Below are 288358 nucleotides of genomic sequence, written 5' to 3' on the forward strand. Positions count from 1 at the left end.
CTTTGAATGGAACTTATAACTTTCTAGTTTTGTTGTTGTTTATTGTTTGATTAATCCTCACCTCCACTTCCTTTGCTAAAATGTAAGCTTGAAAGCAGAGACCGGTTATCCACTTCGTTGCTACATACAGTACCTACAATAGTGTCTGGCATGGTGTAGGCACCCAATAAATGTTTGTTGAAGAAATGGAAACAATTGGCAAGGCACTAATTTTCTGCCTTCTTGTTGCTCCCAGGCTGAGGGAAAGACAGACTTGCATGGACAATTAAAGAATAACATGGAAAGTACCACAATAGAATTAGGAAGACTGCCAAGGGAGTCACAGAGGCTTCACTGATAAGCTGTTGTTTGCTCTGGGTATCGTGGAGAGAAGAAGGGCATGAAGAGAGCATGAGGAGTGGGTAAAATCCCAGAAGCAAAAGTCAGAGTTTGTGTGGGGAAAGAGGAAATTATCCTGTGTATCCTACCTTGAAGAGGCACATCTACCCAGCCTGGAGTTTCCTTTTGTAGGGTCCCCATGCACTCTGAACTGACCATTATCACAGCCTTTGTTCCATTCTTTATAATTTTTATTTACCTCTCAGTATCCCCACACAGCAGTGAGATCTTGGATGCATGGAACCAAGATGCTCTGATCACGAGTTCTTTTCAGATGGGACTCATCTTATTTATCTTTGTCTTCTCATAGCTTAGTATGATGCTGATAATTGGTGGCCCTTGGTACAACTATACTGTATAGTAAAAGTATAATGAATGAATGAATGAATGAGTAAATGACATGGCTTAATAGCAGTTTATTTAAAAAGAGTTTTGAATTTAAGTTGAGGATAAGCAGCAAAAATAGCTAATGTGGTTTTGGGTAGCAATAATAGAAGCATACTGCCTGGTTTCTGAATATCAGGCATCTTGGAATTACAGAGATAGAAATGATGAGGAAACTGAGACCTGAGATGTGAAATTACTTGCTCACGGTTCCACAGCAAATCTGTGGTCAAAGTAAGACTTGAATTTAGAGATCATGGCTCTCAGTTAAATTTGCTTTCTACAAGTTCTATTACATTCTGTGCTGGTCAGATCACAACTGTAGTAGACTGTGCAATTCTGAGCTCTACACTTAAAGAAGTATATTGATAAAGTAGAGTTTGCCAAGGAAGGATGATGCAGATGCTAGGGGGAAGTGGAAACCATATCAACATGAACATCAGATGAGGACATGAATGATGTTTCACCTGGGGAAGAAAATAAATGCAAAGAAGTCATGGAATGAGTGGGAAAACATAATATCTGTCCTAATATTTTTAAATACATGTCATTATTCTTTCTTTGCTCCAGAAAGGAAAAATAGAAGCCATGGGTAGAAACCTTAGAGAAGTATATTTCAACTCAATATGAGGAAAAAATGGTCTCAAAATTAGAATTGTCCAAGAATGAAATTCCATATTATAAGAGATAGGCGAGTAGAGGCTAGATGATTATCTGTCAGGACTAGATTGTGAGTTTCTTTAGAGTAAACATCATGTTTATTTGTATTTTCCTAGGACCTTGAATAGAGCCTGGCAGATAGTATATGCTCGCTAAAAATTTGTGATACATCTTTTACAAGGGATTCCTTTATGGGATGGGTGAGCATGAAAGTGAACAGGAATGTACTCTACTATTAATAACTCTAAGGACTTTTCTAACACTTAGGTTATGATACTTTGGTAAAAATTCACGCAAAGTAACATACCAATATTTAATGAAGCAAGTCATTTCATACTCTTACAAGCAAAAGTCAGTGGAATTGTTGTTTCTTTTAAGCTCTACTAAGCTCTGTGATGTTGCATTTTTGCTCTTCTTTTATGAGGAAGAAGGGTTTGGTTTGTCGCACAACTACTGTCTTAACAAAGGAGATCAGTGCCGGTTACATCTCTGCACCTGTTAACCAAGCTAAAATTCCACGCAGAAGTTGAAGTGGAGTTTCTTCTGTACAAGTAGCATAGGACCGATTTATGGAAACACTTGAGTGATGGTTATGTCAATAGAGTCACACTTTTCAAAGTGATGACTAACCTAGAAAATCAGGTTTTTCCCAGAGTCCTGAATCCTATTTAGATTGTCACCTTTTTTTATGTTTTAACAAATGTTTTAAATATCACTTTAGGAAACTTATTTTTCATTGAATATTTTATATGCAGAATGTGTTGATTTGATATTAGTCTTTTTTTTTTGGACCCAGGAGTGTCATTCTTTTTAGCCCATGCAGAGGTCGTTTGAAGGAGGCAAAGAAAGCTTTATTTAGATTTACTGTATTAGCCAAAGAAAGCTATGAAGAACTAAATGATAATAAGGCAAATATTTGGTTTGATATTTTCATCTTATTCTTTGAGAATTTTCAGTTTATGTTTTTTCTAAACAAAGTGGTTATACCTACTTGTGTTCTCAAAAATCCATATCAACTTCCCACGAAGGTCTTTCGGATGCAATGGGATTCATTTTCTTTCTTATCTCGTCATATAAACATGCTTAAAACATATTTCTCTGTTTTCACGAAATATTGTTCTCATCTTAGCTCCATTTCAAATAATGGTGCTGCATTAGCCATAAAGCTATTCATGAGGGGTTGGGTTGTGATTCTAACTTTTTTTTTAAAGAGCTATATACCATAAACATAGTAACGTGCTTCTGAGAAGTCATGACTTTGGTGTTTTGCGTTTAATGATGTTATTAAATTTTTCCCCTAGTTGTTAATTCCACTGACCTAAATGCAATAGACTTTGTGCTCTATATTCCTTTGTGTAACTTGTTCAGGACTGTTTGGATACATGCACTTAACTGTGAGATTCTAAGATGCTTCCCAAATAAAAACCAATATCTTCTTTCCCTCTCCGTTATGAGTTATGAAACACCTTCCCTCCCCTTCTTCTTTGATTTAATTTATATGCCAGAGATTTTTCTGCTCTGGGGATGAAAATGGAGGACCAGGGAAGAAAGTTGATGAAATAGAGATGATTCAAAGATCTGAAATATTTTATCCTCACTCGATATAAAGTAAATTATTTTTTCTCTTTTCCAATAACCATCATTTCCCTTGATCTTGGAATCACTCAAAACCTAGCCACTGAGTCCTGTATAAACTAATGCTCTGTCTCAAAATGTGGAGAAAGATGAAATACCGGTACCTGTACAGATTGTACTAGCTTGATTATATTTACAGTCATGAGATACCGCAAATTTAAGAATGCCAATTTTTTCTCATCACTGAGTATTTATTATATATAACAAATACATGGGAAAGAAAAAACTATATTGTGATATAAATAGTTTATTTACATTACAGAAAAAACATCAAGACAATGTATACTATTTCAAATATATCCATACATAATCAAATATAGCTGTAGTACATGTTTTCATTGGTGTAGATTACCACAAATGCAAGGCAACATGTGTAGATCTCTTGTCTTATTCTTTTGTCTATAATACTGTATTGTGTAGTCCAAGCTCTCGGTAGTCCGGCCACTGTGCCACATGCTCCCTTTAGATTAACCTCGTGGACGCTCTTGTTGTGTTGTCTGAACTGTAGTGCCCTGTATTTTGCTTCTGTCTGTGAATTCTGTTGCTTCTGGGGCATTTCCTAGAAGGTTGGAAAGTTTACAAAGCTTAGTCCAGCGCTTTTACCTAAAGTTTGGTCCTATAATCACAAAGTTAAGTTGTGGATTAGGCTAATTATTAAAATATTTCAGATGAAAGAATTTATTATTAGTAGAAGCTGAGATTATTTTGGAAGAGTTTGTTCGTTCGTTCGTTTGTTTTGCTTCTCCTTGCAGTTGCCTTTACGCATCTGTTGAGGAGAATCGAGGAACAGAGGCAGAAGAGGAAGTTTACCTAGCCCTCAACTGATTACTCATTAAGCCACAAAGAATGACTCAGCACAATGCAAGCAAGCAAGTCCTGAGCTCATCTAATCTCACTTTAAAGGTCTTCAACAATTTTATATTTTAAATGTCCTAAGGGTGAATGTTATATTGACATTTCAACGGTGCAAGTTTAAATCCTACCAAACCAGAGAATGAGCCAACTGTTAGTGTCCGATATGTAATGGAAAGGGATATTGCTTGGGTTCAGCCTAATGTCATTTTTGTGCATTAATGCTATAAGCTAAGTACATAAATTGGTACCAATTATTTAACTTCTATAGAAAGGTAATATTCAGTCAAATTATCTGAAAAGCTCTGATCGAATATCTTTTCTCTTGTAATAAAAGAATGCTTTGACAATGCAAATAAGAACAAAAATGTAAAGTTCATATAAAGTCTTATTATAATAAGCTGTAGGTATCAGAGAATATATACTTATATACATATTCATAGATGAATAAATATATGTAGTATGTATGTATATGGTTTTTTTTTTTGGGGGGGTAGGGGGAGATCCATCAAAATGAACATGGAGCTTGAAGTCGCATTCCCAGTAAGTGGGAACTGGAGATAAAAAGATTGAAAATCCAACTTCTTGACAGGGCAACTCTTTTCATTCCAGAACATGTCTCTAGATGTCAATATTTTTTATGACATATTGTATTTAAGAGGAGGGCCGTTGTTTAACTAAAATAGTAAAGAAAAACAAGGAGAAGAAATTAGAAAAAAAGAAAGTGGGAAGAGGAGAAGAGAAAGAAAAGAGGTAGAAAAGAGGAGAGACCAGGTGAGGAAGAGATTGGAAGAAAATGGGAGAGAATGAGGGACCTCTGCTTGGTGCGATTTTGTAAATCTTTTAGCAACTAGATATGTTGGAATGGGTCTTGACAGACAAATGTGGCCAGGTTGCTAGGAAGGAAAGGTTTGGGGGTGTGGGGGAGATGGCCTAATTGGAAAGTCTGGTTTTTGAGCAGAATGTTTTCAAGTGAATGAAATTAATCCATATCAGGAATAGTGTGGTCTATTGACTAGTCTGATGTCCTAGGACAGGTTTATATAATGTATTACAATAATGCTAATTGAGCTCATACACTATTTCTACTTCTCAAAAGTAATCAGAGGATAGGTTTGGTTTGGTTTGGTTTTGACATGGAAAATGAAAATGTTCATATGCCTTGAAAAAATCGCTGGCTCTAGTTTGGAGCTCAGTTTAGGTCGTCTTGAGCATCAGAACACACAACATCCTGACCAGCCAAGGGCAGTGTGAGCAGCGATTAAGTGCACAGGCTCTGACACTAGGGAAGCTGGACTCCATTTCTGCCCTTATTGCTCAGCTGTGTAAACTCAGCAATCTGCTGACTTCTCATACCTCAGAGTTCCTATCTTGAATACGGAAATAAAATGTTCCTTCTTCATAATGTTATTAAATGTGTATGCGTGTGTCTGTATACACATAGATGATACCTAGAGACACACGTATATACACACTCAATTCCTGGTGAGGTAAGGACCCTACGTATTCCAGTTGTTTTTATTATTTATGGAAATGGAACTGTGATTAATAACAGACTTGAAAACATCTGCTTAGCTGTTTAAACTTTTGCATTTTTGTCACTACATGAAGTAGCAAATCAAATTTTTATGAGGTTATATCTATTAATTTTGCTTTTCATGTACTGATATGGCTTAGATATTAGAAGGCTCAAGACTCAGAGTAATGTGGCACAGTTTTCTGTGCTTCAGATTCTTTTCTATCTTTTCTTTTATACTCCGCAGTTTTGGTCACTTGAGCTATCTTTATGTTCCCCAGAATCTATTTTAATATAATCCACTGACTCACTTGGCATCTAAACGTGCGAGTCGAGCTGATGAACTCAGCTTGGCTTAGAGCAGCACAAAGCCCCAGGCGATGATCTCCCCTTAAGCCTTTAGGCCAGGCAAGGATTTATGAACCACATTTTGTCTCTTTCAAGAGCAAATGCCACACTTGTCCTCAAAGAAGATAGCGCAATACAGATACTGAGATGTATTATGGCCTTTATTTTCTAAAGACATGATACTTGCTTTTATTTTCCTGTCTTCTGAAAATAATTTTTTGGGAAACATTCTGATTTACTGTGAGCTGTACAAACAAATGGAAGTCTAAATGCTTTGTGAATTTGGCAAAAATCTTGAAAAACTTCCTTGGAACTTTTTTCTCAAGGAGAGTGAAATGAGATCAGAAAGTATCTTCAATAATGCTCTGGTTAGACAGGACATAAATAACATGCCTTTGGTTTAGAATCTAATTCTTGGGTACCGTGGATTTACTGATGAAGTTGAGCAAGAACTCGGTCTCTCTCCTTTACTCTAAGCCCAATGTCAGACATCACTAACTAATTGTGGTTTTCTTTCCTGATGAAACTGGATGAGATCTCTCTCTCTCTCTCTCAACCTAGCTCTCCCGGAAACAAGTACCATTTGATTGTTCTGAGGGTTTGATATAAAAGCTGGTTGTGATATTTGCTGTATGTTTCCATATATCAAAGGTTTTAATGTACTATCCCATAATCTTTCTCATTATAACTATTTTCTTTGAATTTTGTGATTAAAGGCTATTTTGTCAACTTAAGATAAAAATGAATTTGTTTATATCAAATATGTTAAAAATGATTATATCTGAGAGTTACACTTGGAAATATAAGTGCCATGAATGAGAGCTATAATTTAATACTTTTCTAGGCCTTATATAGACTCTATTCTGACCTCATTTGGCATACTGATCTGAGTAAGTAAGGAACACTGTCATTTAAATAGTCTGTTAGTAGTCTGAATGAAGACTGACTTTTCATAGTTAAAAGAGAGAAGCATATTTAAACAAAGACTGGCATTATACATTAGAGGAAAAAAAAAGACCTTAGCTTAGAAAATAAATAATCCTCATCATAATGCAAACATAAGGAAAATAATTTGTTCCACTCCAGCATGAAAATCAATGTCTTTTCATTTGGCTATTCAAATGCTGTTATGATGAGGAAATAGGACTCCAGAGAATGGATGGTTGCAGAGTCCATGAAAGGACTCATAATTAGAGTGATCTGATTAAGACAAGAAGGAATAAAATCTCCCTTTGTTTGGGTGGCCTTGAGTACCATTACTGACCTTGTGATACAGAGGACCACCACACAGATGACAGCAATCTGGATCGTTCCAATCACAGCTGCGATTAAGACGTACTGAAATCGCACAGGGCCGGGGACAACGTAGAGAACACTGTAGTCCTTTTTTTCACAGTGTTGGCCAGTATAGCCAGCATCACACCTGGAAGAAATTATAGTGTCCAGTTACCTGTAGCTGCTGGATTCATTTTTATAGTTGGCCGACAGGCATTTATCTTCATGGTGACATTAAGGCTTTTTGTCTCCCTCTCTAAAAAAATACTACTTTGTAGATATGGTTTTCAACTACTTATTTTCAACAATATCTCTTTGTGTTTTTGGTTTTAAAGATATGTGGATTCTTTTTATACTTATAATAATGCATTTTGAAGACTGGAAGATCGGTAGATCATTTGTGATGATAATACAGAAAGACAATAGATGTCCAGGGATAATTTTTATTTCTATATTTTTTTTCAGATGAGCTTTACATTTTATTTAACTTGCTCTTTAATCAGCCTAAGTCAACATGATTACTCGAGAAAAGGTTTGTTTCTGATGACATGAGTATAAAAAATAGGGCTATGGGGGCCGGCCCAGTGGCATAGTGGTTGAGTTCACACATTCCGCTTTGGAGTCCCCGGGGTTCGCTGGTTCGGATCCTGGCTGCGGACCTGCTCACCGCTCATCAAGCCATGCTGAGGTGGCATCCCACATGGAAGAACTAGAAGGGTCTACAACTGGGATATACAACTAAGCACTGGGACTTTGGGGAGAAAAAAGAAAAAGAAGAAGATTGGCAACAGATGTTAGCTCAGGGCCCATCTTCCTCAAAAAAAAACAAAAAATAGGGCTATGTATTTATTTATTTATGGATAAAGCCTTCTTTATGCTACTGTTAGAACAACTGATGGAAAATATTAGGGGCAGTGGTACAACAAGACTAATTCTTTAATTTACTGATCATCAAGTTATCTGCTATGTTAGAGAGTTAAATTTCAGGAGAAAAAGAGTAATTATCATGTAGGCAACACAGGTCTGGAAAACAAGCCCATGCACTGTTCATCTGAGAATGAATGCGGCCTCTCACTCACTCATCCTTCACCAGAAAGCTCAGGTAGATAATCTGCATGTTAAAATTAGCATTTGAAAATGAAATGAGAAAACAGTTCACATAAAAACAATACTAACTGGGATCAACTTGTCATTGACTTTATGCAACTATTTTAATACTTCTCTTTGAATTTCTCCTAACTACATCCTGGGATCTTCCCTCTGCATCAGAAGGGTGTAATAATGGCGACTCTGCTGAGGATGACATGGCAGCAGGAGCAACCGCTGTTACGTTCACTCTGCCTGGCTTCACTGGAAGGCAGGTGCTAGTAGATTTAGTGAAGGAAAACATGAAAGGAAGACAGTTTTTGAGGAGAGAGAGAGAAAGACAGAGAGAGAGAGAAACTCCTTTCAATGTATAGCAACACACAACCTATTTCATCATATGCCCCTTGTATATTCCTTTAATAAAAATAACTTTTTTTCACTTTGGCTTCACCATCCATGAATATTCAGCAGATATTTACATTTATTAACTAAATCCAGACAAGCAATTTATTTGTGTCTCAACTGGGTCTGAATCCATGGAGGTGTAGCTAATAATCTCACTATACAAGGCATGTGGATAGCAGATCCACAGAAACGAGTATGCGCCTGGCAACAGCAAGCTTGATCATATTTATTAGAAGACCTGAAAGATTTTGAAAAGATGACCTCCCAAAAGCAACTATGTTATCTAATGGACAGTAAGGCTTTATCCATTCATTTGTGCGAGAAATATTTATTGAGCAGCTGGTATGTGCCAAGTGCATTCTATGTTTAGGGGAAAGAGTGGTGAATAAAACAGAGGAGATTGTGTCTTTAAGGAGCTTGTAATGCCCAAAGTACAATTTAAAATTCTACTAGAAAAGTATACATAATAATGTGTTACACAGTACTTGGGTGTGTAAGACACACACAGTTCAAGGCACACACAGTTCGTGATTTTCTAGTGGGTGCGTGTGTGTGTGTGTGTGTGTGTAGGAGAGGCAGAGAGAAGTTTTGCTGCTGATCACTCATTCAGGCAGAATGTCATCCAATCCTCAGTAAACATCCAGAATTTAGTTGCCATATTTTTACTTTATACATTTTAAAAGTTGAAGAGTGGAAACATTACCTGCAAGATGGCTCCTGCATATTGATAGAATGTTCGCACTTCCCGTGCATGCAGAAGCCGTTGTAATGTTCTGGGCAAGGTATGTGGTGTTCTCTGGCACTTTCTTCTAATTTGTTAGCATTCTCTGTGAATACAGATAAAAGCAAGCACCCCCTGTAAATACTTTCATAGCAGGGTAAGATCAACCAGTACATTAAGAAGCACAGCTACAGTTGGCAAAGATATTTTAAAAGGGCAAGAACTAAAAGGCCATATTTCAGAAGAAAGAGGGAGACAGAATTGAAAGACAGACATCGTTTCAATTGTGTTTAGAGATGAAACTGCAAAATTACCCAGTGCTTTTCATGCTTTTATGCAATTTCCTACATCTTTAACAGCCAGTGGTGTTTCTGTGAGTTGGCAGACAGCTTTAATTTTCCTTGTGTAGAGACTGTACATTGATCATAAAATAATTCAAGAAGTAATTTCCTATTTTTTGAATTTCAAAGCCCAGCATAATGTCCCTAAAAGTAAATTGCTGCAATATCTTGATACTTCCTCAATGTGGGAGCTTAAAAGTTAAAATATGGCCGCGTTCAATTGTTAGACATTTTCCAAAACTAAATGCAAACTTCAACAAATGTATTCTCTCAGGCTTTTTTCATCTATAGTGACCATGAATTTTACTAGCACCCATACATTTTCTTATTGCCAAAATAAAGCTATTGAAAGAGCAAATGCTACTTCGTAATCACTTATGTAGGTACTAACACAGGACATAATGGATGCTATAAGTGTATTCTAATGCATAATATTTGGCTGATGTTAACAATGTCATGTGCAATTTAAACTTATGATAAAGAAAAAACTTATGTTCTAAAATGAACCCCTTCCTCGGTCATTAACAAGTTTCATTTGTTTTCTCATGTTTGTATAAAGATATTAAAGTATTTTTTTCTGACCTTTGTTAGTCTAAACATATTTGCTTCATATTTGTAACGCCATGTCTAAGCAATCTTTTGATTCTTTATACGTTAATTTTATAATATAAAGTTTTGCCTTTTTTGAGTCTCTTCTGTAATGTGAGACCTGATATACTTTAAAATTCTTGCCCAAACACATGAGAAATATAACTTTCGTGACTTTAATCTAAAGATACTCTTTAGCACCACAGTAACTGGTCAGTAGTAATGGAAAATTGAGAATGAATTACTATTTTTATGAAATAGATTATTTCCTTTATTCCCACATAGGGGTATAGTTTTTTATTATAATGCATCCCTTATCATTTTTACTGGCAGTCATGGATGATGAGTATATTCATTAGAAGAAAAAATGTACCTTTGGTATTAGTGAATCAGATAAATGTATTATTTATGTTTGAGCAGAGCTGTAAAATATCTATGCATTTTAAGATCTAGTGTCATCTGCAAAACATTAAAGTTTGAAAGAAATTGTTAAATATGTTAAGTGCTTTCTTGTGTAGGGATATTCAGGTACATTGGTATGATGGGTAATATTTCAGATTACATATACAAATTAGTGACAGATTTATCATCAGTATGCTGGAGAGACTGGAGATGGCATTTAAATCATTCCTTTGTCCTACATCTGTGTCTCTTTATGGATTTAGGTGATCTTTTGTTTGTATTATACTATTTCTACTTTGATAATTGCCGTTAAACTGAATGAACCACTTCCAAGGAAAAGGCTAAGAATATACAGAACTTTCTCTTTTGGTTTCTTCCATTCTTCCCAGCTCCTTTGGGATTTTGTGCCATTGTGCTTTTGGTAACAAATTGCACCTGTAGTAAGCAAACACAGCAAAACTGAGATGGATGATGTGGGGTGAAATTTCCAATATGGGAATATGTGACCAAAATGGGCAACCATGGTATTTAGATGCACCTTTAGAGGCCTGTGGTCACTCATGAATCCATGGAGAAGACTGGGCTCATTCTGTGCCAGGGCCAGGGGGCTACAAGCTAGAGGGGTCAAGCTGGGCACCTGCTGTTTAAAGGCACACTTGAGCAGTGGGGTTTGCTGGCCCCACTGCTGATGTAATGAACCAGCACTGATTTTCACTCTTATTTCTGGATCTTTTCCCCGTAACAAACTATTCGACACTTCTATTTAGTGTTCGTTAGTAACCCTTCAGTGCTTCTGCACACCTGCATGCAGGGGAATTTTCTGTAACTTCCCTACGTTTCAGTTATACACTGTGATTTCAGTCACAGTGTTTTTCAAACACATCTTATTAGGGCTATTTTTCTTTCTGTCAGTTGTAAAAGAAGATCAAGAATTTTCTTAACTCAAAATCCATTTTTTAGGCTATTTTATTTTAAATTCTGCACCTCACCCCATACTGTTTGTTTCTGGATTTAAACCATATCCACAATTATGAACTGAAGTCCAAGGGCAAAATAAGAGCTTGTTTGAGTGAAGCTGTTGCCTTAGTGTGGTAAGAGTTGGATATTTCCACCAAGTTCATTCTCCAGATAGGGTGATCACGTGGGAGGGGAATAGTTTCCATCATAAAATCTGCTAATTAGTTTACACCATTCCTTATGAGCTTGGAGTGCTCTGTCCATAGGATATTGTCAAATAAGAAAGTAGAAAGATTGAAAATAAATGAGTAGAAGAAATGATCCCTGGGCAAGAAAATGAGGAATCATCAATATATGTCAACAAATTTATAGTCAATCCAACCAAGTAAACCAGTTGATTGAAAATCTGAATATATAACCACTTCTAGTAATGCAATAAACATATTTTAGAAATGAGATTTAAGTTGATTAAGAAGAGTGGAGACACAGAAATCTAATATTCCACCAAATACGTGTATGGACCATAGTGAGGATTTGTGATCCTGATGTCTATGCATAGGGATTCAAGCAATAATAAAGCATTTAAAGATTTAAAAGTCATATAAAAATGATACTTTGGAAGTCTGTATGTTTCCTCCAGTGGCTGATGATGTAGACATCAATTTCTCTGTCCTCCATTTAAAAAGAGGTTTAGTGTAAGGGTTGTGCTCTTTCTTGTTAAGAGAGCTAGTGATAATGGTAGGAACTCTTCATGTCTTTGTTTAAAATCCTCAACCAGTTTCCTGTTCAAATGTTTACAAATGGTTTGTTCTGAAAGAGATCTCGACCCTTTTAAGAAACAATTTCTGGTAGAATCTGAGTTATTTGCAGCAGAGCTAATAGGGCTGCATGCCCATTGCTAGTCAACAGTGCAGTCAAGAGCTATAAAAGCAGGCTGCTCTAAAGCACAGCTACAGGTATTGTATCTATCCTGGTGCTTCAGGGAAAGAGACAGGGGTGCTGAAGAGACAGAGGGAATGGCGAATGCCAAGGCCTTACCTTACCACAAGTCAAGTAAGGGAAGTGAGTAGAAAGGAGGCAGAGCCAGGCACAGGAGTTCAGAGAGTTAAATCAATACAGCCCAGAGTGAGGTGTGTGTGTGTTTACCATTACCCCTGCCTTCTTCTCCCCAAAAAATTTGGAAAGAAGATGTTCAGAAGACTAATCTATCAAAGCAACACATTACAGATCAAAGCAGAAATATGACAGTGTACAATGTGACTAAAACTATTCATATATCTGAAGAAAGAAAGTTTCCCTTTGGACAAGGGTTAGAGCTGACAAAAGAAGCAACTGAAAGTCAAGTTGTGTCACCTATTCAAGCGCTCTCTAAGGTGTGCCCAGAGGAGCCAATTTAAACTAGCAAACCCAGAGTCCAGTTGCAGAGATGGATGTACTAGGCTATTTGTGTCTTAAGCTATTAAATATTCACTCAGTCAACCCATTTCTCTTGTTCTGATGCTCTGCTCTCTAAACAGTCTTAAAATAATTTCACTTCTATGTAAGTCTACTAATTGGGAATGGCTTGGACAGTATCACCTGAATATCTTACCCATTTGATAGTTATTTATTTCACTTGAGTGAACTGATTGGTTCTGAGTTTCTGTGCCTTTTTTGAGCACAAGTCAACTTTCTTCAGCCCACTCAATTCTGGGGTTTTGTAAGATCAAATTTCTGCACCTATAGGATAGAGAACCAGACCCTACCCACGTGCATTATGGTCTGGGAGGCCTTTTGGGGATTGGTCAGATGATATTTCTCTGAAGATACCTTTATTTTGCTTTCATCAGGCCTTTCTTTTGAATATATACAAACCTTTTAGGCTACTGATTCCCCAGGAGGGGTCTGATTCTGTGTAAGGATTTCAGAGAAAGTCGGAAAGATCCTAAACTAGAGGTATCATCAGGGTTTAGTGGATGTTTTAAGGAGGTGGATTCCTACTTTTAATCAAGTAGAGTTGTTCAATAGGGGGATGAGTTGTATAGTGAACTAGTGAGTTTCTGGTGGTTTTAAAAAGGAGCTGTGCCATTTCTCAGATGATGTATACTATTAACTGTGTGGTAGATTGGATTATTTCAGACCTCTAGGTTCTTTGAACTTTAATAATTATTTCTATTGCTAACATTTATTTTAAAATATTATTTTTTGATATTCTGAGAAAAAGAATTGGAGAAATAAGGACATTATTCAGATATAGTAAATGAAGAAAACACTTTGCCTTAATAATGGGGAATTTTACTTTTTCAAAGAGTGTAAAATAACTTAAATATTTACTATGTTTATAATTCAGACCTTCTAGCATATCGTGATCATCATTATGTATTGTCTTCCTTGTGGGGAATAATATGTTTGTGGATATAATTTCAATTTTTACCGTTGTGCTTTAACATCATGAATTATCTTGACAAGCGCATGCATATGAGTAGTACAGTTTGGTTTATTATCTTTTCAACTATCTTTTCCTGCGGACACACAAAATGTGCCACACTTTTCCAGCAAACTAAAATTTTCCATTTTGAGTGTATTTATATAACCCTTCTATTTTTTATGTTTAATAACAGTACAAGGAAACAAACTCCAGCACTGAAATGTTCACATGCTTGCACACTTCATGGTGATCCCTTGATTTCACCTCTCTCCTACTACTGCCCTCACTCCAAAGCAATTTGAAAATAATTTTATTTAACCAACTAAAAAAAAAAAACCTATCTTTCTTTCTATTATATTTATAGTGTGCCTGGAACAGAAACAAATTATGAATTTAGAAGTAAAGTCATGATTGTCCCTGTTGTTGATTAGAGTTGGTTTCAAAGAAGATATATAGGTCTTCTGATTTCCTCTCCTTATCTTATCAGGTGTAAACATATGAGGTGGCAGTAAAACCTCATATCTAGCTTGAATTGCAATCGAAGTTTTATAAAGACCAGAAAAGCATTCCTATTGAACGGGTTCTGAATGTAGTGCAACATGTGTTCTTGCAACTTAACCGATTCCATAAAAGCCTCACCTGCTGTTATAGTTTCTTCAAGGCACAGATGAGTAGATGAGAAGAGTCTCTCCTTTTTTAAGCCTCTAGGACAGAGACTCAAATGAGAACGCTAGATAAAAGTGACAGCCTAGTGCAAGGGAAATGGAAGCATTTAAGGACGCAATCGATTCTCAAGTTTTGTAAAGAGCAGAGACCCAGTCACAACATTTGTAGTTATTTAATCTGTGTTAAAGATTCAGAAAGATAACTTCAAAACAGAGACCAACTCCTTCAAATGCTGCAAATTCAACCTTTTTTCTGCAAGTTGAACGTTATCCTATTTTTTCAGAAGAGTAATTGAAACTGTTTGGATCCAGAATTTTGCCAATTAGGCAGTGGTATGGAAGTAGGATGGGTAGGGATGGAGAGAAATTCTTGCTTATCCCACCATCGATCAGACACTAATATGAAATGTGAAATGTGATTATCCATACCACCACTTGCATATATAAATATCCTTATTGGACATAAAATTAAAATAGAGTGGAAGAAAACTAATTTTCATGTTACTACATTCTCAGGCAAGGCCTTAATGACATTATTCAAGAATTGCTTAAACTTAAATTGGAAAAACAACCAGCATCTGAAATAGCTATAGTAATTTGGGGACTAGAGTGATTGAAATGCAACAATACTGGATAATTATTTACATGGTCTTTTTTTTGATTTTATTTATTTATTTTTCCCCCCAAAGCCCCAATAGATAGTTGTATGTCATAGCTGCACATCCTTCTAGTTGCTGTATGTGGGACGTGGTCTCAGCATGGCTGCAGAAGCGGTGTGTCGGTGCGCGCCCGGGATCCGAACCTGGGCCGCTAGCAGCGGAGCACGCGCACTTAACCGCTAAGCCACGGGGCCAGCCCATACATGGTCTTTTATTATCTCAGTTTCTAGTGGAACTATATTTACATAGATAAAGCCGAGAAATCTGTGAAATCTTGGGAGAGAAACTTGTATGTAACATTTTAACTTATGAAATCCAAATAAAATTATTATAATTCAAGGATTTGGCATAACAAGGCTTATACAGATTTAGCTAGAAATTCTAGACTCCCAAGAAATAAAGAAAATATTCTTTTTTGTTTATTGTTAAGAACAAAATAAGCAGATCTTGAGCCACTTGCTCTATCTTCTGATTTAGAAGTGCCCTGCCTGGGGCTGGCCCTGTGGCTTAGAGGTTAAGTGCGCGCGCTCTGCTACTGGCGGCCGGAGTTTCGGATCCGGGGGTTCACCAATGCACCCCTTGTCCGGCCATGCTGAGGCCGCATCCCACATACAGCAACTAGAAGGATGTGCAGCTATAACATACAACTATCTACTGAGGCTTTGGGGAAAAAAAGGAGGAGGATTGGCAATAGATGTTAGCTCAGGGCCGGTCTTCCTCAGCAAAAAGAGGAGGATTGGCATGGATGTTAGCTTCCTCACAAAAAAAAAAAAAAAAAAAAAAAAAAAAAAGAAATGCCCTGCCTGACTTGAGATTGCAGAGCCCTCAAAAGAGAGAGCAAGCTATTGGGAGAGACTGCTCTTCCTCGAATGGTCCTTTATGAACTTCACCATTCAGTCAAGAGCCTATTAACTCTCAGCAAGTGGGTAACTCCTATAGGTTTAGAGGATTTAGCTTGAAGACCTTTTAAAAATATAGTCTTTTATGGAACTTTAGATGTCTTTGACAACACTTCGTAAATATCAGGCCTTGGGAAGAGGTAGGGATCTACGGCTCATTAGCCTCTTGGGAGTCTGGAGCGGAGTTGCCTTAAGCTTATCTGTGGCCATGTGCTACAGCGCTCCCCTCCCAGCTTTAGTCGCCGCAATCTTGCTCACTTGTGAGCTGCTCTTCGAAGACAAAGTTTACTGTAAACCTTAGAGAAAGAAAAAAATTATGGGAAGCCATATTATGCCAAGAATATTCCCCTCCCCTTCTTTCTTTTGTCTTGCACTAAATTTATGCATTTCCGGTCAAATTTATTTGTTTAGTGGCTAATATGGGTATCTTTTCTTAGTGAGCTTCTTTGGTGGTGATGCTGAAAATGACAAGCCAAATGACAGAGGGTTCAGGTCCTATCCACTTTTGCCTTCTGGGCTACGTCGAGCTCTTCTCCCCTCCATATGCTGCATGTGCAACGATGGACAAATTGTTCAGATAAATCTCAGGTGACACATTTGTTTTCCTCTGTGACCCTGGAGTTACTGGCCAGCAGAGAGACAGGGGGATTTAGGCTACAGCATCCAATGAAACACAGCAGCAACATAGGTTTTAATAATGTAGATAGGACCAAAAAACTGGCTTTTGGTAATTTGTCACATGTGTATTTCCTGAGTACCTCCCATGTGTCTGGCACTGTGCTGTATATGTATGTGATACACTATATCTATTGGTTGTCTCTCATGATTTTGCTTGTTGTCTTCTAAACACAGCCAAGAAAACAGATTCTCAAGACATGATGACAATAAACATATCTACAGTTACTTGAGAATCTACAACATGCCCAACATTGTTTTCATACCTAACATGATAAAAATGTATTCCTTATCACAGCCTTTTAAGGTAGATTTGTAAAAGTCTCATTTTGTATAAATGAAGAAACTGAAGCTCAAATAGATTTAATTACTTGTCTTAGAAATGTACACAATTGATAAGCAGAACTGGGTCAAAGCCAGAGCTTTTTCCAGTGTAACATGCAGACCACACAGTTAAGAACTTATTAAGACACATGACAACATCTGGCCTCCATATCTTATTTATTGTTTGCCCTTTATGACTCCTGACTCTTTATCCCACCTGGATCCTACTGCTGCTCTGAAACCAATTCTTTTCTTTTCTGTTCCTTCTACCCCCCAGGAGAGATATCTTGTCTAAGGCCAAGCCATCATGAATCCCAACCCCTCCATCCTCCTCAAAGGCTCTCTCCATTAATTACCTCCTTTCTCTCCTGTAGCTTCAACTCTCCTTCACTCTTCGCTCCTTGCCATCGGTGTTTACACACTTTGTGTGTGTTCCCTCTTAAAAAAAAAATTTATAAGACCTCTCAATCCATGTCCCTTGATAGACTTCTTGTCTCCTTTCTCCTCTTTACAGTTAAAGTTCTTAAAAGTATTGTCTCCTCTCCTATTCTTCACTTCCTGCATTAACTCCCATTCACTGTTTAACCCACCGCTTTCTGGCCACCACTTCAGAGACACCGCTAAGACCAAGGTCAACCAACAACACGTTTGTTGCTAAAACGAGCAGTCTCTTCTCAGGCCTCGAATGCCCCCAAATCTCAGTAATTGATACAACTGACCACTTCCTTCTTTTTGAAGCCTTCTCTTTCTCAGGCTTCCACACCATCTACCTCTGTTTTTTTCAGTTGTTCCTTCATAGTCTCTTTTGCAATTGATTCTTTAAGTGTTGATGTTTTCCTAAAGTTCTTCTCTTTGTACACTTTAAACATTCTCCTTGAGGGAGGTCATACTCACATATTGTCACCTAAATGCCTCTGATTTCCAAATTCGGCTTTGCCAACACAGATTACCTTTTTTATAGGTGATGACACTTTCATGGAGTTTCATATATACATATCAAATTGCCTAGTGTCTCTCAGGCACCTTAAACTCATCAGCCTCTTCTCCTACTTCCTTCCCCTTCTTATCTCAGGTAGGTTCATCCACTCATTGACCCAAATCAGAAATCTCGGTTTCACTTTGAAATTCTGATTGAGTAAATCATCAAGTCCTATGATTTCTACTTAAATATCTACCCAGTTTTTTCATTCTCTGCATTTCTACTGCTACTCACTGAGATCAGACCTTCGCTATCTCTCAGCTAGTCTCCAATCTTGCCTCTCCAAATCAATTTTCCACACTAGAGCCAGAGTGATCTTTCTAGAAGAAAAATCTGAGTGCATCCTGATCCTGTTTAAAAGCCCCCAAAGAAACAATTCTTGCTATTCCTTATTACTCCTCCAATGAATTAAATTTGAACATCACTTAGAAGGCCATTCAGAATCTGGTCCCAGCTTCTTCATTCTCACTTCTTGTAATTCTCTTGTATCCTCCTACACTCATCATATGAAATTTCTCTCTGCCCTCTGGGACTCTCCATATGCCATTCCCCTCATCTGGCATTCTCATTTCCCCGCTTTGTATCATCTACCTAACTCCTACTCATCATCAGGTCTCATCATTGACATTACTTCTTCTAAGAAGCTTCTGTAATGTTCTCCCTGCCCACTCAGTCTGGGCTCACTGCCTCTCTTACGTAAAACCACTCCCCTCTCCTAGCACTTTTCACACCAAATATCCTTTGTTGTTTCCTTGTCTGTGTGACACATTAGTTCAGAAACTCCTTTTAAAAGGCAAATATTGGATCTACCTTATTTATTTATTTATTACTGTTGCCGTCTCTGCACCTCGCACAGACCACAGGGCAGAAAAAACTGATGAACACGTTTTTTAAATAAAAGAATGTTTCCCTAGATTTCCCCACTGACACCGTTGCCCAGCCTGGAGAAGCTGCCATAACAATATCCAGAAGTTATGTCAGCAGAAAAAGGATTTTAACATTGTGTCACGGGAACAGCTTTTTGTTGGGTTAGGGCGGCATCAGAAAATGACCTAGAGGAGAGTAAAAAGGGCCTTATGACAGAAGGTCTGCTGAGATGGCTACAGACCCCGCAGAAACGCACCCAGAGAAAGGGACGTGGGTCCTTCTTTCTACAGCTTCCGGTGGGGCTCATGGAGAAAGGAGGAGATCATCTAGTTTTTAAAATAACATCCCCTCTGTGAACCAAGGAGGTGTGATTATAAAAGGAATGATTTATAATCACCTTCACTTAAAGACTGAAGAATATGAGAAATTTAGTTCTTCTGGGTGGAAAAACTGGTATCTGTATGTGTGTCATACCTCAGAAATCACACTGGAACCATGTATAGGCAATTCTGAATTCACAGAGTCCAATGGGTCATTCACATTGTGTCTAGAGTATCGTTCACAAGTGAGAAATGCTGGTTGAAATTTTTCAGGACAACAAGGAAGGAAACTTTTATTAAAAAAAACAAAACACAGGCAAATGCATTTCAAAATAGAAACCAGAATAAATTAATGAAACATTTTCCTTAGTTGTCTGCTTCTGAATACAACTATGCATTTATTCTCATACTTAAAGATAATAGATGATAAACTCCAAAACTATAGTGCAGATACACTTGACGATACTGCAATGAGTAAGATTAGTGATCAGCCTGGTTTTCTGCAACAGCACTCTAAAAAGAAGTGGAGAGCTTTTATAGTTTCTTAAACTAAGGAACAAAGGTATAGCTTTTACTCTTCGACAGACTTTTGTGAGCAGAGTCTCAAAGTGCTTGAGAAAAGACACCAGGAATAATGTAAAATTCTCTATGGAAACCGGCTTAAAACTAGACTTCTCTTATGGAAAAAATAAAAAGAAAGAAATAAGTTCCATAAAATTTGTTGTAAAAGCACTTCTAATAGCTAGAAATGTTATATAATATTTAAGTGGAATACTTAAGTTTAATGTTTAATTCTAAACAATAATAAACTGCCTAGCCTAGAAACTGTAGACAGCCATAGTCCAGGATATTATGCAATGCTAGATACCTGAACACCATTTATAGGTACAGAACCTTAGCATTTGGATGTTACAGAATTTTAGAAGACACTCTTGATGCTCTGACACCCTCACAGAAGTGTGTGTATATGCGTATGAGTTTTATTTAAGCATAATTCTACTATGACCTCTTATGAGTGGCAAAATTTATGAGATACACGAGTGGGTTTAGTATCCTAAAATTTCTCTTTTAAGGGCAATGCTGCTTGTCCTAGCACAGGCTCACCTTAACTGCTTGTCAAAAATAGATTTCCATGCCTTCGTCCTCATCAACTGAATCAGAATCACCAGCTGAAGGTCCTGAAGTCTGTCTTTTTAAAAAGTACCTGAGGCGATTCTGATGCTCAGGTGATTTGGATCACGATACTCCTGACCCTACCTAGCCCCTTCTCCTCACCTCTCTGTCTGTGGCCTTCTAATGCTAGGTTTTCCTGCTCCCTGGATCCTGCTCCCTTCCCCCGGTAACTCCCCTGGAGCTGCCCCACCTTTCTGGCCCCAGGTCTGTCTCAGCTCCTCCTCTGTAAAGGACCTATCTCAGCCAGCTGTTCCGTGTCCATGAGTGTGTGAGCAATGGTTGTCCCAAAGCTGCTCTTCACACGCCCAGCTTGGACGTGATGAGAATCATCAGGGGCCTTCAGCTCGTCAAGTCTTCCTTGACCTTGGTAGTCAGCCTGAACAATTCATTTCTTTTTAGAACATCTTTGCCTCTTTTGAGAACACAGTACTCAAAGAATAGGCCATGTGCCTGTATCTGTGAGAGACTTCTAAATGTTGTCACATCTCAGGTATCTTGAGACTAACTTTTTTAAACCTCTGGGCTTCCTTAATGACTCTGTTAGATAACTAACAGAATAGCAACAAGAACTCCTGTGTGACAGCAAATGAAGCCTTCTCTTGAATATAGGAACAAATAACACAGCTGGGAAAAGGTGCAGATTATACCAATGATTAGGACTGGTACAATTTCCAAGTGGGAATAAAGGAGCCTTGGTCCATTGTTGATATCTTTATAAGTTCAGCTAGTTTGTAGAAAAGACAAAGTCATAAGAGAAGTGATGGGAGCAGGAAAGAAGACACAGAGAGAGAGGGAAATAAATGGAAGAAAAATCACCATTTGTAGCAATGTGACAACTGGGAGAGATGCTTCTACAACAAATAGCAGGTGTTGATAGCACAAGAGAAGGCGCAGCAGGGGAGGGCATTTCTTCAGTTTCATGGGGCAGGACAGACAGCTATCTGTGCTTCTAAATTGCATGCCTTAAGGACAGAGGACATGCTCTCCAGACCAGAGTTTCCCAAAGCGAGCTCTATCGATGCATTGCTACTTCTGGAGCAGGATGCATGGAAAAGGGGGTTCTATAGTCAAACAAGTTTGGGAAAGAGTGAATTAAACAAAGTTATATGGATTTCTTTGTTGCTGGTTTTCTGAGACCTAAAAGGCTAACCTGTATCGTGAGATGCCAAGAAAGGACACACATTGTGGAGTGTTCCTAAACTCATTTGTCTAGGGAACCTCCCTCTTCTTTTTAGGATCATTTTGTGGCACTATTCCACCAGACTCCATTCTGGGAAACATTGTTTTGGCATCTCCAAATTTTTCACATCACCACACATAGAAAATGATAACATTTGGTTTTAGGTAAAAGGAGGAGACAACCTGCCCAGAGGCTCTAGCCACCTAAGCCACCTGAGGGTTACTGTGAGTGGATGAGTTAATGAAACTGTCACCCATTCAGGACATGGGAGACAGCTTTGCACTAGACTGTACTTTCCTCTTAGGGCAGAGACCGTGTATTGTTTACTGTAACACCTCCAGCATGTAGAATAGGGACTAGCACCAAAGTAGGTGTTCAAAAAATAGCATGGATAAATGAATGAATATTATAGGTATAGGCAATATATTTGCTAGTCACCTGAACCTTGGTGCAGTGGCTTTCAAAAGATTAGTGCCTATTAGTTGTTTGCATCAAACAGCCAGCTGCACTTTAGTGACGTGTCCTTAAAAGCACAGACAATTCTTACCTTAAGTGACAAGGTAAGGTACAATATGGCAGAGGACTCTAGTCTACTCAATAGAAAGTATATATTCAGTATGACAGGATTAGATGTACAAGTAAAAGCCATATTCGCTATGCACTTTAGTCTTCTTCAGTGAAAGGCAAAAGGCTGGAGGGCAGAAATGTGTTGCTAACTGTAAAAGACAAGAAAGAAATCTATAAACGACTTGAAAGTGAAAGTATAGGTAATTGATGGGTTTGCACATTTCTCCTGTGTGATGTCATGGCCCAAAAAGGGCAGTTAGAGAATTTATAGTGTCGATTTGGATTCATTTACAAATTTGGAGTACTGCCATATGTTGGTACCTGACCCAATTAACGTAAGGGATTCTCATTGAAAGTGTTAGAAGGTATACCATCTCTTCTAATATTCAATGATAAGACAAAATAATTTTAAGAAACAAATGCAGCTGATTGTGCTATGAGTATTTCTGAAGGTTGGTTTGACATTTCAAATTAGCATTTTGGATAAAATTGATAATAAAAAAGGTATGGAATCAACTTTAAGACAGAATTTTGTAGTTTTCACTAACAAGTGATTTCTGAACACATAGCCCCTGAACAGTTTAATGGTGTTGAGAAGTTATTCTGTTTTGATGATATTTCTTAATTTTACCTTGGTACATGTGTATGAATCAAGTATCTTTGTGTTTAAGCAGAATAAGACTGTTATTGATGGTGGTATTACTTCCTAAGGTAAAACTTTTAATGATGTGATAAACCATCATAGATTTCCATGTGGTCTCTCCATTTAACCTGTTACAGAGACATGATAATACCAATGAACAAGTCTTTTTCATGCCCAGATTATATGTTTTTTTAAATGTCAGTAAAACTGTATGTCTAAGCAATTATTGGTAAAATAATAGCCAAATATTTTATTGGTTACTGGGTTTAATAATGTTCCCTCGAAACTCATGTCCACCTGGAACCCTCAGAATGTGACTTTATTTGGAAATAAGCAATTACTTCAAATGCGGTCATACTGGATTAGAGTGGGCCCTAAATCCAATGACTGGTGTTCTTATAAGAAGGCCATGTGAAGACACACAAGTAGAAGGCCATGTGAAGATGGAGGCAGAGATTGAAGCTGTTCTGCTACAAGCCAAGAACGCAGGAGCCACCAGAAGCTGGAAGAGGGAAGGAAGGATTCTCTCTTTGAGACTTTGGAGGGAGCGTGGCCCTGCTAACACCCTAATTTCAGACTTTCAGCCTCCATAACAACGAGATAATAAATTTCTGCTGTTTTAAGTCACCCACTTTGTGGCAATTTGTATGGCAGCCCCTGCAAACTAATGCAGTTACCATTTAGCAACCAAACTCTTACACTGATGAAATATACTTTTTAATAGTCCATATGGAATCAACGAAAATGACCTGAAAGATTGGTTTCAGCTACTATGTGACCTGGACAGTCTTGGTTTATGTTTATTTTCCTGGCATAATTATTAGTAGTGCCTTTTTTCACTCCTAAAAGTTTCCTAGTTTGGATATAAATTATATGGTCACTTTAATTTAAGCTTATGTTGAAATATCTGTGGTTCGTTTCATTTGCAACACAAAAATTATGTTTTGAAGGTGCTGATGTGTCAAAGGATGCTAATAACCATGGTAAAGAAGAATTTTTGAGATGACAGGAAAACTTTATGGAAAGGGCTGCATTTGTTTTTGATTCATTAATTCATCTTATAAGAAAGGAAGTTATTTATACGTTCATTTTGTTATGTAACAAATGATGCTGCATTTTTCTTCACTAGAAAGAAGCAAATGACCAAGAAGCAAACTGACATCAGTGACCTTTCAACAAAAGGATTCCAGGTCACATCTGGGGTACAATTTCCACATTATCTTTATTTGCATTGTCAGAATGTCTGATTAACTGATGTTCTTATGGAATTCTGACTCATTAAGAAAATGCTAGAGTTTATAAAGCATCTTTTGCTTAAGAAGGATGGACGTTTAGAGTACTCCATTAAGAAAATTTGAACATTAAATGCTCATGTATTTGAAGTGGTATCCTTTGGTTAAGTGCAAATCTTTTTAATCTAGGACAACTCTTTCCCCACATATTCTAAATAGCTATGTATTCACTCTCTCTCTCTCTTTTTTCTCTTCACAGTTTTGAACAAATTGATTTGCTTCTGGCACTTCCTTAATTTCTAGTCAGTGATAACTTTGAGTGTAAAAAACTGCTCTAGAAATAGTTAAGGATTAGGTCTAGGTCTTAACAGTTTCCACTTGGACAACATTTAGGGCTTGAAATTAGTTATTAACTAAATGGTACTTTGTGGTCTCATAGTGTTAGTTTACCTTTAACAGGTCTAACCCACTCCCAGTGTATAATTTACACTCTCCAAGTACACAGTTAACCACTCAAGAAGTCAATGTACATTGATTTGTACAAACACGTACAAATTTGAATTTGGAGAGACTCAGACACTTATTTTATCCATTAGAAATAAATCAGCTTACATTTAGAATTGGGGTTTACAGGGAACCATTCATTTTGAAACAGAAAAAGCACAAAATGGCTATGTCCAGAGATGGGAGTGAAGTACGACAGAGATAATTCAAACAAAGCCCTTCACTATTGCTATCATTAATGCTGTTGATATCAACCTGTAACTTTTCGCTCGTGGCATGTGACCATGTAGCCCTTTGGATCCAGAGAAGGTAAGAAACATGTTTTCTCTTATGAGGTTTTGAAATTTACTAGATCTTGGTCCTACTTGTACCTACTTAATTCATCAATTTATTCATTCACTTAAAAAATATTGACCAATCTCATCCTATGTACCAAATACTACAGGTACAGGCTATACAGTGATGAGTCAAACAGATAAAGCTTCTCTCCTGAAGAGTGTACATATTAGAGAGTGAGACAGGCAGCATACAAAATCAAAAACAAACAAAAACCTAACATCTAAATTAGAAGTGTTACAGGGAAAAATAGGGTGTTCATATATAGAAGAGTAGGGTGGGAGACCTATTTTAGAGAAGTGAAGGAAGGATATTGAGGAAGGAAGGATGAGAAAGAGGTGACCAGGTGAAGAACCCAGGAAGAGCTCCTGACTGAGTGAATGGAACAAATGGAAAAAGATTCTAACATAGGAAAGAGATGTTCTAGGATTCAGCATTGTGGCTAGAGCAGAAGGTGCCAAGGGAAGTAAAGAGAGTGCCAAAATGAATTGGAGAGACCAGCAAGATCCTTACTGCGTAGAACTTGGCATGCCATGGTAAGGAGTATCGAGTTAATTTAAAATGCAATGAGAAACCGTTTGGATAGTTTCGAGCAGATCTGAAAAGGGATCACTGGTATGGAAAATGGATCATTGAGGGAAACAGAGGAAGCAGGGAGAACAAATAAGAGACCATTATGGTAGTGTAGGTGAAAGACGATGTCCGAGTCTTGGACTTGGGTAGTAGCAATGGAGGGAGGAAAAAAAAATACTTCTATTCCACATATATCTTTGAGGTGGACTGAATATGACTTGTTTATGTACTGCAAAATGGGAGGGACGCATCAACTATGACTAGGGTTTTGGCTTGAACATCTGGATAGTGCCATTTTGTATAATGGGGAAGACCGAAGGAGAAGCAATTGAGCTCTGATGTATAAACATGACAGATGTCTGATTATGATTTTTGAAATTGCATTGAAAATTCTATGTTTATGTTGGAGTATGTCTACAACAGAATTGATGTTAACTGGAAGGAATTCATAGTTTAGTAGGAAAATTATTAGGGGAGAAATGTCTAATAATAATATTAAGCAAATTTGTGATTATTATATGGAAATCTTCTACATGGTGTCTAAAGTAGGAAGAAGGACATTTATAATGGTCTACAAGGGATGTTGAAACGTAAATTTAAAGGCAAGATAAGGTATATCATGAAATGAAAGGGAAAAATTAAACTCTGAAGAAACATCAATGAGGAATGCTTTTAAGAAAAGCATTTTTCTCTCCTTTAGAAAAAATTATCACAAGAAAATAAGAGTTATTTAAAGATAAGAAGTTTGTAGATTTGCTCTCTTCAATTTCCATTATATAACATCAGTTCTATTTTGGCCAAAAGATTATTAAATTATATTATTTTACTTTAATGATTTAAATTTTTCAAAGTTATTTTGTAGCTATTATTTTATTTGAGACTGCAACACTGCTAAACGTTAGGTAAGTTTTAGAATATGAATGTGCATGTGTGTGTTGTGTATTTTTTTTCTTGATACATTAGAAAGTGGAGGCCAGAAATATTCAATTATTCCCTAGCGTCCTAGAGTGAGTTAAAGGCAGAATGCTAGCTCCAGAAGCGATGAGTTCTCATTTTTCAAATAGACTTCTTATTTTAAAATAGTCTAGATTTATAGAAAAGTTACAAAGAGAGTACAGAGAATTCTCATATACCCACATCCAATTTTTCCGTGCGTTCTTCTTTTTAATCTGGTGTTTTCTTCACAATTTTTCAGTGGTAAAGAATTGTCTTAGAGTTGTACATGTAGAGTTAGGAGAAAAATGAAAGAGGCAGTCATCTGGATAATTCTAGGCCAGAAAACAATTTTGTCTGAAAGATATAGATAATTGAGACAGAAATGTTTTTTGCCTGGAGAGATCCCTATGATTGTCCTCTTCCACTTGAATTTGTAGGAATAGTTATGACCATAGGTGTTTCACTTCCTAAAGGAAACTGTGTATCATTCAGTGTGAAGAATGTGGGTGTTTTGAGAGGGCTAAACTGTTTAGTTCTATATTTTTTTTTCTTAAAAATAAAGTATATTGGGTACTTTTCATTATAAAAGCCATTCACATTGATTTAAGAGTAGTAGAAAATACAGAAAGTAAAAGAAGGATAGAAAGTCCTCATCGTTTACAACCTAAAGAAAACCACTATCAACATTTACCTTTTTTATTTACTTTCAGTCTTTTTACTAGGTGGATTGTTTGGATCTGTTTACTTACATTGGACCATGCCTAGGGCCTTCTTATTTTTAAGCTCCATATCAGGCCATGTCTAAAAGCTGGTCTCAAATAGCAGGTCAGTTAAATTGTTCAGCATGGTACACTATGAATAGCCCATTTAGTTTATCTGGAGAGGAACTGTAGTCGTTGGAAGGCTACATCTTATGTTAGTTGGGCTAGTGGTTGACGGAGTAGACAAGAATTAAAGATACCATTGGTGGGAGAGAAAACGGTAGAAAGTTTCAAAAACTAATATGGTATTATATCTCAAGAGCCCCAAATGCAGACAAAGACTTATGTTATCAATAAGTCAATTGCAACATCCTTTATAAAAATGAAAACTGGGAAACTACCTAAATATTCAGCGATAGTACAATATAGTTAAGTAAATCGTAGTGTAACTAAATGATAAAATATTATTCAACTAGTAAAAAATTATGAAGAATTTTGATGACATAGAAAAATTAGTATGATACTAAAATATATAATGCTTATAAAATATAAAAACCCAGAAGGCAATTCACCAAAGTTTTTTGACATTATATTATACGTTTTATTTTACATTATAAATGTTTTATTTTTATCAAAAAATATATACATTAATTGAAAAATAAAGGTCATCAATCGATTTTTCCTTTTTTTGAGGGGGGGCAGGGTGGGAATCCTTAAAAGGATTGGTCAGGTCTTTGAATTTAAGATTTACTCTTACTTGATCGGTTTAGAGTGGGTATATTCAAAGCTTTTTGTCACCTATTAAGAACCTCTCAGAAAAAATGTGCAATCTTACTTCCCTCAGCTTATTAAAACTCTAATATTCACCATTGTCTTCATGTCCTTATGTTGTTTTTAGGGAATGGATGTTCCAGTTCCCAAACTTGACTGAGTGTATTCCATGCCCTAAGAGCTCCACAATCTTTTCTATCATAGTGGGCAGTACAGGGATGGGCTAATTGTTTTTGAGGGTCAGAACTTCTTTCATATTTCTATTTTTTTATTGATCTTAGGTCACTGGAAGCAACTGCTACCATGTCCCGAACTATGGCTAGAGGTGACAAGACTGTCCTTTCAGAGCCCTGCCAGGCTTAGATGCATACAATGTGGAGATCTTTGTCTGAAACTTGGAGCAATGAATCTTCCATACCAGTTAAAGAAGATCAGTGTACATAGAGAAGATGAAGTATGCCCAGCAGAGGAACAGCTTTGCAGAGTCTCAAGATCCCATCTGTCTTTGTGCTAAACAAAGTTGGAACCATACAAGCCCTTTATCATCTTTTCAAGCTAGGTCATTCCAAAGAAATGAGGAGCAAAATATGAGCATGAAGTGCTTTCGGCACAATCATTTCTCTCTTATTCTCTAAGTGTTTCTCAGTATTCTCCGAGGGGTATTGAACATAAGGCACGTCTGCTGTTAGTCTCATAATACACAGTTGATACGTTATATGAGTCAAACAGTTTTGGTCATTGACAGTGAACTTTTGGTAACACTGAGAACGATCTCACTTCTACAAATGAGAAGTTACGTCAAACTGAGTTCAAAATCTATTTCCTCCATCTACCAGTTGTGGGACTTAAAGCAAGTCACATACCCCTCTGGGGATCAGTTTCCTCATCTGTAAAATGCGGATGATAATAGTACTTGCATCACAGGGTTACTGTGAGGAATAAATGAGAATATCCATATAAAACCCTCTGAGCAATAGCTAACAAATAATATGCACTTAACAAATGTTTTAAGTATTGCCATCACATGTCCTCATAGTCATGTTTTAAAACAAATCTAAAGGAATCAAACAAGAACAAAGCAATAGACCTAGAAATAAATATTCTCTGTGCCCTTTCAGGTCCCTTTGCTTTTGTTTTCACGGGCACGCAAGTCTGTGGAGAAATGCCATGGCTGGCATTTATAAGAGATTGTTCAGTAGAGGGAAAATGCAGACTTTGGAACAGAGAGAGCCGAGCTCAGATCTCAGCACAGCTATTTAATATTGTTAATGGTCTTTTGGCAAGTTACTTCACTCCTCAAGGCTTCTGTTTCCTCATTGAAAAAGAAGGAAACAGAAAAGCAAATTGGCGAATACAATGCGACATGATGACTGGGTAAAGACAGGAGCTAAGAGCGCACAGGACTCACGCCCAGACTCCAGGGTTGAGGTGGGGAGCGAATGGCCTCCGTTTCCTGATTTTTAAAATGGTGAAATAACGGTACTACCTGTTAACACGTGTGAGGCAATAAGATCACAAGCTTGGGAGCTTGACCATCTGGGTTCAAGTCTGTTCCTCCTCCTGCCCCTCCCAACTCTGTGACCACAGCCAAGTTATTTAACCTTGACGCATGTCTGTAAAACATTTATAACAATGTCTGGCACACAGTAAGTACTCAATAAACCATAGCTATTTTAAACAAATATATGTAATGAGTAAATTACATATGAGATTTTAAATGTAAAGAAGCATTTACTTAGCACAGTGCCTGGCACACAGTAAATGCTCGATAAATGGAAGTGGCTGTTAACAATCACTGTCATTCCCAGAGGAAGGATATCTAAGCTGAAGCATGGAGAATGAACAAGAATTAGACAAATGAAAGAAGAATAAGCATATTCCATGTTGGAACAATGTTTACAAAAACTCAGATGGAAGACAGAGCATGGCTTGTAGGGGAACTGTGTTTCTGGAGCATAGGGAATAAAGGAAATGAGGGTAGAGAGTCTGGATTCAGGAGGGTGGTACGTGCCATCAAGCTGTTGTACCATCCTACAATCGAGTAGGCACCCACTAATTGACACATGCAAGTATGTACAGTGCTCCTATTCATGGGAAGGGTGCCTCCCCAGCAGGACCAGCAGGTTGGCTGTCATACTTGCCTCAGCCAGCCTTTGAGTACGTGTCGTTGCTGGCACTTTATGCAAAGGATTCAGTTATATTCAGCAGTGGATTCTTGCTAGAGCCCTGGGTAACCAAAGGAGCCCTCGGATAAAAGCCAGGGGGAAGGATTACAGGGTCAGTAAAGATGTACTTTGTTTTGACAATCTACAAAAGGGACAAAAGCCATGGTGTGTCTATCTCTAATAAGATAATCTCTCTCCCATGCAGTCTTCTAAAAGAAATGGAATTCTCTCTTGGCCAAACAAATATATATCAGGCTTAGGTATTTCCCAAATTCAAGGCAATATTAAAAGTGTAATTTGAATTATTTATTAATAACAACAAATCTTATGACTTGAAATGTATTCTTATCTCTTAGATTCAAGACTTGCTGACTCAATATGGTCTATTCTGACAGAAAGAAGTTTGTTACAATAAGATAACATCCATATTCCTCTTTTTAAAAATAGCTCTATGTTTTCATCTTTGATGGAATGATGAGATTCTGTAACACATTGGAAAAAAACCATGCATGATATTAATTCATTGTGGTAGTATTCCATAATTGCTCAGTTTCCTTTTATCATTAATAACAGAACATTGTGAATAAAAACATACTAATATCCACCAGATGTTCAGAAAAACATAAATATCTCCACATGTCAGCACATTTTAGCAAAAAGTCAACAAAATTTTCTCTACTTCTTTTTCTTTTTTTAGTTTTCTGAACATGTTCTTTGATATGATATTTTTAATCCTCATTAGGGATTTGCTTTTGGTTCCTTCAGTATCCGCCACAAGAGACTGACTGTACGGTTTCAACCACAGCCAACATGCATCTTGCTACCTTTCCCCCATTACTCTCTATGTCAAGAGGCAGGCTGGGGTAATGGAAAGAGATCGGCCTGCTTTGTTGTCAAAGCGATATCAGTTTACACATATTCTCAGCTTAATAGCTAGGTGACCTTGGGAAAATTGCTTGAACTTTCTGAGCCTAAATTTCTTTATCTTTACAGTGGTGATAATAATTCTTTCATTGAAGGGTCATTTCAAAGAGAAGCACTAATATTAAGCACCAAGCATTCAGCTATTCAATAAAAGTCAGCAATTATATTCTCCGTCTAAAGACCATTCTGATCTCTTGGTTTCCTTTGACTATTGGATTTTCCTTTTGTCTTCCCCATTGATACCTTAAGCTTATTAAAATTTCCTTTTTTCTAAAATTCAAGTGTTTCCCTTCAATTATCACTCTAAAAGCTTATTCTCTTAGCCCCCGTTCCCTTATAAATATGCTGTGCAAAGATGAGGGCAGGTTTTGTTATGCTTTTTAATACCTCAGATCAAATTGTGGTGCAGGCACCACCTGCGAGATTACTCCTCCTGTTAGAGAAACACAACTCCCACCCAGACTCCATGAAATGGCCAGTAAATATTGCATAAAATAATTCATTAAAAACATTTTTTTTTTCCTGTGATGAATTCCATAGTCTCAACTTAGAAAGGAGCAAATGTCCTATTGTAGAAATTATACGTGGGTACGTGGTTCCCAGGAACGGGCTGCCTATTCAGGTGAGGCTAATTAACTCCTCCAGAAGTGAGAGCACCACAACAGTGTAGGAAAGATATAATTTATAGAATGGTACCCTGGTGTCCTGGAAGGATAATTCATTTAATATAGAGGAGTTATTTATCCCCATCTGGTAATTTACATACTACGGTTTACCAGAGGAATTTTCCCAGTGACCAGCTTCTTCCAAGGCAGTGGAACAGACATGAAATAGGAAAGAGGCAAAGAGGCAAAAGTTAAAAGTCTTTGCTTTTTTTTTTTTTGTGAGGAAGACTAGCCCTAAGCTAACATCCGATGCCAATCCTCTCCTTTTTCCTTGAGGAAGACTGGCCCTGGGCTAACATCCGTGCCCATCTTTCTCTACTTTATATGAGACGCCGCCACAGCATGGCTTACCAAGCGGTGTGTCGGTGCACGCCCGGATCCGAACCAGCGAACCCTGGGCCACTGCAGCGGAGCGAGCGCACTTAACCACTGTGCCACCAGGTGGCCCCCAAAATCTTTGCTTTTTAAGTCCAAGCTTTAGAACCTCACATAAAAAACAATCCTGGCGTAGAGGGTAGGCATAGAAGATATCATGAGGCCCCTGATTTCCATGTCAATATTTTGAAGGAAGCAAATACTTGATAGGAAGTTGTTATTTTTTTGATCTGTGAATCCCGTTTCTTCTAGCTGTTCCTTTTATTACCATTCAAGGGCTGTGGGATTTGGTTTCATTTTGAGTTGCATTCTGGCCGGGTGGTCTTTGACCTGGAGTGCCACAACTGTATTAAGAGGTAGTGAAGATGTGTTCCTCCATGTCTTGACTTGCTGCTACTCTATCATTGACTTTATTTTGATATAGAAATTGGCTAATGCTATACAAAGTCTCCCTCCCCTGGAATTCAGAGAGCAGCTTATTTATATGTAGATGTAGCTATATGACATTTTCAAATGCCATACATTTGCATATGAAGGTCTCTTTCTTCCCCTTTCAGTAAACAGTCTCTGCTATTACTTCCAAAGCAATGTTTTGAATTATATTTTCTATACAGGTCCTTCCCTAAAATGTTTTTTAAATGCCTAGTAGAGATAAAAAGTGAAATCCTTAAACTGGAATCCATTTTTAGGGGTGAAAATTAATATATCGATCTATTTTTTTAGCACCTTCTGTTTTTGTGGCTTTGCACTAAAAGTTTTGTAAAATGATAAAAATATTATTGTGGTCAAAATTTCTTAAGAACAAAACAAAAGTGACATTAATTTGATATGGATCTTCCTTTAAAAATTCACGTAGTTCAGTTTCTAGAGAGACGACTATCAGTCTTATTCATTTATTCAACAAATAATTATTGAGTGTCTACCATACGCCAGGCATTTTTTTTCCAGGCACTGCATTTACAGAGAGGAACAAGACAAACTCCTTCATAAAGTTTATATTATAACAAAAGAACACAGAAACTAAAAGAGTAAAAGCACAAATACATAAATAAAATTCTGTTCTCATTCAACACAGTGAAGAAAATCAAACATAGTGCCGCCAGAGAATGCATGGGGTGCAGGTGGACATTCAGTAGAGTGGCCAAATAGGCCTTCTCTTGATGGCTCGGGAAGGGTCCTACTAGGGGAAGATAAGAGGGACGCACATCTTTAAGAGCACACAGAAGGCTACAGCAAATAGTAAGCTTCAGACATAATTCTACAGAAAAATAAGTTTTGCAACAGGAAGGTCATTTTTAAATACAACTCTGAAAGTGAAATGACCATTTATTTGACATTAGAATTTTAAGAAACATGAAGTAAGAAGGAAGGAAACAAAAGAGAGAAGCTACTTAGTGTTGCCACGATTTCCATTTGCCTCTGGGGCTCCTTGTTATGGGCCCCACTGTTCCCCAGGGATTTATTCTTGGTCATCTTTGCTTTTCCCTCCACCTGAATCCCCTGGCACCCCCAGGCTCAGCTTCTTTTGAGGATGACCACAGCATTATTTTCATCTCCACTTCCCTCCAGACCTCTAGCCCCATATATTCATTTCTATTTTGCTGTCCTTAAACAAAACAGGTAAAAAATTGATTTAATATTTTGCCCCCAACTCTGCTTTTCTTCATACCGTTTTCCCTGTTTTAGAGAATGGAACTCTCCTTCATCTAGGCAGCCAAGCAGGCAACCTTCACATTTTCCTTGACTCTCCCCTTCTCTTGGTATTCATATCCCGTCAGTTAGCAAATCTGGTAACCTTTCAGCTCCTAAATTCACCCCAAATCTCTTTCTCTCTGCTGCCACCGCCATCAACAACATTCATGCTTCATTGTTCTCTGTTTGGTTAATACCACGTTCTCTTATCTCATCTTGCCTTGTGTTCCTTCCCTCTCTAGCCTATTCTTCACTTCGCTGCCATGGTTTTTTTTTGTTTTTTTAAATAAAAAATGTGACATCATTTAAGATACCTCAATGGCCCCTATTGAGCAGAGGCTAAATTTCAACTTTCCTTTCACATGAGAGAAGAGCCTGGATTGACTCTCCACACCACTATTCCCATTTCAACCATTTCTTCCCCTTCCTCCTCCCAGGCTCCAGCCATTCCAAACTATTTGCCATTCCCTAAAAATGCCTGCTTATCAAAGCCTCTTTGCCTTCTCGAATGCTGTTCCCATGTTTATAACGCTCTTTTCTCTTCTCTGCCTGGTAAACTCAATGCAGGCAGCAACTTCACTGTAACACTTCTGACTTCTCTTATTGCCAGTCACAGTTACTCAGCTTGAATCTCTGCTCCATTACATACGCATCTCTGAGCTATACTTTCCTCATTTCTAGAAAGAACTCATTATACCTCCTCCCCAGGCAGGTTTTGAAGAAATAAGACAGCATGTTGGATATATAATGCATGACACAAAGTGAAAAATAACTATTTTTTCTACTATTTTCTATTATTTTATTTCTACCTTAGCACTCTTAAGCCTTTATTTTCTATTTGCTGTAAAAAAGTTATTTGAATACAAATCATCATTTAGTATCAGAGTGCTTGTTAGAGCAACATGGCTCTCTGAATTTCAAGTTAGAGAGAGGTTTGGGTGTAGTTTGCCTCTGAATTTCCTTATTTCCAAAAAGTCAAAACAAACATTACTAGTATCAGTGAGAAATTAATCAATCCTCATAAAAAGTTCACTCATTAAGTAACTTCACCAAATAAGTAACTAATCACAATCTGTCGAAGGCACTGCACCTTCCACTTGAGTAGATTTTGTGGGTCTCAAGTGGTTTTGTTACATCTGCCACTTTGAAGTCCTGGGTAACACCAGCCCAAGAACCAGGGCATTGGCATTTTTCTAGGCTTAGAACTTGCCATTTTGATGAGCTCAGGAAACAATGTTGACTATAACAAGAAAGATTCTGAAGAGACACTCTACTAATTTGATAATCAGTTTCAGGATTTTAACATATTTATGCAAATTCTGGAGAAAGTCATTGGACTCACCAACTGAGCGCTTCAGCCTGTGGCTTTATACGCCATCACTGCCTAGAGTAATGGATGAGACTGTTATCTGGAACTGACATTGAGACCATCTATCTGAGACCTACAATTTCCAGGTAAGGAAACTAAAGCTCAGGGAGGTTATGGTCAAACGCAGGACCTAACACAGGTCTCCCTGGGGGTTAGCGCACAGCAATGACTACAATCAAGCGTGCATTAAATCCCCATTCTGAGATTTTCCCACCTGCATGGAAAAGCCTCTGTTATTCAAAGATACTGTAACCCATGTCACAGGTATTAGAAGAAGATAATGAAAACAGGTAAAAGGGAAAAAAAGGCAAAGAGGATGGCGAAAGAGTTATACCAGTTTTAAAATTAAATTAGATGCAAAATTAAAATGTTAAAGTGATTGAGATCAGTGTAAAATTTGACTTGACTTCTAGCTAGTTTTAGGGATTATGACTTCTATGCTTAGAATAATAGACGAGACGTACCATCATGTTGTTGAAGTTTCTGATGCTGAATCATATTTTCCTATCAAATTTCTATTTAATTTTGCATAGAACACAACATTCCTAGACATTTGAGTGTTGATAGTTTTATCAGAACAGCTTTACTTTAACCCCTTAATTTTAAAAGGTTTGTTTGTAAGGTGTGGTTTTAACCCCTTGGAACCATTTCCCAAGACAGTAATATGGTGGATTGTACATTGCAAGTCATTAGAAGCCAAAATTCATTTACCAGAAATTAAATTGAAGTGGAACTTGCAGTAGACACAGGAACTCCAAACATCTGCATTTTCCATTAGTATGAGGGGACACTGAGCATAATAATCTCTTGGTGAGAACTCTGGCCTATAGTAGGAGTCCACTGCCTCTTACATATTTGACAGTTTCAAAAACAGCCTACACCCTAACGCTCTAAAAACACTATGGAAAGGGAGAATGACCAGTAATAGACACTGGTAGATCAGAATAATATGACAAATTGAATGAACTGACAGGCAGGTGATGAATAATTTTAACATGACCCTAAAAATAGTGAAAGGATGTTTGCGCACTGACACTTCTCTAAAGGCAGATGGATATGCATGACCTGAGTTTTTAGACAGGTGTCAGGAATATTGATGGTTGGAATGGAAATGATCATTTTCTTGGCACTGTTGCAGTAGACAGTTTGCATGATTAATGATGCATCTTAGTCTTTTTTTTCTCCTAGGGGCAGAAAGGGATATGAACCTTTGTCACCTTTGTCACCCCAAGGAATGTAAGAATTCTGCCTGAAGGGTAAGGCAGAAGAGCTTTATTCACCTAAAGCACCATTTTCTTTTGGGAGTGAAGAAACAGTAGTAAAATATACAAGTGATCTTGACATGTGAGATGACAGTGCCTCTTCGGATGATTATGACACGCTTCTTAACAACAGGGTTCTACCCCAGGGCATAGGAGCCTTGCACAGATCTGAAGTGTGGAGTGTCGTAAGCCTGGGCTCTGACAAAAGCGAGAGAGAACTGTGGCTTTGGGATGGATCTGATCTCATACAGTGAGTGAATATTAATAACCACTCAAAAGAAACAGTACAAGACCAAGGCAGGAAGTAAGAGGCGAGATCATCTTCCCAATGTTTATATTCATTTCAGGTTTTCAGAGACAATTTTCTGATTCAAATCAATTCAATATTGTTTCTAAATGCTGAATCTAGTAAGAAAGGGTTTTTCTTTTCCAAGAATAATACTGTTTGCTCAGATTTTTAAAATGTCACATAGAGCAGCGAATGAACTATGCTGTTGCAAGGCTCAAAATTTAATACAAAGCCTAATAATAGTTTGTGGATGTATTCTGCTAAACCCTGAGTAGCCCATCTACTAAAAATATTATGGTAAGTAAAGGTAAATATAAGCTATGGAGGTAAATTCCATATAAGTTTCTTTTCTTTTTCTTTTTACAGGAATAAAGGGCAACTCTGGAAATCAAGACCCAATGAAAAAAACTTTGTTATTAAAAGAAAACATTTCCTTTTTTATATTGAGGCTTATTAACTAATAGATCAGATGATCAAGAAAACAGGCAATCTACTTCTCCAAAGATATTTAAATACAGAATAGAGGCTCATTTATATGAGGGCAAGGGGTGAGAATTTAATCTTCATGAACACAAGTGACTAGATTGTTTATTTCCTTATTTTCTGTTTACGCAGAGAGAGCATAAGAGTTACAACTTAATATCCCTGCTTTGCTGGTACTAGAAATGTTTGTATTTGTTGATGAAAGTCTCATTGGGTAAAACTCATAACCCAAATGTGGGAATGATGGAACTTGTCTTATCTGGAATAGGCTCAACATTTTTAACTCATAATTTTAATTGGTATACTGCCACATTCAAATTCTGTAACAGAGTTCTCTTAACAGGACTAAATAATGTTACCTTAGACTAATACAATTTTTACTCAAATTCTGAAACATTCTACATGTGTTGAGTACAATGAACTCTTCCATTACTTAGGAACACATTGAAAGAGAAAAATCATTGTAACAATATGAATGGTTGCCCCAAATAGCCCTTGTGCTTTTGGAAAATGGAGCTTGAACAAGACTTAAGCCAATCAGCGAGAAACAGAACTACCTGGGCATAAATTTGAAGCTTTATACATAGTCAAGGGAATATTGAGTCCAACAGCCTTGTCATCACTTTTTTTTCATATGACCCAATTAATACAGCCATACAGGAAAATGGAAATTGAGAATCTAAAAATCCTCAGTTTTAATTTTGTTAAAATTAGATCAAAGTATGTCATCCAAATTAAACAATTATTTTAATCTTGAAAATAATTAAAACTTTGATGACAACATGGAAAACATGTTAGAATAAGAAGTATCCATATCCTAAATTTGTGCCAATAATAATTCCTTGTAACCACATCGTGAATGACATCTCACAAAGGGCTTTCATTTCTAAAACATGAGGAAAAAGGCAGAACAATATAATCTTCATTTTAAAGATTCCCACAGAGGTTAGGCGATTTCCTCAGATTATATAACATTTATAAATTGAGTAGCTAGATTTAGAATTTAGATCTTTTGATACCCTGCCCAGTGTGTTTTCCACAAAATCAAAACATTTCGGTAGGGAATTAACAAACCATATACAGAATCACATTCAATAAATGGATTATACATACTTGTGTGTTATTTCATTTGTCTATACCAGAAACATTGACTTCATTTTTTTCTTTTAATGACTAAAATTTGGTATAGAACTAGTATAGATGAAAAAAATATTGTCCCACCTTTCAGAGATAGTCTGTTTCCAAAAAGGACATTCTAAGTTTTTCAAAACATAAGCGCAAATCTCTCAGACAATTTATATACCAACTCCTCCTTCCTAGATATACTTTTTTGTTCCAATATAAAGGCCAATGGTACACATAGCGTATGAATAGGTAGCACTATAATTTAAGACAGAAAATGGCATTGCTGTGAAAGTTATTCATTTGTTTCAATACTAAAGTAATTACTATGGCAAAGACTTGCTCATTTATCATTTCCTGTTGTCTTTGCTATTTTTTCAAGTTGTCTTTTTAAACAAATATCCTCATTGTCCTTGTTGCAAAACCAATAACTTTATTTCACTAGGTACAACAGCACACCAAGGCAGCAGAGTTTATTCCCTGTTCCAAAGAGGAGCTGTGCCTGGGCGCCACTAAACAGTGCATTGGTGTCACAATACCAATGCATGGTACTGCACATTGTTGTCCTTCCCTGAGGAATGGGGCACTGTCTAGTTGAGCACAGAGTTGCCAATTAAAGAGACACCTTCAGCTTCCACTTCTGTTTCAACTATGAAGGTTTTCGTGAATACCTGAGTTCCAATGCCATGTCAAGCATTTTGTTCCATGACCAACACAACGATTTCAGTCTTAAGAATTGCTGTTGGAAACTTTAATAGAATTTAGCCAATTGGTTTTAAATATATTCCTATGAACCAAAGTTTACAAAGATTTATGTGGAAGTGCCAGATAATAAAAAGAAGCTTTGAAACGGTTGCTGTTGCCTCCTCAAAGAACATCATTAAAGATCTTTCAAACAGGCAGTGTTTAGTTCAGCAATTTAGTCAAAATGTGTAAGGAGTGGCTAATATGAATAAAAAGATGACACAGCTTTGAACAGAAGCAAAGCAGGGACCCAGGTTATTAGAATACTAGTTAGGAATACTGAATAAGATGAGACCCAATTATCACTATGAGACTTTTCCTCAACTTATGATAACTAAGAGTATAACTTCCATTTTAGCTAGATTAATTTTTATAATTCTGATAAGCCTTTTCAGAAACAGATATTCCCTCTTATTTGTGAAACCTTAAAGGATATTTCTGTTTATGGGATAACCATCATTTTAAAAAAATAGAGCATGTGTTTGAAGCAGTGAGATGAAAAGAAACTTGACTAAGCCAATGATCCTCCATCTGGGATTGTATCTCCTTCTGGGGCCCAGGAGAATTGAGAAATGATTAGGGAGCCCAGCTCTGGAGTTCATAGTGCCACCTAATTTCTAGAACCCACATAATATGTACTTTCCCATAATTTCTAACACCATAAAGCAGGATTTCCAAACCTTGGCACTATTGGCATTTTAGCTGAATAATTTTTGTTGTGGGGACCTGTCCTGAGCATTGTAGGATGTTTAGCAGCGTCTCTGGCCTCCACCCACTACCTGCAAGTAGCACCCCCTCTCCCCCAGACAATCAAAAATATCTCTAGACATTGCCAAATGTCACCCCAGTTGAGAACCGTTGCCATAAGGGAATGTCAACAACTTTCTCTCAAGTTCATGATTTCTGAACTAAAGTTACATACTTGGTTATAGAATACTAAATCCAGAAAGACATCATTATAACCTAATCTTATTTTCAAATTTTACTGATGAGAAAACTTAGGTTCTGAGAGGCTAAATACCTATGTTAAGTTTCAATGAGTTAGTGCAGAATAGAGATGAGGCTGAGTCAAAAGTTTCTGCATTCGTATCCCAGGCTCTTTCTCTTACAAAATGCTATCCGTAAGTCATTTGCTCTGAAATGCAAATGAAATTAACAAATAAATATGATGACCCATATCGTTGGAGAATAGCCTTGTAGAGAATCCAAAACAATAGATAACACACATAAAATTTCTAGTTGACTTTGGAATGAACTAAGTGATCTTATTCCTGTGGTATTATTTTCCTGATATGATGATGATGATGATGATTATAACGAAGATGACAAAGGTTTTCTTAGGATAACATTACGATAAACTGTGTTCCCTAAGCACATACCAATTCACGGCTAAGGTGAACAGCTAAGGAGCATGCTAAACTGCAGAAAGCAGCCAGCTTGAATGTTAAAATATAGTCCTGATAATCTACTTAGATAAGTACGAGTTAATGGTTTCCTATCATTGTTGACGTGGTGTTATCCTTACTATTAATTGTTCTACATATAGAAGACAACACGGATACTTTATTAAAACTACCTTTAGATAAGTTTCCCTGGCCTGTCTGTTGGTTCTTCCTCATGCTTTCATAGCTACATTCCATTAAAAATCAGAAACAAAGGCATACGTGCTAACTGTGGGGAAGGGTGAGTAGCTAGGGGTGTGGGGACAGGAGTGAGATTTGCTCCGAGATTATTTCAAACAACTAAAACCTTCAACTTCCCTGGGGATCTTTAAATAACAGAAAAATAAATAGGAAAAAACCCAGTGGTGCAAGATTTGTAGAATAATTGTGACAGTATATGAACAGTCAATCTGAAAAAGCGAATTTGAATGTGTACTGCCTGACAAAACACTAATTGCTTGCTGGTTTAAACTCTGCAGACTAGTAACACGATCCTTCTGGAAAACTTCCTTTCTGGAGGACACATGGAGCTCGTTTCTAGCCTTCATTTTCTGAATGGTTTTTTAAAAATTAATTTAAAAAGTTTTTTTGGTTAAACAGATATTTATTTCCACTATTAAATGAAATTTTTGATGAAATACTCTTGGGTGGGGGTCTTCTGATGTATGACACACACATTTGAATCTTAGAAAATGGGAAAGAAAGATTAAAAGCAGTAGATATTTTTTACTGGCCTGGAATATATTTTACAGAAATATTATGTAACATAATCAAATATTGATAATATATTCCCACACTCTGCAGAACCCTCCATCTCATTCTATGTGGGATAATTAATAAACTCATGCTGTTTATGTTTTATGAAATTAAACATTAACAATGTTACCATAAAGGACATTTATTAGCATAAATGCTAAGAATTATCTTAGAGCGTACCAAAGATATTAAACTTGCTTTCTAATGTTTATTCATTTTTCTTTGTTATTGGTCAAACTTCTTTGGATTATATGTTAAAAAATGGCTTTCAGGGGCCACCCCGTGATTAAGTTTGTTCCACTTCAGTGGCCCGAGTTTGCAGGTTCAGTTCTCGGATGTGGACCTATGCCATTTGTCAGTCATGCTGAGGTGGAAACCCACATACAAAATAGAGGAAGACTGGCACAGATGTTAGCTCAGGGCTAATTTTCCTCAAGTGGAAAAAAAAAAGAGTAGGATTGGTGGCAGATGTTAGCTCAGGGTGAATCTTTCTCTCTCTCACACACATACACACACACACACACATACACAATGGCTTTCAAACTTAATTTTGTGTAGAAACTTTTGCATTTTTCACAATGCGGAAGGACCTATCAATCCAATATGGTTAATATGGATATTCTGTACTGATGTTGTCATTTCTTGGGGGCTATTGAGGGAGATCCCAGAGGGACTCAGAAGTAAGCAGAGCAGGATTGCCCTGTTCTTTCCAGAGCACTAGACAGCCTTAAAGTCATGAAATGGCTTCTGCAGAGCAGGCCTCCACTTTACCTTGACTGAATTTACTATATTTAGGAAAATAGGTAGATTGGACAAGAACTATGCAGAAATGCACTCAGCAAAGGACAGTCACACAGGCCAACAGTGTTAGTACGAGCTCTGACCATGGGAGAGGAGGTTCTGGCCAAAGGCACTTATTATCTGTGCTCATTTGAGGGCAAGAGCATCCCTATTGTATGGACAGTTGCAGCAGGCTGTCTTAGCTTGATGCTCTAAACATCTAAAGAACATATGCTCTATTCAGGATCACTAAGTGACCCCACTGTAATTGGGCTTCTCAGAGAATTCAGCTGTAAGAAGAGAACGCAGTGGTCAGTGGACCCACGCCCTCTAGGTAACTCTTTCTCATTGCAAACCAATACACAGACATTAAATTTGGTTAATTTGAGTTCACTGCTGAGAAAAACAGCTTACTCTTAGTGTGTTGAAAATTTAGATTTCTGAGTCTACAGGTCCAAAAGCTTTTATCATGAATTTAGCCCATATCCAACTCTTGCCCTCTTCTATCCCAGTTATCCATCTTCACCGAATCATCATATTCATGATATGCCCTTGTTGCCTCTCTGCCTCTGACTAAACTTACCTCTCTGCTTCCATCTTCCAACTGCTTCCCAAAGCTCACCGAGAACTGTGCTCCATAATTGGCAAATTCCCCTCTATCCTCAGATGCTTCACTGAAATTCTCATCTCTCTTCTTGCATACTGAAGCACTAGCTTTTCCTCAGAGTACCACATCCCTTCTTCAGCCTTCTTACAAGATGGCCCTATTCTCTACCTGCTTCCTCTGCATCTCAGTTCTCAGGAGTGGGGGTGGGATGCTATCCTCCTTGGTCCTCATTGCTATTTTCAGGTCATTGGACCACCCCTTCCCTCAAGCCTTATCACTCATTTCCATACACTGTTATGCCTGGAATTTGGCTCACAAGTTAGATTTCTCTTGATTACGTTTGAGTTCAAACTAAAATCTAAGCGTTTTCCAAAGGAACAACTAGAGGGAAGAAGCTATGACCCACAAAACAAGTGTTTAGAAATGCAATTTCTCTGAGAGATTTTAGTTTCACAGATATTTAAAAATATTTTTAGTTGATTATGTTTGTACACAGTCTCAAATCGTCAAGATGTGAGAACTGAATTTTTAATGTGTTTGGTAATGTGGGCTCATATATTTGGGGCATGTCGGACTCATTAACAAAAGCAGCAAATCAAAGTGCTCTGGAGAGTTTGCTTTTTTGAAACTGCTTGAATTCTATTTCTTAGTTTTATGGAAAACAATGTTTCCTGACATTATACAGAGCATTTGGATGTATCCTACTCTTCGCTCAGCTTCACACATTCTACTCACACTTATATTATTTTTCCTAGGAGTGGAAATAACATACTTGAGGTAAAATGGTAAATTAAGGGGGAGAATTATGTCAGTTTCACTAGTGACATCTAGATGTTTGAGCTCAGACAACTTTTCCTCTTTGCCTACTTTCCTAAGGAGACTTGCCTTTCCTTGGTGATCAGTTTTTGTTGAAAACATCTATTCTGACCGTGATGCTCTGCCTCTTTAAGGGATGTGTGTGTGTATGTGTGTGTGGTGATTGATGATGTGTGAACATGAACTTTTCTGAGTGAAAATAATGTTTTGCAGAAACAAATAAATTCTTATATGCCACATTCCTGTTATCTTTGCTTGACACCTCCCCATCACGATGGTCACCCATTACACAAGTTTCTTTTGAATAATGAATGTGTAGGTCCTTCAAACATATACTCTGGGGTATAAATGACTAATTTTTAAGGTCAAATAGAAAAGAAATTTAAGTGATATCATGATCCTGCAGTTCTGTCAAATATTATGTCCTCTTACTAAATTTCTATTTGAATCTCATGTTGTAATAATCTGATGATCATATTCTTTTAAAGTCATCAAAATATACCATACATAAAATTACGTTGCCTGGTGGAAAACTGAAAAATTGGCCGTGTGAAAATTTAGACATGTCAATGTGCTGAAGACTTATAAATGTTAGGTGCTCAATAAATATTTCTTTATAGATGAGTTAAAAAGTCGACCAAAGTCTCTTGCAACAAGTTGTTATATGACTTGAGCAGGAAAAAAAATAAACCTCTTGTAATTGGATGAGTTCATAAAGGACAATATATGTATAAAAACTCTGAATACATATCATATGAACAGACTATATCCCATACAATGTGTTATATTTCCCATAAAAATACATTTTCAATTGTAGGACCAAAAGGAAAACAATAACAGCTAGCTTACCAGTTGCTGCTAATGCCTTACATAATGTCTTTTAATTTAAACTTCAACCCTATGGAAGTAGGTTTATTATCACCATTGATCAGATGAAGAAACTGAGGCTCAGAAAGGTTAACTAATTGGCTTACAGTTAAATAATAACAGCACAGCCAGTGTTTAAACTCAGCCTTGTCTGATTTTGTGGCTTTAACTACTAACTGGTTGCCACACCCTTATGGAAGAGAAAAGCAGAGAAGTAACACCTGAAAGCGAACAATTTGTTTCAGAAAGAAGCATTTCAAGAAAGTAGGAAAAAGTGCCCATAAATGATGCAGGATGCATTTATGAACTGGGGCATAAACACAAAGTTTTCCAGACTGTCTACCAGGGCCCAAGGCAACTCTTCAGTAGAAAACCTTCATCTGTATTGCAAAGACTATTTCCGTATTTATCTATAACCATGAACATAACATAATATTACAGATGACTGGCTACATGATTTTATGGGGAAAACAATGAAAGCACAGAAGTTCAAGAGAGCAGGAAAAATTGTGAGTTAGAGTTCACAGAAAGCTTTATGAATTTTGCAGCACTCTAATGTAGATCCCAGAGGGGAAAATACTTGAATTGAGACACTTTCCCTCAGAAACCTTGAGAAAATCTTGACATCTTAATTCATTTCCTGAGCTTAAATATTCTAGGCTAGTCGAGTGGCACTGTAATAGCCTGGGCAAACATTTTTATTTATTTCACTGTTGATACCAATATTTGTGCTACAAGCTGCTGCCTGCATTTGCTGCTATTTATTTATTTCCTACAGATCAAATTATTGGCCTAGACGTAACATGCTTTCCAGTGAAGTGCTCCTTGTGTTCATGAGCAAATGGAAAAAGCTTCCATTTTAAATGCAGATTTTTGCCACATGACTGAATAATTCATGTTATAAATATGATATGAAACCACTTGGTATTCATGTCTATATATGTAGAGTGGAAGAATAATCAAGGCAAATAGTAAATAAATCAAGCCAGTGCCCTATTTGCATGGGTGGGTGGCCAACATGTTAAAATACTGTGTCTAGTTCCAGGTCAACCACTTAGCTTCTTTGAGCCTCAATTTTATTTCCCCTGGTATTTGTAATACCGTTTTATTGGACTGACATTAGAGCAAATAAGGTAATATGAATGGATCTTTGTAAAACCACAAAATATCACACACACATTTTATATTAATATAGGATTACTTGGTAGCAAACACTGTTCCCTTTGGCTTCTCTTGTCTATGTAGGGAAATAGGAAACAGAACAGGAGAATTTTAAAACCAAACAATATAGCGCTTATAGGATGCTTATAAGATACAGGCATAAGTTCAAAGAGAAAAGTAACTCTTTGGAGCATCTCACAGCAATGTAGACATCATGGTGAAACATTTTTGCCTCTGGAACTCCCAAGGGGTTAACCTTTAAGGTGCAGAGTGAGTCCCAAAGCATCTAAGAATGTTAGGTAGTGACACCTCTTCCTTGATCCCTCTCCATTCACACTTTGCTGGATTCTGGAATTAGCAATAACCGTTTGAAGCCTAGCTCTATCATGTAGTCTTTTTACTTAATCTCCTTGAACCTCCATTTCTCACCTGTCAAATGCGTATAATATCTCCCTCACATTTCTGTTGTCAAGACCGAAGGAGACAATACGTGTGAAAAGCAATGTAAATTGCAATGGCTTCTACAGAGAACAAGTTATTATGACAATTCACTTAGGCTATCTAGATACCCTTTCAAGATGTCAGTTTCCTCTTAGTGTGGAAAAATGGGTTGATGGAATAACAACAGGACGGGCAGAATTTGGTTTAAATGTGTATTTCTGGTTTCTTTCTTTCATATTTCAGACCTGAGCTTAATTTCTAAATTATTGCTTGAAGATAAGAAAGAGGTTTCTAAAGAGAATACTTCCTAAAAATTAATCCTCCCTAAATGTTACAAGAAATGGTGAATAGCCCCAGTGTAATGTGTAACAAGGAGACCCATGGAATCCATGCATGTCTGTACCTAGATTCAGAGCTGGGGAGACCCTGGCTCCCTCCCGAGAACGCAGGTGACCCAGGGCTTACTTTTCTCGTTATCAGCTAATAAAAACAGGCGATTTCTTTCCCCCATATACATACTATAATCTAACATATTCTTTAACTTTATTCAGGCTTTCTGACTGTTCTCTTATTTAGTTCCTGTTGAACCTGTAGATACAGGAGGAAGATAAGCTGAACATGCTCTCCCTCACAGTCATTTCCCCCCATATTCTGAGTTATTTACTGATTTTTTCTAATTTGGAAATATATATAAATTTAACTCATACTTTAGTCTGCCATAGAAACACTATCATTGAGTTATACATATCTTAATGCTATGCTCTAGAATGCTATCAAAAATTGGCTTAAAAAATTCCCAGCCAGGGGCTGCCCGTGGTGTAGTGGTTAAGTCCAGCATGCTCCAGTTTGGTGGCCTGGGTTTGGATCCTGGCCGTGGACCTACACGACTCATCAAGCCATGATGTGGTGGTGACCCACATACAAAATAGAGGAAGACTGGCACAGATGTTAGCTCATGGCTAATCTTCCTCAAGGAAAAAAAGAGGAAGATTGGCAGCAGATGTGTTAGCTCAGAGCGAATCTTCCTCACCAAAAAAAAAAAAAAAAAAAATCCCCAGCCATATGAAGAGCCTCTTGGCATACTTGATAAAAATTACTGTTGAAGATATTACCCATTCTATGCCTTATAAAAAGATCTATGCTAAATATTTCCATTAGAATTTAGCACTAGAGAAACTTTGTCTTTGTTCTCTGAACTGATTATTTATTTTTATCAGACAATGAAAACCTAAGTTCCACTTAGCAGAGACCTAGGTTGATATGTTCACCTTTGTGAAGCCCAAGACAGTGGAGTGCATATAGCAGGGACTCTGAAAATATTTGTTGGATGAATTGATTCAATCATAATTTCTCCTTTTACATTGGTTGCAAGGAAGCTTAGGGCTAAATGCAGTAACTGTAATAGTCTACATCGGTGATATATTTATTTTCCTCAACAGTTCTGCTTTTACGTTTTCAATTTCTCTTTAAACACTCTCACTGAATATATTTTAATTATAAACCCCCACAAATTCTTTTGGAAATTGATACAGAATGTCATAAAAGAAAATACATTTTATTTTCTAGATGATAAAAGACAAAATAGTTTAACTTCGCGGGTTTTTTTTTATGTCTATCAATTTATAAAATTAAGTACATTTTTACTGGAAAAATATGTAGCCACTTTTTCTGAAGCATGACTAGACTTTCAGACAGAAAAGCAACACAATCAGAAAACGCACATACCAGATGAATAAAAACAAAATAGTTGAACTTCAATTTTTTTTCATTACAAGACATGAGGGGAACATATATTTTTTTAAAGAAAAGGTTGCAAATTTCAAAGTGTAAAACATGTGCTATTTAAAAACTTCCAGAAGGAAAATTTAATATTAGTATTTTAAAACAATGGAAATCCCTGAAAGCCCTAGCTTTGTGGTTTTACAAAATTGTGTTCTCTGAACCTTTCTGTGAGTGAAGAGAAAGACCTAAATCTAAGCCTGTCTTAGACTGATGCAGGGAGAATAGTATTAAATGGCCTGGTTGGCTTATCAGATAGGGATCCTGTCACTCTGCCTTGACACAAAGATCTGAAGCTCTTGATTCTGGACTCACTAATGCCTTCGGTCTCATTAAAGGAGAGAGAGCAGAATAAGAGACCCAAGCCACACACAACCAGAAAGTAACGCCGGCAGGGAAGATCAGGCAAATTCTTTGGTTCCCTGGTGTCAACGGCAGTTATGTGCCTGTGAGGATTGTGGAAGTCACAGCCCTGTGCAAATCTGCTCACACTCAGTCTACTGCCCCTCAGTCTTGTTGGAGGCACGCCTCCCTTAGTGTGTTCTGCTGGTCCTTGCTGGAGTCTCTTTCTTTTAAATGATATTAAAAATGAGGCACAGCATATTTTTTTTAAGATTTAGGCTTTCTTTAAAGTATATTTCCATTTTTGTAATCATAAATGTGTGTTCTTGTATTAAAAGCTTTCGGGTAGGCTCGAAGGAAAAAAATGGGGGGTTGCTAAAGGTTTGTAACCTATAGTATTAATGACACGTAAGGAAAAGATGAGAGTGTGTTGAGATCAGTACTTCCCTCTGGTGGGAGAGTCCGTGAATATCTATCCAAGGAGGGAAGTGACTGTGACATTAAATTATCTGTGAGCACATGGCAAACTTCTAGGAATGTGAGTCACAATGTTCCTGTTTTTCCTCCTTGGGGAGTTTTTAGCAACTGAAACAGAAATTAAGAGGACAATGACATACTGAGTCTCCATTTGGTTCCTTTTACTTTTTCCAAAGCTTGTGTCCCAAAATTCAGAAAAGTGCAAATACTATCGGAAGCTTGGAAATGTTGAGGAACATGACTATTATTTAAATAATTTCTAAAGAGTGGGCTACATTGTATTTTAATAAGATCATCAACGAAGATAAAGACACCTAAATTAAATTTAAGAGGAAGTTTAAAGTATGCAATCAATGTTTAATTGGGAATGGCAAACTTCAATTGACATTATCTTCATTCCTGTCTTAAATTTGAATTTCTACAAACTTGGATTTTTAAACTTTATCTTAAAAGTTTTTCTTTGGAATTTACTAGATAAATCTGTTGTCAAACTAGAAGACCTTGGACTACACTGGCTGTCTGAACAGTTTCACTTACATGCATTTAAAAACACATTCTCTTTCCTTCCCATGTTCAATAAAGACATAAGATAGGAGAAAACGTCAATTAAAAGCATTGACACTGACCATCAGAGATTATCTGTTTAAAATATGACTGTTTTTGGAATAAAAATTCAACCCCCCAAACTCTTTAAAAATGGACAAACTGTTATATGTAATATGAATAACACTGAGAGAGTGGTAAACTCCATTATGATATTTATTGGTACAATTTTATGAATGCACATATATTTGCATATTGACTCTAACCAAGTTGAAGTGTTCTTTACTTCAGGAACAAAATTCACAGGGAGAGGTTTGATTTTCCTATGAGTCCAATGATGGTTCAGTGGAGAAGATAGTCATAGAATGTCACAACTTTGAAGATTTTTTCCAAGTGAATTAGTTTGCAAAGCAGGCATAAAAGTATTTTAAGCACAGTTAGTAAGCTACTCTTTCTATGGAAGTGAGATCCTTATAAAATCTCAAAATATTTTAGGCTAGAGTAAAATTAAATATGCCAGGTAGTGGCTTATAATACTGTCAAGACATAGTTATTATTTATAATAAAAATATAGAATTTAAATGTGATTTCATTGAAAATATAAAATATGTATTATTAGCTTCAGAACTTGATTTTTCCATTATTATCTTTTATTACTTTTAATATTTTCCTGTGGATCAGCATATTCCAAAGTGCGTTCTTGGCAACATTAGTACGGCAAAACATGCCACCAAAAATGTGTTATTCATCAAATAAGTTCGATAAAAGCTATGTATTATAAGGATTTATTCACAATTGTTTTAGGTGTGATAATGATATTGTAATTTTGTTAAAAAAAGATTGACCTTTTAGAGATGCAGGTTAAAGTATTCATGAATGAAATGATGCAATTTCTGGGATTTATTTCCACATATTTTGAAAGGAGGGAAAGAGGAAGCGGGTGGGGAGAGGGCTAGGTTAGCCATGGGCTGATGTTACTGAAGCTGAGTGATGAGGACATGTGGGTTGATGATACTATCTAGCTTACCTTTGTGTGTGTTTTGTATATATATATGAAATTCTTCACAACAAAAAGTAAAAAAAATAAAAATAAAGATGTGCATCTATTAAAAATTTCACAGTGCATATAAGAGCTGTGAAAAATTCTAGGTAAAAAATTCATTTGTTTACCTGGGCTCTTTCCAAACTTATTGACCATGGACTATTCTTTTCAAGAAACACCTACTAATATCTCTCCTGGACTCTTTGGGAACAGCTATACAACGGGAGAACTAATGTATTTCTGCGTATCATTGTCCATGATAATTCCAGGTTTCTAGCACATGAAACATTTTACTTACATGTTGAAAAACATTAAGATAAAAATGTAAAATTAAAAAAAAAGAATCCTTTTATTATTCCCAAATTCTGAGAGGTCTGAGGTTTATAAGTAAAACATGTGATAGACTAATTTATTTTAAAATTTAATCAAGATTTATTTTGTGTATAACATCAGAAATATTGTTAAAGAAAATGAAATTTCAGAAAGAATCAATGGTAGTACATATTTTGAAAGACAAGAAGCAAATCTTTTTGATTGACTATTGGCTGTAAATCTAGTTAGAAATGCTTAATAGCCAAATGGAAACCTTGTATTTTTTTTAAAAGCCCTACATATCAACCCAAATAATTTTATTTTTATATTTATTAGCCTAAATTTATATAAAATTTAAGAATCTATTAAAATCCCATTTGCATACCCATAAATTATTTCTCACCCAAGGAAAATTATATTAGGCAGAAATATTCCTCAAAATAATACTATAATTGCTAAATAAGATTTGCATTTTTACATAAAATGGTTTATAATTTTGCATGTATCAGAAGCTACATTTTAGTATCTAAACAAATTGAAGGAATTTATTATTTTTTAAAATAAATTATACATACCTTTTTAACTTTGCACCTAAATACAGACAGCTGGTATTACTAGTTATAGCTGTCCTTTCTTTCTAGCTTTTTTAGAGACTAGTCAACTTTTTTATTGTTGACTTTTATAAAAATTCAAACAAGAACATTTGCATTTATTACAATATACTGCCAAAAATTGCATTAATTTCCATTGGGGCCCATTAATTTGATAAATGTTTTGTCATTTGTGCCACTTGTACTGTCAAAACAAGTTAATTATATCTTATGACATTTTTGACAATTGCTTTAACTCTGGCAAAAAGAGTGTCTTATTTGCTTCAACAGAAATTTACTCTTGCCTATTGAAAGTTTGAACTAAGGAGAGAAGTCTAGTGCATGTCAGAAGTCTTGCAAGGTTCAACTTAGGATCAATGGTAAACAATGATTCCCCAGGACTTTTTTATAGAAGTGCTCATATTTTGTAGCAGAAAATATTATGTACCTGCATAATCTGTTCTTGCATAATGCCCATCTTCAGATTTAGTAGTTGTAGTTGTATTATCTGTGTTAAAAAATTAACAATAAAGATTAACTGTTTCATAAATATCTAATGTCAAACTTGTATTATCCCTCCAACAGTATCTTCATTTCAGTTAAGGAGTTTTTACAACTGTAGTTCTAAGCAACCTTTATACAAAGATTTACAACGTCAATTTCTGTTTGAGGGTGAACAATAGAATAATACCAGCTTTCTAAAGTTTAGGGCAAGGATAAGGTTCACAATCATAACTGAGATAAGTTGGGTAAAAGAATAACAAGTCAAAAAGCAAGTAAATGTTTGCTTTGAGGAACAAGAAACAAAATAGAACATTCTAGTACATCCTGCTTTTAAAAATATAATTGAAATATTTCTATTGAATCAATACACAAAAATGGCATGATTTGCTTTTAATTTCAAGGTTGTCTAATAAAGTCTTAGATTATTTGCTAAAAATTATGTTGACTTTCTTTTTTCCTCTGCAAGGAGAATGTCTGCTATCTTCTGAATATTAGCTTCAGAATAGTGTTTATGGCACTATGAAGATACAGTCCCATTATGTGGACTGTTTGCCGATAGGCCCTCAAACTTCTATAATCACCACAAATGCTACAGTAGACTCAACTATCCATTACGAATCAGAACTGCCTTTCAGAAATGAAATAGCTGCCTAATAAGGAGTTATCTTCACTTTTCATTTCTACACAAAGACTAAAAACATTCTTTGAAACGAATTTTGGTTTACCAATTACCTTGACATCGACCCAACGACATGACTTCAATTTTCTCCTGTTTCTGACATGATGCTTCTTTGATTTGACATGCATTATCATAAGATTTCCCATCAGAAGCACAGAGGGGATTGAAGTTGGTTTGAGAACAGTCAATGTTGCACACGCACCTAACGGAAAAGAGAAATAAAAATATGTGACATCAATAGTGTTGTTACCACATTATAAATAAAACACAAAGTGGAAGAATTGCTAGGCTGGCAAAAAGTGAGTTGGCAAAAATGAATTGTATCCTTTCAGGGAAGTTCCTTCACTTTTCTACCTGAGATGAAAAGAAACACAGAACTAATCGAAAATAATTCAAAAAACTGAGAAATGGATACAAAATAAAAGGGGAAAACTCAGAAAATAATCTTCAGTTAATCTCTGCCCCTGTAACTTTTAAAACATGTACATGAACTTCCATGCTGATGCCCGCAGAATTTGAATAGGCTGAGGTAGACATGAAACTCTACTTTACAATTTCCTTAAATGAAATCTTAACTGTTACTTCTTTTCTCAGGAGACCTGAATGGTGAAAGCTTGAGGAAAATGATTCAGAGGACATTTAAGAGAAAGTAAACAAGAGATTATTTGGAATGCAATCAGGAGTTAAATTTCTTCAGTGTACATGAAGATGAACATAACATGTACTAAACAGGAATTTTCAGCAGTCCCTCACATTTTTGGGGGGCCAGAAAACCGTTTGAGAATCAAATGAAAGGGATGGCTCTCTCCTCAGAAATACTCATATAAACAACTTTTTGCATAAAATTTCAGGGGTTTCGTGGGCCTTGAAGCCTATCCCATGGACCTCTTTCTCAGATATTATTATTCTTTTTCTAATTCTAGCTTTGACTAATAAAGTCAATTATCACTCATGATTTTAATATTTTTCTATAATGTAAAAAAAATTTGGTGAATTAATGAGAATTAGGTCACTTGAAGTAGAAGAATCAGACATTTTAAAATAAATTTTATATGATTTTTTCTATGTTCTTATAATTCTCTGTATTTCACAGTCTACTTTGTGACTCAGAATATTGTGTTTTTTATGTGTGTGTAAATATGTTACTGCCTTAGAATATAAACTCATATTTTAAATTTTATTAATATTTATACTGTTTTTCTAAATAGATATATGCTTCTCAAAGTGGTGAACCACACATTTGACTTCTGTATATCTTACTTAGAGCTAGGCATATAAGATAATGATAACAATAACAACTAGCTTACTGCATGCTGGGTTCTTAACATGCATTGCTTTATTTAATCTTCACAAGAGCCATTTTACAGACCAATGATATCACAAAAGGTCAGGGAGCTGGTAAATTGTGGAACAAGGACCCCCTACAGACGTGTTAAAGTAAAATATAATCCCTTTCCTCTCACCACACACAGGCTGTGTATTAGAATTTCCCGGAAAACTTTTAAATATATCGATCTATAAGCAGGTTTCTGGCTCCAGTAAATATGAGGGTAGAACCAGGACTCTTGTTTTCTTATCTTTTCCTTGTTTTTATTGAGGTAACATTGATTTATAACATTGTGTAAATTTCAGGTATACATTATTATAGTTCGATTTCTGTGTAGATTACATCATGTTCACCACCCAAAGACTAATTACCGTCCATCGCCATACACGTGTGAATCTCCTCTTTTGCCCTCCCCCGTCCCCCCTTCTCCTCTGGTAACCACCAATCCAATCTCTGTCTTTATGTGTTTGTTTGTTGTTATTTTTGTCTTCTATTTATGAGTGAGATCATATGGTATTTGACTTTCTCCGTCTGACTTATTTCGCTTAGCATAATACCCTCAAGGTCCATTCACGTTATTGCAAATGGCAAGATTTCATCTTTTTTATGGCTGAGTAGTATTTCATTGTGTATATATACCACATCTTCTTTATCTGTTTGTCCCTTGATGGGCAGCTAGGTTGCGTCCAAGTCTTGGCTATTGCCAATAATGCTGCAATGAACATAGTGGTGCATATATCTTTGCGCATTCATGTTTTCATGTTCTTTGGATAAATACCCAGCAGTAGAGTAGCTGACTCTGTTTTCTTAAGCAGTCAGCCTGGCACCAGTCTCACTTCCTGGGAATCACTGCTTGATCGGTTTGTTGATTGAGTAAGAGAGGGTTTGTCTAAACATCAGTGCTTCTGAAAGTGTAGTTCTTAGACCGCTTGTATCAGAATTACCTACATCTCTGTTAAAAATGCTAGCAGAAAATGTGCTAATGCACTTAAAACTTTTTTTCTTTTTGTAAGGGAACTGCTTTAGGAACACTTGGTTATTTTCACTTTTACCTATTTAGGAACAAATAGCCAGGACAGAGGGTAACCATCTCTAAACGCTTAAGTCATTGAGGAGTGGTGCTCCTACCTTGGCTATGATGTTGCCTGTGACAGCTACTGGGATCATGACACTGCTACCTCGGCTGATTCTTGGCATCTGAACAATCTGAGATCAGGAGCTGCCTACATGTTCAAAGAGCTTTTGGTCTTTTTCACAGTGGATTTAGAGAAGTGCCTTTGTAGATCAGGCTTATTCTCCTTAACCATTTTTAATAAATAAAGAGGGGAGGGGACTGATAGTTTGTATTTTTTAAAAAGTGGTTCATTTGCCTTCAAGCCAGTTTACGTTTAGATTGTTATTGTGTTAGACTCTAGGGTCTATCTCCTTGAAAGGACTGAAATAATTATCTGTTAGCAGCAGAAAAACAAAGAAAAAAATATGTTCTCTCTTTTATCTAAATAGTAAATTATGTAATATATCAAGGGCTTTGCAGTTTTCTCCAGATTGCGTCCAAAGAAATTCAGGATGTACACCATACATAATCTTGACAGAAAAATGATTGGCAGTCCAAAAATCCATTTGATATCCTAACAAAATGGTGAAATGAGAATAGAGATGGAAAGACAAAATTTCGTTGAATTCAATTGGCTAGATTCAATGTTCCATGAAAAATTCACTTAATTAAGCCACAGCACCAAATTAAACAATTGTTCAGGATGTCTTACAAGATCCTCCTTTCCCAATTGGCTATTTTCTTTTTCAGTTTGACTGATGTGATCTTAGTCCCACAGGTTTTCTGCTGCCTACATCTTCCCTTTCCCTGCACTGCCCTCCCAGGGCATCCTTTCAGGGTTTGTCTCCCCTTTGGAAATTCCTGACTTGCTGCCTTAAATAAAGCCTTTCAGGGAATGGCTAAGAAAAAAGTATAGACATTTGGCATTTCTATTCTCATCTCAAAAGGAGGACCTAGACTCCTTTAGGTGAAAGTAAGGTATAGTTTTGCTGGGATACACGCTTCATGAAAGCATGGATTATATTTTTCTTCTTCCCTACTGTCTACTGTCACTACAGCTCCCTCTTTCCTCCCTCCTCTGTGGCCTTGCGTATTTTAAATCAATGCAAGATATAATAAAAAAATTTTTGCTTATGAATTTCAGCAACCATTGGAAACTGGAAGCCTATGGAGAATATCTGTCTTTCTTTGAATGAGTAGAAGAAGCTTCAACAATTTCCTGAAATGGCTTTAAAACTATGTAGCTTGGGGAAAAGGAAATGTTGTGACCGGCTTACCAAGGACCCATCATTTCTATGTTTATATAAGACCAATGAACTCTGGTTATATGATCACTTTTTATTGTATTTTTTGTATCTAAGTTTATTAAGCTTAATTAGTTAGAAAACCATGCAAGATTCCTGGCCATGATCTGAAACTCTAAGTCCATCTTGACCTCAATTGGTAAAATTATCTTTGTGTTCCTTGCCTTGCCCCATACTTTGCATACACTAAGATTTCAATAACTACCTGTTCAATAGATAAATAAATGAAATAAATGAACACAGTAACATGATTTTATATCCTTCAAGAAAGGATAAAATTAATATAAATTATCATCACTATACTGCCATAAAAACAGACAGGGTAGCTAAATAATTTTCTTGGCAAACATTAAATGTCTTCACTGAGATCAAATGAATATTCAATTGAGTTTGAGGATAATGATAATAATAATACTTGCTTACTTAATGATAGTGCCTGTCCCAGTGCTATATGCTTTATATGCTATTGCTCCTTTTATACTTCTGTCTCCATGAGGTAGCTGCTATTACTATCTCCATCTTCCAGCTAAGAAAATTGAGGCTTGGAGAAGTCACACAGCTTGTACAGGAAAGAACCTAATTTTACATACAGGCAGTCTGATGCCAGAGCCTGCACTGTTCCACATACTGTTCAGTACAATGAAAAACAAGACAGATCCAAATTCCTACTATTAACTAATTAAAGGAATATTTTGGATGATTAGGACTTGAAAAAACAAGGCTATGTCTACTCTTGGAATATTTATTATGACTTTATGAATTTAAATCACATTAACTCTTAGTCTCTGCCTTCCTAAACAGGTGATCCAGGCTTTTCAGTATCATAGGGGTATATCAGTGAATATTCTTTTTAAGACATTCTGAGCTAATACCTGGTGTTAGAATGAGTAACTAATCTGATATATATTAAATTAATCTGTCACTTACGGCATCAATTGTTCAGAATAGTTTATCCTTAATGAAACCCTATATAAAGTTGGCTTCACATAAAACACACATTTAGACACACACACACACACACACACACACACACACACACACACCCCATCTGACTTTACTAAAATCACAAAATTGGAAAGTTTTAGCACTAAATCTTTTCCAAGTCTCTGCTTCAAACCTTTAAAGAGTCTGGAATTTTTGGAAGTTCATATTCATAGGGCAGAAGGGTTTTGTGTGTTTATACAAGTGAATGAATTTGTGTATGAGTGTGTGTGTGTGTGGAGAGTGGGCTCCGTGATGGCATTTACTGCACTGTTCATGTGCCTATCTACTAGTTTATATCTTTGCTTTTCTGCAACATTCTCAAGGGCAACATGTCTTTTTTAGCTTTGAATTCTTGGTACCTGGTACTGTGCATCATAGCAAGTCTTCAATAAGTGACTGTTGAATGAGTTACTGAGAGAATGATGGGAAGGCGTTGGAAGGAGTTAAAGAAAACAATCATTGTCTAGACGTTAACACGTAGGAGAGAGAACAAGTGATAGATTCACTTAAACTCTCATCTAACTTTGTGCTACTTGGCACATGGAATCTCTAAGGAAGGAGAAGGCCTTTGAAGAACTAAGGTTCACCTTCCTCATTTTATTTTTGTCTACACAGACAAAGGAAACAGAGCACTAACCCTTAGTGGCCTCAATGGCATCAAAGTCCAATTGTGAAAAGGACATATTTTTGCCATCCAGGTTACTACTTATATTCTGTGGTACTCAGGTACAGTTTTTAAGAACCAATATAATTTGAACATGGTAGTGATTTGGAGTTTATTGTTATCTCAAACCATTGAAAAATATAAGGCTCTGATAAAAAGATAATAGAATTACCATACAGTATAATGATGAAATTGCAGGTCACTCTGTGCTCTAGCACTTTATGTAAATTAATCCAGGTTTTTTTCCTACAGAAATGAAAGGCGGACATTTTTAAAAACAGAAACTATCCTTTCTTCACTGCTTTTGGCAAATAATTGTATTATTATTCATTCTGAGAGGAGTAACTAGTTAATTACAGCATGTCACAAGGATTTCATGTGAGCCAAGGATTTGTAAGGCTGAGGACCGCATGGAGGCCTTTGAGGTTTTTTGTGTTTTCTTTTCTTTCCTTCTTCTTTTTTTCAACCTATCTCAGTCTTTTGACATTTTGACACTGCGATTACCTAGATCTCTTTTCTTCTAGGCTGCAAAGAAAAAGAATCAGCCCTACTTGAAAATAATAATTTCAGGGATCTCTATGTGGAAATACTACCCTCTGAAAATTTTTCAAAGAAAATTAACATTGACTGAAAACCTTAGCACTTTGAATTGTAAGAAAGTAGAGAAACAGTCAATAGTTTTAAAAGACCGCTTGATGGAGTGACGAACCTAAATTATAAGGAGTAAAAGGTGGTGGCTAAGACAATTCACATACATTTATAATTACCTCATGAATATTTTGGGGGCCTGACATTAATTTAGCTCCCTGCTGCCTTTGAAATGGCTCTTCCATGGATGTTCTGCAACGAGTTAAATAAGCCTTTCATGTGGACCTAGGAATGCCTCGTCATCCGCTAGAGTGTGAGGATGCAAACGCTGCCAGGTAGCAGATTACTTATTCATGTGTCGGGCTTGTGGCTGCCCTCTAGTTTCACTGGACTTTGTTTCATCTGTTACACATGCCTGTCACTTATTCCTCTCCCAAGGTCCGTGACTCGGTGTCCATTCTGAATTTTGACCATACAACATCCTAATCAGTTTTAAAGCACCCAATTGTACCACAGGGAAGGTGGCTTTCAGGGGGTTGTTTTGGACCTTGACTGGTTTGTTTCCCTTGAGCCTTCTGTCTCTGGGGCTATTATGCAGACCCTTCTGGCCTGGCCAGTAAATGAGGTCAGAGCCACTGTCTGTGCTCTCCATCACAACCGTAACGGATGAGCTGCGTTATATTAATAACAGTAAAAACAATGTGTACCTTTCATTCAAGGTTCTTGTGATATTTTAAGCCCATTTTCTCATTAACTTTCACATCACTCCTTTTGATGAAACTTGATTATAAGTATTTTATCTGTACAGAAACTACAAGTCAGGAATGACTGTGAGTTGTGAGGGAAAAAATGAGATAAGACATGTGAAAATCCATTGAAAACTTAAACCCTCCACACAAAGTGTGGAAAAGCATTGACGGAGAGGTAAGGCTAGCAGGTCTACCATATTGTTACTCAGGTGACATATGTGAGCTTGGGTCAATAATTTTTTTTTATTTGAGAAGGGTAATCCTTTTAAGTTTTGAAACCTAGGAGGAAGGAACAATGTCCTTCTCCAGACACGTGACCCAGGACTGCACTGAGGTTTTCCAAGGGGCACCAGGCTTATCCTGTACATGGAAAAAACTTATTTGCCATTAATATCCAACTCTTTATAAGGTGGTAAAGCATAGAAGTTGGCCTATTATATAGGAAAAGTCTTGGGAATATTGGGACTCAAGGATTGGAAAAAGCCTAGGGCAACAAATAGCCAGTCAATGGGTGTCTCAACGAAGGGAAACTGAGCTGAGAAACCCTTCCCCTGGGTGGTGTCAGAACTTTCAAAAACAGAATCACATACTGAACAGGGGGAACAATTCCTGGGAAACAGACTGATGGCCATGGATTGAAACAACGCCTAATATACTAAAGGCAGATGGGGAATGCCACTAGAGCTCAGAATTTGGTGTCAGACAGACCTGTGTTTAATTGAGGCTTGCTCATTGACTGGCCATATGACACTGGTCTAGTTACTTAATTTTCCCAGGTGAAAATGGAGATACTAACTCAGGATTGTAGAGATTAAATGGAATAATGCACATAAACTGCTTAACAAAGTGTCTGAGAAGAATTACCCAATAAATATTGGTGGTAATTAACTTTTGGCTTTGTGGTTTCGAATCCTGGATGCAGATCAAAACCTTCTGTGGAATATTTCAACCTTGAGCCCCAACCTAGAGAGTCTTATTTAGGAGGTTACCTTGGTGTGAGGCCAAGGTAACCATAGTCATCAAAAATGCTACAGGTGACTCTGATGTGCAGCTGTGTGAGCTGCAATTGTACTAAACACTCTTTATCACTTTCTAAGACTAAGAGATTTTCCAAATTTAGTGTATGTAAGATTCACTACGAGAAGTTCCGATGCGATAGGTCTGGGATAGGACTCAGAAATCAGCACTTAAGCAAGTTCCTTAGCTCTTTCTAAGGCAGATAGCTTGCACAGCCTATTGAGAAATCTCAACTACTCTGGCTGCAGCCACACCCTTTTTCTCTCTCCCCTTCATTCCATTGTAAGGAATTCAATATTCTTGTTGAAGGTACATAATTCAGTGACATGCATTAAAAAGCTTTGCTCCATGCTACAGGTGATATGTGTGTGGTGTCAGGTGACAGGGTCAGGCGATTAAATGCATTGACCCAAAACATCAATGGCGGAGCAGTCAGCAGAAGTGATCTACCAAGTAAAACCAAGATAGGGTGGTGAGAAAGAAGACCGAAATATAGAGGATCCCCTGTGCCAGGCACTTAGCTCCCACTTCCACAGGACACCCAGGTTTAATGCTCACAAGATATGGATAAAATGGTGGAAACTGAACTATCTCAAAAGATGGGCGGGATTTAACAGAATTGTAGCCTGAGTGAATGACGTGGGGAAATGTGCGGAGGCAGACAGCACATCTGCTGCTGGGGGAGGACCACCAATAGATCGGTCTGATTGGAATGAACTCTTTCCATCAAAAGCGGCGGAATACAACACTTGACAGATTGTAAAGGGCCTCGATTCCAGCCCAAGGAGTGGCCTTTATCTTGTAGGCAGTGGGGAGTCCTGAAAGCCTTTTGAGCATAGGGTGACGAGAAGGTCAACGTGATGAAAGGGGTGCTTTAGGAAGATTACGCTTGGAGGGGAGTGCAGGCAGAGGGACTAGTCACCAGGCTATGCCGTCAGCTAGAGGGACTAGGGAAGAAAAGGAAGAATCAATAGGGCTTAGTGGCTTGATTCTTAAGGTATATTACAGTGAAGTACTCAGGCAAAAATGTCACCACGTGCCCTTCCGGCTCTGCCCTTTCCTGCTTTCTTTCCTGACCCGTGCTGTGTTCCAAATCGGAAACTTATGAGAGGAGCAGCCAGGCTCAGGGAGGCAGCTGTGTGTGGGACTCAGGAAGGCATTCTTTCCTCTCCTAGTAGAGAGAATTTTCCTTTTTTGCTACTGGGACGGGGACAAACAGGGTTCTATCATGATGTTCGTATCATGTAAGCACCCTTAACTGCAGTCTAACGAGAACTGTTCCTTGTACTAATGTATACCCAGCCTGAGAGTATACCCAGCCTGATCTGGATGGATGTCAGCCGACTGTGACAGCAGGTCCTTATGAAGGCCCACTGCCTTAGAGAGCGGGGGAAGGCTCCCTACAGCGCAGCGCATGCAGCCGCGCCCCTCTTCGTATATATGCTCGAGCTGAAGCGGGAGTTAACTCGTGATCCATTTTCATGTAGCACAGCTGCATTTTTCTCAGGATTATTTACAGCTGCATTGACATCTTAAAATAAAGTAAACAATTCTTCTTACTCATATACATTTTTAAAAGTATCTTGAAGCAAAAATCCCTCCTTAGCATCATGTGTATGCTCTTCCTCATTAAGTTGGAAAACATATTCAATAACCAAGGGTGACTCTGATTACTAAGAAGTGTGGTTTCTCTGACTGGATGGGTCTTAACGCACAACAAAGTCAGAAGGCACGACAACCCAGAATAAAAAGTTGGAAGAAAAAATAACACAATGAAATTAGGAGAAAAAGTTGCATTTGAGTAACATGCTAGACTAAATTCCCACTCACTCCTCTCTGTCACGATCGTGTGGAATGTTTCGGCACTTTCCCTTGGGCCCAGCTGCGGGATTCCCATACCCACTTCAGGCTTCATGTTCACATTTTACAAACTGGCCCTCTGGTATGCTTTCATTTGGCAAAGGACTTCGGGGAGTAAATATGTATGAACATCATTATGGTCTAGATTTTCCATAAAGCTGCAATTTAACATCACGCTCTTGGATTTTATCCACGAGACTTAAGAAACAGTAGGTAAAAAAATGGCTCTGCATTGTGGTAAAATTGCTAGTTTGAAAATATTGTCTATTACATTGTTCAGGTGGTTTTCATTTGTTTGTTTAATTTTTATTTATTTTCCTATAAGGACACATGATAATTCTTTTCAGAGAAAAAAGGTAGTTTCACTTGATGAGCTGGCATATCTCCTTTTCTTAGATAATGTCAGCTTAAGACCTAATATGCTTTTCTTTGGCTCTCCAGGAGCTCAGAGATAAGCAGCAAGTGAGTAGGAGTGTGTGTGTGTGTGTGTGTGTGTGTGTGTGTGTATAAAATGAATGATGGGTGGTACATGGAACACTAAAATACCTATCCAACAAGCTTCAATAGATTTTATTGATCTTATGATATAAAGGTAGGAAAATAAGGTGACATTTGTATACCTGTAACATTTCCTCATGGAATTAACTCTCAGTGTTTTTGTAACATATCTTTTCCAGACTGATGGCCACAAAGTTTATGCTGTTATAATTGCGTATAAAAATAAAGCATTGATTAAATTATTCTGGCATGAACTAACTCCATTCATAATTAAAACTTGTATCAAATGATCTCCCTTTATGATTACCTCATCCTTTATTTTTCACTTATTAATTTTAGGCTCTATTTAATTTAAATTTGCTTTTATAATAATGTTTAATACATATTATAGCATGTTATCATAAATTTCATTATTTGAATAATGAAAAAGAATGAAAATATTCATAGGGATGCTATACTGCAATTCTGGAAAGAGAAGTTGGGAAATATGATTAAGGAAGGAGGGATGTCCATAACTTTATCTGTAATGTTATGTTTCTAAAGAAAAGATCAAAAGCAAATATAGTTAAATGTTTGTATTTGCTAAAACTAGGTGGTGTATGCACAATTGTTATATTATTTTTGATAGTTTCAAAATATACTTTAAAAAATATTAGACTTGACATTTTGCTTAAATGATTAAATTACCAAGCTCGGTAAATATTTTTTGCATTGATTTAGATCTGGATAATTTATTTCTAAATTGTTTAAACCAAATCTGAAAACAAATACGTGCAGGGAGAAATTCCAGTAAAATAATGTTTCTTTGTAAATAACTATTTAAGATTGAGCTTCTGTCTGTATAAAAACGACTTTTGAGCAGAGTTTATTATAGCAAGGGAACCATCTCTGTCTTTCTCTCTCTTTCATCTTGTTCGCCCACTGAAATGTTAAACTTGCAAACACATGGTGGCATTTTAGTTTACAGGCTCAAGCCAGCGCGCTTCGTGGACTTCCTGCAGTATTGCCGGTGAGTTTTGATTGCTCTCAAACAGGGCTGTATGGCAGTGTTGTCAGCCAGAAATAGTCCTGAGCTATTCCGAAACCCTTGGAATGAAGGGTTTTAAGTAGAAATGTTTGAACATTTTGCTTTGAAATAAGAATGCTTCAGAGATTCTCCAAAATATTAAGCTTTAAAAGGTAAGAAGGGAAAGAACGTGTGACTGCCTCCTGGCTGTGAACTCCAGTAAGGTCCTCCTGCTAATGGTGTTTGGCATTCTCCCCTGCCCTCCCTGACCCCTGGCACAGTGCTTTGCACATAGTAGACAGACATCCTACATAGAATGGTTGTGCAAATGAATGGATGAATGAGCATTCCTGTTTGACTTTTTTACATTTCCTTAATGTCCTTCCAATCTGTGAATTACTCAGTAATTCCTAATTTTCCGGGGCTCTGACCACGCTCTTTGTGATCTGAGAACGCTTCCTTCCTGGGGCTGATGCTCCCTCTACCAGGTTGCTTGCTGTTTCATCATCTGTAGCCTTACTCCCTTACTCCATCCTGTCCTGTGTCACGTGTCTCCACAGTTTAGTGGGAAGAACGTGGAGCCGTGGATCTTGCAATTAGGGCCTCAGCCCATTATCTGTACCCAATAAATGCTTATCGAACGGAGGAGAGACCTGAGTTAAAATCCTAATTTTGCAAGTTGCTTGACTCATCTGTAAAATGTAGAAAATCACTCCTAGCTCATAATAACACCTACCTCAAAAGGTTGTCTGCAGGTATAAGTGGAGAACAAATAAAAACAACTTAGTGTGATATTTGGTGCACGGCAGGTTCCATTGCTTCCCTGGCTCATGCAGAGTTCATTCTTCATCTTGTATTAAATTGGTCCAGTCCATTCCAGGCTGCCCATCACTACATTACCTTTCCACTTACACCTAATTGATCAACGCAAATAAGCTTTGATCTAATGTGGATAAAAGAACTATTTGCTGTGCATATTTATCTAAAATCTATAAACTGAGTTTTTCTCCACCATGTTTGGAAGTACAAGAAGTCTACCGTCTCTTTCATTGTTTTGGTTAAAAATGAAAGAAACTGTTAACAGATAACATCTCCAGGGTATTCTATTTTAAAAATGAGATCTTTGGCATGGTCCTATAGATTTTAATTTTTTTAATTCTATGTAACTTTCAAAATATAGAAACCATTAGCTTATTTATCTAATTTTCCAGAAATATTACAAATTGTTGTAAAATCTTAGAATATCATTTTACTGATTAATGCTAAAAATAAGTTCAGTTCACTCCTCTATGTTTTCTGGTCCTGCTTCTCTCTGCCCTTCACTTCTTTACCTTCCTCTCTTTCTTTACTGCTTTCTCTCTCTCCAAATATTTAAGTCAAGTATACAATCTAAATACTTAGGAAAAAATTCCCTGCCATTCAGGGAGATTACCATCTAGCAGAGAAGCTTAGCATTTAGGACATGGAAAGTTTCAAAATTCTTGATAATTATGTAGAAAAATATTTTTTTAATATATTGTCTATAAAGATGATGTACATGTACTGTATTTATATGCAGAAACAATATAAATCAGATGAGAGATGAATCTGCTTGTACTTTCAAACATAGTGGAAACAAAATTTATAGATTTTAGATAAATGTACACAGCAACATGCATAAAGTCACATTGAATTCTTTTGCTCTCATTTATTTTTTCATGCTAGAGTTACTTGCTAATGGTGCTATTCTTTTTATTCTAATTAAAATGTCCACATCTCTATTCTTAAGCATGGCTGTGCAAAATGGTCCTGCTCTTGGCCTCATCGTGGAAGCTTTTAAGCCTCATAGTCAAATGTGGACTTTTCTTTCAGTAATAGTAAGTGGCCACTGCAGGAACACAATATGCTTTTTAAAAGACTGTTTGGAATTACTTCTTAGAGGAAAAATCATTTTAATGAAACTGATAAGCTACTGACTATAACAAACACTCAAGTTACCATAAGTTATTACCTAAAACTTGACAATATCTTCATTATTTTAACCTTGTTGTGACTATATATTATACACAGCGTATAGTAGGGATTTGATTTATCCTTACCCATGCTATTCATCCATTTCTTCATCATTCATCAATTTCTTCCTCATTTATCAATATTCTGTCTTAAGTAAGCTAAATTCTAATTTCTTTGAATTCAAAACAATATTTCTTATTATCACGTTATCTTTTATATTTTTCAAAATGTACCTTTAAGTGCCACACTATAAATGGGCATATAAAAAAACATAAATATATTCTATTTAAATAAATCAGCCCATAGTTGATTACAATTTGAAATCATTGGGTGATAACTTTTGTTTGTGCCACTGAATAGCATCTATTCTATACCTTTCTTACTCACAAAGGATCTACCGAGATTTGACGGTTGCCAGGCAGGCAGACTTGGGGCTCGCTGAGATCATTATCAGACACATATCAAGGCACCAATGGGACCAATGCCAACAAACCATTCAGGATGCTTTCATTACTCATTCAGATGTTGTATCAGTCAGGGGCCCCTTCAACCTGAGTTGGAGTTTAAGCTCACATTTTCCTTGATAAAATGCTAGCCCTAAATAAATGAACTGGTCTGTTCTCTAACTTGGGATTTTTCTATTATGAAAAAGCACTTTTTAAATGTAAAATTCTAATCAAAAGTAACATAACATAATTAAAATATTTTTTTATCTAGAAAGAAATGGGATGACCTTAGCTTGGTATTTATACTCATATAGATCAGAGAGTAACTTGGCTCCTAAGAGATTCAAAACATTGTATTGAGAAAAATGATCTAAATTGGAATGACAAGGTATAGAAAAATTAATAAAAATGTATACCATAAAAATTCTCTTCTCTGACATAGAAAAAAAATGTAGAAGCTGATCCAGAATTAGGACACTAAGATGCTAGGAATCAAAAAACAGCTAAAGAGGAGTCTACATATGCTCTGTACGGATAAATCACCAGGGAAATGAAAGAGCCTCTGAACTGCTCTCTCTGTTTCTACTCTGCCTTCCCAGAGTCAGTTACAGCACAGCCAGGGTGATGCTTTTAAAATGGAAGAGATCAAATCCTTCCTTTCCTCAAAACCCAGCAAAGGCATCCCATGGACCTTAGAGTAAAATCTATGGTTCTTACCATGGTTTATGAGGTCCTACATGATCCAGCCCTTGGCTACCTCTCCAATTTCATTTCTTATCAATCTTCTCCACTCCTTCCATGCTCCAACCACACTGGACTATTTACTGCTCCCCGGACCCACCTTATATGCATCTGCCACCAGGACTTTTCACTTGCTGTTCCCTCCACCTGGAATGTTCTTACATCAGATATTTACAAGGCTCAAATATGACCTTTTCAGAGAAGCCTTCCCTGAAGCCTTCAAAATCAGCACACTTCCATCTCTGAATCCTGACATTATATTACATACTCGATTTGTTTGTCTGTTTTCTCCACTCCAATATATGCTACTTGTAGAAAGTGACTTCATCTGTTTTGTTCACTGCTGTATTCTTCAGGCCTAGAACCATATCTGGCACATAATAGGCACTCAGTAAATACTTGGTGAATAAATGAGTAAATCAATGAACACATGTCTGACTTAAATATGTGCTTGTATTTTAGTGATCTAGAAAAAGTTTTGATTTGCATTATATGGTTAATTAGATCAATGTGTATTACTTTGTTTCAATTATCAAGAAAAGTATTTCTTCCTTCTTACATGCAATAAATATTTATTAATTTCATTACATGCTTAGCTCATAGTGGATGTGCAATAAATATTTATTGAATAAGTGGAGTGCCTACCACGTATAAGTTATTAGACATTTTAGTATTTATACAAAATAGTGGGCCAAATATCCCTGTTAGATGGATTAGGTTATTTTAAATACGTTGACAAACTTTGTGCCCCCAGGATCAGTCTTCAGTAATCAGTATGAATGGTAAAGATCCCCACAGTTTGACAGCCCTAAGCTACATGCAGTGCATACAATTAGCTTTTTCATTACCTATGTACATTTTTGGCATCAAAATCCATATTATATAATTCCAATCTTTTTTTTTCATTGCGATGTTCAAAATGGTTTAGATTCTCCATCTGTCAAAATCTTCTTATGCTGAACAAACACTCAATCAGCCTTGTTTCTTTTAATGATTATTTAATTTGTACCAACCTTTTTTATTACTCTCCTTAAGATCACCTGTCTTTCAAAGTATGAGTCAGTGTTTACTGCAGAGGTAGAAGTGATGGAAAGTTACTGTCTGTGGTAAGCCTTTGCCAGCCAAGCAGTTTCTTCATCTTGAGACAATTCACTATGTGTCTAATTTAAGTAATTTGATCATTAGATCATTCTGATCTGACTTCCAATTATACCTGTATCAACAGATCTATTTCATTTCAAAGATGCAACAGCAGCTCCTGAAAACTGAATAAACTTGGGCCTCCACTGGATGAAAGTGCTTTCTGTGGGTTCAGAAATTTACATAGAACAAGGAGAAAAATATATATTAATTTATTGCTTATATTATACACAACTATTACTAAATCATGAATTGGAATTATAAGAAATGTTAAATAATACATAAATATTTTGGAGTGAATTGCCTTTTAACAGGCATTGTTTTTATTTTGACTACGGTTTCTGGACACTACTAGTCAGGCGGTATGCTGTACAGTAAATGTGGTTAATAAGGCAAGCAAATGCAGAGCAGACAATCCCTCCCTTTGCTTAGCATGATTTCTTAGGCAACAATGCTCTTCTGCTTTCCTGATACATACACTGTGCCAGGGCAGACAGCATGTTGTTAGGGTGGTGGTGAGTTAATATTAGGGATTGGACTATATGTTGCTGTATAAGGTTTAACTACAAAAATGATTTATAAAAATTAAATCTAAAAATTATAGCTGTGACTTGTCATTGGAATATTTTTGCTGACAAAGGGACATTAAAATGGTTGAATGGCATTCTGGAGGCTGTCATAGAAATTTTTTTTCCCAGGCTGGTAAGGACTAAAATGGTTACAGGATTTTAGATGCTAATTTTGAACTTGTTCCATTTGGCTACATATTCTGCAATATGTGTGCCCCTTTGGAAAAATTTATGATTAAAGACTGAAACTGTGGCTAAATTGCACAATTTGTAGTCTATTTTTTTAAAGCTAAAGAATGATTATCCTTTTGAAAATGTTTTTAAATAGCAGAAGGCACAAGCCTATTAAATGTAATACACTATAAGGAATCCTATTTAAACAATCTACACTAAATAAAAGGGCTACTATATCTTTAAAAGAATAATGTGTATGCAGGAAACAATGGTGATCACTTAATAAGCAGCTCAAAACATTTGAACAATAAGTGTGACATTTAGAAGACGGCTTCTTTCTATGGGAAAGTGTATACTATTTTACTTGGTATCATATTCAGGAAAGTGGAACCAGAGCTGTCAGGTTGCTTGAGAGACTAAGGTCCATCCTCTTTTCCTTGAAGCATAATGCCAGTGTCACAAAATGTTGGTGTTGTCTCACTATATCATAACACAGTGTCATAGTTCAAGCAATCACTGTGTCAGCCTAACGTAACTGCAGTGTATGCTTGCAGTCATAGATAATGAAAAGTTTCATAGGACAAGACACTTAAAATGAATGTTGGCTAAACATAAGGTCTGTACAGAGATGAACCAATATATCTATACCATGCTTTGAGTCGCACAGGAGGATACTCAAGTTTTAACCTATAAATTCTAAAGACTGCTTTATATGGAGAATGTTGATGGTACCAGTTTTTGGAGTAGTGGCCATATCATAAGAAGGAACTTGTGCATGGACCAAAGATGATAGAATCCCATGAATTGAGAGATACAATTAACTTAACTCTGTTAAAAAATTATTAGAAATATACAAATATACAAGTAATTAGAAATAGGTATCAGGCTCCAGGGAGCTGAATGGGATGATTCTCATTTCCATTCAGCATAGTCTAATTAACTAGCGAATACATATCTGCCTTTGTTTATTAACAATTCATAGTTAGAGTAGATTGGTCAAGGGTCATTTACTCTTAGAATCTTTGTGAACACTACAGTTTGACCATGGTAACCCAAAACTCTTCAGTAACTATCTGCAGAAGGCACTCAATTAAATAACTAATACCATTTTAATCCCATGCTTTGTCAACTGACACATGAACTGTGAAACACTAATACTCACTCCTGGCCTAAGACCCTGCTCTCAATAGGTGAAATATACCCGGGACCCTGTGAGTCCATCTCACAGCCTTTCACACTTTCACACATGTTCTTTTACTAGCTAGTTATTAGAAGTTCAGTGAAATTGGACATTTCTTTATTTCAACCAATATTCATGAGATTCAGAGTCCAAAAGGTGCTTTCTTTAACTGGAGGGAGAAAAAAGAAACTAAGTTACATTTTCTTTAACACTACCAAACATTGCATCTTCCAATTGGGTAATAATAAAGCAGCATGGCAGAAAGCTATAAAAGAAAAATTACAAATGGAAAAATGTTGGTGTACTCATTCATTCAGTCATCTACTCCACAGATCTGTGCTGAACATCTAACATGTGGCAGCACTGTTTTTTTGGATACAAATGTGCACATGACACTACCTACAGTTAAGAGCAAGGGACAAAACATTAATTTGAGAGTGCTGTTTTAGAGGCACAGTCAAGGCTGAGATTAACTGAGCTTGGGTGTGGCGGAGTGTCAAGGCTTCCTAGAGGAGGAATGCAAGTTGAGTAGGACTTGGTTGGGCACAGAAGTGGGAGCGAAATCTTCAAGTGAGAGGGAAGAGCTTGTGCCCAAGCACAGAGGCATGAAGCCTTTGTTGAAGGGCTGGCTGAAGATGGCTTGGTAGACCTGGAGGTCCCCGTGTACGATGAAAAGAGTAGAGTGAGGCTGAAGAGGTAGGTGGGGCCAGGTCATAAGGTAGATCTTCGACTTGCTAAGGACATTGAACTTTACTGGGAAGGCTCAAGGAGCTTTGAAGAATGGAAGCAGAAGAGTCATAGGAGTGATGGGAATGGATTGGAGAGACTGGGACAGGAAACAGGGAGACCAGTTCAAAGGCCATGTATCAATATAGAGGAGAAAGGATGAGGCCTGCATGATCTGGTTACCCCCGTTGGCAGCGTTCACTATACATGACCATTCTTTTCTTCTGTTCGCTTTATGTGTTAGCGCTCTTTCCTGGTTTTTCTTGTACTTCTCTGGTTCCCGGGACCTTCTCAGCCTGTTTAATATCTCTTTTTCTTGCTCACACTCTACGGGTTGGTGTTCTTCAAAGCTCAGTCCTAATTCTCCCTTTCTTCTCTCTTTATAGTCTTTTTCTAGGTAATGTCTTCTATTCACAATGTGGCAAGTTCAAATTTATTTTTCCAGCCCAGAATACACTAGGATCCAACTGCCTACTTGACATACCCACTTGGGTGTCACCATAAACTAACTTTAAAAATTTAACTCTTGTTCTTTTCCCAGAAATGTACTTCTTCTTTAGTTTTCCCACCTCAGTAATGCACACTTACATCAACCAAGTGGGCAAGCCAGAAGGCGAGGAGTCAGGGTTGATAATTCCTCTCTCGCACCTCTCACTCCAGTCTTTCACCAAATCTCCCCCTCACTTTCCTCGCTGCTACTCAGATGACAAGCTTATCCGAGATAACAAGCCTCTAGCTTATTTACAGGGTGAAAACAAGGGACTAGGGGGATGTAGGGTAGGGGGATTTGTACCATTTGATTCTAGCAGGATGATAAGTTCTATCAGAGCCTATAAAAATGCATGCTCTATTAGAGGCAGTTTTAGTTTCTCTGAGCTCAGATTTCCATTCTCTGTCAATAAACAGATACTCTTTCTTTCTAATTCTTTCTGAAGTCATTTGAGATAGCCAGAAAAAAAATTCTATATAACTGTGTTAGATTTTTTACTCAGCAAAAAGTTCAAGTGTTTCAACATTTTCCCTTTGCTTTTAGCTTATCCTTATTATACTTAGTTTTTTTTTTTCACCCTTACACATTAAGATACCACAAATAACCACTTCCTGATTCTCCTTCCTTCTCAGTTTTGCAAACAGTTTTCATTTACTCACACTTGTCTTTGAGCACTTAATTTAGTGTACTTGTCTTTCTTCCTCTCATTTTATTTTATTCAATCATTATTTAAAAGGGGATTTGATTGCCTTTATCTCATTGAATTGGCATCCAGCAGCTCGGCAATGCCAGATGGGGATGGGCTGGGAACAGTGTTAGATCTTCTCTTTCCTTTCTCCCTCTCTGCCCTTCCCCACTCAAGTCTCCTGATGATTTCTGTGTGAAACTTTCATCCAATATATTTTCAGGTAGCAACAGTATAATGAAGTATTTAAACATTTCAAAGTCATGAATTTGAAAAACTCATAACTGGCAAAATTCAGTTTTTCCATGAATTTAGACAGATATATTTTTGGTCTATTTGTGGTATTTTTTTCAAGGTAGCAAAATTAACTTTGCTACATTTAGGAAGTGGCCAGGATATGCGAACATCTTATTGTTAATTCACTGTACCTATGTGATCAAACCAATTCTTTCTAACCACAATAATATCAATATTGTTACATAATATTGTTACTTTCTGTTACTCACATTCACACATCTACTGTAATGCTTGGTATTTATTTTAAGGCAAAACATTCTTGGAAATAATTTTTATGGGAGGAAAAAACTGGTGAAGTTGTCATGTTTATAAATAAAACAAAAGTAAATAAATATCTAGAAGACTGATCTTTTACTACTCGTCACTATATATTGTATCTCAAAATATTATGTTGAATGAGTTCTTTTTTATATTAATGATCACTTGCCAACTATTTGATTTCATTAAAAGAGGAGAGTCAGCTAAAGTGGATGATATGATTTTTTTACTTTTATTATTAGAACTCTTAAAGCATAAAAGATGTTAATAAATTACTGAACACATCTTCATCAGAATCATTGTTGAGAAGTATCAGGAATTTCTTCACATAGATACGTTATACAGAATTTGCCATTTCAGCTCATGGTGCCCTCAAATGTATAAATAGATGGGCACTCTGATCTAACTTTGGCTAAACAATTTAAATAACAGAAAATAAAAGCATATTGCATACCAGGAAATTAACTGACAATTCTGAGCTTAAGGAAGGAAAAGATAACTCTACCATAATGGATGCACATTTAGAAAAAATAATATTAGTGTAAAAATAGCTTTGAAAATTTGTTTTTAGAATTGCTTCCTTCCTCTGAAATGATGATTATAACATCCACAAGATATTGCATTTATAAATATTGTCTTTGTTTTTTTATCTTTTAAGGATCCTTGTATTTGCATTGGCTTTTCATGGTGGTATATCTCTATTAAAGTTTGCAAATTTTTCTTTACTAAGAATAAAAGGCATTGAGAAATTGCTGGGTGGTGATTCAATAGGACACACAAGGTTAGTCAAATAATTAGAATAATACACAAACCGTGCCCAAAATGACCAGAACATTACATGGAGAATTGGTTTTGCATGATGAGAATTATTTTAAAGGCCTTCTGTTTTCACAATGTGAAGAAACTTAGCGTAATTATACTATTTTTGTTGGCTTACATGGAGAAAGAGTTCTCTTTTGGAAATGTATCTGAGCAGATCCACACTAAAATAGTAGGTTTCATACACGCTTCTAGGAAACAATTCTGTTGGGAGCTCAACCAAGATGTTCTGCCACTAAAATAAAATAATAACAGCTTTTTCCCAATTCTTTGAGAAAAACAGACAAGAAATTTTTCTGATTTGTAAATTTTCTCCCCCACCCTCTCCCTTTTTTTTAGTTTCAATTTGCCTACTGGCACGTGCTTCTATAAGATGACAAAATGAATGAGCCAAGAGTACATAAGAGAGAAATCTTGTATGTGTTAATTCTCAAATATACGTTATTTATATGACTTGCATCATATAAAAACAGTCATATTTCAGCAGATGAATTTCCTCCTAGCTCTTTCAATTCAATTAAAATTTCATTATTTCATGGAAATCTACAAAGAATGTCATAATTTTCAGGTGCTCGAGCGCTGAATTAAAATGCTGAATTTACTTAGTTTTTATTTTTTGAGAAACTGTAATCCAGAGATTTTCAGCTATATTTCAGATTCAGGATTAAGTATGATGATCATATTTAATATTGTTTGGGCTCAAGACTTTCTCTGAAATAGCAAAGGAAATACAAAGAAGCTAAAAAACACATTAGCCCTTGTCTGTGTTGGGAAAGTTATTTTCAAAAAGCTTTATATTAAGTGATACTATTAATGGCTGCAGATAATCTAACTCGAGACCTTGAAGATGGACTCTAGTTTGCATTCCATTAAAAGTTTTTAAAAAGATTTCAACAAAAATAATAATAAAAAGCATCCCATTTCACCTTTGCTTCTCCTTAACAATTCAGAGTATCAATTATAACATAACCTTTATTTGACTTGCAACCATCCCTGTGCTCTCAACAGCACATTGAATTGCATGCTAACACTTGAAGGGCAAAATAAATGCCTTGTTTTACTTTTCAACTTTTGTTCCATTTTAAAGTGACCTCTCAAATGTGTAATTCTCAATTATACTTTATCTATTAAATAGTATTTTTAAACATGTTTTCTTATTTTCCAGTCATTTTGAATATTGAAAAAGCACTTGAAGAAGTTTAAGAACACATATTCCTCATTCACATCTTAGAGGGACTGTTTCTTTCCAAACACAGGTGTTGCTTTCTTTTTAAATGATCACACTAATACTCAGGGATTGGAACAGTTGCTTACTCACTTTCCTTTTATTTTACCTACGACTTTCCTAGGAGGACTGATCACAGGACTCTCAGAAGAAATAAGCTCAAGTAGGATGCCAAAGGAAGGAAAAGGAATTTTGATTATTGAAGGTTCCAAAGTTCTTCACTCCTTTAAAGAAACGTGGAAATTAAGAAAGGAAACAAAATAAAATTTGGAGAGAAAGAAAAATGAGCATATATAGGAAAAACTGAAGGGTAAAACAGATGAAACCTTTTTGGTGCCGAGAGAACTGTCAGTTTTCAAAGCAGACTCAGCAGTCCTTATCCTCTGTCGATCAGCTAGCAAATATACCATGAATCTTCTTTCACAGCAGTGTTTCTCAAAGTCTGGTCTACAAAGAGGATTAAATGAGGGCCTCTTGGGAGTCCGCTCCAAATGGGCAGGGTCGTGGAGAGCGAGTCCCTCCCTGGTGGCAGGGTTAGCCCCAGTGGGAACAACCATGTGACGGACGTGGGCTCCAGGCTGATCAGTTTGGAGAGTTTGCCAGGAGGATATAAATATTTCAGGAATATTTCTGTTAATTTAATGTACTATGTAGAAAATGGAACTGAAGTTGTCTTTTATTTATTATCAGTGGACAGTCTGAACTGTTTGAATCTTGGTGAGAAGAGCTTCTGCACAGCTCCCAGGTGACACTCAAAGAAAGAGCTAAGCCCTAGTATTTATTATACAAATAAAAGTTCATATTGCAAACATAGATCATACAAAATTGATTTATACTCTATTTTCCTTTTTGTGTTGTTTTTTTTAGAAAGGGAAGATTTAGTGGTATCTTGGCTATGTATGTCATTGATTTTAATTAACAGAGAATGAAACTGCTAGTTTTTTCCCCCCTAAAATTCATTATTTAACTTATACATTAAGTTAATTGATTTAAGGAGGATAAAAACAAAAACAGACAAACATAAATTCCAGAGTACCTAATGTGTGGGGTGAATTTGGTGACAGAAACCAGGAAACAGAGTTTAGGAATCACATGGAGAAAAGCCTGGCAGGAATTGGGATCAAAGAGGCAGCGACCCAAAAGGCCTGGAATTTTGTTAATGAACAAGGCTTCGACGACCTAAAGACTGTCTTTTTAGGTACGGATTCTGTGGTAAACCTAGGCCCCTGATTGAAAGAACCACAGTATACCAGAAGCCAATTTAAAGGATGACTGTGGCTGGACATGACATGGAGAGAAGAGATAGAAAGATACATTTCATTAGTCTGAGATTCAGGACTTCCTGTACCACAACTAAGAATGACAAGATGCAAACAGAAGTGTGAAATTTGGAAAATTTCTCTGGGAGCATCATAATATTTGATAACACTGAGCTGTGGAGAAGGATTTCCAAAAGAGAAAGAGCAATGGCGGACAGAGGTGTGGGAAGCCTAAGGATATTTTGAAAATCTGAGTGATCTGAAGAGGACAGATGTCTTCAAACCTGAAAAAACAACTAATACAGGAACTAACTCCTTAGCTCATGGCTTAGTTCTCTCATAATTTAGTTGCTATTGTTCCTTTTCTTCTGGAAGTAAAATTTGCAGAAGAGAAGTCTGAGGTCATTCTCATTTTGTTCCTTTGGAGGTATATGAGCAGGAACTACATTTCCCAGAAATCTCTTTCCTGCATGGTTCTGGGCTAGAGTTGGCCACAAGAGAATTAGCTGGAAGTAAAGCAGCAGACATTATACTCTGAAAGTCCACACAGGGCACCAGGCGCAGCTGCAGGCCACACTGACTGTTGCTGCCTATTGCTGCCTCACATCACTGTGGGGCAGCAGCTCGGCCTACAGCATCTCAAACTCGCACTAGATTTCCTCCATCATCTTCTCTGAGTCCTGAGCCAGGGGGTGTGCAGCTCCACAGGAAAAGGTGCCAACTTCTTCTGCAGGTCACCTGCCTCTCTGAGATTGGAGGCTGTGACACAGATGTGTGCTCCAGTTGGTCCTTGAGAGTTCCGGTTTGTGCTGTGTCTTCCTTGTCTCATATCTGGCTTTTCTTCCTGACCGATGACCCTCTGACCTATAATGAGGTCAGGGCCAACACCCGATGCAGACACAGCAGCCTTTCACATACTTCTGCAGCATTCCCCACAAATGCGTCAGGTCTAACGCCCGTAAAAAATCCCTGATTCTGTAACATTCATAGTGGTGCTATTTCCTTGATTTAATCCTTTTGAAAGAGTACGTAACTTGTTTCTTTCTACCCAGATGTTTGCGAGGTTTTTCTTTTTTTCTCTTTTTGATTAAAAACATTTTTGGGGATATGTCTTAGAGTAGACATCTAGTCACTAAATCATTGATTCTGCCTGGAATTTTTTTCTTTTAATCTGCACTTAGTTTTTATTTTTTGAATTGTTTGCTTACACTCAAGAAAGTAGTTTTTGATTATCTCTTTAGTACTGATTTTTTAATCAATAATAATAATACTTACTCTTTATTGGCTATTTACTACTTTTCAGGAACCAAATGTTTTAGATACATTACATTCTTTATCTTGTTATAATAATCCTATAAGGTAAGTATCTCCCAATGAGCATCTTAAGTATTATATTGGATTTTCCTATGTTATGAAGTGTGAAAAATAGAGAGAAGGCATTGAGGATTTTTTGGTTGGTTTATTGGCTTGCTTATTCATCTTTGAGTAAGTCTCGATTTACCTAAACCTAGTCTATCAATATGCAAGGTGGGTGGATTGTAATGTATCCTATTCCCTGCCCTTTTCTGCTTCTACATCTGAGTGGTGGGTTGATGGCCACATTTCCTAGTCCAATCTCCAGTACTTAGGCTTTTATCTAAAATGGCCAGTCTTCCTCCTTTCCTTTAAGGCACTTTGAATAGACTGACTGCACAAAAATTGACAATCATGGGTATGTCCAATATCCACAGTGCTCTCTATACACACCCCCCACCTGTAGCATTTTGTCTATGTAGGGGGGAGAACTACACCAACACCAGGTACTTCCCACTTCTTGCCTAACTATATTCTAGGAAGTGTAGTTTCTTCCTGCACTTTGAGAGAATGAGGTGATAATGGGAAAGGGGAGGGGCATGGCAGCATTCCGGCTTTCTCCAAAAGCTGCACTGATCTCTACAGGAAGGCTGTCCGATTTCTGATTGGTTTGTCCTTATGTTTTTCAAAACAGGCTGGAGGTAGGTGGCTAGCCTTCATTTCTGCGGGCAAAGAATTGGTGGTTGTTTCTTTTCTTTCTCATTTTTTTTTGCTGAGGAAAATTCACCCTGAGCTAACATCTGTTGCCAATCTTCCTCTTTTTGCTTGAGGAAGATTCACCCTGAGTTAACGTCTGTGTCAATCTTCCTCTATTTTGTATGTAGGTCACCACCACAGCATGGCTGCCGACAAGTGGTGCAAGTCCATGCCCAGGAACTGAACCTGGACCGCCAAAGTGAAGTGCGCCAAACTTAACCACTAGGTCATGGGGCCGGCCCCAAGAATTGGTGGGTTTTGATTGCATTTTTAAATCCAGCTATTGGCCTTATAGTTAGTAAAATATCTGCAGGTTTTGGTAGTGTTATTTTTTTTTATATCTGTCTGTCTATCATCTATCTATATCTCTAGTTGTTTTATTAGTAGGGAAAAATTTCATTAGACGTTTGCTAGTCAGACACAATATTAAACTGGGAGAGCTCTCCCCTTACCACATCTGTAATCCCCTTTTTAGTGATGTTTCTATTATCCTTCGATTACCTCAATTTGGGACAGACTATATTTATTGGAGGAAGGTTTAGCAACTACCATTGATTAAAGATAATCATGTTTTTCAAAGTGACTAAAAAGCATGTTAAAGAAAGATTAACACTAAATAGAGTCTTTCTTATGAAATTCTGTGAAAGAACACTGCAGAGGGGAGGGCTTTGGGACCAAAGCATGACTAGCTCATAAATATACTTTGTGACAGTCAAATAGCTCTTGTGCATGCATCTATTATTGTTAAAGCACGATATTCCCAGATTTCCTTATTCATGGGATATTTTTGAATGTATTTCCCATACATGAGGGTTTTCTATGGTTGATTTATCATAAATACTGAAATGGAATTATATATTATGGATACTTTCTGCTCTTCCTTTTGCTGTCAACACAAGCTGTATTAAGCCAAAACAATATTTCAATTTAAATATAGCATAAGATTATAGTCTGTAAAAAATTTATGACTGCCCTTCAGTATTTTCTTATTTTTGTGTTATTTTTTTAAATGTGGTGGGTTCTTGTCTTTTCAAGAGTGAAATCAAAGAGAAGCTGTGAAATTTATCAAATTAAGTGGAATGCTTCCTTATGTTAGTGTCATACACCAGAGAGCTGTGGCAGGCATGTGGAAAACACTGGTAGTTCTTGAATGGAATTTTAAAAGTTATCCTACAGTAAAATTTCAAAATTTGAGTTAGAATTTAGCTGTTGTAAATTGTGCAGAGCATATTGTAAATTGTGCTTAATATTTTCTAATATTAAAGACACGAGTTTTAAAATACATCCTCTCAGAGTATTGGTCAGTGTTTCATATGAGTTTTTCCACATTAAGGATAAGAAAGATAGATGCCAGAGTTTTACTTTTTTAGGCACTAAATTTGAAGTCTGTCCTCAGATTCATTTATCAGTTGTCCAATAGCTTCTGCAAAAACATTTTAAATTCAGTGTCTATTTTGATGTCAGTGACCATTGAGAGGCTGAAGCATGAAAGTAAACATAGATGGGTCTCTGAGAAGAATAATCTTGGCACCTCTTTATGCGGCAGAGTTTTCTGAATTAAGTTCATTGCATGGATAATTTCCTATAACCACAGGGGGCCAGAGCTGGCTGGCTGACTAGGAGAAAATTAATCAGAGGCAGAGAGGCCTGAACAAAGAGGGAAGGAATGAGGTATGCTATCGCCTAATGTAAAGGAAACAGACTAATGTCCAGATGAAAGAAGGTGATCAGAAGTTCACTCAGTCAGGACAAACAATTGATCCGGAGAAAATGCATTGGCAGTCAGTAAGAAGTCAGACTTCAAGCTATATCGGGCGTCGTGTTGGTGACTGAGAGAATGCGCATGGTTGTTTTGGTTGAATGAAGACCACTATTTTAGGGCTGTTAATGGTGGTTCAATTTCAATTTAAAACATTTCTATTGATCTTTTGAATTATTGAGCAGGGGATGATGAGGGGTGGGCCTACCATCAAGTGTGAAGTTACTGGTTAAGTTGGTGCTGGGTAAGGTCTTATCTGAAGAAGAAATTCACACACAGGAAGGCCTTTCATTATGATATAGGGTTTTTGTTGGAAAAAAAAAGCATGCTGGATGGGAAGACATACAAAACAGCACAGTTCAAATCCAAGACGTTGGTGAAACTCTCACTCGGGCACAGTTATAAAGAGTAGAAATGTTTTTCTGTGCAATAAAAAGCAAAACTTCTGCTTCAGCATATTATTGTGGGGTATAAAATTCATTACTTGTGTTTTCTGTGGGAAGAGGTCTGAAGATGTGCCACAGTAATAGAAAAATCTGTTTGGAAGAAATAGATTGATTTTTGGCATATGCATTTTTAAATTGGGAGATTTAGAAGTGCATGAACAGATTCCTAGTGTTTCCTTCCTATCTAGGCGTGGTCCTGGTCTAAAATGAAGCAGGATATGGGATGTGTGCTGGCTCGAGGGGGTGTGATACACAGTGGGGATGTGGAATGTCTGAATGCAATTTACTGATGCAGCACAACTGCTTTTGTAGCTTTGTACAAAGAGAAAAATACATACTCGACTGAACTATTTAACCAACACATTTATTTCTAAACTGCAGAGTTCAACTGTTGCTTGGTTATTCATATATTCTTACATGAAACATGATAAAAACACAACGCATTTATTGCTAAAATGCTGGTAAGAAATCGGTAAAGAGATAAATACATATTGCTTGTGAACTTCTGCCCACCCCCCCCCTCAAGCCCCTGGGTGGCTCTCACTTTTGCTCAGTTCACAGTATCAGAAATCTGAAACAATAAATATCATTCCTCTCTTGATCACACATGAGCCAATAGGTGTTCTATTGTAATTAAATAGGCCACCATGAGCATAGCAGTCACTCTGCTGCCAGAACTTTCCTGGAGCTGCTGGTTAGGGTACCGAGCGCTTTGTTTTGTTTGGACATGGGAGGAGGAGGGAAAGCTGAAGTGTGAAGACAAAGGTGAAGGAAGGCATAACCCTACAGCGGCTCAGTGTGGGCACTTGGCTGCTGTAATAGATGACTATGTGTCAATGCACATTAATATTTGATGTGTATCATCATATCATCCTTTATGTGCACTTTCACAATATTGTGAAGCAGCAAGGCTGTTCTAGACAAGGATTTATATGGTCAAGTGCAGTGGCTTTTACTTGGTGAAATTAGCACACATCCTGTCCTTACAATGTCAAAAAGGATGCTTCTGTTTATATTGAATAAACAGGCAGAGGCTGGGCCCAGCCTTTTTTTAAAACACTGTATTATCTTGAGTGCATAAACAAGACTGACAAAATAGTTTTTCTTAAATGGCACACTGATGCATTTTGTATTCTGCTCCTTGGAAACAAAGACTTAGCTTCTGTCATTATAAAAGACCCTTGAAACAGATCTGGAAGTGAAAGCTTATGCATTGTGGTATAGAATGATGAAGAAAACTGAAGAAAATGCTTAGATCTACAAAGGCTTCTGCTCATTTTTATTTTCTTTTTCTGAAAATTGAATACAAGCTCTGGGAAGCATTATTTGCTCACACAATGCCTGACCACATGTGCAAACCATTAAAAGGGCGTAGCTCCCCTGCCATTTTGATGCGGTCCAAAATAAAAATGTAAATGCCGATGGAACAGTTCCTCCAGATATCCTCCAGCTGTCCTTTGTGTCATTAATTCTCTTCTCAGTACAACAATTCACCCATGACAATAACCTAAACACAATTTTTTAGAGGTCAGAAAGAACCCGGGAGGGAAGGGAGGATAGTCCATGACAAGGAGGTAAAAAGAGGAATCGGTCTATGTGGTTTGTGGAAAGATAAGAATCTGAAGTCACAAAGGCAGTCAGTCATAAGATCTTGTAACATCTAGGAAAATATTAAGGTCAATTTCTCATATTGACCGTTTTTCACAAAGACCACTCACCATAATATAAACCAGACTTCCACTGCATCATTTATTTATTCATTCATTCACTTATTCCATAAGCATATTTTTAGTGCTTGCTATGTGTTGCATATTAGATATGACAAAGCCGTGCCAGGATATACATCAGAGAGGAACCCTGTCCTCGAGGAAGTTACCGTCTAGAACAGTACCTAAGATAATATACAAATAAGTAACTATAGAGTACAATGGAGAAAGGAACAAGTCAGAAGAGAAAAATGATACTGGATGTGGTAGACAGCACCTATCATGGCCCTCAACGACCTCTGCTTCTTGATACTCATACTCTTGTGTAATCCCGTCCCCTTGAGTGTGGGCTGGACCCAGTAACACTCCTCTAATACAGCAAAAGTGATGGGCAGGGCTGGCTTCATGGGCCTATCCACACAGGGCCCTACACCTGGTTTAATGTTCTATTGTCATTGACTTGACATTTATCTTTGAATTTCATAAGTGAAGTCTAGTGACACAGTGGAGCACGTGCATGAGCAGAGAAATAGATTCAATATGCATGTCTGCCTCCTTTCTTAGCCACCCCATCTTCACACAGTGTTCTCAATGCCCCGTGAGCACAGGATTCTGGTGTAACTGTGATTCATGGGAGTTCAGTGAGACTCAAAACATGTACAAAGTAAGTGGTTACTTCCACCACTGAGGAAATGGGGCACTGATAGCCCAAGAAGATGTCCTTTCCGTTCAAACCAGAACTTGCTTAGAACACAGGAAGAAGGCAATGGTATCCTAAGAAGTAAAAATGACCAAGGAACTCTATCATACACTTTTTTTATGTTACTTCCCTGGATTAGCCAACTACTTGTGCTGAAAATTATGACTTAGTAGGAAAGAGAAAGAACAACCCATAGTTCCTTTTCCTTTTAGTCCTTCCTTACTCAGCAGTGAACTGAAGGTAGAGAGGGTTGGTGGAATGCCTGAGTATCAAGAAATGAAATAAAAACAGATGAGTTGGTTTTGTGCAGCAGTTTCTACTGTTCTGGTAAGAACGAAATGTATTTGCATGTATGAGCTACAAAACACGATTGTGTCATTTTAATGACTCTGTATACAAATTAAATGCTCTTACATTTGCATTTAAACCTGGCTTTTGTACAATATAAAAACTAACAGTAAAATACAAGCTAATAATTTAAAATTTTAATCTTTCTTGACTCAGAATGATATAGCAAATAAAAATCACCATGACAACTCAAGAAAGGGAGACTAATGAAAGAAAGGAAGAAAGACTTCAATAGAGCTTTTTTCCTGTTTTCTGAACTAGGGATTTTCCTTTTGCAGTGAGCTCCACAAGCAAGCCATGATGCTGGGCTGTCACTTCCAAGATTAGGTTACAAAAATATTCTGGCTCCTCTGTCTGTCTCACTCTCTCTCTTTCTCCCTCTCTTCGTCCCTCCCTCCTCTATCTGAAATCTTTCTTTGTGGGTGGAGGTAGAGAGCAAGCTACCATTTTGTGAGAAGGCTTTGACCAAGAACCAAGAAGGATCTGCGTCTTGTCAGCAGCCATGTGAGTGGGCGTGGAGGTGGTCTTCCCCTACTTGGGCCTTGAGATGATGCAGCCCTGGCTGACGTTGACATCCAGATTGCAGACTTGGGAGGGGCCCTGCGTCAGAAACACACAGCTAAGCCACATCCATATTCCTGACCCACAAAAGATATGAAGTAATAAATATTGTTGTCTTCAGCTGATAAATGTGGGGATAATTTATTTTGCAGCAATAGAAAACGAATGCAGTGGGATTCAGTGGAATAAAAACTTACTTCTACGGACTGAGGAGGATCATTTGTCATGTCTTTTATGATAAGCATTTCGTGATAGAGGATACGGCATTGCAGGTAGAGGAGACTATGTAATCTAGGACAGGGCAACACTTCTCAAATCTTTTGATCTCAGGACCCCTTTATAATTTTAAAAAATATTGAGGACGTCAAAGAGCTTTTATTTATGCACATTATACTTATTGATATTTACCATAGTAGAAACTAATAATGAGGCATTTAAAAATTTGTATTTATTAATTCATTTAAAAATGATAATATGTGTGTTACATGTTGATATAAACAACATATTTTGATAAAAGTGAATATATTTTCTAAGAATAAATTTAGTGAGAAGAATGGCAATGTGTACAAACTTCCTTTAAAGTTTGGCTTACTAGAAGAAAGCTAAATTCTAATATCTGCTTCTGCATTGAATCTGTTGAATAACACATATCAAGTAGCCTCTGGGAAACTCCACTGTGCATTTGTGTGAGAATGAGAATGAAAAAGGCAAATAATATCTTAGTCCTTGGACCACATGTTGAGAACAACTGATGTAAGCCATGGAGATGGGAGAATTTAGAGCACATATAGTCTAAAGTATGCGACAGAAGAAAAGATCTCAGGAAGGTAGATCTCAGAAGGCTTGGATAGCATACTCAATAGTTTATTCAGTAGAGAGTTTGGCAGAAATTATTTCTGATCAATCCAAAAGCCGTTCCTACTCTCCTTCCTTGCTAACACCACCATGGCAATAAAAAGTAATCTGCTGTTGCAGGATGGCAATGTGTAAGTTTTCATTGAGACAGAGGCTTGCTCCTTTCTGCCCTTAGATGCTGTGCTGTAAGAACATGATGCTGGAGCTTTCTGTAACCATCCCGTTTCAATGATAAGAAGGCCAAAGGAATCTGAGTGAGCTGACCCAGAGCCTGGATACTCTTGGGCCACTGAATTGTTGAAGATTTTGGAACTGGGAACTGATAAGCCAATTAATGTCTATGAAGATCGAACTGCCTGCCACGAATTGGACTTTGAGGCACCGGCTAGGTGGTTGTTAAAATAGTCCAGGTAAATGTAATATGAGTCTGGAATACACAGGTATCAATAGAAACAAAAAAGAATAGAATAGACATGAAAGAATCGTGGATGTAAAATTAGTAAGACTTGGCAGCTGAGACATCGGTATGTATGGACAGGGGAATGAAAAGGAAGCATCAGTGATGACACGGTTAATTGCCTGCCTGAGTGATTAGAAGAACAGTGGTGCCAGAAACCCTGCAGATGTAACAGGTTTGGGAGGGAAGATGATGGATTAGATTTGGGCATATGGAGTGAAGGAGATATCTAAAATACATGCAACATGGTTGGTGCTCAATAAATGACATAGGACAGAATTGATCTGATATCCTTAGGGTTTGCTTCCTCAAATCCTTCACACTTTTACTAAAATACTGCCTTCTTAGGAAAGCCTTTCTTGGTCACTGTACCTAAAATTGTAATATTCACACCCCATTTCCTTAACATTTGTCCAATATGACTTGATAAGTCCTAGGTTACTTTTATGCTTTTTTTTTTTTAACCCTGAGCACTTATCTAATAAACTACGTATATGTTTACTTATTTGTCATGTTTTCCTAACAGAAAGTGTGGGAGATCAAGATTTGGTCACCCTGAAATCTATCTCTTTACCTTGATTGTTCTCTCTGAGGGACATTTGACCTCCCCCACTAACTGCCTAAAGAATTTGACATGGTGGCTCCTTCCTGGAACAGATCTATCATGATGGCTGTAAAGATAATATAGGATAAACGTTACAATAAGAAAGGCACCAACAAGCCCATCTTAGCAGAAGTTCTGTCTCTCTGGCCACATTCTCTAGATGGCCCTGCAAGGAGTTGCCAGACAAACATTTACTTTTATAAGGGAAATCTCCATTTGTAAAGGTATCTCCCTCTCTGTTTTGGGAAGTGGGGGGGATGGCCTCATTTCTAGAGGCTTATCAATGTGGAAGGTGAGGCCTTAAATCTGCATAATAACCTTACTCTTGTTTACTGTGCTTTAGCGGTAATCTCCTGTAACTGACTCCCCTCACACCCCACATCCTCCTTTGTCATTGGCTGAACATGGTATTTAAGACGAGAATTTCTGCTATTGTGTTGAAAAACGCAGTGTCCCTGCTTTCTCCCATGTATACATGTTATTAAACTTGGTATTATTTTCTCCTGCTAACCTGTCTTATTAATTATTTGGCCAGCCATAAGAACCTTAAGGAAAAGGGCAGAGGGAGATTCTCCCTCTTCCCCCACAGTTTTGGCGACCTAGATGCGACCCTAACTGGCTGGCAAGTTGCCTTCTCTGACTAGAAAAACTGCCTTCTCCCTGGACTACTGCAGAAGATGAGATACGGAAATGCCTGACGAAAGCCGGCAAAAAGTAAGATTTCTTACCACGTCAGCCTCCCAGAATCTCTATCTGCGGGGTCCGGTAGAAGCAAGCGGTGAGAATTTTTTCTCTTTCTAAATTTAGATTGGCAAGAGAAAATATTTGGGAAACTAGTTTCTTGTGCTTTTAGTGACTCTTGGTTTAAATTTGGTGGAGTACTCTTGTTTTGATCTTGATCCCTTTTCCTCCCAAAGTAGTCTCTGTCTTGTTCTGTGTCTTGAAAACTTGGCTTTGTGACCAGTGAGACTATTCTCCTTGGTCTCCACCATACGGAAGGTGCATTTACCGGGGTGCCCCTTGGTGGCCAGTCGAGTAGACTGGGGTTCCGAACTGTCTCTTTGTCCGGCTGTGCCAAGCTCTCAGGGGAGTTTGTCATAAACGGCCCAGTCCATAAGGGCTTTTGTCGTCTTAACCTTCTTTGCTTGTTAGTGCTGGAAAAATCCCATTCCAGTATCGCCTGCCCGGTGTCACAGATTAGCGGGTCTGTGGCTGGAGGCGTCCCACACTATTGTGGGAGACCAGAGACACCATCCTTACCGCCTGTACAACGAAGGTCTTTACTTTCTCTGAATATCTTTGGGAGTGAATTCTGTGGATCATGGGGGCTACATCATCTGCGCCCTCACCAGGGACGCCTCTTGCGTCCATGGTAAAGATTTATTCTAAGCGTGGAAAGTTACCTCCGGGTCTTTCCTTAAAAAGGCTTATTAGATTGAGTCACTATTAGAATAAATATACAAATGAAGATCCTACTCGTCAATGGCCAGATGACGGATCCTTTAAATTAGAAAAACTTATAAATTGGGGGAAAAAAAAATATTTTGAGAGCTCTCACATAATTATTTAAGTTACAATTAAATTGAAAACATGTAAAAGTGTAAGTGTTGATAAGATTACAAAAGTTAGAATGTTTGAGCTAATTTTATATAAAGAGGTTACATCAACTTTGCCTGAGTATGTTTTAAAATGTCTGACTGAGAATGCTTCCCTTGTCCAAAATTAGAAGACCAAGACCTATTGATAAAAATCTTAATGATAACTATGTTTAAAGGTATAAGAGATGATGAAATTTACATGAAATTTTGTAGGAAAAAACTGATGTTATTTCTATTACAGAACTGGTTAGCAAAAACAGTAATTTAAATGATGGCTAATTTTATCTAATGTCTTATTAAGTCTTATAGGCAATCTAAATAATTATTGGAAATAAGTAACTAAATAGTTGTGAAAAAGATGAATGTTAGATGAACTTTAAACAATAATTATGTATTATGGTGGTTAGAGCTTCCAAATTCTTTTTGGTGACTTAAAACTTTAGAGTTTTGCTAAATTTTATGATAAAAATTGAATTAAATATCTAGATAGTTTCCAAATAGATAAGATATTAGACATTGATTGCTAAATTTACGTTTGTCTACTTTTAGCTTTTCATCACAGGAAAACTAAAAGGTGTTTTGGGTCTATTGATAAACGTGTTTTATTAAAAGATTGTACTATAAAGTAACATATTTCTAGAAGTTATGAAGTGTTCATAAATTTTCCAAGCCACAAGATACTAATGTAAAAGAAAGTTGATAATTACTTACTTAGTTTTTACTTACAAATTAAGGTTTCCAGAGGTTAAAATTTCTAATTAATATATGTGATTAAAACTACTAAAAATTTAAAAAAATATATCTGTGTACAGGGAAAATAAAATATATAAAAAAGATACAAAAAATAAAAATATTTTGTTTGATTGATTAAGAAAGATAAATTTGTCCTCAAGTATTGGGAGGGAAAAGAAAGACACAGGACAAATTCTGAATGTAAAAAAAAAGTTATAAAAAGTTTGTAGAAGAATTCTAGAAAAAGAGTTTTTACATGGTCAAGTTGGCTAAGATTGAAATGAATTTAATTAAGTAAATGAGTTTTAATATCAGAAGTAAGCTGCTACAAAATTATAATTTGGTCTTATTTCTCTTAAAAAGATATTTTCTTAAACTTGGTAAAGAGGTTATAAAAGATTTTTCTTTACCTTTGGGTAAGTCTACCTAAAAGACAGAAAAAAAACCCCAAAAAACTGTTAAAATAATTTCCTGTGTTCAAAAGACTGAGGTCTCTCTATTAAGACTTTTTAGACTATTAATGCTCTGTTTGCTTTGCCCTTTTATATTTTTGACAAGCTCCCCAAAATTCATATCTTAAATAAAGTCTTTTTTTTTTTAACTTTTTTTCTTTGAGAATTTTCAAAGGGCCCTGAAACTTCTCAAAGAAATTTGCTCTTTTCCTATAAGGAAAAAGATACTAAACTTATTAGGCTTATTCAGTATGTTAAATTACATAGAAAACATTGTCAGACAAGTGATGATAAGCCTGCTTACGTAAAAATTATATAACATTACTGAAATTTTTATCTGTCCTATCAGTCATAATTCTGGTTATTATTATTTTAAAGTGTTATATGTCACAAAATCAACCAAATTTCTCTGTCAATTGCCATTTTGAGGTCTTGTTGTTTACAGACTTATTTCTTTGCTCTAATGCTTTTACAAAATGTTTCAACTTCAGAAAAATTCATAGAAAAGACTCTGACATTTACACTAGAGTACAGGTTTCTGACAAACTTTCTGATCATAAAACTGAACTTGGTAAAAAATTACAGAAATCTGATAGAGAGACTGATAACTTCATGAAACTGCTAACAAAAAGATTGGGATCAAAAATAGATTACACAAGACTGAATGAACTGATAAAGATGATTATAATTTTTATGATTTTTCATTTGAAGTATTGCTAAATTTTTAATGTTTTGTTTTTTCAGATTTAAAGAAAACTTTTTCTCTTTTCTCCTGAGCTAGCTATGACTTATAACAATTTGGTAAATGATACTTTTGTAAGTAAAATTAAAATATTTATCTTTTTCTCTCTACCTGATCCCTCCAAGATTTAGAAACTCTTAGTAAGTAAACATTGTTGTTTTCATGGCAATATAGTTATTTGCATAAGTTCAATAAGAATCTGTTCTCCTTATAACAGGACACAACTGGAAACACTGGTTACATTACCAAGGTTGTGACTGGAACATCATATTTGTGATATAACCATACAGCTTTTGAAGAATGAAGATTAGACTTGATAAAATAAAGCCACGTAAAAATATTGGCCTAATACCTTATGTTCCAAACAACACTTACCAAGATAAATAAAGAATGTCAATTCTCTGGCACGTACAAAGAACCTCAAAATATTGTAAGAGAACCTCAGAAGAGAAGAATTCACCCAAATCTGTAGGTATTACAGGCAAAGTCTGATGACAAAATCCTTGGCTTGGCTTTCCTGGCCTTGAGAGGCCTTTGAAGTTCAATCTGACATTCCTTATAAAAATTTCCAGCAAAACAGATTTAAAAGAGCCTATGTGATCAATGGCTATTCTTGCTATACTTATGTAAATAATTGGGCCAACTCTATTAGAACTAGACTTATTTTGCAAACTAGTTAGTTTTAATTTGGCTATCTTAATGAAAATGAGGGTGATTTTAGAGAAAAAAATTATATTTCAGTAAAAACTATAATATATATTTACAGATATTAGATCCTAGTTTTGTTAATTGTCTTTTAGGTGTTTGTTTTATATCTGTTGACTGGACTAGATCCTCATTTCTTCTAGTCTCCTGAAATATCTGACTACAGATATCCAAACTAACATTTTTGATTTTTTCCATCATTTTCTTTTAAAATCACTGAAAACTGAACCTGCCCTTTTTCCTGAAGCCTTACAAACTAAAGCCGATAGACTTGATATAAACCGGAGAGATTACCTGATGACATCATCAGGGACATTTAAACTACAAAAGATACTTTGCCGCTGACAGCTAAAAATCTTCTTAATTGGCTGTCCTCTGAACTCAAAAACTCATTTCCAATTTGCTCCAACCATTAACCTTGTTTTTCTTTTATTTACATAAAAATGCTTCTATTAAATACTTGATCGCTTGCTTCCACAATATAGGCATAACCTTGAGAGCGCACCTACATCACCACCTTCTAAAATGAACTTAATTGAACTGATCTATTATCAAGACTAAAAAAATGTGTTCAGTGAGATGAAACAATCTACCAACTCAGCTTCTGGACTATAAAACTTTTTTAAATTTCAAAAAGACTGTGAAACTTCTAGTTTCAAAGGCGGGACTGTGAGAGATCAAGATTTGGTCACCCTGAAATCTATCTCTTTACCTTGATTGTTCTCTCTGAGGGACATTTGACCTCCCCCCCCAACTGCCTAAAAAATTTGACATGGTGGCTCCTTCCTGGAACAGATCTATCATGATGGCTGTAAAGATAATATAAGATAAATGTTACAATAAGAAAGGCACCAACAAGCCCGTCTTATCAAAAGTTCTGTCACTCTGGCCACATTCTCTAGATGGCCCTGCAAGGAGTTGCCAGACAAACATTTACTTTTATAAGAGAAATCTCCATTTATAAAGGTATCTCCCTCTCTGTTTTGAAAAGAGGGGGATGGCCTCATTTCTAGAGACTTATCAATGTGGAAGGTGAGGCCTTAAATCTGCATAATAACCTTACTCTTATTTACTGTGCTTTAGTGGTAATCTCCTATAACTGACTCCCCCCACCCCCCACATCCTCCTTTGTCATTGGCTAAACATAGTATTTGAGACAAGAATTTCTGCTATTGTGTTGAGAAACGCAGTGTCCCTACTTTCTCCCATGTATACATGTTATTAAACTTGGTATTATTTTCTCCTGCTAACCTGTCTTGTTAATTATTTGGCCAGCCATAAGAACCTTAAAGAAAAGGGTAGAGGGAGATTCTCCCTCTTCCCCCACAAAAGCCAGCTCAATAATGTAACTTTTTATCTGTTTTGTTTACTTCTGTAACTCCAGTGCCCAGATCAATGCCTGAAACTTAGTAGATAATCAATAAATCTGTGTTAAAAAAATAAATAAATACTTAGAGCATGAGAGTTAGGGCTGCAAAATTATTTGTGCATCATACCTCCAAAGGTAGCAATCAAATCCTCAGGACTAGAAGGATGGATTGTAATTGGATACTGAACTCACAGAGATAATATCAGACATTTATTGAGTAACAAGGATTGTCCTAAACATTTCCTATACATCTTAGCATTTAACCCTTATAAAAATCCTGTGGGTAGACAGTTATCTCTCCCATGTTACAGGTAGAGAAGTTGAGGTTCAGAGAGGGTGAGTAACTCAACTAAGGTTGCAAAGTTAGTGAGGGAATTGGGCCTTTATGTAAAGACCAGAATAAGCTCGTGTGCAGAACATTTAACGGAAATTTCATCTAACAGATGGAATTTTAAATTGTGTTCAGCCATGGTATGTAGTTTTCAAGGAAAATGATGTAGCATCGTCTTTGCTTTCTGGCTATGTAAAAAGTAGCAGTGACCCCTTCTTAAACTTCCAAGAAAAGTAATTCCTGACTTTAAATCAGATCATTCAGATAACTATACATACTTATACACATCTCTTCTAATGTCTGATTAAAGCACGAGTGAAGATTGATCAAACAAAAAGAAATAACAGTTAAAAATAAAATCAACTGGTCTACTGAAAAGACAAAGCACTTTTAGTTGCATTGGTTGTCTACTCGGAACTGTAGTGAAGTGACCTGGGGGACCTCACCAAATATATAACACTAGCAGTATTGATCAAACAAAAAGAAATAACAGTTAAAAATAAAATCAACTGGTCTACTGAAAAGACAAAGCACTTTTAGTTGCATTGGTCGTCTACTCGGAACTGTAGTGAAGTGACCTGGGGGACCTCACCAAATATATAACACTAGCAGTATGGGAAAGATTATACTTTTCTTAAAGTCATATGTTGGCCATAAGTTAAAGTTACATGACTTAGAAGGTCAGCCATGATACCTTAATGCCACAGAGATGTTCTTCACAAAGAAAATGACCACACACTTATTTCATTTAAAACAGACTCAGCCGAAGGATGGTTTTCTGTCTTCTATGAAAAAGCAGGCTGTTAGTGAAGATAAGGGCTCTTTTGGCTTTGCAACACGTTTTTACATTTCGTTCATGAACAGGAGATGGAAAAACAAGATGAAAATGATTCTTTTATTGGGCATTCAATTAAAAAATGTCATGACTTCGCCATTAGTTTGTATAAATCCTAGAAATGAGTTTCAAATGAGAGTGTGTTATTATGTTGAGGAGAAGACGGAAGCGTATAACCTTGGGCAGACCGTTTAACTTCTTTCTGCTTTACATTTACAAGCGGTAATATAAAGAGACAGGATTATATGATCTCCAAGGCCCCATCCAGATGGATTTAACACACTATGATTATTTGAGAGGCAATTTAGCGCTGTAGTAAGGAGCCTGGGCTCTGGAACCAGACTGCCTATACCCAGGTCCTGCTTCACTTCACTGATTAGCCGCGTGATATGACGTAAGGTACGTTGTAACCCTTTAAGCCTCAGTTTCCTCTTTGGCAAAATGAGGATAGTAAACCTCCTAGGGCCCTTTTGAGTAACAAACATAATCATCCTTGTAAACTATTTAGCATTGGATTTAGTAAGAAATCAATAAACAGTATTGTGAACAATTGCTATTTACTTTATATTGTAAATTAAACTCCTTTTTTTCTCTAAAAACAACAAGAGCAAAAACTTTCACAAGAATTCAGGATGGTATGATTTCTCTTGGTTTAAACTCTTTAATCTATTTAACGCCTATGTTATTATTCAAAGTATAAAAAATAAATCAAAGCATTAATTTCATTTATACAATCCCAAACAATTGGTTTGATTGTTTTCATTCCCTCGGCCATCCCCCTCCTCAGTGGAATAGGCGTTGAGATTCAAGGCTTATTTAAATGGATGCTTTGGAGCCTTATGAAGAATTTCTGAGATCTGCCAGGACACCACCATACAGGTCACCCATAATGAGAGAGTAAGCGACCTTCCTCCAAATCACAGTCTGAACAATAAATTATTACTTATATAGGCAAAGAGAAACACTTTTTAGACAGTATAAGTTTTTAAACAAGAAATTCAAAGAAAACTGAGCTTAATGATGATAGTTCCTATGTATCCTCCTAACATCCTCATATAAGAGATGTTCAAATTCTCTTTATATGGATGAGAACATGGAGACTCAGGAAGGTTAAGGAACTTGCCTAAGGCCACACAGGAGTAAGCGGCAGCACCAAAATTTAAGTTCAGGCAGTCTAACTTGAGCATCTGAGCTCTTAATTAGCCTGCTTTTAGCATAAGAGCCCTTTGTTCAGGTTTGTTTTACACAAAGTCTATGCTCTCTCAAAACACCAAGCTGCCTTGTTATATAAATTTATCCATTAGACTTGTCTGTCCATTTATCCATCCCTCCATCCATCCATCTATCAAAGCATGTCTTTGTCTATTAAAAAATGATCAACAGGATTTGAACTCTTAGTTCATGGCCAAGAGTAAAGTGAGACAGATTTGTTACACTCAACTTTGATACAGTGTGATAGGTACAACTCAATGGCAAACTTGAGTATCTCCCCAGGTGGCGCCTTTGTGATAGGCAGTGAGAATTCTTGTCTTGTGAAAGAAATTTCCTAACAGAATGAGTTTTACTAATATGTTCCTCTTTCCTCTTTTAAAAAGGAAAAAAAAAGTTTTCTTTTTTTAAAACATGATTTTGAGCTTTAAAAATAAAAAGTGATTTATGTTTCCTGTTTCGAGTTTCACCATAAATCTTAGAATTCCACTTAAAATATTAAAAATGCTATGTCAAATATAGTTTTAAGTATAATTCCTCAAATTTGAAATTAGATCACTACCAGTAGTCAAAGATCGAGCTCAAAAAGATATTCATTTCCTTTCCCTTCCACCCTCCTCCTCTTTTCTCCATGGGAAAAAAATTTACTTATCTGTTGCACGTTGTAGGAACAAAAATGAGTTAACCTTTTTTTTTTTTGGTTCTCCTTTATTTTTACTAGTCTCTGTATTTGTAGGCCTCATACAGAAAATCAATTTCTGCTTCATTCTTGTAAGCTTGGTTTTATCTTCCTAAATATACCCTTCTTGTCAGAAGCCAATCAAGCATTCTGCTCTCCCCCTTTATAAATCATTGTCCTACTTTATGCTTTTCGTTCTGATTATCTCTGGTTCTTTTATCCTTTGTCATAGGCTTTGTGGTGCTGGAGATCTGGAAGCACCACTAACTGTCCTCTTAACTTTTTGCTCCCCAGGCAAGTCAACCTAACTCATGTTAGCCATGAAGAGGAGGTAGGGTGAGTGACACAGCCAGCCAGGGGGAGGAGTCCACCAATGTCCCTGAAGGAGATGGCCTATCCTACTTTTCACTGGGCAGAGCATGGATGGGTAGGTGAACACATCTGCAGTTAAGTTTCCAGGACTACCCCACTGCAAGGCCTCTGGGGACAACCATGTTAGAAGCTTGGTCAATATCTTGGTCCATCTGAGCTGCTATAACAAAAATGTCATTAACTGGGTGACTTATAAAAAACAGAAATTTATTTCTCACAGTCCTGGAGGCTGGGAAGTCCAAGATCATGGCATCAACAGATTTGGTGTCTGGTGAAAGCCACTTCCTCATAGAGGGCTGTTTTTTTGCTATAACTTCACAAGGTAAAAGGGGTGAGCTAGCGTTCTGGGTTCTCCTCTATAAGGGCACTAATCCCATTCATGAGGGCTCCGCCCTTGTGACCTTTTCACCTCCCAAAGGCTCCACTCTGAATACCATCACCTCAGGGGTTAGGTGTCAACATATGAATTTGGGGGGGGACACAAACATTCAGACCATAGCAGTCAGTATCTTTTGCCAACTTTGTGTCTCTGCCTTGTTTAATAACCCTTAATTTTTCCACGGTTTCCTATTTCCATAGTCAATCTCACTCCACCTCTGTGTTTTCTCACTGATGTAAAGTTCATCAGTCAGGATTAGATATTATGCTACGGGAACAACCTCAACATCTCAGTGGCTTAAAACACCAAAGATCTATTTCTTTTTCATGTCACATGTCACCCAAGAACCCAGGATGATGAAACAGTTGCCTACTTGTACACTGACCATTACTATGCCAGAAAGAGGAAAGAACTCTGCAGAGTCTTGTATTGGCAATAAAATACTCAGCCACAAGTAAAGGTCTTGAACTAGACACATGAGTTTCCTCAACCTCAAGGGAACCAGGAAGTACAATCCTATAACACAGTCCTATTTCCCTTATTCTGAAGGTGGAAAATCAGACATACTTAGTGAGCAACAGGGCAGTAATTTTATCTTTTAATTAAACAAATGAAGGACAGCAGCTCCTTAGTTTTTTTCTTCTTTGGTCTGTTTCTAATTTCTTGCCTCTTAATAAAATATATCCTGATATCTTTCTATTTTTGACTGCTTAGTTTTTCCTTTCTTTCCAATATTGCATTATTTTCAGCAAATATTTTGTTTTCTTTTACCCAGAAGTCTAACTTTTTGCTATCCCAGTGTCAATTCTCATTCCTCAGCCCCAAATCCATTTTTTTGATTAGATTTCTCTGAACTTCTGCAGCTCTTTCTGTCTGCACCACACAACTTAACCTTTAATTATTTGCCTCTGGGCATTCCACTTGGTTCTGCCTTTTATCAGCTGAATCAGAACATAACTTTCTCTCACCACCTCCTTCCCCTACTCCAAATTGACTCTACCTCCCAATCCCTAATTCCAAAGTTGTTCCATTATTTTTCCCAGCACTCAGCCTCAAAATCTTCCCTTCTCTCTGACTCCTTTTCTACTCTCTTGCTTGTCGTAATTGTACAGTTACCAAACTCTTCACCATGCAGCCATCGTGCTCGCATGGATCAAATGACACAGTGAAAGTGAAAAGCATGTTGCAGACTCTAACTATAAGAGGATATTGCTCTCTATTCCCTTAACTATTTTCATTCCTTCCTTCATTTATTTATGCATCATTCATTTATTCATGCACTTATTCAGGGCCTAAGTACTTTCTTGGAACTGTCCTTGTCACTGAGGATTCACAAATTAAATATAAGTCTCTACTCTCCAAGAGGATACATTCCAGTTGAGGAAATCACACAGCCACACTTCCAGGTAACTAGGTACTGATAAGACTGAAACAAGTGAAATGCTCTGGCATTTGGGAGAAGGGCGCAACGACGATGTTCTAGAGTGGTCTACAAAAGCACAGGAGGATGTGAGGGTCGAGACGACTGAGCCATATCACCTTCAGATGAAAACATGTGAGAGCTTCTCGGCATACTAGAATAAAATCAACACTCTTCATTCAGGCCTACTGGAATCTTCAGGATCAGGCCTCTTTTCAACTTTATCTAAGACCTTCTTTCTTATTTTCTGGCTCTGGCTACACTAAGCTTCTATCAGTTCCTTGAGCACATCAAGCTTATCTGCACTCATGTGCCTCTGGACCAGAGGTTCTCTTTGCTCAGAGTTTCGTTTCTACAGATCTTTGCGAGGCTGGCACTTTCTTGCTATTTGATTCAAATGGCAATCCTCAGAGAGGCATTCCCTAAATATCTAATCTGAAGTAGCATCCCCCTCTCCCAGGACCTTGTTTTCAGAACTTTGTTTTAACATTTATTTTCTGAAAGTATCTTGCTTGCCTACTTGTTTATTTCTTTATCACTTATCCCAGTCTCCTCTCTTCTTAGGATCTCTATGTTGCCATCTTGGACAAAAACCTTCCCAGAATGTAAGCTGGTTACAGGTGGGAATCTTGACTGTGTTATACTCTGTATTGCCAGGGCTCAGACACAGCGTGACCCATCCTATATACTAAATAAATACCTACTGCTACTGTATAGCTTCCCTGACTCTAGTCTTTCTCTCTGTCTTCCTAGGGACCATTAACAAGCTTCATTACTGAGTTCTGTCTCCTTAATGCTACCTGTACTATGTAAGGAATGTTCTGGCCAGAGGGATGTATGTGGAGGTGAAGAATGCCACTTCCAAGAATGGCTGATAAAAACTCCCGTGTATGATCTTTTCTTCTGTTTTGCTTTCTATTAAATGAATGAATCGGACCTCAATGATTCAGGGAAGGGCAGGCCCATGATATGGAAAGCGACATGATTCCTAAAAGGCCATGTGTAAAACTACCTGATTAGGAACACTTGCCTTGAACTGTGATGAAAGCAAGAAATAGATGTGTGTGTGTGTCTGTGTTATACCTCTGAGAATTCAGCACTTATCTGTTATAACATCTAGTGTTACCCTAACTAATATACATGACAACTAAGTCTTCCATCATTTGGCTATAGGTACTTTTCCACCTCTTCAGGTACCTACCCACATTCTCATTCATAAGCTATTCTTTCCTCTGAAAGGTCAGTTTCTTTAACTACCTGAATCTACCTTAATGTCTACCCTCGCACAATGCAATGAAAAGGGCATGGACCTTGGAATTGCCTTAGAGAAATCTGAGGTTGAATTCAAGAACTGCCCCTACCTAGCAACATACATTTGGCATGTTATTTATCTCTAGAAAACTTAGTTTCCTCCTTTGTATAAATGGAGGAAAATAATACCTAATGCACCGTTGTGAAGGATTAAATGAGATGGTACACTCGACTTCCACAGATGGTGCACTTGATTTCCATGATAATTAAATATATGTTTCTTTCTCTGTTTCCCCAAGGAAACTTCTCTCCTCTGAGTCTTGCAAATTCTCCACTGTGCCCTACACTTTCTGAAGCACCATGTTTACAAAATAGGTAAGAGTGTGGCCTCTGGGTTCAAATCCTGACTTTGACCCTTAAAAGCTAAGTAAACTTAGACAAGTTACTTAACACTTTTGTGCTTCAATTTCATCGTATTTAAAACTGAAATAGTAATAGTACCTAACTTGTAGTGTTAAATGAGTTAACAAATGCAAAGCCCTTAGAGGAGTACAGGGCACAAAGGAAGTGCTCACTAGTGCTTAGTTGTTATTTTAAAATTATTCTCTCAAACCTTTCAAACCTAATCTTCCCAGTGAAAGCAGACCCTGCCCTTCTCTATACTTAAGATAGTGGCTGTGTCCATTGTATGGTCTTATTTCCTATTAAAAAGAAAGTCTTCCTAACTAATAACTTTGCAGGCTACAGTTTTTAATATCCACAGTGCTCTACACCAACCCTTCTAGCCAATGTTACAGGCAGCACAAATAGAATAAAACTAAATTACATTTAAACAAATGCGGGCCCACCACCCTCGTGCACTCTACTTTATTACCAAGTGGTGTTTGGTCCCTAATGCAAAGATTTCTTCCCCCTCTAATTGAACACTTCACGACAAGATATTAACTTGAAACTGCACTTTGGTTTGGGACAAACAAAAATTGGGGAAAAAAGATGCAATAGATGCATAAATGGATTAAAATTCCTAAAATCTTGAGTATAGTAATAAAGGACTACAAATCCCATTACGAAGATTTTTAGAAAAAATATAGTCAAATATATCTAGAAAAATTATTGGTTATTTGTTATCTGAGTAAAAATAGAAAAAGCAGAATTGATAGTAGGAAATCTTGTAAGTAAATAGATCTCAAAGTCATATTTTGCCTTCTAAACCCATAATCATAATCGTTAGACCGTATATTGTGATATATTTCTATTGCTTTGCACATTTTTATCTTTGCTTCTCATTTCTACTTTTTACTCATTTAACTAATTATGATCAAAGCAAGAATATTTGTCATAAAAATCTGATCAATGTTTTCTCACTTTTGTACAAACTTGTATAACAACCATATCTTTTATTCTTAATTAATAGTAAAATAAAAAATTTACAGAAACAACTATATAAGGAAATGATACTTTATTGTCACAAACCAAGTCATCTAAATTCCAAGTTGTTCATAAATGGGTTGGAATAAATCAGAGACACTGTTCTAGGACTGTCTCAAGACCCCTGGCACTCTTCCTTACACTGCTGCATGAACAAATTATTTAGCTCTCAACAACTGCCTAGTTTTGTTATCTGTACATGGGAATTATAATCCTAAAGACTCACATGAAATATTTTAGGAGTTCTGCCTAATCTCTTGCTGAGATAACTATAATTCAGAGAAAAAGACTCACAAATACATTGGCCATCTATTACTCTTGTTTTAACCCTGCACCAAGGCAGATACCACAACATGACATATCTGGGTCTCATTAGTAGGTCTTACAGAGAATTGCCTCTACAGAGTTATAATTTTACAACTTTAGAATTTTATCATTAATACATTACATTAAGATTCAATATAAATAATTTTACATAATTTATAAGCTAGTTATCAAAGATGCCTTTTTTTGTGTGTGTGTGAGGAAGATCAGCCCTGAGCTAACATCCATGCCAATCCTCCTCTTTGTGCTGAGGAAGACCGGCTCTGAGCTAACATCTATTGCCAATCCTCCTACTTTTTTTCCCCCAAAGCCCCAGTAGATAGTTGTATGTCACAGTTGCACATCCTGCTAGTTGCTGTATGTGGGACGCGGCCTCAGCATGGCCGGAGAAGCGGTGCCGTGGGTGCGCGCCCGGGATCCAAACCTGGGCCGCCAGTAGTGGAGCTCACGCACTTAACCACTAAGCCACGAGGCCGGCCCCTCAAAGATGTCTTTCATTCAAAATGTTATTAAAGGCATATGGTATAAATTCTTGTGGAGTCAGAACTTGTTAAAGTATCTTTTGATGAACTAGTTATCTTTTCGAACTACACCAAAAGAATTATTCCTTTTCTTCCTTACCTTGAATTCTAGGATACTCAGAGATAGAGTTTATGATTAATTCTAGCAGCTTTTTTTAGTTTGATTTTCTTTAAAATTAATTTTTTGATCCTACTTCTCTCCTTCTTCCTTGTCCTCAACATTGTTTTATTTTTTGACTCGTGAATGTTTCCTCTTCTTGAAATAGCTTCATTGTATTTTTAACCTTTGCCACCACTTCTTCGAATTCTTTGAAGAGCCTCCCATTTTCTGTGCTTTCTAAAGAGATGACTAGCCAAGATGAAAAACTTATTTCTGTATGAAGGTTAAAACACAGAATGGTAAATGCTATCTTCTGGACATAATAGACCACCTTTTTTAATTTAAAAATCACTTAGCAGAAATTTTAGGCCAAAAAGGAAAGACGAACAATGCCACTGGGACCAATGGGCATGCTTGTGGAGTAGGTCTTTCTAGCTCACAGTAATTCTGCTCCTATCTTAGATGATGTTTGAATTCAAAAGAACCATGGAAATCATCTAGACCTACACCCTCATTTCCCATATTTTACCTATGAGAAAATGGAGTTAGTTCTGGCATAAGGATAGACATACACATCAATCAAATATAATGAGAGTTCAAAAATAAACTTTCATATACAGGGTTAATTGATTTCTACAAGGGAGCCAAGAAAATTCAACAGAGAGAGAATAGTCTTTCCAACCAATGGTTTTGGAACACTTAGAAATCTACATGCAAAAAATGATTTTGGACCCCTTCCTCCCTCCATACACAAAAATTAACTCAAAATGAATCATAGGCCTAAATATAAGAGCTAAAACTATAAACCCCTTAGAAGAAAATACCGGAAAAAATCTTTGTGATCTTGGGCTAAGCAAAGCCTTTCTAGACATGACATCAAAAACACAAATGATAAAAGAAAAGACAGACAATTTGGAATTCATCAAAATTAAAAACTTTTGTTTTAAAAGATACCATCACAAATGCGAAAAGACAATTGCACAAAATGGAGAAAATATTTGCGTATCATCTACATTTGGTAAGAAGTTTATACCTATAATGTATTAAAAAAATCTCTTACAACTGTATCATAAATAGATAATTAACTCAATTAAAAAATGGCAAAAGATCTGAACGGGTATTTCTTCAAAGAAGATATAAAAATGATCAATAAGCACATGAAAAGAGACACAACATTATCAGCCATCTGGAAAATGCAAAGCAAAACCACAATCAGATGCCACTTTATACCCACTTGGATTGTAATATTCAAAAAAATGGTAATAACAAGTGTTGGTAAGGATGTGGAGAAATTTGGATCCTCATACACTATTGGTGCAGTCACTTTGGAAAACAGTCTGGCAATTCTTCAAAAAGTTAATCGTAAGGTTACCATTTGACCCAGAAATTCTACTCCTAGGGATATACCCAAGAGAATTGAAAACTTATGTCCAAACTAAAACTTGTACACACACACACATTTGTACACAAATATTCATAACAGCATTGTTCATCATAGCCAAAAACTGGAAACAACTCAAATGTTCATCAACTGATGAATGGATAAAGAAAATGTGATATATCCATGCAATGGAATATTTTTGTCAATCAAAAGAATGAGATACTGATACATGCTGCAATATGGATGAACCTTGAAAACATGCTAAGTGAAAGAAGCCACTCACAAAGGACCACATATTGAATGATTCCATTTATATGAAATGTCAGAATAGGAGAATCTATAGAGACATAAAATAGATTATTTGTTGCCTGGATGGATGGAGGAGAGAAACTTGGGGGAAAATGGGGAGGGTCTGCTAACGTGTACAAGTTTCTTTTTGGAGTGATGAAAATATGATAACATTGATTGTGTTGATGGTTGCACAACTTGGTGAATATACTAAAAACCATTGAATTGTATGCTTTAAATGAGCGAGCTTTATGTGAATTATATTACAATATGGCTGTAGATCTATCTATTATCTCTCTCTCTCTCTCTCTCTCTCTTTCTATCTCTCTATCTCTCTATCAGTGTAATCTAATCTATCTATGAAAAAAGCAGAGGCCAAGGGAAATGATGTGATTGTATCCAAGATGAGATCTCAGTTCCCTGAATCACCAATCCAGTGATCTTTCCACTGTGTCACACCAGCTCTTTTCTCTCTCTCTCGTTTAAGTCTCTCTTTGGTAGCTTTGATGAGATAGTGGCATAATTCACTTGAGCCCTTCCACTTTACCACATGCTGATCACCTTTAACCTTCCTGGGGCTTCATGTATGTATCTATCATATAAAGATAACATTACTTGCCCTATGTACATCAGAGAGATATCAGAGGATCACAAGAGAGGAGAAAGCACTCTGAAAAGCATGAAGTTTTTAATAAGTTAGGAGGTGTTCCTCTTCCTCTGGCTGTCCCTTCATGCCATGTACAGCTCAAAAGACAAATACTTTCTCCAACATAATTGCTAAAAGACAATTGTTAAAAAACTTATGAATTCAAGTATAAAACATTCCATAATATACACCCTAAGCATGTAATAACTTTACACAGAAATGTCAGATTCTGATATATTGATCAATACAGGGTTTCTTTTTATTTATTTTTTTCCCTAAGTCTAACCATCCAATGTCGCTATAATACACACAACTCTGTGGCATCTTCTTTTTCCAAAATCAACAAATTTTCTAGAGAAAGAAAAACTTATTCAATTAAAGTTAAACTGCATACTTCAATCAAATATATTATTTTTATTTCTTTGTCATAATTGATAATTTGATGTTATATTTGAATTAAAGTATCACATTTATGTGGATATCTATGTTTATTACAGAAATACATCACAAATTTTTGCCAATGTGAAGCAAATATTTTATTTCATTTCGTATTTTTGCTTTTCCCCCAATTGTTGGCACTTCTCCCTGATACGCCTCTCTTGATATCTGCTGATTATAAGCACTTATGGCTAGTTGGGACCTACCACTACTTTTATTACCCCAGACAATACAACTTTGATTGCAGAAAGCTCATTTTAGGATGAGCTCTGAGAACAGAGTAAACTACTATGTCAAAGACTTTGAAAAGACTGCAATGAATAAAAAAGAGCTATGGTAAACAGTCTCTAGAAGATCATCCATCCCAAGTGCATCGTCCTGATTTCTTATGTTTCATTCATAGCTTAGTAATGAAGGGATGAATGGACCCACTCCTGATTAATTTCACTTTGCACTGGAGAGACTAGAAAAATCAGATACTCATTTCTTTTTTTTTTTTTTTTTTTTACTATAGTAAGCATTTAGATCTTCAGCAGTATTGATTTTTCGATTGGGTGTTGCATATAATTTTACAATTGTTCAATCACTTATTAGATTATTACCCATCCTGTCTGCAGGGGAATGTGTCTGGAACAGACTGACATGCGCTGCTGAGGTTGGCTTACTGATTTGTTGTTTAGATGAACCAACACATACAATATATTACTATCTAGGAAGTAAACCATTGAAGACCAGCAACAGTTTCTATCCAATTTAAAACACCTTTGGGAGGACAGTTTCTCTGTAAATAATGCTTATACCTCAGAAAGCTATTTATTATGAATGCTCTGAATACAAACAATGGAAATGTTTTCAGTACACATACTGTCTAGTCTCTCGGAGTTAACCAAGAAAAATTTCTAACATAGAGGAGATTTAGGTTTTGTAAATTTTTTAGATTACAGATGTTAGGACGGGACCTTCAAATCCATTTGTCTTGAGAAGCGCAAAAATTCTGAAAGAATAATTAGAATTTGGGCCACAGCAATTATGTTGAAATCTAAATATAGTATTTGTAAATTTGTTTAGCATTCCTAACAATCTCCAAACTCAGCCTCAAGGTAAGTAAAATTTTCAAGAGAGAGGCTTTGTTGATGTGTAAAATATAATTAGATTCTCATTAAAAATGCATACACACACGTGCACACACACATGAGCACAGACATGGGAGGAAAATATACCTCCAAATTTTACAGTGGTTATCTTGGAATGATGGGATGACATTTTAATAGAGTTTTTATATTTCTAGTTTTTTCAAATTCTCTATGATAAATGTGCACAACTTTTTTTTTGGCGAGGAAGATTGGCCCTGAGCTAACGTCTGTTGCCAATCCTCCTCTTTTAGCTTGAGGAAGATTGTCACTTAGTTAACATCTGTGTCAATCTTCCTGTACTTTGTATGTGGGACACCGCCACCGCATGGCTGATAAGTGGTGTAGGTCTGTGCCCAGGATCCGAACACATGAACCTGGGCTGCCGACGCTGAGTGCACTGAACTTTAACCACTACGCCACAGGGCCAGCCCCTTGACATCATATTTTCAAGTGCTAAATAAAAAGATACAGCAGGGCATTGCCACTGGGAGAGGGATTAAAACTGAGTGGCATATGGGCCATATTTATTTCCCATTTAATTTGGTGATTCTTCCCTCTTTCTCTAGATCTCATAATTTCTATTCTTGCAGCAATATGCATTCGTAATAAACTCTCTGCCACTTGGAAAGGGACATGTAGCCCATTAGCTATTGCCAAAGATACTAAGGCATGAAGCTAAGTACAACTTGCTTAGCGAATGGCTTACTGAGCAGTGCCCTCACAGTTCTGGGTTCCTCAATGCTCTCTGCCTTTTGTGTGGCCCTCTGAAATACTGCTGATAGTGCCAGAGCAGCATTAAAGGAAGGGGGTGTGCTATAATGGCTAGTCTCTAAAAGTTGTGTTATATGCCTCTTTTCTGGATAAAAAGATCTGAAACCTATCAGTAGTTATAACATACAAATAATGTTCACCCTGGTCCATAATCAGGGTTGCTATTGCCACTTCAAAGCAAGTAAATTGAAGTTGAAGCAGCTCAAAATAATCAAGTTTTGGTGAAGATATGTCTCCTCTCTGCAACCTCATGGCTAATAACCTTCTCATCTAATTGAGCACATGCATAATCATAATAAAGATATTCTCCATAGGTAATAATTCAATACCTCTACAAACAACAAATGAAAACCATATGGTCTGCAAAGAAATAAGGTGCATATATCTAGTGGGAAAGAAAATCCTTCAAGCACATCATAGACAACGTGGATCTGTTGGTGGTAGATTTTATCACAAAGTGGCACTTACAAGTCTTTTTTTTTATATTCTATTTCAAGAAAAAAATGTGAAATTATATAATGAATATGTCTAACGTATATTAGATATATTTAGTATGTGTGTGTGTATACACATAATGTATACTACACACACACATACACACACACAATTTATGTCATTAAATGTCTGAGAAGACAATGCGTGGTGGTTAAGAGCATGTCTCTGGGGTCAGTCTGGCGGAGTTCAAATCCTAGCTCCTCCACTTACTGTCTGGCTTTGGGCAGCTTGTTAACCTCTCTGTGCCTCAGTTTCCTTTTTTGTAAAATGGGAATTATTAGGATATTTAATTTCATAAGATTATTGGGCAGATTAAATGGCTCCATGAACGGAAACACTATAAGGGTGCCTGCTACAGAGGAAACATACGCTTTTGAAAGTTCTTTCGTATTTTGATAACTACAATGAGATTCATATTTTTATCTCTGAGACTGGGATGTTACATTGGGACGCTGGAATACGGAGCATGTATTCCCTGATTCTAAGGGACGGAAATTGCTAGCTCAGAATATACTAGAAGCTGAGACTTAGAAAACTCAAGAGGAAACCGAGGATGAGAGTTTGGTGAGTGAGCACTAGAAGTAAGGCAGTACCCCGTTAGCAGAGGAGAGTCCGCAACAAGATTTAAAAAAGCGAGTAAAAAGAGAAACAAGTAACGAAAACAGGTAAGTTAACGGCAGAAATACAATCCATACTAAAGAGTTTTGCTTCCTTTGTTCTGTCTTCATGTGGTATTTCAGGATCTTTATAGAAAAGGAAAGTTACACGATTTATACTGCATGAGCTAAACAAAAATTATAAAAACATATAAAAAATGTTAAAGTTTAGAATACTTTATTCCTGTTTTTCTTGGTACTCTACACCAGATCTACATTTGTATCCGTCATATCCTAATTAAGTCTCATTAATCACTGTTTGATGGCCAGGACAGCTGAGATATGGTTACTGAGAAAAATTCAAGAGTCTTCGGAATTTCTGTGAAAATCTAATTCCTTTTGAAGCAGCCCAGTATCACAGGAGCCCTGAGGTAAGCCTTTGTTTGTTTTAAAGACCATGGTTCACTTTCAAATGTCAATTTTATTTTTTAGATTTTACTTTTCACAAAGCATAACCCTGCTTTTTTGGAGGGTAGGTTAGTTATGTATTTTTTTGGAATTGTCTATTGTGCCTTTGAAGTAGCGTGTTACTCATTTATCTTTCTAAGTAACACAAAGTGTCTAGATTCAGTTTGCAAATTTGACTATTTACTGGCAGCTACGGGCAGAGGGAAGTCTGGGTCCCAGATATGGCATGTGTTGGCACAGACAGTTGTGTAGACCATGTTACAAATACCAGTCCTATTTAACTATAATTGCACTTCTAAATGTTATTTCATCTTCTGAAATTTAAAAAAAGTACAAATTATTATTTTTATTAAGATAGGTGGAGAAGTACATAAGAAAAGGAAAGAAAATCAAATGCAAACTTTTACATTTGGACACAGATTTGCTAAAAATGTCAAGATTTTTCCCTTGAAATTATGAGAGTGGAAAGATGTATGTTTCTCCAAATAAGGACCTGTATATTTCCCTCTCTCTCTGGAAAAATTTTCTGGGCAAGTGGAAGCATTGAAGGAAAGAGAGTTGTCTTTACTCCTCAGACCCCACCCATCTACACAAACAGAAAATAGTGTGGCAATTTTCAGAGGTGACAGCGTCATCTTCATAGTGAGGGAGAAGAGGCAATTTGAGGGAGGCAGCATTCCAACTCCAGGAAGCTTGGAATTGAAAGCTCTTCTCATAAAGCCTAACATCCAACAAAAACCTTGGATTTTCTAGACCATACCTATTCTGGTTTTGTTTGTGTTTTTTCATTCTCTGTATGAGTAAACTCATGCTAGAAGCCTGTCCTAATTATGGTCACTACATTTACAGCTTGAAGGCAGGAGAGCAAAGGGAGTCAATAACAGGGAAGCCCCCTGGGGAAGACTGAATGGACAGGTCACTAAAATTTTGTGACTCATCTGCATCATCTTTAGATATCTCATATACAACACTATCCGATTTTCTTTTTACTTAGTAGAAAACAATTGGAAACCTTCCAATTACTACACAATCTTTTTGTTTAATTGTTGAGTGGTAGTAGTTTTAAAAGAAATCATTTTTTATATTTTCCTCAGAGGTGTCTTAATTTTCCCTATCAAACTCATAACCCAAAGTACTCAAGTCAGCAGGACCGAATGCCTAATTTGCTCGTATGTATGGTGAAATCTAGTGCCAAGGAGCATCCATGGCCACTGCCCCACTTCAAATATTCATGATTCTCCACAGTCCAAAATGCATTAAAGGTGGGAATGATGCCAGCAACACACAGCCTTCCTAGTAACAAGGAGCCTTCTCGGATCAGAGGAGCAAGATGGTAAAGACTTCAAACTAAACAGTCTTTGTAAGAGACACTCACAAAAGGAATGCCAAATCCCACGCCCTGTTTCAGTTATGGAAAATCAATGAAATAAAGAAAAAAATAGAGACATTCATTTTCTCTTCCGAAACTGTTTTACTGCAACTACTTTGCTTTTTTCCTTTTTACCACTGCAGTCAAACACAGAGATGTTGTGCCTTAAAACTGGAAAATATTATTAATGCTTTCAAAGACAAAATGAATGACTACTGAGGAATTAATAGCATTTAAGCCAATATGATCTTGCTAATGGAGCCTGAATGGCATGTAGAGAATAATACAAGAGCAAAGTTAAAGTGGGAATAGGAGTTATAAAGCATATGTATGAAACAAATACACACAATAAGTTAAGTTGTCCCTTTATGTCATTTGTCACCCAGCCGCATCTGCTCTTACATCTGTGCTCCCTTCCTTGATCTATCCTGACACCCTGGAAATGTTAGGCCTGCAGCCAGTGTCTTAACCAGCCATTCCTATGATCAGACCTAGCATCAACTTGTTTTTCTCTTATATTAAATCAAGTATCAACCCCAGGGCTCTGAACTACTTCTGACTGACAGGACCGACAGAAAGTTCTAGGCTAATTACTTCTTAGGAGTAGTTCCCAGAGCAAAGAGTTACTACTGACCTACTTTGGACTTACTGAAATAATTTATCAAGTAAGATAATTAAGGGAATATAAAGCTGTTCTAAAACCAACCAAGTATCAGAAATATTTGTTGAAATCTTAAGTTGGTATTCCCAGTGCTATCAGATGGGGCTTTATTTCTTTGCAATGAGCCAATTTTATTATGTTTGACTTATTTATAAGCCATTCTTTTCTTTATAAATTATATTTGGCAGGATGTATTTGAGAGTCTCTTTGATGTATAAATGTATTAGTTTTGACTTTTACCCATCTAGATATGAAGAAAAACAATCTCTTAAGCCCTTCTTTTCTTCTCCTCTTAACCCCTTCCCCATAAACAGGCATGCACATCCCTTTGCACAGGTGCTCCAATTATTTATGAAGTCCATCCTAAATAAAGGGATGTCTCATGTGAGAGTGGATGTAACTCTGGTGTGGACCACTTATCATGAGGACTTTTAACTCTCTCTTTTGAAAGCTTAATCCTTTCCTACACTTAGGTAAATATCTATAACTGAAGAATCTTTTGTAGCAATGGTCTTTCTCTCCTATTGAGAAAACCTGACCATTTTCTGATTTCTATAGCCTTGATGTTCTCCATAAGAAGAAAAACACAAAAGAAAAACTTTGAAATGAATCATAGAACATAAGCGAGGGGCTTATATGAGCTTATAACCATCTGTTTACTCAAAGTAAAAGCATTAAAATGTTATGTCATTAGTATCACGGTTTATCAACGCCATCCTCTAAGGATTTTTTTTTCTCCTTTTCTTCTTCTCGCCTATCCCTCTCCATTTTATTTATTTTTTTCTTCCCCATGTTCAGCGTGACTTGCTTCATAACTCAAAAACTCATCTCACCATGAAAACAAAATCAACTGATTGTGTAGTACTGACTTTTTAATTCTAACAAAGATTTATCTTCATCTAGATAGTACCTGTGCATCTTTGAATAGCTAGACTTAGTCCTTCTGGTGAAATGTAAAATATTAATTTCTTGGGCCAAGGTTAAAGAAAGACCAGGAGTTAATTTTTCCTCTTTGTTTCCATATTGCAGATATAATAATAGCATTATTTCTCAGTAGTATTTATTCACATCTTGTTATTACTTCATAATGCAGGGCTGAGGAAATTGTATGCATAAATTCGTAGTTTAGTTAGTGTCAAAGAAAACCATAAAACTAAACACTGAGTTGTAGTCTTTGTTGCCATGCAGCATACGCAGTGTTTTATGTTTGCGAGAGGACCTGGCCATGGTTTCTTCCAAAATCAATAGCACATCAAAGCTCCCGATTCAGTTGACTAGTACTAGAGTCAGATCACTCCCCTATTGCTTCCTATCTTACTTTATAGCCTCTTTCATTCCATGCCTATTTAATTTCATTTATTGCTTTATTCCTGTGTCCTTCAGTTGTTTCCAATCTGCCCTTCACGGCCATAACTAAATACAATATGTTAACATACAAAGGTATTTATGTAAATGAAAATCAATACGCTTATCATTTCAGCACCATTCCTTATTGCTTACATTGAACATTTTAAGTACATTTTCTTTAAACGCTAACAACTTTTCATTCTTGCCTGGGAAGTATAATGATCTTCTTGGCTCCCTGCCCCCTGCATCCCTCTAATCTTCACAGCTATGGCCACTTAGCCCCATCTGGAGGTTCAGTTTTATTCCGCATTTTGGAACTAATCTTGTCTCTAGGCTGGGGGCGTACAAGATGTCTTAGCCAAATGCTAACTGATTCAGCATCCAGTCAGCCTTGCTGCTGGTTTCATTCTGACCTTGTAATTTCTTTCCGAGATCTAGGCCTTGTCCCAGCCCCTTGTAACCAAGGCTTGGCTTTCTCTACCAGTTCTAGCAAGTGGGTATCCATCCAGTCTTTCCCGTATTAGTCCCTGATTAGTTTTCCTGATTGCTACCCAATTCCTCAATGACTGAGGTTCTGTCTTGCCCTTCTCTTTGTTCTCTTCGTAACTGAGTTTCTTTTTCTTACTCTAGTTGCCATGGCTGGGCCCTATGGCCTACTGCTGAATCTTTCGGATGCCACTGGCTTTGCCCATGTCTCCTTCCCCTGCCTGCCTTCATCCCATGGATCTGAATTTTTGTGGGAACACTAGGAGTGACACTGCTTGCCTGGAAGTTTTCCCACTGCCTGCTGCAGACATCCCCCTTGTCACCAGCTCTAACCCTGCAGGTCTTAAGTCACTGGATCTAAGCTGCCTGCAATCCGGCCATCTTATTATTCCAGACATGACAGGGAAGAAATATTATTTTAATTGCACCTTTGGTTGAACTGTTATGCTAACACACTCTAGTTACTTTTCACCTTATATCCTCATCTTGGCCTTGCCACTCAAACACTTTAAACTCAGTTTCCTCTTAGTAAAGTCAGATCATAATGAAATCTACTCCTAGGGTTATTTTGAAGATAACTGAGAAAAAAAATGCATACAAATGGACCAAGCCCATAGTATGCAATCAGTAATTTTTAGCTGCTATTATCATCTCATCTTAAATCTTTGCACTTGTAAAGTGGAACTATGTCACTTAACAATGATTATTAAAGAGATGAGAAACTAGGGGAATGGAAATTCTTAAGAAAAAATTAGGGACCCATGTGAATTGTTTTAAAGTAAAATAATTGACAGCAAGATAATTAGCTTTAAAAATAATGTTGAACTACAGATGCAGTCACCAGCAAACATTAAAAATGAGATATTTTAAGGATAAATTTTTCATCAATGTGTCCTAATATACAATGACTCTGACTACACAAAGCCCTAAAGCGTTTAGGGAGGAGAAGAATTCCTTGAGTCAGTCATTTATTTCAGAGCTGTATTTCCATAATCACTTGGGGAGTTTTAGATCTGTAAAATGTTAAGCCCCACTTTTCTGAAATTCTGATTCATTAATTTTGGGGTGGAACTAAAGAATTAGTGTGTTTAAAAAATTCCCAAAATAATTCTGATGGTCAGCTAGATTTGGAACCATCAATTCATCAGCCATTAAGATGCCCAGGATGTTCTTAAGAAAATTTACATTTGTTTACTTCAAGATGGTCAAACCAGTGCAGAGACTCCCTGACTTGGCTCCCAGCTGCCCATTGGCTAAGAATGTTAGACAGGTATGGAAACTCTGCTGATGTCTGCTTTTAGTAATGGGTGGCTATTTCACCTGGCTAGTCAATAGCAGTGTTTACCTGTAAGTACCTAGTTAATTTACCCTAAGAACCCCAGTTTGCTCAGTTGGAATCCTAACTTAATTTGAATTCAAAAAATATTTTAAGTGCAGACTGTTTCACTCTTACCAAAATTATCTTGCCTTAATTTTCTTCTTCTTGTCCCTTAGATGAATTGCCCCCTCCACCCACAAAAGTTTGATCAAAATGATTGTTTTCTTCCCTCAACTTTATTGAGATATAATTAACATATAACACTGTATAAGTTTAAGGTGTACAACATGTTGATTTGATACACTTATATATTGCAATATGCTTACCACCATAGTGTTAGCTAACACCTCCATCATGTCACATAATCGCCATTTCTTTTTTGTCGTGAGAACATTTAAAATTTACTCTCTTAGCCACTTGGATCAAAATGATGGTTAACTGCTTTAGGAAAACATAGTTTGCATACTGAAGAAAACAAAGGGCACCTGAATGTTCTCCAAGAGGCTATAAGTGTAAAAGTTAGAGGGAGGGAGAGAGAGGGACTGTCTGTTTCCATTATCGTGCCACAAAGGCTTCCCTCTGAATTTTGGGTGGCTTGGTTTGGGTATGATCAGGGCCAGACGAGTACGTGTGGATGCCCTAGAAGGCTAACATTTTGGAACCCATTCAAAATAATGAATATTCTCCATTGTTTGTTCAGCATATCTTTACAGGCGAAGCTGAGTTTTGCTTGGGTGAAGGAAGAAGTTGATGCTAGAGAGCGGCCCAGAGGTCAGTCTCTGCTCTACCGTCTTCCCAGTTCAGCTGCCTTTAAATAAAATCTCTCCAGTTACACAGACCCACCATCTTAGAAAGGAGACTAGCAGCTGTCCTCGTTTCCTGACCATGCTTCTTGAGAGATGTTCTGGTAAATACGATTTTTCTCTCTGTATCTTAACATCGACAGTATTTGGGAGTTTCAAAGATGTCTTATCGTACCGTTTCAAGCAATGCCCTGGAGAGCTGCTTGGCTGGCCCAACTCTTAATTCAGCTTCAGAAATTCCTTACTGTTATTATAGCCCTCATTTTTCTCCCCCTTAGGAAATGGCTAAGAAAAAACATGTTGAAAATGTCTTCTTTTAGGAACTGATTGATGGAGTAAAAAGAAATTAATATTGTCATTATCTTGTTTAAAAGAATAAAAATAGCACGTTACCAGACATCCTCGGCATCTTCATCACATTCTGCACCAAACTGGCAAATATCACAGGTGGATGTCTCCTTTTGACTGGTTTCTCCTGAGCCTTCATGGACTGTAGGACAGAAAAAAGGAAACACAAAGAATTCAAATAAGTGTGCATGATACCAGCAACTCTAAGACTATTCTATTTTAGAGTTGCTACTTTTCCAATGGACCTGTTTGCTATTTGATACTTCATAAGAATGTCGTACTCAACTCCCTTCTTCCCTAAATTTAAGGAAACTCTAATAATAATATGCCATCCATTGGTATGTAGTAAGCACTTCTTCTTTTTACAAGCAAAATAAAACGAACACAAGGGTTTATTGGATTTATCAAAATTTCTTGGCTAATAAACAGACCATACAAAAGAGTTATTTAATTAAAAGTGATTTAGATTGTTACTTGCCTAGAAGAAACATCTAGTATCTATTTTATTAAAAAATACTTAAAGCATTTTCTCATTCCTAAATTATAGATTTTATTTAAAATTTTTTATACATAATTAAAAAAATTTAGATGGGCAGCCTTGACTTATTAGCTATGTTTTCTTTTTTTTCCCCTCAAGATGTTAAGGGCTTATGAGGATTTTATATGTTGATTACAAGTTTTTAGAAAACACCTTTTAATTGGTTTGTACAGTAATTTCTTGAATTTTACATAAATATTGCACAGAGCCCATCATAGTGATTTCCTCTGTGAGGGTTATGAACATATATTTCATTTTAAATATATATATTGTCATTGATGATGATTACTCATACTGGTCCCTTTTCTCCCCACAAATTACAAGTATAAAAACACGTAATATATAAAATTAACCTTTCAAAATCAGGACACAATAGTGTAAATCAAGGAAAATTTCTAGTATTTTGGGTCCAAGGAATGAAAATCTGAGCAACATTCTTGAGATGATGGATTACTGTTTACCCAATAAAAAAAATATGTAGTTTAAAGCAAAAATAGTTTTGCCTGTAGATGAAAAATTGCAACAACCTAACTACTGCGTAGATAACCTTATTCCATGGACAGGTCACATACTTAAAAAAAAGATGTTTAAATCAAGGGGATCTTTAAGAAGTGCACTTCTGCAAAAGGTTATGTATTTTCAATAGAAAAAGAACATAAGCAATTAAGTATGGCATTGGCTGCTGTCTTTACGAACAATTAGGATAACATTTTTAACAAAGACATAATTTGTTAACATACACCCTGAACCTAACAAATCCAACCTTACTTATTTTGTTTTAATGTATTATTTTATCATTCTTTCTTTGTGTATTAACAAGAGAGTTTTTAGTATTTATAAAAGCAAAAGTCTTTATTCCTTGATTTTCTTGTCTTTAATTTACTGCTGTTAGATGAGTGATTTAATTTACCAAAAAAAAAAAAAATCAAACAAAAAAAAAGGCAAGAAGACAACTCTAAGAGAGTCCTCCGTTTTACAGTTTTTCCAGGAAAGGTAGAGAGATTTATCTTTTCTAAAGCAACATTTTTTTTTCCTGTACTTGATGATTTGCACTTACATTTAAAAAAAGCTATGAATTAAACAGATCAACTTCAATTGCAAAAGTACTGAGGATATAGTTTTAAATTTGGAAGTCTTAAAAAAGGCGTTCCTCCCCAGAAGGAAGAAGGAATTTTAGACTCTGATAAAATAGACAGCGCTTATTATCCACTCTATTACTTTAATACAGGCAAGACCATTAGACTGGACCATAGGGATAAGAAGGAAGCTGGGGCCTCACCTCAGGGGAGGCTGAACAGCTGAGGTCGGTCTCTCTATTACTTTCTTATTATTAATGCAACACCCGAAGCTGCTAATGGGAGAGAGCCTTTTAGTGTTAGCAAGATTAGCAGCTTCCAGACTAAAGCTTCCCATCATTCAGGAAACACACTAACGCAACAGGAAGGTCCTTAATGAAAAGTTACAGCTACTCAGGGGCAGCCCCATTTTCTTCTGCAGCAGAGATCCTTGGTTAGGGATCGACTGGAAGTAATCCAGGGGATGAATTGTGCTAACTCAGCAGAACTAATAATAATATTTCTGCTGGAAACCATATTATACTTCTATGAAAGGACAGTTATTGGTAGAATTGAGATGTTTGGAAATTCTCCTGTACGGAGAAATAAATCCAGAAGTAGCAGTAGCAATACCTCCATCAATAAGCATTCCAGGAATGACTTTATATGAAGTCACCGACACTGAAAAATAGAGTAAAATCTTTCCATATTACCTGAAGCATAGGTTCACACCTTTGTAATAAATAAACAAACAAATCAGTACACAGCTTTCATTTAATCCTATAGACCAGTGGTTCTTAAACAGGGCTGGGCTCAGAAGCTCTGGTAGATTTTGTTTGTTCATTTATTTATAGTTTTTAACATAAATGCTCTGGGATATCCTTGGAGATACTGAATTTGTAGGCTTGGGCTTGGATGTGTATGTTCCAGAAAACAGACCTTCCCTGAGTAAGAATCTGTGCCCTAAACAAAACCCAGAAGACTTCATCTGGCCCAAGCATCCTCCTCATGCACCGTCTAGCTCAGGATTTCTTGACAGTTTAACGCGCACCAGAAGCACCTAGAGGTTTTGTGAAAATGCAAATTCTAATTCAGTAGGTGTGAGGTGTGGCCTGAGGTTCCGCATTTCTTACAAGCCCCCAGATGGTGATGCTGCTGGCCCACAGACCACATTTTGGTTAGCAAGGATAGCAACGTGTTTTTCACATCACAATTCACAGTTTATCAGTGGGTAGTGAAATGGAATTAGTGGGTTATTAACAGCATTTTTGTAAACATGAAACTGAATATACTAGAATACAAAACACAGAGTGCATCTTATTTAGCAACTATAGGTTTTCTTTCATAACACTGTTTTAGTTTTACATATGTACATCCACACAGGGTTGCAATGTAAATTTCATGTCTTACTAAAGGTCACGGTCACAAAAGCTTGAAAACCACTGATTTAGCACATGGTAGATACTCAGTAAATGCATGTTGAATTGGATTATTCCCTCTTTCTGTTCTTTCTACACTAACAGAAACATAAAAGATCAGTGCCTCGTTATTTGCGTTCATCCACATATTATACAGGAATAAAATTCATTTATACAAAAGTATTATTTTAACCATGCATTTGCATTTTAAGCCTTTTGAGTTGTGAAGTAAAAGAATTCTTTCCCTTTATTCTATAGAAACGTAGGTTTCACCAAGTGATTGAGGGAAATTTGAGGGACGAGGTGGGTGGAGCTCCTGAAAGCAGTATACCTAGTATACCAGCCCACAGTTGAAACAGATGTAATCCCTTTAAGAAGACTCTGGATTGGGGCATTATAAGAGAGAATCAAATCACCCCTCTCTCGACCCTCCCTGCCCTGGTAGGTTTCATCTGGAAGCTCCTTTATCTCCACCTTGTTGTGGCCAATCCAGGTCTTCACACTGGATGCGCCCATGGGGCCCAGTTCTCTTCCTAACTCGCAATAATGTCTTCTGGGCCTCAGAATACTCCTAACCTGTGTTATACTATTTCTGAAAAAACAGTGAAATGTGATGTTCAAACACATAGTTATTCAATGTCATTTATTTTGTTAAAAATTGCATTGAAATTTACATTCAGTGAAACGCTCAAATCTTAAGTGTATCTTTCAATCAATTTTGAGGAATGTATATCAAGACAAGGAACAACTCCATTATTCCCGAAAGTTCGCTTGTGCCCCTTCCTGGACATTTCACTATCACCTCTCTGTCTCTCTTTATACGCAGATCAGCAATCTGATCTCTGTTACCACAGATTAACTCGTTTAGAATATCACATCAGTAGAGTCATACACAATATGTAATTATTGTGTACAGCTTCTTTCACTCAGCATCATAGTTTGGAGGATTAATTCAGGTAGTTGCATGTATGAGTAGTTTATTTTTCTTTATTGCTTGGTATTCAATTGAAGGAATATACCACAGCTTATTTATCCATACCCTTGTTGAAAGACATCTGGCTGTTTCCAGTTACTGGATAGAAACAATAACTGGGTATTTATGAATAAGTTGCAATATATATTCTTGTTAAAGACTTTTTGTGCACATGACTTTTTATTTCTCTTGGACAAATACTTAGCAGTGGGATAACTGGGTCTTAAGGTAAAAATTATTGTTTGTTTTTCTTTTTATTCTCAAGTTGCAAGAATTTTTAATATACTTTGGGTACAAATTTTCATCACAGACACATGTTGTGGTATTTTTTTCTCAGTCTATTTTCTTGATGGTGTTTTGTTTTGCTGCGGATGTGCAGAAATTTTTATTTTGATGAAATCAATTTTTCTCTTTTATGATTTGTCCTTTCTGTGTCACTTCTAAGAAATCTTCTACTTGAAGCCCATGAAGATATTCTTCTATGCTTTCTTCAAGTCTCTATTTTTATTAATTTTTAAATTTTATTTTACATTTAGTTTATGATCTATCTCTAAGTGGATTCTGTACGAGATAAGAAGTAGAGGTGGAGGTTCTTTCTTTGTTTTTCCCACATGGACATGATTTTTCTCTCTTGACCTGTAAATGTGGTGAAATATGTCGATTGACTTTCATATGTTAAGCCAACCTCCCATTTTTGGGATAAGTCAAGCTTAATCATGCCTATGTAATGAAGCTTCCATAGAAACTCAAAAGGACAGAGTTTGGAGAGCTTCTGGGTCGGTGAACACATGGAGATGCTGGGAGAGTGGTGCGCCTGGAGAGGGCATGGAACCTCCTTGCCCCTTCCTACATACCTTGCCCTATGCATCTTTTCCAGTTGGCTGTTCCTGAGTTATATTCTTTTATAATAAACTGGCGATCTAGGAAGTAACATGTTTCTCTGAGTTCTGTGAGCCACTCTAACAAATAAACCAAACTCGAGGAGAGTGGGTTGTGGGAACCTCCAATCTATAGCCTGTCAGTCAGAAGCACAGGTAACAGTCTGGGCTTGCGACTGGCCTCTGAAGTTGGGTTGGCTGGGTCTGCAGTCTTGTAGAACTGAGCTCTCAATCTGTGAAATTTGATGCTATCTCCGAGAGTAGCTAGTGTCAGAATTGAGTTGAATTATCAGACCCCCTGGTGCTGTCTGAGAATTGTTTATTGGTGCAGGGGAACTGAACACCACTCCTCACCTTCCCCCACATACTCCGGCCATGTTGGAAATTGGGTCTCAGAACATCAATTTAATTTTATCTTATCTTTTCTAATGATTTTTGTTTTGTTTATAGTTTTTGTGATATTATTTTGGTGGTTGCTTTAGGGATTACAATGTACATCTTTAAATTATTCTAATCTATTACTTCATGAACAATTTAAGAATTTTATGACAATGTATTACTATAATCCACTCTTTGCATTCTTATTGTTATATATCACACTTCTACCTATGCTGTAAAACTCATGTTCCATTTTAAAATTAGTTTTACTTTAAACAGTTATCCTACTCTTTTGTGTTAAGTTCAAAGGCAAAAAGCCAGAGATGCCAGTACCAATGAAGACTCCTACCTGTCATCATTAAATGATTATTTGACTTCTGACTCATATTTGCTCTAACTTTTCAAGGCTTATCTGTAGTCTCACATTCTGTGTGGAAGACACTATTGGCACATAATACTTATAATAGATTGTATTATTTTTCTAGTAAAAGGATTACATGTTCCTCTCCATAGCCATATGACTTGAAGTTGCATGACATCACTGTTGGCCTTATGACTTGCTTTTGCCATTGAAATGTGAGTGGAAGTGAGAACCTACATAAAAGCCATCATGTGGATTTCTACTTTCTTGCTCTTTTCCTTTGCATAAAAAAGACACATTTCAGAATAGGAGCTGGTTCTTCAACCAGTCCCAGAATGAGAAGATATATAGAGCAGAGCCACCACCGAATACAGCCATGGGAGCAATGCCACTGATGCTGTAAGCCTCTGAGATTTTGAGGTTGTTTGTAATTGTAGCTTTACCTAGTGAGAAGAAGACTAATAAGACATGAATTAATGTTATTAATGAATTCTAAGAAAACATACTTCACATTATTTTCCACACCTCGGATTTTGGTTGCATTACTTATCTACACAACCTTAGATCTGCTTTTAATTTTCTCCAAATCTGCCTTCAAACTTTTTCCTTTTTCCTTTCTATATCAGCATATTTTCTACAATAGTTAAGGCATGTTTCTTCTATTATATTTTCATTTTTTCCCCAAAATAGCACTACTTTCCCAGTCTGTGTACATTTCCCATTTTCTTCTCCATGTAGCTCTAGTGCATCTCTTTGACAGATATATAAGGTGTCTCATTTAAATTAAGCATAGTATAAACATTAAATACGGTATAAATATGTATAAATAGAAACCTCTATGTATATCAAGTCTGAAATAAAGTAAGCAGTCTCTGAAAATATTGAATTGTATCCAGAAAAAGAACGAGATTTCTAAGCTTAAATATGACTCATAGATACTGGTTATACATTCATTTAAATTATTACAAAGTTGAGAAAAAAACATTTACACAAATTTTATGTGGACCTTAATCTGAAGTTTTTCAAAATTTAGAATGCATTTTTCTCTTTCTATTTTAGAGTCAATATCAATTTAGTGGTCAGATGACAAAACATTTCTTGGTAGGCTTTTCACTTTTTCCACTTTATTTACATAGATAAAGAATTTATCAGCGATAACATTCAATATATCTGTTGTAACTAAAATTATTCAATAATCAACAGCATTTTTTTCTTTTTAAATAACTTGCATAAGTTACTATCTCATTATCACTGAAAAGGTGAACTTTGAGTTTGCCTTCCAATGAAGGACAGATTCTTCCTCAAGAACAGAAAGAAAAATTTAAATCAAAACTTTCTATTACATTCTTTAATTTGTACAACTTGTGTATTTTGCCAGTTTTACCTCTCATACACCTCTCCCACACGTGAGTGAGTTGAATTTAAATTAGGGAAGCTGCTAACAGTTCCCAGAGGCTCAGACAATTCTAAGCTGTCGTTTTTGAGCCATAGTCATGTTCTCTTTTACATTTTCCGACATTTTCCTAGAGACCGCAATATGACTTTAAAGAAAAATAAGAATAAGAAATACTTTTTTTCATATTATAACATGAGGTTATTTTTCATATGAATAATAATTATACTGTTACATCATATTATTGAAATGCTAAAATAAGAGAACTAGCATTTGGTCTTCTATTTACCAAACTAACACAGATTAATTTTGTATATGTATCAGCGCCACAATGCAGTAAGATGTGTCCAGATTTTAGGGAAGAAATCCATTGTCTTTGCTGCTTTTTAATTAAAAGAAGTACAACTCCACTGATAATTTTTAATTTTTAAGTGATTTAAATTGCCCCAAACTAAAGGAAGGCTGAAATTACACTTACACATAATGGTTTAAAATTCTAAAAACCACTTGAAAAGCCTAAGAACCAAGTTCATGTCTGAGCAAATGTGATTTTATATTCAACACTCAAAAGAAGAGATCATTACAGAAAATTTAATTTTTCATAATTAAGCTAGTTTGCTAGAGCTTGACAAAGCTTCTTTAGAAATCACATAGAATTTATCTTCTGCACAACTAAAAATAATTTAAGAGATTAATACAATTCTGCTATGTCGAGGCACAATTCTATTGTCATCATTTAAGTCTGACTGATTTCACCCAGTCTCTAAGTGGGTTAGAACTGCAGATACTCAGTTGATTAGAAAAAAGAAGAAAGAAAGAGATGAAGTAAGGAAAGAAGAAATGAGAGAAGGAAGGATGGAAGGAAGGAAAAGAAGGAAGGAAAAAAAAGCTTATTCAGCTTGATATTCTGCACGACAGGATTCATCAGAGCAAGTTACTATGCCAGACTTTACGAAACTCTGGTTATCAATTATATGATAATTATAAGTGAAAATACTTTTATTATCCTCAGTATAATTAACTTAAATTATTTTATGCAAATTCATATAATTTAAAATTTTTTACTTATTAAGTGGCTAAAAGATGAGAAATTTCTTTTTTGTTGATGAGTTACAAACTTTGGCTGGGGTTACAGGAGTTACTGTAGAGCATGGTGGGTACCAAATCCCAGTGAGAGGAGACTGAGGAAAGATTAGGAGGTTAGTAAGTGGAAACAGTAAATGTAGGTGACACTTTTGTACAGGTTTGCTGATGAGGAGAACAGAATGAGGCATTAGTTAGATAAGGATGCAGAGTCAAGAAAAGGATGTTTAGGCAAGGATGGAGTTGAGGCATTATTGTATGCTGAGAGGAATGATGGAGCAGAGAGGAAGAAATTTATGCAGGAGAGAAAGGGAATCATCACAGAAGCGATGTCCTTGAGAAGGGATGAGTTTACACAGAGGTGTAGTGGTTGGTCTTAGAGGTAAGAACACATCTTCTCCTCTAGGAGGGATGGCAGAGTATGTGCGTACAGATGTAGAAAGGAGGTGACACTGGAAAGAGGAAGATGAAATAGATCTCCTCTGGTTGTGTTTATTGCCTCTATTGTATTTGTACTTAAGAGAAAGGTCATCAATTGAGAGGATGTGATAAGAAGAAAGAAGATGCGAAATATTGTAAGAGTGAATATGAATGAAGAAAGACCAAAGTCCTTCTAAGTCTTCCTTCACTAATTTGTTGCTTTCGAACGTTGTGCTTAATTCTCCTAACCAGCAAATCTCTGATGAATAAAGATACATCTGTATTAATTTGTACTTCTGTATGTCTTTAGTACATCACTTGCAGTGTTGATAATTTAAAGGCATTTTATGATGAAACTTTAGAAAGTTTCATTTAAATCATCAAATAAAAAGACCAAATTGCCAATATAGTTAAGTCTAACCTACTTGATGTTTGTTGTGGTAGAGGAGCTTCACAGTCTAATAACAACTTACGTGTCATGTTTATTTCCTAAATACTTTCCCATTCCATCACCTCTGTACTAGTTCAGATCTTCATCATACCTTGCCTAAACTTCTAACTAGCTGATCTCTATACTTACAAACTTGCTTCTTTTAAATATATTTCCCATGTGCCTTACTGAAATACAAAACTGATCATGTCATTTAAAATTGAAAACGACACGAAGTAATATAAAGGCTGTTACATGATAGACAAAATTCAGGCCTAGTGCTAGGAGAGATGCATTTGGGTTGTCCGGATTCTTTCTACATCCCCAAATTTCTTATTGTAAAATGAGATGCCTGCCCTGGTTAGCTCAGAGGCTGTGGCGAAGATTGAACAGGAGGATGCGTGCAAGTTCTTTGCAGCCTCTAAATCGCTCTGCCACCCTAAGGTGTTGACATTAAGAAAATGTTGAAAGTGAAGTCAAATCATCTTATTCCAAGTAAGAAGGTTCTTTGAAGAAAGTCCAAGTCTGAACATCAAAACGTGAATTTTTGGCCCTTGTGAGTGGCCTCATAAATGATACTGAAATTAGAGTCTTTGTGGGAGCAGGAAAACAAAGAATTACAACACAACATAACAAAATAGAGAAATAAAATACGGAGGAACTTCTAGAGGAAGTCTTGTGCTAAAACATTCTCATTCTCGTTATATGAAGGGGTAAAAAGACTGAGGCAAGAGCAGGTAAGAGTGGATGAGAAGTCTCACAGATATCCTCAGAAACTGCCCACAGCTGTAAGCTCTTTGCTCTAGTACACTAGATCTTGGAACAAAGAAAGTACTAAAGTGATATTTTCTTTTCTTATTGATGAAGATAAGAATAAAATAAGGGCTTTATCTTTGTTTTTTCTATTTGCCTGCTACGGGCATTTTGGTTTTCACCAAAAGCCTGGAAAGCATATTCCATCTAAGTCTGACTTCCCAGTCCAAATGAGACGTAATTTAGGGCTGGCCCAATGGCATAGTGGTTAAGTTCACACGCTCTGCCTCAGTGGCCCGGGGTTCGGATCCCAGGCATGGACGCACGTACACACCGCTTATCAAGCCATGCTATGGCGGCATCCCACACACAAAATGGAGGAGGACTGGCATAGATGTTAGCTCAGGGACAATCTTCCTCAAGCAAAAAGAGGAAGATTGGCAATGTGTTAGCTCAGGACCAATCATTCTCACCAAAAAAAAAAAAAAAAAAAAAGAAATTTATAAAGATCAAAGTTTGTTTAAATATATAATATATTGATACATTCAGCAGTCCCCTCCCTTATCTATGGTTTCGCTTTGCCAGGTTTCATTACCCATGGTCCAAAGATTAAATGGAAAATTCCAGAAATAAACAATTCATAAGTTTTAAATTGCTTGCTGTTCTGAGTAGCATGATGAAATCTTGCACCGTACTACTCCATCCAGACGGAAGTGAATCATCCGTATGTCCAGTGTATCCACACTGTATATGCTACCTGCCTGTTAGTCACTTAGTAGCCATCTTGGTTATCAGATCAACTGTCGCGGTATCTCAATGCTTGTGTTCAAGTCACCCTTATTTTACTTAATAATGGCCCCAAAACACAAGAGTAGTGATGCTGGCAATTCAGATATGCCAAAGAGAAGCCATAAAGTGCTTCCTTTAAGTGAGAAGGTGAAAGTTTTTGACTTAATAAGGAAAGAAAAAAGTCGTATGCTGAGGTTGCTAAGATCTATGGTAACTTTTATGACAGTATATTGCTATAATTGTTCTATTTTATTATTAGTTATTGTTGCTAATCTCTTACTGTGCATAATTTATAAATTAAACTTTATCATAGGTATGTATGGATAGGAAAAAGCATAATATATACAGGATTCGGTACTATCCGTAGTTTCAGGCGTCCACTGGGGGTCTTGGAACGTATTCCCTGTAGATAAGGAGGGACTACTGTAAATAAGCCAGTGAAATACAAAAGCAGCAGTAACGATGAAGCCAATTTTAAGAGGTCATAGCATTTCATAAAATTGGTAGTTCTAGCAATAATTTTTTAAATTGCCTATGACATTTTCCAGCCTAGTTTTGCTATCTAAGTTTCAGTCCCTAATTTCTGGAATCGCCAATTAATTAATAGGTGAATGCTAGGGCTGGAATTCAGTGTTTGTGATTAGTTTCAGGCTTGTCAGGATCTAGCCACTCACCTTCCTCCACCTCTGCTTGTTTTATATTGACAGGCCCTGCTTCAGCTGGACAATTTCCCTTCTGCCTGTTGACTCCAGTTGGTGGAGTTTGGTTACTCTTATGATTCTCTTTTCCAGTTTCCAACTGTCTCTCAAGCTCTGGTTTCAATCTGTCACTTTTTGCCTACTCCCTAGCATTCTGGAAGACCTCTCTTGTGAGCTGCATCTGGGAATCTGCCCCCACTAGCAGCCAAGTAAGAAAGGCTCCACTATCCTCAGTTTCGCTCCCTCCCAGAAAAAGTGGTTTCATATACCTTATTTCGAACCAATATAAACAAAAGAAAACAAGAGGAAAAAAATGTATTCTCAAAAGTGTCAGGATAGAAAGGTCAGAATTACCCAGTTTGAGCTGTGAAAGAAGACGAACATCTTCTACAAAATGGAAAAAAAGAAAACACGAAATAAAACCAAACCCACAAAATGGTCTCAGAAAGCCGAAGTGCTGGAATAGGTTAGAAATTGCCTTCAAGTTAATGAATACGTCTACACACAGCACCATTAGCTCAGTCTAAAACTACGAAGTGGAAAGAATTGAATAATTGTGGAAAAGACATCTAGATTTTTTTTTAAATTGCATGAATTTTAGAGAAAATTTTATTGCCATTGGATTGCCAAAGATATCCAGAGATAAATGGAAAGAGATAAATTTTTAACAATTAACAATGTTCTATTTGGAATTTCATAATGAGACCAATTTTCTAAACTCTAGGTTTTTAAACTCAAACCACTTTCAATTATATAGTTTCATCAAGATTCATGGACCTTTTATTTTTAAACACCTTACACCTGAATTGTAACATAATTGGAAGTGAATTAATTTCCTTGTTTTTGCAGATTTGGGAAAAAAAATAATCAAATTTTGGGGAAAGTTGTTGTTAGCCTAAACCATGAAGATTTAGGTTTAACAGGGACTGTAGCTTATTACTTCTGTTTAATATTTGTTTTAAAAATTATACTATGGAGAGACCACATATGCTAAAATTCTCAGACATAAAAATATGATTTAACTTTGTGAATAAATAAAAATATTCATAAATATAACAAACTCAAGAAGAAAACATTTTAAAAGGTCAAAATATTTGTATTATTATAACATTGTGAGTTACATTGATGGAATTAATAAGAAAATCAAAAAACATATTTTTGTAGAGCTTTACTGTAGTTCATTCAATTAATGATTGTGGCCTCAGTTTAGAAGTCAATGAAGTATTTTTAATGACTTTGAAATATTAGTCAATAAGCAAACTTAAAAGACACTTTAACAATACAAATCTTTTTTTCGTGTGTGAGAAAGATCAGCCCTGAGCTAATATCCATGCCAATCCTCCTCTTTTTGCTGAGGAAGACCAGACCTGAGCTAACATCTATTGCCAATCCTCCTCATTTTTTTCCCCTTTTTCTCTCCAAAGCCCCAGTAGATAGTTGCATGTCATAGCTGCACATCCTTCTAGTTGCTGTATGTGGGACGCGGCCTCAGCACGGCCAGACAAGTGGTGTGTTGGTGCGCACCCGGGATCCGAACCCGGGTCGCCAGTAGCGGAGCACGCGCACTTAACTGCTAAGCCACGGGGCTGGCCACAAAAATACAAATCTTGATTATGATACAACCCTGTTTAGTTCAAAGTTCTCATATTACCTTCAGGATAAAAATCACAGTCCTCATCATTGTATTCAAAGTCTTGCATGATTTGCCCCAACCTATCACTCCACCTTCATCCCAGCCCCCCGCATGCTCCTTATGCTAGAGCTGTCCTTGTCACCTTGCTGGGGATTTACATATGCTGTTCCGCCGTCTATAGCAGCATATCTCCTCCTCAACTCCATGGCTGATTCTGACTCTACCTTGAAGATGCAGCTGTAGCATCACACCAGTCAGGAAAGACGGCCTCACCTTCCTCCTTTTCCTTCACTCTTGGGCTGGGTTGGGCTCTTGGTTTATACCCCCATACATCCTTAGAACTTATCACATTGTAGAGGTTGCATTACTTTCCTGATTCTCCCATTGTCCTAGGAGTTCTTCAAGGTCAAGTCATTTGTCTCATTTGCTTGGGAGATGATGGGAGGTATTGGTCAGAGAGGGGAATTTCAGAATTTGAGATCTTTGTATTATAGCGGTTCTAGGTAATAACAAGGTGTAACCACATTTCTAGACAGCTAAACTGAAGTTGAGGAGTCTGAGGAGCTATGGGGCCAGTGGCGAGAAGAACTATCAGATGGACCCTGTGGTTGTTATTAATGTTGTGCATTAAAATGTCCAGTCACAGGGCCAGATTGCTTTTCCTGGACGCCTTGTCGTTGAACAGGCCACATAACTAGTTCTGGCTGAGTTGTTGAGTGGAAATGACACAGGTCACTTCAGGTTAGAGCATTTAATTGCTGGTTGGAGACCTTCTCTAGTATTGAAGGGTACCTGAGAAGGGTAGGAAAGAAGGCCAAATTAGGGGGCTATGGCAGGGGGATAGTCAAAAGTGGTCAGATGTGGCATGTAATTTGGAGAGAGAGCTGGCAAGATTTACTGATGAATTGGGTGCACGTATAAAATTAACGTTCAAGATAGCTGCTCCATCTGTCGAGGTCCGAGTGACTGCAATGGGCACAGCCAGCTGCCCCCATCTAGCGCCTTGCCCAGCCAACTGCAGTGAACATGGAGTGAGAATTCTCGAGAAATGAACCTTGCTTCTTCTAAGCCGCTAAGTTTTGGGGGATGTTTGTTACTACTGCATAACCTTGCATAACGTAGCATAACCTGAATATGTCAGGCTAAGAGGGATGGGTGCAATCTGTTCCATTGTGTCACAACTCCCAAGAACCCAACTATTGATGGTTACCCTAGAATAGAGTGTAATGAATGTAAGCCAAGTGCTGATTCATTGAGAAAAATGGCAGTAATGTGGGATTCAGCAGCTCATACCTCAAGTACGGGGAAAGGGTGGTATCAGTAAACAGCATGAGTTTTGAATAAGAAGCAGTTTATTGGGTGATAATGTCAGATTGCATTGATAGCGGTCTGAAAACAACAGTTTGAAGCAAGAAATATATGACCTTCTACGGGAAAGTGGAGGGGAAGTAGATAAGGTTTGGAGGAGTGTTGTGCTGTCACTGGGGAAAAGACAAGAGGGAATTGTTGGAACATTTGGGGCAATTTAACCTTACTCTTTCACTGGAGCTTATATTGATAACAGCTATCAGAAAACTGCAAGGATATGCTAGGTTCATGTATCCTTAAATAGGCCCAATTTTACTTTCTCAGAGTATAAAGGAAATATTTTCTAATAATTTTCGGTACTTTAAAAGGTATGTTCACATGCATACTTTCGATGCCTTAAAGTCCTTTGACATAAAGGTCAGATTGTGGCTGACTCGGGGTATCCCCAAATAGAAAAACATTTTTTTTCCTATCTCAAAACACATTCTGCTTCCTGCCCAAATTCATACCCACACAACATTCTGTACTGTTGCTTTCATTTTTCTCCAATGCTGCTTAGATTTCTTCATGCATATTCATATTTTTAGATCAGATAAAATGAATAGAAGGTTCTTTCCCTGAAAAATATGTAGTGTGATTCAAAGAAAATGTTCATAAAATGAAATACTTAAAGTCTTGTGAAATATTGATATGTAGCAACTAACTTGTCTCTATACTCAATTGCTTTTTCTTTGTGTATCTGAAGCACGGTTCTTATGGAATTATGTAGTTGTGCAGCCCTGGTATTGACAGAATTTTTAAATGGAAGAGAAGGGATGTAGCAAAAGTAATTTAAATGTACTAAACACCATGTCTTTCAAAATATGCCTAAATATGAGGTAGTACGTAGGGACTAATCATATCTTTACTGCCATTATATTCATTTTTTGAGAAAAACCACCTCCATATAGAAATACTTTCCCCCAACACAACCACAGGTGTCAAAATGAAGAGGACTCTTCCTGGGTTGTGAAATTGCACATCAGAAACACGGGCTATCTTTCACGACAACGGTTTCATCCCTCTCCTGCTCCCACACTGCCTGACAAGCAGGTCACAGAGAAAGCTTGTTAACCACATTCCTTTGCCTAAAAAGGGATTTCAGAAAAACATGTACCTTCACTTTACCCCCAGAGGGTCAGATGGCTGAAGAGTGATTTGTTTACGTACAAATGGGCAAAAGAATGGAAAAAATATTCAGGTGAAGAATTTCTAAATGAGGAAGATGTATTTTAAAGACAGCTTCTATTATGTATCAGATACAACTGGCAGAGTCGCAGGGTGAGGTGAGTATACTATAAACAATGAAGTCCCCCTTGTGAAAACGGACGCATATTGAGAGAAATGTGTGGGTGGGATAGAACAGCCAGGAGTGTCACTTTGTATATGTTCCTCACATAGTACATGTTTTGAAAAGCAGGTTTGATATCTGTTTTAATGCAACTGGGAAGGCTTTCAACTTTTTTTTTTAAAGACAAATTACTTGGATTTAACTCCTATTAACAAGCCCAAGACTACATATGATCAGCAGACACATTACATTAGAAATAAAATTTTGTCCAAGAACTTTGTAAAATTAAGAAGCAAGTTGCATTCTTGGCTCACATAGAAATGTACCTTAAAAAACCTCCTAGTTTGTTTAGTGCATCTGTTAAATGATACAATATCCATATCTATGATCACTCCAGAGATCAAATTAAAAACATTCCTCATTTGTTGGTTTGTCTCTAAGGAAAATAGGGAAAACAGATGCTAATCAAAAGATTAATGGACTTCTCAATGTATAATACATTAACCACCCCTGCAACCTTTGGGAAACAAAACAAAAATAAGGTGTTTAACACATTCTTGGTAAATACTGTAGGTTTTTAAGGTTTTGTCAGTATGAATTTGATTTAAGTCTGTGAATCATTTCTGAATATTCCTATAGCTGTCTAGATAGAAGCATCATACATAAAAATGTTCTTTATCCCAGAACAGATGAAACTCCCGGTGGTAAAAGAAGATTTAGGTATCTCTGAAGGTTTCTTATCACCCAGCAACATAACTCGCTGATGGTTCAGTGCCTGAAAGGGTCGTCTGAGATCACAGATCAAATAAATCAAATAGTTGGCTGGCTAAAAGAGTGGGAGGCCATAGTAATCGCATGTCTTTGCTTTCAGACATCCAATCTTTCTTCTAATAAGCCAGGAGAGAAGTTAATACGTCACTTGGTGTGGCGTATCCAAACCCGAGTATCAACCTGCCTTACATTGCTGCTACTAGTTCTCAGATGGTTTGATTCACCTAAGCAATGATGATATTTAATTTTAAGATTTTAAACCACAAATTCCCAAACCCTAATATATTGAAGAAAAAGGGGTGGTGAGAAGCCTTGAAATGTACTGAGTTTTGTCTCAATTTCTTCTAGGAATTTCATTATACCATATAAAATCTAATGTGGATTTAAATATTCTATAAATATTTATTGAATGACGATGAAACTATATTTATTTTATATATCTTTTTGATTAATATTTGACTAATAGCAGGATTTTATATTTCTATAAAAGACAAGTCTTAAAATTTAGAAATCAAACGCTCTAGAACTATGTCATCCAATATGGCAGCCAGTAGCCACTTGTAGCTGTTTATATTTACATGAATTAAAAATGAAATAAAATTAAAAATCTAGTTTCTCAAGTGCACTAGCTACATTTCAAGTGATTAATAGCAATATGTGGCTAGTGATTACTGTATTGGACAGGGCAGATATAGAACATTTCCATCAACACAGAAAGTTCTATTGGACGGTGCTACTCTAGAAAGGTGTAACTCAAATACAGCATATAATAATATTCATGAATCAATCTTCTCAATTCAGTACTTCTGTTTAAGAGACTTTCAATCTATATGAAATAAGAGGTGGGATGCCATTTTCATCTTCTCATGAGGTAGAGAGAAGATCTTACCGTGATTACATACATGTGTGATGTGACTACGTGCAACTCTTTTGTATATAACGTCCCTTGATTAATAAACACAACAAAAATTCTTAATTAATAAAACTTTGCATTCTTACTCTATCTCAAGTGCTCAAAACATAACTATCTTCTAATTTAGTCTCTAAACATCCTGAAAATGAGCATCAGTATTATTGTGGCTTGAAGCTTAACAGATTAGATGAACAGAACTGGGCCCAATAGAGTGAATGCAGTTTTAATGAATAATTTTTGTTCCTCTGTCCAAGGCTCTGGCTACCACACTTGCAATTATATTTATAGTTTGGGTTAGAATGCCTACCTCATACATTAAGGTTAATTATTGTGCCTAGAGCACAGCATGTATACACACCGCTTAGTGTATATCCTTGCAAAAATGTTTCCGTTTCATGGGGGCCTAATTCTTTCACGTACACAGTTAGCCATGTGAGTTTAACCCAAGACAACACAGGTGCCATGAGCACTATATCATTTGTAATAGGACAGACTTGATCTTTGGTGGCTAAAAGTTTCCTACAGAAGAATTACCTTCCCAACAGACATCAACGGGCCTCTCATTACTATCAGTTTGAAGAGGGAGATTAAAGCAAAACGAAGGCACATTTAATTCTATGTTCACATCCAGAGGCAGTGATAAGCTGGGGATCTGCCATTACCTTGATATTTTGGAGATAAATGGGTGTCTGAATAAATAGAAGCCTTCAGTCTCTGCAGCTGTCACTAACATATTTCACCCTAATTGCAAAATATTTATTTTAAACACTAGAATACACACTGAGGAAGCTAACCTCAGCTGGTAAAAAGGAGATTTTCAATTGCCAACTTTTCCAGATTAATTCAAATAGTGTGGGAGATACTACAGATGGCATTTTATTCTTCATACTTTTGACTTTGTATTCTTTACATAAGGAAGGAAGCAAGGAAAGATGGAAGGAACTACCCCTGTGGTTTCTCTGTGGTTAAGAACTGTTTTATTTTGCTCTGTGTCCTGGTACCCACACATACTTGGCATACGGTAAGGCACTTAGGAAATATTTGTTGAATAAAAGAAGGGATAAATTTTGGCTAAGACAAGAAGAACAGTCATCTTTAAGTTAATATTTATAGGTGTATATTATAGTTAAAAACTTTCTTTATTCAAAGATATATTGCTTTGTCATATTTGAGAAATTAATAGGTATCACTGTCCCTCCTACCCTCCCTTCCTTCTCTCTCTCCATTTCTGTTTGTTCCTCTCCTATTATCAACAGAGGTTTTAGATTAATTAATCATATTCCTGATATTTGGGCATTTGCACCACAAAAATATCTTCTTTAAATGTTTATTTACTTAAAAGAATAATGACATTAAGGAACAAGATAACACTAGATATTGAATTTTTAATTTCACTGATACGGACCAATTTCTCTAGCATATTCATTCTTCTACCAACATTTACTGAACACCTTCTACCTGGTGGTAATGGGGATAAAATAGTGAGCTAAATAAAGTCCCTGTATTCAGGTCCCTGTATTGTGAGGAAATATTTTTAAACATGTTTGAATAATTTAAGACTGCAAGCTCTCTCTTTTAAAAATCAGCTAGTCCATTTAGCCCAATTCACTGCCCCTACCCTACAACACCACCTTATCAGGAAGTGATGGGGAGAGCGAAATTGAAGGAACCGATTCTACATAAGTGGATCTTGATATGGTGGCACCTGAGCTCTGGGGAGTTCCCACCACTGATGGCGGAGTGGCATATGGGCAAGCAGGGAGCAGTCAGTGAGCCAAAAGTTGGCACAAGAAGTACCTAGGCGTGTAATTAGGGTAGGAGTGAAGAGCAGGCTCAAGGCTTGGTCTTCTGACCACACGCCCCCTCCTACAATTCTCCAAATAGGGCAATCCAAGCTTCAGTTTGACCCTTTTCCTTTGCTTTGCATTTCATTTTCTTTCTCACAGAAATCTGGCTTCAGAAAATGATATCTAAATGATAATGTGTAATTGTGCTGATGAGTAGGGTTACAATGCCTGAGACAGATAGATATAAGCAAGAAAGGCAGCTAGATGGCGGATCAAAGGCATTTTCTGACCAGAAGGCGGAAAATAGCAGTTGGGAGTTTTAGCAAATGCACTTAAGAATCTAGAGGATATTCTCAGGCGTTTATTAGAAGCTAATTCAAACCCTTAGGGTTATGGAAGATTTTGTGAAAAGCACTTCTTAACTGACCAACTGTCAATTAGCAGAGGAGAAAATGCCTCAAGTACTCCATTATGATGATGAGCAAATAAACGGGCTTTGACTACTATAATAATGGTAGTATAATTTATAAAAAATCTCTGGTTTGAGATATGAAAAGAATTCATAACTGGTGATCATCTGTAAAATCTACTGTGGAAAAGTACAAGTATAATTGCCCAATGATGCCAATTTATTTTTTCTTCCTCAAACGTTTCAGGTGATCTAATACAATGAGAAATAATAATCATTAAGCTTTGATCATCCTAATCTAATTTTCTGCATGGCTTATTAACCCTCCAAGGATGTCTTTCTTCTACTTCTTGATCATTAGATCAGGCAATAATTAGGGCAAGAATGAGAAATGGCAATTACATAATGATGTATGAGAAGATACAGAAAGATATCATGGCATTTAGGCTCATGTTTTCAAGTTCGGCCACATTCATGGATACACACACAAACACACGCATAAGCACAACTTTCTGATTTCTTATAAGAAAGAAATTTAACAAAACATATACTTCAAAACATGATTTAAGTCCTTTTCCTAAACTGAATCTTGTCCCATGTGTGTCAGCTTCAGAAAATAAACAGTAGCAAAAAGTAGAGAATCTGCATTAAACAGCTACACACCAAGTTCTCTCACTTCAATTTGTACTCGACTAAAGTCCTTTAGGAAAAGCTATAATTTCTAAATATAACTCAATGTAAACACTCTTAAGAAGAGGAAACAATGATTATTCCAAAGGATTGTTCATTTTAGAAAGACAATGGAATTACTGAAAACTGATGGGAGTTGGGATCATGGGGATCTGAGTTTAACACAAGGTGAAGTCTACACTAGTCATGTGCCTTTGTGCAACCACCGAAACTCTCTGAGCCTTTGTTCCATCATCTGCAAAATGGGGATAACAGTAACTATTGCAGGGGTGTTCCAAGATTACATGCAACATATGTAAAGTTCTTGACGTATAGTAGGACTTTCAATAAATGGTAGAAATTATTATTCTTTACCTTTCTGTGTCGGGAGCTGTCTCCTCACTGAATTCATTTGTTGTATCTGGACAAAAATATTTATATTCAAACCTAGTCTATTGTGTTCCCTTTCATCTTAATTTAATTCCAGTTGTTGGATCTGGACAGCAATGGAGAGTAAGAATTTTTACCATGGGTATTAGAGATACACTGCAGTGGTGCTTTTGATGTGAATCAGGAAAATTCACAATTTAACTCTGCTGATTCTCTCTATCTATATTACAAACTATTTGTGGTGACTTCAGGCAGAGGGCCCTCATTAGATCTTTCTCAATATTTCAGCTGAATTTCACTTCATACAAACTGAAAACTATATTCTATGTAATGTAATCTTATAAATAAAAAATAAATAACAAATTTGGCAACAAAGTGGACACTATAATCAACTATACATAAATTCGGGTCTAGAAAAGGAAAAAATATAAATGTTGCTCAAATTCAGTGTAGGTATGACACTACCTGCTGTGACACTGTTTTCTTCTTCCTTTTTTTTTTGGTGAGGAAGATTGTCCCTGAGCTTACATCTTTGCCAATCTTCCTCTATTTTATATGTGGGACGCTACCACAACATGGCTTGACAAGCAGTATGTAGGTCTGCGCCCAAGATCCGAACCTGTGAACCCCAAGCTGCCAAAGCAGAGCACACGAACCCAATCACTACGCCACCAGACTGGGCCACTGTTTTCTTCTTGATAGATTTAGCAGGATTCATCCAGTGATGGAATCCATGTTTCTTTGTATTCTATTCCTACTAATGGGATGTATATATACTGTGCCAACTACTGGTGTTCCCTAAATCCATTCTCCCTTTATTACATGATATGGCAGTTATAGAGGTGCCCATCTCAGATCTCACTTCAAGAAAGAATTTGCCACTTAGCTGCAGGATATGCAGTTAGCTGGGAGCCTTCATCTCTCAGCGACTTCAAGATTCACCTCAGCTTTCAAGCCCAGGCCACTTTCTTCTTATGTAGCTATAGCCAAAGATGGAGCATGGTGGGGGCATTCCTGCCCAACATAAGACTCCCCTAATGGGCAATATTTGCTCTGGAGATGCACGTGGGGTTGACGTAAATTTTTCCACCTTTGCATTTTGGTCTGAGGCCTGCTCTGCTCAATCCTGCTTCCCCGCCTCTTTCCTTTCACAGGTCTCAGACCCGCATCACAGTTTGAGGACTTTCCCAGCCCAGTTCTGCTTCCCCTGCATTTTATGTTTCACTTCCCAATAAACCTTTTGCACTGTTAAACTTGTCTCAGAGTGTGCTTCCCAGAGGACTGAACCGACACATATAGTAGTAGCGTTTTGCAGGGTATATGGAAATCTACTTAGCGACTTCATTTGCCAGCCCGTCTTGTGCCTAGATATGGCCATATGGCTAAGTTCTTGGCAATGGAATATGACTGAAAGTGATGTGTGTAGCTACTGCTTCACCTCCTTGAGAGGAAATTGCTTGCCTTCAACTACTGTTGTTTTCCTTTTCCTGAAAGGTGGCACATTGATGTGGCATTGATCGAGCTTCTAATATGCAGAAAATTCCCTCAAAGAAGGGGTCAGCAAACTATAGCCCACAGGCAAAAGCTGACCTAGGGCCTATTTTGTATGGTCTGTAAGCTAAGAATGGTTTTTACATTTTTAAAGCATTGGTAAAGGAATAAAAAGAGGCAGAATATGTGACAGAAACCATATATGGCCCACCAAAACTAAAACATTTACCATCTCACCCTTTACAGAAAAAGTTTGCTGACTGCTGCTTTAGAGGGTTGCAGATCAACACGTTAGAAAAAACCTGGGTCTCTGAATGATCACGTGGAGCAAAGCTGAGCGTCTGATCCTGCAGGCCCGGCATGTAATGCAAGGGCAAAATAAAGTTCTTGATCTTTTAAGCTTCTGTATTATTGTGTCTTGCTGTTATGGCAACAGACCCTAGCTAATATACGTACAAATAAATAAAAGACTAAAGATTAAAATGATTTTTCCTTCCTCCCCAAATTTTATATGGCTAGACATTTCTTCATCTAAGCTTTGAAAAGTTTTCTAAAAATAAATCTTCATTTGTTTATTAGCTTTTAAAGACCTGAAGCATTTGTGTGACTTGGTGCTTGTATATCTTGTTGCACAAATACTGCCTAAGAAGATAGAAAAATATGTAAACTTGAGATACCATGATAAGTATAAAGTCTACTTTATTAACTTCCCTTAATCCAAAACATTTTAACATTATCTTTAGAACCGGCCTCTACCTTACACAAAAGCGTGGTGATGGCAGTGATGGAGTTGAGGTTGGGGGAACAAAGATAACTTTACAAATGGCTAAACCATGGTTGCATATGCTAGAGAGTAATTTATTATAAACATAGGGTACATTATCTCACATCAATTAGACCATATTATGACAGAATCATTTACCAGCATATTGGCTTTCTACAGTCAGTCATTCAGGAACTTAGGCAGCAGACGTTTCTTGGACACTTTTCTGAGTCTTGTATTGAGATAAAGAAAGTAAATCAGTTTGGTATTCCCAGATACAAAGCAACCACAAAAATTTTATACATAGCTTTTTTTTTTTTTTTTTGGTGAGGAAGATTAGCCCTGAGCTAACATCTGTTGCCAATCCTCCTCTTTTTTTGCTGAGGAAGATTGGCCCTCAGCTAACATCCATGCCCATCTTCCTCTACTTTATACGCAGGACACCAGCCACAGCATGGCTTGATAAGCAGTGTGTAGATCCGTGCCCAGGATCCAAACCTGCAAACTCCAGGCTGCCAAAGCAGAGCACACAAACTTAACCACTACGCCACTGGGCCGGCCCTCTATACATATCATTTTACATGACCAGTTTTGCTGCTTCATGATTTTCTTTTTTGACAGCAATAAAGACTTGAACTATACAAAATAATCTCTTTGCCAAACCCAAAACATGTGCAACTGGGGGCTGGTCCAGTGGTGCAGTGGTTAAGTGCACGCTCTCCACTTCGGCGGCCTTGAGTTCACAGGTTCGGATCCCGGGCGCGGACTGACGCACCGCTTGTCAAGCCATGCTGTGGCGGCGTCCCATATAAAGTGGAGGAAGATGGGCATGGATGTTAGCCCAGGGCCAGTCTTCCTCAGCAAAAAGAGGAGAATTGGTAACGGACATTAACTCAGGGCTGATCTTCCTCACAAAAAAAAAAAACAAGCAAAACATGTGCTACTGTTTTATACACCAAAAAGCTTACTTGCTTGCCAAATTCTCAATTGCTTCTCATGACATAATGCTTTGCACAAAAATATTTGATCAAATAGGTGTGATATTTATAAGCAAATCTTTAAAAAAAACCTTTTTAATTTTATTTGTGCTACCTGAACAAAATATTTTTAAAATTAGCATTCATTGTGATGATATTCAGAAAGAGGGTATAGGAATGTTGTAAGAACAGAAATTTTTTATTATGACAGACAGTGAAAAAGGAAAAAAAGAACTTCTTGTGATAGGTATTTTCAGATGCAATCCTAGGGCCTATCCAAAACATATTTAAATAACTGGAAAAGGAAAGTGATACTCTGTTTTTCTAGCAGCATCTTGATGCATAACTTACTGGTTTACCACAAATCTGTAGAAAATGCAGGATGCTTCGCAATTTAGTCTAGAAGCTTTCTCTGAAAAATTTCTTTGCAAAGAACCTTGTGTACTTTAATACTAAGCCTAGAAATGCAGGGCATGAAAATATGTTTCACTCCTAAGTAATGTGAGGTTTTGTTTAATTAGCAGGTTTCACTATAAAGAGGCACAAGACGGAAGTCATTTCTTTCCAGTCATATTAATTCTAATTTAAGAAAAATAAAATAATCAGCCTGATGATGTGCCAATTTATTAAATTCATATACTTAAAACTTAAGTTCCACTGAATTAACTGTGATAAAATATCAGGCTTTCCTTTCCAAAGAATCAAGGAATTGCAACTATTACAAAAAAATAGCAGGTGGGGAGGGAGATGATACAAAACTGATCTCAGTGGCAGAAAAGTCCTGGTGCTTTTAAGTTAATTCAGTTATTATTTTGTTTGCCTACTATGGGCATGTTATACGGAAATAAAATAACAGAGGATGTTCTGAAGTCTTCTACGTGATCTTTAAAGCTATACTTTTTAATGCATAAAAAGCAATGAGGAGGTATCATAACTTATTAACCTATTTTACTTGTTTTACAAGTGGCCCTTTTTTTCTTGGCCATTATAGTTAATTCTGTGATGAACATCTTCATAAATACATCATTTTTTTCATGCATTGAAATGTGTGCTTAGGAGTGGAGTTTTTTTACTCAAAGAATTTGAAAATCTTTCAGTATCTTCACTTCTTACTGCTGTGCCCTTACCCATAGCAGACACTTCTATTCAAATCTAGTGCTCCTCCCTGCCAAGACCTCATGTGGTTTAGAATTCTTAGAGCATAGCGTCCCAAACAGCCACTATAGTTAAACGGAGAGTCAGAGTTAGCATGCTAAACGTTACCTCTCATCTTCCTCCCGCAATTTTCTAAAACAATGATCCAAATTTCAATGCTACTAAAAACAAATGAATTTCATAACATCATTGAAACTTTTGCTAACATTTTATCAATTTTTATCATTTTTTAACTTTATATCACTTTTATCATAAAAAGTTATTGCATTTGTGTTCTTTGAACCATGTGTGAGGATAAACTTTCTCCCATTTGTATGTTTGCTAATTACCTTTACTCTGGAATGAGTTTTTATTAAAACTGGTTTGCCTATTTACTGGGATTCTATAGACGAATGGCCTTCCTCAATAGTTAGATTTGGATCATCTTTACTTCATCTGGTATTTATTTTGGTGCATTTTCCCAAACTGTTATCCCTAAAAGATAATTTTTATCACTTTGGGTAATATGGTTTATTTTTAACCATAAAATAAGTTCTCAATTAAATAAAAATAGACGACAGTAAAAGATGTCAAAATGCTAAACAGAACATTGTACTTCATTAGTTATGTTTCTTGCATTTTGGAATATGTCTACGCTAGCAAGATTTTCAGAGAGTTTTAGGAGAAAAGTTATTTCAAAGTCAAAAAGTAGGAAAAAACCCTTTACATAGAGGTTCCCACTTGTAGTATTTAGACAGCTCATCAGGTCTCAAAATGCATATCATAGTACTCCTCTGCACAATCAAAACTTACCACCCCCCCACAAAAAAATCCAGTAATTTATTATTTCTTGAATGCCCCAATGGTGTTTTCAACTTCCAGACTTTGTTCCCTCTCTGTTTACATCTGAAATGTGCATCTCTCTTTTTAAATTTCCAAGATCTATTTTGACTCAGGGTTCCAACTCAAGCAATTAGAGAATTAGATGGTATTGTAGGTAAGGGGAGGGCTTGGGAAAGGGAACTAAATTTCAGTCAAGGCGTTTGCTATGCCAGGCTCTGGTCCCAGGAGTTTCAAAAATGCTCTTACTACTACCACCACTAGAACCATTGTACTACTGAATTGCACCTACCTAGAGACAAACCCTAGAGTAGGTAGTTAGGTACACTTTCTAATTTAGTCCTCAAATAACTCTATGGGGTAGGCATTATCATGCCTCCTTACACATGCAGAATCAGAGAAGTTAAAAGTCCTGCCTAAAGGCGCACAGCTAATAGTGGTAGAGATGGGATTTGCAAACAGGTCCACTGTAATTCTGAAGTCAGGCTCTTCTTACTGTCCCTCATTGTCTCTTGTGCCTCTGCTCTGATCTGGAAGGTTCATTTTCTGTTCTACCATTATTTATTTCTCTTTTAAACACCTGTATTATTTACTGTGTGTGCCACTTACTTAACACTCTCTTCCTTGTGTCATAGATGTACACTTGCATCATTAAATGTATGCTCTGTTCACAACTAGATTACAACTTCCTTGAGAGAGGAGATGATATTTATTATCCAAATAGTGCCAATTTGGATGCTCTGCACATAGTGAGTGCTTAATAAATTATTTTTGCTGAGGATAATTGTTAATCTAAGCATTTATGTGAAAAAAAAGTGAATGTTCTTTATATTAAAAACAAGAATGGATCTAGAGGAGAAGGACTCATTAAAAGTGAAGAAAAAGACAAAATCACCTTTATAATTTCTCCACTTTTATTTTCACCTTTCTACCTCTTGACTATAATCTTAAACACACTTTGATGTTGAGTTTTTATTTCTTGTGATATTATTTTGACCTGGGAGCTACACATGTGGTTACTCTATTACCATTGTAATTCTCGATTTAAACAGAAAATGAGATCCCACCAAAAAACGGAATTGATGCTATGTATTTTATGATGACAGAAAGTATTTAAAAACATGTGAGTGGGTGTCTAGCACAGGTTGATTTTTTTTTTTTTATTTAGTTTTACGTTCACTTGTAATCCGGAGGGGATTCATTAGGTTTACTGCCACCGAATTACCTGCACTTTTTAGTTTCCCTGCTTTACTTACTAGCAAAAACGCAATGGTAGCTATTCGTAACCTTAATACTGCTTGGTTTTCCTTTAAATATTTTAAACGGAAAACTGGAATAAAAGCCCTTTTAAGATGAACCAGCCTCCAATACAAGTAAAGGTTTAACTTCTTTTCTTGTCTCCTTCTCAAAAATGAAATCTGTATTCAGGATGTAACGCTTCTTCTGAAGTGCTTGGAGAATCAGAGAAAATGGCCCATTTTCATTTTAATGAATCATGCTGGAGAATAAATTTACATGATGTTAATACTGAGACCTGGAAGATGGTATGGTATAATGCTCATAATAAAGGATTTAGGAACCATGACAGTTCTGGGGTATGAATTCTGGTAAGCCACTCATGTGTGACTTTGGATAAGTTACTTGAGCTCACAGTTCCTCAGTAAATTGAGATGGAGTGCTAGGGAGAGGCAGCACATCGCTGAAAACCAACTCTGCAAGGCCAAAATGAGATAAACAAGGCATCAGGGCTACACTTTCCTGATGCACCCCAGGATATTCTGCACATGAAACAGCACCACGGAGTCAGGCATCACTCACTGTGGGTTCTTTAAATGAAACCGACAGCAGCTGAAAGGCTTTCCTCTTAAGGATGGAGGGACGTAATCCCATCTCAGGCAGCCATGTGAAGAGGTAAACTGGGAGGATGCAGACTTCAAAACAGTATGTTTGGCTCCATCTCTCTCTCAACTGTGGAACCTTCAGCAGTTTATATCTAATAATCATATTAAAGATGAATATGAAGGGAAAATCTTTATCTATGCAGATAGAGAGAAGGTGAACTCATAGAAGCATAAAGAAAAACACCAAGGAGGTAATTTCAGGATTCACTAACCAAAGTTGGGACAAAAATTCAGTGTGCAAATGTACAGATCTGATCACAGAGCTCTTTAGAGATGACTTTTACCATGATCTCACAGCATTCACTCATTGTGCAATCAGCACTCCACAGAGCTCTGCATTTCAAGGGATTTGTTCCTATGGACAGGAACCATTTCCCAAACGTGACGCACAGCCACTTTAAAATGGCTGCTGTGATCTTTAGTAGATTGTTTCATCTTTTTGTGTGTCGGTTCCCTCATCGGGAAAACAGACACTATCAAATTCCACAGGCCATTGTAAAGATCAAAGGTATTAACATATGACAAATGAAATTTGTTAGTTTGGTTAAATCTGTATCTTTGGCCAATTTAAATGATCAATGATATCAGAAAACGAAAGGAATTATTTAATAAGTACAGTCATGTGCCACATAACGATGTTTTGGTCAACAACGGGCTACATATATGATGGGTGATCCATAAGATTAGAACCATACAGCCTAGATGTGTAGTAGGCTATACCATCTAGGTTTGTGTAAGTATATGCTGTGATGTTCGCACAACGACAAAATCGCCTAACGACACATTTCTCAGAACATATCCCCATTGTTAAGCAATGCGTGACTGTAATTGATTCCAGAATTCATTGACATCTCTGCACAACCAAGAGCATTTAAGCTTTTGGTACATTTAGTTACTTGTTAGTGTCTTTTTGCCTTAATAATTGTTATGCAATATCAGTGAGCCACCATGAAAGCTATATAAAAGTACATCTAAAGGGTTTTTTCCTTCAAAAATCATACATGAGTAAAGGTTAACTCCAATTATCCTGTAATTTATCCTAGTTTCTTTCGGAAAAAAAAATAGCCTTTTGACAAGGTTTTGTCTTGAGTCAAAGTTTATGTAGACTTATTTCAAAATCACTGATTATAGAAATTGCTTACAGTCTGGTTACTCATGAAATATTCCTACTGCAATTCTTATCTTTTTAGTAGTACATGCTCCATTGTATGTATCACCTTGGTAACACTCCAAAAAAGGAAAAGGGCTGTTAGCTGAGAGATGAGGTGGTGTTCATGGGTTGTAAGTCTGGGTTATAAAAAATGTTCACAATTATGATCAAACTTTATGATCCATCTACACAGTGGTAGGTGCCAGGCCAACAAGGAATTAGAAAAATCTCCTACCAGAAGACAAGCAACCTTAAGTTCCCATGTCTTTTATTCCTTATGGAATATGCTTCCCATTGTGTTCAGCCTCTATCCAACCTCTAAAGACACTTGCTTTGAAATATTCTTATTTGTTAGTATATAGTGCTGCAATTTACCTAGCTGTTACATACGGCAGAAAAAATATATTAGAAGCCAATTTTCTCTTTTAATGTGACATATGTGTAATACAAATTAAGCATCATTTGCTAGATTGGACTCGGGAAGAAAAGAATTGAAATAGATATCTTTTTGACATTAAAAAAATTCCATGCTATATATAAAACTAAATTCCTAATCTGGAAACTCATAAATAGATATTTATACCCTACGCTGGGCAGGAACTCTAGGAAAAAAATCCAGCTAATTAATCAATGAGGAGGACTTTGCCTCTTCATTGGGGAAAGCTGTACAGTAATTCATTCATATATTTCCTAACATTGCAAAATATTTAATCCCCAACCATGATGGCTCTAAGGAAGTGTAAGCAATACCCAGAGAGAAAATAGGCTATGATTCTATTCAATCAAGTGTCAGGGTTGTGGAACTTGTAAGGTAGCGAGAAGACAATATCCAGGTTAAAAAGAGGAGAGAAATCTAAGGAATAGACACTGGTCTCAAAATGTGTGGCTTCTACTTTCACAGTGTCCTGAGTCCCAGCATGAGCAGAGTGAAAAGTCACCTTAGGGGCAATATTACAGCTGCAGGAATTACCTGAGGGGCTGGAGTTTAGAGATAGCCCATCAAATCTTTGTTTGTTTAGTAAACCTAAGGCATAGTGCCAAATTGGTTAAATGTACCATGTCTATGTTCACTCAAGCATGTTACCGCAGTGAAATTAAAGAGCAACGAAAAGAGAGCTGATCTGTTATAACTAGATGCAATGAAAGAGACTAAAGATTGTATTAGAAAGTTTTCTATGTTTAACATACAGTATGTGCGAAACTGACAAATATTTCTGAGGAAGTTCTTTATATCATCCCCGATAGACTCAGATCCCTGTATTATGTCTGTTGACTTCCTCTGTTAATATCTTTATTATAAAATCATATTTTAAACATTTATTATCATTCTACATTGTAAATTTCAGCTATATGTTTGAATACAAAAGAAGAAAGAGCTTTCTTATTAAACCCAAAATGAATTCATTTATAAAGAAGCAAACGCTGGGAGGCAATACTTAGTACAATTAGCTCTTGTTCCTCACCTTGAACCAAACATTGATTTAGAAAAGAAAAACTCCATCCACTACGATTCAAGTCCCTATAGTTCTGATTTGCCAAGGAACCCAGTGTTTCAGTGCTGGATTCTTCTGTCTGTAGCTCAGCAGTGAGAAAACAGTTTCCTTGTAGAGGCTCTGCGAGGACTTCAATTCCTTCCATCACTTCCAGAAACTTTCCATCAGCTCAAAGCAAATAAGATTTTTTTCCCTAACACATCCAAGAAGGTTAAATGGTGGCCATAGGTAAGAAGGGACTGAGTCCGCAAAGGGACATGGAAGACTGAAGTGGTGGTAGGAAAGAGGAAGCTCACACTTGTATCAACACTAACGGTTTACAGAGCCTATGTGTCCACCAGCCATAGGAATGTCTGGTTAATGGATTTTTAGCTGATGGAGTCCCTGCATTTTCCAGATCACCACTGGCTGCAAAATTTACAAAGAGAGGGGAGTCTCACGCCACCTGATTGACAGAAGCAGTGATTGACAGCTGGGTCAGGGCAAGTTGACCCTGATGACATTACTAGTGGTGTCAGCATTAGCTGCTTTGAATGAAACAACAGATATGCAGAATGCAGCACAAAACTGAATCAATTATCCTTATATTTTCTGAAATATTCATGTACCCTTTGCTCTCTAAGCAAACCCAAGTACTCAGTTTATTTCTTACTCATACTTCGTGCTTTCCCACCTTTCAATCTTTTAACTCATGCTGTTCCTTTCACCAAAAACTGGTTTTCTTTCTTCTGCCATCTCTGAATGCCCAAAGCGTATCCTACACATTTCAAATACCACCTCCAAAATACCTTTTGTGCTCAGTCTGCCACCTTCCCTCGCCCCTTCTTCCTGCGGTAAGTCTTTCTCTTCTGAACTCCTGAGCACGTGGCCGCTGACTTGGGCTATAAATCACCTTTGCCCTGGCTGTAGGGTTAATTATGGCTGTGTGGTCTGATGATTCTCAGTGAACTCTTCGAGGGTAGGGTTTGTGTCTAATTTATATTTGTATCCCTTAAGCCACCTACCACAGTAGATACTCAGTAGATATTTGTTTAACAAACACATACATTGAAAATCGAGACAGAAGTGACATTTGGGGGTTGAATCAGCTAATTGCTCCAATTCTTCACTGACTGTAGGGTATCTAGACAAAACTCCTGCTCCCCAGACTCCAGCGCAGTCTTTCCTAACCTCCTTTCGGTTTCTTTTTAAATTCCTCTAGGCTCAGGTAAGGCCTTTCGCCCCACTCCCACTCATCCGCTCTTCCTCCTGCTCGACCTACTTACTTTGATAGAAGAACTAGGTCAGCAGTCTAGGGACCAACAATCTCAGTCTTTTTTATCCCAAAGGTGAGGATGACTGAACATTGGTCTCTAAGTGGCAAAGAATCCTGCTCTTGAAGTTCCTTGATAACTCCGAAGAGTATAAGATCTAAGAAACGAGACTCTGCTCTCTCTTTCCAAGTGAGTCTTAAAGTCAGCACCCAACTTCCAGGTTAAAACCTTTCGAGTCTTCTTTGACAATCCCCTCGCCTTTCTCTGTATCCAGAGAGCCCCGACTACTCCTGAGACCAGCATCCGCGATCTGGGTCCGCCTCTGGGTTCGCACAGCCACCAGCCTAGACTGAGCCTGCATGCACCCACTGTGTGCCCCGCGCTCCTCTCAGGCCACATGCCATCTGGCACAGCACAGGCTGGTGTTGAGTCCAGCTGATTCTACCTCCAAGCTGTATGACTTTACGGAACCTCCCTAAGTTTTTGTTTCCTTATTTGTAAAATGCAGATAATAATGTCTACTTTACTGAGAGGATTAAACAAGAAAAGGCATGTAAATCAGGTGACAGAATGCCTAGAACATGGCATCCTTTGAGCTTAAGAAATGGTCTCAGTTGTTCTCTGAGTAACCACATTCTTTTCCTCCTCCATGCATGGATCTCCCTATCTAAGGTGCCTTTCTTTCTCCTTTTTCTTAACAAAATTCTATTCATCCACCAGTTAACTATCAAATCATCCTATATAATTCTATCCCTACTAATCTCCTTCTCTTTTCTGTAAACATCACTTGTTTTCTGTAGCACGCATATTAGAAATAGTGCGTATTATCTTGTATTCTTTCATGTTGTAAGCTTATATCAACTTGACTATCAGATCTTTAAGGACAGGGTCTTGTTTATGGTCAAGTGTTCTACATGGGCCTAGCCCAGTGCTAGCACATAAAAAGTAAACAATAAACATTTATTCATTCAACAATTGAAGGAAACGCCGAAAGAGAAAAATTGTGCCTCCCTTAGTGGAGTGACTCTGAGGTTTCTCAGAATTGTTTATTACTGTTCTGGCTTGCTAATTTCAAGTGTGGCAAAAACGCACTAGCCCATTCATAAAGTTCTGTTGCATCATGACATGTCTTTAGTTTTCTATAGTTAAATATCATCACAGCCAAATGCAGTGATATAATAAAAAGCAATCTATTACCATAATAAGTTGCCAGGAGTACAATCAGTCAAAATGGCAGTTTTCTGACACCTTGCCATCCCCAGGCTCTCCCTCCACAGTGTGTGACATAAGCTAATTTACATGTATTCTATGCAAAGAAGAATCAAAGAAGTCTGATAATTGATGTGGGAACACCAGGAATAGCTTTCAAATGGTAACATCAAATGTGCCCATTACATCCAGGATGCAACTCAGACGTGGGTATTTGTATTCTAATTTATTAGACTGTTAATCAATTCTGAAAATACCTATCTCCATAGTCCAAGTGCCACAGGTAGTTAAACAGCCAAACTAGTGTAAGGAATTGAATAGAGCGGGTATGATGGCCCAGAAGTCTCATTAGTTATACATGGATTTTTTTACAGGATGAGAAAGACTTCATTGCTCTGACAAGAAGTCATTCATCTACCTTTTAAAACTGGCAAGACATTACCAATTTCATGGTTCTATTCCTGTCACTAAGCATGCCACGAACTCTAACGCTCTGTTAATGTGTTGGAAATATCACATGTGGGAGATGGTGAACACAGCAAGAAAGCAGCATCTGTCTCACACACTCAAGTGGCGTGCTCTTTTGCCTCCCGTCCCTTGGACATTGTTGTCAACTCCCAGCCCCCAAGACTCCTAGTCTAAGCAGCACCACACCTGCTGCAAGCCTTAGGGCTTCTCTGCAGCCCGCTCATGGCGGTACTTGTGGTAGGTCCCGCGTGTGTGGCTGTTTAATGCTTTGATGGTTGTTGAACGGCTCCTCTCAAACACCTATTCCTGAATGACAGAGTTATAAATCCCAGCCTGAGCGCAAGGCACACAGTAGCAGAAATGTCTGGGAAGCCACGCAGATTGTTAGCACAGTGGAGTAGTTACTGGGCAGTTATGCTCAACACCCTCCTCCCCTGTCATACCCCCTCTACACACCTCTGTGTCACCTACTAAATTTGTAACTGGGTGAAGGAAAGAAAAGGATAGAGTATTAGCTCTCTAAAAGAGAGGAAAAATATATTTACTTCCTTTGCTTGTCTGCAATCAAGTAAGAAGCTTATTCATGCATTTTAAATTAAACTCTTATTTTAATAGCTAAACACAAAGAGCAAACACTTGGAAAGTGGACTGTCTCTGTAACATTTGCTGGGAGAGTTGGCATTCTGGTTTTATTATGTCATTTTATGAGCAATAAGATTAGATTTTTTTCAAATGCAATTTATCTGAAGGAAAATATTAATTTGGAGGTTATTATCACAGTTCTGAACTTCAGTGTAATTCTCCAACTCATTAAAAACTCTGAACTGCTATGTGCACTTCACGCCAAAGTATCTGAAAACTGGGGAAAAAAAGATGGGGATAAAATTCCTAAAGTCCAGTGACCTCCATGTCCTGAAACCCTGCTCTCTTTCCAGCAGGTGTGTATTACTACCTCTGCAGAATGATTTATTTTTTATACAGTGCGACTACTTTCTCTCAAAAGTTAGTTTTAAAACCAGATAGCTTGCTTTCTTCATCAGAAACTTAACATCTGAAGTCTAGGTACTTGCCCAGGATTTGAACCTTCAAATTTCAGCTCCTTCTCTCTTATTAAAGCTCAGCTACAAGAAATAATATTCCTGGATGGCTGGCTAGATATTTATTGGTAATGACAATCCCTGTTGTATTCTGTGTGATGCCTTCTCCTATTTCTGTTCGAATCAGTGTAAACAAAGTAGAATCGTGATAAAGTTTGACTTTGTTGCTCAGGAATTCTCTTCAATATCCTCCTTTATTTATTTTCAAATCTGCAGGGTTCCGTATATTTATTTTCAAATACATAAGATTCTTTTATATAACCATGGGGTAATTTACATTTACCAAATGTGGTATTTAAAAATAATTGATAGATTATCTGGAATTTTAAAAAGAATTTTGGGACCATATAAATGGTCAAGAAAAGAATGTTCTATGTTTTAGAAAAGTCTTTAGTGTTCTCAAGGACCAACATATGTGTCATTGATTGGGGATTAGCCGGGAAAGAGGTTTGTAAAGAAGTCTGTGGTAGACAGAATAATGGCCCCCCAAATATGTCCATGTTCTATTCTCCAGAACCTATGAATATGTCATCTTCCATGGCAAACGAGTCTTTGCAGACGTGATTAACGATTTTGAGATGGGAAGATTCTCTTGGATCATTCAAGTGGGCCCAATGTAATCACAAGGATCCCTATAAATCAGAAGCAGCAGATCAAATGAGCAGAAGGAGAGGTGACAATGAGAGCAGAGAGTGAAAAGTCAGTGTGGTGCAGGGCCATGAACCAAGGAATGTGGGTAGCCTTAGAAGCTGGAAAAAGCAAGGAAACAGATTTTCCCTTAGAGCATCAATAAGAAACACAGCACTTCTCACATCTTAGCACCATAAGATTGATTTTGGCCTTCTGACCCCTAGATCTGTAAAATAATAAATTTGTGTTGTTTTTAAGCCACTAAGTTTGTGGTACTTTGTTACAGAGCAGTAGAGAACCAATACAAGCACCCAAATATAGGGTTTACTTAGGAAAGTTTCTCTTGATATTTTCTCAAGCTGCCCCTTTCTTGGGCTGATGCACGTCACTGCTGTTCGTTGAGCTGTTCTTCCTTCTCCAGCCTTGCTTGTAGACTAGGGGTCAGTTTAAGGCAGGTGCTCTCCCTGCACAGCGTGTCCCTGTTCTCGTGGAGTGCTCATTTAACTGGGAAGAAATAAATGCTACACAAATAGATTGATAGGTATGGGATACAGTAGGTAGTAAGAAAAATAAGACAAGAATATGGAGAGTGATGTTTTAGTGCTATTTATTTATTTTGTAGGGAGTATTTGATCTGGTTTAATAACTTTTTTCTAGAATACATTCCAAATTCTGTTCCTATGTTATTACCAATTCTCTGTCCATAAAGAAGTATTCATTTGATACTCCTCAATAGACTCTTGCCTGTTTCTAAATAACATCTCACCTCTCTGCAGATATTAGAAGGCTAGGTGTTCCTCATCCCTAAGAACTAGCCATAATTGGACATAGAAAATAGTATAAGAATTCATTTAGATATAAGTTCTAAATCTGAATTCCAAGACCTCAACAACAACAGCACAAAACACTTCTATTTTCCTTCTTAGCAGTGGCTACATAGGAACCAGACAAAAGCCTGTGCCAGAAAGCCCCAGGTAAATTTTACCATTTGATGACATGTAGACCCAGACCCTTATTGGTCACTTCTACATCGACTGCAGTGATTTTAGGGTTGAAACCCAAGGTAGAAGCCTTTGAGATTACATTTAAATCCTGATAATTCTCAAGTCAGAAGGAATAAACAGGAAAAAAAAAAAAAAAAAAAAGGAAGAAAGAAGAAAAGGATAGGAAGGGAAGGGAAGGCCCGAGTTTTCATCCCTGATGGGGCTGGTCCTACACACACATACAGTGTTATGCTCAGGACTAAGGTTTTGTTGTGTCATGTTTTTCTAAGCCTCTGGATTGTTTTTAGACTTATGTTATTAGCAGTATGTCATGGTAATTCTCTACACGGAACATTTAAATGTCTTGAACTTTCATATTACAAACAGTTACTTTTGAGTGTACTTACTATTAATTTGGTTTGAATGAGGCTTATCCACTTTATTTAAATAATCTTTTGAAAAGGACTGTTGATAGACTGTATTCTGGTTAAGGTTTATGAGTTGCTTATTCTGAGAGGTTCAGGAGGAGTTGGGGCTTGGGACACATAAAAGCTTCATATTATATGACTTTTATTATACTGCTTTTCACGTTTCTTTGTTTGCTTTTGTTCTTATTTTAGTGTTTAATGCAGCCTATCAGCCTACCCGTGACCATTTAGTGTAACATAAGGCTAAGTTCCAAAGGCAGTAACCCAAACACATTTCAAGTGCCATCTGAACACCTACCATTTGAAATAAAAGTCTACCACATAGACAGGGGCAAACATTCTTAGTAATTGTGTTTGGGGGGGGGGGGTTGATATGCCCATCTCAATTTTTATCTTGCCTTTAAGCTGTTTGTAGATGAATAGGATGCCACTCTGATAGAAAGAAGAAACAGTTTTCAAACTTGAAAAGAGAAGTCTCCTCTTAAATCAGTGTATATTTGACTAGAGATCGTGTTCTAAAATTTAGTCAGATTTTATTTATACTCACTTGAAGCCCTTTAAATGTATCCTATGATTTTAATATGAGATTAAGAAAGCATTTGGAAACATCCTTCCTCCCCTGTAGTAACTGTTAAATTCATGCGTAAGAATTATTATACTTTCTATTTCTGTCTTGTTTTGCAAAGGGCATGGTAATCAATAATAACTGTAAAATAATGTGGAACTATTAGTTTTTCTTGCGTGCTCATAATTTGTGTTGACATCAGTTGGCATTAGTTAATGCATATTTTGGAGAGGGGGAAATTAAGCTGTCAATAATCAAGTTTCATACTCACTGCTATTAATAACACTTTTTTTGCTTTAAATAAAGAATTTTTGAAAATTTGTATTCTAGGATCCCACTAGCAACAGAAATGGGTATATTTTCTCCTAGAACCCAATGACTTTCCAAACATAATGACTCTCTTAAAAAATAAGACGAGTCAATGTATTTCTTTGGGTTTTATACCAGATTAACTGCTTATGCCTACTGCAAAACTGAGTCTATGCTGCTGTTCATATCCTAGAAGCTTGGGGTAAATTCACTTGAGTAAGGCAGTTTTCACATTTACACAAGCACAACATTGAATCACAAAAGCTGAATTTAAACATCAAGGTTGAACTTTCCTCAAATGCACATGGTTCTCTACAACCACTGAGGGTCTGCCATGTTAAACCATCTTCCTCATCATTCCTTTCTTGCCTTTATTATGTCCTGAGTAGGTTTGCTATTGTTTTCTTACTCTCCCTTCATCTAATGCATATTTTTTTTTGCCATGTGGCTCTGAGTCACCCACAGCCGGCTTTCCTTTCCTGGTAGATGGGAAAGTCCTCTTAACCGTCTCCCTTCAGATTCTACAAAGGCGGGAGCTTGCAAGGTAACTTGGGTGAGGGGACACAGCTGAAGCAATAAAGCAGCCCATGCTTTGAGGTTAACTGTCTGGCCTGACAATATTTTACAACTAGAATCCTAGAGAGCAGTAAAATTGATTTGATGCAGTTTACCATTTAGGCTCAGAACTTGCAGCTTATCTTGCCACTGAGCCAAAACCCTCAATGATCAACTCTATAACTTCTAAATAACAGCTTAAACAGGAATATATACTTCAGTCTATCAGCACCATATTTGTTGGAGACAGTAAAAAATTTTGTAAATATTAATGGAGGAAGTAAAAATTGATCCCAATGAAGGACAGAAATGGATGGAAATATATGTTTCCAGCTAGACAGATGCTTTCCCCTGGACGCTGCCGGGTATCATCTTATGCACACGGCGTGGTAGTGAGTGGTTAAGGAAGTTTTGAAATAGCAACATCATAGAATTCAATGAGGGAAAAATACAGTTATCCTTCTTGCCTTGAAAATAAATTCTAAATGTATGCTTTCTAATGACAAATAGGGTCATCCTATCTTAACTTTATTTTGAAGAGTGTTCATGGCAATATCAAAATTATAAAGTTATGGGGAAACTCAATAAACCTGACACTTTTCCTGAAGCAAAAGAAATACAGAAAACTACTATTTGAAACAAAAAGGAAAAAGACAAGAAACAACCACAACAACACAAATCCTTATGATATAGAGAATCTTGTTACTAATTCACTTTAGAGGCAAAGACTAAAAGACTTTCCATAATGATACTGGGGATAAGCTAATGGCAATGCTGGATATTATCAGAGTATTCAATTTAGAGCTTCTAATTCAAGCCTAGTGCTTCCTGCACTCTGGGAATAAAAGTCTTCCGAAACTTACTTTAAACACAAAATAAATAAATAATCAACTGTCAAAATATTTAGAAAGCACAACCAACAAGTGAAATGTATGTAAGATAAACATGCTTCATAGTTTTTGACATAATCCATAATTTGAAGTGAAGTTATATACAGGTCGTATGGCTAACTTAAAAGCTGCTTTGGACATTTGTCATGGTTTAGTCTTCTTTCTCGCCTTGTAAACTGCAAAGAGGTTTTCATAATGAGGAGAAGTGGTATTATGGGATTTGGAGACACTGCTCCACAGAACACAGAAAATGGAGTTAGGATGGGCGTTCTACTGCGCCTGAAAGAGGAAGCAGCTGATATTACTTACCTTTCTCTTCTGCTCAGGCTCGGACTGGGTCATCCATTAACAATGAAATCAATGGAATATTAATTGGGCCTTAGTCATTCCCAAGGACAGTTAGAACCTTTTACCCGAAGAGATTTTCAACTGAAGTTAAAAATTTTATATACATAAATGTAGATGAAGCATTAATATAAAACAACAGAAATGTGACTGTATTTATTAGACAGGTTAATTTTTCAATGGTTTAAGGAGTACCTTAAAGAGCTTATTTTTTAGGCCATTTAGAAATTAGATACTCATTCTGCACATAAGAAAATATTCCTTGCATGACTGATTCCTTTCAAATTAATCCTCTATACCTATAAACTTAATTTGTTTGCAAATGCACTCATTATTTTGAAAATTATAAAAGAAAAATATATTTTAAAACTTGGATGTATCTTTAAATTTGAGTTTTTGTTTTGTTTTGTTTTGTTTTTTGTAAGGAGGACCAGCCCTGAGCTAACATCTATGCCAATCCTCCTCTTGTTGCTGTGGAAGACTGGCCCTGGGCTGACATCCGTGCCCATCTTCCTCTACTTTATATGGGACGCCACCACAGCATGGCTTAACACGCAGTGCATCGGTGCGTGCCTGGGATCCGAACCGGCGAACCCCGGGCCGCCACAGCGGAGCACGTGCACTTAACCGCTTGCGCCACCGGGCTGGCCCCTAAATTTGAGTTTTTTAAGTGTTCTAAAAACACAAATATACTTTGCATCCATTTTTTTGTATAATTATTTCTTAGTATTAGCATATACAAATATAATATTTAATAAAGAATTGAATTATGGATTTGTGTGTACACTAAATTTTGCAGATAGAATAGTTATAGGCACATACATTTTTAAACAATTTAAGGAAATCATATTGATTTCACCTTAGGTATTTATTGAGATGACTTTTTTTTAAATTGCTTGTGCATTTCTCCATGTAAGAAGCTCCCTTAATTGTTTATTACAAGCACCCTTACCATACCGTGCACAGCTTGCTTTGCAAAGGAATGCAAGCAAGGACATCTCTCAACAGAATTATGTAGATTTAGTTGTAATTCCAGCTTATTCGTTTCGTAACTCGTATATCACATCATCTTATCTACTCAGCCAAAGCTGAAGAAGAGCATCTATTCTTTAACGCATTCCTTTTTGAGGAATGCTATCAGAAATATATTGTTAGCTTGGATAGCAATCACCTGTCAATTTAGACAATAATTCACTCAAACATTTCAAATAGATTTTAAGATACAACAGATACCTTCAATTGACCTCCGATACACTCTTCTCTTGGAGAAATAAACATTTGAATGCACATTTTTAATCTAACCAAAATGGAATAAAGCTTCATTGCAATTTTAAGTACTGTCTGTCGTCCTTGTGGTAGAACAGAAGTAAGACAATCACAGGTCAGCATGTCTCAACTGCACTTCACTGTGTGCTCTTTGACCTCCATGATTAGTATCTCTTCCGGTCCTCATATTTTTATTTTTAATTGGATCATGCAAATCCATCATTGAAGAAAATATGTTCACATTCAGAGCTCATGTTAGCCTAAAAATCTTCTAAATGAAGTGAAGAAGGTGCAAGGCTAGGGCTCTAGGTGCATTATATATGCTATCACATTTAGACTTGACTGAAGGGGTAACAACAGTCTCTGTTTACACAGCAACTTAGAGGAAAGGGAAGATGAAGAAAAGAAAGGTCACAAGCATTTGGCCAATCGCAATTACATTTGCCTCAATTAACCAAATACAGGGGTGATTCTGTGTTTGCTATTTAATAGCATAGATTATCATTTGATAATGCTTTAGGGTAGGAAGTGGTCCCCAAAATAACAATCTCTAACTTGAATTTAACCACAGTAGCACAGTAAAATAAAACACTAACATATATTCTTTAAAAAACAATGGGACTTTTTACCCAGTGAGTAGTATCGAATGCAAGGTCATATTCTACTGAACAAAAACACTCTCAACCCAAATCTTATTTGAACAGAACTCTGACCCCTCCTTTGTGAAAAAATTTTTCTTATATTTTATTTCTGTGTAATTTTAAAACTTTTTGGTCAATATAAAATTAATCTTTTAAAAGTGACTAATTTGCGAGGCCAGCCCAGTGGTGTAGTGGTTAAGTTCACACACTCCGCTTTGGCAGCCCAGGGTTCACAGGTTTGGATCCCGGGCACAGACCCACGCGCCACTTATCAAGCCATGCTGTGGCAGGCGTCCTACATATAAAGTAGAGGAAGACGGGCACGGATGTTAGCCCAGGGCCAATCTTCCTCAGCAAAAAGAGGAGGATTGGCAACAGATGTTTAGCTCAGGGCTAATCATCTTCACCCCCACCCCCAAAAAAGTAACTAATTTGCCTGCCATTTAGCATGAAAATAATTTGTTCCGAAAAATTCTCCTCATTATCTGACAAGGCAAGTGCTGAAATGAGACTAAGCCAAGTTCTAAGAAGTCGAGTCTTTAAGAAAACAGGGTGGGTTTCCCTGTAGATGATTCCTGATTAGACAGGAGAGTTTTAGGAACAAGGGAGAACCAAGGTTCTACCATGTTTTCCAATTTCATTTATAGCCGGGCAGCTGAGCTAGAGGCAGAAGCAGTCTGCTGTTCTTCTCTCAATTGGATGACAACAGTAAAGTTTGAAAAATATAGACAAGTTAGTTAAATTGGCAGTTCAACACAATTGCATTCCTGAGGATTTTTTTCTTCTGGGTAAATGGCAATTCTATGAAGGGCAGCAGAAGGGAATCTCTAAAAGCACATCTTCGGGCAGCTGATCATCATAATTCATGATATGTATCTGAGTGAATATTACAAAATTTGTTTAGAGTAAGTATTTAGAAAGACTTTGGTAAAATATTATTCAGTTTAGTTATTCAAAAGGAATTGATTTGAATTTTTCAGAGTATTTCAGTTATAGAAGACAGACATGAAATTTTGTTTAATAAAGAGTTGGTTTTTAAAAACAGAGATATTATATTTTTGAAATTCCCAACAATATCCACTTTCTAAAACTACATTAGCCTTTGGTTAATATTCTCAAAAGACGGCAGGTAGCAGCCACAGGGCGTACACACTGAGAATTGAGGGAGACTCAAGACAGGCCTCCTTCCTTATTTTTCCTTCCCTTCTTCCATCTTTTCCAGTTATTCCTATTTCATCTTTATAGCAAAAAAATGTTATTTTTTCTTCTCCCTAGAAATGGACACTGAAAGCCTTGAGTAATGATCATAGTTAAATTGCATTCTTTAGTAGTCAACAAGTCTGCATTATTTGTTTGTTTGTTTGTTTAGTATCTAAGTAATATCTAATTAGGTTTCACTCCTGGAAGTTAAGTCCATAAACTAATTCTTTGGTAAGCTTGGGACATTAGGGATGCTGGCAGCTTTCAGATCCATGTTTTTATTCAAACCAGATATTTTTGCATGTATATCTTCCGTTACTACTGTGTTTCCCACTTTCTTGGATTGGTAATGCTCTGTTTTCCTAAACCCTTGAACTCAGACCAAAATGAGTTTCCTTATTCTCAGTTACGTAAGCATAATTTAAATTATCCGGATTATCTGATAGTTCCAGATGGCTCATGTACAGAGCCCCACATCTTAGAGAGATTGGCTTCAGTTTTTTAAAAACTGTATCAGATTAATTACCGACAGCTTCAAAGGCTGTTTAAGGGAAAAAGGGTTTGCTCCCCAATTTTCTCAGTTAGGCATGTAGAATTTGCGTCATATTCCTCAGACTATGCTGCTACCCAAAAGATTTGGGTACTAAAAGCACACAGACTTGTATGCTCATTTCAACATTTATTTTTCCCAACTTCTTTAGAAGACCTAAAACCATTGGCTCCTTCTACATCTAAGAAATCTGTGTCACAAAAATATTAATGAATTGCTCAATATTGCATCAGCAAGTACAAATCAAGCTTGAATAAGAAGCTAGGGTCTTACTTCCAGGTCTATGCATTCCCAAACCACATGATAACAATTGAATCTCTTTTTTTCACCTTAGGAGTGACCATATATTGTGGTTCAATAGTGCTTCTGAATAAACACAGTTTGATTAATGGAAAAAATGTAGATAGCTTTTAGTTTTTCAAACTGTTTTTGTAAGTATTACTCAAATGTATCGCAAATATATACACCACTCTGTGTCATGGCCAGAAGTTATCAACAAATGCTCACAGGAAGAAGAAATGTTAGCCTAAGGATGAATTATAGTCCTGTTCACACTTTTATTGTCAAAGTTAGTAATTGCCTTAAAATAGCCACAAAAAAAATAAGTTTTAAATTCAATAACGTCTTCTTATTTCATACAAAGGAACCAGCCTTACCCAAGTTAATTCAAATTTAATTCAATTAAAAACTAGAGAGAAGAGTGCCTACAGCAGACTGGTTTTACTTAAAATGTACACCGTGCACACTTTAAGGTAATTTCTTGATTGGCTTGGAGGCTGAAAAACTGATCTTGTGTGAGATGTTGTGTTGGAACAGTGGCCAATGGAAACCTTTGTCCAGAAAGACCTGCCTTATCCCTGAGCTTCCAGGAGCGTCTGACTCCAGCTATTTGCCAACAATCCTTTGTTATGTCACTTTGACTGTTAGGCATAAAACAAGAATATTGCTAATATTTCTGGAGTGTATAATGCTTGTGGTATTTTTTATCTATTTTAAATTTGTATTTTGCTATGTTTTCTTTTCTCCATCTAAATAAATATTCACTTTTGTGCCTAATTTTGTATGCTTTCTCTTAAAATATGACCTCAAAATCTTATAGGTTTGGATCCTACTTTAGGTTCTGTTATTTTACAGAAGTACAAAAACTAGACATTGAGAAGTCCTGCAGAGCCGGTAAATGGCCGAGCTGGGTTAGGAACCCCTGTGTTCCAATTCAAATGCACATGTGCAGAATCACCAGACTCTACTGCATCCAGGGAATACCTCAGGCTGTAACAAATGTCTGAGGATGCAGCCTGTGTCTTCTTGCTTAGAAATCTAGTCCAAGGTGGAAAATGCACTCTCTCCTAACTAAATATTAGTCAACCTAAAGAAAATACCTGAAGAGGGAACTCAGGTCCGTGAAAACAAGCATTATGTCAACTCTAGGAAGGGCACGTGCTCCGGAATTCCAAAGTTCTCTGCATTACAGTTTCTCTCTCAGTAAACTGGAGATGATGATTATTATAAATTGTTGGAGGAATAAACGAGATTCTGCATATAGAGCATATGGCACAGTACCTGGAACATACAAAGGCTCAATAAATGCAATTTAATTTAGCTTTAGGGTAACAGTTAAAAAATTGGAAGGAATTGGAATGATAAATAATAATAGCACATCAGGGATATGTGTATAAAACACAGGATGCTCAAATTATTGAAGCTTAGGTAATAAGATATTATCAAATAAAAAATAAAAACAAGCAAAATGAAAACCTCCAGTGGCAACTCTTTTAGTTTTTAGTTAGCCATTTTGCAATGGTTAGTCCAGGAATGAAGATCATGCTTACGAGCTTATCACCAATACACACAGATCATGTATTCTTTTGTTAAAAACTATTTAGTGGCATTCCATTTCACTCAGAATAAATGACAAAGTTCTCACCATGGTGGTGTATAAGTCCCCACAGAATGTGCCTCAACCCCAACCTCATTTTCCATGTTTCTCTCTCTCTTCACTCCAGTCCAGCTATGTTAGCCTTCTTGTATTTCTTTAAACAAGGCCTAGAATGTTCTGCCCCCAGACATCTCCATGTCTCTCCCTCAACTCTTTAAGTTTTTATTTTAATGTCACCTTTCCAATAAGGCCTTTCTTAACTACCTTACTGGAAATTGCAACCTCTAGCTTATTCCTAAAATGCAGCTCATTTTTCTCTCTGAGCATTCTGAGGGATGGAATACTGCAGCTGGGTCTACTTGAGTCTTCCCCTAAACCCTAGGATCACCGCTGGACCTAAGCAATGGAATAGTGACTTCTCACTAATTCAAAATTGGAGCTGCTTGTCCAGAAACTCAGAAATCGAATTTTACTCTCCTATTAACCACATTCATTGCCCTGTAACTCAATTTCTCATTGAATATGGTCTTTCTGGATCTTATCTTTTCCTAAAACTGTTTGCTGATGGTTATTTCTGATCCCAAACGATATCCTTTTCTGAACATCAATATCCCAAAATGGGTACAATTGCTGTCTGTATTTCCTTTCCCTATGCCTGTTTCCCAGCACCAACTGGCCAACACGAAGTACCTTCACCAATGACATGATTATTAGATTTCCTCCCAGATCCTGTCCTACCTATGCTTGGATCTTGGGCAGTACATGGACCTTTTGATTTTGGATTCACCTTCAGACATGTGTTCTCATGTGTTTGTCCCTAGACTAACTGGTCTTTGTCTTGCTTCCATCTCAGAACTGCAGCAATCTTCTTCTAGTTCCATTAGGAGTCAGTTCTAACCTTTGTAACTTGGCTGGTTCTATGGCCAATTATATATTAACAAAACCCTGGTTGTGACTCAGTATCTGAGTCTTAATGCTATAGAAGCTTTCAAGGAGGTAGTCTTGCTTTCAACTCTGCAAGCAAAACACCTACTAGAGTGCTAAATAAATCATAAATTACTGTGTATATTGAGTCAGGCAGTCAGTCTGTTAGCATTTGCAGTTGGATTCCAGAGTTCTCTTGGTGAGAATCAAAGCAATGGTGGGGTCATTAGCAGAAAGAGAAGGAAAATGATAAATTGTATGCCTTTGTTTTATGCAGAGCTGTTGTAGCCTTGAGGTGAGAGCATGCTTGGTGTGTTTGAGGAAGGAACTGAGGAAAAAAGAAAGAGAGTGGTAGGAGATAAAATCAGAGATGTAGCAGGGGTTAGATCATTATAGTATTGCTGTGAAGTTCATTATAAGACCTTTGGCTTTTACTCTGAGTGAGACGGAAAGCCATTGAGAGCTTTGAGTAGAGGCATGACACAGTCTGACTTTTATATATAAAGGATCATTCTGGCTGCTCTATTAGAAAAAGACTGTAGGAAAGCAACTGCCAAGGCAGGGAAAAACATTAAGAGACTACTTTAATAATGAAAAAGAGAGAGAGAAGGAGACAGAGAGAATGATGGCGGCTAGTCTAATAGTGGTAGCAGTAGGCATTTGTGCAGAGTATACTGGATATATTTGTAGGTAGCTTGTGACAGGATTTACTGATGGATAAGATGTGAGGTTTGAGAGAAAAGAAGTAGTTAAGGGTGACTCCAAAGTTGTTGGCATGGACAACTGGAGAATGCTGTTAGACACAGAAATGGGGAGAATAGGGTGGGTCAAATTCTGGGGAGCTTATCAGAGTAATTTCCAGTTAAGTTTGCTTTCTTTGCATGAACACATAACCTACCTATATAAGAGATTTCACTTTAATGTCTGAAGATGTAGGTCAAATATTTATAACCCTGCAAACTCTATATTGTGTACTTTAGCTTAGTCTTCTAACTCATACCACAATATATAAATCCATTAAAACAGTAATAAAAAAAACAGAGAGTGGTTATTGGCAAACATTTTAATGCAAAAATCTGACAATTTTAAACCTCTTCTATTCATATTGTATTCATCTTGGATGATTTAACTGGACGAATTAAAGATAACATAAATTATTCAACTGTAAACAATTTAAAAGCAAACCGCACATTCATTTCATCATTTTTTTCTTAGAGTCTTTCATTAAAATTCAGACATTCCGCAATTAATTATCACAATTTTCTGGCCAATACATTCATTTCCTATCATATTCAAAGAAAATTATTTGAATTTAAAAAATCTTACTCTACATGTAGTTTATTGAACATTTCAAGTCTTGACAGTTTAATTCTATATTTGTGTTATGAAAGGCAGTTCTTTTCTTTTTACCTGTCTTATTTCTTTAAGTTAGTTACAGGTGAAATTGTAACCCTGATTGTTATCTCATGTTAACTCAAGACAAGAAAATATGCATGAATACTGTGAAGAGATTTGACCTGGAAACTTTTCATTTATTGAAAAGGCTGTTGTTAGATTTTAGCACATGAATTATTACCAGAATCCTTTAAATATTCATATGATGCTTAATTGATGTTGTAATGTTGAGCAACACGCTCTTTTCATTTGATCTATTCCAAAATGACACATAATTTTTTTTACCAAATTGTTTCAACGTTCATGAGATAGAGAGGTATTATATAGTATTTTGCGAAGTGTTCTTGAAGTGAACATAAAGTGTAATATTATTTTTATGTGCTTCCTTCCTTACATATTATAACTCATTCTACAATAAATAAAACCATTTACTGAACATATCTATCAAGTAATGAACCTGTTTTGTAGGCAGCTATTTATTAAATATTGTTGGTAAAAATAATAACAACTATGATTTTGCAGAGATCTTCTAGTTGGCAGGCACTGGGCAACACACTTTTTGTGCATTATCTCATGTAGCCCCCACAACCACTCATCAAAGAACACACCCTCATTATTTCTATTTTGTGAATACAGAAATGATAACTAAGAGCAGTTAGGTGTGGCCCAACATCACACAATGGTAAGTGACCGGTGACAGTTTAACTAGGCAATATAACTCCAGAATTGGAAGGCTAAGGACAATGGCATGTTTCTTTAATTCAGTTGGCATTTCTGAACTTGCAATATTGAATCACCATATACTACATGCCATTAGTGTGTCATGATACAACTAACTACAAAACATGTATTTTCAGATATGTAGAAAATGTAAGATAGATGAGAACCTAAGTTATTATATCCTTAATCCAATTGCTTTTTCTTTCTTTTTTTTTTTTAATTTTATTTATTTATTTTTTCCCCAAAGCCCCAGCAGATAGTTGTAGGTCATAGCTGCACATCCTAGTTGCTGTATGTGGGGCATGGCCTCAGCATGGCCGGAGAAGCGGTGCATCAGTGCGCGCCCGGATCGAACCCAGGCCACCAGCAGCGGAGCGCGCGCACTTAACCGCTAAGCCATGGGGCCGGCCCGAATTGCTTCATCTAATGTCTTCCAAGCAGATGAGAATTGTCACATGTCCCAGTTTTGAGGAATACTTTAGAGAATGTAGCTTGAGTCAGAAACAGGGTGGTTAAGGAAGTCACTATTAGGTACTCTAAAACACTACTGTTGCCAATAGAAACTGGCAAAAGAGAAAAATGCTTGAAGGGCAAGCTATTAATACATATGAGTAGCTTTAACACTATATATGTCCTGGGTAGGACAATTCTATTTCTAGAAATTTGTCCCCAAAACCAAAGATGAACATAAAAATTAAATAACATCAATGAGAGTTAAAGTGATTTAAATATAGTGAAAAGTAGAATTTGAAATGTCCAAGAATAGGGGTTATAGAGACAAGAAAGGAATACTAGAGATTCATTAAAAATGATTTTGAAAAGCATATTTATTGATATAGAAATAAAGTCATGGAAAATTGTTATTAGGAAAACACAAACTACAAAAAATATATAATCTATGCTTCCTTTCGGGGGTTAAAAATTTTTCCTGATATATCTGGGTGTTTGGTAACGCAGGTAAATGTAATTTTATTCTTGTGGACTTTTTGGTTTCCCTTTATTTCATACAATAAACAAATAACTTGATAATAAAACCAAAAAGTTATTTTAAGAAAGTCACCATTTCATGTTTCTTCCTGTACTGAAATACTGATACTACTTAGCTTATATTATTTTCAAAAGAGGTCCATGATTTACTAATTTCTTTGTTAATTATTTCACTTAATGAAGAATAAATTATACTCTTTTTAAAATGATCTTTTATAAGCTACACTTGGGAATGTGAATTATGTTCAATTTAAAATAATAAACTTTATTTTAAGTACTCCTTGTCTGCATGACACTTTTATTTGATGCTTTGGGAAATTCCAAGATGAAGAATATATGGCCCCAGCCCCTATGGGGCTCACCAATAGAAGAAGAGAGAAGGCACATAAAACCTAACTATAATTCCAAACAAAATGTAAGAAGTATGTCAATAGCAGTGAAAAGTCTTAACAGTAGCAGGGAGGTGGAAACTATTTCCCATTCCGTGAACCAAGAGAAGCTTAATGGAGATGATGGCATTTGACGTTGAAATTGGACTTGAAGAACAGGTTGGACTTTTACAGATGAAATCAAGAAGTCAGGCATTTCTAGTAGGTGGGAATTACACGAGAAACACTTTGGAGGGAATAAGGCAAACTGAATAGTATGTTTTGTTTCATACATTGAGTATTTGATAAGTAATAGTGAAATAGAAGGCTGGCAGGGAGTTGAAATAAGGTCCAAACATTCCAGAAAAAAAAAAAGGCTAAAGTATTTGGACTTTATTACCTATTTATTGGGGAGCTATGAACAGCTTTTGGGTAAAGAAATGACATTATCTATGTTAAAGTATGAATAACATTAATGCTAATATTATTAGGATTAGGGATTGTTAATTTATATACAGATCAACCGAGCCCTAGATTCTGAGCACTTCAGTATCACATGAGAATAAAGAACCTTGATATCTTGATGGATTAGTACAAAAGTAAAAAAGAAAATTCTTCAGAATTTCTTTATTTCAACGAGAATACCTAGGAAATTCTCTGTTCTCTTTACAAGAGACTTCTTTTTTAAGATTCTTAAATTTATTTAAAACAATGTTCTAAATCTTACCATGAATATCAATGCAAATACTTATGCTAGAGACAATCATTTGTGGGAAATTAAGAACAATAATTAGGAAAAAATAGCTTTTCTAAAGCAGAACTTATATGATAGTATATGCTGATAAAACAATGTATCAAAAAAAGGATCAAGGTGCTTTGTGGACTTGGAAAATGTGCATGCACTCACAAGAGAGTCATTCTGTGCTTATAAGACAACAAGAACTTTGTTAATGTCCTAAATATAATAATTCAAATGACTTCTCCACATATGTCAGTATGGAGTGCATGTGCTACAGTAAGACTTCACATTTCTCTATCCCAATAAAATTGCCTCAATTTATCAGTCGTGTTGGAAAGTCAAGGAATCACAAGGCAACAAGGGAAATTAGGAGATCATCTTGTTCATCTGTTTGCCTTATAAATCTCTCTCTCTCATTCTCCACAAAAGATAGAAACCATAGGAATTCTTTTTTAGAAAGTAATTAAAACAGATCATTTCTGTTTAATAACGTCGTGATGACTATGTGTTATAAACTAAGTTCATTTTTTTGTTGTTCTGAAACTGAATGGAAAAAAGAAGCAAATAGCCAGTTATCCATTATGTGTGGTCAATTATCTTAGCTAGTTCAAACAGGTCTACCTTTTAAATTGATTTTCCTAGAAGGTAATTAACTTTTTGTTTCCACAAACAAGTTACTAATCTAGCCAGCAAGCTCAAATTGGGTACTTTTGGTCATACGGAGCTTGAATACAACGAACAAAAAAGTGGCTAAAGCAGAACAAATTTTTGATTACCCTAACAACAATTTGAATTGCATGCCATACTCATATGGATTGTTAGTATATCCATTTCTATGAAGGACAGGACTTTATTTAAACGTAAATATAAATCTTTTTGTAATAAAAATGAATGCTAGATAATTCTATAGCATTCTCTAGACTAAAAGATATTTCCAAGTCACTGTGCTATGCCTTATAACTTACATTTTTAAATTCGCTAATAATCTTTGTTAATCCATTGCAACAAATTCTCTATGGTAATCCTAAATTATTAAATATTAAACTAATATCATCCTGGAAAAGGTATCAATGAGAGAAACCCTTGGACATTGCAGGTGCGAATGTAAAATGATGCAGCTGCTGTGGAAAATAGTTTGGGATTCCTCAAAAAGTTAACTTCAAAAAGTTAATTATCACATGACTCAGTAATTCCACTCTTTGTTATAACCCGAAAGGACTGAAAGCAGGAACTCAAACAGATACTTGTATGTCAATGTTCATTGTAGCATTATTCTCAAAAGTCAAAAAGTAGAAACAATCCAACTGTCCATCAAATGATGAATGGATAAACACAATGTGATATATACATACAGATGGAATATCATTCAGCTATACAAAAGCAATGACGTTCTGATACATGCTACAAAACGGATGACACTTTGAAAACGTTATGCCAAGTGAAATAAGCCAGACATAAAAGGGCAACTACTGTATGATCCCACTTATATAAAATATCTAGAAAAGGCAAATTCACAGAGACAGAAAGTAGATTAGAGTTTACCTCCAGTGGGCAGTTATTGTTAACAGGTAGAGTTTCTGTTTAGTGTGATGAAAAAGTGTTGGAAATAGGAAGTGGTGATGGTTGCACAATATTGTGAATGTAATTAATGCCACTGAATTATACACTTAAAAATGGTTAAAATGTCAAATTTTATGTTATAAAATTTGTTAAGTTTACTTTTATATATAAATGTATCAATGAGAGCTATGTGTAATAAATAATTAGTATGAGAGTCCATGTACTATATTCTTATTTGTGGATCTTAGATTGTGCTTTTAAAAAAATCAATAAAGCCGTATAGTTGATTCACATGCAATCTACTGCAGGCTAAATCTCTGCAAATCCCTTTCTGCTATATTGACACATTGCTGGTTGCCACTTCTTATCAATTTCCCATCCCTTCAAGGTACTTTTTTCTTTGGTACATTGATCCTCATCGTATTTATTCCTAACCCCTTCTACATGACCAGGATATGTTAAATTGTTAACCAACAATGGTTAGTTATTGAAGATACACTTTCCTTATAATATTATCTCTATTATAGATGATGAAAAAGGGAAGATGTAGACAGCTTCAAGACAGACTTTCAGTATCAGGTCCTTGATACCTAATGCTAGACTGCCTATGGTGGGGAGGCACGCAAGAGGGGCAAATACCATAATGACTTCAGGGTTTCTGGCTTACAGAACTGAATTGAAATAGGAAACTCTGGAAAACCATATTTTGATGTGTGTGATATGTTTGCATGACTGGGTGTGGGAAGATAATTTGGTTTTAGAGATATTAAGTTATAGGTGCTTTTAAAGCACTTTTTTCTGTGTGTGTGAGAGGAAGATTAGCCCTGAGGTAACATTCATTGCCAAGTCCCCTCTTTTTGCTGAGGAAAAGATTGGCCCTCGGCTAACATCCATGCCCATCTTCCTCTACCTTATATGGGACGCCACCACAGCATGGCTTGACAAGTGGTGCATCGGGCTGCGCCCGGGATCCGAACCTGCGAACCGAACCCCAGGCCGCCGAAGCAGAGTTCCAGAACTTAACCACTACACCACCAGGCCAGCCTCCTAAAGCATTTTTGAGATATACCTAATGGCCATGTTGTATAGGGAGTTACATTTCCAAGTTTGAACCTCAGAAAATTCTGTACTAGAGATGTAAATTAAGAAGCCATTAGCATATAGGTCATAATTAAAGTCATAGGTGCAAGTAATATGGCTGAGGGGGAAAATTTAGAATAAGAAGTGGAGTTGAAAAGAAAGAAGAGAGGAAAGGAGAGAAGAGAATCTGTGACTGCCCATTGAGGAACTCTAATATTTAATGCCTGGATGATGAGGAGAAGCCAGCAAGAGACAGAGACGTTGCTATCAGAACCATAAGAGGAAATTGGCCAGGCAAGTCACGGAAGCTGAAGAAACAGAGGGTTTTCAAAGGCTAAAAGGTCAGTGGAGTCAACTCTTTCTAAGCAGTCAAATTGAGGACAAAAAAATTCCATTGGATTTCATGGCCCAGAAGTCATTGGTAACCTTATAGAGACTGTTTATGTGGCAAGAGAAAGTAGGAAATAAAACTGAAGTGGGTTGAGTGGTGAGTCGGAAGTGGAGTAGTAGAGTTAGAGAGTATAGACAATTCCAAACAAGAGAAGAAAAGTGAGTTGGTACCTAGATGTGGAGGGAGATTTTTGTTGTTTTTCACTGGTATCCTTCATCCTTAGAATAAAAGCCCAACTGTACTTTGATTCTTCTTTTCTGTCTAAACAACATCTCTCTTTCAAGACTAAACCCTTGCCTGCCTCTTCCTATCTCCCCAAGACATATAGCATTTATGAAGTATTTACTATATGCTAATTTATTATAAACATAGAATTTTAAAATTTGTTGCAATTCTTGTACATCCCTTTGTATTAATTTCTCACTCATTGCTATTCGTTTCTTTCTAACGTAGCTGAATCAGTTCTTTTTAAAATGCTTTGTCTGTTATTCTGCATATACATAGCTTTTCCGGATAATAACTGAAAATATATAGTTCACATACTTCATGTGTTTTAACTTGCTTTCATTAATGCTAAAGGTTGTATAAAAGCACTTAATATTAATATTACCATTTATTAAAGGTATTTATTGATTTAAAAATGTTTAGGCTCATGAGCTATTGAAAAAATATTGGCACTATTGCAAATGTTAGAAGGATTATTTCAGTTCTATTATTCTTATTTCTACCAGTGATTGCTAATAGTGAAAAGATTAATAATTAGGCAGTTTGAATAGACAAAGAAGTCCTGATCTTGATATTTTTCAGGTAAATTACAATGTTCTATAGAAAAGATGAACCTTTTTCATACATTTTTGAATGTCTTAGTTATCATCTATCATACCTTAACACAAAACAAGAAAACTAATTGACATGAATTAATACCAGTCTTGTGATTATGAAAAGTAAATGGATGCACAGATTATAGGACATATTGTTGTTTTAGATATTTCTTCATTAAGAAATTTCTCTTAATAGAAATAACATGAAATAAATATGGCATTTAATCACATTAAATCAATTCTAATAAGCTACTTAGATTGTTTTGAGTATATATGACGTTAGATATAATTAGCATCCCTTAAAATAGTAGGAGAAAATGAAAGATATTTTTCTGTAAATAGTGAACTTATAAAATGAACATAATGCAAGTTCTGAAACAGTGATTTTAATGTAGGCAGTTGCTCAAAAGAGTAGGTGAGGCGAATAGTAGCTAACAATTGCTGAGTACTTCATATTCACCAGACTCTTCATCTTATTGTTTGTCCACACCTCCAAATGAGGTAATTATTACTATTACCCCATTACACTAACAGCGACTGAAGCTCAGAAAAGGGCCCAACACCGATAAGCTGTAGAACAGGGATTCGAACTTGGATCCTACTTCAAAGCTTGGCTTTAATAACATCCATAACCAAAACCAATATGGGGCTTCTACTTAGAATTACTCTTTTCCCTGAGAACAATATTGAATCAAGCCCGGAAAATGTTTGTGTGTGTGTGCGTGCATGTGTGTGTGTGTGTGTGTGTGTGTGTGTGTGTGTTATAGCCCTTAACCAATATTAAGTTTGGGTATTTTTCATTAAGAAACAAAAAATCCATTAGCAAATATTGAACAAAACTCAGATTGTGAAGAATATGAATACAGTCTTGAATCCAAAAGAATTCTATTATGTGAAAATAAAATTCACATAACATTACCTATTTTTGTAGAAGATAATTTTACTTTCTTTGCCAGTATAATATTTAATCTTGAATTCTGGAAACACATTTGGAGTAAATAAAATAAAAATGAAAAATATAATGATACATATAAGCTTAATTTAATAAATATGTTTAGTAAAGTAAAAATAAATCACAAGACTTTACCAGAATCCTGAATGCTATTCAGGAAGCAAAATGAAGACAATTGAATGAGTCAATTCAATGATATACAGTTCAGTTACTATATTTTACTTAAAGAATATTATATGTTGATATTAGTCATTGGGTATAACTGTAAAGAAAATAATTTTGTAGTTTTTGTTGGTGATGATAACAATCTAAACAGATTGACAAAAAAAACTACATGATTTTATTACTTACATCTAAGAAAATATTCCCTGAGGGCTGGTCTGAATCCGTGTGAGGCTGATCTTTTAGAAATCTTCTGATATAAATTAAGGTTACTGCCAGTACCATGAGCTAAGAAATGAAGGAATCAATTCTCACCTGAAGATCAGGATTCTTAAAAATGCTAAATCTCAGTGCAGCATGTTAGTTATGATTGCTGATAAGAATTTGTAAACCTTTTAAGCAAGAGATTAAACATCTACGGCTCAATAGTCATTCAGAACAATGACATTTTATTTCTGTAGTTATTTTTATTGAAAGAATAAATATTTTTCTTACTTTCCTCATTTATCTAACACACCCTTTTAATAAGTGCTACTACATATATTCCCAATAGATGTTTTGAGACTAAACAAAAGTCATTCTTTTTCTTAGCTCTGATATTTGTGATTTATTTAACCAACTATTTTTTAACCAATGAGACTTTAAAATGTGATTACCAATAGATAGGGGCTACCAGAGTATGCCTGTAATCAGAGGTGGTAAAAACATTATTTCAGAAATCTTACAGAAGTGCAGAGCTCAAAGTTATGAATAGCTACACTTAAAGATAATTTTCATAAACTATACATGATAGTAGAATTTATTTCTGAGACCTATAATTAACTCAATGACAAGTAGACAAAACTTATTTAACATCAAATTGGTATATATTCATATAAACTTGTCATAAGAAAATAAAAAAATACTAATAATAGGTTAACTAAGTAGAAGTTAAAGACTCTTGAAGTGGAGGGAAACGGCAATTTATTTAAAGAAAGCCAAGGGTCCAAACAGAATATCAGGAAAAGGAAAAGTAATGAGTTAAATGGAAAGTTCTTGATTTCATTGATAAAGTATAGAATTGGAATAAAACTAATTTACTAGAAAATACTTTGTTTTTATTCTTTCGTGATTTACACCTTAAAGATTATGAACGCTTCAGTCTCAACTTTGTAAACTCCTCAAGGATGTTCTAATCAAAATGGAAGGTTTTGTACCAAGAATTTTAGACTAGAGATCATTTCATAAAGGATGTACGTACTAACCAATGCCTTCGATCCTCTTCCATTGACTCCATAGAGCAAATGCCAGTTTTTGAACACGTTTTCTGAGGCTTGTCTTTCTAACAGGCAACTACTTTGTGGTGAAAATTTTGAGAATGGTATAATTACTCCATTATAATAGCTGTAAGAGAATCAAAGTTTCAACACAGAAAATTGCTTCATCTTTAAGGGATATATGCAAGTCAAAGTGAAACAAAACGCCTTTCCTCTTTCTCCAACTCTGAAGAGCCCTCAGCATGTGTTCAGAAATGCCTCTATGTGAGGAGAGACACACAGTAAATAGTGAAGAGAGACTTGCTGAGTTTAATTATGTTAGTTGTTTCAGGAACTGAGAGCTTATTCAGCACACCTAAATATGAAGGCTGTGTTCAGCTTTTAAAAAATTATAACAATTTACTGCCTGAAAGAGATAAATTCCCTGAAGACTAGGTTTCTTCAGACAGTAGATTTAAAATGTTTATAAAGTAAATCTGACCTAGACTTGAGTTGTTCAGATATGAAAATTCTTTGTTTATTTCCATTTTTACTTCCCATACAGTTTTTGTCATCCTTTATTCTGATGACTATTCTCAGAAAATAATTCAAATACATCTTTGAAAACATAACAAATTTTATTGTTATATACTTTACCAAGATTATTTACAAAATATGTAAGCATACTATGTGATAACATAACTTCTAAATTGGTGAAAATGTCTACATTTTATTCCCAGACTTACTAAATATGCTACTCATTTTTGAACGTTTAATCTCTCTGTCTTTGGTTCTAGAGCAGAGGTCAGCCAACTTTTTCTGTAAGGTGTCAGATAGTATATTTAAGGATCATGGGCCAAGAAGCAAAATCAAGGACATTATGTAGCTGCTCATATGACAAAAGAGAAACTAAATTTCCACAAATTTTTTATTGATTAAATTCAAAACGTAATAATAAAAATTGAGTACAGTTTTGTGTAATACAGATCTACTCGTGAGAAAATGCAATTCTTCTTTGGGGGGAGGATAACATTTTGCTCAATTGAGGTCCAAAGATAGTGTTCCCTACCATCAAAATTAATTGCAAATGTTCTCTTGTAATGTGATTTTATATATTACTTCTTTGAATATGTCTTTTCACCCAGCAAGGCAGTGCCAAATACTGATATAAATGCATGAACACACAGTTTTAATTGAGTATATTTATCGCTTGGAAGGAATTTATAGAATTCTATTAGATCATCTTGATATTTGCCTTTTAACTTGTCTTTAAATTGTAGATTAATGACTTCCAATTGAAGGTTTGGAGGACGCTCCTCAACTGCACAGTTAAACGCATTTTGAAATACGCAATTTCCTTTGCACTTGTGTTGAGGCCTGAGAAGTGCTGCAGGGCTGTGGTTTGAGCTCAGAGAAGATCTCTGCTGCAGATTTCTGTGGGAATGGAGATCTCTCTTCTTGCTTTCACTTTGACTATACCAGGAGTGTCCAACGCAGCTTGACATTACTTGTGATTCAAACATTAGTTGTTCTTGAAATTACTTTACAGCAGTGTAAGTTTTGCGTATAGACACTGTTTGCCTTGTAATTTTAGGTTGAATTTGTTAAGAAACATTATCAAGTCTGCAGCAAAAGCTAATTTATAAAGCCAACTTGGCTTAAATCATCATGGCTGAGGGCTGGACTGGGCCCTGGGGTTGTAGGTTTGGACTCCTGTTCTAAAGGATACCAAAGGCAATTGTTTAAATTGTCCCACAGTACATATTGTTTTTATTTGCCTTGAGCAATATGGAGAGAACCCTTATAGTGTCCATTGTTTCATGAGTTTCTTGAACAACCCTTTGTCAAGGGCCTACCATATTATTTGAACTCTACCAGGTATCAGGGAACTAAAAACACAGTCTGGTGAGGGAAGGAGATATGTCAGCAGGTAATTTCAACATAATATAATAAGTGCTAAAAAGAAATATGTAAATGTACCATAGGAGCAAGAGGAAAAAAACCAACTAATTGTGATGTATCAGATGCTGTAGTTTGAAAAGAAACACCAGATGAGAAGATATTTGGTCTTGGTCATGAAGCATTTATAGCACTTTCTTAGGTAGAGAAGTCAGGAAATGAAATTCTGGACAAAGAGATCACTTGGTATATAGAGGAGGGAAGGCTTGAAAAGATCATTCATTCTGTGTCCAGAGAAATGAGAGCCGGTGGAAGCAAAGTGGAAGGAGGAGAAGAAGGTGGTGGAAGGATGTGGCTGGAGAGGCAACATAGGGCTAGATTGAGGAGGCCTTTGGAACCAGAGCTTCACAAGCTTTAATGTACAAACAAATCACCTGAACAATCTGGTTAAAATGCAACTTTCCCTTCAGTTGATGGAACTCCATTCTGCATTTCTAACAAGATCCCAGGTGGTGATGACACTGCTGGCTGGAGGACCATACTTGAAAAGCAAGATTCTACACGACACTAAGGGTTTTAGCCCTCTTCCTTCTCCCAGTAATGAATTCAATGCTGTTGACATTTTAAGCAGAGAAGTAACATCATCAAATATTGGAATTTTAAAGATAAAGTTGTAGCTATAAGGAGTATGGACTGAATGTAGGAAAGAATGAGAATAGGTGAGAGTTGCTGAGAGAAACTTGTTCAGGAGAGAAAGGCTGAGAGCCTACAGTAAGCAGTGATAATAACGATAAAAATTTTTAAAACATTCAACAGGTAGATATGCAAATTATGTGGAATGGCTGGATAAGGAGAGTGAAGTTGCAATAGCTATGTTCCCTGAAAAATATTCACCAGGCAGCCATAATAAAATCTGGCCCCACTCCATGCCAACCCCTCTATTCTCCAGTGAAAAAGCAAAAACAGAATTTGATTTCCTTAGTGCTAAAAAAAAAAAGTACTTAGTAAGAGGATTCATTCCAACAGGATATATACGTGAGAAATATTTTGGCGTATAATAGCTAACCTCCACTCTGCTAAAACTGATGTCAGAGGCATTTAGACTCTGCCAATGTAGGAGCTTTATTCTTAGGTTCCAGAAAAAATTCAATGGTAAGTTATGTGAATTTTCTTAAGAATGGGATAGGCATTTCTCCTTTTGGAGTGGCTTAGTTCCGCCAAAGAACTGTGGGATTTTTATGGTCCTGTTAAATGCAGTGCATGGTACTGCATTGTATGGCTTCTGTAGTGATCAACAGGCAATGAAATCAAGTTTTTTTATGAAATTAACTGTATACATCTGCTTGGTCCCAAGACTAGTGCAGAATAATGAGATCAGAACATTACCATTACAGAATGAATATGCATATAAACACTACATAGAAATAAAAATATCCTTTATTTAAATGCCTTTTAAAAGAGTACTATCAGGTATTAATAGATTGATTTCCTTCCTTATTCAATGTGATTTAATCATTTATAAATACAGAAAAACATAACAGAATGGCAAAATGTAAAGTGAGGGTATAAGAATCAGATTGGAATTCAGAAATGAAATTAAGAAATGTATATTATTTTCAGATATATATGTAATAACAAGGCACACAAATTGGGCTGTGAGCTTTACAGCAGCCATGCAATAGGTAAAGCTATTTATCTGTTTTTCCATGTGAACGATAAAACAACTTCTTTTACACCAAATGGGAGAAGAATGAATAAGCCACCACATAGCTTTACTGTAAAACTGTATTAAGGAGAAAATTTGGCAAGTTACTTGTAGATCATTGTTGACATGCTAATGGCTGCTGTTTGTAGTTCCTCTGAAGTAAAGATTTGTCCTCTAGTGTATTTACTGAGGCAATATTTGTCATATTTGGCAGAATCTTTATTTCAAATCTAGTTATCCTGTGCTGAACTTCTGAAGTGATGTGCTAATTTGATTTTCTCTTATTTGTTTTGATAAATAAACTTACATTTTTTTCGAGAGTCAAAAACTGAGGTAATTTCCCTGGGTTATAAAAACACTTAAAATTGAGTGAATCATAGGAAGTCAACAACACTCATTAAATCTTTGAAGTTTTAAAAACATGACTTACAGCATGTATATAGAATTGGTTTTCCTAGTGTAAGTCTGTAGTGACAGGAAAAGATAAGAGGGTAAATCCACATGATCATTATTAGGAGGATACCTAGGAGATATATTATATCTGCTAATAGAAAATAATAGTTTAAAATTGACCTTGCTACCTTGGCAGTGATTTTCTACTACACCACTACAGGGGAATCCTTAATGTAAGGTTTTGACATCTGTACCAACTGCTATTCTCAACAAAAACTTATTCTCCTAAAATCAATCTTCTTGTTTAGAAACTAGTTCTCTGAGTTATTACAAATCATGATGATGTTTTGAACAAACTAATGGTCACAAGAATGTTAATCAATTTTCCTACTTGGAAAAAAATTGTGCAGATAGCTGCCTGTTCTTCAATATTGAGTTGGTTCATTTGTAGACTGACTTAATTTTGATTCAGTAGGATTATGAGAAATAAGAAAACGTTTGAATTTTCAACTCGTTCCTTTCTGTTGTGACATTTTGTTCTTTCATTCCATCATCTCCATTAGTTTGCCAACTGGCAGTGACAGGAGTGTAAAACTACTGCAAATTGTTACTTCAGCAGTACTCTGCCTGCCAAGAACTGATCAGCTGCTCCTGTAAATGCACCTTTCACTCCTGCCTTAACTGAAGCAGTCTGAGCCTGTAGTGCTGCTGGGTAATAAATCTCATCCAGCAGCATTTGAATTTAATCACCTGACTTTCACCACTTTAAGATAAATATGCATGAATGCAATCATTATGAAGATGAATGTCTGGTCTGCAAATTGGAGGGAGTGTGGGGTACAGGACCACAGGGGCATGCGCTCCCTCTCTCTTCTATTTATGGCTTCATTCGGACTGATTTCTCCATCTCTTTCTCATCTCCCCTGTCTCAACAGTTATCAACTGCATCACCTTTCCTTCACCTGAGAATGCAGTCAAGCTTTTCCCTATTGAAGACATTCTGATGGGGCTCTGTGGGTCACCTGACAAAGGGCTGGCAGAAGTGATGGATGCCGCCTTCTTTCTGCTGTGGATCTGGATGCTTTGCACCTTCTCTGGGTCAAATTAGGACTCCCGAGAATAATATCTGGATCCCCTACACAGCTGTGAAACGGCCAGGATCTTCTGGATGGATAAGATCAGCAAGTATTTCAAATTTATGTAGCCAACCTCAGAGAAGCAGACTGAACACTTATAAAAATTTTCCGATGACAGAAAACATGAATAAACAGGTAGAAAATGGGTTTCTTGGCTGACACCTGGCAAATGGAGTTTAAACATGTAAGGACGGAAGAGTAATTCATATTGATCATAAAACTAAGAGGAAACACAGATATATTCTTCCAGTATTTCAACATTGTCACAAGTCATGGGTGCCTCCTTGTTTCCCACAATCAGTCCCCATTGCCCAACGAGCACGTCCCTTTTGAAGATGACATTAGTCACTCTAGAACTGTTTGGCCTCTTGCATAGCAGCCTCCTTTTTATTTCTTATCTATAATATCCCCAGAATTAACTCTTTTCCATTGGCTAGTAGAGCCTTATAGCCTCTGATAGGCTCTTATGACCACACATCTCATACAAGAGGCATTAAGTAATTGGGGGAGCATACCATGAGTTACTTGTAGGAAATTATATAGTACAGAAATATTTTTTTGTTTTCTCATTTGAAAAGGGAAATATTCGGAAACCAGTGTATCTCAAAGCTTTGAGAAATTTCCTTCCTTGTCTTCGTTCAACTGAATATTATTTTAAACCAGAAGTCAGGTCTTAAAATATATGCAGCACAGAGGAGACAGACAAATAAGCAACATAGATAAAAATTACTCTCAAGCTACTATATATGGAAAGTCCATCTATGAGGTAAAAAGAAACATTCACCACACATCTAATAAAAAAGTATACTTTATAATTTTTTAAAACAAATATTATAGAAATATAAATGTTTTTGTATTATAATTAATTTTGTATTGAGTGTTTCCATTCAGACACCTTTTTAAAGGATTAATGTGAAAAGTCACCAAGGACATCCTTAAATTTAAAGTATGCTAACTATTAATTTCATTTAAAATTCAGACAAAAGCAAAACATTTTAGAAAAACTAAGTTTAACAAAATTTTGTTTTAAAAAAACCCAATAAACATGGATATATCTACCAAAAATCCAGATGAAAATGGAAAAATTCACTTGATTATTCAGATATTTGAAAAAGAAGCAATACTCTCCCTCCAAACAAACAAAAAAGATGAGGTATTTGCAAACCATTTTCTGAAACATTTTTTATCTTCATTCATTACATCTAGTTGAATATTACTTTATACATAAAGTCCTTAATATGCTGTGCTAATTAATTAGGTGACGGGAAAAAAGTACAATCTGAATAATTTACCATTTCTTTTCTATGGAAATGCTCCCAGTAGTGAATACATTTGCCATGTCTATACAGCATGTTGGGTAATAGAGAAAATCCCATAAATTATTCAGGTATCTCAAATACATTCAATTATTTGTATGAAGATACTGTATGATATATTTCAGGAAAAAAGCATCAGGATTTGTATGAGAACAGTAAAAGGTGAGAACTAAAAGTGCCAGTTCCAAATGGAAGATATTGACTGCATTTTTCAGGTTTCATGTCTCAGCTCTATGCACTCTGGACACTGCCATGCTAATGACTTTTGAGATAAAGCAAAAATAAAAGACAAGACACACAACGAGAGGGAAGGGAGAATAACTAATGCTCATTACGTTATGTGATATTTTACACTCTGGACCTTGGTGCCTTCTTCTCACAGTCATGTTAGGGAAACTGAGGCTCTGAGAGGCTGAGTAACTTGGTTAGACCCCAAAACCTGTCCCCTTTCGCTATGTGGAGCCACCTCCCAACTACAAAGAAACACTTGCTTTGGCTGCTTTAAAACAATGCCCCGTCTTCCCACTTTAGGCAATTCATTCATTCATTTTTCCGTTATATCTACTTATTTATTTTTATAAATATAGCAGTAATTCTTGCTTTGGATTTTTGAATTTTATTGTTTTGCTAAATAATTTAGAGCCATCTTGTTTAGTTACGTGATGTGGCAGAGAAGCGTTCCTACTGTGACAGCTAAGCCGCTAAGTACTTGAATGAAACTATTAGCACCAAGCAACTCTTCCCTCCACCAGGCTTTCTGGCAGATGAGAGTCCGCAGCTCCTTCCTCAGTCTTGGGAGAATCTAGCGCACTAATGGCATCTCAATTGCCTCGGACCATTTCCAAATGATTCTCTATCAGCAAGAAGAAAGACAAATTTACTGAACCTTATTGTTCATCAAGGTTTAATTTTGTAAATGCTTACAGAAAGCCACATATTGACTAACAATAGAGCAAATTATACAGGGTTCATTAAATATCACAAGCCACCTAATTCACAGCTGTTATCTGTGTGAATCCTTAACGCTGTTAGAATATTCCCCCTTCTGTCTTTAAGTGCTGTCCCTCCTGCCTTCTCTCCTATCTCTTTCTTTCCTGAATGCAAAATGTAAAAATTATTCACTTGGGGAACATTCGAGAAATCAACAGTGCAGTTTTTCATTTGTTTAAAACTAGATTAGAAGACCCTCTATTTTGGAGAAATCAGTTACTTGCTGGCATGGAACAGTTATTTGGGGCAAAGCATTGTGCTAAGGCATTACAAGAATACCGTTGACTATGTTAAAAGTCAAAAATGGGGCAAGAGTACAATTTTGTAATTTTAACTTTGTTTTACATTGATTGAAAAGCCCAATCCTTTTAACTGAAGTCTAAAATATGCTAGTTCAAGATGTCTTGGGCATTTTAAGTAATAATCTCTTTATTTTTGTATGTTATTCTTCCTCCTAATAGAGAGTTTAGGCTTAGCAAAAATCCTTAAAACTATAAGAAAAGTTTTCTACCCAACACAACTAACACTTTTATATGCTTCTAATCTTAATTTTAATGATGATGTCATCTGTACATACTCTTTGACAACCCATTAATTTAAAGTTTTGAGATACATAGATCTGGGCTGTTTTGTAGTATTTCTTAGTGCTGAGTTACACAATTCTACTGTGTGGGCTAGTGCTATGATTCATATTTCCAACCTTGATTTGGCAGTGCAACCTTAGATTTCACAGTTTTCAGTCTTTTATATAAGTTTAGCCTTTCACTGATTAAACTTAAGTCCAAATAAATTGCATCTGTCACAAATGTTTTTTTTCCTTAAATTTGCCATTTCAGATAAAGCCTATTTTCAAAAAACTAAAAGTGCTATTTTTACTCAATGTCTATACATATATTTTTCATTTTTTCTAAATCTCTCAATTTTAAAAATATTTAAGAACTAACGTGTGAAGTAGCATTAGCATGATAAAATGACATTTTTAGTTTTTACTTAGATTACTGACAAATATTCTAATAAATAACTTTAACCTTTAAACTTACTTTTAATATCACCTACTATAAACACGCCCAAATTGGTTTTCCTTTATAAATTCTTGCACAATCAGATATAATATTATGAGAAAAGAAAGGAGATGCTAAAAATGAATACTTGAATTTGCAAATAGAAAACTAACTTCAGAACAAGTTAACTATTGCGCCTTTTCTCAAGAAAAAAGTAGACAAACAGCATATATTTTAATTCCTGTGCAACCCACTTTTAATAAGAAAGAAAATGCTGGGGTATTCAGCATTAGTAAGGCTGCATGATTTTGAAAATGCCAGAAGCTTATCAGGTACAATATGTTAATTTTTTTCTAATAGTGTAACGAAGTCTGAAGCTTTCAGAGAGATGCGACTCTGATAATGGGTCTGTTTAAAACAACATTAAGAAAACCTTGATTATGGGCGCCTCAGCAGCTTCCAAATGCTAAAGGAGAAAGCAATTTCTTCACAGGAGGTTGCTGCTCACAGAAAATGCATTTGCATCCAAGTGCTGCAGCACATTCGGCAGATCTCAGGAGGCAGTGCGACTCTCCAGTGTGTGGCACAGACGGCGCACTGTGGGTCACTTGTGTATCTGATATATATTGCCACGGTATATCTTTGAATAGCCACATATTTCCTCTGGGACATTCCTGGGTGCCCCAAATGAGTGTGTTAAGCACAGAGCAATCTTAACCTGTTCTGGCCTGAGGCTCCTAAATTAGGTGTTTTAGCTCTGGTGCCAGTTTATATTTACATGTGCCTCGGTGGGCCAAGGCTGGAAAACTCTAAGAATCCTGGGATCCTTGTGCAGGCCTTAGAATTTACTCCTTGAGAGTTCCCCAATTGCATATTCTGGATCAATTTTTTTTTTTTAATGTCTACCGATTCTCTCATTTGGGTACCTCTAGTCATCTTGAAAATATAACCCAGTGGTGAATTTATAAGAGGAGAAAGTGACATACCCTGACACTCTTTACCAGCATGTTAAAAATAAAGAAATAGTATTACCCTTAGAGCAATGCCTTCTTGCCATAAAATATGGAGTTATTGGGCTATCCAAGGAAGAAGGACACATTTATAGGGCAACATTTTAGTACTTTAGTTCATGTCACCCTGAAACATCCCCCATGCAGTGGGACAAGAGTTTGAAGACCTCATATTTGTCCTTACACTTCAATTTTAAGTGGCATCCTGATTTCAAAAATTTTAAAATATGAAGATACTGTAGCACAGAATTAAGGAAATATGATGTTTATGATTAGGGATTTGCCTATATTGCTCCAGATTTTCCCAGTCTGAGGACTTGCCATTAATGTGCACATCTAAGGGAATGTGGTCCTTTATAATATGCTTGTAGGAATAGCTGGAAAGATTGAGGCACACCACACTGTATAATCTATATTATGCACGTAATAAAAGAGTCCTTTAATTTTAATTGTGTAATTATTTGCCATACCAATAGCCATTAATTTTTAAAAAGATCTCCTTTACTCGTTTGTTTCCATAGCTCTTCTAAAAAAAAAAAAAAACTACACTAACATTAAAATATTACATTTGATGCTAACATAGGTCATTTAGCATAATTTAATTACAACTGCATGCTTTTCCCTAAATATGCAACCAGCAGATACAAATGTCTATACGTGACTTAGACTGTGTTGCACTGTGATTTGTAATCTTAAAAAAGGAAAATTGTCATTTAATACTATTATTATTACTTTTTAAAATTATTATTTCAGTGTATGTATATATTAACAATCAATTAAGTCTAGGGAAAGAGGAAATTAAAGATTACTATTATTTTTTCTTTCAAGATTGAGGGTATAAAATAATAATTAAAATTCAATAAATATAAAATTGGGAACTCAGATTTTTCCTCAAGTTTCATGCTATGCCGTTCTTTCTTGAGTTTCCTCTGTTTTTTTGTTTTTAAATAACGCAACCTCCACAATTTTAAGTTTAGACTAAAATTTTACAGAGTTTTCACATCATATTTCAAAAGAGTATTTTTTCAAGATAAATAGGAATCTACTAATTAAACTCAGTATTTCATGACCTATTAATTTTGCAGTTATTACAATCCATCTTTAATTGGATTAGCCATTACAATTAAATGGCTCTCTGAATCATAAAAGGTTAAATACCAGTCATTTTCCATTTAAAGACTTAAATACAGGTTGATCATAGTAAGAAAGGAAAGATACTTCATCCCAAGGTTAATTGCTAAGACTTGCCCCTATTTTCATGAAGTCAGCCTCCTTATCTCTTGCTATTATATGATTCATAAAACTTCTCAACTCTACCATATACTGTCCAAACACATGGTATCTTTCTAACAATTTTTTATAATTTATAATTTTTATAATTTAACCACCACTTACCTGTATATAAGTGTAGAATTAAAGTATTCTTTTCCTATATTCATTAGGTGATGATTTCACTTAAATTGAGTGTGTGGTAGTGGTATTACTGACAGGATGGGAAAGAAAGATTAAAGATGTTTATGGCCAACACAGAAATAGATTTATCAATCATTCTCTGTGAATTCTTTTCTTCTTCTTTCTCTCCTTCTCTCCCTCCCTTTCTCCCTCCTTCACCTGGTTCTCTCTCTCTCTCTCACACACACAGACACACACACACACACACAGACACACAAATACACACACACCCTATTTATGTCTTTTATTAACACCAAGTTTTTTAAATTAATATTTTTCACTTGGAAATAAGTCATTCAAAGGTGAACAATTAACTTTAGACTTATGAAAAGAATATTATACCCAAGGAGCCTTTCATCAAAAAGGTAATACATTATTGTATTGAATCACTAAGTTCAAAATAATTTGGGAGCAAAGCCCTTGATTTTCTGTTTAGAGACTTGGAAATTAACTATATCATTTGAGAAAATTTTAGGAGGGGAATAAAAGAGAAAGAGAAAAGAGCCAAGAATAAATGAGGAAATGAACTGCTATGGCATGATATTTACTTCAATTTCACAAATATTGTTAAGGAAGAAGCGTGCTTCAGAAATCGCCTCTTAATAGAGGTCTATGATAAGTTCCCAGTCATAGATTGTACAGAGGAGATGTGATCAGGAACACGACTTACAATATTCTATGTTCTATTCGTGCTCACCAGGGGAAGAGGAAGACAGGTGACATCTAACCAAGGAACACAGAAAAGGATTCATGAGGGTAGGGTACCCCAGAGATGTGAAGTAAAAGATTTTAACAAGAAAATGAAGGTACTAGATGGTACGCCAAGAGGAAGGAAGAGCATGAACAGAGGCCTGGGGGCAGGAAAGTCCCAGGAACAATATGTAGGCTCATTGAATTGGAGTGTGGGATATAAAGGAGGGGGTCATGAAATGAAAGTCTGGAGAGGATATTATAGACAGCCACAAATGCCAGCCTGAGGAGTTCTAAATCAACAAAGATTTCCAAATTTCCAACAAATTTCCAGCAAGGAAATGACATAATTAGGGCTGTTAGGCTGTGTTTTAGGTGGATTCATAGAGGAATGGATGGGAGTGAGGGGAGTCTGGGAGTAGGGAGAGCAGGTGAACGTGGTTTTGTGGTCTGGGCAATATGGTCACCAGTAGTGGAGAGGGTGCAAGAAGTTCTCAGGAGAACATAATCCTGAAGGAGTCAGACCACACGAAAGGCCTCTGATATTTACGTACTTATACACTGAGCCTGATGGGTAACATATTTCTGGAAACATTGGCAATTTAACATTACAAATGAATTATCTTACAGGTGTCAGAATATTTGTTGGTATGCAACTATGTCTGTGATATACAAGACTTCTTGTTCAAGAGAAATGTCATAGAAAAGGCGGGAACTTTCTACCATGTGGTAAGAAAATGTACATCTGCTTAAAAATCTGTGACATTAACAGAGAATATCTGAGCCAATATAAGGGGCTAAGGGATAATACTCTGCATTGCTTCCCAGTCAGAAGGTAGGAGTGATGCTTTACAACAGTGGTTCTCAAACTTTAGTGGGCAGGAGAATTACCTCAAGGGCTTGTTGAAACACAGACTGCTGAGAGCTCAGAGTTTCTGATAATGTAGGTGTGGGCTGAGGCTTGGAATTCGAATTTCTAGTAAGCACATGTGTGATGCTGACGCTTTATTACACAAATCACATAAGTGTTAAAAGAGGAAACTTATGGGAAATTTCAACCACCTTGACATTTCCTAGAAAGCCCTTTCTCCTCCCAGAGAGCACCAGAAAATTGTGCCATTTGCTGAAACAGCATTCCTCAGGTTGAAGACAAAACAATGAAGGGAGTTTCTATTCCTGATGTAATTTTTACCAGCAAAGAAGAGCTGATTCCTGAATCTGAAACAATGCAAACTTTCAAAGAAAGCATCCATGACATTTTAGTAGCTGAGAAAGGCTACTGAAGTATACCTTAGGTTTTAGGAAATTATATCGGAAAACAATTTAAGAAGCAACAGTTATCATAGTTCCCCTGGGGTTCCATGGCCGGAAAATTTAAAGGAGGTGGAGAGTAAAAATTGAAAATCTGATAATACAATCACAAATGATACTGATGAGGAAAATAAAGAATCGGTATCCACGGAAACCAGTGTGGTTGCTTAGGGCTCTCTTTCTGATGAGCTCCGATTCAAATGAAACATGTGCAAAATATGAAGGGAAGAACATATAACCAAAAATGAACACAAAGGAGAAGCAACAATCCTTAAGAATAGAATCAAGAGGCCGAAATATCTGATATTTCTTACCTGTACTGAGGACACTAAAGAGTTTTCTTTTAAATGTGCATAAAATATGTGTATATATGGTATAAATACTACATCAGAGTAAAAAAGATTTTTTAAATGATGGATACAATCACTGCTTGGGAAAAACGATAACTGTTAAATATGATAAAACGGTGGTTTGCTTTCATTTCTCTCCACTGGGAGAATTATCTTCACATTAGGAAGGATAGCATCATAAAGAGGTAATTGAAGCACAAAATAAAAGCAAAGATTATGAGAGCATTTAGTCTCTTTAAATGAATGTTCAAGTCCAGACACAGATGAATTACATTTGAAAGGTTGTGAAACAAATCATTCTGGGTAATCACTGGGAAATGATGGTGAATAGAGGAAATCTCATAAGATTAGAGATGAGCAAATGATCCAATTTTCAAAAATGGATAACAGTCAAAGTATGGAATCCACAGACTGGTCAGACAATTACATTGCAAAATTTCATAAAGGATTATCAAACTATTAGTTCAGAAACTCTAATAAGTGGTGAACACGCAAACCAAATAAATAAATGAATGAATAAATAAGTAAATAAATAACACCAAGAATGTACTCAGACTAAGGCATGCCACGTCAATCTCATATTTCATGGGATTTCTATCATATTCTAATTAAGACATGTAAAGAAATTTCATGCTGCCCCTGTAGCTAGGACAGACAATGGGCAACAAATGCTAGAACATTTAGGTGAATCTGGACCTATAGAAGAGCCCTACCCTAGGGATTCTAATTATGAATCAGTAGGACAGACTCTAGAGAGGTATCTTCCCTTCTTGGCTCTGCTCCATTCAGTCCAACATTTTTTTCTATCAATGCTTTAGCTGAAAACTAAATGGTGTCCTTATCAAATACGTAGTTGACTCAAATCTGGGAAAACTGACTATTGTCTTTGACACCAGAAACAGGATTTAATTGATCTTGACAGGCTAAAAGGATGAGGCAAACCCAACATAATGAAACTTAACTGGGGTAAGGGATGAGACAATGCCAACATAATGCAATTTAACTGGGATAGGTGAAAAAGCCTAGATTTGTGTTGGGATAGCAATTATACATATTGAAGATAAAAGATCTTTTCTTGATAGTAATTAGTGTGACAATGACTTAGTCACTTTGATCGATTACAAATTTACAGAGATAACGTGTGGAAGGGCCTTATGGCTGCCGGCAGAGAGCAGGCACTCACTAAATAGTTGTTTTTTTTGTTGAAGCTCACTACAAGCCAACCATATGATTTGACTACTAAAGTTGTCAGCTGAATTGCAGGAGTGTGGCGTCCACACTGAGGGATCTAATATTTCCACTGTGTCCTGGATTGCTCAGATCATTTACAGAGTATTTTGCCCAGTTCTCGGTTCCTTATTAAAAGAAGTAAACTGACAAAATAAGTAACATTTAAAAAGAGGGTGACCATAATGGCGTCATATTAGGAAAACAGAATGTGGGGGTCAGGGTGGATGAGGTTTAACAAGAGAAGAGAATGCCTAAGATAAGCACTACATCAATATTTAAAAGGTTGCCATGTGGAAGAGGAAAAATTTTTAACATTTAAATTAAGAAGAGCTGAGAGCAAGGTGAAAAGAAGAGGAAAATATTTCAGCTCAAAACAAGAAAGAACTTTCTAATAATTTCAATTTTCCAACAGAAAAATACTATGTCATGAAGTAATGAGACTCCGCACGTTTCCACCAGAGACCAGGCAGTGGGGAAGGTATAGAGGGGATTTCTGAATTGGGTAGGAAGCTGGTCTTAATGGCTCCTGTGGTTTCTACTAAGTTAACTCAGTAAATATTTATTGAACATTTACTATGTGGAAGGCGACCTCCCCTTTTTGGGGGTATACAAAAGTGAATGGGATAAAGATTTTAAACTAAACATACCTATGATCTTGTAATAGAGCTGAGGTGTACATCTCATTAATTTTAAGGTTATAATACTTGCAGGTAAGCGATTGATGAGCCATACAATGCTCTAGAATAGAGAAGGGGAAGTGGTATAGAAATATTTCGTTGGGCCCCAGAATACAAAAGATTTTTATAGGATATAATTGAAGAGGGAAAGAGGTAGTAAAATAATTCCAGGTGGATGGGAACATTGTAGCAAAGACACTGAGCTGAGAGAGAAGCTGATCAGAAAGTTGTTCAGATTGGATAAAGCATGACGGTAAAAGGAAAGCAATGGAAAATAGGCCCAGAGAGGACCTTGAAAGCTATGCCCTCTTCTAGAGGCAGGGAGAATCCATAGTACACGCTGGAGTGTAGAATTACTATGATTGGAATTTTGTTTGAGGAATTAGTATACGTGGATGAGTGGGATAAAATGGGTACATTTGGAAAGCTGGTGGCCAGAATGGCAACTAAAGATATTTGAATTTATGAATATCATCTCCAATCCAGGGCACTAAGTGAGGTCCTTTACATAAAACATCTCCCTTAATCCTCATAGGCGTATATGTACAAATATAACATGAAAAAATGGTATAAAATCAGCTATACGTCTTCACACCGTGATAATATAAGCCAGAAACACATCCATAACTTTTAGGCAATGGAGTCATTCCAGGAAACATAAGAAAGTAATCTATTGGGATACTTTTGAAAAACCCTCTTTGGGGAGTCAAACGGGGAAAGGAAGACTTTTGTGTGTGTTTTCATTATATCTAGGATCTTACATGAGATTATAGTTTGTACATTTTAAGCATTATATTGATGTTAGGTATCCTGTGTTTCTTATATGTAGACTGAAAACTTGGACTCTCCTAGAAACAATAAGCTTAATTTGACATATAGAGATAACTCTAGTGAATGAATTACTCTTCAGCCGGCTAAATGTGGTGCCCTTGGTTTGAAGATCATATGTATTTTACAACATTGAAGATATCACCTTTATTTTTCTTATTCTAAAGCCATGAAGGAATGTGTACATTAATCTGTATCACAAAGATAGTGGTTCCTTGTTGTTATTGGGGTGAAAATTCTGTCTGAAGATTGACAAAGGACAGGAAGAGCAATTAGTAAATTCTCTGATTGGAACCTATTTAAAATTCCATTGTGAACCATAAACAATTGTTAACTAAAAAAATCCATGGTCTGGAGTGCAAGACCAACAGGATTTATTAGGTGTGTAGCTGGGATCTAGTGGCCATATGAAAGGCAGACATATCTACAGACTGAAGGAGTTATCATTTTTTAAAAGCCACCACTGATAAAACACGGTGGACCATTCATGTTCATAAACCTGTGATTGAGGAAATGCAATACGATTCCAACCATATTCCAACCAACAAATTCCCTAATTGATCAGATTTTAGTCAATTTATTAAGGACAACTCTACATGAAGACCTCTAAGAAGATCACAAACCAGTTACTGACAGTAGTTCTTTTGTGAGCTAAGAGATGATTTCAATGTTTTAATAACTTGCCCACATTCGGAGGTTTTGCAGAAAAATCTAGATCTCCAGCTTCCCATGAAAAATCAGAAGCATGTATGGATACAAATTCATGCAGGACAACTTTTACAGAAATTAACTTGCTTATGCTTATTTAAAGAAGGCATGGTCTCTTTGGTTTACCATGGACCTTACCAAACCCTCTTACTCCTCCATTTTTTTTAAACGCCCATATTGTTCACTTACTTGCCTGATCTGTTTCTCTAATCTAATCCAGATCTGTTGTTTCTTTAACTTAGAGTTAGCAGCAAACCTGGACATTTGAAAGCTCCTCAAATTCCACCCTGAAGATGCGGTCTACTGCTCAGCACTGTAGCAATTTTTTACAAATCAGATAACTTCTCGTGTATGTGGGCTGTTACATCCACTTTGATTTATTTTGTTCATATTAAAAAGTCCAAAAAGGAACAAAAACCAGCCTTCTATTTTTATAAATGTATTTATTTATGTTTTTATTTATGCAAAGCCATATGAAAAAATTAAAGTCATCAGTGAGTAACTATACTTTATTGTATTTGCTGTGGACTTCAACGACAAAATTTGCCTAATTTGCATATATTGCAAATTTAGTATTTATTCATTTTTTTTAATATCATGGGTGGCTAGACATTCACATAATAAATATGCTTTTACCCTGCATCAGTTGAACTTCAAGAAAAATTAATTACATTCATCATTTCCTGATTTATTTCTTCCTGTAATTTAAGTATCCCCATGACAACCACAAATTTTTGTGGTTTTGCTGAGTACTACAAACACCTTCCTGTGGCATTCTCTGCATTTATCAAGTGGTGTCTTTGAAGGTACAAGATCTATAGTCTCTTCTTAGTGATATGCTTAAAGTCACCTTTAATTTAGAAAGAAAGAGCATATGTACATTACAGCTGTTTATTTTGCTTGACTTTTTCCTTCTTAATGTCCTGTTTTTAGTTAAGCCAGTGTGTATTCCATTCAAACATTTATTAGCTAAGTGTTCACACAAGCAGTTACATTAAAAAATAACATTACATGCATTATTGGATTATTTTGAAACTTTGGTTGATCTCAGAACACTTACAAAATTACAAATCTTGAGTTTTCTGAAAGGAAAAACATATAATTCCCATTTTGTTTTTTTTTTTTCAGAATTTGTGTTCAAATTCAACACTAAGGAGAATAAGGAAAACTTATTCCTAAAGGCTTAGAGTCCTCCCCAAAATGTCACCATCACCACCACTTTCCTCATTTTCTGATTCCATTTGTTAAATATCACTTGGAAAATTTTCCCTTCTTTTTCTGTATTTTGAGAGATTAGTATGAAAAATTAATTTTTTCTAATTGTCAAGGGCATGACATTGGAGAATTGTAAGTGGACCTATGTGATGTTTTAAAAAATTTGATTCTACACTTTCCATCCTTTTATTCCAATTCCATCTCCTGTTCTCTCTGAGTATCCCACTCTCTTCGTCCAATAATGGAGGAATAGAGAGAAGCCACTTTTAGCTCTTTTAGCTCACCTGTCCCTCCTCCAACAGAAGTTTCACTGGATTGTTTTTCATACTTTTTTTTAACTTGATTCTACCCTCTGTTTTGTAAACAATCATAACATTGGCTAAATTAGTATGTGTGTGTGTATTTCAAGGTCGATCTGATAATACTTTGACTCTTGTTCCAGAGTGAGAGAAACTGAACGACAAAAGGTTAAATAACTTATTTAAACGTAATAAAGCCAAATACAGAATTGTTTTGCTTTCATTTAGTTTTTTAGGTTACTTTATTCAGAGAGAAAATAATGCTTCTATGCACTCTGATAAATAGGTGGTTTAACATATATAGTGTCCCTATTAAATATCATATTCATTTGTGAGACTATTTCTAATTTGACTTTTTGGATGTCAACTCTTCTGATGGAGTGATTCAAATAATTAAAGGCCAAATAATGACTAATTTATGATTTGAGAGTTTTTTGATATTTTCAAAAAATACAATTTGAGAAGTTTTTAATAAATATCACTATGAGTTAACACACATGAAAGAGATAGGCATGATTTGCTGAAATATTTTCCCTTTTTGGGGGGAAAATTGGATAAACATTCTTTTTTTTTTTTTTTTTTTTTGTGAGGAGATCAGCCCTGTGCTAACATCCGCCAATCCTCCTCTTTCTCTTTTTTTTTTTTTTGCTGAGGAAGACGGCCCTGGGCTAACATCTGTGCCCATCTTCCTCCACTTTATATGGGACGCTGCCACAGCATGGCTTGCCAAGCAGTGCGTCGGTGCGCGCCCGGGATCCGAACCAGCGAACCCCGGGCCGCCGCAGCGGAGCGCGCGCACTTAACCGCTTGCGCCACCGGGCCGGCCCCCTGGATAAACATTCTTAACAGAGCAAAACCCATTTTCTAAGGATGTAAAAGTACATGTTATATAATGCTAGTCATGGTACATAGAACGTTGAATTATTTAACATTATTATTTAACATTAACATTATTTAATACAAGGAATTTGACTTTGACCTTTTTTTTGAAAGTTAACTATGTATTTTAATTTTCAACTAACATTTTTCATTAGAAAATATATATTTATGTATCTATGCTTCTGATTATGTATTCTATAAAATACCTAATGAATGGCATCTTTTATCATTATATACCTTTAAATATATATGTATTTTATTTTATATCAAATGCTAAGCTGAAAAGAGCAATAGAGAATATGGTAACACATAATGCCAATTTTTAAGATATTTTTTCTTTCAAATAAGATATTTGTGTTTATACAAACTTGATAGTAGCATTTTTAAAAGTCTATATTATGTTTGGAATCAGAGTGATTCCAATTAATAAGACTTTAACATTTTTAAAGTAGTACGTCCACCATCTGATATAAAAGGACAAAACGCTCATCTTATATAAACTTTTGGGAATGTCTCTTCTGTATACTTGAAAAAATATGAGTAAATTTCTGCATAAGGGAGAATAGAGTAGTAGCTAAAGTCATAGATTCTAGACACAGTTTGCTCAAGTTCAAATCCTGACTTGGCCACTTAGCAGACGTGCTATTTTGGAAAAGTTACTTAACTACTCCATGCCTCAGTTCTCATCTATAAACTTTAGGGTTTACACAATGATTAAATGTTTTATTTTATCTATAGAACTTAGAATAGAGAGCAAGATATTGCAAGTATCATATAAACTTGCTCTTATTATGTCAATATGGCACTTCTAGAAGCTGGAGTCTGAAGAAGAAGAAAAAACTGAAAAGCAACTTATCAGTTGCTCAGGTGAACTGATTAACTGCAAAGCCCCCACATCCAAATGGTAGCAGATGAGGGAAACTAAGCACGTTTACTTCTGTACTTACTGTCACGAGACATCTGGAAGAATGAGCTCATGAAGGCAGGATATAAAAACAAGACCATTAAGAATCTTTGCAAAAATGTAAATATCACATGAGACAAAACACCCCAAATCCTACCATCATGCAAGATCCCTACCATCCCTATAGCAACTATAGGAAATTTTTAAATCTTTATACTCAGGAAAAAAATAGATTATTATCGGAAGATAGGCTTTTGGTCAATAAAAATATTGTGGAAAAATAACTAACAGAAACTCCAAGTTTCGTTTTTAGCGTTCCTCTGACATTTGATGTATTTTTGATATTGGGCTAGATTACAACACGGCAGGGGACGAGTGTGGAAGGAGAAAGGAATCTGAGAACTAGAAAAGTTAATGACCCAAAAAGTATTTTAATTAATTTTCCACACTGACTTTTAAGAGTCTGATGACAGCATTTTCCCTCCAGCCTGATTTGCAACTCTTCTCCAAAGTGTCTGCTTAGTCATCTGCTTAGTCATGTGGACTGCTACATTTCTGATTCATTGAGAGAATGTGAATATCCTATTTTCTGAATTGGTAAGCTTTATAGAGCCCCATAGCGACAGCCTGTAATTGGCGTGTGTGTCTGTATGTGTAAATTATTTTCCAATTGCACATTTTCTAGCGACTCTTTCAAATCCAAAAAAAAAAAAAAAAGAAAATCTTCCAACAAACCACTGGAAAATACTGGCTAGGGAAACTTGCATGAGAGTACCCAATGTCAAATTAATGGTTTAGTGATTACCCTTGAACCACTTTCCCCATTTACGGGCTAGTGAAAGCTAAGCAATGTTGGTTCCCTATGAGGCTGCATGGGAATTTTTTATTTGGGAAGTTCAAAGGAAGAATTGTAATTATACTAAAGACAACATAAGCATTTTGGTTTTCATTTTCAAGACCTCATATGCAGCTTTTATTTTTAACCAGAGTAACATATTAAGAGATATCATTAAGATACTATGGGTGTATAAAGGACTCCCCTTTAGGTTGCTGTTTTTGGGGGCACCTTCATCTTTAAAATAGCTTTAAAACTTCCATTCCACTACTATTGGTGTCAGTAGCCACAGAAACAAGCAGGAACTCTTACGGATGTATTAAAAATATGGACTGGCATCCAATAGTTACAGTAAAGTCTAAATCACAGTGGATATAAATATCTATTCAAGTATACACTGTGGGCTAGAAGTAGCATACAGTAGTTTAAAAGGCTTATAATGACAAATAATGCACTTCAGTTATCTTCCTTCATGTTTTATTTTCAACTAACATTAAAGAGAATTAATATCCAATTGTGCTACATCTTGATTCAATTTCGACTAACCCTTCCACCTCATTATAACCAACCCCAACCACTTGACTGAGGTCCAATGGAAGCATTTCCCGACTTCCAACACCACAGCCATTAGTTATTGGATGGCTATGATTTTTCAAGCAGTAAGCAGTTTGTTTTTTTGCCTTACATCCCCAAGGTACAAATAAATAGATACAGTACTGTATTAATGCCTGTTTTACAAAACTGCTTCCGTTGTGATATACATTTTTAATATAATAAACTGACTGCATTATGAAGAAAAATTCCAGAATAAATAAACTCATAAAAATTCATTGGTAATGCCTCCTCAATTAAGGCAATGCTGTCTATCGAGCTTAGAAGAATTGCTCGTAATGAGTGGAAAGCCCCATCATGTTTCCCACAATCACTGCAGCTAATGCTTACATTTAGGTTGCATAGAGTTATCAATTTGGGCTATATTTCAAGGGTAAGTCCCACTGACCTTTCTGCTCTTTTCATCAGCAGGGAAAACAAAAAAAGCTTGACTTTTAAGACACTGTTACTATTCCATTTGGAAAAGCAGCAATTTTATTTGTCCATATATAACACGTATTCTGAAGAGAAGGTGCTAGATCTGAAAGGTTTCATCATTTCCACTATGATATGAATGTCGCAGAAGGGGAAGATGAGGTTAGCAGAAATTATAATCATACACTTGATCGACAGTCCACGGAGAAACTTGAGATTTTGGTTCCCCTAGGTTTCCATTTCCTTGCCTTGTCCTTCCTCCCACACTTGACACGTTACAGAATTTTGACAATTGAAGAACATCTCTGGAGTACTAATTACTCCGCCTGTGATCCCCTCGCCTATGTGGAGCTGTGTGGTAAGCCATTGACTATCAGAGGAGCCTTTAAAAAGACAGTTTACTCTTCATTATTATTGAAGAATGCTACAGTGAGTGATCTGGGGAAGTCCAAGTGGGCAATGGACACATTTTAAATTTGTTTTGTTCCAAGGCATTACAGCGTAAAAGCATGGTGCAAAATTAATGTGGTCGGCGAGAGAGCGAGGGGTACACAGAGCATCTGCTGGCTGCCTCTGGAATAAAACACTGCATTTGTCTAGACTTTATTTATGATCTGTTTCTGGCATAACTAGTCGTTACTGCTGAAAGCCAAATTACAGCAGCTTTGTGTAACATATTACCTCAAAAGAAGACAAATTCTAGAGCGGATGGTTTTTTTAAAATTTTAAACAAATGTATTTTGACACTATCTTCTGTGTCCAGGGGGTCGCTAAGGCCCACAGCACTTCCAACTTTTTTAAAATGACAAGAAAACCACAAAGAGAAGAGAGAAGGAAACAGGAGAACGGCTTATTTTTCCCCCCATTTCCCGGGATGTGATCACATCCCACCAATCACTTTGTGACTACAATTTTCGAGGCTTTCATTTTGCCTTCACTGTCTAACAGGTTTTGGGGGGATTGGGAGGTCCTATGGTTCGTGGGTAGGACCCTGAGAGGAAGGGGGCTGCGTTCCTCAGGATGATGTTCAGTGAAAGCTTTTCCAGAAGTACTTGTTAGTCTGAGGAGTGTATTTCAACTTCACAGCAACATTTTTTTCTTTTTGCAATTGAATTTGCACAAAAACCAAGCAGTGCTCTTCTGCCTCCAAAAATATGTACGAGTAGGTGTGTACACAGGAGCGAGAGAGACAAGCAGAGCGAGGGGAGAGGGAAGAAGAACTCAAGAAGAAGCTCAAATCATGCTTGTTCCACCTCTCAAGCTTCATTTGGGCTTTTTCTTTATTAGCAAGCAGTGCTCATTAAAGACTCTTCTGGGAGACTTTTAATATTTGAAGACATGGAGCTTTGAACTAAGAATATGGAGAGGAAATACCAGAGGCACACTGAATCTAAAGATTGCCTTACACATGAAGTTCAGGGTGAGAGTTTAGTTGGTGAAGTTCTTTCTACACTTGTACCACGTAATTAGAATCAAAATTGGTGCTTATAGTGATGACAGTAATGGCTACACAGCTCCCCCCTGAAGAACAGTGAACAACCTGTGGTGAAACGTGTTATAATTACACATTCCAATGAGAGAAGGGTATCATAATAAGTATATATTATACTTACCTTTATATGATTTTATACAATTTCTTGGTGAAGGAGGTGACTGAACACATGACCCAATGAAAGCAAAACATATAACTTCATGGCTAACTTTCAACTACAACAAACTAATCTTTTGTTATCTTTATTAAATACTACTTCTACCTAGTGCTGACTGGTTCAGAAGGCCCATCGTAGAACAATCCTATTTAAAGCCCGGGAAACCAATGTTTCATTGTCATACACTATTAATAACTGATTTTAATAAATTCCACTTGTGATTTTTGAGACATATCTTGTTTATCGGTATTTGATTGAAAAACTAATTAAAAATTAATTAGTGAGCAAATGAACAAATTACACTATCTTTTTGATTTTTTTAAAATCCGTGGTTTTTTTTTTTCCTCAATGGAAACTCAGTATCCAAACTAAGTCTTTAAAAAATAGACCAATAAAGGACAGTGACACGTAGGAATTGTTATTATTGACACTAAAACATAGGCCTACATTGACCAAAGGATAAATGGAGTAGCCAAGTGTCAGCTATGCCCCTGAAAATAAGGACCAGTGTGGGAAGTCCCACTGGTCTTAAGCTTTGATTGAGCATCTTGGAAAAACCCTCGCTTGCTCAGCCCAACACTGTCCAGTTGAAGGCTCTTTACAATGTTTAAGAAACAAATCTAAGTAATAAGAAATTGCATCCTAAGTTCTTTGCTCCATTAGTTCTCTTCTCATTTGGGTCACTTTCCCTAAAGTGTCTCACACTTAAGCCATTGGAAGTGCTCCCTGGGCACACACTCCATGGTCCTTTTACATTCAGTCCTGTTATAACTTCCTAGGGAACAAGTGGAGGTGGAGGCGAAGGCCATGCCACCTAGCACGCTTCTCCTCAACAGCCTCTGCTTTGCCTTCAAGTACAAATCCTTGTCATTATTCCATAGCCTTGGAGAAAAGGCTGAATTTAGTACATTGAGTTTATGTTTTCATTCTCTTTAGAAAGTTCGAGCCGAGGTGGGTCATACAACATTATTTCCTTTGAGTTTTTCTCCCCTAGAGATGACTCGTTACCTAGGTTAAGAACACAGGCATCATGTATTTGTTACAAGCTCTCCGGGTGACTCCAAGGTCTAGCAACATTTGAGAACCACTGACCCAGGTAACATTTTAAGATGATGACCACGACTGTTGCATGGAGAATTGCTTAGAGAAACCAAGCGTTCTATTTTTCACACGTTAATTGTGAAATATCTGAAACCTGAGTCTAGGAGCAAATACACTGATGAAGGAACTATAGCGGAAAATTGGGAAAAGTGAGTTGTTTTTTTTTTAGAGAAAATCAAGGAAGAGATGATTGGAGTTTGGAGGTTAATTTCAAATATTAGTCCTCTAGGGCTGGCCTGGTGGCTTAGCGGTTAAGTGCGCGCGCTCCACTGCTGGCGGCCTGGGTTCGGATCCCGGGCGCGCACCGCTTCCCTGGCCATGCTGAGGCTGAGTCCCACGTGCAGCAACTAGAAGAATGTGCAGCTATGACATACGGCTATCTACTGGGGCTTTGGGGGAAAAAAATAAATAAATAAAATCTTCAAATATTAGTCCTCTAGACAAGAGGTGTAAGCAGAAACTAAACGGTAACTTGTTCTCACATAAACTTTTTTCTGACACTTGGAAGTGCCACCCCTTAGAGACCATTATGACGTGCCCTCCTTATTCTTCCCACTCCTGCAGAAGAATTCAGTGATGAGTGTTTTCTTAGTCTGACCCTCTGGTAGCATGAACAGGTGGCAGCTCCAGGGGGTTGAAGCTCAACCCTTACAGGCCTGCATTTGGCTTCCTAAGCAACATGACCAAAGAGAGCTGGGCCCCAGAGCAGGAAAAATGGTAGATGTTCCACACTGGCTGAGGGTAATTGTTCGGGAATCTTGTGAGTCATATCCTTAGGGGCTTCTAGAGTGGTTGGGAAAGATTTGTTCAGGGAGGAAAAGGGCTGGAGGTCCCATAATAGCAATTAGGGGGTGGCAATCCAGAGAAACGTGTGTTACCCGCAAAAGAATAATGCTTTCATGCATAATCAAGAGCTGAGTGCATTAGGATGACTGCCAATTTTTATTTCATGCATAACTCAGTAATCCATGCTGTCCGGCTCAGGACAACACTGAGGTGATTGTGACTGACCGTGAAGAGCTGTCTTTTGTATTGTTAAATACTAAATGCAAGGCTTGCATCAAAATAGGATAATTGGCCACAGGATCTCTTCACCTCTGTATCTATACCATTTTCAAAGGACTAAAGTAGGCACTAGAATCAGAGATGTCCCTCCATCTTGTTGTGTAGACACTAAGTTATGCAGTACCATTGCTGCTGTAATTGTTTCTAACCTCATGGAAGGTAGTTAAGCAAGAGAGAGACCAAGGCATCATATAATACAATAAAGTAACACAAAAAGGATTTGATGCTGCTGTAAAAGTAATGAGTGGCCTCAGGGAGCAGAGTTACACTTATCAACTGCAAAACTTCTTATTTGGGGGTTGTTGTAAACACTGCAAAAGATAACATCTACAAAGGAGTTAGTATGGTGCCTGCACATAGTAGATAGTCACTGAATATTTACTTTAATAGAAGTGAGCATAGATTATAAATTAGTAAAAAGGAAAATTATTTAATAACTCAGTGTCATTTGACCCATTGATATCTGGTTTATTTAACTAGCAATTGCATTTGTCTAATATGTACAAAAGAACTACATTGAAATAACTTACAGGCCACCAATATGAAAAAGTTGAGAAATGCTGAAAACTGTTTTCTAACTCATATTATAAGCAGAAACAACTATACTTAGAATACAATTAATCAAAACCCCATTTCAGCAAATTCATTAGTATACACTTTAAGAATGAGCTGGTCATTTGTCAGTTTCCACTAGAATCCTAAAATTTAGAATCTTATGATAAAAATATTAGTTAATTTGATATCTCATTTAACTGATTGGCAATGTTAATTTTAACAAAATTCTTCAATAGTCAGTAGAGAGCCTAGATTTAAATATTTGAATTATTACTCTTTTTTTTTTTTTTGAGGAAGACTGGCCCTGAGCTAATACCTGTTGCCAGTCTTCCTCCTTTTTTCCCTTTTTCTCCTCAAAGCTCCAGTAGATGGTAGTATGTCATAGCTGTACATCCTTCTACTTGATCTATGTGGGACGCCGCCTTAGCATGGCCTGATGAGCGGTGAGTAGGTCCACGTCCAGCATCCAAACCGCCGAACTCTGGGCCTCTGAAGTTGAGTGCATGAACTTAACTGCTGTGGCACCGGCCTGGCCCTTGAATTATTACTCTTGATAATAAGTCTAAGAATTAGTGTATTTGCTCAAGAGATATATTGGACCTTTATACAAGAAATACATTTTAGATATGAGAAAAGGTAGAAAACAAACAAAATTAAATATTCATTTAATTTTTAATGCCAACACTTGTAAATAATTTGAATGCATTTTATACAGCATGATATAGCTGAATAATGTTTTTATTTTTGAAAAAACTATGGATTTTCACAGCTGATTTTGCATCCAACTGCCTGGTGCGTTTTTTCCTGATATACACCCATTTCATATCTGCCCACGTATTAATTCATAGCCAACTCTCCAATGCATATTTGCTGATGCATCATCACTTCTGTGCAGACTCACTGATATGGGCCAATGATCAGGCGCCAGTGCCAACTTTACTCTGTCCATGACAGACCAACAGCTATTGAGCAGGCTGACCATCATGTATTTTGCCAACCAAGTGACATTCTAATTAGACTATTTAAAATCAACACTCAGAAGACAGTCCATAACTCATGATGGCTAATATCTGTTGATTTACCATTCTTATATTTCCTGGGGGCGACATCAACACCTGTGGTATGAAAAATGCATACTGTAGACGGTCCACAGTGTTTGTTTTCTGTTTTGAAAGATGCTGATCTGCCACAGATGCCAATGTACATTCTAACACTTGCAATACTGTATATTGGAACAGGGGCAAAAGTGCTGATGCTACTCAAATATGCATGAGATGGCTGATGCCTACTCCGAAACGCACTAGCACTGCTGGCACAGGTTCAATCAGTAAATAAACATAAAATAGCTTTTTCATTTTTAGATACAATTTTATCAAAACCAGCTTATATTCTTTCATAGTAGGAGGAGGGAGTGTGAATACAAAACAGTGCTTGTATCTTAAATTTGAAGGCAGAGGAAATTAAACGCAATGCTAACTCCATTAACCAGTTTTTGATTAGAGACATGGTTGCTTTTGAAAATGGGGAAGATTTTCTATGTGCTTCCAGTGGCTCCTCTGATTAGAGGAGTCAAAGAGTATAAGGGAAAGGGACCTGACTTGGCAGTGTTATACTTCAGTATTTAGAACCCAGGCTTGGGACTTGCTGCCCAGAAATGGTAGGTGTGTGTGGGGTGGTACCAAGTAACATGTAACACTGTGTCAACTATCTCTAACAGATAGGGCAGGGCTGGTTAGAGCTTTGTGCAAGAGAGAGATCATTCTGATTGAGGGTATGGATTGAGTATGCGAGGACATAAAGATACCATGAACACTTGACTTTCCACATTAGCGCAGAAAGCATGCCAATTTAAATTTCTGACTTAGACATGACTGATATTCACGTCTCAAATTCCCCAGATCAAGACTAGTGGAGAGTTTCTATTCAGAAACCACTCAGATGCCCGCGTCTCCTATGAGGATCACAGACAGAACTCCACATCAACTCTAATAAATTTTATATTATCACGTATTTCATTTGTTTAGGGGCAACAAATAAAGTAGCATCTCTTTTTAATAATCTGTCTAAATTATCTGCGCCTCCATATTGCTGCTAGCAGTCAGGTTCTTTTCTCTATTTTATCTAGAGGATGTTCAGGCAGTCTCTAGGGGGTCAGTTCTGCTTGGATTCCACCCCGACAGTCAAGTGAAACACAGGTGTTCCCTCATGAGGCTGGGGACAGTGCAGCCACCATCTGCATGGAGCTGATTCTGAAGGCTTCTGTCCTCTTTCCACCCCTGTCTTTGAGAAGCATCCTTCTCCACTCCGACAGGTTTCTGCAATATTGCATCGTGGGGAGAAAGGCTTTAGATGACTTTCTTGTCTTTTTCCTTCCAGAAAGCCCATGAGATATTTATGCAAAATTTTCCATACCCTTCACAGAAACTTTAAATTGGATATCAATAATTCTTCCTGTAACAAAAAGCGAAGTTTTCCTCATGGCCAATGCACCCCACTGGATGACAACCACCAGATTTGGGATTGTACAATATCTCTTTGTTTTCAAAGCTTGTGCTTCCCACAAAATCATTTAGGCAACAATAAAACATTTAAAATAGTACAAAGCTAGATGGCATCTTAAACATCAGCATGTTTTTGACTTAGACCCTATTGGGAGGAGTAATTTAGTTTCATTAACTAAAGTGGCTGTCCTTGTCACTCTGGCAAATCAACAGTGACTCGGGAACAGTGTCTGTGTAGGAAAGAAGAAAGAGGAGAAAGCCTGCGTTTTTAATGAAATAAGATAAAGATTGTGAAAATCCTATGAACACTTGGTTTACACAACTGTAATTCTGAAGCATTATTATTAAAACTAAAACTGTGTGTAAAATTTTTACCGAACTTAGACTATTCCAGATAGGTGTGAATTTGTACCCAGAGGGGTGGGATTCCTAGCACCATGGGAATCCACAGTGCTAGGTCAGAGCTTCTAATTGGACAAACGAGAGGGGAGGCTTATCAGTATTTCTGGAATTCCCAGATTGTTTTTCTCTCTGAAATCAGTTTAAAGCCATCCAAAGTAGTTCGCAGTGCTGCCCAGCAGCTGCCTAAGTAGCAGCTGCAACAGCTGGATCAATAAAGCTGCTGCTCCAACAGAGACAACTGCCGGGACCCGCGGAAGGTCTAAAGAAGTAGAGGTCTGCTTTCTTTTACTTGTAAAAAAAGAAAAAGATGAACCCTAAATATTGTTTCTATTGTATCTAAGATTTTCAGATATTTCTGCTTGCAATACCATGAAGAAACTGGAACAAGAGTCAGTCTAGAGACCAAAGCTGTTAGTTATCATTAATTATGTTATACGATTTATAGCATACGGCATAAGGCTTTTGAACATGAGAAACACTAAAATATAGAGGAAAGTTAGGAACAAACAGGATAATAGAATCTTCAACACCGTTTCCTCTTGACCTATTCTTTCATTCAACAAATATCTACTGACCACCTAATCTGAGCAGGGCACCTAGGTTGGCGCTGAGGACACAGCTGTGAAAGAAAGAGACAGAACTCTTGCCCTCTTGGAGCTCACCTTCAGTGTCTTTATTTCATCCATTAATTCTATAGTTTCTTTAATTCAAATAAATGATCTCTCATCCTAAATGCTAACAACAGGCAACATTTCGTGAATGTTCACACGAGCCAGGCACCGTTCTAGGTCTGATACAGACATTGGCACATGTAATCCTCACAACAACTCTACGATGAGAAAACAAAGGCACAGAGCACAGAATTCACTTGCTCAGAGTTCCACAGCTAGGAAGTGGCAGCATCAGGATTGAAACCCACAGAGTCTGGGCACAGAGCCTGGGTCCTTCACCCCTCCACTCTATTGCCTCGCTATAGTAACCAACACTCCGCCATGCTATTAATAGGTATTCCTGATTATTTTGTTTCTATTGATTTAAAAATTAAACAGATTGGAACTTTGTTTTTAAAGAACAATTTTCTGTTTATAAACTGGGTATATCACCAGTAACAAATCCTACATATGCCAGAAATATGCAGACCATGAGAGTACTTAAAAATAAACACAAAAATCACAGTTCTCCAATCTGATTCTGAATTTGGCAGTTATAAATAATCACACTTTAAGTGTTCTCTCACCTCCAAGCCAGCATATACCGTATCTATAGGATTAAATGCCAATGATTTTGGAGTGTGTGCAGAATCCTGCGGCTGTGCAAAGGGACCGTGGGATTGTTAGTCCCAACCCTGCATTTCAGAGATGAGAAACTGAGGTCAAAAGAGGGTTCCTAAAGTCACACTTGAGAACCTCGTCTCACTTAGGGACTTTGTAATATACCCATTTGTACTTTAACCTAATTTGAGGATTAATGGACCAAGATTCAGTTTGTATAGAAAGCTGAAGATAAGATAGCTATGAAATTCTCTCCCTGGCAACCTCCAGAATGTTGAATATGAATATTGTGATTTAGGAAAATCAACATCAACATTTCCTATCTGACACTTAGGACAATGTAATGAAATATTTAAATATCCTTCAGAACAGAGAGTGTTCACATTCAAATATGATATAGATAAAGCCAGATTAAGGGAAAGTGGCAGCATGGTATAAACCGTTAACTTTGGTGTCAAACCGTTTGAATCTTGATTTTGCCTCTTAGAAACTTGGAGATCTTGGGCAATTTTTTTTTCTTTGAGCTTCATCTTTCTCTTCTGTAAAATGGGGAGATGAATGTCTATTACTTAGATTGTTGTATAAATTAAATAAAATAATGCATTTTAAGTATTAAAACAATAAAACAAACAAAAAAGTGATTTTCAGTACCCTCTGCGGCTTTCTTAATTATTTTGAACAAAAAGGGAAATAATTAGCTCACAAGAAGTAGACATCACTTTGACACTACATATTGCATTTCTAGGCTTATCTATACCATTTGTTCCTCCTGTCCTGAATCTCTCAAATGTTAATAAAAATATTCCTGAACAGCCTACTAGAACTTTCTTCCAGACTATGACAAAAGGACAGATAAAATCTTTGATAATAAGAAGTCTTTTTCAGCTTAAGAAAATCTTTCGTTGTCTGGCTTAAAATAACTTTTTTTTAGTGTCATCTGAACCCTTCCTCTCCTTCCACCTTACAGTCTAGTCATGCCAAACCATCTGTTGTTCCCTGAAAACGCCATGTTGTTCCACACGTCAACGTATTTATATGCCACTTCCTCTCTCTCAAATGGTCCTCTCCTTCTTGTTCATTTGTCAAACTCTTACCCTGTCCTCTTGTACCAGTGGTACGCTCCTTCAAGGCAGGATCCATGCCTTCCTGGCACAGTGCCTGGCACACTGAAGGCATGAGAGCCATGCACATGTTTGTTACAAGAATCAATGCAACCAATAATCAAGCAAGACAATACCATTTTTGTGCAAACATTAATTTCATACTAATGTAAGGAAATTTATTTGTGTAGTTGTATATTGGCTCTCTTAGAAAAACTGAAACACAGACTTAAAAAATCTATCGACTGATGGCATTATCGTTCAAGTGTGATTATAGTTTCACAAAGGATCAAATTTGAAGGACAACCTTTATTTGGATATATGTTTTGGAGATTACACCTTTAAAATATTGTGTGTCTAGGGGTCGGTGCGGTGGCGCAAGTGGTTAAGTGCATGCACTCCGCTGCGGTGGCCCGGGGTTCGCTGGTTTGGATCCTGGGTGCGCACCAACGCACCACTTGTCAAGCCATGCTGTGGCGGCATCCCATATAAAGTGGAGGAAGATGGGCACAGATGTTAGCCCAGGGCCAGTTTTCCTCAGCAAAAAAAAAAAAAAAAAGAGGAGGATTGGCAGATGTTAACACAGGGCTGATCTCCTCACAAAAAAAAAAATTGTGTGTCTAGAAGTTTGTAAATCTACATTTATTATTTTTAATGTGAAAACCAGACGGATCTGATACTAGCCAAGCATTTCAGCCATCAATAAAGTATATTACATGGCACATAGTTGGTGCTTATTAGTAGATTTTCAAAATAATGCTACATGATACTCAGTGGAAGATAATATATTCAAAATTTACTTAAAAACATTTACATCAGAATATGACAAACTATAAAAGTTACCCATGGTTACATTAACGTGAATGAAAATTGCTACTTTCCCCATCTTTTTGTCTCCACTATAGTTCCCTGACACTAGAACTTATTACCCTACACTTTAGTACCTCTAGAACCAGTCAGAGACTCAAAACTAAGCATTCAAAGTACCAATCCTTTCCTAGAGCTAGAAAAATAACGAAAACTACTCATAAAATGTCAGTTGAACCAGGAATAAGAATAATCGTGCACCATCCGCTTGTCAATAGGAAATGTTTACAGTGTGAATTTAAGAAGAAAACAATTGGAAAATGATAAAAATGCTAAATTATTCAAAACCTAAACTATTCTTTAAAGTTTAACTTATGTCCTGTCTCCTTTCTAAGGTTCTCCCTACTGACTACCTACCATTTGTCAATCATTCCTTTCTGAATGACTACACATCATGCTTTTTGGTTTGATTATTTTGTATATATATACGTTATCACTCTCCTAAAGGACTAGGAACTCCTTCTCAAGGAAAATAGACTATTTTATAAAGATTCTTTCCTAACCCCACTGTGCAGTAAACACAGTAGATGCATAATAAATATTTGGTGGTTCTTATTTGTTAACAAACGCCAAAAGGGGAATTGCAACCACAATCATCAAGATTGTTTTGTGCTACTATTATTTGTAGTTAAGGCAAACCCCCAAGGCAAGAGTGTATTCAAGAAACAACAGAGTGGATAGTGTTGAGTGGGGAGTCAAGACAGAAGGATAGCATCAGGGACCAATTCTTCATTTGAAAAATAGATCGTCTCCTGTTCCCTAGGCAGTCTGTTGCTGAGCATAGATGAGCTACAGTGACCAGATTGGTTCATTAAAATATGGTCCCTTTAGTTCACCATGACTCATCTTTATGATGAAGCTGTGATTCCAGGAACCGAATGTGCTAGATTTGCTATTCTCATGACACCGAACAGAATAACATAAAACTTAATTTTTAATGACTTCACATTCAGTTTACTGCCATTGTATAGCTCAACCTCTGTATGGACCCAACCTCTAATAAAATTTGGTAATGCAAAGAACAGTTGCAGCAGTCTCTTTGAGCAATGGCCTGCTCTAACCCGCTTGGTACTGAAAGTTTGTAGATCTGTGTCAAGGAAATGCTCTAGACAATTAAAAAGTCCTTCCCCATCCTTCAATACCTCCCACCTCACTGCCCTGCTCCACTAAACCTCACTGCCATGTTAACATGATTATTGTCTGTTTTATTCACTTCTATTTCCCCAGAAGAAGAGCCTGATACATAACGTGTTGAATTAATGAATGAAAGTCATTTGACATATCATCAGTTATTTGGACACCTGCAAGTCTAAACCAAGGACTTGAACTCCAATTTCGTCTGAGACCAAGGCTAATGATGAAAAGTAACAGGGCCAGTGAGAATTACTGGCTTAACATTTCCTTTAGCAATGGCTTAGACAGACTTCATGGTTGCCAGAAGCTTAGTATTTCGAGGATATTTTCCATTGCGCTATTACGGCCTGGAAAAGGGGCACTTTGTTGGAACTGCCTTCTAAAATTTTGAAAGCCTTAGACTTCCGAGGTGGAGCAAGTGTGTGTGTATGGGGGGAGGAGGTCGAGGTGGACAGAATTGAGAGAATACCCAGCGGATTTCACAAGGAGCCTGGTTTCAACGTTGCTGTTGAGCTTGAAATATGAATCTTTGGGTGAACCATATTAATGGTATATCACCATTTGGCTTGGTTCAAATGCTGTGCACTTTGTTGAATATGCTCATATAATATCTATATTATGGTATCTAGCGATAGAGATTTAAGATACCACATTTTATAAGAATTGTTGAAAAATCCATTAAACTCTGTTAGAAAACCTGGCTTCTGACACAACTCTGGACTAAGAAGCTGCTTGGGAGAAAAAAAACAAATTAAAAATATTCATTAAGAAAAGAACTAGCTCTGAAACAATCTACCTACAGAACCACAAAACAACAACAACCAATAACAAACAACAAAGCAATTGAAGAGTAAGCCAAAGATCTGAACACTAAAATTCATGGACGGAGAAAGACCTAAGTTTCTGTAGAACCAGAGCTTATACAATTTAGTGGAACTTCTTTAGAAAAAAAATAAGACAATATCACAAATGCACGATTATGTACAGAAGCCTGGAAGGGGTCTGTGCAAAATGAGAGACCCTGAAGTTATCACGTTCCACGATATAACAGCCTCTGCACACTGCCACCGTCAGTCTGCTCACGCAGGACTGACGATGTTTATAGAACAGCTTTTCCAGGCAAATCCAAGTCAGGAGAAATAAGATACATGGAAAAAGAAATGTGGGAAGCACAGGGAAAGAGGCCATTGTAGCAGCAACGAAGCCACGGTAATTAAGCACTGAAGTGGGAACAATAAGCAGTAGTAATGCTGACAGCAGAAAAAAGTCTATTTTGAGGGGAGAGAGGAGAAAAGAGCTTCGCCTTGTGGGAACCAAAGAGCTATTTAAATCTGAGAATCCAGTCTAGGGTCATCACTCTGTCATGCTAAAGGCTTATCAACAGGAGGACAGCTATTTTATTGCTAGAAAATTGCTAGACAATTGTGGAGCTCACCCTGAGGAAACGGAGTAAATGCCCGGGAACATCTTACCATCTTCCAGTCTCCTGCTCCCATGTCACCTCATGGTCCTCTCTGCTGCTCCCTCCCACCCTGCCACTTCCGCACCAGTGTTTCCACACAGAATCACCCTATGAAATGGCACATTCATTTCGATGCATATTGTATGACAGAAGTGATTACAGAAGTAAAGTCCATCCAAGGGCATTGTGCACTTGCAAAGACTTTCAAATTTGTTATCCATAATGTAAGCAATTAGTCAACTGGCTTGATTCAGGAATGATTTGAACATCAAACACTCGGACGAGTTTGGAGACAATTGTGCCCTTTTCTTCTGATGAAGAAAACATAGGCTTTGGAGTCATCCCTTTCTCAACATACGAAGTGGTGAATTGCCTAGATCATGAGTTTGTTGTGGGAGACCAGTCTTGCTTATGTTTTATGTTTTAATGTGTGATCTTTTACGCAGCACCTGGCATTAAATGGGTGTTCAATAAAGTGTAAGAAATGAGCATTTCCTGTGAACACACTAAATGCTGGGGGATGAGGTGATTGAAGTCCGACATACTAGAGATTCCAAAATGAGTATTTTGAAGAGTGCTGTCATCTCAAAGGACATCACCTTGAAGAAGAAAAAGGAGGGAGGGAAGGATGCTTTAGGCTCCAAATTCCTTACTGATTTTGGTGAAAGCTAACTAATCATGAGTCCGGCGCCTGTCAGGCAACACTTGATGCCAATTTAGCAAGAAAGGCAAGTGGCCCCAAAGTAAACTTAAGTAAGAGATATTTATGAAGAAACAAGTTTAAGAGCACAAGCAGTAGCCATTCAACCCTACGTCCACTATCACTCACGTCGGCACCTGCCATGTTTACACTGACCTACAGTCATAAACAAACAAACAAAAATCTTAAAATCAGGTGCTGTGTCTGTTATTTATGGAGGACAGAAATTTGATAATACACCCCAGGAAGGAAATCTGTCAACATGTTTTGAAGTCTCCTCATTTCAGCTATCTGAAAAATTCAAGCACAGCATGCAGCTTCTTTAACCAAAGCCACCCAAACTCTTACTAAAGTTGAGATTTACAACTTTAGCAAATTTTAACTTTACAACCGGAGGAAAAAACTTTTATTCCAACCCATAATCTTTGTTGGATTTAGAGTTAAAATAGCTCCACCCTAACTACACAATTCTACAAAAGTAACTTTTCTACAACCCACAAAATCAGCATGATATGAGCTCCCCCTACTGGTACAATGCTATTCCCACTTCATGAACCCAGCGAGGGATGGCTTTTGGGAGTTGCAGAGTTAAATAGAGCTGAAATTTAGGGTTGAAGAGGAGGAAAAGCTAAACAAGTTTTAAAACACCAAACAACAACTCAAAACAAAGGAAAACAACTCTAATCACTCTAAAATAATCTCTGTGAAAGAAATACGCAAAAGGCATGTTTACAGATAACTGACAGCTCCTTTAAGTCCCCACCTAAGATGGCACAGGCGAACTAAATGGCTGTCACTCTCAGGAGGCTCTGGTGTCCTCATTTGCATTCAGACGTAGTAACAAGTAGAACTTAATTGTCGTGATGCTATATGTCGCTAGTAGAATTTCTACCTCTAACAGCACATGGGAAGGGCTACAGGCTTTAGAGAATAAAATAGAGTAGCACCATAGAGGTTGAACAAAGTGTATCTGAAGGCCTTGGGTTTCCGCATTTGAAAGTGACTTCTCCTATATTGCTACGTGTACTGGGAAACTAAAGGTGGAAGCCATCAGTTTTATATTTCAAGCCACTCAAATTAGTCATCTCCAGAGAAGAAAATCTAATGTGAGAATCAATGGCAAATATAGGTAGAGTGCTATGTGGGGACATCCACACTGACAGAGCAGGAGGGATGCTACAAAGGTGTTGTTAGAGATAAGCTCTTACAGAAAAAATATAATGAAAGAAATAGAACTCCCACTGTGAGTCAGCAGAAGGGAGCTGTTTCATGATATTTGCTATATTTGTAAGGCTGCAATTTGATTATATCTGATTCTGTCTGTTATCACAATCTGTTACATATCCTACATAGAATATAAATACATAAAGCCATTTAAAGGCCAAATTATAGAGCTGTCTATTTTTATATTTTACCTTTTACTGCCATACCAGTGATGATGCCTAAGTGGTATAAATTTAAAATGGTAAATGAGAAACAAAAACTTCAATATATGCAGGCTTTGTTGAAAAGCCACTGGTTGAAAATCCCAAAAGTACATCAATCTGCTTCCCTCTCGAAGTCTGAGAAAATTGCCTTAAATGAATACAATAGGTTCAATGCACGAGCTTTGGTTTTTTAAAATGATGCTTTTATGAAACATTTTCATGTCTTAAAAGTAAACCTATGCATTCATTCATGTTGAATGTGTTTGGAGAATTGGAGGAGTGCAAAAGGAGATGACAGAAATGTTACCGTTTTTCCTTCCCCTTTCCAGATTCTTCTTTACATTAGCATATAACATTTTGTTCACACCAATGTCAGTATGGAAGGAAATAGAAAGGAATTTGAGTAGATGTGGGACATCAGTACATCTGTCACTTTCTCACCGTCTTTGTTGCTACCTCCCTAACCAGGTCAGAGTCATCTTTTACCTGTTGTACTGCAATCATCCTTTTAGCTGGTTTCTTTGCTTTCTCTCTTGTTTCATCTATAATTCACTCTCCACACAGCAGCTAGAGTAGTCTTTTAAAAATATAAGCCAGATTATATTATTCCCCTTCTAAAGCTTCCCATGACACTATAAATAAAACCCAAATTCCTTACCACTTCTCCCCTTTTACCCTTTTTCTGCTCACTCACTGTGCTCAAGCTACAGTTACCTTCTTTCTGTTTCTGGATTTCACTATGGTCTCTCTTACAGCATTGGCAGGTACTCTTCTCTTTGCTCTGAATCTCCTGCCTCTGGATCTTGGTGCACCTTTCTCATGATTCAGGTGTTCAGTGCAAATCTCACTCTTCCCACAAACTCCAGTCACTTTGTACCACATCACCCTGTTTTATTTTATTAAAATAAATGATCACTATCTTAAACAGTCTTGTTTATTTATTTGCTTGGCTTATGTCTGTTTCTTCCCTTTAGAATTAAGCTTCATGTGAACAGGGACTTTTTCTGTATCTCAAGCACTCAAAACATGGCTGGCACAAACTATAACAATGTTATGTCATGTTAAAAGTACCAAGAGAATATACAGTATAACACAGAGTAAGTACTATATTTCAATAAATATTAGTGCAATAAATGCTCTGAATAAAAATCTGTGTGTGTGTGTGTGTGCGTGTGTGTGTGTACACGTACACACAGGACTAATAAGCCAAAGTCACATCACACAAAACAAACACCCTAGATGTCTCTCTGATTAGCGCCAAATTCCTATTTAACAGCAACCTCTTCCTTTTAATCAAATTAATAAATGTTTAATACATTTTAATTTGAAAGATTATAATTTTTTATTTAAAATCCCTGACTTTAAAATATATGGCAGACTACACACGAAACAGTGGAAAAAAGGGAAACTTGGGAGCCTAGGTTTAAGTTCTGGCTATGCCATTAACTACACGGTCATAGACAAGTAACTTAGTCTTTGTGTCTTTTATTTTATTCTTTGGAAAACGGAGATGATGTCTTTCTTGAAGAGTAATAGCAAGTATTTACTATATGGTTATAAAATACCTGACACATAGTAGGTACTCATTATAGGTGTCTTAGTAAAAGGCAGTATAAATTAGGCTTTAGAGTGCTACACTGGGCTTATCAATTATTGGAGAAAATAAGCTGTATGAACCTGAGTGATTCATGTAATTATTTATATATATGTAAATTAGCAGTGCTGTGTCTTTATCAGTGTTTCTATAATTGCCCAATTTGAAAGCAGTAAACCTAGAAGTAATACACTATTTGAAGTACTTTTCCATTTATTTCTTTTCATTCCCAGTAACCTCAGGGAGTAGTATGCAGCTACCACATGTTTCTTTTGCTTGGCCTTGTCCCAGAGGTACGAAAATTAGAAACTTTGTCAGAAGGAATGCTCCCTCAGCATTATCAGCAAATACTGTGCGCTAGAAATGTCAGAAATAGTACTTTTAAATTCTCAGATATTTCGAGCTGAAAACTACTTAGAAAAAGTTAGAAAAATATCTCTGAATTTCGAAAAATTTAAGCTCTTGTTGAAACAAATACATTATTCAGTGTAACAGAGTCCCTTTCATAAATTAATTCAGCCAATCCTCTGGAAGTCACTAAAGTGGGCTTTGCCTTCTATGAACATTTCCAGGTGCAGGAAGAGGCACCTGTTCCTAGTCCGTGATGCAGTGGCAGGTATAGGATGTACTCAACCAGATCAAGCCTTTAACTGTCAGTTAAAAAAAAAATGGTTGAGTGGAACCAAGCAGTTCTGGATCTGAATTGCTCTCCTTTTCCAGACCTTAAAAATGTTTCTATTCCATTCTATGCACCTTCACCCCCTTGTGTTATTCTCCCCTCTTCCCTTAGGTATTGTTGTTCCTACAGACAGAGGATTCAGAGGAGAGTTCCATGAATATCTATGTTGTCATATAATAGCAGCCTCAAATCTCTTTGCTAATTTTTTCTTTGAAATTTGCACATACTGCCCAACATATATTCAAGGTTCATCCAGAACTACATGATAGCAAATGACAAAAGAACTTGTAATATAGATTCTTTAAAGACTTTCTTTACAATATATTACCTTCCTGTAGAAATTCCCAAGATTTGCATTAAGACAGGTAAATATTTGTGAAAGAGACTGAGAAAGCAGAATGATTTCAAAGTGATGAAATATATTTCTGTATGGAAATTCTTTTAAGTTTCAAGCGTGAGGCTTGAGTACCCTTAGTCTAAGGTTCAGGAGACTCAAGCAGTGACACTTGGTAACTCGGGTCTCCACATGCCCTGCAACACAGGGCAATAGAGAGAAGATCGCTAATAAATTTCTCATTCTCACACCACTGGACACCCTTTGGTATAAGAGTATCTTGAGATGTTCAAGTTCCACAGAACACATTTTCCAAAGTGCTGGGGTAGGGAAGGCTGTCAGATCTCCTACTCAGCAGTTTGAAACATCGATTTCAACCTTTGTGTTGTCTGGCAAGAAGAAAACCTATTTTTCCTAATGAAATATTCTCTGGCAGCATTAACTGCTATTTTACATGAGTGAGAAAAATGTGTGTGGGGTAGAGTCAGGAAGAAAATACAAGTCAGGAACACTTCTTTAAAAATTTTCTTCTCGAAACATATATGTGTTGGGGGTATAGAAACAATTGAGGGGAGAAAGCATTCAATGAGAAAACATTGTATGTGTTAATATGCAAAGAAATGTTAAGAGTTGGAACATATGAAAAACAATACAGCCTACCCAAGCCTGAAGCTATTTAAAATTCCACTTTTTTTGTTCCTTACTTGGGCACTAAAACTCTTTTCTACAAAATGTTGAATACCACTGCTTTCTTCCTTTTTCTTCTGACGTTTTGCATTGAAAAGTCATTTTCTCTCTCACCAGATTGCTCTCCTATTTTGTTTTGCCAAACTCTCCTTTTTATCCCCCATAAATATCTTCTTTTATATCTGAGCACAGCATCACCACATTGCTCCATTTTCATCTACGGGGGGAAATAGATGGGATAGAAGAGCATGGGGATGTGGGTAAGAGCTGTGACTCAGAGTTGCTGAAACAAATAGAATCACTGCAGATTTCTCAAGGCATGACATCTCTTATGGCATTTCTGATGCCTACTCTAAGCAAGTTGAGGGCCATAGTTAGCAGTTGGAGGTAGAAGAGTGGCCTCTGTGTCCACAAATGCAGAAATTAATTGCTATTGTGGGAGGTGACATCCCTGTGCTACCAAATTATCCATCCATCAATTTCACAAATATTTATGACACATCTACTACATGCCAGGGACAGTTCTATGAAATTCTGCTGGTCGCATCTTTCCTTTCAGTCTGATGGCGGCGAGGTGACTTACTCTAAAATCATTTCCTCCAGATTCTTCCTGGCATCCTATATAGAGGCTTCATTTTCCTCCTCCATATACTGTTGCGTATTTCCTAAGTTAAAAGCTGAAGCTCACAGAGTTCTTATTTTATTAAATTAAGAAAATTTCTAGATGTAAGGAACTAATATCCAGTGTTTTATTTTCCAAGTAATATTCTTTTATGGCTGAAGTACCTTTTATGTGAGGTAATCATTGTAATTCCTTGAAAACTCAGAAAAGACAGGATTTTTTTCACTGGTTCAATGTCAAATTAAATGAAGGCATCAAATGGATTTCCAAATGATTCTATTCTCCGGCCAAAGTCATTTGGTATTTTAATAAGTAATTTGGATGTGGAATAAAGTATTCACATAGGGTAAAATTACCTCAATTACCTACAAACTAACTAACTAGAATTCTAAAATAACTTCAATTTTTTTCCTCGGCACATCACTTTTAGGAGAATGCAGTAAATCACAAGTGAATAAGTTGATACACTAGTATCAGACGCCATGCAGTTCAAAAATAAAGGAAAAGCCTTTCAGCTTGAGTTTGCCACCAATATTTTTGCTAGGCTCCTCTTGGATTCTCTTCCTTTTCTTTAGGTCCTGGATATGTAAGCAAGTGCTTATTTTTGAAACTGGTTTAGGTTTATGAACATCATCTTCTTGCCTTATTCTTGGTGGGACGGATCATGCTCTTACTTTTTTTGTTTGTTGTTTTTCAGTCCTCTTTTATTAAGTTAAAACAATTCTACAGTTATTTTAGGACACAAAACTCTTCACATTCAACTTTTGTTTCAGAATTTCAAATAATTTAAACTGGAGTACGCAAATGTGAACGGAAACATTTCGAAATGTAAGCGCACTATTTTGTTGTTAGTGTTAGAGCCTTAGTTCAGCTGAGCAAATATTTAACAAGATCCTACTAAGCACCAAGCCTTGTGGTGGGCGTATTGGGGTATTAAGAGTAATTAACTCCAGGCACATATACAAACAGATTATTTCAATGAATCAGATGGGTGATGCAAAGTAGAATGATGAGAGATATTTAGTCCAACCAGGGGATTGAAGGAAATCTTCCTGCAGAATATGATCCCTGATTTAGTCTTGGAAAATGAATATTTTCCAAGCAAAAGCATGGGAAGGGTTTCAGGAAGAGGGAAGAGCATTAGCAGAGCAAAGAGGCATGGAGTCTTTTGGCATTGTATCCCAAAGAACTACCGTCAATGAAAAAGTATACTGGAGTATCAAGTCTGAGGTGAAGGCTAATGATGAGGATGGACAGGCAGGCACTGGACCAATTCTCGAGGTCTTTCTATCTCCTACTGGGAAGATTGACTTTTATTCTAAGGATGATGGACAGCCATTGTTGGGTTGTAAGCAGAAGAATGATATGCTCACGTAAGTATTTTATATAAATTCTGACTGTGCAAGTAAGAAAAATTTTAGGACGACAAGACTGGAAGCAGGGAAACCTGTTAGGAGTCTTTTTTCAACATTATCGACAAGAGATGACTGGGGACTGGAGTAGGGGATTGGTGGAGGGTCTAGAGATATAGATCTGAGAACTATTCACAATAGAAAATTCACAGAGTGTGCTGATTTATAGGATTGGACTCGCTTTATAACTCTGCCACATTCTATTTCAAAGCAGAGCTCGGCATAAGGGAGCTCTCTCTTCATGAAAGGCCAAGGGAGTTTCCTGAATCAATGCCTGGACATGGTTGGACAGCACAGACCTCGGAGTCAGTGAGAGCAAGAGCTTCCAGAATATAACCATTTAATATCATCTCACTATTTAAGATGCAGTATAATAACTCTACTACCAATTCCCTTTTTTCTCTCAACTGCCAGCTGTGTTTCTCTTTAATTATATTTAAAAATAACACCTACTTTCAAAGATAACCACATTCAAGCTGCTATTATGGCTGTCTTTTGAGTAACTGAATAAAATCCTCAACATTGTAAACTCCAACCCCTAAGGATTAGATCTCAAACTGCATCACCAAGCTCGAAGAATTCAGAAAAGATGACACCATACAACTCAACGTGTCTTTTCACCAAGTTTCCACCACTACCACTTAAACCAATGTGTTAGAAATTCTACTTGCTAAAGGTCATATTTTTCTGTCAGTGCTGCAGTCTCTGGAGAGGATAGTCAGTGTATCTGGAATGACTCTCGCCCTAATTCAATGCTTACAAGATTATGCAAAAGTTTTCAAGTTAGCCAGGACCAAACACGTGCAGAGTACATCAATTTTGTGTCGAAGCGATCATAGAAATGGGTTCCCACTTTAACTGATTCCACTAATAATGATCCTTCTGTTTGTGGCCTTCATCAAAAGAAGGTAACGACAGAACAGCCACCGAGTCAGCCAAACTATAGAATTAAGGAGTGAGAAAAGTAGCTGGAAAATGAGAGAAAATGGGGGAAAAGATTAAGTTTATAAAAAATATTATTTAATTAGGAATGGGTCCAGTTTAAATGATCCATCTGCAGAACAAGTTCTTGGAAGCATCAGTCCAATCTTATTTAAAATCCAGTTAATTCCCCTTTTATTCTTCTTAGAGAGAGATCAGCAAGGAATACAAAACAAAAAGATTTTTCAGAACCAGTTTACTAACTGACAGTCATTGGAATAATTCTTTTGGTTTGACTCATTGAGCCAGGATGCTAACATTATTTAAACATATTGTTTTCTATTTATTCTCGGGTTTTTATTTAAATCCCAAAGCTATAACAAGTGTGTAATTTACCAGAGAAAATGAAATTGCTCTTTGTTAAGTACACATTGAAAATCATATGCTACAATATGTATTGTACATTTAGTACAGTTAAAAAAAGCTATATTTTCAAATCCAAATTTGAAACAAATTCAATGCAATTTGGCATGCACTGCAGCATGCAGAGAGATTCCTATGTATTAAATACTTTCTGGTAACAAGTGAAATTTTCTACTTGCTTAAAAATATCAAAACAGGAGAAGGAGATCTTAAATAACAACCCAAATATAAAAATATCTTAAGAAAATAAATGGATTTGACTACAGTAAAATCTATGATACCCATACATTTAGGACCACAGACAACGTCCCTCAGATGGGTTGCAGACTGGTATATCTAAGATAGACAAGGGATTCTCTAGAGAACATACCACAAACTCCTGAAAATCAACAACAACCAGACAAAAGAAACTTTACCTTTTTTCTTTTGATTGTAAAAGTCTTCCCCAGTTCCTCTCTTACTTCAACACAGTGTGTTCTCAACACAGATCTTGAAAAGTATCAGTCAGATCACATCCTCCTCTGCTCCGGACCCTCGATGGCTCCCAGCTCACTCACAGGAAGAGCCAAACCCCATAGGAGGTCTGCTGGGTCACCCCCACCTCTCTCCCTCATCTCCAAGCACCCTCTCCCTCACTTTAGTCCAACTACCATCCTTGATCTTCTTGGAACACTCCAGTTATGCACCTGCTTCAGAGCTTTAGCATTTGAAGTTCTGGAATGCCCTTCCTTCGCTTATTTGCAAAGCTTGCTCCTTCCTTTCCTCTCTATCTTTGTCCAGGCCTGTCTAATCATCTGAAACAAATTAGCAACCTCCCTCACCTTCTCTTAGGCCACTTTTTCCCTCCTGCAGAGTACTTATTACCATCTGACAATCTATATTTTTCCTCATTTATTTGTTTACTGTTGCAGTCTCTTCACAAGAGATACATTCTACCAGGGCAGGAACTTTGTCTGTTTTGTCTCTTGTTTTAAATTTTACAGATCGCAGAGGATGCCCTGGTGCAATGTCCATATTGTCCCGTTTTCAGCTGCCAGGAGTGTTGTGTACAGACAGCTCACCGCTGAGCCCCTCTCCAAGTCAAGTCTGCAGCTGAAGAGAGCCACCTGGCCCAAGGTAACACTCCCTTTGTGGGGTCGCCCACATCAGTGATGATCAGTGGTGGAGTGTAAAGGCCCAGCCTCATCTTCCCGATTCAGCATAACTCATAGGAACCATCCCATCTTGAGAGCTCCGTATGGGCTCTCTTGTGGCTTTTACTGTGTGTGTGTGAGGAAGATTAGCCTTGAGCTAATTATTTGTTGCCAATCCTCCTTTTTTTGACGCGGAAGATGGGCCCTGGGCTAACATCCATGCCCATCTTCCTCTAGTTTATATGTGGGACGCCTGTCACAGCATGGCTTGATGAGCAGTGTGTAGGTCCGTGCCCGGGATCCGAACCTGTGAACCCCAGGCCACTGAAGTGGAGCATGTGAACTTAACCACTATGCTACCGGGCTGGCCCCTCCTATGGCTTTTTTTTTAACTGCACTAGTTCAGCTTCTTCCTCTGACCAATACTACTTTCTTCTCTTCCACAGATGCTGACCCCGAGAGCACTACTCAGTAAACTTCAAATGCACAAATCTCAATCTCAGAGTCTACTTCCCAGGAAACCCTGCTAGGATCACAGATGAAAAAACTAAAAACAGAGTCTAAGTAACCTGTCCATGGTCACATAGCTGCTAAGTGGGGGAGCCAGGACCAAACCCACAGAGTCTAGTTCCAGAGCCTGTGTTTTTAACCACTACTTCCTGCCGCTACTCACATAACCAGACTTTTTCCAAGAATTTAAAGTATATTAAGTACCTTAGAGTGAATACTTACAAAAGAAAATGAATGGGATTAGGATTGAGGGATGAAGGGGAAAATTAATAGAAGAGAATAGATGGTAATCATTATGTGCCATGAACTGAGGAACTTGATTAACTTAGATAACAGACAATGACAAAACTTATAGGGGTTTGAGTACTACGTTAAGTCTAACAGATGATTTAGAAACAAAAATGAGACTGAGGAGGGGGGTAAGGAGATGGGATAATGAAATCTCAAATGATTGTTGATAGGATTTATGATTTATATAAGACATGGAATATGTGGTCTGGTGTAGTTGTTGCAAACAGCTATTACAAGAGGTAGGGTAATCTTGTAGACTATAGTTTCCTTCCTTCCTGAAGTACAAGGATTCCCTTAGTTACCATATATACTGTTGTTGGAATTGTGGGCAAGATGCTCATCCTTCCTGATTATCATCCACACATTCAAAAGCTGTTATTGTGATTAAACAAATTAATGTTATGATGGTGCTTTTTATAAACCAGAGTGTTTTACAAATAATTATACCTGAGTATAGGCATCTTTACAGAGTTGTCTGTTCATGCTCTGACTTCAAGCAGGACTATAATAAAATCTTCCTATCTATTTTAAAAGAATCCCTTTCTAAAAAGCTCAAATCCCCTTAGAAAAACTTTGCAATGCTTATAGCCCTGATGAAAATTCTTCCTTGTAAATATACTGAATCCCTCATACTGTGAATCCCTCCCATTTCTGCATTTTTGGATTTCTATGGAAACAATATGCCTGCTATTGTAGTTTTAAGAATAATTATTTACTGTTTTTAGATTTTTAACATTATTTCTTATTTCTTCTCTATCTTATATAACTGCAGTTCCTCTGATATCGACACTGTGATTTCACTTCTCTTCAAGGTGCAGAGCTAGCCATCTCCTCTAAATACTGATAACTGTGACTGAATTTGTAGAGTTCTTATCACTATCTCAGTATCAATACTTTAAACCATGGACTTGAAAAATCACTAATTAAAAGTGTCAAACTTCTAATTAAACCCTTCAGAGAAACTATACGCTTAGAGTAAATGGGAATAAAAAGAAAAGGTAATATAAATTCTTTTAATTTCATTTTTAATTTTTTGGAGTTTGAAGTGCTCTGCATTAGTTTATTATAATCATCTGTCCTATAAGTTGATATTATTCTCTTTTACTGATCAAATAAATGAATCTCCAAGGAGACTGAGAGTAAAAATCAAATAGGCATCATTCAAGTCAATTAAAAATCTAGAATAAAATCTCCTGATTCATAATCCAAAGCCATTTCTATCATATTACATACAATAATTACACTTTTCTTAAATATGGTTTTTAAAAATCCATATGAATGATTCGGAAGAAAGTCTGTAACATTCATTTCACATTCTCAAGCAATCTTCTCTAGAAATTCAGACAACTATTACTGTTCTACTAGAAGAAAAAAAGTTATTTTTATTTTTAAGATGGCAGTCACGTGTGAGAACAAAATACAGCCATATTGATAACAATGTTCCTTTCTTCTCCTTTTTCATTTTCCATCATTCTCACTTTGTTTCCCGCCTTCTGTTTGCTTTTTGTACTTTTCCAATTTCATTATCCATTGTGTTCCTCATTCTTTCTACCTCGATTTCATTACTCCATTGCAATATTGTTTCTCTTTGAGGTAAAGAGAAAGTAAAATGGATTCCAACCCATGAAAAGCTGAGATAAGATTTCAATTGCAGTTCAGATGGCTATAAGCTCATCTCTAGGCAGCTCTCAGGTGCGGGACAGCAAAAGGGAGGATTGTTTCTGCTGTCTCCCTGTATGTATTACCCTGGAAGAATCTCAGACCTTGCCATGCATGGTAGTATTTCTTTACTGAATCAATATTTCAGCTGAAGCTGCTTACAATTGATGTCTGTCAGACTTTGGCTGTAACGTGAACCCAGTGGAGAAAATACATGGTGAGGCATACTGTGCTTGCCAGACTTGACCACGACAGGAAGGTGGAGAATGTACAAACAGAGGTCAGGAAAGGGAATGTGTACAGCAACATGGAAGAAAAACCTAACTTTGCCTTATATAAGAATATTTTATGGAATAAATATTCAGTTCCTTGTCATTTACAGTATATTTAACATTTGATTTCTGCAGAGGATTATTTTTCTTTTGATAATTAGAATCATAATTTTTCCCATTGTGTGCTGAAAAGAGAATTTACATGTAATCTCCCTGGGGGTAAAGAATTGTGCCACATTCGGCTTTACAGTTCCAGAAACCTTGCCACGGTACCCAGGTTATGTTAGGCTTGTTCAATTCAACCAAATTCCTAAATATCATCAAATCCACATTAGAAACATAAGGATTTTTAAAAAATGATTTTTAGGTTCTTAAATTTCTTACAATGCTGTTTCCCAGTTTTTAGCAATCCACATAATCAGAAATAGCAGCCTAGGGTCTACAATTTGTTACAGTGTAAACATTTCTTGTTCTCACCAAAATGTATATGAAGCAACTGTCTTAATTATGAACACCCCAGTAATATTATACAAGGATAATTGGCACAGGACAATTTTGTAGGACAAATTTGAGGACAAATTTTATTTTATTTAAATAAAAACAAATAATAACTGGTTTTGTACACTGAAGTTACCATAATAACAACTACTTGGATAATTAAAATAAAAATCAGGCTTTCTTTATACAAATAATGGATGTAAATCTAATTTGATTTTTTGCTGTACATATCTGACATTAATCTATTAAAGAATTCTCTTAAAACTATATAATTATATAATTTGTATAAATGGACCCAGTGCTTCATTTTATCTCATGAAACAAAAGTATACCCATTGTTTCTATGCTGTGTATCTTAGAGACATTTATTTCTATAGACATTATCATAAAACTCTCATGAGATGTTATTGAAATTTAATTGTGGATTCTTCCAGACCTATAGCAGGATAATACATTTATAATTATTTTAACGGTTAAAATATAGTTTTCATTTTACTACACTTTTTTTATTTTTAGGAATCTATCAAAAATCTAATCAATCCAGAAATATTTTTAAAAGAGAGTAAAGGAAAATATTCATAGCTTTGTCTTTATAATATGACTGAAAGACTTTGAGAGAAAAGCAGGGGTTAAAAATTATCCTTTAACCGCCTACACACTCCTGGATTTTGAGAGCAGGCTCCTTTAACACTTTTTTCCTACTGCAGTATTTGTTGCTTAAGGAAGTCTGTGGGTGGATAAGATGTTATTATCCCTCCTACACACACCCGTTTTCTTATTTACAACATTAAATCTCCATATATAAGTACTTGAAACACGAACCCCTTTCTTTCAACTACTTTCTGAAATTCTTTGGAATTTGGTCCACGCGTTACCACTTATTACCTTCCTATAGGACACATATATAGTTAATTATAGTTTATACTGAATTTTTTTCGAGTGGTAGCCTGTCCAAAAGGTTATTTGATGTACACGCCTTTGCAACTAAACATTTTTTTTTTGAAAACAGAATTCCAAAAACAGCAGGTCTTATGTTCAAAACTCATAACACAAAATTATGCTTTGTATTAATGAGTCTTCTTAAACACTAAGAGGGTACAATCACTGAAATGGGAAAAGCCAACCTTTATTTGTCTCTTATTAACCTACAAATTACCTTTAGGAATAAATGCACATGTGCAGATCATGTTGGAGGCACAGTAAACATGATTTACCTAAATAATGTTAGCCCTTTGAATTGTTTTATCTCAATAAATAGACCAATAGATTTTAAAACTCTCTATAAAACATACACTAACAAGTTATACATTTTATGAAACCTTTTATTCCTTTCATATTGTAGTAAAAATGTTCCCTCAAATGCAATACATAACAGATATGCCCTTGTGCAAATGGGTTAAACTTAAATTATTTTAAAAATAATCAGGTCTAATCTTCTTTGCTAATGTAATATTCATTTATTGTAAAAATATAGGACAATCTAAAGAAAGTAAAAATTGATGTATTTTTAATGTGATTTTGGATTTGGAGGTTTAATGATATCATTTATGATAGTCACATATATAAGCATTTTGTAAATAAATTTGTTCACTTCACTTTTCAGATCAACGCACTCCAGTTTGGAATTATATTATCTTTTGTTAAAAGAAATTGTAAAAATAACCATTAACCATCCAAAGTGCTTGCAAAGAAGCCCCAGTTATTAATTAAATACACATTATTGAGAATATAACCTATAGACCAGTTAGAACAATCACAGGGACTTCAACCACTTCTGGTTAATTCAAAGGAAACTGATTCTGCTCCTCTGATACCTTGTTAACAGGAACTCCGTCAGAATACAGAAGCAAGTCATCCTCCGTATAGCAGAAGTAGCGAGTCAAGTACATTTTACGTACAATCCAATGGATATTCACTCTAAACTAGGTTTTTAGGTTGTCATTATTAAGCTTTTCTGGCATTTTGTAATAGAGTAAAAAAATTAAAGAAAATTAAAACCATTAGTATTTCAGAGCAAAGTAACACACAGACTAAAAAAAAAAATAATTCAGTAAAAACCAAACCAAACAAAACAAAAACACTGTTCAATCTCTGATTTTAAAAAAAAACAGTTTACACAGCTGGGAGTAAATAATCATTTACCACAACTTTCAGAACAATAACTCTTTAAAAAGAATACAACTCAGAATTAAATGGGTTATATGCTTTTTTTTTTCCCCTAAAGCAATTATCTCTTAAGAAGTTGCTTTGTTTTTTTCTCTGAGTTACTAAAAAACACCTATAATTGAAAGGAACAGAACAAATAAAAAAGGAGAAAAAAAAAAAGGAAAGTAGTTTCCAACTAATGTACAAAATTTAAGTTAGAAACATCATATTCATGAGATTAAAACTGTTTCCTAAAAACATTAGCTTATCAGATCACAGGATAACATAATGAACCAAAGATTTCAATATAAAATGCAACAAGAAAGAGTGGGCATGACTTCACTTCCACTATCATGTGCTAATTACAATGAATGAAAGCTGGGAACTAGTGTCTGAAACATAAACTACACCTTATTATTTAAAAAAATGAAGCAATGATGTATGATATAAGGAGGAGACTCAATTAGAAGAAAGTATATTGTGATATTTCAACAGAAAGATCAATGAAGATATTCTGTGTTTTGTAGACTGGTTTGTTAAATTTTGTTTTCAAAGATGCTAAAAAATCAACGAAACTTGTTGTATGAACAGTAGAACAGTTGAAGCTCAACACAATATCTGACAAATTAGGTAGTCTACATATAAAATTAAATAGCTGGAAAATATACAGAATTTTGCATAGAAACTACTTCCTTCCAAAAGCAACATTTTATAAGTTGATTAATTTCTTAATATTCCAATGATGAAAAATCTACTCAAGGAACTATCTTTTTTCCCTTTCTTTTTCTCTCTAAGATTTAATTTGTTCTAGAAGCTCTTCTTCTCAAAACCTCTAGGAACGTTTTCTTAGGAATACTATATTAATCAGCTACAGAAAAAACAAACAAACAATTTCCTAGAAGGTAGTGAAAGACTGACCTGACATCGAATGACCGTCCACTATCATGTGACACTGAAACCCATTTCATGCTCTCGTGGTACTGAATCTTGACTACTGTTCAGCTTTAGACTTTATGGAAAAAAACTGTGCCCCAATATGCTGTTCTAATTGTATTCTCTGGGTATTTTGCTTATTTGGCTAGTGAAGCCTTTCATTACATAAAGTGATTTGATAAATCTTTCAAGTGTTGCCCAAACTAGATAAGGTGTGCAGTAGAAGAACTGACTTCCCTGAATCCAAGGCCTTCTTCTCTTTATCTTTTATCAAATTTTGCATTTAAAAACTAAAATTTACTTGGAACCATACATTTAATTGTTTTATACAACATAAGCAAGGCCTTGAGAGAATGCGTGTGTTTTTATTCTTTCTCTTTTTATTATTCTCGTTGAAATTATACCTAGTTTTTGTTTTCTTCTTGTGTATAAAGGTGAGATTTTGCTTGGATTTCATTTCGAAAAGCATTTTGGGAAATTTACAATGAAGATTCAATCCATAAGTAAAATCTTATTTGGCAGTAAGTACAACAGATCAAATTTGGAAAGTTTCTGCCCTTCTCTTATCTTATATACTTCCTTAAACACACAACTAAATAATGAAAACATAAATGTTATTTTAGTAAAAAAACTATAGATTAATTAAAAAGTAAAGAGACTATCTTTTCATTGGCTTAAATTTTGTTTATCTTTTTTACTTTCCTTTTATGAATGAAAGCTCCTTCAGTTTCAAATTATTATTTTGATAAGATTCTGTTTAAATGATAGTTATGTATGTGTTAATATTAATACCTAGTAATTGAGGGCAGTATTATATGTTTTAAAAACTCAATATTTAAATGATTTCCTCATGAGTTTTCTGCCTTTCCAATATGCTTGGAAGCTTCTGTTAGGAAGATTTCACATGTATATCTATCTCAAAGATAACTCAGACACAAACAAATAAAAGAATAAGGAAGATTAGATGGAGATAGAGTTCTTAAGTAAGGTTCATAAATATATCTAATAATTTGCATAGCATATACATTTACTTAATAAGGAGAATGATAATTTTTTGTCTTCTCTTTTCCTAAAATACAAAATGCAAATTTGTATCAGATATCTGTAATGGCAAATATATGAGTACATATCCACAAAGAATATCCACATGTAAGTTTTCAAATATATAAAAAGGCAACTCCTACCTCCATCTCCAGATCCTGATCCTGCATCTGGGGGGAAAAAGAAATACTTCGTTGTTGCTTGAAAAACATATTCAAAAATATTCAAGACATTTTTAAAATTCATGTTTACTTTCTTCATTAAGACAGTAGTATAATCGAGAAAATGACTAGTATTTAATCTGAAAATGTATATTCACATCAATTTAAAATAATTTCTATAACATAACAAAATAAATTCTGTTATTTTCATTCTTAAACTTTATGAAAAAAAGTATTATCTAGCTTTGGAATAATTCCTAAACTTGACTATGCAAAATCTCTCACATTTTTATTTTATTCAGGATGCATTTGGTGCCATTAACAAAAAAAATGAAAATGAAATGCTTATAACAAGTCAGTGAGATTAAGAAATAAAACAGTCTAAGACATGTGGCAAATAAACTCATAATTAACGCTTATATTCTTGTAAATCACAAAGAGAAAAACAGTTTAAAAATGAATATCTTTTTATATAATTGCTAATATGTTTTCCAAATACCACAATTCTGGATGAGTCTATCTGCAACCAACAGCATCTTTTGTTTTTGAAATCAGCAGAAAAGTGAGCTTAACTTTTGTCTTTGTGATTAAAATTGGATATACCCTAGGTGATGCTGGCAGAAAAAACAATAACTTCCCTTCTGCCTTTCTCTTTCTCCACTTCTTCTCTCCCCTCCCTCCCACATAATTATAACTGCTCAAAGTTGTCTATTTTGGAGAACTCAGTTCCCAGAAACATCCAGTTTTCTAGTTGGAGTCAAGACCGTTGAGTTTCCATCTGCTTCCACCTGTTAAGTGTAGACATCATTTTCCTTATGCCTCCCACTTCTTCCATTCTAAAAACATTTGCTTATGTATTTTTAATGTTAATATTGGGAAATAAGACTAATACCGGTATTGTCTGTCTGATATACCCTCATTTTACACTGAAATCTCAACCAGGGTTCAAGACCTGCACCAAATGCCACTTCCATGAATTTGTGTTTGCTGTGTTAGTCCAATTAAATTAAAACTACTTATACTTGCTTGTCTCCATGACACTTTCCTGAGAGGCCCATCATATAAAGAAGCATAATGCATGAAAATCCACAGAAGGTTGACACATACTGAAGAATGGATGCCTCCCCAATAGTCCTCTGTATCATCATGTTAGGCATTAGCACTGCCATGAAGGAGCAGTAGTTTGAATTGTCAGCCTTGGTGGAGACTCACATTAACTAAAATCACAGGATCTACCCTTGTATGGAATCAGAATGTCAGGTCATTAATTAACTGCTAAGGTGACTAAGGCATATGTCTTTGGGCCAGCATATCCTTTTCTTAAAGGCAAGCTAATTGGTAAAACAATTTATAATAACAACCTTCTTAGTAAATGTAGAATCAAGTAAGGATTTTAATATGATTTGACTGTTTAATGATAACAGATCAAGAAAGGCTGATACATTCATCTCCATAACAGGAGAATAGCCCTGTCAACTGAACTGATAATCATGTCAGGGCACCATCACTTGGATGGGACAGTGCCCGAATGGTCAATGTTTGTCATGTCTCCTTTTTTATACTTTCACAGCTAAAATTTTAACTGACTTTATTTGAATTAATTTGAAAGCTTAATTCAGTATTACTTATAATCATCAGAGGCTAATAACAGGTTATACTATTACAGCACTAGTACATTCTACCTGTTTTAGTTGAATGTGCATAGTTTCTTTTCCCTTTCCCACTAAGACCACAAATTTCTTTAAATCAAGGACCATGTCTTGTTCAGCTTTCTATACTTACATGCACTTAAGAGGAAATGCATAAAAGCTTATGGATTCCAAGCTCTCAACATTATTCATTGGATGACATAAAGAATGTTATTCAATCTTCTTAAGCTTATTTGTCCTCTATTCAGTGGGTAGAGTAATGTCTATCTCATTGGACTATTTTGAGGATTATTGCACAATAGCATATTTTAAATGCTTATCATTGTGTCTGGAACATAATAATTAAAATTTTGAATAAATATCTTTCCTATTCATCTATAGGTTTTCTAATAAATACATTGTTGTTAGTCCTGTCCAGTTGATTTGACTCCCAGTGACCCTGTATATTAGCAGAGCAGAACCTTGCCCCATTTTTTTGCACCATTGTCTCATCTTCTGGAGCTATATCAGACAATGCTCCACTGTTGTTCATAGGGTTTTCATGGACAATTTTTTTGGAAGTTGGTGGCCAGGTCTTTCTTCCTAGTCTGTCTCAGTTTGGAAGCTCCACTGCAACCTGTCCACTATGGGCGACCCTGCTGGTATTTGAAATACTGGTGGCATAGCTTTCAGCATCACAGCAACACTCAGCCACCACAATATGACAACTGACAGGTGGTGCGGTTCCTTGACCAGGAAGCGAACCTGGGCCACGGTGGTGCAAGTGCCAGATCTCAACCACTAGACCACCAGGGCTGGCTTAAAATAAACAAATACATATGGCTAGAGAAAATCGAGAAAAATGGCAGACAGATTTTGGATTATATTTCCCAAGTATATTTCTAAAAATTCGAGGGGCATGGTCCTTAAGACAATTTGTGTTTGATTTGACCCAAATTAAGTAGCTAGGAAAGAAAATGATGGAAACAAGTGGCCCTTTAAGACCATGGCATCATTATGAAATAGTGATGGGAAGCTTTAATGGTTTCTCTACTATAAGATGAGTCATCTTGGCAAACCAAAGTTAAGTAGCCTACTAAAGCCTTATTAGTGAAGAAGTCATGATGTTGGACCTGAATCTAGGCTCCCAGTCAATGCATTTCTTATAAGACAAAACGTGAAATTGAGAGTGAGGCTATTGAGAAGACTGCCCAATAGGAAATCATTTTCTGGACAAAAAATTATTTGTAAGTTCAATTAAATATAATAAATAGAAAGTTCTATCTTCCACTGCCTTTATTCCTAGAGATCACAACTTGCCACCTCCACTCAGTGTCAAATAGCATTAAAAAATAAATGGAAATCTATGAAGAAAAGAATGAGAATCTCTTTTAGATCAAAAAGTCAGAACTTCAATTTATTTACAGTCAGACCTGGTTAATCAAAATTACTTTGGTCCCTCTATCATTATTCAGACCAAAAACATTTTAGATTACCAAGTCAATGGAAGATGCATTCATCAAGACTGGATTACTAATTAAATCCTGCAGAAATCTAAGTCTGTGAATGAGCTAGGGATGGATTACTCAATTGTGATTAAATTTTCTACTTGGCTAAGTATTTATTTTCATAGTATAACCAACACATTAGAGACTAGAGTAGAAAGACTTGAATGAATCAGGAGAATGTGATGGCATGTGCTGACAAGAACTTGGAGGTTGGCAAGTAAGAAAGAGAGATTTTGGTATCAAACATTGTTAGCGATAACCATAACTTCATGGCTATTACGACTACTGCCTTATGATCCTCATTTGACTATTGTCAGAGACAGACAGATATCCTATATGATGTTGAATAAGCAAATCTTTTCCTCGGTATTCTCCAGTATTTGACTACATCATTCCTGGTTTCTGGGAGTCAGAGGATTCATTTTTTTTTTTTTTTTCTATTCCATTTGTCCTAAAGTGTGATTTACCATTTTTTGTTCATGAGGTATGGGAGATTGATTTTTCATAAGTAGTTTGCTCCTTGTCTTTTTTTTTTTCCATCCTTAATATGAGAGTAGCATGCTGGTCCTCCACCTTTCCTCCTGGGGAATATGGTCCCACGTCGCTGTTACTTTCACTCATCACTTCTCACTCACAGATCCAGCAGCAATGACCTGTTTGCTTTAGCAAATAAGAAGCAAGTGGAGCACTACTTCAGCTTGCCTTCCCATCGCCCTTCCAGAAAGTACATTCACATTGTGAGGCAAAGAATCATGTAGGAGACAAGACTACTTAAGAATTGAAACCAAACCAAAAAGCCTACATTATTGCCCACGAGGAATGATACCATTCTCTTCCGCTAGTTCTTAGAAACTTTGGTGGTCACCAGTACAACTTGGAACACTATCAGTTATTAACAATCAATGGACTTAAGATAATCTTTTAAAGAATATGAGACTTTCTCCTTGCTCATTTACCACCTTGCCCCAGCCATCACACACAGAACTTTTAACATAATATCCAAGAATAGAAATACCTGTTAACTAAAAGAGGGATTTTTTCAATGAAATAGACTGTTCCTGGCACTATTCTATATTTCCATTTTTTGAAGAAAGTTCATGTTTTATATCATTATTTTTTTTCCTGAATATGCTTATATCATCCAATTCCTCAGAAATTATGACTTTCCAAAAAGATGCTTATTTGCCATTAAGGACAGCTATCATGGGACACTAAAGTTTCTTTAATATATGTGATTTTAATGTCTCCAGCCTAACCTGAGAACTCAGCTTCATTTTAAAGCATTGCTTTATCAAGGTGGGCTTCATTCCTCTTGGTTTTTGTTTGTTTGTTTGTTTGTTTTTCTGCCTGTAATGCTGTTCAGCTCCAACAACTTCTGTACACAAAAGGAAAACCTGAAAAGTTCAGGAGCTAAGGAAGTCACTCTTCCTCCTATCTATCTTTCTCATAACGTTCTTGGTACAATATAATTAAAAAGCTTTGTGGAATCCCAGGCTGTCTGTGTCAGAAAGGACAGATGTCGTTAGAGGTAATGCCCATCACCAATATAGTCTTCAATGTAGTCTGCTCCAGACTAAGAAGAGCATTTTGTAGAGCTGCTAAGGGTAGTCACATCTTAACTTCTGAACTAAATCTGCAAAGCTGTCCTCCAGCAAACCAACCAACAAACAAATTTTATCCACGCATAGATAGGTTGCTATATATTTAGCACCTGGACAGTCAATCTAGACTTCTAATTATATTATTCAACTATCTGCACTTCATTAAATAACATATGTATTAAAATCTACCAACATCCTTATGGTAGATTTTCTCTTTCTTCCAGAAGTGATTTGAAATGTAAAAGACATAGAATAGGAATAATGCATGCTTTGTACAAAAGAATAAGAGGCCTGTCTAGCCAATATACAGTCTAAATTATTTATTTGGAGATAACACAACAGGAAAGGCAAGGCATGGTTCTTGGATTCAGAATCCATTCAGAGGGTTTTAGGGAGTCTTCAGCATCACATACATACCTGTGGCACATGATCCTTCAGACACCACCAGTATCTCACTCTGCTGTTTGCACGCAGCCTGCCGAAGGTAACACTCATTCTGGTAGCTCTCCCCATTGGAGCCACACACAGGCACATAGTCACTGTTGCACTGGGGGACACACAGATGTAAGCCTATGGTTAGTACTGGAGTCTGCATGCCTCTGACATCTTGAACAGAAATAATCGTTTACAAAAGAAAACACTTGTCTTCGTTTATAGTGATCCCCATTGTATCCATTAAGTCTTTGACCTTGCAAGGGCATCATTCAAAGATACACAAAAGCAATGTCAAGTCAGCCAATCAGTCATTTGATTCAGATAGAGGGAAAAAAGCTTCTAAATTGTTCAGGCAATTCCAACAAAGTGATTGGAGAAGAAATACTAAAATGATATAGCAATAACTGTATCAATATTATTTAATATTGCTTCTCTGATATATGGCCCATCTGGCTTGGTTGAAAAAAATCAAAACATGCTACAATATTCAAGCTATTCAAAAACAAGTAATGTCTATCTGTGCTTGGAGCAGAAGTATACAGCTGCAATATCAAAGAATTCAGTTACTGCTGAGTATGTTTTTTCTCTGTTGAATTTTAATCTATACAAATTGCTAAATATGTGGATAAGACATTTGGACTACTAATTATTTTTTATATATTTTTAGATTATTGGATATTGATGTAGATACAGTGTAGAGAGAAATAATAGAATATGGAATACAGGAAAAAATTCAACAACTACTGAACTATATGTAAACTTTATTGACTATTCAAAAGTATGACGATTAATATATATTTCATAAAGAGAAAAGTTCATTTTTATAACAACCTCATTAAAAAAAAGTACACATTTTAGCATGAAAATTAGGCAACCTACGTGATATACTCATCATAATATAATCACCCTCTAAGGCATTAGAGATACTTGGCTGTGTCCTATACCTGTTAATTATGCCAGAGATGTGATTATCTCATGATGACTACCACTGATGCACTTCATTGTTTAATTATAACAAATGTAATGATCAAGACGATTATTTATAAATACTCATCTATGCCAGAAAGTAAGTAAAGCAAATCTAACATACACATGCTATATGAAAACACTTTTCTGTTTTCAATGTCTTATTAAAATATTTGGGTTTTTGAGGCACTGTAAATTCATAACACATACAAAATGAGCCAACAACCTAGTGAGATGGCTAGGAAAGTTTTAATATATATGATAATAAACCTAAACTCTATCATAAGTTCAATTCAACTTAGGGATTTATGCAAAAAAAAAAAAAAATAAGAGAGCAAATCCCGAATAAGGTTATAATCTGATGATAAAAACCTGAGATTTATTTTTTTACTCTATTTCTTTACAATATCTATACTTTCTCCTTCCCAATCAACCATTGAACTCTCGTTCTTTGCCTTTATATAATAATGGCTTAATCATCCTAAAAATTTATAAATGGTATAAGCCAATGTTCTCTGAAATGAAAATCTTATTTTATGAGTCTTATTTTGTATCTATTACTGAAAAACCTGAATACAATTTTTTACTAATTGTGAAATACTTTCCTCCCAATAGTAAATCCAAATTGTTATGACACTCATATTATGATCATCATAATTGCTAACATGGTGATTTAGATATTTAATCATATCTATTTAGAAATTATTTAAATATGATTAAAATGATAAATATTTTAAACATGACATATTTTAGAAATCTTTGTTTCTATAATTTCTAATCTAGACATTCTGGAAGCCCTCTATGCAATAATTCCTTTCCATGATTACACCGTTGGCTCCCACACTCAGTCCATCTACATGATTATATTTTAAAAATAATTTATTTATTTATTTTTCCCCCCAAAGCCCCAATACATAGTTGTATGGCATAGCTGCACATCCTTCTAGTTGCTGTACGTGGGACGGGGCCTCAGCATAGCCAGAGAAGCGGCGCGTCGGTGCGCGCCCGGGATCCAAACCCGGGACGCCAGCAGCGGAGCGCGTGCTCTTAACCACTAAGCCACAGGGCCGGCCCTACATGATTATATTTTAAAACTGTTTTGCTTGGAACTTTTCACTAATGAGGATCTTTAACTCAATAGGGACTCAATAACTTCTGATCAGGTGATACCTGTGTAAGGACTGCCTTCCACAAGCTTTCCAAATACGTATATATACATTTTAACTTACATCTGAAAATTGACCTACCGCAAGACTGAACATTTTCATCGCTACTGAAGAAAAAGGGCAATAGCAAAATGCCAGTGAAGAGCTGAATTTTCCAATGAGCAGTTCTGAGGAGACACCAAATAAATGGGGCTGGTGCTCATGTCAGAAACATGTCCAAGGAGGCGGGTGGATGGATAGATGCTTAATAAATGTGCTGTGTTCAAGACCAGGGACAGGAGAATGTAGGGAGAATTTGAGGACACACTAACACTACAATGGTGTCTGAGTACATGGAGGACAGACCAGAAAGAAGCGAATAGCTGGTGACATATTATAGTCAGTAGACTTGCTGACCCTTTCAGTAGGCAGAAGAGAGTCATAATTAGTGTGGATGGCTGGACTAGTTAGCTTCTCATTCTCGGGTCCTAGCATTCTTGTTCTTGGTTACTTTTTAATCTCTACCCTCAACCCTGGTTACGACACTTTGTGTGTAGACTATTTGGGTACACATTTTATTCTTTGCAATCCCTAAGATTTCTTTATTTATCCTTCTCATCTACTTCTGCAGATTACTCAGATGTAATCAGTGGATGGGGAGTGAGGGGTGGCAAGTATTTATTATCTCTGTCAAGTGCTAGTACACAATGCTGATATGCATCTTAAAATATCGAATAAACTGATAAAGTGCTCATATGCCACTTCTGAGGGATGCAGTAAGCCAAATGTGAACAGTGCTAAAAACAGAGCTGCCAAGTTTCATGCACAAGCCAAAAGAGAGATTTGTATGGAGCTGAAAAGAGCTTAACTGTAGATTATCAGCAAGATGCTTTTGGCCCTTACTACCATGACTTGCACACATTAATATGAATAACACAAGGAGGAAGCAGACTCTAAATCATTAAGGCTCAGGAGTGGAAATCTGGTCCTAGGTTCTCCCATTTCTCTCACTGCCTTGGGGTAGGACCCTGTGTATATCACTCAACAATGAAATAGTTAACAAGTTTATAGCTCAGTTTCTCCATTTGAAGTGGTTAACTGGGGCATTTGGAAGGATTAACAGAGTCATGTTTTTAAAACACTTTGACATATTCATCTATAAAAAAGAAATGTAAATTATTTGCCTTTCATACTATGTATTTTAACTAGCAGAGTCATCATCTAACACAGACACTAAAACATGCATGTCTAAAATTAGAAAAATGAAAGAAAACAGGATAACCCTGGGCATAAAAATAGGCTAACTACTACATTAAAATATGCTAAATTGTTGGAAATAGCTTTTAGTGGTAATCATGATACTGCTCAGTTTCAGATGAAGGGACAGATTCAGATGTTAAGTGACTTGCTAAAGGCCACGTAGTTGGCTGGTAAGAGAAAAAACAAGACTCAGGCCCAGATGGTTAGGCCCATAAATGTATGTGTTGTGCAAACTTCCTCTGAGGGGAAAAGGGATTCTATTTTTTTTAAGATGTTTTAAAAATCTTAAGTTTATTTTCCAAATACATGTTTTTTAGTACAATGATTTTGTTCCAAAATGTCCACATTGCTTAAGAAAGCAGCTACATGCCACACTAGTGGATTCAATGACTTGACACCGTAGAATATTTGAAATTCATTTTGTGAAAAATGAAAAAAAAAATTTATGTGAGAAGTTTTTCACGATTTATTGCTTGTTTGGATAATAAGGATTTCTTTTAGCTGAGATTTCAGCTTCTAGAAGCTATGCATAACTTATGTTTTATGTATTGTCGGCACCTTCCACAGAGTCTGGCATGTAGAAGGTGCTCCACAGATGTTAAGTGAATTCTGTTATATTCCCAGCTCTCAAAGGCTTAGGAATAATGGCTTAGGATATGGCATGTTTCTCTTCCAAAAAAATAAATAAATAAATAAATAAACAAGACAACCTGCATATGTTCCAATCCTTTGATCATTCCATAGGTAACTTTTACTTCTCTGTGATTACATTTCTTTATTTGAAAAAATTGTTATGATTTTACAAGAGTGGGTAGGCTTGCGACTATGGTGAAAGTGACTCTGTGACTTCTGAGGCTAGGTCATTAAAGGATGCAGCTTCTACCTGGCTCTTTCTCTCTCTCTGGATGCTTGCCATTGAAACTCAGCCATTGTGCTATGAGGAAGCCCAGACTAGCCCATACAGAGAGATCCACATGGAGAAGGACCAAGGTCCCCAGCTGACAGTGAGACATATGAGTGAGAGCCCTGAGACGAGCACAGAACCGAGACTTTGCCTTCCCTGCTCCCCTCACCTAACGCCAAGGGGAGCAGGGATGAGATGTTTCCACTAAGCCCTGTCTAATTGCAGATTCATGAGCAAAATAAATGTTCTTTGTTTTGAGCCACTAAGTTCTGGGCAATTTATTATGTAGTCCTAGTAACTGAAACAACTGCGGATATAAAGCATGGCTTATTAAATGAAAATATTTAACATTTGAATTAAATAATACCTAAAAAACATAAGGCTTCATCACATTCTTAAATTATAAAGTGATTATTGATCATTGTAGGACCAGTGTTATCTATGAATAACTACATATGTGTCTTCTTTCCTTCCTTCCTCCTTTCATCCATCCATCCATCCATCCATCCATCCATCCATCCATCCATCCATTCTTCCATCCACCCATCCCTCCATCCACTCACCCATCCATCCATCCATCCATCCATCTATCCATCCACCCATCTATCCATCCATCCACTGTCTCTGAATTTTCATCCCCACAGCTGATTTACCAGATTGATCAGCATACCATTTGGTATACAGATAGGAAGGTAGGATGCATGAGGTGGTAGGCCATTTCTGGAATTCATATCATCACCTAAGAATTAGTTGTACTCCTTTTGATATTAAGAGTTGTCTAAAATAAGTTGGTACTTTTGTTGTTGTTACCAATGTTTTTATTTGCATGTATAATGTCCTGGAAAAAAATTAGATTTGTTGTCAAAGGACTTGGGTTCTTGCTTTAGGATCACCACTTATCAGTAAGTTATTTATATTTATGCACATCTTCAAAAGGAGGAGAAAATAATTATCTCACTCAATTGTAATAAATAAATGAGATAATATGTTTGAAGGGCAGAATATGTTTTTTATAAATCATCTAAGAGAGGTGAGGACAAATATATGTGTACTTTAGTGCTCCAATAATAATCCAAATTGGAAAACATTATAGATTATAAAAACACATCCATTCCCTCTTTGAAACTGATCTCTCAGCCAGAAAGACCATAGTTTGCATCCTATTTTGAATAGAAGAATTTGTTCTTGTACGTGAAAATGCAGGAGAAACAGAGAGTAGATGACCTCAGCTAGTTTAAAATAGGATACAGGAAAACAGATTTTCAGGACCTCTCCCTTTCCATCAGATACTGGGGCAAAAAAACCCCAAAAAAAACAAAAACACTCACATTCATTGGAAAGTATTGGAAAGGACTGAATCAAGATACTCTTAGCCTAAAGTATCCTATCTATTATTCTTTGCACAATTTGTTCATTTTCTTTGATCTTCAACTTAATTCAGCCACTCTCTATTCTTGGTATGTGCAGAGTCTAAATTTTCCACTAGGGAAATGTTTATTTTTCTCCTGACAGACTGACGGCTATTGCAAAGCACAAACTAACAGCAGTAGTAACCTAGTAGTAAATTTAAAATGATACAGGCATAAGGAAAAGAAAATTTACATTTTAGATTCTTATTCAAACTTGCATTCGTTGCCCACCCCCGATCTATTCATCTATTCCATTCAACAACTATTTAAATTAATGACAAATGTAACTGGTTGACCAATGCATGAAAAACACAAATGTCTTTGTTGATAAAAATTTTACCAAAACCCTTTGTGGACCCTAAAAACTGAACACAATTTCTTTAATAAGAAAATTATGCATTTCCTTTTAGTAGCATGCATCCATTTAGAATTTTGTGAACTCCTCTTTTTTTCTCTTGGCCAAATCTTGTTAGAATTATGGCTTTCCATTGGAGGAACATTCTTCTTCATTCATTTTATACGATTTATGAGTTCACTTCTTATGTCTACCCTTGGTCACGAAAATAAGTCAAATTTATGGGAATCACAAACTGAAAAGGAAAAATTTAACATTAACATTTCCCCAAATTTAACATTTGGAGAAAGTATGACTTGGAGGGTTCTCATGCTCCATCTCTCTCGTGTAGTTCATTGAAAGAACATAATTACATTGTTCAGTGTGGCTGGAGACCTTAAGAGTTGGTGTCACATGCATATTAAATATGCATGAATATGTTTCTAACACTCTAGTAGGGTCTAAAAGATTATAGAAGGGTCACAGCAATACTTACCCACCAGGAGGTGGTGCACTTTACAAATACCAATTGTTTTATTGCTTTTCTTAGAAAGAAAAAAATAATGTCCAAGGAGCTTTTAGCTTATCTATAAGCCATTCAAACTGTATTTAAATATGAATTCCCTTATCTCTCACTGGGAGGTTAAATTCAATCTAAAATATTTAAATTTTATCAACCATTCTAAATATTCCATACTATAACAAATATTTAGGCCTGAATTTGAGGTCTAACATTTTTATTTGTTCTATATCTTTTATTGTTTTTTAGTTTCACTTACAATCTTGGAAAAGTTTTCCCTGATCCCACATGTATAGTTGTGTTTATGTGCATATTTCCTGGTTGAACCTTATGTTAGATTTTACGTGTTTTTAAAAAAGTAATTCAATAATACTCAAAGGTGAATACAAGACATTAGTACAGCATCTATGATATTTGAAGGTATATATCATTATGTAAACATTTTGAGAGAGAAGGTTTATAATTTGCATGGTAGAAAGCTTTTGTTAGCTTTTGTTAGATGATGAATATAATAATAACATTGAGTTCTATCTTTAATGCATACTAATAACCTAGTTTTGATGATACCAGTGTTGATACCAGTCTCTTTTTATTTTTATGTTATTTTTTTTAACACTAGGCAAAGTACACCTTTCTCATGTTTATGACATGACTTGTAGCTATTTGCGCTCTTTTGGATTCCTGGGAGATTAGTTGTAATCGAATACGTTACCCATGGAAAGGTGACATATATTAACAAGTCCCATGATATCCAAACTAGCACAGTAGTTTTGAAGTCACATTAATAAACAGTTCATTTAAAAACTTAACCAGGTTGCCAGGATAATAAAACCCAAGACCCTTAAAACAGAAAGCAATATGATCAAAAAGATGATAGCTCTAATCAAAAAGAACAAAAGTACAAATCCACACTTCTGATCGGCCAACTATTTTGACTATTATCCCCAGGAGCTGACTTATAAAATGCATGCTAGGAGTACAGACACATAAGTTTCCTTTGACAGACCAAAAGAACAACCTGACGCTTCACCTCCAGCGGCATTTATAACCATGGCATATACATTTCTCCCAAAGAGCTTGTCTGCTTGACATCAGTTGGCTCTTGCCGGTACTTGTGCTTGATGCCACCTTTCATCTTAGCTTACAGACACATAAATTGCCAAGGAACAGGCTGTAAAGGGAGATCCTTGCTTTGTAGTCTCGTCGATGAATTAAAAGATGCAAATATCAGACTTCTTACCTTGAACTGACAGACGCAAGTCACAGTGTCTCCAATTCTTAAACATTCCCCATCAAATTTACACGTGTTGGTGTCACAGAGGAAGAGATCATTTTCTCTGTCATCGTAACCTCAAATTTAAAGAGAACACGCCAGTCACTAAAAAATGTTATAGACGTTAACAAAAAAAGCACTACCTTGAAGCTTTAAAAGAATTACCCTAAATTTTAATTCCAACCACCACTGCTGTACTGCAAGGTCATTCTCTACAGATAACCTCAAAAATCTAGTTAAGTGATCAATATTAATTTCTTTTTTTCACAATTGTTTTCTCGTCTATTTCCTTCTAATATCCTTTTTTTTTTTTGATAGAGCTATTTTACTTTAGCGTGGGTTAATACTGGCAGTGGTGAATGAAGGTTTAACACTCGCTTCTTAGCTTCTTTATTTTTTTTTCTCATTAAGTGGACTATAGTTTATGACCCCCAAACTCCACATTTTAGAAAAAAACTGGCGATGGTCTCTGAATGTCATTTTACCATTTTTCCATCTTTAATCATTCTTTTGCTTTAAGGTCTGAAACAACCCCTTATTTGGAATTTCTCCAGACAAAGAGGAAACAAAGCCCCAATACTAAAGATAAACAGGCACAGTGTTTTCTGTGATGGTCTGTCTGGCTCAAATGAAGATTGATCACCTCTAAGTTAACAGGGGTGGCGGGGGGTGCCAGGTTCTTGACAATCTGTCTGGAAACCCAGTTCATTCTCTTCAGTTTCTGCAGATCCCTTTAAGATATCTGGCTAATAATGAATTTCTTGATTGTCAGCCTCAATTTCACATTTAAGTTAGTTATTTCCTAAAACAATACTGTAGTTAGGAACGAAGCAAAACAGTCATCTTGGACTACAAAGCTGTCCACATTACAAACAATTGATTTTGCAGGTTGTTTAATACTCCTTTGAGAAAGCACCTAAAAAGTGATTAGGCACCTGCAAAGTGGAACTTAGTCTTTCCAAAATAACATACATGCACGCATGAGCCACAAATAAGTTAAAGAAAACATGTTGAGTTTTATAAAAATGCCAAATTTGGAAATTGCCAAAAACAGAACAAAGGCAATCTATTGACCCAAATCTAACAGGGTTGCAAATCTCAACCTGTCTTTAAAAAGCACAAACTACAATGATGCACAATAATTTTCCTCGTGAAATTTACGTCAGTAACAACCCAGGATTACGTATTCTTTCATCCTATAAGTTACAGTTGGTTATTCCCTCCTCTCCAAAGTTACATACACTTCAGCTCACATACATCCCTGAAAGCCACTTTATTCAGAGACTGATTTTTTACAGCAGAATTATATTTACAGAAGATGAATAATTACACACACACTTGCTAAAACAGGAACAGACTAGACCTAGGGGACAATATGCAGGCATGATAATGGAGTTTAAAATGCCAATGAAATCACATCACAATCCGCCCGGTATGCTACGGGCTGTCATACTGAAAGGAGAAGCCAGCTCCAAGCGCAGCAACTCCCATCATCGGGCCCTATTTAATTAGGAGGCTTCAGCAGAGCAAAGCCTGCCAAGCTCTCGCGTTCAGACTCTGACGGGACCCGAGCGAGCAAGAAGAGCGCCCGACCCACTCCAAGGAAGCCTGCCCAGAAATGGAGGAGTCGGCGCCCACCCGGCTCGGTTCCGCCCTCCGCCCGCCTGCGCGTGAGCCTGCCCGGCCTTGGTCATGTCCACCCCGGCCCGGGAGACCTACGAATGATTCTTTTCTCAACTTCCCTCCACCATTAAGAGCTTTGAGAGGCAAGAGGGAGGCATCTGTGGGCTGCAATAGACGTTGTTTTTGCAGCGAAGGAGAGGAGTATGAGAGAGAGAGAGAAAGAAAGAGAAATTGCATCTCTTAACCCAAGCTCCTTTAGAATCTGTGTGACCTGGTCTCGAATGCCAGACCAGAGACCAGTGCACCCTCATGGCACTGTTGCCAGGAATCAGTGTTTCCCCTGCAGTCACCATTTGATTTATTGCTTTCTCACTCGTTCTTTCTCATAAAGTTATTTCTAGCTCGTTCTAGCTAGACTTTTTTCTTTAATGATGGAAAACGTTCTGTTTTAGTGTTTCTCCAAGGATTGGTGCTCTTTTCAGTGAATCCACAAAACCATCCCGTTTAATATTTCTCAAAATCGTCGCAGCTCCAATTTCAGTGCAAGGAGGCAAAGGTTTCTACAGCTGCACTTTCTGCCTCCCCCCCTCCAGACCCCTCCCCCACTTCCTTAGCGGTCTGGATCAGTTCTCTGTGCTCCTCTGGGTGGAGGTCGGTCGTCTCAGGGGTTTGGGGCAGTAGGAGGCGAGAGGCTTGGGAGACGCGCAAGGGTAGGCTGGTCTGCGCTGGAAACGCGCGTTTCCTCTGCGGGGTTTAAGGCGTCGGGGTCTGGGGTTCTGGACTTACCAGAGCAGTTCCAGCCGGTGGGCGTTTGGCAGTCACTTAAGGAGGTAGGGAAAGCCGCGAGCTTCACCGGACGGGCTACGATGAGTAGCATCACCGGCAGCAGCAGCAGCCAGCAAAAGCCCTCGCAAAGTGTCCAGCTGCTGCACTGCCGCGGGGACTCCCACAGCACCATGACTAGTTCGCGCAACTCTGCAGCAGCAAACGGCTTCCGGAGAACACACTATCGCAGGGGCCGGGCAGCGGGCTACTGAGCATCCCGCGGACAGCGGCAGCACAGGCAGCGGCGGTGGCAGTGGCACCCGACGGGAAAGCAGCAGCCAGACCCGCGCATGATCTCGAGAGTTTCAGCAACATCCAGTGACCCGGCTCAGCCCCGGGAGCGAGAGGGTCGTGCGCTGAGAGGCTGCGCCGGAGACGCGGGAGGCTACTGCCATAAGGAGGGGGCTCTGGGAAGCCGAGGGGAGCAGGAGACGACCGGACTCCAGGGGCAGATGAGAGGAGCTCAAGGAGGCAGGGTGGAGGGAAAGTCAACGCACCCCGCACCCTAGCAGCCGCCTCTCGCGCTCGGCCGCCCGCATCCCTCTGGCGTTTGGGAAGCAGCAGGTCCTTAGCCCGCCCGGGATCACGTGTGAAGAGGCAATCGGGCGCTGATTGGCGGAGCGGGATGCAGGTCCCGAGAGGGAGGGGTCGGCGAGGAGGTGCAAGGAAGAGGCGACCGCGGATGCCACAGATGGGCTAGCTCGCCAGGCGCTGGCCCGAGTGCGGTTGGGCGGGGATGGCTCAAGTGAGAAGCGCAGGCTTCAGAGTGGGCGACCTTCACACCTTTATATACCACCTGCCCTTTCACTCTCCGTCCCAGGACGCCCCCTACCGAGCTCCGGGTCGGATCTAGCACCCCTCTTCCGTGCGTGACCCCGGGCTGCGAGCGCCGGCGGCGGCTGGGTGGCGTCTCTCGGAGCTGGAGCTGGCGAGGGCGGAGGTGGCGAAGGAGCCGTAGCAGCAGGGTGGAGAGGGGAACGCGGGCACAGAGGAGAGGGCGTCCTGCCGGCGCCCGGCGCTCCAGCCTGCGGGAGCGCGCCGCCTGCCTGTAACAGGGTACAAGCTGGGAATATCGCTGCGCAGAGCCCAGGGAGGTTTCTCTGGGGAGTAGCAGGGAGCAGGAGAGGGTGAGAGGCGGTGGTGTGAGAACAGCTCTGGCCAGCCTGGAAGCAGCAGCAGTTCCCATAGGAGCCTGCGACCCCAAGGCTGCTCTCCGAGCTGGCTCAACCAGCCTTCCAAGCTCTCTCTTCTCTCTCTCTCTTCCCCTCCCTGGCCCCCTGCAGCCCCGACCAGCCCGGAGAGCCAAAGGTTTGTAGCCCTCGCCCCATCACACGCCTGTTTCCAGCCGGGAGCCTATTTGTGCGGCTGCCTGGGAGGTGCTAGCAAATGTGTTTCGAAGGTCAGATTTGGTCGGGACAAGTGGTCAGAGAGAGGAAGGGAAGGCTCCTCTGCATCAGCAACGGGTGGGTTTCCGGGCGCATGGGCCGGGAAGCGGCATCCAAGAGAAGCGGCTCGCTTTGCCTGGCGCCGCGGATAGTCGCCCTGGGCGCTTGACGATGATCTCTGCCCGAGACCCTCGCCAGAGACCTGGGCGAGGCGAGAAGGTCCGACTGCGCAGGAGTCTCTCGCTCTGCGCCTTTCTTGCTTTAGCTCCAGCCAACACTGGGCAACCGGCGTAGCGGGACCCGCCTTCCGCCTGCTGCATTCTTCACGCAGTTAGTACAATTTAGCCTAATGGTGTTTTAGTCGCTAGTAACGGGACCCAGAGCTTCCTGGGACACGGATGGAGAGGAGCATCTTTCTCTCGTGACCCGAGTCGTTACTGCAGCCACAGTGTTCTGGATGAGTTTTCTTTTCTGTGTGATTGTTGAGTGAGTCAGGATTTTTTCTTCTCTCTCCGCACCCTCCCTGTCTATCCCTTCCTCCCTCCCTCCCTTTCTTCTTCCCTTCCCTCTCCTCTCCCTCCCTTCCTTCTTCTTCTTTCTTTTTCATTCTTTCTTTCTTTTGAGAGCCCTCATTTCCTTTTTTTCTCTTTTTAAATCTCGCCTTAACCCCCTCTCGTTTTGTGTCCCCTGAATTTAGAAGAGCATTTTTTGATAGCATCTCACAGTCAATTAGCCTCCATCCCCAATCACTTAAAAGAGGCACCAATACACTTTGAAAACAGGGACTATCTATTCTTTTCAGGCACTGCCAGGAAAACAAATTGTACCCGAGCTATCCTTTTAAGTACTTTAACCTCCAACATCCTCCCACTTCCTTGCTTTTTAACTTCTCCTTTGAAAGATGTGATCGTGCAGCGCCTCAGTGCCTCAAAGAAATCTCTTTTTTTTTTCCCTGTGTGAAACCCATCCCTTCATCTTACGTCTCCGCCTCCGCCCTGAGATTACCCCCCCACCCCGCCCACCTCCAAAGATTTCTGAATCTCAGTGTCTCACTCCTGGCAATTAAGCAGCAGATCCCAGCATTCTGGTCGGTGGCATCTCGCTCCTCACCGACGAAGACTCCATTAAAACAGATCAATTTGACCAGACGTTGGAGGCATCAGAAAATCGGCTTCTAGACAGCGCAACTAAATTCTTTAAGGAAACGGAATGCCCGTTAGAGCTGCCAGCCAATATTGCAAAAACAAAGAATCAGAGATGTCTTCCGCTGCACCCTTTCAGCACAGATGAAAACATAAATATACACTTAATGTAGATCATGATTTAACAACTCCCCAGTTCGGAGTGAGAACATGTCATTTTCCATAGCAAGGCTGGTGTGATAACTAATCAGACTAATGAAAATGTCATGCTTGAAACTAAAAGCAAAGTCCTTAAAAGTGTTTATGCGATAATTATGATAATGAAACAGGACCTGCTAGGATTTCGGTGCTTGACTTTACAGCAGAATTTTACAGACCCTCTTAGCCAAGTAAAACCGTTATTGAATTCTCTGCTAAGTAAATTTTTGGCATGCTCTCTAATAATATGCATTCTTCCTAAGACATTTTGCCCAAAGTAGCTTAAAACTCCAAAAGAGTTAATTACTAGTTGTGACTGGTTAACAAAATTCGGTTGCTTCCACAGAGGTTCTTTAAATTATTAAACAGTTTGAAGCAAAGCCTTTCCAATAGGAATGCTGTGATTTTGTTCAGCTTAGTTTGTAGTTAGTGTTACAGTGCCACCAAGAAACAAATTCTGAAACTGGCAAGCACCACCAAGTGGCAGAAGAACATCATTCACTGAAAGGAGCATAGTATTATTGAACATGTAAATAAAAATATATACATTATTTAGCCTCATCATTAGTACCAAGGAAGTAGACAGGCATGAAATTTTATGGCAATGAGGATTGGATTAGTGATTGGATTAGTGCTTCAACTTTTCCCCCAGCAGGGTCAAATCAGTTTACTTATTAGAATTGAATTTAAAACTAGGTCTACGAATTGTACTTTGCATTGTGCATTATATGATTACTAGCAATACAATCCAATCATACCATGCATTTGCAAAATTTCTTATTTTAAAATAGCACACAATATTTTCTTTCAATATTCCTGAGCTAAAACACTTTATTTATGGCATATACACTCTAGAATTGACTCGGGGGTAAAGTCAAGTTGTCATATTTTTAGGTAGAAATAGCACAGAAATTTTTTCCAGAAAACTTTTTTGTGTGTGTGTGTGAAGAAGATCAGCCCTGAGCTAACATCCATGCTAATCCTCGTCTTTTTGCTGAGGAAGACTGGCTCTGAGCTAACATCTATTGCCAATCCTCCTCCTCCCCCCACCCCCAAAGCCCCAGTAGATAGTTGTACGTCATAGTTGCACGTTCTTCTAGTTGCTGCATGTGGGACGCGGCCTCAGCATGGCCGGAGAAGCAGTGCCTGGGTGCGCGCCCGGGATCTGAACCCGGGTCGCCAGTAGCGGAGCGTGCGCACTTAACCGCTAAGCCACGGGGCTGGCCCTCCAGAAAACTTTTTAAGTTTATTTCCTCCACATGGAAAAGACATCAGTAAGAAGTGTGAGATTGCTCAGAGCTTTAATGGGATGGGCGTGGGGAAAGGGAGAAGTTATTCTAGAACAAGAATAATTTAAGATAAATAAATAAACCTGGGAAAATAAGACACAGTGCCCATCAGAACTCTATCTCCTTCCTGATCTGTAATACTTTCTGATGCTTCAATAATGGTAAGATGTATAGTATGTTTCTTAGATGTCAGACATTGTGCCATGCAGGTAAGAACATATTATTTTATTTAACCTGTAGAGCACCCCTATGAGACAAGGAATGTCATTATCCCCGTTTTATAGAAAAAGCATATGGCTTTTAAAGCATCAAGCAACTTGCCGGACTTAATAAACCTACTCAGTGGCACAGCTGGGACTCAGTACAATTCTGTCTAACGTCAGAGCCTAAGTCACCATTTCCTGCTGTATGGCTGCTTCTTCTCAGAGCCTCTGAGAAAGGAAACTAACTGGGAACATATCCACTCCATCCACGCAACTTCTTGGTCTTCCCTTTTTATGGAGCACCAGTAAGACTCAAACTCATTAAATCTCAACCATAAGCAATGAGATCCAGTGGTTTCCATACTTGGAATTTATGTGAATTACTTGAGAAGCTTTTTTAAATATAGACAAATTCTAGGTCTCACTAGCAGAGATTCTAATTCAGAAAGTCTGGGGTTGGACTGTGGAATCTGTATTTTAATATTCATCTTTGTTGAGAACTAAGGTATTACCTGCATATATATGACAAATGAAGGATATCTGGGTTCTTGCTCAGTTTTCATAGGACTTTTGGCAGAGAAGTTTCTAAGACAGGATAAAGGCTTTTACTCAGTGTGCAGATGAGCTATTGTACAAGTCTATCTATCTACCATTAACTATTGCATCTCCACATGCATGTGTTCACCAAATATGTATTAAGTTTTTAATATGTCTGACTTACTAACTTTGTGACTGTAGATGGTTTTGACATTTGTAAAATGTGGGTAATAATAATACCTACTTCCTAGGATTCTTCTGAAGATTAAGGGAGATATGATATACGAGTTAATGGTGATGGCCTTAGGGAGAAGCCCTATATAAATGAATGAATGAATACATAAATATGTGTTTGTATGTGTGTGTAGTTAGCTATATATTTATATATAATCAAAAGTAATTAAGGATACACAAATTATATGTGTATGATATTAAAGTACACAACATGATTATTAATAATGAAGTATGCTATCATTTTCATATCTAACTCAATATCTTAACATTTTGTCCCTTAATTTCTAGCCTACCTTAGACATATAGATAGATAGATAGATAGGTAGATAGATAGATAGATATAATGTCCAAAATCATTATTACCTCAGTTTTCTTTAATAATTTATTAATATAAAAAGTGCATATTATATCATCAGTAAGTAATAAATGTATTAGAACGTTAAGTGTTTAATTTTTAGGTCAAATGCTATTGACAATGTGTATTATATATTATACATATATACATATATTATACATATATAATTATATATATACCATATTTCAGAGAAATCATCTTCATTTTTGGTTGATTTTTTTAACTGAGAGTAATTAAATTTGCTATTTTTTCCACTCTGCTATAATTAGTTAATGATGCATGAATAACAAGTGGTGATTTAAAGAAATAATTTTATAATGTAAAAGTTTCCCTATGCCTTATGGATTCCTGTGCTCTTAATTATTTTTGATAGTTTATATTTAGATTTGTAATTTCAATTTATTTCCCCTTAGGGCAGTGGGCCCCAGTGCCGACTGTACATTGTAATCACCTGTGAAATTAAAAAATACTGGTGCAGAGTCCGCACCCCAAGGCTCGGAACGTCTGGAGGTGAGGCAGATGCATTGGTGTATTTTTCTAAAGTTTCCTGGTGTTGGTAATGCATTGCCTTCACTGACAGCCACTGCCATTGGGAAAGTGACTCAGTGGGTGTTTCCTCATTATTCAAATATCCAAGTTTCAGCAGGTAAAAGAGTGATTTTTTTCAGTTAAAGTTTTTAAAACGAACATCTCACAAAAGTTGCCCTTTGATTAAGATAGTTAACCAAAGCAGTATGCAACAGTTTGCCACTGGTTTGCCAATAGATTGGAAAAAAAACTATTATTTAAAAAAAGTTGTATATAAAAAGCAGTAGCCACCTCCATACAATTTGGTGTCTTTTTATTTACAAATTCAAACAGTTTTCAATTGCTATTTAATCATAGGCTTACCGTAGGGCTTAGTTTAATACTTTTCTTCAAGTCATTATGAAACTTTTTTTGTTTTGTTTTGCAGTCAGAACCAGAAGCTTGAATCAGTTTGGGATGAAACTGCTTTTCATGTCAGCGCTTGGCTGCTTGCGGCTTCTATTGAACTAAATCAGAAGTGGACTAGTCCCTGGCTTTGAGAAAAGAATTAGTAACAGCAGTTCTTCCAATTTGTGTTATTAGCACCATCCAGAATTTTATGTTCTAAGCATTTCATTTATTTCTTACAATAAGCCTGGATCATTTCTCCCTCTATTATCTGTGACATTGAATTGTTTTTTGTTTTTTTGTGGGTTTGTTTTTTTTCCCTCAAATTACTTGTCAGTAGCAGAGCAGGTCATTCAAGAACTAATGTTCTCAACCATTTTGCTCCTCCTTCTACGCAAGTTCCTCCCACCCCCCCCCCCCCCCCCCCACAAAATAAGAAAAAGTGGAGGAGAGAGGCTTCTATCATAAAATAAATTTGGGAAATGCTTCCTATAAATGCCATCCAGCTCGCTGTAGCTTCACAATGCACATTTGCATATCAAAGGCTCTGAGGAGCTCTGCAGTGAAATCAAACCAAAACACATCAAACAAAACTAAACACCTGTTTAACTTTACTGAACTCAGATTTTCCAATATTATTTGATCATGGAATCCCTTTTAGCAAGAAAACACTACAATAAACTATGGCAATGGGTTTCCACGTATTACACTGTTAGTGGCGATAGTTTAAAGGAATGAGGCTTTTTAAAAAATTGTGTCAGCACGTTAGATGAGAAAGCTGATCATTCTCTCTGACTTCTCATTTCAAAGAAACGGCAGTAAAGCCAGCTCACAGTAGGGTAAATATTCCACAACTCTATCTTCCAAAGCGACTCTCCCTGCGGTCGTAAACATTCTGGGAAGATGATTAAAATGTCAGCCTCGCCACCTTACAACCTTTAAAAATTTTCCTCAATTTTATCTTATGTTGACTCTAAATTAGATACTCTAGTTTCCTTAGCAGTGATTGTAACATGGGATCAGATACAGATCGTGTCTGATAACACTACTTTCTCAAAAGCTGCATCCTACATTGTTGAACATGCTAAAAATGTTAACATAGAAACTTGCACAAGATTTTCAAGAGAATTTAATTGACTTCTTTACACCTCTATACTTATCTCTTTGCTTTGTAGCATAAATCTGGACTCTTAGCCACTCACCAGCTGTTATTAGAGCTTCTGATATAATGATGAGGCGAGGCCACATGGCAGCAGCCAGGCATCTGTACATACGCAAGTTGGAATCTTTGCCCAGACTCTCACAAGCTGTGTGTCCGTGGGCAAGTTACTTGGTTTCTCTGAGCCTCAGTTTTCTGTCTTGGCCAAAGTTCTTTTTATTACTTGAGTAACAAAGGAACTTAGCCTGGTGTAAGGAAGAATATGTTGTAGAGCTCCGAGGGAGGAAGGAGGCAGGTTACAAGGAGGACTGAAATCTTTAAATAGAAAGTTGTCCAGAGAATTAAGGCAGACGTTCATTTCATCTTTCTGGGGCAGCATTCTCCGTTTTTTTACTTTACTTTAGCTATTTCCATTCTTCTCTCTCCCTATAGACCAGTTTTCTCTGCAATCTTAACATCGCCATCTTAGATGTGAGTGTTTATAAATTGCATTTAGCTACATTAGTTGTCTACTGTACATTATATACGTATTATTGTGAAATTGTATGTATTGTAAATTTTAGTACATCTAATAATGGAGAAAAGATGTCTCCATGCCAAATTATTTAACAACTATGAAACTAGTTTGTGTAAATTCTCCAATTTACTTTATATAAGTCCTGACTTTCATATTTAAGATTTGCTTTCCATATACGATAATTAGTGAAATAATATTGAATTTCAAAGATCTTTAATTTCAGCTCAGGGACATCATTCTTTGTCCATGTATACCCCAAGGATGTAGCAAAATGCTTTATTCATAGCTGGCATTCAACAGATGACGCTAAATTAAATTAAAACGCTAAAGCTAAGCTTATCGATCAACAGACTCTAGAAAGAGTGCACCAGGAAAGGTAGAGAAATCACTTTGGAATAACCTGGAAGTTCCTTGTGGAATTAAGTTCCTTGTGGAATCTTCTTTTATTAAGCGAGACTTATTTTGGAATAAAAAGCCAGCACTGAGAAGGCCATGCTCAGAGCGCATCCGGGAGCGCCTGGGCAACAGGCAGCTTGGGGGAAATCCTCCTGCCTCCCCCCTGTTCCCTATGGACTGGTCAGCACCTCATGTGGGCAGGATTTTATTCACGGGCTCAGCCTGTCATTGCACCTTTATTTTTTGCTATCTTCATATTTCCCATTGCTTCAAGTCAGGCGATCAACCACCCAACTCACCAGACTGTAAAAGGAAAATTGTCTTGATGTGAAATTTGAGATTTTCGAGTGATATGAACAAAGGGAGAGGAGGGTAGACAGCAGGTGATATTTGGGGGCCTCTCTCACACACACACTGTATATACACACATGCGCGTGTACGTACATGTATATAATATATACCTATATGTGTATATATGTTTATGCACATGTCTACATCTACATATGATAAACAACTCAAACAATAAAGAGATTATACAGACTCATCCTGCCCTTCTAGCTTCCAGATCTTCTTGTTCCATAGAGATAACTGCTGAAAACTACTAGTCTTTTAGAACCCTTCTAGATTTGGCCAGGCATATATCCTCTGTCCCTCTCATACATTAAATATATAGAGACACTTAAAAATGTGCTGAGTACATCGATCTTCCATTCTTTATATATGTGCGTGTATGTGTGTGTATATATATGTGTATGTATGAGAGACAGGGAAATCAAAAGGATACACACATGTATAAATATATATAAATAAATTTTATATATTTATATGTGTGTGTCTGTATGTATCCTTTTGATTTACAAATGAGTTCTTACCATATACACTGTTCTGTTTCTTGCTTTGTCCACTTAATAAACACAAGGGGAGATACTTCCTTTGGCTGGGTGGAATTCCATGTTGGATATCTCATAATTTATTCAGTTCCTTATTTATGGACATTTATTTTATTTTATTTTTCAATTAAAATGAATGCAGCAGTGTCTATGATACACTGTTTTCTCAACAAGGATATCTACCCCACTCTCCCAATAAAGAGACTAGGCCACAGGGTCAGCACAACTATGGTTTCAGGGGGAAATACCAGGTAGCTAGCAAACAAAGCCTTACATTTTGGTTACAAATGTATATTAAATACAAATGTATTTAAGCTGAGTATGATACCGGAAATAGTAGAAATATCTTTCAAATTTAATTCTGATATTCTCGCACACAAATGTTGCAGTTAGAACATAATTTCTTACAGGCTGATTTTCGTCCATTTACTGCCCGTAGAACATAATGATACCACTAAAATCTAATGTAACATTAGTTGCCATATTATAAAATTCAATGTAATGTGGGTTGGTTTTGAACTCTTTCCAAGGGAGTTTAATTATGTTATACAAAGATAGTTGCATCTGTTAGACATAGAAAAGACGGTGTTAACATGTGTTAAACCAGTGTAGACAGTGAATTGGCTCTTTCCTCTCACAAGGCTAACTCTTTCTTCTTTTAAAGTTATACAAACTTTTAAAATGGCGCTTTTCCCCCTACATAGACAATTGGCTATGGATTAGCAATCACATGAGCAGCTTTGGGGTAATGGCTAAGACTCTGAATTTGAGTTGGAATCTGATTTCAAGTTCTGGCTCTGAGTCTTGAAGCCATGTGAGCCTCATCTCACTGATCCTCTTTATATCCTCTTTATGTATGTAATGTGACAGTTACAATATGAGGATTAAATGAGATCTGTAATCTGCAAGGCTCTCTGTAACAGGACAGGTATTATTTGCTGCTTGCTGAAGCGTGTACAAAGCAAAGGAAGTTTATGTGATTTGTTCTTTGCTGCTGAAGTCTGAGTCAGAAACCGTGACAATTACTGGTGACATCTCAGCCCCCAGCACTCTGGATTGAGAAATTACTTCTAAATGAAGAGCAGAGTAAATATAATAAAATGTAAATAGGTGTATTTATGTAATACATAAATTTTAAATATTACATATTTAAGTATGTTTTGCATATTAAAAATATTTTAAATATTACATAAATTAGGCAATATGTAATAAATGTAAATCTGAGGTATATTGTAAATCACTTTATGTATGAGATTTCCTATTTTTTATATGTGGACTAATGAATTCCGGAAAACTAAGAAATTTTAGAAGGTAGGACCTATAGAGTTTGAACACAACTAAGTCACTTTGTTTAAAGTAGAAAATAATGGGTTTTCTTCATAATCCATCATTTGTTTTGAAATTTTGATCTGTGATTTCCCCTTAAGTAAAGGAAACAATAATTTAGAGGTTTTTAACATTTTAAAAAAGTTTTGTAATTGACCTATATATCTTTAAGATAGTTGTGATATATGAGTGATATATGTGAATAGGTGAGGAGAGAAACACAATGTCATTGGCGAATGTGGAAAAAGCCAATGTTAATTTTATGACCAAATATACATTTAGTAGGTCAACTATTTAATTATGTATTAGCACTGATGTTAATCCTATTTACACAACACTTACTTCTATCAAAACTGTTTAAATAATTCTCATCAACCTTACAACATAGATATTTTTATTTCCATTTTAAGAGTCTGGAAATTAATATTAAAAGATTTTTTCAATGTTTTCTAACCTAAGATTCAATGTTCTTATGAATGAACTTACTTTTTGAATTGTCAAGATAACTACAAAGTGCTGAAAGCTTCACTAGCTACACTATATGGATTGTAAATATCAGTTTTCTAAACTGTTATTATAAGGTAAGTGATCGCTTCCTTGTTGCACACATTCTCTCGCTTGCAAAATTGTACTGGAAATGGATGTTAATAACTTGCATTTGGCTTGTGCTTTAATGCAGTAGAATAGCACATTTCTTAATTGCATATCATTTAGAATGGTCTGCCATTTAGAAGAAAGCTCTGTTCAGAGACATTGCACACACGACTGGGAGGATATTGTGGTGAAAAGATATCAACAAGAGCTCCATTAATGTTTAGCTTATACCTGCATCTAATGGGCACTAATGCATCTTACATGACATATGTGAAGATAAATTTACAGCATTAATAGGCTTACGTTCCATAACAATAACCTATTTCTCTAACAAGTTCCACTTCTCTAATAAAATATTGTCTTGCCAGTGTCATCTGATTGAAAGGTAAAGGGTTAGAAGATGCTGTTTTTATTGACATAGCAACAAAATGCCCTCATTTTGGTACACAATTATATATTTGTAGTATATATAAACATACTCAGAGCATTGCCGTTTTGTAGAAAGTTATGTTTCATGAAAATGTACATTTAAGAAACATTATCTGTCTGGAGACATAGGTCATCTCCATATAACTTAAGATTTCAGTTCAATTTTAAAATGTTGTTTATTTTTACTCCGCTTTATTTCAGAGAAGATTTAAGACAAATTTAAGCCAGTTGATTTGTCATTTTGATATCTCTGAAAGTGTGCATATGAGACGGCAATCAATCAGTTCAACCAATTTAAAATCTGACTTCTATAGACATGCCTAGTTATTTCAGTCATAGATTCCTGATCTTAAAATCACTTATCAAAGTCTAAATAATGTTAATTCAAACATTAAATAAATCTTAAATTTATTGTTTCCCCCATTTCAGCATTATGATGATAGTAAAAAGTCTTCTGAGATCTCATTAATCTCATGACCTATTTCACTGTGGATGTGTGGGCTCTTTTCTATATATTATTGGTGCTTATGTTTTAGAGGTTCACATCATTGAGAGGTGGTTAAAGATAAGATTCTTCTTCCAGAAAAATACTCTATGCTTATACCACAATATTTTTCACATAGTTTCAGGAGATTCAAAGACCTCTCCAAAACCCATTCACGACCCTTAGGATAAACATTCTATTTCATATGAGTCATTTTTTATTATTTATGGGAAAATAACATCACCAAATTATATAAGCCATTTTCATAAAAAAGAAGCAATTTGGTATGGAAACATGACAGTTTATTTCCAAATGACTTGGTTCACTATTTCTATTATATAGATCTACTCTTTGATAGAGAGAAAAAGTAGCCCTTTCAAGCATGTCATCTGAGAAGTTGGGTTGCATAGGATCAACCAACTTTTAGCATTATAAATAGTTATATTATTAAGTTGCATAAGATTTCAAATTTGGGAATATTGGAGGTGAAATAAAATATGAAGAAACGTGCCACTATGTTGAATGGATATCTTATTACCGAAGAACACATTTGTATATTGTGTCTGTGATCATTTCAATATTTGTGTATATATCAATCTAAACTTAGATAAGAGGAAAAATATATTTCGTGATAGATATACACTGGTATAGATTACAAAGCACATATATTGACATCAATGTCCCACTTCTTCATTCTCCAGCACTGTCTTTAAAAGTAAAACTTTGAAGTAAAAACAAAAAATCTATGTTATCAAAAGAATTTTGTAGACCATTTTTAAAATTATGAGGACTTCAAAAATTTTTCTGTATCTTTGAATAAATTATATCTCAGAATCTAGAATTAAATGGCTGTTACTAGCTAGTATGCAGGCAGCACAGAAGTCCACTCCAGTTGCTGCTTAGTGTATTACTCTGCACATTTTTTCTTAACTCACATTACTTGTTACAAGAACATCCAGTGAATTTATGATAGGATAAGTTAGGTAAAGCAAAAAAACACCTCTTGTAACAAGAGGGAAGTGAGAATACAATTTTGATCTTTACATCAGAATCTTGTATTTAATTTTCTCAACTTGCAGCCTCATTTCTCTTCTACATACTTTATGCTGCCACTTGTTTTTAATCACTGAGTGTTTGTTTTCTAGGTTAAGTCAGGGTTTAATTAGAAAGCATTATTAGAATGATAAAATAACAGAAATATTTAAATCTCTTATCAATGATCTTTGCTAAAAATAGGAAAGACTATGCTGCTGTGGGATTAACCATAATTTATGAATAGTTTTTATTTTCGGATGTTGGGTTGCAATCTCAGGAGTTCCCCGGGTGAAATCTGAAACTGGCAAGGAGAGACCAAAGAAAGGGGCAGGCTACTCCAGATTGGTAGGTGGCAGGTTTAATAAGGAAGGGAATTTACACATGAGGCTTGTCTTGGGCAGCTGTAAGATGAGTAAATCTCCCCACCTGCCCACAAGAGTCTTAAAAGTCTATGTAGAGGCCTTAACGGGGTTCAGTCACATACACCGTCCAGATGGTCTCAACAATGTATTGCTCTCTCCAGGCTGTATCCTTGAAACCAGTTCCCACTGTGGGAACGGTGGGCAAAATGTGAATTCCAAGGACGGTGGAGGGGAGGGAAGGGCCTCCAATTGCCTGGGTCCATCTCCAGGTTCAACTGAGTATCACGTCCTCTGGATGGATGACCTCCTCCAACACTCCACCCTCCCTGATCCGCTCTTACGATCTTACATGGCCCCCTCTCTTCCACAATGTGCCCTAAGCGGTCAGCAAGGGGTTTCACTAGCATGGAGGTGGCTCATTTGGCAGCTATCTGGCTGCACTGGAGGCAGATACCACAGCAACAATATAGGCACCTACAAGAGAAAACACAGATTAAGATAATGAATCCCAAAATAATTAACAATGTTTTCCACCAAAAGCCCCATGATCTGAACCACTGATTTATTAAGTCCCTAGGCTGGGCGTCAGACCACTCAGGGCATTCACTTGTGTCCTCATGTAATTTAATTAACATGATACATTAGCTGACTCATCAGGTATGAACGTACAACATTGTGTTTGGATAATGGCACTCCTTGCAAGGCAGTAATGATTTTGGAGAACAGCTTTTCTCACTAGAGATACTTGAGTGTTCAGTAAAGACAGACTTTGCCGGCTATCATTTACAGCTTATTGGGTGAATTTAGTAAGGGCTTCTGTGTGTGCTATAAGGAGCAGCTATAAGGAGTCTAAGGTTGAAAAGATAGATTTAGTAGAAACTTGCATGGGGAAGTTTTCCTCTTCTATAAGAATTAAACTTGTGGCCTGATCCCTAGATGTTAATGTGGCTGCAGCTTTAGGCATCTGACCTCGTTGCGTATACTATACATGTTGGTGGAGGGACACAGCACTGTCAGGCATGAGGAGATGGACTAGGGGCAGGATATGCCAGACCAGGACTCTCATTTTCTCCCCTCTTTTAATGGTGTGTGTTTCACCCCAGTATAGTGCATTTCAACAGTTTTGGCTTGCAGCAAGACAACTGGATCCCAGAGGAGATTGTAGAATATAATGAAATCAAAAAGACCGCTGAGAACAAGATGGATTCTATGTGGCTAACACGGACCTCAAAACAAAATGGAGTCAAGCGGCCATGATAGGACTGGGATGCGGTCAGGTACTCTGTTCTCGGAAAAAACACAGAATGCACTCTTAAGTTTTTGACTATGTCAAAGTTCCTGATTTTACAGAAGTCTGTAACAGCTACCTGGACCTAATCAATAAAGCTATGACCTGCACCAACCAGTCAGAACTAAGCAGGCTTGCATCCCTCATTTGCTTAAGCGGACTTGAGTGAGAATCGGGCGGGAACTTTTTCTAGAAAGGCACTCCCCTTTCTTTGTACTTTTGGTTTGCTGCTGAAGGCCACGGTCTCCCTGGTTTGCAAACTGTATGAGCAATAAAGCTTTCTTAACTAAATTCTTGTATCCCAGAGATTTTTGTTGACAAGATTGAGTAGTTCTCCCTCACCCAGAGATGTGAAGTGACTCGTTCGTCCCAGTGGGACATCCCATTGCAAATTCCAGTAGATAACACCTTTCCCAGGTGTTATGGGACTCGGGGTTCTCAGCAGCATAGCAGGTTGATCCATGGTGAGAGTTGGGGCAATGTCTGTCTCCCGAGACTTCCATACCTCCCAGGTATTGGGTATGTTGGCAGGGTCCCCAGTCTGACACGTGAGGCAATAGGCCCTACTGGTTGATCATTCATATGTATTAAAGCCTGAAATAGTACTTTATTCCACCAAGCCAAGGCGTTTTTACCTGTTAGTAATTTAATTTGCTGCTTTAATATGCCTTTCTTTCTACTAACCATGATGCTTGTGGGTTATAGGTGAGCTGGAATCTTCACTTGATGTCATGTTTTTATCTTTATTTTTTTTGCCCAGTCTTGCATATCATGACCTTTCAAATGTGACTCCTGATCGTTGTTTATTCGATGAAGTTTTCCGTACATGGTACTCAGTTTCTCTAATCCTCTAATGGTGGCACCTGGTTTGTGCAGTGGCAGGGAAAAGCTTGGGTTAGGTCAGATGCAGTGCCCACACAAACCAAGGCATATTTAGAATCTTCACTCAGAGGGAGGGTGCCAGTATAATCAATTTGCCGATTCCTTACCAGTTGGGAACTGCAGTGAGTGGCCCCAGACTGCTTTGGCAGTTGCCTTGGGCATTGTTTAGAACACATCCAACATGCTGTTACTGCATTAACCGAGTCACTATATTTGAAGGGCAATCTGGCATCCTTGGCAATATGCCATCCCACCTAGGTGTGACGGTGGCCACTCTTTCTATGCACCCATACTGCTGTACCTACTGAAAGGGCAGTTGCCAAGGCTTGTATCTGGGTTAGGGCATCAGCTTCTGATTGCCAGGTGGTGTCAGCGCCTTATGAGCCAGGACATGGAAGACAGTGAGGACCTCCTCAGGCTCTTGCAGGCAAACCCAAATGTCTTTCCATATATCCTAATCCAGCAAAGGTTTATTCATGATCATCCACCCCTTGGCTTCCTATTGTTCAAGCTACAGTGTTAATCCCTGTAGAATAGCCCAAATGTCAGTGCAAAGGGTTAACGGCCAGGGCTCATGAGTGATCGCCAGCCGCTCTGAATTCAGCCCACTGGCTGCTGCTGTTCATTCCTGTTTCCATCCAGATGATGTCAGTGTTGGGCTGAATAGTGACTGCAGTCCATGTGGAAGGGTTGCCCCAACTAAACCCATCTGTATACCAGGCATCAGTGGGAATTTCCCCTACTCCCTCTCTATAGGTTGCAGAGGCCGCCACAGGAATAGGGGCAGGGGCATTTGGAGGATCTACATACTCTACAGGGCCTAGTAGCACCCACATTTCTAGAGACAGTGGGCTAGCGGACAGGATGCTGCTCTTCTGCAAATAGGCATGTCACTTAGTCAAAGGGGAGTTTGAGCCATGGCAGAGGTGGGTCGATGGAACACATTCTTAACCCACCCCTTGATAGGAAGGGTAGTTCTTACCATGATATGTTGTTCCTTCAAGAGAGGCTCTACCAGGAGGAGTCCTGTGTACACTTCTAGGAGCTACTGTTCTCTGGGGATATATTGGGTTTCTGCCCCCGTTCAGAGCTGGGACCAAAATCCTAGGTCCTTCTGTTGTCTCTGCCACAGTGCCCAACCTATTCCTTCCAGAGTCACAGATACACCTAACTCAAATGGCAGACCTCCATGGGGGATCCCCAGAGCGTTAATCTGCTTCACTAGTATTTTTGCCTTCCCAAGGGCAGCGTGCTGCTCTGATCCCCAGTCCCGCACGTTCTTTTTCTTTACCAGGTGGTATAAAAGGCAGAAGCACTGTGCCACATGAGAAATAAAAGTCCTCCAAAAAACTCAAAATCCCTACAAAGGCTTGTACTCCTTTCATGTACTTAGGGGTTGGATAGACTTGCATCTTAATCACAGCTTCTGGGACAATGTGCATCTTACTCTACCAAATGACTCCCAAAAACTTTATGGCAGTACCTGGGCCCTGAATTTTCTCTGAGTTCACCATTCATCCTTTCTTTCAAAGTTCTAGCAAAATCTGTAGAGTGTCTTGCAGCAGAAGCAAGTCTTCACATGGTTAACATTATATCATCAATATAACAGGCCCATTATACTGACATGGGGAAGGAGAACGGGGACAGATCTTGGGCTCCCATCTCATGACATATTGTCACACTGTGGAGGCAGGCTTGGGGAAGCACTTGAAAGGTCCATCATTGTCCCTCCCATGTGAAGGCAAGTTGATCTTGTGACTCAGTGGCCATGAATATACTGAGAAAATCATTTGTTAAGTCTGGTACAGCATGGTACACTCTTAGGACCATGGCCAAGGTATCTAAGATGGTGGCAATGTTGGGCACAGCCACATGGGTGGGGAGCGCTACTGTGTTCATTCTTGGTAGTTCACGGTCATCCGCCACGAACCATCTGGCTTTTGTACCAGCTGTACTGGGCTGTAGAAAGCACTATCAGCATGGCGTACAAAATCCACTCGGTGCAGTTCTTGGATAGTTTCTTCTACTTCCTTATGCCCCTCACGCAATTTATATTGTTTGACAGTTCTTCACGTGGGGCAGTAGACTTACTGGTTCCCAGTGGCATTTCCCCTCAGCACTAGTTTGATTACTCTAACCCAGAGTTGGAATTCACCAATAGACGTTTGCAGAGTTTGACCTTGTAAGATATCAATGCTTAATATGTTCTCTGGTGTTGGAGAGATGAAAACCTCATATTTTCGTTGGGGAGAATGCCTAATTTACAGTGTCAAAGGGACCTTCCTGACCAGAACTGTTTGCCCTCTGTATCCATTGACGGCGCTGAGAGGGGAGAAAACTTCTGACCATGTATTAGAGGACATTTGGCTCCAGTATCAGCCAGAGCCATCACCTTTTGTTTATTTCTGGGGGACCAGCATATAGTGAGCTCAACAGGAGGCTTCCGATCGCCTCCCATGGCCCTCACCTGGAGGCAGTCTTGGCCTGCATCCCGCACCCAGAGCATGGGAGGCACCCACTCTGAGTAGGACTGTATCCCTGAGGGTTTTGCTGAAGCAGACAGGGCATCAGGGACGGTAGGGGCAGGTGGCAGTGGGTCTGAACTGTTTTTCAGGTTCTAAGGCTATCCACAGTCTGACCAACACAGCATCAGGTTGCCAGTCTATCTTTTCAGGTAGGGTTATGGTAGCAATGTGGTCAAACCACATTTGCTTCCAAGTAACTTTTACTGGAAGCCTTTTGTCTTCTCAAGCTCTCTCTCTGTCTTGGGTCTTTCCCACAGCTTGTACCCATTCCCAGGATCTGTCACTTGCCCCTAGATCAGCAATGGATTGCCCAACATCAGAAATATCTTTATCATATCACCATAAATATCTCACAACTGAACTCAGCATGGATGTCAACATCTCATAGCAGGTGCTGGGGTGGACTGGAGTGTCTTGGCTTTCATTCCTGCAGTGAATGTGGCCTGATCAGGGCCTTCAAAGACAGGGGTGTAGATGATCTGTCTCATTCCCTACTCTCAAAGAATTTGTTGTACCTCCTTTATAGATTTCCAGTGTCCCACGTGCCCAAGGAGATCCCCCTCATTTGGCCAAGCCTCCCTGCAGACTAGAATAATCCAGTCTATAATGGAGTGAGTACCTTGAAGCCCCTGAGCACATGCAGGCACTGCTAGATGGCAGGGTATGTGGTGATGTTACTAATTTTCTCTGCCTCCTATCCCGTCACAGAAATGCCATCACCTTCTCCCCACCCCCCGTATCCCATAGCCACACTAACTATGCCTGGGTACTTTCCCTGGCCTTTTGCTGGAATGTGGTAGCTATGTTAATAAGCTCGGTGGGAGTATATTCTCTCATCATGAATGTTTCCTGAGTTGGGGCGGCCCCACTGCCTGGGGCTGCTGTTGCTGTGCTTTTGCTGTCCTTTGTACTAGGGGTCAGACGGCATGTGGCACTTTGCCCATTTCACTGTCAATCACCACAACATCCTCTTCTTCACTCACATCACCTTCTCAGGGGTTTTACCTCTTAGTGTCCCAATCAGGCTTTGTCACAAGCACTTGGACCTTAATCCAAAGCAGCTTGCACCCTCCTAGCTTTGCTAAATGGCGTGCTGAGGTCTCCAGCTGATTATCCTGCTCTCACACTTTGTCTCCCAGCCCTGAAGCCAACAGAGCAGTGGACAACTGCACGTCCTTTTCTAACCTCAGTTCTTCTTCACTCTCTAACTTGAGCTTGCCAACTCTCTAGTTGGGCATTGGTGGTCACAGAACTGCCCCCAGTAGAGGCCAGTCCGCTGTGGCAGCCATTCACTTCCCTTCTTTGCCACAGTGCTCTATGAACAGCTCCTCAAACAAGCCCCTTAGACCAGCTGGCATTTTGGGGCATCCCCATGCTCACACTGTGGTCCACAAGCATCTAACATATGGAACAACTCTCCCCACAAAGAGGTCGATGGCCAACTTGGCATTTCCCCATGGATGCCTCTTTCCCAAGGCCCATTTCTTCAGTCTCCTGACTGGCTCACCAATTGTTGAGTGGCAACCTTGGTAGTTCTCCAGGTGAAGTCTGAAACTGGCCCCTGGGCACAGAGGCCAAGGAGAGACCGAAGAAAGAGGCAGGCCACTCCAGATTGGTAGGTGGCATGTTTAATAAGCAAGGGAACTTACCCACAAAGCTTATCTCGGGTGGCCACAAAACAAGTAGATCTCCCCAGCCACCAGAATCTTAAAAGTCTATGTAGAGGCCTTAACAGGGTTCAGTCACATATACTGTCCAGATGGTCTCAACAACACATTGCTCTCTCCAGGCTGCATCCTTGAAAGCAGTTCTCACTGTGGGAATCATGGGCAGAACACACATTCTGTGGAGGGGAGGAGGGAGGAGGCAATTCTGATTGCCTGGATCCAACTACTGGGTCAACTAGTATTCATGTCCTCTCAGTGACCTCCTCCAACATCAGTATATTGATTTATTGTTAGTAATTTAGCAGCATTAATCTACCTTTCTCACCACCTGGGTGTCATACACACAGTCACACAGTTATGCACTGAACAATATGCAGATGAGCATGCAAACATGTGGTAGGATTGTACATTTATTTGTTCTGCAATATTGAATGTCTAATATGAGTCAGACCTTAAGTTACCTCTGAAGATGCAGCAGGGAACAAGATTGATAATCTTAATGGGTTTAATAGGCAAATGGGTTTAGTGGGAAAAATAAACATTAAATAAGTAATTACACAAATAAGTAACTCTGAAAATTTCCATGGAGGAGTAGTGCAGTGTCCTACTGCACTTGAGCATATAGAGTAAAGAGTCAAGTGATCTGATCTAGAGCCCCCGCCAGCTATTCATTTGTTTCTTTACTTATTTAAATGTTGGAGTTTCTTGAGGCTTCTGTCTCCCCCATCCTTTTCTCATCTTCTGCTTAGGTAGAGTTGAGGATGAATTGTTATAGGAGATTGAGAAGGTGTTGCTACTTAGGTAAGGGAAAATCATGGTACACGAATGTTTATAGGGTTGAGTGGATAGTTTGTCATAGGCTTGTAGATGCTAAGTAAGATGAGGGTTAAAAATGTGCCACTTGAGTTTTCAACGTGATGTTCATTGGTGACTTATCAAGGGCAGTACCAATAGGATGGAATCCAAAGAGAAGATGGTGGGTTGGGAGGTGGTGTGAAGAGATTGACTTAGCTTCATCTGACCAGCAAAGCAAGCTCTATGAGGGCAGGAGTTCTGCATCCCCAGCAACTAGGACAATGTCTAGCACATATTGCACTTTTAAATATTTGTCAAATAAATAAATGATGGGAGTTCTGGATGGTAAGCAGAAGTCCAATCTTATAGATCACGGAAGGTCTTGTAAATCATGTTAAGGCTTTTGGCTTTCTGGTTTCTGAGTATAATGCAGAGCCTAACCAGATTGCATTTATGTTTTCAAAAGATTACTCTGGCTCCTGGGTGTAAAACGGACTTTAAGGAAGCAGGTAGGCCAATTATAAGACTTCTTCAGGTTTTCTGAATCGAGAAAAAAAATTTGGAGTAATTGAGCAAGGAATCTAGACCAAATGACCAGAGAATGGGTGGTCAGAAAGTGGTATGTTTGACTCCTTTTTGGGTAATGACCAGAGCCATGACCTTATCATGCATACAATAAATGACGGAAAGTGGCATCTGTACTCTTTAGATTACTGATACTTATAGGTGGCATAACTCCTGCTGCTTTCATGATTTAACAAACATGACCACTGTTTGATTGAGGAATGGGGCTGTCACAGTATAACTCTGAAATCATAGGGACTATTTCAAACCTGTCCTAGAACCTGAAGCCACTCAGTATCTCCACAAATTAGTCCTTCTGTACTAATTTATTTAGGTCCTACCATATTCCAGGCATGATGCTAAATATTGGGGATAGAATGGTAAACAAGATAGATATAGTCTCTGCTCTCATGATTTAGAAGGAAAGACAAAGATGAAATTAAAATCAAGAATGAGGAGTAGTATGAAAGGGTAAGAACCAGAAAATGTTTGGGGACAGTATAAAATGTGGAGATTAAACTTAGTCTAGGGATTCAGGAAGGTCCTACTGGAGAAAAAAATTTCAGCTGAGATCTTGTTATCCAGGGTCAAATAGAAATGAGGAGGGGTAATGTTTTTGGTATAGAAAAGATGGAATGTTAAGTCCAAGATTTATACGGAATCTGGCACACTAAAAGGAATTCAACAGCTAGAAAAATATGAGCACTGGTGTTGTTTGGCAGAGAGGAGCTAAATGGAGTATAGTCTTGTAATTCATGTCAATGATTTTCGACATTATTCCCAGGACAATGGAGAAATGAAGAGGCTTCCAGCAAGGCCGCGATGCCACTCACAATTTAGAATTGTAAGCCAGATGTCATATCGGGCTTTCTTGCTTTTGAAGATTTTGTTTGGCTTGGCTTGAGTTCCAATTCCTCCATCTGTGATGGATTTCAAAGCCTTTCCCACAGTTTCTGCAAATTTCAAAAGCCTACTGTCTTATCCTTCTTTCTGGTTCTGTGCTCCAGGCTGCGTGAGGATTGTCTCTACATTTCCACCCATGGCACAGGGATTTACAACTCAACTCCTTCATCCATTCCATAGGCAATCTACATATTAAGTATTTCGTGATTTTACTGGGCTTTCTCATGGCTTTATTGGGAAGAGATTCATCTCAAAATAAGTGCCCTTTCACCATCTTCCATTTTCTCATCTTCTCTCTTTCAAGGTGCCACAAACAATGTTGTACCATGTCTTATTTAGAACTATTTCACTTATAATATAACTCTTATAATCAAACACCTATCAATATATACTTCCAAACAACACAGTTCCCTAACTAAGATGAATTTTGATGACAGCTGTTTACACAGACTATGTTTTTTTATCCTGCAATAGAATAAACACTTGAACTGTTTTGTAGAAAAATTATAGCTTATTAGAAAAGATGGTAATGAGAAGATTCACAAAAATAATCTAATCTACTTCTTTAGATTGGAAGACGAAAACATTTAAGCTCAAAACGGTCAATTTACCTGCCACATTGTAAACCTTGTCTCTCAGAAGAATACATCTAAGCTCATAAATCCTCTCCATGGATGTATCCTTGCCTGTAATTCCAAGTTGCTTGTGTGCCTTGGCCAAAATGTTTCATCTACCCAAGGGAATGGTAAAGAGTATCTTTTATTGCACTAACTTTGTTGCAGAACCATTCTGGTTCCTTCACACACCAAGTTTCTACCATCATATGTTTATTTCCCACAATACTATCTGTTTCAATGTTCAGATGTGTAGTTTTCAGGTTGCAACTCAGTACAGAAATAACAAAATTTAGATTCAAAGCTAAAAACTTCAGTATAAGAACCCTTGAGCTAGAGGTACAGAGGAAGTGAGATTATGGTTGATGACGTTATGAAAAATCATCCATAAGGAGGATAATTTTCATGGGGCAAGGGTGAATGTTAAGGGGACCGTTATGAGGCAAAGCACCATTTTCTGGTATGGCTTGTCAAGATTTTGTTTTCTGGCAAAAATTTCTGTACAGCAGGTAATTACAAATCTAGAAGTAAAATAAACTGTTATATTTGAGAAATCTAAAAATTACAAGGTAAGTAGTTACACATGGATCACAGAATCAAAGTGATAATAGCAGTGTTACTTTCTTTCTTAAACAAGGAGAGCAACGAGAAGCTTGCTTATTTATTACAGTGTAGACCAGCATACACATAAAACAATCCATATGAGGTGGAGCCTAAACTCCAAGATTTGGTCCTTGACCCCTGTCCTCACTTTCTTGTCTCCTTCTGATTCTGTGCTCCAGGCTATTATTTTCCCCCACTTTCAAAATTAAATTATTCCCATTAAATGAATGATTCTACTATCTGTATCTATGACCTCATTCTTATCTTTTTCAAGTAACAATTTGCATTTTTCACAACATTTTGGAAATTTTGAAGTGTATATGCAATTATCAATTTCAACATTTAAAGGTTTAAAACCCTCTCTGTCATTCCCTCTGATTTTCTCCTGAATGTTTTTCTAACTGCACTCTCACTGCTCCATCTTGTGGGCTATCAGCCTATTAGCGCTTCTATAAAAACAACTTCCATCAGGATGTTCCTACCATTGGGAAGGGATTGCATCATGTGACCCCAACTGTTGAAAAGATCTTGTAATAAAGAGTTTCTCCACGGTATTTATCAAAAAATTCCATCTGATACCTATTTACCTGATAACAAGAGAGCATAGTCATTATTTCATCTTATCAAGTGAGAGCATGAATGCAAAGGCTGTCTCCCAATTCTAAAGAAAGGCTGAAACATGATGTATTTTTATCATTAAACTTATTGAACCCACATAAAATGCTATGAAGATGAATCAGCAAAATTGCAAATATTCCAACTTAAACCATTGCAATAGGTAATATCTACAGCAATAGATAAATTTAGTTTCTTCTATTTGTTTTGTTTCCTGAATTATTTATTTTTGCTCTTTTACCAACAATCTTATGTTCTATTTTAAGGATTATAATGCATAACATAAGTACATAACTTTTTCCTTGCTTACATTTTTTTACATATTAAATTGCTCAGAGCAAAAAGTAAATATTTGATGAGTAAGAAATTTATTGAGTTTTCCCCCAAACAGAAGATTTCTGTGGTAGCCATCTTCAAATGCTAGTTTTCAATTTCTCATTGATCTTTTATAGTTGGAGAAACTTACCTAAACAAAACTGTAGAAAAATAGTGGTTTTATTTAAATTGGAAAACTATCAAGACCATTGACTCCAATCTCTACAGGATCTGAATACCAGTTAAAAAGTAAAATGAGGAATAAATAACACGCAATGTACTTAAATGTTTCTGATTTTTTTCTCTGTTTAATGAAAAGCCTTTTGAAAAAATCTTTAACCACTCTATTATCCTTGGATAGACATCAAATTCTAAATTGGTTTGAACCCTAGTTCACCACTTAGTAGCAGAATGATGTTGAACAAGTTACTTAACCTCTCTGTGTTTTCGATTTCTCATTGGTAAAAAATGAGGAAAATAAGAGAGTTGTAAAAAAAAATTACACTGGATAACACATATTCGACAATATGAAAGCACTCTGTCTAGTGTCTGGCACATAGAAAGTGCTCACTAAATGTTAGCTGCTATTATTATTATTATAAAGAAAATACTACAGGATAAGGGATTAGGAACATCTTAAAAGAGAAATTCTCTTATTTCATTCATATCACAGAATGTCATAATTGTTCTATTTACCAGCATGAAAAATGGAAGATCAATGTACTTCAGCACTTTTTTAATGATTCTGCATAGGTTGCCTTAATCCATTACAGGTGTTTTCTGATTCCTCCTTTACCCAATTCCTGGTATCCAATATGGGGCTTTTAGGCCTTCAGTCTGCTTTCTATGTTTTCATTTTATCTAAGTCATGATAATAGGAATGTTAAGAGAATAAGCTCTTATACCCAGATTAATACCAAAAGAGTATCATAAAATTAATTGTATTTAATAAAATGCAAAGTCATCAATATATCATCTATCTTGAAGCCTTACTGGAACATGTAAAATTAACATAATCAATAATGATAAAATAAATCTTAATTCTGAGAAATTACAGAATTTAAAGATTTTCCAATTTTATTTCCCAATAAAATTGAACAATGTTTCATTGACTGTGTTTTAAATTATGGAGCAGATTATTCATAAACATCATAAATCCTAAAGAAATGGAATACTTAACTGCACCCAGGAAGCCAATACAAACACGGCCTGACAAAATTTAATCAAGCTATAATTAAACTATTTTAAGCCAATTAGTTATTCTCTAGTAAGCATCTCATTAGGCAATAGCATTTTGTGTTTATATCAAATTTCTTTCCTGCTAAGAAACAAAGAAGAAGCAGTAAAATTTTTTGATGGACTTTATCTTTTTAAATGTCACTTAAAAATTAAAAAGAAAAAATTAATGTGATGTTTCTACTTTATAGTTTCAGACCTTTGCCTTTAGTAAAATGGAAGAACTGAGCAGGATTCTTAGCTGTAACTCTTAAAATGTGTAGTTCACTGTTCAGATTGTGCCAGGAAAAAGAAGTGACATAACTTGATACAGATCTAGCTCACTGCTTCATTCACACACTTCCTTAGAAGAGCAGGTTGCCTTAGATATTGCAAAACAGTGGTGGCCTCACCATTTAAAGTGGCTCAAGTTGGATAAAATTTCAAAGATTTTATCTAGTTTTCCTGCTGAATATCTTAATAGTATTAGGAGGAAGGAGGTTTGTTTTTGAGGTTGGTTTCTTTTTTCTTCTTAAAGCATGAAATCTGAACAGATGGGATCGCAGATTCAGCTTAGTGAGAACTGAAGTTGCTTCATACACTTTTTTTTTGTCTTTAGAAACAAAACCAACAGCATTAATTTAGCCTGAATCTTACAGTACCAGTATTGTCCATCATAGCTCAATGATCGAGTGTTAACTGCAGATGTAGATTCAGGATGTAGGCCTTTGTTGTATTTTTTACAAAGCCATTAATAGGGATTCTTTTTTAGCTTAGGGCTTTCTCTTTTTTTTTATTTGCATATGTTCTTTCAACAAAATATTTAATTTGCTAAACGCTGGCCTTAGTAATAAGAAGGATACTTTAATAAACTATTTTGGAATTAGGCTTGAATTAACTTTCAGTTATCTCCTACTACCTTAAGAAGGAGGAAAGAAAAGATTACATGTTGTTACATTTATGATTCTATTTATTGGCATCTATTTGTAAACTTCTGTCTCACTGTTGACTAGTGGGTTGTAAAGATTTCTGTTATTTCCCTCCTTGCTGGGTAAATCATTATAATTAAGTCTCAGAATGTCTTCTGTATTAGGTGTGATATAGCTTAGAATCTCCTGGGTTCTCATTTGCCAAAAACGTATTTTATATCCTTACACTTGAGAGTCTTTCTCAGTATGTCTTATGATATTTAGGGCATTAATTAGAGGTAAAAAGAATGTTCAGTGTTATCTCATGCAGTACTTTTATGAGCAATGATCATATATTCACTCATCAGGCAATAAAAATTGTTGCATCATAGAATTTTAGAGCCCGAAAGAAACATAGAGCTCCTACAGCCCTACCCCCTTGGTTTTCAGATGAGGCAGCACACTCCCAGATAGGTTAAGTGACAGGCTGCAGAGCACATACCTGCCTGGTAACAAAGCCCAGATGAGACCCTGAATGCCAATACAATCTATTTTTTGATATCTCATTAGAATTCTCAGCAAACTTGATCCCTTTGTTGTTGCTTCTCCCCCCATACACAGTTACACTCATTCATTGTTTGACACTCTAATTGTGTTAATTATATAAACTACAATTCATCCATTGCATGAAAGCAGAATAAAGCCATTCATACATGCCAAGGTTTAAGAGCACTGTGGACAATGAATTTTATTGTGTTTTGTGAATAAAGACATTAAAACTTTCATATCCTGTGAGCTAAGAGCTCATGTGTACCTCTCAAACCCAGAAAAAAAGCTTCTCCAACAATATGAAATTCTTAAAAATGCCTAATGTCAATTGATTTTGTTTTTCTTTTTACTCACCACCTTGATATCTTTAGTTCTTTTTAGTTTTTAATCACTTATCCAGATTTTTTGATACAATTCTACTTTTCCCTTATAAGACTCAGTTAAGAAAAACAAACTTGAATTAACCTTAATGAGATTTATTAATTCTGGAAGCTGCTTCCAAAGTTGTCACTGACTCAAATGTTTTGGTAAAAAGCTTTTCATGTTTAGATCTCACCTCTGTGAAAACAACACATTCTTTATTATGACTATGAAAATGTTGCAATAGGCAGAACCACCATACTACGTACTAAATGGATTTCAAAGTCTGGGATACTTAAGGTGAAGCACTGAATTCTAAAAGACCGTTATGTATTTGTATTGCCACTTTATAAAGAGACATCCAGCAAGTATTATCACATATCTATATAGATCTAGGTATCTATATATATAGATATCGCTCTCTCTCTCCAATATATATATAATATATATATATTTTATATATGTATCTATGACTTCTATTCATTCTTCAAAATTCCAACTGCATGTTGCCTCTAGAAAAAATATTGTCCTCTCCCTCTCCGAAGCCAAATTACTTCCCTCTTCACTGTATCCTGACAGCAAGATACTCAATTATAATTACCTATTTACTTTTCTGAATCTTAATCTGTGAACTCTCCAGTGATGGACTCCCATCATATTACTATTGTTTATCACATTGCCTAGAACATAATAGACATTTAGTAACATTTTTGCTGACAATAAAATAATGAGTAAGACAAATTAATTAATAAATCAATATCCTAGTATTTATATAATTAAATAGAAATGTCAGGATTTTCAAATAGAAAGAGCAAAAAATCTCACATGTAGATGACAAGTGGTCGCATAAAACCTGAATGGGATAATGCAGAGGTTTGTAACGACCATGAGATTTCCAAAACCGTATTTTATTTCCAAAATAATTTTGCATTTTTGTGTGGAAAAGACTGAAGTATGACATCGGTTTAGAAAAATCTTATTTTACTATTGGTCCTTGACTAATTTTACATTCATTTTACAAATCATATCCACAGATAAGATAAAAATATTATTTAAGTGTAGTGAGATCCACAGTTTTCCTGAAAAAATCCTCTTCTTCTCTGTCTTGTTTTTGGAATAACATGCCAAAAATTACTCAGTACCTTTGAAACGTTTATCCCCAACATTAAGAAAAACCTTTTATGTAACTATTTTGAAATTAATGTATTAAATTACATCTATTTTAAAATATTTACAATAAAATAAGCCATTGTGTTTATAATTCAATTATCTGATATTTCAATCTCTTCATTAACTAAAAGAAATGAAATTCATGTTTGAATCCAGTGGTGCTTAAATTAGTTGAGGAGAGACAGAGACTGGGGTTCATGAAGGTCAAGACAGCTTGAATTTGCAGTGTAGACTACCTAAGTGAAAGAAGAGAGAGACAGAGAGAGAGAAAGCTATAGAAATCTGCAGCAGTTTCCCTGAGCCTTTGGCTGAATAGCGATCTATACATGCATAGGGTGACACCCCATGAGGCCAGACAGATACAGCTTCTGAGGAAAGAAAAATTAGCGTGGTTCTGTAAGATAGGAAACTCCCAGAGGTCACACAGTGCTGGGAGTTGTTTTACTTCCCACCTTGTTCAATACATGGACATTCAGCGGCTATCTCAGAGGGTCTGAGCCTTACACAAGGGATTTAATCAGCCCTAGAATAAAGATCACTCTAGATCTGCCCTAAAATAATGTAAAAGAAAAGATCAAAAGATCACAGTAATCTACAAGTAATTTAACTGCCTGCCAGAAAAAGTTAATACTTAAAAGAATATCAAAAAATCCAGCACTCAACAACATAAATGCATAATGTCTGTCATCCCAGACAGACATTACTTACAGACATTTGTTACTAGATAACAAAGAAGCCAAAACATGCAAACTAACTCCAAATATAAGCTTTTAAGCTTCTTTAATTTCAATTAGCCAAAAGTGAGAATTCAATGATTAAATGAGTAGCTATAAGTCTACTGTCCTCACTAGAATACAAATACCACATGTTGTGGGTACTTTCATATAAAAGCAAGCAATATAGAGCCAGCACTGATGGCCTAGTGGTTAAAGTTCAGTGCTCTCACCACTTTGGCAGCTTGAGTTCGTTTCCCGGTCTCGGAACCACACCACCCATCTCTCAGTTGCCATGCTGTGGCGGCGGCTCTTATAGAAGAACTAGAAGGACTTATAGCTAGGATATACAGCCATGAGCTGGGGCTTTGGGGAAGGAAAAAAGAAGAGTAAGACTGGAAACTGATGTTAACTCATGGTGAATCTTTCCCTGCAAAAAAAAAAGCAAGCAATATATTTATAGTATATCATCACTCACCACGAGCTTCTCAAACATTTTATCTCAAAAAATATTCACAAAGGGCTGCATAATCACTATTATTATTTGCTAAAATTTATATTCTGGACCAGTGAGGCTCAGAAAAGTCACAATGCTTGAAGTGTCAGAACTGGGACTTATAACTACTGACCCAAGTATACCTTATGTTTTTATCTCATCACATTATTTCAAATATGTTTACAATTAGGAAAAGTTACGTGATATTCCGTTAAATAAATATTTCTATATATTATTGATGTTTATGGCTTGTCTTCCAAACATATCTCCCATATAACTGATAGTGGTACTTTCTACCCTAAAACATCTTCCCTAAAAGTACTTAAAAGCAAACTTCAACAGATCGCCGTAGAAAGGCTAATACTATATTACAAATTATTTAGATGTCTTTTATAGCAATATCAAAAGGGATTTATAAAATTATATAGATAGATTATTGATGGTATTACTTTGAGATTACTATATGGTACATGAGTGGAAAATATTGTGAAGCAATTATTTACAGAGAAAAGAAAATTAACATCGATTATTTACAATGTGCCTGGTTTTTCCTCTATTACAGTAGCTGATTCTTCTCAGTTTCCTTTACTGGGTCACCCTCTTCTTTTCAATATTTCAATATTTCAATATTTAAATATCTTTAAATATTAGGGAGCCCTAATGACCTTTCTACATGTAATATTCCTAGGTAAACTCATCAATTCTCATGTTTTCAAATATCCAGCTACCGGTAGCTGCCTTCATCCCTGATTTCTCCATAAAATCTAAAATTATATATTCAACAGCCTATTCAACATTTCAAAATGGAAGCTTAATAGGCATCTCAAAGTTTACATTACCAAAATAGAACTCTACCCCAAACCTGCTCCTACCCAAATCTTCTCTATCTTGGTTAAACAAACAAAAACAAAAACAAAAACAAACATCTGAACCCATCAGGCCAAAATCTACAAATTTCTTTTGCTTTCTCTCTTTCCCTCATGATCAGATCATCCATTCCATCAGCAAGTCGTATTGATTCATATTGATTCACTTCCCAAACGAACCCTTGATGGCCTCTACTATCACTCACATCCAAGCCATTATCATCTCTCACTTGTGTTGAATATTTGCAATAGACTTCAACTGGTTTCCCTGTATCTACTCTTTCCCCCTTAAAAATCCATAGAATCATCTGTGTAAAACTTGTCATTATTCTTTACCTAAAACTCTTTTATAACTTGTTTTTTTAATTCAAATAAAATTCAAATGTCTTAGCCCAGCTTATGAAACTCATGATGTCTACACGACCTTGTACTTCACTAGTCTTGCATTCTAAGCAGTACTCAAACCAATCTCCCTGTAATCCACTATGTTTTACTCACACTGACTTTCTTTCTGTTCAGGAGCATGAGGAGCATGCTCTCATTCTAAGGAATTTTCACTAGATGTTCCTTCTGCCTGGTGTGCTCTTACCTTGGATCTTTGCATAGCTGGCTTTGCTTTTATATCTAGTTCTTCACTTAAATGTCACCTTCTCAGATAGGCCTTCCATGTAATATCCAAAGTAAAGCCTACCTAGCCACCAACATTGTATCCTATCTTAATTGTCTATTTTGTATATACTGTCATCTGATATATTTTTGTTTGTCTGTTTATTATTTTTATTGCTTTACTTTATAATTCCTTCTGCTAACATAAGTTCTAGGGAATAAGTATATCTCTGTGTGTCACAGGGCCTGAAATATACTAAATACTCAATAAAGGTTTGTTGAACAAGTGTACCAAGATCTTTCACAATGTTGCTTTATTTCATCTGCACAGCAAATTAATAAAAGATATCAAGCAATATTAGAGAACCATGATTTAAACCCATGCATTTTGTTTCTGAATACAATCCTATTGGATTGCAATAATGCTACTCTATCTAATCTGGCCCAGTTAGTTGTTTCTTCTTTATTATTTATTTATGTATTGAATCTGTCGTGTATTGTTTCTACCGGGTTTCCTTACCAGTGAGGTCATTATTGTTTTAGAATTCCAGTAAGAATGACTAGACTGGGTTTGATGAAACCATGAGATGTAAAATAATATACATATATTATTTATATATATAGTATATATATATATACAGTTGTTGCTCAGTATCTCTGCAGTGGATTGATTCCAGGACCCCTCCACTGATACCAAAATCCAAGGATGCTCAAGTCCCTTATATAAAATGGCATAGTATTTGCCTATAACCCATGTACATCCTCCTATACTCTTTAAGTCATCTCTAGATTACTTATAATACCTACTACAATGTAAATGCTATGTAAATAACCATTATACCATATTGTTTAGGGAATAATGACATGAAAAGAAAGTCTGTACACGTTCAGTACAGATGCAACCATTGTAGGCCTTTCGATCTATGGTTGGTTGAATCTGCAGATGTGAAACCAGCGGCTACAGAGGGCCGACTGTATATATACATATATATACACACACATATACAATCAAAATGTTCTATATATTTATATATGTGTACATATTTACATTCATATTTACATTCATATGTATTCCCCTGAAATCTTAAAATAATAATGTATCTAATGAAATTTCATTCATACTTTCAAGAAGCACTGGTAATGATCATGAGAGTGACTAAGACCACCTCTACAGGTAAGTCAACGTGGAGCTTCAATGGTGCTTTCAACTTCAATTTCAAATAAATAAGCAGGTGATCACTAAGTATTCATATATCTTAAGTAGGTCAGAATGAGATATTGAGAAGAAAAAGTAAAATTCAGATAAGGAAAGATTTTCTGGAGAAATCTAAACATCACCTGTAAAGAAACACAGCCATGGGTAACTGACCTCCCAATGGTGAAATACATAATAGAACAGGCACTTATCTACCTAGTAGTTTGAGTGTTTTGTTGATTTTCCTATCTTCAATCTGACAACAAAAAATTTGAATTTCTAGTCCTTTCCAACTTCTTACTATTTTTGTAAGGACAAATAATTCAGATGATCAAAATCACTTCCAAACTCCAAAATTTTATTCCTGATTTCAGACTACACGGTTGTCATCAACAAAACAAATAAGAAGCATTCTTTTTCTATATGCAAATTAGAATATCAAACAGCCAATTTTGTGTATATTTCATATATTCTGAAATGCCGTAACAAGGAACATTTGAACTGTAGAAGGGTGTGCAATCAGAGATAGGCTTTGTATCCTAATAAAAGTAATCAATATGACTCAGTACTCTGATTTGATAGGATTGAACTTTGCTATATGATTCTATTCCAAAGAAATCTCTTGAAGAATCTAAGAGAAGGAATTTGGGTTATTTCTGATTTTTATTTTTCTAGGTCTATTACTATCATCGATGTTCCCTTAGTCTCATTTGCTGCCCCATTTTCTATTTTATTCTATGGATGGGAAGATAAAGCTTTGTATAAAGCTGATTAAGAAATAAAATAAAAGATTATTTATTTACTGGTTTTTTTTCCATGAAGATATATTCCCATATACTTTTTTTTTTTTAATTTTTTGTTTATTGCGGTAACATTGGTTTGTAACATCGTATAAATTTCAGGTGTACATCATTATACTTCTATTTCTGCATGCATTACATCATGTTCTCATAAAAGATAATTTAGATGCATAGACCCCAAAAATATTTTTTGTGTAGGAAATTAAAAAATTACAGAAATCCACTAGCTTATGTTATCTGATTTATGGCAATATATTTGACCCACTTAAATACATGTCAGCAATGAAGACACTTATCTGAAAAATCCATTTTGATAGAACCCTCGAGTTGCTCATTTTAATAGCTCATTTTTAACTATTAACAGAGGGGCAAAGATGTGATTCAGAGAAATCCTAGTTTGGGTGAACTGGATTTTTAATCCTTATTTTGATCATATTTGCATACATCTGATCAAGTTACTTAATCTATCAGATCTCAGTTTCCTTATCTGGAAGATGAAAGAGTTGGCCTGTATAATCTCTCTGTATAAAAGTTTATACTCTATCCAAATACCAAATACATTGCTTTTAACGAAGACAATATAGATTATGCTATTTTCCCCCTTAGCTTGTTAATACTAGTGCCAGAATTGGATTACAGGGGCAAGACACGACTTCAAAAGACTGGGAGCAACCTTACAGCTGCGTCTCCTTGGGTCAACCAATAAGGGTTCACTGAGTTCCTTTTGCTGTGGTGGTACCACAAAGAACGCAAAGAAACATAGAATATAATCACCGCTCCCAAGCAATTTGAAATCCCCCCATATATGTAAGACCAATAAAAGTATGGTATCCTGTATCTTTAAAGAATGATATTGGCATATTAGTTCACTATCTTTTAACTTCTGGTACAGAAATCTCTTTTGAATTGATTTATACCAAAAAAGAATATTATTATCTAACATATAAAACCACAAGGGTGCAAAGGTATAGTTAGACCTCATACATGGTTAAAACTGAGATTACAAACACTGCACTCCAAAACTCTCACACTCTCTGTCTCTCTGTCTCGGTCTCTCTTCTCTCTGCAAGTCAGCTTTATTCCCTGATATTAGCCATTTCAACATGGCTTCTAGGAGATGGGTCCCAAGTTCACATTCTTTAGATTTGCTATAAAAGGTGGACTATGAAATGATCCTCTTTCTTGCCCCAAGTTAAAAACAAAACAAAATAAAACAAACACATCAACTAACAAAACACCAAGAAGTGAGCAAATTGGCCAGAGGGACTGTAATAATATGATTGGCCTGGTGTTGGTCAGGTGCTTATACCTGGTGACTCCATGTCGGCCAAGTGACAGTGGGATCTGTAAGAAGATGCCAGGTCCCACTTGAACCACAAGGCTGAGCAGGAGGCAAGGAAGGAGCTTGCATGAGAAAAGAAGCAGTACTGTCCTGGATAACTGGAAAATAGCTACCAATAAAAAGAGATAATAAGCTTATTCTGAGACCAAAATGATCAGCCCGGCTCCTGAACAAGTAAGGCATTATCAAATAGCTGAATCCTGGATGAAATCCAGCTGGGTAACAACACAAAGTTGGGAAAACAACGAGAGAGCAGCCTGGAGCAGTGCAGGTGTGAAATGCGCTTAGGGGCAGGGAGTGGGTTGTTTTCGTGGGAATACTGTACAAATCCAATCAAGCAAAGTCACTCCCTCTGGAAACGCTATTATTTTTATTCCTTCTTCACTTTTCCACTCCAGAGCACATTTCCAATCTCGCTGTCTTTACAGGTTTCTATGTGGTGCTCCTTGCCTTTGTCATAAAGGACATGACACCTGTGAAAAACACGTACACTTGTTTCCTGAAGAGACCAGGATTAGTATAACCCAGGAAGAGACAATTGATCTAATATGAATGACTTGGGGTGCTCAAAAAAAAAAAAGTACTCAACTTAAGGTACCTGAGCTGAAAGAGAAGAGGTCTTAAAATCATTGTAGTCATCAGGCAGAATGCAGTGGTCTGCTGGTAATTCTAGTGAAACACAGAGAACTTAGACTTGATAAAATAAATAGAACATTTTACTCACCTTTGGGGAAAAATCTTCTTATAGAAATAATAATTTTTCTCTCCTAGATAACAAGGTAACTTAAATGTTGGGTAAAACTTTGTATGCTTGGGTTAGTTTAAAACGTATATTTTAAACTAAGTCATTATTATGGCTATTTTATTTTACTTTTGACCTGTTTAATATTTTCTAAGAACTCTGACCTGTTTTATATCAGATAAAAACATATAGCACTGAGATAGGAGTAGAATGGCAATAGAAATACAGCTCTGCATTGATTATCTTCAATATGAACTGTCTCTTGGGATAAAAATTATTTTCTCAATCCAAAATATGTCTTTCTAGTCTTTTAGGTCTAATCCTTTGATTATATATCACTTTCTTCCTTCCTCCTCTGAAGTATTTAAGCATTATGCTTCTCTCTTTTCCTTGATTAGTTCTCTTCCAATTGAAGCCCAGTTGAAACACCTGTTAAAACTGGAAATTCTTTCTCATTAGCAGGAATTGTGAGTTCTTTTGTGACTTAGAGAACAAGAGGAAATCCATATCAAGAATGAATTTATCAAAACCCATAAGCAACTACTTTTAAAGCTAAGGGAATTGGAGTGGAGTAGTGTGAAATTAGTGCAACTTTCCAATAGGCCTGGTAGTGGGCCAATGAGATTTTGACTCTGACTCTGTCCTATGGTAAGTCTGAGGTTCACTAATATTTACACACTTGCTGCATTAGCCTCACTGGGTCTTGATATGTTGAAATATCATACCAAGCTGTGTATTAAAGCAATTTTTACTTATAGTCCTAACAATGCTTTATGTCCTTATAACTTTCCCTCTTTTTCGGGTGTAGAATTTATTCCTTCTTGCTCTGTTTGATTAATTGGGACTTTTTACTAAAACATAAAATAAGATTAAACAAATAAAAATTATTTCCAGAGAAATGTAACTTAGCCCATGATTACTACTTGGTGAGAAGGTCATTAAAAAGAGGCTGGGGTCTGCTAGCTAGGGATGAAGACTGAGGAACACCCTGGACTCCCACCCATTCTCAGTCCACGTGTGGAATCACCAAATTTCCTGTTTGTTGAATAATATTGAAACAGTGAAGAATATGAAAATAGCACCAAATGTATTTTGGAGGACTCAAGTTAAACTTTCTTAACAATAAAGATTTTATAAACTTTAAAATAAAATTACATTTATATAAAATAATGGTATCTAAAATATGTTGATTTACCTAAACAGTATATACATATATATTATTTCATAAACTCTTCACAACAACCCTATGAAGTAACAGTATCCCCTTCTAGAGAAAACCAAATTGGGAGTATGCTTAAATTCTCTAAACTTTGAGTTCATATGTGTAAATAAGTGGTGAACCCAAGATTGTAAGCCAAGAATGTTTGACTAAAAATGCACATTTTCATCCAATCTGTCATGCGGCTTCTTCACACTGAGATTTAAGCAGCAAACCAGAAGAGGAATTTTAATTTTCTGAACTAATTTACAGCCTTTGAATGCAGTCAAATACATTTTGCATTAAATCCAGTGAAGTATAGAGCTTAGATATTTCTTGAGAACCCCAAGAAAAAAATTACCAAAATTTTCGAGAATATTGGGCCAACAGTGATGAAAAGATTACAAAAGAGGTGTGAATAAACCAAGTTTTTTCATCATCCAGTAAACACCGAAAGCAATAGAAAATAAAAAATTCCTTTAGAAAAGTATGGGTCAGGAATCAACAGGCAGCTTGCTGATATTAACAATCACTCTTTTAAACCTCATTGCTGTGTCATTAAAAAGAAAGTCTTGTTGCCCGTGGTCTTCCTAGAAAATAAAGCATTTCTCTATCATTTATACATTTAAGACAATTAAAATATTTTTATGCTAGTCAAACAATAATTGATGTCTGAAGACACAAAAGGTACAAACTAGCAGAGGAACAGGGACGTATTGAACAGTAGTGCGAAAAAAATTTCCACGGGAATACAAACTGGGGAGACTAGCTTTAATGTGAAGGTTAAAGAAGAGGCTTCATAAGGAAGGTGGATTTGAAGGATGGGGGAATAACAGTCAAGAAGAGAGGCCAAAAATCGCATGAAGACATATGCATGTATGTGTTAACCCTTTTTTTTAAAAAAGAACGTGGGCCAGTCCCGTGGCTTAGCGGTTAAGTGTGCACGCTCTGCTACTGGCGGCCCAGGTTCGGATCCCGGGCGCACATCGACGCACCGCTTCTCCAGCCATGCTGAGGCTGCGTCCCACATACAGCAACTAGAAGGATGTGCAACTATGCCATACAACTATCTACTGGGGCTTTGGAGAAAAAGAGGAGGAGGATTGGCAATAGATGTTAGCTCAGAGCCGGTCTTCCTCAGCAAAAAGAGGGGGATTAGCATGGATGTTAGCTCAGGGCTGATCTTCCTCACAAAAAAAAAAAGAAAAAAAAAGAATGAGGCACATAGAAATAACAGATTCTCAGAGTTATATCACCTCCAAAAGCAGAGTTACGTATATTCAAGAAAACTGTGAGGAGTTTAGTTTGGCTGCAACTTGAGGAAAAACAACAACGCTAATATTTACTGACCATATAACATAGGGCAAAGACGAGTATTAAGTGTTTAGTCTATGTTTCCTTATTAAATTATTCCAATGACCATCTAAGTTAAACATAACCCTCCTCGTTTTTCTGGCAAGAAACACAAGTTTAAAGATTTACTCATCCAGGGCCGAATCATTGATGAATACTGAGGTTGGGATTTGACCCCAAGGCCATCAGATTCTGAATTCTGTGCTCTCCCCACGATTGCACTTTTTTCTAAACTATGTCCTTCAGAACACTGTTCTCAACAGGTACTCCATAAAAAAAGATGTTTTATGAAAAAATTCATTTGGGAAATATTTCACTCTACATCCACTCCCTGGCTATTCTTAATTTACACTAGCATCCTAAAGGGTCTGAGAATGATAGAAAAGAAACCTGATTAACTTTGGTTATCATATAATTTCCCAAATGCATTTGACCTCGGAGACATTTTTTATTAAAATATAACACCCATTAGTCTCCTGAAATTAGTGTTTTCGGAGACATCCTGTGGGAAACACTACCTTATTGGAAATAAGCATAGAGTGTATGAGTGGCACTTTTAGATTTCAGGAGATAAAGTCAAGAGACTAAACCAGCACCAGATCACAGAATGCTTACAATGAAAAGCTTCAGAAGACGGACTTAATTCTGCAAGCAAGTTGGAAAGAATTCTTGAAGGATTTCAGAAAGGAAAGTGATGTGGCAATATAATACCCAGAATATCCCAAATATCTTGAATATTTAATAATACTTACAGATATTTCAGCAATAATTTGTCAGACATCACAACCTCTGCTAACATGTAGTGCCTCCATCTTCATATAGGCAATTTGCATCTCTTGAGTAGAGTGAATGCCAAACTTTACTAGAATAATGGTTCTGCTGTTTTTGGTCTGCCATCATCCATCTTTTAAGATCATTATTTTAATAGTTTTATGATTTACTGTGATGAAAAATTGTTGAATACTAATACCCAGGATAACTTTAGTAGAGGCAGCTCTATTTAGCAATTAATGGCTAAAATGTTTTCACCTTTGATATGTCAGTTGAAGTTTGCTTTTCTACAAATTGTGTGAATTATTTTTATCAATAAATACTGTTTTAAATGGAAAATTTATAGCTATTTATACCTGCCTGTACCACAGAAGTGTAAATGCTTTATGGAAAGAGATTGCTTATAACCAAGTTTTCTAAACCACTAGAGTGCCAAAATTCCATGTGGCTCATCATTTGTTGTTGATATAATGTTACTCAAAAATGTGCCCATTGGAGGACCACATAATTATCTGGAGTACTGGTTAAAAATATAGATTGTGGAGCTTCCTCCCAGACCAAATAAAACAATATCTTGGATGAGGGGCAAAATATAGGCATTTAGGAAAGTTTCTAGAGGATGCAGATGTTTGAAAGGCTTGAAAAATCCTGGCCTCTTAGGTCAGAAAAGGAGGGAAAAAAAAATCTCATTTAAATTTCAATAGTAGTTGCACAAGAGCAGTAAGCCAGTTAGTCAAGACTTATTAACCAATCATTATGTGTACAAACTCCATTAGACTCCACAAGATCCCCTCATGTAAGATTACAAAATCGTAAAAGCAGAAGAAACTTAATAGCATAAATGAAAAAGACAATAAACATTGATGTAATCTTACAAACACACAGGATGCATATATACAAATATTTATGCATAAGAGCCTCAGATTTTTATAAATAATGATAAATTGTTCAACATTTCCTAAACATGAAAGCCAAGACTCAAGAACCTAGCTGTGTATCTCAACAACCCAAGCATGATCCTGACTCAAGGACTTGAAAAATTCCCTCTGCCTACAAGGCTCTTTCTCTAGTAACTTTTCCTGGGTTTCTCACAAAGCAGAGCCTAGGGCAAAGACTTATGTGCCATGATATAATTGGGGAGTGCGATCCTAGGGATGCGGGACTGAGGGAAAGAAGGACTAAGGGGAAAGATGACTGAGGCAGGCAGTTGAGAGAGGAAAACAAAAAAGGTTGTGCTACAGAGCTGACCACAGCTTGGTATCGAGAGCAGCTAATGGAACCTCCATCTCATGGAACCCTGAAGACATAAAAGACTATATCTCTGGATCTACTGGGATGATAAAATGAGAAGAATGTATCCTTCAGCTCCCACTTCCCATTGATGAAAGTATGCACCTTGAGGCATTGACTCCTCTGCATCTCCAGATTGCACGTGAATGGATACCAAGCAATTCAGGCAGTGTCTCATGCCTCAGCATCAACAGGGAAGCCACTGTCTAGAGCAGGAGGCAAGAGATATGTGAGTGGTTCTGGGGCAATGTTGTGTTTGTGTGAAGTTGGTCAGAGTCCATATGAAGTTAGTTTACACAGTAATAGCTGGGGAGGAACAAGTGTCTAAAAGACCCAGACAGGTGAGGCTAAGATGTTCCATGAGCATAGCTTCATCCCCTAAATGTTGTTTCTGTAGAGAGAAATTTTCTACCCACTTACTCCTTACCCTGCATAATATTTGTTGTAGCAATTAATACTTTGTGATGTTATATTACGTACTGTTTTTGCGTACTGTTTTCTTCTCTCACTTGGAAGTAAGTTCCAAGAGTTCAGAAACTTTGTTTAGGTGATTGCCTTCTCTCCAGCACTCAGCACAGTGCCTTGAACATAACAGATGCTCAGGAAATACTTGTTGAAAAAATGAGTGAATAAATTGATTAACTTGCCAAAGGTTGTTCAGCTAATGAAGAGACCATAGCAGAACTGGGTTAACATGGATTCAAATCATTTAACATAATCTGTGCTGAGGATAATATTTTGATAACAAACTCTTATCCAAATTACAGTGAATTGGGTTGTAATATAATGAATAAAATAAAGACAAACAAGTAATGTTTCATATGTTGCAAATATTCACATAACACGCCTTTATGTCTTCATTTATCTAGGTCAGCACTGTCCAATAGAAATTTACATGCTGATGAAAATGTTCTATATCTGTACTGTCCAATATGGTAGCCACTAGCCCCATGTGGCTGTGGAGCACTTGGACTGTGGCTAGTGTGACTAAGAAACAGGATTTTAAATTTTATTTAACTTTAATTCATTTAAATTTAAGTAGCCACATGTGGCTAGTGGCTATCATATTAGACGGTGCATCTAGAGATATTTATTTATAACTTGACAAATTAATCTTTTTAATAACTGCCAACTTGACAAATGGATCAGTTTTAAAGATTTAAATCAAGCGGGAGCAACAATTTGACCCACATTTTATATTTTAATTTCCCCTCTAGGATCTTGCATGAAGATTAAATAAATGAAGGGAAAGTTTCCTTGAGAACATTGGAATCACAAGTGTTTAAGTGGGGGCAGAGTTCCTTGGATTGTGTGAACGGTCTAAGGCTCTCTATCCTCTCCCTGAATTATCTGATTGGACTCAGTATCAACAAGACTAGGACAAAAGATCCTGCAAATGGAGTTTAAAATTCTCAAACATAAAATATTACATTTTTACCCCCCAAAAAAGTATTCTTTAAATCTGAAGATACTTGCTTCAACTCTGCCCAGACAGTTTGGTGACCCAGCTTGCTAGGAATAGTCTCCTGAGAGAGAGAAACCCCAGGTTCACTGATCTTGGGCAGGGCACAGTGAGCCTTCCCCAGACCTGCTCTCAACACCACCCACTGGGGGCTAGAGGAATGTTTTTAACTCTACATAAAACTAGCTCAATGAATACTTGGAATATTTTATTTTCTCCCAGATTTTAGTCTTTCTAGAAGCAATCAAGCTGTCTTAACCTTTTCTAAACATGAAATCAGTGTGGAGATAAGAATAGTCCCTAAAATATCTCTATAAAAAAGAACAAAGAAAAGGGCAATGGGTTGGCACAATCCTTTTTAATTTTATTCCTTGTATGTTTTGTGCATATTAGCAGGAGAGAGTGAAAGGCATTCAGTCAAAGGAATAGAAGCCATCATAATAAAATATAACTTGTTATAACGCCAAAATAACAGGGGCAGTAATATAACAGCACTAAAAGAAACATGTGATGGAAAATTAGAGACAGCATTAGGCTTAACCCAATTAAGATGGCATACATTTAATGACCTCCGGAGAAAGTTAATTTTTTAAACCACTCTCTCTCTACCTGGAAATATCTCTTTATGTCTAACTTAAAAATCTCATGGTGCAATTTAAATTCATTTCCTTTTTGTGATGTCCAATGGAGTAAAAAGTATGGGCTACTTTCCTTTGAGGGATAAGCCATAATTTGTTTAAAGATCGATAAATATTCAGCTTCTCAGATTTCTCCAGGCTAATGACTCTATTTAATGTTTCCTTAGAGGTTTGCATTATTGTTGTCATTCTACCCTGAACTCTGTCTAAATTCTCTGCATTCCTTTTAAGTTGACGAGGCTCAGAGTCCTTTTCATAGACTGCGACTCTATGCCAAGTGAATGGCGCGCAGCTCTCCACCACTGTGCTTGGCTTCACGCATGCCCTGGCATTATGCATAATCTGCACGGTGCCCGTTGTTCTGCATTCTCTTAATGTACCACACTGGAGTGGAGTCAAGTATGAACAGAAATGCCAAGCATCTGACTCCACTTCAGTGATATTTATAGATTTGTAGGTAAAAGCAGTCTTTCAGTATTTACTGTTCCCACTTGATATTTTTTTCTCTTTATTTTTGCCCTCTTAAAAGGTAAATTCCTGAGATTTGGCTGTCTATGGCTTGGTTGCTGTGTTGCAAAGTTTCCACCTGTGTTATTCCTTTGAAAATCCCAGCAAATAGATCAGAATACCCGATTTGCTGCATTTTCCTTTCTTATTGCTGTTTTCTTTTTCAAGCTTTGAGAAAATGACTTGACATGGTGTATGAATGTATGCCTTTCATTCCTACATGCTACCCCTGACTTTTATGGTTCTATTTATTTTTCTTCAGATTGTTATTCCATCTGTTATCCTACTGCTTCCATACCAGTTCACAAACAAATCTGTCTTTCACTTTCTTATAGTTGCACAAAAGGCAGTGAAATCGTGAACAGCCTGGAGTTTTTAAGTATAGAATGGGTATTAACTGGACGTAAGTAATTATTTCATCTAGGCTGGGAAAGATTATTGAATTTGGAGAACTGGGCACAAGCACAGTAAGGAAGCACAGTGAGTGACCACAGGCTCTCTCTCTCTCAATGTTACTTTGTATTTTTGCTTCACAAATTCTCACTTAATTTGTTATGTTCTATGGAAAAACTGAGGTTATTGACAGGGAGTTTTCTTTATAATTACAAATTAAACACTTAATTGTGATGTGTTCCATAGTTTACGCTTGATGACCTTAGATCACACAAAAGAATACTGCTTTAAAAACTTAGTTGGTTTGTGCAATATATTATGTGTTGTCAAGGCATGTCTTTGACAATAATAGTTTGAGGTCTTTTAATTTCACAATTTCTCAAGTAATTTTCACTTCAAGCTCTGGAATGCTGATAATTTTCACTTATTTTAGTACAATTGTTATAATTTATTGTTGTTGTTAGGAGATCCATTATATTTGCAGTTAAATTTAGGCTTACTAGTTAGAATCAATACAATGTCTTCTAATGAAACAAAATTTTTTCATTTTTGAGAATGCCATCATTTCCCCTCAAAAGAACTTTGGATTGCATTGAAAATGCTAAGTACATAAATTTACTTCAGAAACAAATAAATACTTTACCATAAAAAACCGCGATAAGCAATAACTCTCATTTTGTTTATTGTTCTTATAAACAACTATTCCTTTCCATAACAGGAACCATTAATAGCCAATATTAGATCACTATGGATAATGACATAGGCTACTGTGACAAGAATTAACCTACTTAATAAATAATATTTTACATGGAGTTTGGACAGATAAAACTTCCACTGCTAGCTTTTCTACTGGACTAAATGCATTATTCAACCAGACACTAAAATTGAGTCTTAAGAAAAAGAGGCGTTATTGCAATTCTAAAAGTGGTGAGGGTGTATGTTTAGCACAACTTACATTACCCATAAAGAAAATATGAGGTGATTTACAAAGAATGCTGGACCAAAAATTGAGAAATGTTTACTTTATGAATATATTTATTATATAGTTGTCAAGCCAATAGTACCTTAGTCAACATGTATGGTGAAAAAGCGATGGGTTTTGGATCAAAATACATGCTATGCCACTTAGCGATTGTGTGATCACGAACCAATTACTCTGTAGAATTTCTTTCTTCCTAGTACAAATGATAATAATATGATTAAATGAAATAAATGTAAAAATCCTGATGGATAACTATTAACCCAACATATATACATATATTTTCTAGACTCTACCCTGTGTGGAGACATAGCATGTATTAGCCAGGGTTTTCACCCTCTGCTTCTTGTCTAGTTGACAAAAAGACGTTAATCAGGTAATTATAATCTACTGCAATGGTGATGGGTACTATAAAGGAAATGCAAATACAGCCAGAATAGTGCCTATTTCAGGAATCCTGCCTAATCTCAGGGGTAATGAAACCATACCCAACAAAGTTAGCGTTGAAGTTGGGATCTAAAGCAGAGGAGAAGGCATTAGCCTGGCAAAGAATCAGAGAAGAGTATTTCTATCAGAAAAAAAGAGCTGAAAGTTGTGAGATCCGAAGCTGCTGGTCTTTATTCATTTATTTATTTATTCCCCCAAAGCCCCAGTAGATAGTTGTATGTCATAGCTGCACATCCTTCTAGTTGCTGTATGTGGGACGCGGCCTCAGCATGGCCTGAGAAGCAGCGCGTCAGTGTGCGCCCGGGATCCGAACCAGGGCCACCAGTAGAGGAGCGCACGCACATAACCGCTAAGCCACGGGGCCAGCCCCGAAGCTGCTTGTCTTGATCTAGGAATGATATGAAGGTCAGTGAAGCCATGAGAGGCTCTTAAATTTCTCTTTTCCATAACCCACCTGTTTGTGAACTCTCTAATACTGTTTAGGATCTTCTCCTCCCCCACCCCCCACCCCCCCGCCGCCCCCTTAATGCTTAATATGTAATTTTGTGTATGACAGAGACAAAATAAGTGCTGAATTTAAGTCTGGCTATTTTAGGTGGGTAGACCCAAGCTAAGTATGCCTTCTTAAACGTCAAACTTAGTCATAACTATATTTTTATTTGACAAAAAGTGTTTGCGCACATTTATATTAATAACAATTCATTGACTGCCAGACCGGAGCCATCAGGAATTGCAGGAATCTCATGGGCCTATTCCACCTTTTAAAATTTGTTATGGTTTGCAGTTAATAGCAGTCAAAAATGTGCATTTGTGCTTACCATTCTTTACCACATCAATTGCGATATCTGCAGGTGAAAATATTTTTTAAAACCTGAGGATTTTTTATTAAACCTATATATTTTGCTTCCTTATTTTCAATCCTCTAAAGAATTCCTGACCTAAACTTGTCAAATTCTCTGTAGAGGAGACTTTTTACTTTAACATTTTGTTTCAGAAAAAAAAATAAAGATTGCTGAGCTGTCTTCCAGAGGTCTTATCACTAAACAATGTACTCATTATTTTGAGTTTAAGCATGAACAGATGTGGATTTTTCCTTATTTATTTCAGCTAAGAACTACCACTATCATAAGCAATTTAACAGTCATCCTGCTTCAGGCCAAAGGACTCAGTAAAGGTTTATTACAATTGTCCTGCGCAGTCGCTTCTAAATTAACCTTTTCTATCAATACTACTGACCTTTAACATCGTACGTTAAATGTGGAGTTTAGAAGGAAAATTAGCAAATGTAGCATAGCTATCAAAAGCCAAGCTGTTTTAGTTTTTATGCTTCTTTGGTATATTGCAAATCCTAATTACAAATTCCATATGTTTTGTGAGGGCACACAACATTAAAAGAACTTTCTTGATTGTTTAGTTTAAAAGCTTTATTGCTAAACAGCAAATATATTCAGACTAAAATCTATCAAGTCAACCGTCATTTAAATGAACAGGGAAGAGTGTGACAAATGGATGCACTAAAATTGCTTCTTTTAAGTCTCTAACATCAGTACCAGTTGAAGTAGACTCTAATTGAAATGCATTTTCATGTATTCAATTCATTCCAAACACAAGCTTTACGCAATTACCTCGTTAGCCAAGAATGGGCAAACATGAAAACACATTATTTCCGTTGACATTTAAGAGTTTGGATATTATTGACATACACTGATTGATTGATTGCTTAGGCTAGGCAGTTATATCCAATTTTTTAGGAGTAAAACTGCAAATCTGCCCATGAATTTTTGTGATATTATGAATTTTTTTTTTGGTAGAATGTCATGCTTTCTCTTCCTTACAACACTTTCTTGTCTCATTATATCCTGTTATTTCATTTTCCTTGGCTCTCTCTTTTTGCCAATCTGGCTGTCAGTTTTTTTGTAATTTAAAGTCTTTCCAGCCTAACAAAGAACTTTCCTCTTCTTTCATTCCATTGTTCGCACTGGCTCTCGGTTTTACTTGACACTCAGTCCTGTAAAACAATATATTTATTTCTAGTATGTGAAATGTTTATTCTAATACACTGAACAATAAAAGACAATGCTGAATGTAATGTAATATGATCTTTTCTCAGTTGTAACCACTGACATAACCTTTTTTCCTTTTACTGATACCCTAATCTTAAACGTATTACTTGAAATTTTAATTCTGCTCCAATTGTGTAACTGTTTAAACATTTTGTACTTATATTTTCACATTGTTATTAACAATTACTTAATAATTCAAAATTTTTCTTATATTTATTCTCCCTTCCAAACATGAACGAATGCTGCTTGACGTTTTCAAGATTCCTACTTCCTGTCATGCTTAACGGATTAAAATTTAATAGGGATTCATACCACAGCTATTATGTGAGAACCATTATAAGGCTGCTTTCTCTTCCACTGGCTGATTCAGTGGCTGTTATTTTGACTGTTGGTGAATTATGAAACCATGTTGACTTGAAATGGTTATCAAATTTTCTATCAGGCTTTTCAAGAATATTATCAGCCTAAAAGAGAGTCCTAAGGGGCTAGAGTACAAATCATTTATATTTTGTTGGTGCAGTTTATTATTATCATATTGGATAAGAGTGGATAAGATGTTATGATAGAGAATAATCGCTTGCTCTCCAGAGTGGAGGATTGGGAGTCGCTGGGAGAGAACATGAAGGGATGTGGTTGTCATCCTTTGGGCCTGAGGTAAACCCTGAAGAGACATTGCCTATTTCCTAATTTTGCTTGAGCATGACAGTGGAAGAAAGGCACTTTATTGTTCTTACCTTTCCTCTGTACCTCCCATTATTTCACTTTGAGTATCTCATGTCTTCAATTCAGGACATTCTTCTGTCTCCCACATTTCTTTGTTTTTCTCCTTTTCCTGTGAGCCTCATTTGGAGTTTTCTCTCTAACAAGTAATATAAATGTTTGGAAAAATATCTTGGCACAAATGATTATAAACTTACCCCAGGTCCAACAGAGAAGACTGTTTCTACACGTGACCACATATATACTTAAAATTCAGTTCTTTGGAGTAACTATCGAATTCCCAACATATTCTTAGTACTATTCGTTTGTTTTCCCCCAGGGAAGCAATAAAGTTATATGGAGATTGGTTTTCCCCCTGATTTTTCTTAATATTTCTTTACTTGTAGGACGATATGCCCTTAAGATAGAGTATTCACCTTGATTTTGAGTTTCCCAATACAAAATTTTCTAAAATAAGACAAGCATTTTTCATATTGATGCATCAAGAACATACATGTCTATCGAAATTAAGTTAATCTAACTTGTTCTCTCTTTCTCCTATGCTTGAAATCCTAATGCTCATTTTATGTCTTGGAACTCTATCCAACAATGCTTTGTGAAAACAAAACTTGACAAGTTAATTGTAATTGGTTTCCATCGGAATAATCTAGTTTTTCCATTGTATTAACAATAACAGTAAAATATTTTTAAAATGTTAAATGCATTATTAATACTTAAAATTAGAAAACATAAAAATATTATACCATATCTAATTATAACCGCATAGAAAATTTTTAGAAGAATAAACAATAAACTACGAAGAGTTTTACTCCCTGAACAGGGGACTTGGAGTCTGGACTAGGAGGAGGTTTATTGTTGTATTCTCTTCATTGTTTCATTTAAATAGTTTGGCTACTATAATAAAGCAGCAATTGGTTTTTATTTTTGAATATTGAATGAAGAAGATCACTGAACAGCGCATGACATGTGAAATACAAATTTGTGTCTTGAACAATCACAAAACTACCAAGATAGCCATAAAACATACTTGTTTGCTGAATAAACCACGTTTTCCAGAATGTATTTACATTGCGTGCGTGCGCACACGCACAGGCACACACACACACACACACACACACACACACAGTTGCATTATAGTTCAAATATTTGCTAACAAATTGATCATCTGTAAATATGATTTCATATATGTATATCATGCTTAATCAAAAGTCTGAATCATAGACGTCAATTAGCATTACTTAGAAGAATATACTAAACTTTTTGAAGTGTGATTGTATAGATTTGTTTCTAATATTGATTACACTTCTAATTATCTATTATTTTCACTCATCGGGGACTAGCATCAAAGCCAGCTGTCCAGTCCCATGCAGAGATAGTACGTGCCAGAAATATTGTAGGACAACACAAAGACTCATAGAAGCCTCACTGCTCCTTTTGAAAGGGTAATCTTGCCCATTACCTCCTTAAGGATGGGCAGGCTGTGGTCCCTCTGGGGAAAACAGAGCCAGAGACAATGCTATACAAGCCTCGTCATGACAACTTGTCCACTTTGCTAAGCCACCCCCACTTGGACCTGTTGAAAGAAATAAAGACAGTCACTTTTCAAAACGATTATGACTTTAATGCTGTTTGGAGATGAAATTCTTGGCTGAGAATCTAAATAAAATGATAATATTTTAAACTACAAAGAATAGTAGTTTATGTTGGGAAGAAAATGGGTGGTATTCTCATAATGTTAATGTGATTGCATGTTGGTCTGCTTACAGCCAGATGTCCTCCTTTGCTGTTGAGCACATTGAGAAATTAAAATTCCATGCATTCCTCTAATTGCTCCCTTGAAATGAAAACTTCTGTGCTTTTCTCATAGCAATAATCAAAGACAAAAACTACATATCTATGTTAGTACAGTCATCTTTATCAACAAAGATTGAGAGAGAACAGTATTATTGGTTTAATGATGAGTGTGTATGAGGATAGCAATTATATTTTCTCCCTGAAAGTGTCAGTTGCCCATGTTAAGTGAAACTCTGAAAGGTACGGTCACATTTTCTCACTTGCCTAAGGAGTTCGGACACGTAGAGGAAACAGTGCTCTTGGCTAATTACCCAGTCAGTAGTCACTCTGATATTCCCTACTAAGAAATCAATTTCTCAAAGTCAGAGGAAATGTAATAAATATAGCTTCAATCACTCACCAGCAAAAAAGCATGCCAAGTTGAATAGTCTTGGCCTTAGGAAGTGTTAAAATGTAGAAATTTTGAGTACATCCAAAAGAAAATTTAGTTAAAATTAATTTTTTAAAATTCAGCCAATGGCCTACATAGTCAGTTGTCTACAAAAATGCTACTCTGTGATAGTTTAACTTGGTGACTTTAAGTTAAAAGAAAACATTTAATATATTAACTTCATTTTTTACTTTTATAGTTTTAGCTGGAAGCATTAGACTGTTAAGTTCCAAGCTATTTTCTGCTTTGTATAACTGAAATGGTTAAAGATCTTAATTACCAAAATCATATAATTTAATTAATTATAGCTCTTTAATTGTATTTTGTCAATATGATCGTGTATGCTAACTTTTGTTTAGATGGCCTATTCCATTTGCTATATCTACCCCTCTCATAATTGCTTTTGTGGTAGTAATTCTCTGATTTATGCTAGATAATCTAGGGAAGATTAAGAGAGAAAATAGACAAATTAGCATTGGGTGTATATTTGAAACAGGCAAAGGAAGTATTATTTTCTTACAATAGGAAATAGAAATATACAATAAAAAACTATAACTATAAATAGGAGGTATGAATCAATAAAACATTAAAAATTTGAGTATAAGATTTTAAGAGGAACCTTGAGAAAATGGAGCATGTCTGGAGGAAAGCCTTCAAGATGATAAGGTTAAAATCATGTCATATGATAAATAATTAAATGGAATGAATATATCTGGTCTGGAAAATTATAAACTTAAAAGGAAGATAATTCTTATATATGTATATATTTAATTAAACTTATTTAATATATGCAGGAATCCCAAAGCAGAGGTCATAAGTAGCATAGAATAACAAAATTTATAAGGAGGCGATTTTTGTCTCTCCATAAAGTAGTGTTCTGAGAGTTGCTTTTACTTCTTTGATTTATTCATGTCTGTCTTTTGCACCCCCTCCACCACCCTGCCCAGTTTAAGACAGACCCTACTTGTCTCTCACTTGGACTTTGTAAAAGCCTGCTGACTGACATCCACGCCTCAAGTTTCCTAACCCTAAAGTGCATCTTTTATTTTACTGTCAAAAGAAGTTTCTGAAATATAAATACGAGCAGGTCTTTCTCCTTGGAAATCTTTAGTGGTTTCCTTTCATCTGGAGGATAACATCTAAATCCTGAAACACATTTAAACCCTTCTCAATCCAGCAAGAAACACATTGCTGGTGTCTTCTTTCTCCTTCCAATCACTCCATACACCTTACATCAGTTCTGGAAACTTGATGTATTTGGATTATCATGCACACTCACACGTCTAAACATTTACTACTGCTCCTATGCTTACTTGGACTACACTTTCTCCTTTCTTTTTCAATTACTTGGCAAAAATTCTTTGGAATCTAGCTCAAAAGTTATTTCTTTTATAAGGTCTTTTCTGAGTTTCCAAGGAAGAGATAGTCTTTCTTTACCTTCTATTGATTTGATTCCAATTTGACACAAATCATACTTTGTCTAGTTATTTGCTTATGGGTTCATTTCTCCAAGGAGAAAGGGAGCTCTCTTGGAACCAACACACAGTATTCATGTTGATAACGGTGGCAATAAGACAGTGTCTGGAACATAGTTGATGCTAAATCTATCTTTTTTTTAAGTGTAAAAATTGGAAGTACAAAAGTAGGAAGTAGATGTTGGTTTTTCAGGCATGTTAGAGAAATTGGCTATATTGCCATGAGGCTGGACTTGGGATCTCCCAAGAACACCAGCGAAACACTAAGATTTTATGATTGCTGAGTAATTTCAGAAAATCGGTCATACCCACACGTAAACGTACACACAGAATTGCAACGACAGCAAAAGAATCTCTCCGTAGAAAATCATTAGAATCAACAATTTTTATGAAGGAGGCTGTACTGGAGACATAGCAGGTTGGAAGTTTTCATGTACTATTGCTTTCTGCTTAGTCTGTGGTGAAAAATCATTGCAAGAGCAGATAAACGCAGTGTAATATGAAACGTGGGTACTCATTAGAAACTCTTGATTAACTGGTGTGGTAAAACAGAAAGTTTAAAATTTGGAACAATTTCTTTACCAATGAATGACATTAAATTTTTGACTCTATTAATATACATTATTAAAAAAAACATTCTTTACTGCTTACGAAAAAATGAGACACTTGTAAAAGTCCTGTACAGTGCAATATATATATATATATATATATATCATACCTCTGGAATCATAACTAGATGGGAAAAAAAAGAATTCTCAGAAAGGTATAAAATCAGCTTGAAACATAAAGTGGAAACAGAATACATTAATTTTTTATTTCAATTGAGATAAGATGGAAGCAACATACATTAGATAAACACTAACATATAAGCTTAAAGAGAACTGCATAAAAGAAGAAGTCTATATATTTAAGAATTAGATAAAATTCAAAATATAATTTTATTATAGAGCAGTATATTAATGTGGCTAAATGTCTACTATCTTTTTGTTCTCTGCCAGTCCTCTATTTTATTCCTATATTTCAAAAGATGTATACTATAAATCACGTGCATTAAAAACAAGAACAATAACAAATCAGTGTATTTCAACTTTGCCTGTGATAGAAAAATATGTGAACCCTGTGATACATGGTTGAGAAAGCTGTACTGTTATTCTAAGGCCACTATTTCTATTGTGACACAATGTATCTTTTCTCTCTACTTAAAGAAGAACAAATAAATATTTTGTTGGAGAAGAGATGTACAGATGGAGGTGGACAGCAGCATCTTAACTCTTAAATTAGTTCTTTACAACTTGGTTCCCAGATATTTATTTCTCATGCTCCCTGCTATCTTGAGGATAATTTCCTATTGTCTGTCAATGAGTCATATACTGTCTTCACAAATTTGGAGAAAACGCAAGGCTACAGTTGGATATAGTATGAGTCACTGACAGACAACGGAAAGCACCAAGCTGATGCACTCAGAGCTACTGTGTATTTTGAAGAAAATTGATCACGAATCTTTTTTTCTGACAACATCTTCCAAATACTCAAGGTTTCCCTTCCTCGTCAAAGAATGCAGCCATCCAGAACAGGTATCCCATTCAAAATAATAAATATGTTTTCAACACAAGCCGTCCTGTTTCTTTCTGGCATCCTGTGCATCTCTCACTACTAAGCATTTTTACTGTATCTACTGAATACCTTTTTCTATCCTCAAGGTGCAATACATTACTTTTGACAAGGCATACAGATGGGCAGCTTTTTAGTGATTCTGTATATTCACGGCAGAGGGAATGAGTTGCTCTCACCAAGTTGGTTCATCTGTACCAGATTTCCAAACAGCCTCATCACAAGGGAGTGTCATAAGAAATGTACTTTAACCTTGTGCCCACCAAAGCAAAACCAAAACAGAACATCCTTGGAGATTTGCACTACATTAAAATGCAGATAATTTGAAAATTCCATTTCCTAACAATGAAACATTTAAAAGGAGATACTGTATGTATAGCTCATGCCATATTAATTTGTATGAGGGGAACAATTTAATAATGTAACAATGTAATATTATGATATATTGGAGTTTACCAGAGAGCAAAAATGTGCAAAAATAAAAATCCATTTAGCCTAAAGCAACTACTGTTCTTTAAACTTCTGATATTTAGATTTTCAAAAATACACATAAAGTTACTGAAGTTGTAGCCTGGTTAAAAGTATGGGGGGATGAGTGGGATATCACAAGGAAATGTAATAGCCACTCTTCATATATTTGAAGGGAAGCCATATATCAGAGGATGCATATACACAGTGCGTCATTTAGAGGAAAAACTAATGAATGCCATTCATAGGAAAACAGGCTGCCACACAATATAAATAAATATTTTGTCCTATGAAAAAA

The 288358-nt window shown here is 36.7% G+C and overlaps 1 protein-coding gene across 1 annotated transcript; it reads right to left on the reverse strand.

The window, feature by feature from the left end:
- Positions 1–3333: 3333 nt before the first annotated feature.
- Positions 3334–235752, reverse strand: TMEFF2 (transmembrane protein with EGF like and two follistatin like domains 2). The gene is made up of 10 exons (XM_058549461.1): positions 235240–235752; positions 232798–232907; positions 225002–225131; positions 219830–219856; positions 111765–111861; positions 52241–52389; positions 51453–51512; positions 9243–9366; positions 7038–7196; positions 3334–3616 (listed from the first exon to the last, which is right to left on the reverse strand). Exons 1-10 carry the CDS (start codon positions 235409–235411, stop codon positions 3520–3522), a joined length of 1125 nt encoding a protein of 374 aa, XP_058405444.1. The 5' UTR covers positions 235412–235752; the 3' UTR covers positions 3334–3519.
- Positions 235753–288358: the final 52606 nt, after the last annotated feature.

The sequence above is a fragment of the Diceros bicornis genome, chromosome 10 (assembly GCF_020826845.1).
Source record: "Diceros bicornis minor isolate mBicDic1 chromosome 10, mDicBic1.mat.cur, whole genome shotgun sequence".
Classification (NCBI taxonomy): domain Eukaryota; kingdom Metazoa; phylum Chordata; class Mammalia; order Perissodactyla; family Rhinocerotidae; genus Diceros; species Diceros bicornis.

Excerpts from the sequence above, each read along its gene's own strand:
- TMEFF2 (XM_058549461.1), bottom strand. The coding sequence starts at position 235,411 with ATGGTGCTGTGGGAGTCCCCGCGGCAGTGCAGCAGCTGGACACTTTGC. Across the intron at positions 219,857-225,001 it reads TGAAGGATCATGTGCCACAG|ATGCAGGATCAGGATCTGGA; the intron begins GTATGTATGTGA and ends TTTTCCCCCCAG. Across the intron at positions 7,197-9,242 it reads ATGCAGGAGCCATCTTGCAG|GTGTGATGCTGGCTATACTG; the intron begins GTAATGTTTCCA and ends AATTTCTTCCAG.